The sequence below is a fragment of the Bubalus kerabau genome, chromosome 2 (assembly GCF_029407905.1).
Source record: "Bubalus kerabau isolate K-KA32 ecotype Philippines breed swamp buffalo chromosome 2, PCC_UOA_SB_1v2, whole genome shotgun sequence".
NCBI classification, from domain to species: Eukaryota; Metazoa; Chordata; class Mammalia; order Artiodactyla; family Bovidae; genus Bubalus; species Bubalus kerabau.
The window spans coordinates 25564130-25807922 of NC_073625.1; the positions used below are offsets into that span (position 1 = coordinate 25564130).

At 40.6% G+C, this 243793-nt stretch overlaps 4 protein-coding genes, 1 non-coding gene and 1 pseudogene across 13 annotated transcripts; 3 read left to right on the forward strand and 3 right to left on the reverse strand.

Moving 5' to 3' along the window:
• The first annotated feature begins 3023 nt into the window (after positions 1-3023).
• Positions 3024-71592, forward strand: ZDHHC2 (zinc finger DHHC-type palmitoyltransferase 2). Of its 3 annotated transcripts, none has more exons than XM_055567269.1 (13): positions 3024-3369; positions 37584-37610; positions 38675-38769; positions 45866-45986; positions 51720-51789; positions 52513-52545; positions 57469-57589; positions 59994-60126; positions 62237-62363; positions 62636-62728; positions 65890-66002; positions 68270-68344; positions 71346-71592. In XM_055567269.1, the coding sequence occupies exons 1-12, from the start codon at positions 3243-3245 to the stop codon at positions 68308-68310; spliced, it is 1101 nt and encodes a 366-aa protein (XP_055423244.1). In that variant the 5' UTR covers positions 3024-3242; the 3' UTR covers positions 68311-68344; positions 71346-71592. The 3 variants fall into 3 exon arrangements, with proteins under 3 accessions (XP_055423244.1, XP_055423246.1, XP_055423245.1); XM_055567271.1 differs by lacking the exon at positions 3024-3369 and adding an exon at positions 20640-20697; XM_055567270.1 differs by lacking the exon at positions 3024-3369 and adding an exon at positions 33177-33266.
• A 6463-nt stretch (positions 71593-78055) lies between these two features.
• Positions 78056-94154, reverse strand: CNOT7 (CCR4-NOT transcription complex subunit 7). 3 transcript variants are annotated; one of them, XM_055567274.1, is made up of 7 exons: positions 94003-94154; positions 91220-91429; positions 89226-89419; positions 85497-85658; positions 83840-83984; positions 81414-81524; positions 78056-79678 (listed from the first exon to the last, which is right to left on the reverse strand). In XM_055567274.1, the coding sequence occupies exons 2-7, from the start codon at positions 91334-91336 to the stop codon at positions 79550-79552; spliced, it is 858 nt and encodes a 285-aa protein (XP_055423249.1). In that variant the 5' UTR covers positions 91337-91429; positions 94003-94154; the 3' UTR covers positions 78056-79549. The 3 variants fall into 3 exon arrangements, with proteins under 3 accessions (XP_055423249.1, XP_055423248.1, XP_055423250.1); XM_055567273.1 differs by lacking the exon at positions 94003-94154 and adding an exon at positions 92960-93116; XM_055567275.1 differs by lacking the exons at positions 85497-85658; positions 94003-94154 and adding an exon at positions 92960-93121.
• Positions 93173-125684, forward strand: VPS37A (VPS37A subunit of ESCRT-I). Of its 4 annotated transcripts, none has more exons than XR_008710100.1 (13): positions 93173-93647; positions 106610-106684; positions 108556-108670; positions 109174-109274; positions 115809-116034; positions 117291-117361; positions 119192-119319; positions 119399-119457; positions 119537-119605; positions 121894-122037; positions 123350-123449; positions 124158-124318; positions 125000-125684. XR_008710100.1 is itself a non-coding variant. In XM_055567268.1 (12 exons), exons 1-11 carry the CDS (start codon positions 93523-93525, stop codon positions 123428-123430), a joined length of 1194 nt encoding a protein of 397 aa, XP_055423243.1. In that variant the 5' UTR covers positions 93173-93522; the 3' UTR covers positions 123431-123449; positions 125000-125684. The 4 variants fall into 4 exon arrangements, 2 of the variants coding, with proteins under 2 accessions (XP_055423243.1, XP_055423242.1); XR_008710099.1 differs by having other exon boundaries at positions 123350-123430; XM_055567268.1 differs by lacking the exon at positions 124158-124318.
• LOC129643127 (U6 snRNA-associated Sm-like protein LSm5) lies at positions 119619-120412 on the reverse strand (annotated as a pseudogene).
• Positions 125685-130350: 4666 nt separating the features above from the next.
• On the reverse strand, positions 130351-232118 carry MTMR7 (myotubularin related protein 7). 2 transcript variants are annotated; one of them, XM_055567266.1, is made up of 14 exons: positions 231992-232118; positions 190970-191092; positions 188628-188790; positions 181085-181242; positions 171053-171181; positions 162085-162219; positions 151453-151585; positions 141740-141849; positions 139923-140048; positions 138315-138364; positions 136111-136311; positions 134539-134679; positions 132333-132459; positions 130351-131386 (listed from the first exon to the last, which is right to left on the reverse strand). In XM_055567266.1, exons 1-14 carry the CDS (start codon positions 232013-232015, stop codon positions 131024-131026), a joined length of 1983 nt encoding a protein of 660 aa, XP_055423241.1. In that variant the 5' UTR covers positions 232016-232118; the 3' UTR covers positions 130351-131023. The 2 variants fall into 2 exon arrangements, with proteins under 2 accessions (XP_055423241.1, XP_055423240.1); XM_055567265.1 differs by having other exon boundaries at positions 141740-141861.
• Positions 202430-202501, forward strand: TRNAE-UUC (transfer RNA glutamic acid (anticodon UUC)). Its single transcript has one exon. It is a non-coding gene; the product is annotated as a tRNA-Glu (tRNA).
• Positions 232119-243793: the final 11675 nt, after the last annotated feature.

The following is a 243793-nucleotide window of genomic DNA, read 5'->3' on the forward strand; positions in this document are numbered from 1 at the left end:
ATTTTTCTGGGCTCCAAAATCACTGCAGATGGTGACTGCAGCCATGAAATTAAAAGACGCTTACTCCTTGGAAGCAAAGTTATGACCAACCTAGACAGCATATTAAAAAGCAGAGACATTACTTTGCCAACAAAGGTCCGTCTAGTCAAGGCTATGGTTTTTCCAGTGGTCATGTATGGATGTGAGAGTTGGACTATAAAAAAAGCTGAGCACCAAAGAATTGATGCTTTTGAACTGTGGTATTGGAGAAGACTCTTGAGAGTCCCTTGGACTGCAAGGAGACCCAACCAGTCCATCCTAAAGGAGCCCAGTTCTGGTTGTTCATTGGAAGGACTGATGTTGAAGCTGAAACTGCAATACTTGGGCCACCTGATGCGAAGAGCTGACTCATTGGAAAAGACCCTGATGCTGGGAAAAATTGAGGGCAGGAGGAGAAGGGAATGACAGAGGATGAGATGGTTGGATGGCATCATCGACTTGATTGACATCGGTTTGGGTGGACTCCAGGAGTTGGTGATGGACAGGGAGGCCTGGCATGCTGCAATTCATGGGGGTCGCAAAGAGTCGGACATGCCTGAGCGGCTGAACTGAACTGAACTGATACCCTTGGAGAACTCATTGATGATTCAAAACAGGTTGCAATTATTCCTCAAATATTATAAATTACATTTTGTGTGCTCATTCACATCTCACTCTTTGGGACCCCATGGACTTCAAGCCTCCCTGTGCCAGGCCTCCCTGTCCCTCCTGGAGTTTGCCCAAGTTCATGTCCATTGCATCAGTGATGCCATCCAGCCATCTCATCCTTTGACACCCTTTTCTCCTTCTGCCCTCAATCTTTCCCAGCATCAGGTACTTTTCCTATGAGTTGGCTATTTGCATCAGGTGACTAAAATACTACAGTTTCAGCTTCAGCATCAGCCCTTCCAATGAATATTCAGGGTTGATTTCCTTTAAGAAAATGTAGCCTCCTCCAAATGGCTCAGATGGTGAAGAATCTGCCTGAAATGCAGGAGATCTGGGTTCGATCCCTGGGTTGGGAAGATCCCCTGGAGGAGGGCATGGCAACCCACTCCAGTATTCTGGCCTGGAGAATCCCGTGGACAGAGAAGCCTGGTGGACTACAGTCCATAGCGTCACCAAGAGTCGGACACGACTGAGTGACTAAGCACAACAGCACAGCCTCCTTCAAATTCTCCTGCATATTCTTCCAAAAGGGTAAAAGACATGAAAACTGTAGAATACTCTCCATTTCTGACCACAAAACCCTGCAAGACTGCTTGAAGAGAAGCAGCAGAGGACATTATAGCATCTGATACCTAAAGAAGCACTCTTGGCACTTTCTTCCACTGTTTCCAGCCTGGGAAAATTGATCCCTTATTTCTCATTCCTTAGAATTCATCAGTGACCTTCAAGGCTGATTTTCTCATCTTTATGGAGGTATCTCAGCCCTAGTAGGGACTTTCTTTCGTTTAGAGTCTTCTGACTGGGAACATAAGTTTGATATCCATAGGTTATCAAGTTGAGGATTCCAAAAAAGTTATGTTTTTATATTCATTACCATGTAACGGTATAAGGCCTTCTACCAACATAAAGTGATTCACTGGGATAGAAGTCATCTCACTTCAATAATTCAAAGTCTGACAGAAACTTGACGGCATTTTCCATGCATTTTAAAATAGAAGTGCAAAGAGAGTTGGTGGGTGTGTTTAACATAATAGCTATTTCAGGAGGGGAGATTAGCTTGCTGTTTAATCCAGTCACAGAAAGATAATCACAGATATAAGACCTTAAATTTCTTTATGTAAATAGGTACTTCTTTTTATTGATCATTCATTCTACAGATGAATACGAAGTAATTTCATCCAGTATGGTTGCTGTGTGGTGTATACACATATATTCATTAATTGTTAAAATCGCACACATTATATATAGTGATTATGCACATAATTCAGAGACACTATATTGACTGGAGGGCAGGGGCTGGTTTCCACTTGTAGCCAGGTTCGTTCATAATCAGATGAAGGGAAAAAGAAAACAATTGCAGAAGCATTCGTATCTTTTCCGTTTCATCAGCCTTAAAGCCAGGACGTCGGTCTCACTACATTCAGGATTCTTTCAGGATTTTTAGCAATGGCTTTACAAGCAGCTATATGCTATGTTTAGAATTGCCATCACAAAAGAAAACACTGTAGTGAAGAAGCGGCTGCGGAAAGAGTACACAGAGGGAACCCCCGGACTTTCGGGAGGGGGCGGTGGGAATGTTTACTCTAACAATCACAAAGTGACTTGAAAGAGTTCAAATTCTCAGAGCAGATAATTGGTGTTTCTGACTCCAGGGTCTCTGGATGCCCAACCCAAGGTGCTCCCTCCTCACGCACGGTGCACCCCCAAGTCCCCCCAAAAGCCTCGTGGAACGGAGGCGCCCGGGCAGTAACGCGCCAGCCCGGCCCTCGCTGTCCCCCGTTTACCAGGATCCGCAAGTTGAAGCGACCCTTTCTGAGAAGCGGGAGGCGGGGACCTTGGATGGGCGCCTGAGGACTTCGCGGTGGCGCGCCCCCAGGGGTGGCATCTCGCCCGTGCTGGGCCAGCGAGGGGATCAGGTCCGCGCCGGCGGCTCCCGGGGCGGCCCCTCCCCGGGCGTGTCCACGCCCCGCGCCGCCGCCCAGTGTCCTCGCCCCGCGCGGGGCCGGTTCGTCGGGGTCCAGGGACCCGGGGCGGGGGGCGGGAATGGAAGGGCCAAGGTGGGAACCTTCTCTCCCCGCTCGGATGCCCGTAAGGTGCCCGGCGGCGAGGGCGCGAGGGCCTGGGGCGCGGCAGGCACCGGAGGCAGTGCCCCGAGCGCACGCCGGAGGGCGCCGCGGGCCTCGCCGGGCCGGCGGCCTGGAGGGGGACGCCGGGGGGCGGGCGGGCCGCGCGGAGGCGGGGCGGAGGCTTCTACCGCCGCCGCCTCCTCCTCCTCCTCCCGCTCGTCGTCCGCTCCTCCCGGCCGCCTCCTCCGCGCCCTCCTCTCGCAGCCACCGCCTCCGCCGCGCTGAGGAGCGGGGAGTCCGCGGCGCCGGCTCGGGGCTGCGGGATGGGGACTTAGCGCCACGGCGGCGGCAGTGGCCGCGGCGCACCCGGCCGCCGCCCCGGGGCCCGTCCCGCCGGGGCCGCCGGGCGCGGCCAGCCCGCCCCGGAGCCAGGCCCGCGGGCGGCGGCGGCGGCGGCAGCGGAGCTGGGCAGGTGGATGCGGCTGGAAGATGGCGCCCTCGGGTCCGGGCAGCATGAGGCGGCGGTGCCGGCGGGTGCTCTACTGGATCCCGGTGGTGTTCATCAGCCTCCTGCTCGGCTGGTCCTACTACGCCTACGCCATCCAGCTGTGCATCGGTGAGTGAGCGCCCGGCCCGCCCCGCCGCCCCGCGCGCCCCTGGCCCCCGCCGCCTCCCACCTGCCAGTCCCGGGACGCGGAGACCCCGAGCGCCCGGCGCCGCGCCCCGGCTCTCCCCACCCACCCCGGACCCCCGAGCGCCCCGGGCGCCACCAACTGGCTGCGGCTCCTCCGGCCCCGCGGCCGAAAACAGCCTCGGGGCAGTCTCCTTCCACTCCCTGTACGGTCGCCTTCCCCAGACAACTCTCCGGTGACTGTGTCACCTCCACCCCGGCGCGCTCGCAGCCCAGCCACACCCCCTCCCTCGTCTGGCCGGTACCCGGGAGAGCGGGGGACCCCCGGCGCCCCGCCGAGCGGGGAGGTCTGGGGAGGCTGCGCTGGGCCCCGGAGGGCTCCGGGCTGGGCCAGGAGTCGAGCTGCGCCAGCCCCGCGCGGAGGACGGGGGCCTCGGGTGTCCGAGCTGTCCCTCCCTAGTGGTCCCTAATCCACTTTTTAGACATTTGTGACAGCACGCAGGGCCGTTTTTGCTGCCTTTACGATTTGAACATTGCCAATTGGACACTTTCTAGCTACGGAGAGGTGGAGGGAGGAGGATGGATCAGGGGACGAGGTGAGCTACTAGAAAGTGTTTTCAGAGATCTACGCGATACGCAAGACCAGAATTTAGGTGTCAGGATAATAGAAGGAAAAGAAGAGGCGACCCTTCCGCTGTTTTGTTTTGTTTTGTTTTTCCATCCAGGGAGCCAAGTGGCTCAAGTCCAAGTTTTAGGTTCCCAAATTGGTGGATTAGGGTGCTGTCAGTGCTGAAGATGAGAAGAAAACAAGAAGTTGATTATGCACAGCTAGGGAATACAGTTTGTTCCTTAATGTAAGCAGGCTTCCGTTAGAGGTTTTGTGAAAGCTCATGTGTTGTCAGAAAAGGATAAACCAGACGATGACGTTTCTGCCAGTGACTTGTATTTTGTGTTTTCATCCTCCAGAGCACTAGCTTCTGGTGAGACCAGGAGAAAGGTTAAAGAGTGGCCTGCTCAACGTAAGCGTTTTTGCAAGCTGCCAGATTCAGACAGAATCTTCTCCGAAGCCGTCTTACCCCAAAATGTTGCCCCTTGTGAGAAATAGCAGGTGTCAGAATAATACACCAAAATAATGACTAACTTTAAAGAGAATTGAGACTGATTTTCCATTTTGTATAGTTTTAAGGTTTGATATTATTACTTTGTTTATTGGATTAAGAAACAATATTTCGGTACCAAAAAAATAAGTGAGCTTTTCTTTTTTTTTTAAGGATTGTGTACTGAAATCAGGACAGCTCAACTAAGTACATAGTATTCAAGTTATCTAAAATGTATAGCAAGAAAGTTTTCAGAACCATGTTGTACTTTTTGTATTAACCGTTAGTTTTTAAATGACCTGCCTTGTTGAGGGATACTGTAAATGTTACATAACTACTAGAAACCTTTGTTGTATTTCATTTGTTCTCTCTCTCTGATGCAGTGAGCAGCTCCAGTTAATGGAATTGACACAAAAGAGGGGAGTCTCAAAAGGCCTCAATTATCAAAACAGGCAAACTGATTCACCTCTCTTATCACATTAAGCTAAGAAGTTTAGCCTGATGCAGTCTCATGTCCATCAGGAGGAAACACATGAAGGCACAGAGAGCTTTTTGACCTTTCCGGTTTCTTCTGCCCCAGCTGAGTTCTGCATGGAGGTCTTCCTGTGTTGAATGGACAGGTGATGGGGGAGGAAGTAAATGGAAGATTGCTGTTTTATCTGGATATTATTTTTATATATATGTGTATGTATGTACATGCTCAGTCATGTCCGACTCTGCAACCTCATGGACTGCAGCCCACGAGGCTCCTGTCTCCATGGGATTTCCCAGGCAAGAATACTGGAGTGGATTGCCATTTCCTACTTCAGGGGAGCTTCCCCACCCAGGGACTGAACCTGAGTCTCTTGCGTCTCTCGCATTGGCAGGTGGATTCTTTACCACTGCACCACCTGGGAAGCCCATATATATATATATATATATATACTTTTTTTTCTGTAAGTTTTTTTACATATACTTTTTAAAATTTGTATATACTTTCTATAAGTTTAAGATAAATCTAAAGTATCCATGAAATCCCACACCAGTATTTTAGTAAGTGTAAATTTGACTAAAGGAGGAATGCCTGTATTTTTTTTTTTAATTATTTTGTTATTCTTATTTATTTTTATTTCTTGATTGTACTGGGGTCATATGGGATCTTAGTTGCCTGACCAGGGATTGAACCCATGCCCCCTCCATTGGAAGGGCAGAGCCTTAACTACTGGACCACTGGGGAAGTCCCAAATGCCCCTCTTTAAACTAAGTGACATGGTCTGTTACTGATCTTTCCATGATCATCAAAAGTGAAGTCTGATATCATTTGTCTCACTGCCTCCTTAGCCTCGTACAATGCCTGTCATGTTGAAAGCGATCAATAAATAGCCTTGAATAAGCAACAACAAAATGGTTCAGAGACAATATCTCTGAAGTTGTCAGAAAGTAGTTTTTATACTATAGCCATAGAAACAGGTTGTAAGTAACCCTATGAAAAGTGTAGATCCTAGAGTCTAGAGTGCGTGCATGCTCAGTCATATCCAACTCTTTTTGCCCCATGGACTATAACCCGCCAAGCTCCTCTGTCCATGGGGTTCTCCAGGCAAGAATACTGAAGTGGGTTGCCATTTCCTTCTCCAGGGGATCTTCCCCACCCAAGGATCTGTCTCCTGACCCAGGGATCAAACCCGTGTCTCTTGCATCTCCTGCATTGGCAGACAGGTTGTTCATCACTAGTGCTATCTGGGAAGCCCAGAGTGTAGAAGAGCAAATTGAAAATGAACTTAATTCTAGAAACTGCGACAGTGTAAGAGTGATAAACTCTAAAAGCTTGAATAGTCTTGGTTGGTGGGGTGGGGAGTTGAAATTAGCTGTGCAATTCCCTGAAGATGATGGTGGTGGTTTCCTCGCTAAGTCGTATCCCTCATAAGCACCAGGAAAGAGGGCCCCTAGTGTTGTGGGCACACAAAACCAGGCTTCAGTCCTTTTCACAAACAAAGAGGAATGCCAACCTTCCCTACCCACCCCCACCCCCAGCACTGTTCACATCTCTGATTGCTCTGCCCTTTGTAGATCCTTTTTCTCTCAGAAGTAGCTGTTTACAAGCTGATTGTCCAGATTTCACCCAGAAATCATTGGCTAGGGTTGGGACCAGAGGGTGTGGGTTGGCAACTGGAGCTGGTGATTAACAGAATAGAAAAAGAGGGCGGTTTAGCCTTCCTTCTGCATCTGCTGGCAGCTGGGATGACCCTGAATATAAATGACTTTGTGCCCTTTGCTGAATTAACTGCAATTTAGGAGTAGTGCTTACCCTGGTATCCTTGGAAACCAGAGATAATGGTTCTCATTACAGTGGGTTTCTATATTTAACAACCTGGATGTGTGTGGTGGCTCTCTAGGCACTTTTCAATTAGCATAATGTTTGCTTAGTGTTTGGATTTTAGAAAAATAAACTCACATCTCTTTTTGGAATATATGTACATAAAAAATATAAGGGGCATACATACATTGTATGAGAGTCAAGTACTTGGGGTAAGTTTCCTTCCTGATCCACCAAAGAAGAGCTAAAACAGAGCTGCTAATATTTGTGATCATTCAGAATGTGTTTATCTAGTTTATTGATGTATTGGTTTCTCCTGTGCCTTCCTTCTGCCTCCCACTACTCTCCCCTCTCTGGCTTCTTTAATGTCTTATCTGTCATTTGGTCCTTTTAGTTTCTAGGTAGCTCATTTTCCGTATAGTACGATATTAATACATTTAAGGGTTACATTTATAAGGTGGGTGTTTAGGATGCAAGATAGAGGGGATGAGGATAGTCTGCAGGCATGCTTGCTTCAGGGAACATACTGAACATGAGTGATGTGTTTTCCAGATCCATTACGGCAGTCTTTGTGTTGAATTCACCTGTGTTGAATATGGTAACTGAAGTTTCCCCCTTTTAAGTGAGAACATGTAAAATTGCTTTAACCATTTTTATACTTTTTTATTTGATAATAATTTCAAAGTTATGGGCTTCCCTGATAGCTCAGTTGGTAAAGAATCTGCCTGCAATGGAGAAGATGCTGGTTCGATTCCTGGGTTGGGAAGATCCTCAGGAGCAAGAATAGGCTACCCATTCCACTATTCTTGGGCTATCCTTGTGGCTTAGCTGGTAAAGAATCCGCCTGCAATGCAAGAGACCAGAGTTTGATCCCTGGATTGAGAAGATCCCCTGAAGAAGGAAAGACTACCCACTCCAGTATTCTGGCCTGCAGAATTCCATGGACTGTATAGTCTGTGGAGTCGCAAAGAGTCAGACACGATTGAGGGACTTTCACTTTTTCAAAGTTACAGGAGAGTTTCAAGAATCACACAGTAAAGCTCCACATACCTTTCTGTAATCATTTTGGTTTCCATTTTTCTAAAATGTTTTCCTTCCCTGCCTTGACCTTCGGTGGGTGCCAGGAAATATTTGTTATTGAGTTGTGTGCTCATAGGGTTCCGAGTTTGCATGTGGGCTTACTGAAGTCATTTCAAGGAATCCGGAAGATTGAAAAACTTAAAGATCATTTAGGCCAACTTCCTTCGGCATTTGTAGATGATGTTAAATGTCTCAGAGTTGCTACCAGTTCTGTGTCCTTTTTCCAAATTAACCAATGTGACTTCAGCTGCTGTGCTGCAAATGTTAAAATATCTCCCTTTCCTTGCAAACTTCTTGCCAAATCTCTCTAGCCCAATGCAGTCCCTTAGCAAATTTGTTAAACTTTATGGCTGTTGTTTAATGAGTTAACAACTCATTAAAAGTAAGCTTTACACAGTGATTTCAGAACTTTAAGAGGGTTTATAATTTGGGCTAGATAGTTACAACACTGCTGTTGTAGTACAAAAGCAGCTTTAGCTAATTTAGCAAATGGGTCTGACTGTGTTCCAATAAAACTTTATTTATAAAAATAGCAGGTCAGACTGGGCCCTTGAGCAATATATTACTGACCCTGGAGTATGTTAGAAGTTAGACTATTAGAACTTTCTGATTGTGCAGTCTTTATTAATAAACACCTCTCAGAAATGATTGCAACCTCATATTACACCGTGATTATTGAAGATGTTCAAGAATTAAAAGAATAAATCTACATATTTAAGGGTCATTTTGGGAGATAGAAAATTATGTTTTCCTTCTTTTAAGGACATCTTTAAGGATTAAACATATAAAACCTTACCTGGATTCTGTGGTGAGCTACCATTAACTTAAGGCCATGACACATTCAAGGATGGAAACAATGGGAGTCTAAGTTGCTTTCCATCAGGAAATGAATCTGAGCCCATAGAGGAAGAACTGCGTGTTTGTTATTGGTAAACTATCATTTTAAAAAACTATGCAGGACATTAGAGCTTTTTAAGAACAAAAGTACAGACAAATGATCTTGAGAATACGAATGTTACCATCTATAATTATTAAAATCATTTTAAGTGACATGGAAAGTGACATCCATAGAAGACTTACACATACAAAATATTTAATGCGTAATTAGAAATTATTTCTTGTTGACAGTAATAATGTGAAATGTATTAGTTCTGTAACTTTTCTTGATATTATCAAATATTTTAAAGATTTTAAATTATCTAAATAGAGGGATAAGAACTCAACATTACTTCAAATCTAAAATTTAAATGTATGAAATATACTGCAGATTCTTAACCTATGTACCATTTGACTTTAATACAAATGGTCAGTGGGAATGAGAAAAGACTCTGCTTAATGCTTTCTTGATTCCATTTAGTGTGTCAGAAAACTACTTTTAATTTGTATCCTAGACAATGCAGCATTACTATTTTCTATTAAATCCTATTAGAGACAATAAAAGTAAAGCAGTTACTAGAGCCCTTATAGTGCAGAGATACTCAATAAAAGTTGAATGAATTAATGTTGGTAAATTTTATGAAAACATGAAATTGTATCATGTAAATAAATGAGAGAAAAGGGTTTAGAAGTCAAAACAATGTAAAGTTTGTTAGGAAAAAAGTTTACTTTCAAATGCTTACTGAGAATGTCGTGCATGCCATCAAATTAAATACTTGCTTGAGTGTTTCCAGTAATTAAGCCAGAAGCTGGAGGGATGGTTTCTTAAGTGAAGATAATTGTCTCTAGAGAAGGTGCGTTTCCACAAGGTTAGAAAGAGGCCAGCCTCAGAGAGGCAGTGGAGCAGGATTCATTCAAAAGCATCTATTGAACCCTTGTTATGTGCCAGGCACTTCTTCCCCACAGAGATGGTTTAGAGGAGATCTGAAGAGAGATCTTTCCCTAATAGCTAAGGGGGGAAATTGCTTCTGGAAACACAAGGCAAAACTGAAGCCTTCTGTCCAGCTTGGGCATAAGGAGAAGGGTGGTTAACTTTCAAAAATGCTGCTCCCACAGCTCAGGGGCAGGAAAGCAAAAACAGAAAACAAAACATCCCTCTCCTGGGAGCCGGTTGCTGGACCAAGGTTAAATGAGAGTGATCAGTAGGTAAAAAGAGCTGATGGAGAGCATGTCACTCATTTTTTTTTTAAAGATTTTATTTATTTATTTTTGGCTGTGCTGGGTCTTCATTGCTGTGCACGGGCTTTCTCTCGTTGTGGGGATCGGGGGCTCCTCTCGTTGTGTTACACGGGCTTCTCACTGCAGTGGCTTCTCTTGTTGCGTCTCCCAGGCTCTAGGGCTCACGGGCTTCAGTAGTTGCAGCTCAAGGGCTTAGTTGCTAGCCACATGTGGGATCCTCCGGGACCAGGGATTGAACCAGTGACCCCTGCACTGGCAGGGGGATTCTTACCCACTGGACTACCAGGGAAGTGAGAGCGTATCACTAGTGAGGGGGCTGTCTTCTCATATTAACAATCTTGCACATAGAAGTATCTCAGTCCAAGGTTATGAGCAGTGATTTTTGCCTCAGCTGTGCCCTGTGGGGCTGTTTCCGCTGCTTCATTTCTTCCCTGATGCCTGGGCATCTTTCACTCTGCTCCCAGCTCAGGACCTGTGACTTGCTGAGTGAATGTGAGCAGGCAGAGAACTTCCTGAATACAACTGAGCCCACAGGAAGGCTGGAGAACCCAGCTTAGAAAATAAAGCAGAAACCAAGAGAAGGTGGCTGAGCTGGAATGGACATCACGCCTTTGGAGGAGCTGCTGCCCTCGTGGCCGGCCATGCCCACGCCCTGGAGCTGCCCTGCTCCTGTGACTCAGTTAAAGATGCTTCTGGGAGCATCAGCCGCCTGGGCTGCTGTTGAGCCCACATCCCAGGCGACAGGGTTTATTTAGCAAGAGCAAGGTGCTGGATCTCTTTGGCCTTCATGGTGGGGAGAAGTGCCAGAGAGACAAAAAACAAACAAGACAAATATTCCAGAGATTAGTCTGGATGAGGAGCTCTCAGGGAGAAAATTCTCAGTGGTTTTTTGTTTGTCTCATGTGCTTTTCTTTTTCATCTTGATGGAAAATTATGGAATCATGGCTTACATGTTGGGATTTATACTGCTGACTTCATGCATTTTGACTGTTGTATCGCAGCTCTCAGCCCTCTTAGGAAGTGATGAGTTTGTGGGTCCTCTGAGATTCCAACACTGTTTGTGATGACTGGAAAAATACTGTCTCATCTTACTTGCAAAGTGATAGATTAGCCATAGATTCTTAATATTCTCTGTTGGGAAAATAGTTTTCCAAAGATCATTTAGAAAGATAGTCTTAATACTATGTGGAAACCTATGATTTTATATTACCATGTAGATATACTACAGAGAATTAATAATAAAAATATAATTGAATTAATTTCTCTAATGGTCCATTAAAAATTGTTGTAATATTTTTTCTCTTATTCTTTTAAGGGTGATTTTGTCATATCTTAATGGTTATCTCAGTCAAATGCTGAGAATGGAAAAGGGTGGAATTTTCAGGGCCGGGTTGGGATGAGGGCAGCGGGGAGGAGGTAGATGACCTGATTTCTTAAGAAGCATATGTTAGCAATAAACTCACCAGCTATGATGACTTGATATTTTTCCTTTCAAAATGAAATTGCATTTGAAACCTTTGTGTAGCATTTTTCCTAATTTGACTTTTCATCTGACTATGACTTTTAAATTTAATTATAAATATTAGTGCCAAAAATGTTAAAAATCATATTTATTTGGGAGACACTGGGGTAAGAATATCTGCTGCATTTATCATCTCAGTGCTTCTCTGCACTCTGAAATGCATACTTGACAGCAGTTCATTTTAGATATGTTGTTGATTACATTTTTAAATGCAAATGAAAGAGAAGTGCTTTTATAGATGACTGAGCTTTATTTCTTTGCCAGTTTTTCTCCACGGTGTCCTGAAATTTCTCCTCATGTGGAATGTCAATTAAGCTTTCCTGCTATACTTAAAATATTTCGACCTCTTTGGGTTTATTCAGTAGCATTGCTACCCTGAAGAAACAGAATAGTCCAAATCAGTGTATCAATACATTAAACACCAAGCAAAAATAAAAGAAAAAAATCTTTTTCTCTACATCCTTTAAAACCAAATGTCCAAAGAGTACAGTAGTTTCAAGGGGTAGTTTATCTTCATGATTATAATAGGTATAATCCTTGTAAAAAGCATTTCATGTATTTCCAAGAACTTTATAGATTTATTTATCAACTTGATGAAATTTAGCAGACCAGAATGCTTTGTAATGCATATCTATTTTCTTACATATAGATAAAATTAAATTTCTATCTCTGTTGATCGCATTATGTAAAAAATGGATTTTCACAGTATTTGAGTATGTTTGGGATGAGGTGACTTAAAACCCAGACTAGATTGTGTTGCTGATGGTTTTGGGGGGCCCAAAGGTCAGCTCAGAAAAGATAGTAGGTGGCCAAATCTGAAGTGGGGCTTTTCACCAAGTCTGTAAGGATGTGAGAGATGGTGCAACTTGAAGTACAGTCTCTGTAATGTCTGTATAATTCACACTGGAAATACGAAAGACAGCCTGCTCCGAAACAGCTGATGCTGAGCCCTAAATGAGAGACACCTGGTACCATTTACCAACCAAGAAAAAGATTTCGGTTTTATGAGCCTCAAACGTGAAAGTTCTAAGCCAGCTCTGAATTGCAGGGGCTAATTTGTGATCAGGTTTTTTACACAGTGGACAACTCCATGTGACATGTTCTAAGAAGAAAGGCAGTAAGGGATTTATGATGCTTAACTATGAGTAGTGATTATCCAGGGCACCTCCAGGGGGGTTCATTAATGTGAAAGGATGAAGGGCAGAGACCAGCTGGACTTAATCAAGGCTTTAATTAGAGCCTATTTTTAATGAAATGCAGCTTATTCCAGGACTAGAACACACTATAAACTAAAATATGCAGAATTGAGAGCTTTATGTTGGTTGGAAGGGATCCTTGTAGGCCCCCGTAAACTTGCATTTTAGCAAGCAATTTTAATCCAAGAGTTGAATGCATTTCAAACTGTCCATATTTTTTGACTAGTTCTTTATTCATTCATTCAAAAATATTTGTTCATGGCTCTTAGAGTTTACATTCTAGTTGGAGGATAGAAAGAATAAATCAGAGACAGTGGAACAGAGATGGTTGGGGATGGGGTGACCGTGGATCAGCAATGGTATGGAGATGTGGGAACAGATACGCTGAGTAAGCAGTTGCACAGATGAGTTTGGCATTTGGCAGAGAGTCTGGACCAGAAAAATTGGGGAGTCCTCAGCATATGAATAAATTTAAAGTCTTAACCTTGGATACATTTGTTCCACCAAGGGAGAGAATGTAAATTAAGCAGAGACGAGAACCAAAGATGACCAACATTGAGAGTTTGGGAGATGCGTAGGAACGAGCAAGGAAGACTGAGAAGGGATTGCTAGTGAAGTAGAGGAAAACTAAGAGGCTGTGGGGTCCTGGAGCCTGGGGAAGAGAGGGCATCAAGGAGGAGGGAGCAATCCCAGTTGATAAATATGTTCAAATGGGAAGTAAAATAGGGACTGAGAACTTAACAGTGAGAGATTAAACTCTTGTTTGATTACTATGCTCTGAAGACCCCCTGAATTTAATCTCAAAAGTTCTACTAAAATGAAAAACATATACCAGTGTGTGAGTTGATGGGATATCTGAGTTTGTTCTATCCAAATTATAAAGATTTTGTTCTGTTAGGCAAGCTTAACTTTCTTATATTCTGAAGATAACCTGTAGAAAATTTCATGAGAGCAGTAACCGTGTCTGGTTACCATTGTAGCCTGGTGCCTGACACAGAGTAACATTCAAGACATAACTTCTCTTTAATGAATGGGTGCTCACTGAACTTGTTAATTGACCCTTTTGTGATCACAGTAGACATTTCAAGCTTCGGAGAACATGAATCCTTTATGAGAGAATTATCTGCTTCAGCTTTTTATTATTTGATCACTCAGATGTTCATAAAGAAGTTTGTAATGTTTTTACAGTTTCAGTTTATTATGGGCCAAGTTGTACCGTCACCCCGCACCCTACTCATATGTTGAAACCCCAACCCCCAGTACCTCAGAACATGACTCTATTTGGAGACTGAGCCTTTAAGGAGGTAATTAAGTTAAAATTAGGTTGTTAGAATGAGTCCTAATACTGTATGATTGGAGGAAATTTGGACACACATGTGGAGTGACCATGTGAAGACACAGGGAAAAAATGGCTGTCCACAGGCCAAGGAAAGAGGCCACAGTAGAAACCAAACTTGCTAAATCTTGATCTTGGATTTCTGGCCTCCAGAATTGTGAGAAGATAAATTTCTGTTGTTTAAGACACCCAGGCTGTGGTACTTTGTTATGGCAGCCCTAGTGGACTAATACATAAATGTAACAATCAAATGCCTCTTTTTTTCCTTTCTGAATATTGAAATGTAATCATTTATAGGAGAAGGCAATGACAACCCACTCCAGTACTCTTGCCTGGAGAATCCCATGGACGGAGGAGCCTGGTGGGCTGCAGTCCATGGGGTCGCTAAGAGTCGGGCACGATTGAGTGACTTTACTTTCACTTTTCACTTTCCTGCATTGGAGAAGGAAATGGCAACCCACTCCAGTATCCTTGCCTGGAGAATCCCAGGGACAGAGCCTAGTGGGCTGCTGTCTATGGGATCACACAGAGTCGGACACGACTGAAGTGACTTAGCAGCAGCAATCATTTATAATAAGGATTTAGATGACAAAATTAATTGTATAACCCATTTGAAAAGTTATAATTTAGACTATGCAAAAATATTTGCCCCAATATACTTATAAAATAATTGCTAAAAAGATAAGTGACATGCATTTTCAGGAAGCACTCAAAGTCAGCCAACCTTGTCCAGAGATGCTATATTCGATTTTAAAAGTTTTCAGATAACTAAAATCTCCCCTGATAATGCTAAAAGTTTAACCCATTTTAGATTAAACAAAAAAGACTTCCTAAAAGATTGCAACTTCCCCTTCCTCGCCTCAGCCTGCTTAAATAGAGTATGCTGTACGTAATTTAACTTTAATTTGAGGCCATCAGTCTGAGACAGATGTGTGTATGAACTGAATATCCAAAAATATCCAAGACCCTTGAAGTCCTTGGATTTTACATTCATAGTTTCATCTATTTCCTATTGACTGTAAAAGGCCAAGGAGGCGTGGAATTTGTCATTTTGCCTAGACGTTCTTCTGAATCTCAAACACTGAGAATCTGGAAGGACACATGAATGAACCACTTCAGTGGAAATGCTTAGCTAGACATCTGTATATCAATAAAGCTTTGTTTTTCTCTACTTACCATTTCTGAGCTCACATTTCTGAAAAAATTAAACAATGAAAACTCTTCATTGTGGAAATAACCAGAGATGAGAAAGAAGACTTTATCTGCAGGTGAATATTACCTCAATTTGTGGTTTGAGAATAGTCTCTGGAGCAGATGATTTTTAAAATTTGTATTGTGGTAAAATATACATAACATAAAATTTTACTATGCTAAGTGTGCAGTTCAGCGGCATTAAGTACATTCACATTGCTATGCAAGCATCATCATCAACCATCTCCAGCACTGTTTCATCCCAAATGACACTCTGTACCCATTAAGCAGTAACTCCCTGTTCTCCCTGTCGGCCAGCCTTCCCATTCTGCTTTCTGTTTCTATGATGGACTGTTCTAGGGACCTCGTATATATGAAATCATGTATTTGTCTTTTTTTGTCTGTTTATTTCACTGAAGCATATGTCTTTAAGGTTTATTCACGTTGCAGCATGTGTTAGAATTTCTTAATGATCTATTCCATTTTATTATATACCACATTTTTAAAATCTCTTCATTTGCTGGTGAACATTTTGGTTGATTCCACCTCGGGCTATTGTGTATGATGCTGCTGTGAGCATCCATCTGCAAATACACATTCAAGTCTCTGATTTCAGTTCTTTGGGTAAATGCCTTGTTGTCGTTCAGTCGCTAAGTTGTATCTGACTCTCTGTGACCCCATGGACTGCAGCACAACAGGCTTCCCTAAATTGTTGGATTATACGGTAATCGTGTGCCTAATTTTTTGAGGCCCACCAACTGTTTTCCTGGAGCAGGTGATTTTTGTTGGAAATGTGATTCCAGAGCTGCCTATGAACATATTTAAATTTAAGGGTCCCGGAAGTGTCTGTGAGGTCCGTATCAATGTCACCAGCGCAGTTTTGAACTGCCTTGGCCTTTCCCAGTGCTGCAGCAAAGCTGGCGGTTGTGGGCTGTGACTAATCCCCCCTTGCCCAGGCAGCAGACTTTTGCTGGGGGCTGTGTCCCTCATGAAAAGGCTGGCCATCAGGCGCGTGTTGAGACCTGCTGGCCGACTGGACATAGTCTAAAATTCAACAACCATGTTTGGATAACCAGAACACTAACGCTAACTGGTAGAAATTTTAGCCTTTCAAAGAGCAACACGTTAGCGAGTTTAAAGGGTACATACAGGGGTAAACATGAGCTGGTGGGGAGCCATGGGGGAAACATACATGTGTCTGTGGGTGTGTCAGTAACCTACCGTGTTAATTATGAGCTAGATCCTTGTACACACCACAGAGAGGAAACACGATTCATGAATGAATAGCAGACTGCTGATTTTGTCTCCAGATCTGGGGTAACTGACAATGGTTTTAGGAACAGAAAACAAAGATCAATACATATAATTGGTGGAGAGATTCAAGTAGGAAACATGAGATGCGGCTCCCACGTTGAGCAGAGGAAGAGACTCAGTCCAAATATTGATGACTGTCTTACTCAGCTCTGTACACAATTGTGTAGCGCTTCCCGTTTACATTAATGAATACATCTAGTCTATAATTGGGTGGTATTGGTGTACTACTGTGCTCTTACTCCGTGCCTTAGAGCAGTAGTTGTGCATCCCTTTCATCTGTGACCTGCCAGTTTATGATTATATTAAATTTGCTTTTGCTGCAACTGGATATATGTTCTATCTCTGCAATTACTGTCAGGCAGACTGAGCTGGCGCTGTTGATAAATGCAGTGTAGGACAGGGCTGTGATTTGCTTCAAGTAAGAGGAAGAATATAGACTGTAACTCAAGCTGAGATCAAAGAGAGATTGTGTGTGTGAGAAGTTTACTTCATGAATAGATGACGGTAAAGTTATAAGTAAAAATACTGCTTCTTGGTGACCTAGACCGAAGGGAACCATTCTGCAGTGCTGTACTGTAGTAAGTATTGCTGCTGCTAATGTTGTTTTAAATCTTTTAATTCACCCCTTTACGTGTGCCACTGTTAATTCTATTCTGATGAGCATCATAAGACTGAGGTTGGAATTATAGCTTTGCACACTTCCTTTCTCTGGAGTACTACAGAAGTGTCAGATAACTTACAAAGAACCTGGAAATATTGGTTTAATTTTTCAATATGTTATATGTGCTGTATTCTAAGTACCTTGATGATTTGGTACTCTACATATAGCTGCGAACCCTGGGAGACAGTTTTAGAAGGTCATCTGTTTCCATAGAGAAGCAAACAAGAAATGTTGATTTTTCTACTTAATAAATCAGAAAGTGATTGTTTGGTCCTCTGAGTATACCAGGTAATAAGAGATTGATCTAATGACATTAAAGAATAAACTACAAAAATTGTTTCCATCTGCTTTTATATGTGTATTTTTAAATGCTGAAATATCCAAAATACAAGTGGGATTTTTGCTTATTACCAATAAATACACACATATATAAGAAAGATGAGTGGTTACATTGAGCAAAATAATAACTAAAGCCGTTCCAATTTTAAAACATGGGTTCTGACTAATGAGGGGGATGTTTACAGGATCGAAAATCCCTGCTTGACCTTCTCCCCAATAGTGGGCAACCATTATTTGAGGACCAGGCAGACCTTGGCTGGGTCCCTCACGGCTCTGACAGTAAAGAATCTGCCTGCAAAGCAGGAGACTCAGGCTCGATCCCTGGGTCAGGAAGATCCCCTGGAGGAGGAAATGGCAACCCACTCCTGACCTCTTGCCTGGAGAACCGTGGACAGAGAAGCCTGGTGGGCTGCAGTGCATGGGTCAGCAAAGAGTCAGACCAGACTGAGCACAGCACATTATAGACCTTGTCTGAAGATGTAGTGTCCACAACAGCCTGCCTGGTTCAGAGGGGTCGGTCATGCCTCCGTGGCCAACCCAAAGAAAGGCATCTGGAATTGGAAAGGAAGGGGACTGGAGTTGAAAAGACCCAGGCGTTGTAGGAATTTGAGCTGAAGAGGAGGGACCCATACCATTCTAACAGAATAAGTAAACTCATTTGCACTGAAATCTGCAGAGCTTGCTGGCACCAGGAGTCTCCTCTATTTTAATTGAGACAGAGGGATTAGAGGATTCCAGTGAGTAAGCTTTGAAGTAAGGACACTAAGCCAGGGACCAGCCCCAAGATCAGATTTCATTGTTTAACAGCCTTCTTAGTACACTCAGTGAGCCAGGGGTTGTCTTTCTCTTTGCTAAGGCAAAAGTGGTAGCGAGTTCTTTCAGGGCCGGAACTGGTACATCGGAAGATCAGCACATCCTCAGTGATTGAGTACAGACATTCATTGTGTTCCCAGCCTTCCTCTGGGAGAGTTCGAAGTGAAGTGAAGTGAAAGTTGCTCAGTCATGTCCGACTCTTTGTGACCCCTTGGACTATACAGTCCACAGAATTCTCCAGGCCAGAATACTGGAGTGGGTAGCCGTTCCCTTCTCCAGGGGATCTTTCCAATCCAGGGATCAAACCCAGGTTTTCCACATTGCAAGTGGATTCCTTACCAGCTGAGACACAAGGGAAGCCCACAAGGGCAAGTTAAGAGTTTATGCCAGATGTTTCCATAGAGCTTCTTAGGTATTGAGAGGAATGATTTGGTCAAATTGCTAAAGAAATGTGGAGAGAAATAGAAGAACTTCTGACTTAGAAAAGTTTAGCAGTAAGAATTACAAATTCCCATTCCAGGATGGCTGTATGGTTCCACCTTCTTCATCGTCAGTTTCTACAAGTGAAGGATGTTCCTGTCAAGGAGTGTATCTGGGCAGCCGACCTTAAGACCGAGCTTTCCGTCTATGGCTGAAAAGGGGGGACAGGAAGCCCCCATGCCATCCACCAGTCTTCCCTGCATCACCCGCTCACTGTCATCCTGGAAACCCGGAGCTCACTTCCTTCCCCAGCTCTTGAATTGAGAGCTTAGGAAAGCTAAACTCTTAAGCACTGAAATATAACCAAATGTTTGCATTTTTTGTGCCCAAAGTTTGTAAAATGACCCGTTTCCAGGTTATATTTAAGTTGGCCGATGGAAGAAGTGTGACAAAAAGAGGACATCTTAAACCCTGATCTCTAGAGCATCCCTCATCAGAAGTACCAGGTGGCGGCCCAGGTGCCAGTGTGTGGGAGCAACCAGAAAAAGAACCATTCCCCTGGACGAAGAAGCCTGGGGGGCATTCACCAGATGTCACGGATCCTGGGGGCCAGGTGGAGTCCTTGAGAGGGTTTTGGAGCCAGGCAGACTTGCTGTTTAGATCCTGTGTATGTCAGTCGCCCAGTCGTGTCTGACTCTGTGCAACCCTGTGGACTGTAGCCCACCAGGCTCTTCTGTCCATAGGATTCTCCAGGCGAGGATACTGGATTGGGTTGCCATTTCCTTCTGCAGGGCATCTTCCCAACCCAGGGATTGAACCCAGGTTTCCTGCATTGCAGGCAGATTCTTTACCATCTGAGCCACCAGGGACGCCCCATCTAGATCCTAGCGTCATAGATTATGACTGAATGACATTAGGAAAGTTACTGTACTTCTGTGAGCCTGTCTTCCCAGGTTTCAAGATTATGATAGTAATACCTTCCTTACAGATTGTTGTAAGGTTTCAATGAGATAAACATTTGAAAAAATTTAGTGCAAGTCCTGGCCTATAGAAAGCATTTAACAAAACACTGCATTCCTCTAGTTTATTCTCACCCTTGTCATTTGACCATCACCCCTTACCTGAGGCCCTGTCACCCTCCCCCTCAGTCTTTACCCCTCTCAGGCCGAAGTCTTGATTGATTTAGGCTGTGCTGGGTCTTCGTTGCTGCACTGGCTTTTCTCTGGTTGCGGCAAGTGGTGGCTTCTCTTCGTTGTGGTGCATGAGCATCTTACTGCGGTGACTTCTCTTGCTGCAGAGCCCAAGCTCTAGGGCACGTGGACTCAGTAGCTGTGGCTCCTGGGCTCTTGAGCACAGGCTCCATAGTGTGGCACATGGGCTTAGTTGCTCCACGGCAATCTGGAATCTTCCCAGACCAGGGATCGAACCAATGTTCCTTGCATTGCAGGTGGATTCTCAATCACTGAACAACCAGGGAAGTCCTAAGGCTGCAGTCTTATTTCAGAGAGTGTTACGGGCTGAATTGTGTCTTCCCCCAAATTTCTTCGGTTGAAGTCTTAACTTGCAGGACATCAGAATTCAAAGATAAGGCCTTTAAAGAGGTAATTAAGTTACAATGAGGTCGTTAGGGTGGACCCTAATTCAATATGACTGGTGTCCTTGTAAGAAAAGGAAATTTGGATCTAAAGATGGACAGGAAGAAAACTCTATGAAGATACGGGAAGATGATGGTGATCTACAGCCTAAGGAGAGAGGCCTCAGAAGGAATCAGTCCTACTGACACCTGGATCTCCAACTTGATGCCTCCAGGGCTGTGGGGAAATAGCTGTTTGATGTTGAAGTCACCCAGTCTGCAGTACTTTACCAAATTGACTAATACAGGAGCCGTCACTGAAGACTTGGGGTGGGAGGGACATCTGCTCTCATAGCCTAGCAGGTAGGAAAAGAGAAAGAGGGCAGCTTCCTGTCTGCCTGGTAGAAGGGAGAGGAGTGTGGATGCTGCAAACTCAAAAAAGGCTTGCTTGACACCGAGTAGCGAATTTTTGTAGTATTGTTCATTGATAATTTTGTGATATTGTTTCAGGTACATTAAGCATTACAGAGGCTCCTGGTGGCTGATGTGGAAGCCTGACCACCCAGATAACACATGACTTGAATAACCTTTTGGATCATAACATGTTTGGGTTTTTTTTACAACTTTTATTAGAGTATAGTTGATTTACAGTTGTGTTAGTTTCAGGTGTACAGCAAAGTGGATCAGCTATACATATACATTTATCAATCTTTTTTTAGATTTTTCTCCCATACAGGCCATTACAGAGTATTGAGTAGTATTCCCTGTGCTATTCAGTAGGTTTCTTATTAGTTATCTATTTTATGTAGAGTGTATGTGTTAGTCTCTCAGTTGTGTCGACTCTTCATGGCCCCATGGATTGTAGCCTGCCAGACTCCCAGGGACAAGAGCCTGGTGGGCTGCCGTCTATGGGGTTGCACAGAGTTGGACACGACTGACGTGACTTAGCAGCAGCAGCAGCAGACTCCTCTGTCCATGGGATTTCTCAGGCAAGAATACTGGAGTGGGTTGCCAGAATACCGGAGAAGGAAATCCTTCTGCAATGGATCTTTCTGACCCAGGAATCAAACCCACATCTTCCGTGCGTCCTGCACTGCAGGCAGATTCTTTACCATTGCTGCTGCTGCTGCTGCTAAGTCACTTCAGTCGTGTCTGACTCTGTGCAACCCCATAAATGGCAGCCCACCAGGCTCCCCCGTCCCTGGGATTCTCCAGGCAAGAACACTGGAGTGGGTTGCCATTTCCTTCTCCAATGCATGAAAGAGAAAAATGAAAGTGAAGTCGCTCAGTTGTGTCTGACTCTTATCAACCCCATGGACTGCAGCCTACCAGGCTCCTCCGTCCATGGGATTTTCCAGGCAAGAGTACTGGAGTGGGGTGCCATTGCCTTCTCTGCTTTACCATTGACTTCTCCCCAAATCACACAATTCCTCCAGTCCTCACAGTGAGATGCTGATGCCTGCCAAGCCCTGTCAGAACATGAACAGGCCTTGGTTGGGTGGGGGTAGGGGCAAAGCTGAGAGAAGAGCTCTGGAAGGAATAGAGAAAAAATATGTAGTTTTTTTTTAAATTCACTGATTTAGTGTTCTCTCATTATGTTAATTTGCCCACATTGTAATTCACCCGCTTTCTTTTTTTTTTTTTGCGTATTCATTCATTTTTCCAGCAGTTTATTCCCATCTTCTTGGTATTTCACTCTGCAGAAAATGGTAGCACTCCTGCAAGCTAGAAGTGCATCGTGTGCTTCTTTCTTCAGATTGTTTATAAAACTGTTAACACTCAACTTTGGGGAGCTCCTCCTCTCAACGTTTCACTGTTTAGCGATTTATTGTATTTATGCTCCATAATCAGCTAACATCTAGTGAGCTCCTCATAAGTACCAGGTTCTGTTCCAGGTGCTTTTGCTTATATTACCTAATTGATTTCTCAAAGCAGCCCCATGAGTAAATATTAAGGTAAGGCTGAGGTGAGGGTAAATAATTCGGCTGAGATAAAACATCAACCCCAGGCACAGCCAGGAGTCAGGCCTTGGTGACGGACATGGAAAAGGAACAACGAAAAAACAATTACAGATTGTGCTAAGCAACTGTGTGGCCAGAGTGGCCGAAGTGCAGAGCATGAGATGGGGAGCGGCGTGAGATGAGGTTATCAGCCAGGAAGGCAGGGACTTCAGTTGTCAGTAAAATCACAATGACGTGTGAGGATCACAAAGGAAAATGCAGTTTGATAAAGTTAAACATGTAACTAAATTTGTTGTAAAGAAAATAAATTTTAAAACATGTCTTAGGAAGAAAAGAATGCAGTTGAAATTCAACTGAAATATCAATGTGAATAATGTATTTTTCTTCGGGCTGTCATTAAAATGCTCTAGCAGCAGTCTCACCAGTATTCATGGGAGTGATTTGATGTATTTCTCCCACTGCCCCAATTCTGAGCTCTATTACATTCAAAGTGAACTAATGCTTCTTGGAAAGTACCCAAAAGGACAGAGGATCTTGCTTCAAGGGGTTTTCACTGGCCAGTTTCACCAAAGAATTCACTGTCAGCTCAACAGAGCCTTTCCAAAAGAGAGCAATTAATTCTTTTAGAGTAACTTGAGTACTGAGATTTAGTAGAGAGAATATTGGTGACCTTGATGGGACTGATAGCAGTGGAATGTTGGGGGTGCAGAACCAGCTGGTGTTGATCAAGAAAGTAACAAGATTTTAGGGGGTAGAGGCTGTGCATTTGGATGATTGTTAAAATAAGTTTTCCTGGGAAAGGACAAGCAAAATGGAATGACAGCTAGAGACATGAGATCTCAAAGGAGAGAGATTGTTAGGACGGGAGATATTAAATGTATTTGTAGTGCTATTCCTATTTCCATCTTAATTTTCTGAGTCTGAGCCTCTTCTGTTAGGTTAATTGAAATTGTTTTACTGTTTTAATGTCCTTGTTTTGTTTTATTTTTTCATCAGTTTCAACTTCTAACTAAAATGGTCCCATAAACTCTTAAGTTTTTTTAGCAAAGAGGTAGTCTCACTTACCATCTTATCCTCAGTGCTGTAACTATGGTATAATCAGTGAACGTTTTCCAATAAATGAGTTAAAGATCAGCAGAAAAAAATAGAGCTTGGCTGTAAAGTTATCCTCACTAGAACCACTTCTTCACTTTTGGTGGTCTTCAATATCAGACAGAATCTATGGGGCTAAGATATACCTGTGTGAGACTGCCCTGGTGGATTTATAGAGAAAAGGTACTGTGTTTATGCAATACAAGCAAATGAGTCCTCCAAAACAGAGAGTTTGAATTGGAAGACAAGGAAAAGAAAATTGAAATCAAGAGAAGAAATAAAAAGATCACAGCAGTATACATTTGTGTTGAAAATACTTAAAACCAAATTGTTCTGGAAAAAAATTATGTAACTGTTCTTTGCTAATTTAAGAGAGAAAGTACTTTTTTTTTTTTTTTTTTTTTTTTACCTATTATGAAGGCAGGTTTTAGTATCTGAAGTTTTGGGTTTGGGATGTACTCAGGACTAACAGTTGAACTAGGTTCAAGTTACTGACAGTTTAACAGTGGGGGAGGGTGAGTGCTACTTATCAATAGGTAAACTTTTTGACAGTAAACTATCGATTGTGTAATCACCAAAGCAAAACTTTTAAAAAACCAGTTGGTAAAATACAGGACTGGATAGATCTTTGAGATGAACCTTCACTTTTAATCAAGATGGAATTTAAATCAATCTAGACTGAATCGACTCTAATATTTTTAGAGCTGCTTAGAGAATAGGATTGGAGAGCATCTCTAGGCAATCATGTGGGTGTATATACAAAGTTAATTTGGATAGGATTATTTGTAGTCAAGTTTTTAGAATATGACAAAGGATTTTATTGTTGTTTTCTGTCTAGCAGATATATACATTTCATTTGCTATCCATAATTCCAATTTATTTATAATCAATAATAAATGTGGCTTCAGAATTGATACAAAAGATCAACACCTGTCTTAATAGACTATTTCCAAAATTAAATTAGATTATAGATTCAAGGTGTGATGATGAATTTTATGTGTCAACTTGGCTAGGCTATGGTGGCCAGCTGTTTGGTTAAAGACCAGTCTAACTGTTGCTGCTTTATTTTTTTTATTTATTTTATTTTATTTTATATTGAAGTATAGCTGATTAACAATGGTGTAGTAGTTTCAGGTAGACAGCAAAGAGCCTCAGCCAAGCATATACATGTGTACATTCTCCCCCAAACTCCCCACCTGTCCTGGCTATGTGAAGCCATTTTTAGATGTGATTAACATTTAAGTCAATAGACCTTGGGTAAAGCTGGTTACCTCTTAGAATGTAGGTGGGCCTCATCTAATCAGTTGAGGGCATTAAGAGCAAAGACTGAGATCCCCTGAAGAAGAGGCACCTCTGCCTCTGGACTACTATCAGATCCAAGATTGCAATGGTATCACTGGCTCTCCTGCTTGCCAGCCTGCTCTGTAGATTTTGGACTTGCCAGCCCCATAACCATGTAAGGCAATATTTAAATTAATATTCATTCATTCTCTAACCCTTTTCCCTTTCTCTTTCTCCCTTTCCCTCCTCCCTCCTTCCCTCCCTGTCTCTCTGCACACATGTGCACGCGTGTGCAAACATACACACCCATTGGTTCTGTTTCTTTCTTTTTTAAAAAATTATTTTTTAATTGAAATATAATTGCTTTTACATAATTTTATTGTTTTCTGTCAAACCTCAACATAAATCAGCCATAGATGTATGTAATGTCACCTCCCTCCCATCTCCCTCCCCATCCCACCCCTCTCGGTTGATACAGAGCTCCTTTGAGTTCCCTGAGACATACTCTGGAAATTTCCATTGGCTATTTATTTTATATATGGTAATATAAGTTGCCATGTTACTCTCTTCATACATCTCACTCTCTCCCCGTGTCCATTCATCTGTTCTCCATGTCGTTTTCTCCATTGCTGCCTTGCAAATAAATTCATTGGTACCACCTTTCTGGATTCCATATATATGCATTAGTATACAATATTTATATTTCTCTTTCTGACTTACTTCACTCTGGTTTTTTTTTTTTAAACTTTACAATATTGTATTAGTTTTGCCAAATATCGAAATGAATCCGCCACAGGTATACCTGTGTTCCCCATCCTGAACCCTCCTCCCTCCTCCCTCCCCATTCCATCCCTCTGGGTCGTCCCAGTGCACCAGCCCCAAGCATCCAGTATCGTGCATCAAACCTGGACTGGCAACTCGTTTCATACATGATATTTTACATGTTTCAATGCCATTCTCCCAAATCTCCCCACCCTCTCCCTCTCCCACAGAGTCCATAAGACTGATCTATACCTCAGTGTCTCTTTTGCTGTCTCGTACATGGGGTTATTGTTACCATCTTTCTAAATTCCATATATATGTGTTAGTATACTGTATTGTTGTTTTTCTTTCTGGCTTACTTCACTCTGTATAATAGGCTCCAGTTTCATCCACCTCATTAGAACTGATGCAAATGTATTCTTTTTAATGGCTGAGTAATACTCCATTGTGTATATGTACCACGGCTTTCTTATCCATTCATCTGCTGATGGACATCTAGGTTGCTTCCATGTCCTGGCTATTATAAACAGAGCTGCGATGAACATTGGGGTACATGTGTCTCTTTCCCTTCTGGTTTCCTCAGTGTGTATGCCCAGCAGTGGGATTGCTGGATCATAAGGCAGTTCTATTTCCAGTTTTTTAAGGAATCTCCACACTGTTCTCCATAGTGGCTGTACTAGTTTGCATTCCCACCAACAGTGTAAGAGGGTTCCCTTTTCTCCACACCCTCTCCAGCATTTATTGCTTGTAGACTTTTGGATCGCAGCCATTCTGACTGGTGTGAAATGGTACCTCATAGTGGTTTTGATTTGCATTTCTCTGATAATGAGTGATGTTGAGCATCTTTTCATGTGTTTGTTAGCCATCTGTATGTCTTCTTTGGAGAAATGTCTATTTAGTTCTTTGGCCCATTTTTTGATTGGGTCATTTATTTTTCTGGAGTTGAGCTGTAGGAGTTGCTTGTATATTCTCAAGATTAGTTGTTTGTCAGTTGCTTCATTTGCTATTATTTTTTCCCATTCTGAAGGCTGCCTTTTCACTTTGCTAATAGTTTCCTTTGTTGTGCAGAAGCTTTTAAGGTTAATTAGGTCCCATTTGTTTATTTTTGCTTTTATTTCCAATATTCTGGGAGGTGGGTCATAGAGTATCCTGCTGTGATGTATCTGACTTACTTCACTCTGTATAATAGGCTCTAGGTTCATCCACCTCATTAGAACTGACTCAAATGCATTCCTTTTTATGGCTGAGTAATATTTCATTGTGTATATGTACCACAACTTCTTTTTCCCTTCATCTGTTGATAGACATCTAGGTTACTTCCATGTTCTAGCTATTGTATAGTGCTGAAATGAACATGTATCTTTTTCAATTTTGGTTTCCTCAGTGTATATGCCTAGGAGTGGTATTTCTGGGTCATATGGTAGTTTTATTCCTAGTTTTTTTAAGGAATCTCCATACCATCTTCCATAGTGGCTGAATCAGTTTACATTCCCACCAACAGTGCAAGAGGGTTCCCTTTTCTCCACACCCTCTCCAGCATTTATTGCTTGTAGACTTTTTGATGATGGCCATTCTGACCAGTGCGAGGTGATATCTCATTGCAGTTTTGATTTGCATTTCTCTAATAATGAGCTATGTTGAGCATCTTTTCATGTGTTTGTTAGCCATCTTTATGTCTTCTTTGGAGAATGTCTATTTAGGTTTTTTTCCCACTTTTTGAGTGGGTTGTTTGTTTTTCTGGTATTGAGTTGTATGCTTGTATACTTTGGAAAGTAATATTTTGTCAGTTGTTTCACTTGCTATTATTTTCTCCTCTTCTGAGGGTTGTCTTTTCACCTTGTTTCTAGTTTCCTTTGCTGTGCAAAAGCTTTTAAATTTAATTAGGTCCCTCCTGTTCAGTTTAGTTCAGTTAAGTCACTCAGTCATGTCCAGCTCTTTGCAATCCCATGAACTGCAGCATGCCAGGCTTCCCTGTCAATCACCAACTCCCAGACCTTTCTCAAACTCATGTCCATTGAGTCAGTGATGATCCAACCATCTCATCCTCTGTCATCCCCTTCTCCTCCCGCCTTCAATCTTTCCCAGCATTGGGGTCTTTTCAAATGAGTCAGTTCTTCGCATCAGATGACTAGAGTATTGGAGTTTGAGCTTCAGCATCAGTCCTTCCAATGAATATTCAGGACTGATTTCCTTTAGGAAGGACTGGTTGGATCTCCTTGCAGTCCAAGGGACTCTCAAGAGAGTCTTCTCTAACACCACAGTTCAAAAGCATTAATTCTTCGGTGCTCAGCTTTCTTTATAGTCCAACTCTCACATCCATACATAGCTACTGAAAAAACCGTAGCTCTGACTAGACGGACCTTTGTTGGCGTGTTTGCTTTTATTTTTATTTCCATTACTCTAAGAGGTGGCTCATAGAGGATCTTGCTTTGATTTATGTCATCGAGTATTCTGCCTATGTCTTTCTCTAAGAGTTTTATAGTTTCTGCACATACATTTAGGTCTTTAATCCATTTTGAGTTTATCTTTGTGTACAGTATTAGGAAGTGTTCTAATTTCATTCTTTTAAATGTAGCTGTCCAGTTTTCCCAATACCACTTATTGAAGAGGCTAACTTTGCCCCATTGTATATGGCCTACTTTGTCAAAAATAAGGTACCCATAGGTGCGTGGGTTTATTTTTGGGTTCTCTATTTGTTCCATTGATCTGTATTTCTGTTTTTGTGCCAGTACCATACTGTCTTGATGACTATAGCTTTGTAGTATAATCTGAAGTCAGGAAGGTTGATTCCTCCAGCTCTGTTCTTCCTTCTCAAGACTGCTTTGGCTATTTGGGGTCTTTTGTGTTTTCACATGAAGTGTGAAACTTTTTGTTCTACTTCTGTGAAAAATGCCATTGGTAATTTGATAGGGGTCTCACTGAATCTGTAGATTGCATTTGGTAGTATAGTCATTTTCACAATATTGATTCTTCCTACACAGGAACATGGAATATCTCTCCATCTGTTTATGTCATCTTTGATTTCTTTCATCAGTGTCTTATAATTTTCTATGTACCATTCTTTCATCTCCTTCGGTAAGTTTATTCCTAGATATTGAGTTCTTTTTGTTGCAATAGTGAATGGAATTGATTTCTTAATTTCTCTTTCTGATTTTTCATTGTTAGTATATAGGAATGCAAGTCATTTCTGTGTATTGATTTTGTATCCTGTGACTTTGCTAGATTCACTGATTAGCTCTAGTAATTTTCTGATAGTATCTTTAGGGTTTTCTATGTATAGTATCATGTCATCTGCAAACAGTGAGAGCTTTACTTCTTTTCTGATCTGGATTCCTTTTATTTCTTTTTCTTCTCTGAATGCCATAGTTAGGACTTCCAAAACGATGTTGAATGATAGTGGTAAGAGTTGACACCCTTGTCTTGTTCCTGATCTTAGGGGGAATATTGAGAATAATGTTTGCTGTGGGTTTATCATATATGGTCTTTACTATGTTGAGGTAGGTTCCCTCTGTGCCCATTTTTTTGAAGAGTTTCAATCATAAATGGGTGCTGAATGTTATCAAAGGCTTCATCTGCATCTATTGAGATTATCATATGATTTTTATCTTCCAGTTTGTTAATATGGTGTGTCACATTGATTAATTTGCATATATTGAAGAATCCTTGCATCCCTGGAATAAACCTGACTTAATTATGGTGTATGAGCTTTTTAATGTGTTGTTGAATTCTGTTTGCTAGAATTTTGTTGAGGATTTTTGCATCTATGTTCATCAGTGATATTGGCCTGTAGTTTTCTTTTTTGTGTTGTCTTTGTCTGATTTTGGTATCAGGGTGATGGTGGCCTCATAGAATGAGTTTGGAAGTGTTCCTTCCTCCTCAATTTTTTGAAAGAGTTTCAGAAGGCTAGGTATTAGCTCTTTTCTAAGTGTTGGATAGAATTCACCTGTGAAGCTATTTGGTCCTGGGCTTTTGTTTTTGGGGAGAATGTTTAATCGCAATTTCGATTTCAGTGCTTGCAATTGGGTTGTTCGTAATTTCTATTTCTTCCTTGTTTAGTCTTGGAAGATTGAACTTTTCTAAAAATCTGTCCATTTCTTCCAGGTTATCCATTTTATTGTCATATAGTTGCTCGTAATAGTCTCTTATAATCCTTTATATTTCTGCATTGTCTGTTGTAACCTCTCCTTTTTCATTTCTAAATTTGTTGATTTGATTCTTCTCTTTTTTTTCTTGGTGAGTCTGGCTAAAAGTTTGTCAGTTTTGTTTATCTTCTCAAAGAACCAGCTTTTATTTTTATTAATCTTTACTATTGTTTCTTTCATTTCTTTTTCATTTAGTTCTGCTCTGTTTTTTATGATTTATTTCCTTCTGCTACTTTTGGGCTTTTTGTTGTTCTTCTTTTTCCAGTCATTTTAGGTGTAAATTTAGGTTGCCCATTTGATGTTTTTCTTGTTTCTTGAGTTGCTATAAACTTCCCTCTTAGAGGGCTTCCCTTGTGGCTCAGCTGGTAAAGAATCCGCCCACAATGTGGGAGAGCTGGGTTCATCCCTGGGTTGGGAAGATCCCCTGGAGAAGGGAAAGACCACCCTCTCCAGTATTCTGGCCTGGAGAATTCCATGGACTGTATAATCCACGGGGTTGCAAAGAGTAGGACACAACTGAGCGACTTTCACTTTCACTTCCCTCTTAGAAGTGCTTTTGCTAATAAACAAATGGGACCTAATTAACCTTAAAAGCTTCTGGACATCAAAGGAAACTATTAGCAAGGTGAAAAGACAGCCTTCAGAATGGGAGAAGATAATAGCAAATGAAGCAACTGACAAACAACTAATCTCAAAAATATACAAGCAACTCCTACAGCTCAACTCCAGAAAAATAAATGACCCAATCAAAAAATGGGCCAAAGAACTAAATAGACATTTCTCCAAAGAAGACATACAGATGGCTAACAAACACATGAAAAGATGCTCAACATCACTCATTATCAGAGAAATGCAAATCAAAACCACTATGAGGTACCATTTCACACCAGTCAGAATGGCTGCGATCCAAAAGTCTACAAGCAATAAATGCTGGAGAGGGTGTGGAGAAAAGGGAACCCTCTTACACTGTTGGTGGGAATGCAAACTAGTACAGCCACTATGGAGAACAGTGTGGAGATTCCTTAAAAAACTGGAAATAGAACTGCCTTATGATCCAGCAATCCCACTGCTGGGCATACACACTGAGGAAACCAGAAGGGAAAGAAACACATGTACCCCAATGTTCATCGCAGCTCTGTTTATAATAGCCAGGACATGGAAGCAACCTAGATGTCCATCAGCAGATGAATGGATAAGAAAGCCGTGGTACATATACACAATGGAGTATTACTCAGCCATTAAAAAGAATGCATTTGCATCAGTTCTAATGAGGTGGATGAAACTGGAGCCTATTACACAGAGTGAAGTAAGCCAGAAAGAAAAACACCAATACAGTATACTAACGCATATATATGGAATTTAGAAAGATGGTAACAATAACCCTGTGTATGAGACAGCAAAAGAGACACTGATGTATAGAACAGTCTTATGGACTATGTGGGAGAGGGAGAGGGTGGGGAGATTTGGGAGAATGGCATTGAAACATGTAAAATATCATGTATGAAACGAGTTGCCAGTCCAGGTTCGATGCACGATACTGGATGCTTGGGGCTGGTGCACTGGGACGACCCAGAGGGATGGTATGGAGGAGGAGGGAGGAGGGTTCAGGATGAGGCACACATGTATACCTGTGGCGGATTCATTTTGATATTTGGCAAAACTAATACAATTATGTAAAGTTTAAAAATAAAATAAAATTTAAAAAATAAATTAAAAAAAAGAAGTGCTTTTGCTGCATCCCATAGGTTTTGAGCTGTCGTGTTTTCATTGTTATTTGTTTTTAGGAATTTTTTGATTTCCCTTTTGATTTCTTCAGTAACCTGTTGTTTAGAAACGTATTGTTTAATCTCCATGTGTTTGTGTTTTTTACAGTTTTTTTCTTGTAATTGATACCTAGTCTCATAGTGTTGTGGTTCTGTTTCTCTGGAGAACGAACATACAGGGGTTGAAGAGCTTTCTCTATAGAGGGCCTGATGGTGAATATTCTGGGCTCTGCAGGCTGTACTCTGCCTGTCACAACTACCCAGCTCTCCACTGCCGCAGAGAGATAGCTGTGTCACGAAGGAGTGTGTCTGTGTTCCAAAAAACTCTGTTTAGAGAAACAGGTGGCTGGCTGTATTTGGATTGAGAACTGTAGTTTACTGACCCTTGGATTAAATGTAACTTGGTAATTCACGCAGAAGAGATAAGTGAGGTATATCTTTTTTTTTTTTTTGGTGTGTATTTTTAAGGATGGTTACTTAAGCCAGGTTTGGAACAAGAAGTAGTTTGTCACCCTTTGGTATGTTCGGGGTTATTAGTGGCTGACATTCTAACTCTGCATCCTTGGTTTTATCTGTTTGATTTTTATACAAGAATTTCTTAAGGATCAATACTACGACAAAAGTATCACACATCAGTTCTAACCTGATAGCTGAGCAGTCAGCCTTTTCTCTAACATCCCAGTTTGTTTCTTAGAGGAATGACTAATGAGGGAGGAAGTGGATTAAGCTGTAGAAAGCTTAGCTGGAAGACACAACTGGCTGCCCAGCCGACGCTTGAAGTTTCTTGATGGTTCCAGGTTCCAAGATGTAATTCTTAAAAGCTTTTATTTGACTCTTGCCAAAAGGAACATTCTTGCGAATACTGGTAATAATGTATCATTCCTACTCTCTTCCAATACACCACCAGTGCCAAGAAAGTACTTGAATTCTTTAGGCTCTTTCAACAAGGCAGAGGTCTTGTTTCCTCATTGTACTGCAATTAATCGGGGAGGAGTTTTACGTCCTGCAGGTAGATTGGAAAATTAGAAATCTCCAAAGCAGAGTATTATCATGGTAGGCTAAGAAACCCGAAAGAAATTAAGCTAATCCAAGATAAAATTAGGCAGATACACTTCTGAAATGAAAATTAAAATCATGTCCCACAGTGTGACTATCCTGTGTATTTAGGTGGCCACCAGATGGGCAGGGAAAGTATTTTAGTGTAAGAACAGTGGTGCTCGTATTGCCAGGTGTAAACTACGTCTAATTCTCTGGAATGATTATAAAAAGTAGGCATTTTTTTTTTGAAGTCATTGTTTTTATTCATTACATTGAACAGATGGTGTCACATCCAATATAGGTCTTGTCTCTTTAAAGTGAAGGTCTCGTGTGGACTGACTGCCATATCAGCAATAGGATTTTTGTGTCTCCTCATCACCCTCTGTAAGGATGAGTCCCACCATCTTTGTTTCTACTACCAAGTTTCTGGAATGACACATCTATATTAAAGGCAAGATATGAAATCTAAGTCATTTTTCACCTTTTTTTTTTTTCACTTTGTAAAGCCTGTTTGCAGTCAGAATTTTGCATGGATGTCTTTCAGAGGTTTGTACAAATATAACTCGTCTCTTTGTAGTTTTTCTTCATTTGTGGTCCCTGTTCCTCTATGATATCTTTTACAATTAGTGTTCACAAAATTAACTGTCATGTATTATAATTGCTGGTATATTTGGAGGTCTTACTGTGTGCCAGGCTGTGTTAAGTACTTTACACTTATTACCTCTTTTAATTCCACAGCAGCTCTAGTAATACTGCATTTGTTACTCCTGCACTCACTTCGTGATGGAATATCTGTTAAATAGGGTCACTGTGACACCAGCAGGAGGCAGAGATGGAGTGGGGCTTCTCCTGTCTTCATCCGGAGTCTTTGCCCTTTAGTTCTGTTGTGCTTGGTAAGGTTCTTTTTTATTTTGACACACTGACCTATTAAAAAATAAGATACTAAGGAAGACTCAAAATTAAGAGGCGAAACCTTATAAACGTATAAAACCTTTCTGTCTTCTTTTAAAGTTGCTTGAAGCCCAGTTGAAACCAATGCCTTCTTCAAGATTTTCCTTTTTTAGGGGATCAGGTACCACTTGGTCTTCTGTCCCTGCTTTGGGTAATGAGGTGTTGTCTTCACTTCTGGGGGGGTGTAGGCCAGCAGGCATTACAGATGGATTGCTTTTGGTTTTGCAGATTACTAGTTTAGTTTCTGCAGTGTGCTAAGATGACAGGTGAAAAAAGTAACTCTGTTCTTGAAGTTTTCAAGTCCACAGAAGAAAGAATTGTTTCTCATAGGTCTGCATTGGGATTCCACTTTTACGTGATTCAAATTCATGATGTTTACTTTTGTTTGTCAATGTTTTTATTCGGCAAACATTTATCAGACAGATGCTCTGTGCTAGCTGTTTTGCTTCAAAGAGGAACTAATTTTAATAAGATCCAGCAGAGCCCAAAGTCATAATATTTTTGTCACATGCATAAAACTTTAAAATTGAAAACAAAAATCTCAGATAGAAATAACTAATATGCTGCTCATTGTGACTTGTAGTAAAGCTCATCTGCCTCCATTTTATTTTAATAAAAATATAAATAGCTATGTTCATTTACCTCAAAAACTGGTTATTAAAAAATATAGTAAAGATGTTTATAAGAGATTCAAAATTTCTATATGTGTGCAGTTGGAGAATAAGTATCAGCCTAATTTTTAAACAGACCAAAATGAAATTCTGTGAAATAATTAAGTAATACTGGATAAAACTCAAAATTCACATTAAAATCCAATATTATTTTTGGAAGATCTGTCATAAATATGATCAGTATTGCTATTTAATTCTCACATTGATATAAATAATTAAAATACATTTAACTTAACATCTATGTTTTCCAAAATTGAGCCTGTATTTTCCATATATTGTCTTTATATATTAATCTATATGTATTAGAAACGTGAGTAAATAACCTTAAACAGTTATTTATGAATGAAAGAGAAAATAACATTGTATTCTATGTGGTTTTGTCATAGGAGAGGGATATTGAAACTGACAGCTCCTCCCCTAAGTTGAAGATTATGACAGGGACTTTCCAGGTGGTCTAGTGGTTAAGACTCCAAGCTTCCAGTGCAGCGGGGCTTAGGTTTGATCCTTGGTCAGGATTCTAAGTTCCCACATAATGCGTGGTGCAGCAAAAAGAAAAAAATTACAAGATAAACCATTGACCTCATAATGAGGTAAACATGGTTGCAAGAACATCAATTTCCTCAGTAAAATAAAGCACAACCAGGTGTGGTCCATATATATGTTAATGACATAGGTCAGTTTCAAAGTTTTGGCACTGCCATTTAAAGAAAGTGTTAGTCATTCAGTCGTGTCCGACTTTTTGTGACCCCGTGGACTGTAGCCCATCAGGCTCCTCTGTCCATGGGATTCCCCAGGCAAGAATACTGGAGTGGGTAGCCATTTCCTTCTCCAGGGGATCTTCCTGAACCAGGGATCGAACCCAGGTCTCCTGCATTGCAGGCAGATTGTTTATTTTTACTGGTATTTATTAAGTCATTTGAAAGCAGTTATACACAACTTTATTTAGAACATATGTAACAAATATGGGATTACTTCACAGAGTATATAAAAGGCTCTCAAAAAGTAAAAGAGAAGAGATAGAAAAAATCAGAGGAGATAGGAAAAACCAATCATTTAATTTTTTTAATAAAAATTATTTTTTAAAGTTCACTAGTAATCAGAGAAATGAATACTAAAACAGTGATTTTTATTTTGGCCAAAATGTTGACAAAAATTAAAGACATTTTACATTCATAGGAAATTTGATAGGCTCACAATTTTTGTGGAATATAATTGATACAACCTTTTTGGACTTTCATGTTTTATTCTGTAAATGTTATCAGAATTATTTTCCATAAACATGCATCCACGAGTAAATCATTTAACTGAAAAAAAAAAATCTGTGAATTTTGAAGTACATTAAAGAAAAGCAAGCTGTGAAGGACAGAAATAGCTTTTCAGAAGATACCTTTGAATGCATATCCAGCCAATATATTAACAGTCCAGAACAAAAAACTTATTACCTCATACTGATCATACTTTTTCTTTTTTTTTTTAATGTCATTTTGTTTTACTGTTTCAGTTCTGACAACTAGAGTCATGGGTTAGCAAATACATTTTCATTAAAACACCAGAACCTCTGGAATGGTCATTAAGGGTCATTCATACATAAATGCACAAATGGATTCAAATTGCTTTTGCATTTCCTTCGATTAGCTGCAGGGGTAGAAATTTTGATCCAAGGAAGAACTGTAGTTAATTTTAGAGCATTTTGAAGAAGGGGAAGTCAGGGCCCAGAGAGAAATGCATGACAGGAGTAGTGGGGTTGGACAGAAAAGACAGCTCTGTCCTTCCTCTGCCCTACATCAGCCACTTTAGGGATTCTGTGAGAAAGTGCCCTCTGACTCCCTCTCGCCTCTGATGAGCAAGCACACTTGTGTTACAGGCCATTTGTAAGTCAAAGATCATCTCATTCTGCCTGTCCCATCCTGGGGATCAGGAATGTTAGCAGAAATTGAAAGACCAGGAAATATTTAAAGGAGCCACATCAAGATTGGTGAGAAATCTGAAGATCTGCCTTTTAGATTTTCTGTTTATAGCTACAGATTGGAAGCCTGTATATCATAGGTAGGATCCACAGGAGGCTCATTTCGGCACACCCTGATCTTACAGTCGTTCTTAAATCAGTCCAGTAAGAGAATGGGCTGCTCTCCAAAAGTGTTGTTCCCACTGGCTTGAGAAATGACTGAACTGTAGCCCTCCTGGGAAGGAGGTTGGTCTGATCAGGTAATCTTAAAAATCTCTCACAGCATTACCCTCTGATTCCAATGTTACTAATGCAAATGAAATTATACTCCAGGACAAAGGCTGAAAATCCTGTCTGCCTTTTAGTAGCTGAATAGAAACAAAAATGCATCAGGAAACAAAGTCAAATCTAGACTTGCTACTACTGAGATAAGGCAGACGTCCCAAAGACTTTAGTACAAATGGAGGGAGACCACGTGGGAAACAAAGCAAGAGGACCATACAGAAGACTTAGAGAACATATAGTTGCCAAGAAGGAAGGATGAGGGGGAGGGGTAGTTAGGGAGTTTGGAATGGACATTTACACACTGCTATTTTTTAATGGATAAACAACAAGGACCTACTGTTCCCTACACGGAGCATAGCACAGGGAACTCTGCTCAATGTTATATGGTAGCCTGGATGGGAGGGGGTTTGGGGCAGAATGGTAGTGATTGGTGGTTTAGCCACTAAGTCATGTCCAACTCCTGCAAACCCAGGGACTGTAGCCTGCCGGGCTCCTCTGTGCTCTGTCTGTGGGATTTCTCCGGTAGGAATACTGGAGTAGGTTGCCATTTCCTTCTCTAGCTGGGAGAGGATGGATCCTTGTATATGTGTGGCTGGGTCCCTTCGTTGTCCACCAGAAACTATCACAACGTTGTTAGTCGGCTATACTGCAATATAAACTAAAAAGTTTAAATGGCAAAAACAAAACCAGAAAGAAAGAAAACGGCTAGGGTTACTGAGTCGGGTTTCTTGTCCCAGCTGGTTTGAGCTCTGTGGTCCCAGTCCTCATCTACCTGCCACCTTGCAGTATTCACAGCAGCCCCTCAGAGACCGCAGTTTGTCGGGCCCCTCGTTGTACGGTAGGAAGCAGTTAGCCATTGGGCATAAGAATTTGTACTTTCAGAAATCCGGCAAGAGAAGTCTGTGCAGTGGACATGATTTTTTTTTTTTTTTTTTTTTTTTTAATTTTCCTTCTGGAGAGCTAACTCAGTGGTTGCCAGCTTACAAAGAGCAATCGGTGTCTCTGGGAGTGTGATGAGCTAGCCAACCTTTATCTGAACTCTGTAGTTGAAAGGAAACCTGAGAAACCAATCAATAAAGGAGGAAGACTCACCAGGGCCACACTTGATGGGGTTTCTTTCCTACGTGGGAGCCAAGGCTGGGATGCCTAGCAGGGCCTGGCTGAAGGCCCAGCCTCCCCTCCCCACCTCTTCCACAATACTCACCTCTCCTCTAAACAGTCTAATAAATATTTAAAGAACGTTGGCTTGGAAAGAACTAAATTATTAACCTACTCAAGACCTTATGTCTCTTTCAGGCCCTGTGTTTGCTATAAGCTTCATATAACATATTGCCTGTCTCTTTTCTCTATTTCTGTAGTGTCCATGGAAAACATTGGAGAACAAGGTAAGATACATCATTGCTTTAGATCTGAAATTTTAAAGATAGTTTGAGAAAATAAATAGCATTCATTTAGATTTGATTAATAAATGATACTTTCAGAATGTTGAAGTCAAGATGGGGTAAAAAGACATCTCAGGCTGAATTCTCTGAGACGCTTAGCAGAGACCTCTGGCCTGAAACGGCAGTCACTGTGCCAAAGACTTTGGTGGCTTTCAGATACAGGAATATCAACAATCTCCTGTTTCCACACAGAGTATGACCCCGTACCTGAGTCACCTACATAATTCATGAAAAAGATCATTGGCTCTATTCCTTGATCATCTCACACTGATTTTAGGTGCCTTATTAGATAATTGGATGTTTTAATGATTCTGTAACAGAAATATCATCTTCCTTTAAAAAGCTGAAATTGCTGTTAAAGGTTTAAAAATACCAAACATGCTATATTTTAAATTCACATATTTTTTCTACACAATTAAGTTATATATTAATGTATTATCCAATACACTGGGTACCAAATTAATATTTTAGATTTACATAGGGTTTCAAGGCCAATACACAACATGGAGTGTGTTTGTATGCATTATCTAAGAAGAATATTCAGAACGCTTTTCTTAATCATCGCATGTGGTCAATAAGAAACTTAAACTCCTCTTGGAGAAATTCTCTCTTTGTTCAGATGATCTCTGGTTAAAACTGTGGTTGCTGAAACGGCCACCAGATTTGACTCAGGCTGAGCAAAATAAGCAAATAGCTTGTTTTGCTTTTGTTATTCTTTGTTAGTGAAGCAAAGTTATTAAAGCCTGAATGTTTTAATGTTTGTTTAACACTGTGTTTATAGCTTAAAGTTGCAGGCGTAACTTCCTTATTTTTATCATTTAAGAGAGGTCCCTGTAGCTGTTTTGCCAATAGATGGGCCTGTTTACAGATGGGAGGGTTCTGATCATAGGATGGTAACTAAATAATTAAATTCTTTGATTATTTTAGAACAGGCATACCTTTTGTGATACCATGATTATAGTGTGTATTCGCGTACTACAGTGATAATTTTGTTTCTCTCATTTTAGTTGTGTGCCTGATCGCTTATCATCTACTTTTTGCAATGTTTGTCTGGTCGTATTGGAAAACTATCTTTACATTACCAATGAATCCTTCGAAAGAAGTAAGTTAAAGTATTAGTATAGTTACCTCCTAAAGATGGAAATCTGAAATATTGCTGTCTAAAGAATGAGTTTTATGTCTTTTTATTAATATTGCAAACCTATTGAGCCTAGTGGTTTTTTTATATTAATATGTTAAATAGTTGAATTTTTACTTGGTACATATTATTTTTCCACTGTATAAGTATTATATTTACAATATTAAATATGTTATATGTTCCACTTCTGCTTTGGAGTCAGACACAAGGATGGATGGATGGTAGATAGGTTGATAGAAAGATAGAGCTGAAGGTAGACATGTTTCTCTTATAATTATCATATTAGTGGTTCATTAGTTGGCTGTCAGCTACCAGAAACAATAAAAAAATAACAACTTACCTAATCTTTCTCACTTCCAAAGTCTGTAGCTACTCTACAGCTGCTGGGCACCCAGGCTCCTCTCCTGTTACTCTAACATACATAGCATCTATTCACAGCATTACTTCTTGACCTAAAATGGCTGCTTCAGTTCCAGCCATCATGTCTACATTCCAGGCAGCAGACCAGAGAAAGTAGAAAAGAGGAGTGGAAGTAAATGTCTTTTTATTAAGGACACTTTCTAAAATTTGCTGATGCCATTTCCACTTCTATTTAGAATTCACCTGGTTATATGGCCACATTTAGTTGCACAGAAGACTGGAGTTTGGTCTTTATTCTCAGTGGCCATGTTAACCATGGGGCTTCCCTGGTAACTCAGTTGGTAAAGAATCCATCTGCAATGCAGGAGACCCCAGTTTGATTCCTGGGTCAGAAAGATCCGCTGGAGAAGGAATAGACAACCCACTCTAGTGTTCTTGGGCTTCACTTGTGGCTCAGCTGGTAAAGAATCTGCCTGCAATGCAGGAGACCTAGGTTTGATCCCTGGGTTGGGAAGATCCCCTGGAGAAGGGAAAGGCTACCCACTCCAGTATTCTGGCCCAGAGAATCCATGGACTATATAGTCCATGGTGTTGCAAAGAAATCAGACACAACTGAGCAACTTTCACTTCACATTAACCATGTTACAAGGACAGAGTAGATACTGAGGAACATCTAACAGTCTCAGCTCAGAAGGTTTTAAATAAAGTTATTTGTTCAAATACGCATTTTGAAAAGATTATTCTGGCTAACTTTTTGTTTCTGGGTTCTTAATCCCGGTTAAATGTCCTTGAGGCAAAGGGCTATATTTTACTCATTGTTGTATCCTTGGCACTTAGTCTAGTACATAGATGTTGAATAGAAATAAACTTTGCTCCAATAATAATAGTGTGGTTTTAGTAGGCTAACCTGAAAAAAAAAAGAAAGAAAGAAAGAGGTCTAAGCATCATTGTGAATTATTTCCTGAATCTGTTTGAAATGCAGCTGTGGTCAGAAAGGCCAGTAAATATGCTGTGTGAACTGAGAAAGGATATTGAAAACAAAACCACAGATATCGGCATAGCATTCATAGCAGGCTTGGTCTCGAGTGCCAAGAGGTAGCCTTTTCCCTTCTTTTCTCACTTTCTTCCCCTGCCTCTTTTTCCTCCCTCTACCATATTTTTTCCCTTCCTATCATCTTTCTTGCCTTCATCATAGCCTGAATCGTAGGTTTGAAGGAGAAAACTGACTTTTATCATAGATCATCTATTCCACTTTGGTGGTTTGCTTATCACCTCTGTGTTGACACAATTTCCACATCTGTTTCTAGCCTGACCTCCCCTATGAATTTCAAACTTCTGTATCTCCCTGCCAAACATGAGTCCTTGATCATCGCACTGACACCACAGACGCAGCACATCACAGGCTGAAGTCACCACCCTCTCCTTCCCCAAACCGTGACTCATCTGTTTCTTACGCGTGTTCATGCCACTGCCAACCACGTTGTCATTCGAGCCAGAAGCTTGCCATCCGCGCCCCTCCCCTGGCACCCACATTCTGGAAATGTGTCATTTCCTCATTTTTCTTTTTCAGTTCCAGCCCCTTTCCCGTTACTTTCCCTCATTGCCCTAATTTGGAGGCTCAGTCATCCCTCTCGTCTTGACACATTGCAGTTTTCTCTGTGGCGTCACCCCTGCCAATGTTGCCCACACTCCGGGATTCCGAGGATCCTGCAGAAATCCATCCTTCATTCTGAAGCTGAGGCTTGACTCTTTTCACTCTGCTGCTTCTGGCTACTCAGGGATTCTGCCCACTCCACAGGGAAAAGGCTGGACTCCCTGGCTTGGCAACGATGACTCTTGTCCAGATTTTGGACTTCTTTCTTTATACTCTGCTGCTGCTGCTAAGTCGCTTCAGTTGTGTCCGACTCTGTGCGACCCCATAGATGGCAGCCCACCAGGCTCCCCCGTCCCTGGGATTCTCCAGGCAAGATCACTGGAGTGGGTTGCCATTTCCTTCTCCAATGCATGAAAGTGAAAAGTGAAAGTGAAGTCGCTTAGTCGTGTCCGACTCCTAGCGACCCCATGGACTGCAGCCCACCAGGCCCCTCCATCCATGGGATTTTCCAGGCAAGAGTACTGGAGTTGGTTGCCATTGCCTTCTCCTCTTTATACTCTGCTGCTGCTGCTAAGTCGCTGCAGTCGTGTCCAACTCTGTGCGACCCCATAGATGGCAGCCCACCAGGCTCCCCGCCCCTGGGATTCTCCAGGCAAGAACACTGGAGTGGGTTGCCATTTCCTTCTCCAATGCATGAAAGTGAAAAGTGAAAGTGAAGTCATTCAGTCGTGTCCGACTCCTAGCGACCCCATGGACCGCAGCCTATCAGGCTTCTCCATCCATGGGATTCTCCAGGCAAGAGCACTGGAGTGGGGTGCCATTGTTGTTTGCTGTTAACCATGCTATTATTTTCTTTCCAGAATTTTCTTACCTCCTTTCTCATGGAAATTTTATTTTTATGCACAGTGGCAGCTCCTTCCTGGTCTCCTTTGCTGGTTCCTCATTATCTCCTGCTAGCATGTGGCAGAGCTAATATTCAAAACAGTCTTTTTGACCTTCACAGCTGCACTCTTGTCCCTACGCCACACTCTAGCAAAAGGAGTAGAGGCTGTATTCTGGGAGAAGGGTGCTCAGGACATCAGTTGGAGCGTAGAGGAAAAACATAGCAAAATCTGTATTCATATTTTACTTTTTATTTTTTTTAAGTTAAAAAGTAAATTTTATTTATGTATGTATTTTTTAATATAAATTTATTTATTTTAATTGGAGCTACTTCCTTTACAATATTGTATTGGTTTTGCCATACATCAGCTCCTTTTTTAAAAATTTCATATATAAGGTACATAATATATTAGCTAATAATATATATGTATGACTAAATATGCATAGACTAGCAGTACAGTCTTCAATTATTCTTTTACTGATAGGGTTACATGATCAAAAGAGTTTGGAGACCATTGTCATGAAATAAAGAGTCCTCGTTTGCTGGTTAATAATCTTAGTCCATTAATAAAATGCAAGATCTTGGGCCAGTCTTTTTAACTGATCAGCAGCCAGAGAACCCTCACTTATAAAATGACGGTCCTGGACTTCAACTGCCCTTTGGAAATGAGATTCTAAATGTAGGAAAAGAGAAAATAGAAGAAAATAATGTAAATATATTCTAGTCACTATTGAGAGAATAAAAGTTTTCAATTCATAAGATTTTCTTCCAATATAAAAATAATATAACCATACTAAATAATATTTTGAAAATGAAGAGGAGGCAGAAAAAGAAAAAAACAAATCCCACCACACTAATTTAGCCAGTTTATATTCTGAATTTCTTTCTAGTTATTTTTCCTAGTTGTATTTAGAGGGCACATACTCTTATTTTTTTTTCATGTAATAGTTCTTCATTGGTTTATTTTTAAGTACAATTACCATTTTTAATAACAACATGATATTCTCACTGAAACATTGGAGTTTTACGCTGATCCCAACTTTCCATATTATAGTGTTATTAACATGTTTGCTCATAGAGCTTTACTCATATTTTGGGTTATTTTCCTTAATGTGAGTTATCAGAGGTAGAATTACTAGACAAAGGAAATTTAAGTCACTTGCCAAATTGTTTCCCAAAAGGATTGTAGCAGTTTCCAAAGCTACCAGTTTCATCAGAGTCTTGGCACACCCTGTGCTCTTCTTAAGAAAAGTTTCCAATGTTTTATGTTTTAATTTGGATATTTTAGGTACTGATGAGGTGATATGTTTCTTTTTTTCTTAAGTCAGAAACAACTAACAAAAAAGGAAATACAATTCTCTGAGTTTCCTGTGTGTTATTAGATTTTGCTTTTTTCTTAGTTTGCACATCCTTTTGAAATCATACTCTCCTTTTATCTGAAAACTGTATTTGATTTCAAATGTTGATTTCTGATATCATTCTCCAATAAAAGGAAGAAGAACTCCTTAGAGAAATGGCTGATTCTAGAACTAGGGCAGGAGATTTTGAAGATGAGCCAGAAGCATCTTATCATGACAAAAAATAAAGAAGTACCTGCCTTCACCAATGCATGCATGCATGCGACCCTATGGACCATAGCCCTCAAGGAGGGGAGGAATAAATCCCCGCTTTGTAAAATGCAGGCTGCCTGTAGTAAGTTCCTTCCAAAGACTACAAAGACTACAGGATGAGATAGGGAAATAATGATTCACTTTACAGTGGAGAACCCTGAAAAACACCTCCTCAACCAGGTGATTAAAGTCACCGTCAACAGTTCTAAGTCACGTTGATTGTATGTTCTCTTGAGAAGAATGGCACTTTGCTTCTGTGGTCTTCCTCCACAGAAGCCGTAACCCCAGTCTAATCATCTGAAAAACATCAGAAAGATTCCAGTAGAGAAGCACCTTTATAAAATACCTCAGCAGTACTATTCAAAATAGTCAAGCTCAACAAAAACAAGGAAAATCTGAGAAACTGTTATAGCCAAGAGGAACTTAAGGAAACGTGGACAACAAATGTACTGTAGTATCCTCAACAGGACCCTGGAACGGAGAAAGAAGATATTCAATAAGAACTAAGGAAATCTGAATAAACTATGAACTGTTGTTAATAACAGTGTATCCATATTGATTCATTAATTGTCCTAAATGTACCATACTAATACCCGATATTAGGAATATCAGCAGTTTGATGAGAGGATATATGGGAACCTTACACCATTTTCTCAACTTTTTGGTAAATTCCAAGTATTCTAAAATTTATAAAACTACTTAAAAGCAAAACAACTTGCATTAACTGGCCAAAGGACTGCCACAATCTGGAGGGTTGGAGGTTGGGTGTGTTATCAAAAGGTAACACCCCAGGAGATCTTTCATTCCATCAGATCTCTACAAATGTCACCTTTCCTCAAATCTGTGACAGGCATTTGTACATAAACGTGTTCTAAGGAAGGGGAGTGCATATTTGGTGCATTCCAAGATAGCATTAGGTATTTTGACATCCATCTTAGATAAGTAATAGTTCTACCAAACAGTATTTGGTCTTTTGGACCTGATGGATGCTGTGTGTTACGTTTATTTATAAAAGTATTAAACATACCAAGGAGCCATCCAGTTCCATCACTCACTAGAACTTACCTCTAAGGTTAAAAAGATCCAGAACTCTGTAGAAAATGTAATAAAATGTTGATAGTTTTATTCCTTTTGACTATTATTAAGTCTTTTACTAATTTTCAATGCTAGGTTTTAAATTAATTTTACACACGAACAAGGGAGACAAATCTACCTGAATAGTGGGAATCAGGGTTCTGATGATGGAAAGCTAGAGACTAGAGTATAAAAAAACTTTTGCCTCAATTTTCGACGCTCTGACAGGGCTGCTGGGACTTGTTCCTTTGTCCATTCCACAGTTCTCACAGAGGACTTACTCTGTGCTGAGACTTAGTGGGGTTACATGCTGGGAAAGAGAGAGACAAAGGGCAAATGAACCAACAAAATAAATTCAATTTATGGTGTGCCACACAAAGAAAGCACACATGGACCTGATGGAGAATATGGCGAGGGGAGGGGACGAGTTATCAGGGTCCCTACTCGAGTAAGGGAATCATGGAAGTCCCTTGAGAAGATGGCATTTAAGCTGAAACCTGCAGCATGAGAAAGAGCCATCCAGAGAGTGTGAAGAATAGTGTTCTAGGCAGAGCAATCGAAAGTTAATAGATACTTTCTCTTAGATTGACCCTATCCTTTCTTGACTATTACAGTATTATAGTTTCGTTTGATGTTATCCATTTTCTATCACTCAAAACTATTTCCAAACAAGGTACACAGTCCCATGAATAATTTTTGTCATATCCCTAAAAATAACATGTATAATAGTTTATTTTATATATCTGTTCATCAGTATGTTGATAGTCCTGGTTGTACACAGCTGTAGTTCATTGAATGTTATGTGCCATATGGGATTCAAGTTATTTGGATGAATTATACTCCAAGTTCTTTATCCATTATCCTTGATGGACATTTGGGTTTAGTTTTTATGTTTCAAACAGTGATTATGTGAATATCCTTGTACATGTCTCCTAGAGCATATTTATAGGAGTTTGAACAGACTTAAAATTTTTTTTGTGATTATCAAGTTGGAACTCAAACAGATTTTCATTTTCTCAAAGAAGTATTTTTTTAAATTGGTGGGACAAAATTTGCAGTATAAGAAGTAAAATTAAAGAGTACTTCTTTTGAGTGCTAAAGAATTCATGTAATGATTATCCCTAAGTTAAAACTCCCTCTACATGAGAATACTTGCTTGATGTATTTGTTTCTATTTTTGTTTCTAATTATAACTGATTGTAAACTACATCCATTGAGCTAATTGGTTTGTTTTGCCATTTCATCTATTAATATAACTAATACTTGGGTAGAACTCTACAGTTTGTAAAAACACTTTTACATTCTCTTTTCCTTTTGAGGTTCACAAAGATCTGAGGAAGCAAGAGTTATCATTTTTCCCCTTTTCTAGATTTATAAACTACGGGATGAATAGACTTGCCCAGATTTCATACCCCACTGCCTCTTTGAATATATATGCTATGTCCTGTTAATATTTTATAAATAACTTTTTTGCGGGTATAGTAGATCAATATGTTATTCCTTTGTGAGCACTGATTAATATTTAAGTTTCTTCCACAGTTCCATCTCTCTTATGCAGAGAAAGAATTGCTGGAGAGAGAGCCTAGAGGAGAAGCCCATCAGGAAGTCCTTCGGCGAGCAGCCAAAGACCTCCCCATCTACACGAGGACCATGTCCGGAGGTAGAGGACAATAAGGGCTTTAGCAGGACAGGTTGGGGTGACGGTTAGAAAGCATGTCTGTACTTGACACTCAAATGCTCATTGAAACACACTGTGCTATGGCCCAGACTGTTATTAACTGTCTTCTATAGAATCCCATAAAACAGAATAGAAATCTGATAAGGCTATGACATAGAGATCTCAACCAAGTCAGAACTGGCTTGACTTCTATTCTGCCTTCCTAGTTGTGACTCAGTGAAGATGTTAGAACTGCTGAAATCTTGATTTGTAATTGTGTTCATTTTTAAAGTTTTAATTACACACCTACCTATTCTTGTCAAAAGAGCAGTATAGTAATGAACATATTGTTGATAATTTTACATAAATTTAAAAGTTATTATATAAATTATACAAAACTTAATTCAGCTATTGATACAGTTTATATTTAAAATTTATAGTAATTCTTTTTTTTTATAAATACAACCCAATAAATCTCATTTACTTGGGTCAAATTTTTTAGGTCATTTAACAGCTATCTAATCAAGTAATTGTCTTAAAAACTGACATGGGGACTTCCCTGGTGGTCCAGGGATTACAACCACACCTTCTTAGGGGTGTGGGTTCGATCCCTTGTCAGGGAGCTAAAATCCCACATTCCTCAACAGTCAAAAACCCAAAACATAAAACAGAAGCAATATTGTAACAAATTCAGTTAAGACTTTTTAAAAATATATGTTATTAAAAAAAAGCTGACACGCTTGGATGACTGGTGCTTGCCCACCAAAGGCTCACCCAGACACTTTGTGACTGCGTGCTGCCCACTTCGGCGGCCACAACCCCCATGTGGCTTTTGAGCCTTAAAACATGGCTCGTCCAAATTGAGATGTACTCTAAGTATAAAATACACAACTAGTTTCAAAGACCTAGGAGGAAAAAAGGACTGTAAAATATCTCATTAATATTTTTATATTGTATATATTCAATTCTGACTCACTTTAGAATCATAATTCAGTATAACTCTAAGTCTCACGCATGATGTTTTCCTGTTTGTTTTTACTGCTTGTCAGTGAGCAAGTAGTGATTCCCTCATTTGATATTATGCCACTGATTCTATCCCACAAAGATAGAAAAGTGTTTCTGTATATGTGTATGTATATTTACCCTAGATGGGCCTAAACTAATATGGAGGAAATTTAAACCCCCTAAAAGTAAATTACTGCACAAGTTTCCAAAACTATTTAATGGCAGTGACAGTATCAAGTGCAAAAATCTAGTTTCCACATTCCTCAGTTCAGTTCAGTCGCTCAGTCGTGTCCGACTCTTTGCGACCCCATGAATCGCAGCACGCCAGGCCTCCCTGTCCATCACCAACTCCCGGAGTTCACTCAGACTCACGTCCATCGAGTCGGTGATGCCATCCAACCATCTCATCCTCTGTCATCCCCTTCTCCTCCTGCCCCTAATCCCTCCCAGCATCAGAGCCTTACCCAATGTGTCAGCTCTTCGCATGAGGTGGCCAAAGTATTGGAGTTTCAGCTTTAGCATCATTCCTTCCAAAGAACACCCAGGACTGATCTCCTTTAGGATGGACTGGTTGGATCTCCTTGCAGTCCAAGGGACTCTCAAGAGTCTTCTCCAACACCACAGTTCAAAAGCATCAATTCTTCGGCGCTCAGCTTTCTTCACAATCCAACTTTCACATCCATATATGACCACTGGAAAAACCATAGCCTTGACTAGACGGACCTTTGTTGGCAAAGTAATGTCTCTGCTTTTGAATATGCTATTTAGGTTAGTCATAACTTTCCTTCCAAGGAGTAAGCGTCTTTTAATTTCATGGCTCCAATCACCATCTGCGGTGATTTTGGAGCCCCCCAAATTAAAGTCTGACACTGTTTCCACTGTTTCCCCATCTATTTGCCATGAAGTGTTGGGACCAGATTCCATGATCTTCGTTTTCTGAATGTTGAGCTTTAAGCCAACTTTTTCACTCTCCACTTTCACTTTCATCAAGAGGCTTTTTAGTTCCTCTTCACTTTCTGCCATAAGGGTGGTGTCATCTGCATATCTGAGGTTATTAATATTTCTCCCGGCAATCCTGATTCCAGCTTGTGTTCCCTCCAGCCCAGCGTTTCTCATGATGTACTCTGCATAGAAGTTAAATAAGCAGGGTGACAACATACAGCCTTGACGTACTCCTTTTCCTATTTGGAACCAGTCTGTTGTTCCATGTCCAGTTCTAACTGTTGCTTCCTGACCTGCATACAGATTTCTCAAGAGGCAGATCAGGTGGTCTGGTATTCCCATCTCTTTCAGAATTTTCCACAGTTTATTGTGATCCACACAAAGGCTTTGGCATAGTCAATAAAACAGAAATAGATGTTTTTCTGGAACTCTCTTCCTTTTTTGATGAGCCAGCAGATATGGAGTGCTTTTTCTACTAGACCCCTTGACGCACCAAATTAAGACTAAGTCATATCAGAACAAAGTATTAGTGTTCATTAATAACAACTGCAGTTTGGATTTATGTCATCTCCTTGTGCAAATTACGTGACGCTTGTTCCTTGGAAGGAAAGTTATGAGCAACCTAGACAGCATATTATAAAAGCAGAGACATTACTTTGCTAACAGGGTCCATCTAGTCAAAGCTATGGTTTTTCCAGTAGTTACATATGGATGTGAGAGTTGGTCTATAAAGAAAGCTGAGTACCAAAAAATTGATGTTTTTGAACTGTGGTGTTAGAGAAGACTCTTGAGAGTCCCTTGGACCACAAGGAGATCCAACCAGTCCATCCTAAAGGAAATCAGTCCTGAATATTCATTGGAAGGACTGATGCTGAAGCTGAAGCTCCAATACTTTGGCCACCTGATGCGAAGAACTGCCTCATTGGAAAAGACCTTAATACTGGGAAAGATTGAAGGTGGGAGGAAAAGAGGATAACAGAGGATGAGATGGCTGGATGGCATCACCAACTCAATGGACATGAGTTTGGGTGGACTCTGGGAATTGGTGATGGACAGAGAGGCCTGGGATGCTGCGATTCATGGGGTTGCAAAGAGTAGGACATGACTGAGCGACTGAACTGAACTGAATTGAAGACTATCTTCTCTTGTATTGTATGCCTATCTCCTGGGATGAACTTATGATTCTCAATATTTTTGACAATCTGGAACAGAATCTGAATTTGTTAATATAGTCTTTATATTTTTAGTGCAAAACTTCTGGATGCATGCTGAAATCAATTTTAGCTGACTAGAGTCATAGACTAAATTACAGGAAGTATAATAAACAGATGATAATGTTGGTGTGGTTAATCTGTCTCTGGAATATGTGGGGTGTAAAGGTAATCATGAATGCAGAGTGGACATACAGTGGAGGGCCACAGTACCCCCAAGGCAGGGATACGAGGGTCCTTTTTCTTACCCCACCCTCGGCCGAAACCCCTGGGTTGTTCAGATAACTTCCTTCCTCCCCCTGAGAAAGGCCATGGACCGAAGCAACTGAAAGGCTCAGTTGACGTCCACACACTTGATATATCTTAGAGAATTGAAGAAAATGGATAGTAGTATAATTGAGGGTTTTCCCATTCATTCTAGATCCACGGTCTTTCCTCCAAACCTGAAAGAGAAAAATAGTGACTGCCTAGGTTATATTGACTGCTATACATAGAGAACAAATTCAACCATGTACAGTCTTGGGTGTGTGAGGCAAGTGTGAAGACTGTTCATCTCACTTCTTTTTGTCCTGTGCTTTCTTTTTGATCCAACCATCTCCTGATTTCTTATGGGGCTCTCCAAACTCTATTATATTATTATTTTTATTAATGAGGACTATTTGCTTTTCCAGCTCTCCCTTGCTATCGATCCTTTCCTACAAAAAAATCTTTGTAGACTTTTTGACTAGGAAGATTACCATTAGAAGTGATGTAATTAGGTTATCACTCTGCACACAGATGTTGGTTATGTTTCCTTTTCAGTATTTACCAAAAAAGTTTTAAATTATATAAATAATACATGAATAAATTCTCAGAAGATTCAAGCAAGACAGTTAAAATTCCCCCTCCACTGTTAGGACTTTTTAAATGATAATCAGATGGCTTACTTTAAATTCCAGTGGGATGATTTTAGTTGAATCTGATCTGGCACATGGAGTGTGTTTTAATTCTAAGACTAAATTTCCGTTTCTGAAAAACCATGAACAAAAAGACTTTCACAAAAAAGATTGAAAAATTTCAAAATATTTTTGAGTTACCGCCCACTTTAATTTGCAAGGTGCACCCCGCCCCCTGTGTAATTTAGAGATAATCACCACTTAGAGAGAATGTACAATTGCCCAACAAAACTCACATGGAAACTGTGTGACTTTAAACCTATGCTGCCCATTATGGAAACCACTAGTCTTTTGTGATTATGACGGCTTCAAATTTGACTATAAGTGGAAAACACAGAACAGGTTTTAAAGGCTATTTGAAAGCAACAGAAAGGTTCAGTTGATGTTCACACACTTCATTTGTATATAATTAATATAAAATATAATATTACATGTATTTATAACTAATATAATAATTATATGTTGAAATATGTATTAGGTGAAATAAAATATATCATTAAAATTAATCTCCCCCCACCTTTTTTTTTTTTACTTCTTTTAACATAGCTCCTAGAGAGTTTAACAGTACTCGTGTGGCTTACATTATATTCCTTCTGGACAACACTGTTCCCATTTTGATATCTGGCATGAGCCAGGGATACTTTAGAGCTTCACCTGGAATGTCCCTGTGAGACTTCTTCATTCAGGAGATGAGCAGGCCATGCCATTCATCTCTGGAATTCCTGAAAAAGAAAGTTATAAGGGGATGATAAGGACTTATTTCAGTATTGAAAACAACTCCTTCTAGGCCTGTTGTCTTAAAAATAAAGCTCTTTCTGTTCTTAGTTTATAACAATTTTTTCCTTTTTTTAGAGATTGTGATATTAGCTAATATAATCTTGATAACTGCTTGCTGCAAGTATGTTTTCCAGATTTTAAGTTTGCTCGTTTGGTTTTGCTGGCCCTACTGTACTGCCCACTTAACAGATCTCCTGTAACTTTGGCAGACTGAGGGCATCCTGTCCGATGCCTGTGTACTGAAAGAGCATCTCCAATCATCCACAACTGTCTCTGATGTCTGTTTTAGAGAAGAAAGGCTCAGGAATTCAGTCACAAGAATTAAAATTCTCTGGTGGAAATACCTCTTGGAATACTCACTCCTCATCTTGCATCTCACCCAGCAGGGAAGATGTGAACTCTTTCCCAATTCAAACAGCTAGTTGAATTTATTCACAAATTTCTAAAATGTCTTTCTCAAAAAACTTCTAAAATGTGGATTTATCCTTTACCTAGTCATCCTGGCAGAGTCCAGGAAATGAAATGATTTAGTCAAGGGAGACATTCTGTTTACTTTGATGAAAATGGACCTGGTTGCACCCTTTGTAAGTCTGTGATTACTTTGTAACTAGATAGTATATTTATAGTTGAGCATGCCTTAGAAAAATTTCCCCGAAAGATCTATTCTTGGGAAATCTCTGCAGAGAACTGAGGCTATAGTCAAATCATTTCATTTTTGTATTTATGCAGTCAAATATGTCATTTCTATCAAATTTAAATTCATTATGCTTTATCGAATTTAAATTTGGGTAAATGATTAAAAGCTGTTTAACTGTGTATTCAATTCACTGTTAAATCTAAGGCTAAGTGGAGCTTTTTGTTCCTAGCAATCCGCTATTGTGACAGATGCCAACTTATAAAACCAGATCGCTGCCACCACTGTTCCGTCTGTGATAAGTAAGAAAAAACCCTTTACTTCTAAAATGTCTGCACACCCGTGGGTTTTTTAAAATGTGTTTCTCTTCTTGTTGCTTTCCAGATTATTTCCTTTTCTCCTTTTATCAGACCTTTATTTAGGAGATATGACCAGCACTTGCATAAATACGAGTATGGCTAAGGGCCATGATCAGTTGTCTCTGTTCCCCCAGATTCTTTGTGACTTGAATGAAGTGCATGATTTTAGCAGCTCATTCTTGGCTAGTTCTAGTTAAGAAAAATTTCTGTGACTCATTTCCTTTTTATAAAGATAATCCAGTTGGCTTCATGACAGTCCGATGTTACATGCTTGATATACCACAAGAACAGCACCATATACTTGTCTTACGGTTGGACATTAATGGACAAGTTTTATCCAGACTGTCTGTAAATCTGTTGACATTTTGTACTTTCTTCAGCGTAAAATAGTTGTATATTAACATATTGTGTTTTTAGAAAATGAGTTATTTTATTTACATCTTAAAGCGTGTATATTTTGAATTTAAAGTTATATTTTTGTATCATCTAGAATTGGCTATAATGTTTATTTTAATGAGGTCTTTTGCTATTATTCAGGTTTTAGATAAGTAAATAATTTTGCAATATTTTACCTGCCACAACTCTTTTGAAATAGTATTTCATTTTATAACATTGGGATTAAACTTTTGTGGGATGCTGAATTTTGTGTGTGTGGTTTCTTTTTAGATGTATTTTGAAGATGGATCATCATTGCCCATGGTGAGTGTGGCTGTATACTTAAAGAAGTTTCTGTCCTTTATAACATAATAAGTTGAATCATTGATCTATTTAAATCTGTTTATAAATGAAATCTTGCCTTAGCTAACCTAGGGAGTCCCTTTAGGTTTAGTTTGTAGAGTTTGTTTAGTTAGCTCAAAAGAGTCTTTATTCCATGAGTTTCCATGAAATAATTTTAACACCAGTAGGTTAACAATGTAAAACTTATTTCCTTACATTTGCTCAGAACAAATGGTTTTCTTTGTATGCACATGCATAAACAGAGAGATTCTAGAATACTTCTAGAATACAGAAATTACACCAAAATGTGCACATAAATTATACATAACACTTCACTTGAAGTATCTAATAAGGAATGAATTCATCTAAAATTTAACAGTGCTTTAAATAGAACTTAATGTTAAGGAGTAGAATAGCAGATCTGTAAATACACACATGTGTTTCAACAAGGGTTTCCACTTAGAATTCATTAAAATTTTTTTTTTAATTTCTAAGTCATGAAATTAGGTAACTGACTAGAGGATTATTTGAAAGATCTAAGTAACTAATGAAGGTTGGCTTTTCTCCCTTATAACTTTTCATCTCAGTGTACACATCCCTGTGAGACCACACCAAGGTTGCCAGTCAGGTTGGATTTGGACATTAAGCACGATCATTCTCCAAGCCTTGCCTTCTTTCATGGTTGGTGCTAGGCAAGGTAGGGCTTCCCTGGTGGCTCAGCTGATAAAGAACCCACCTGCAATGTGGAGACCTGGGTTCGGTCCCTGGGTTGGGAAGATCCCCTAGAGAAGGGAAAGGCTACCCATTCCAGTATTCTGGCTTGGAGAATTCCATGACTGTAGAGTTCTGGGGGTCACAAAGAGTCGGATGTCTGACTCATGTGACTGAGTGACTTTGACTTTCAGGCAAGGTAGACATACCCGCAAACCTACGCCAGAGGTGGGGGAAGCATACATAGTGAACAGTTACCTTAGCTGCCAGAAACAGTAGCGGGATGTCAGGTTTGCAGTATTCTTTATCTCTCTCCAGGGTACCTCTTACTTTTCTTCACCTAGATTTTCTGCTATAACCGGTTGAGGCTAACTAACTCCTATGAAAATAATGCTCCTCTTAGAGAAAGGTGTTGGTAAATAACCTCTGTTTGAAGTAACGATTTTCATTTGTGGTGATTCTTTTCTTTCCTCATTCTTTCCTTCATTTCATTCATTCTGTTCTCTTTCTTAGCAAGTTCTTTTCCCACTGATATTTCCAATTTTATAGCCTAAGTCTCTCTGCCTTTTCCCCCCTTCACTTAATATATCCTGGAAATGTTTTCATATCAATATATAAGAGATCTTTTTTACAGTCATTATGTAAATGTAACAATCACTTATTAAGACTTATAATGAGGCAACCTTTTTATACAGGTCTTGCATATGATTTTGAAGCTCAGGATCTGTCAACTTTTAGTGTTTGAAAAATCAGAGAACCATGCCTCCTGTTCGTGATGACTCCAGCATATCTCCTGTGGCCAGAATACCCTCTGGGGTGCAGAGGACAACCTCACACTTCTTTTTTAACTAAAATAGATATCCTGTAGTCTTTGCCTTATTGGCTATCCTATCAAATAAGTGTTTTTTCTTTTTAATATAATTTTTAAATTTATTAATTATACTAATAATATTCTTTGACAAGGCTGCGAATGGTTCAGTTCAGTTCAGTTCAGTCGCTCAGTCGTGTCCGACTCTTTGCGACCCCATGAATCACAGCACGCCAGGCCTCCCTGTCCATCACCAACTCCAGGAGTTCACTCAGACTCACGTCCATCGAGTCAGTGATGCCATCAGCCATCTCATCCTCTGTCATCCCCTTCTCCTCCTGCCCCCAATCCCTCCCAGCATCAGAGTCTTTTCCAATGAGTCAACTCTTCGCAGGAGGTGGCCAAAGTACTGGAGTTTCAGCTTTAGCATCATTCCTTCCAAAGAAATCCCAGGGCTGATCTCCTTCAGAATGGACTGGTTGGATCTCCTTGCAGTCCAAGGGACTCTCAAGAGTCTTCTCCAACACCACAGTTCAAAAGCATCAATTCTTCGGCGCTCAGCCTTCTTCACAGTCCAACTCTCACATCCATACATGACCACAGGAAAAACCATCGCCTTGACTAGATGGACCTTTGTTGGCAAAGTAATGTCTCTGCTTTTGAATATGCTGACAGAATGTGGTCCACTGGAGAAGGGAATGGCAAATCACTTCAGTATTCTTGCCTTGAGAACCCCATGAACAGTATGCGAATGGTTAGGTGGCACTAATTATATAATTTAAGATTCAGTTTATTGAGTGCTTGTAATGTCCAGAGATGATATCTCCATATATCTGTAAAATCTATAATCCTTATAACCATGACAGATATTATTAGAAATTATTTGTCCCATTTTTAAACAAAAGGAAAGTGAGGCTCAGAAAAGTTCCAGAGTGGACTTAAAGTCATATATCAAGTTGTCTGGACCTCAGCAGCCACTTTCTTTCCACCTTTTTTTATATTGTGTTCTTTTTCCAATTTAGACTTAGAAAGCAGTTTCCCTAAAACAGAGCCAAGAGCTGTTTAACTGAGTTTAAATGAATGTGTAAGGGGTGTTTACGTAGAATGTGTTTATTTCTCCATATAAAGGCATTCAGATTCAGAGTACATTCACTTTTCAAATTGAGTCTTCAAAGTAGTAGGCAGTTAAAAATGTCTAACCAAAAGCTGTCAGGAACAGAGTAAGTTATTATTAAAAATAAATATTATCTCAAGTATAACATTCCTACCAAGCTCAGTCTTTATTGACTAACCTTCTCTGTTTCTTGACTTTGACATGGCAAATCATAGCATGCCCCTAAGTAGAAGTTAAAGTAAGCTAAATTAGATGTTGTAAAAATCTCCGTTCAAGATCATTTTCCTTTCTATAAAAACGCTATGTGTCATCTAGTACAAAAGCTGGTTTTTACATTCCTGCAGGAAGAGCAGTGGTCTTTCCTGTCCCATCTCATGTTCCCCTCGTCCACAGAAGCGTCATTGTCTGGACATCCACGTGGCCAATCTTAACACCCCAGCCTCTGTCTCCCATTCACTCCCCTAGTAACCAACACAGATAAGCATGGGGATATCCTCTCTCCTTTTGTGACAGAACACATTTAGACTCAGCTTGTATGCACCTGTTTGCAATATTACTTCTTACCATTATTTGATTCAGATGTCGTAAGAGACAGTCTCAGTGACTGGTTCGCACTCACACTGGAATCTCTTGGGCTGCCAGTGTAACTGATTTCATTTGGTGTGCACCCACAGTTTTGCCTTCTTTATGAATCTGTCATACACAATACCCTTATGCTCCAAAATTACTACATCTAATGCTGTTCCCTTTACCTTATATTTTTGGAGGTAGAAGATATAAACATTTTCCATTTTTGTTCCAAATTTTGGTTTATCCATAAGTCCAATGTTTAACCTTTGAATTTTTTAAATTAAAAAAGTTTTAATTTTAAGAACACTTACCATGAACTCTGTCCTCTTAACAAAGCTTTAAGCATGTAGTAACAGTATTGCTAACTCTAGGCACATGACGTATAGCGGACCTAGTTCGTGTTCATCGTATGTAATTGAGTAAACATTTTTCATATGAATATTGTTTCTCCTCAACAATAGAGAAAGAGAAACAATTCATTTATTGGCAAAGTCAGTAAGGAGGAAGATTATCTTATGCCGGTACTGAGTAGGAACAAAGGTGTTTGCTGGAGAAGGACATGGCAACCCACTCCAGTGTTCTTGCCTGGAGAATCCCATGGACAGAGGAGCCTGGTGGGCTACAGTCCATGGGGTAGCAAAGATTTGGACATGACTGAGTCACACACACACACACACACACAAAGGTGAAATAAGAAACATCTGTGTGTTCTGTGCAATGAGTTTATTATTTTTATTGTTAATTCATGGGTTCACTGCCCATGAAGATAACAACCAGTTCCACTTAGCTGTTGTGTCACATTTATCATCCAGGAATTCCCTTGTCTTAATAAAAAGAGGCAAAATAAGCTTTGATAGAAGAAGTGTGACTATAAAGCATGAGTTGTATTTGTATTTATGTTTATTGATACAGTAGTTTGAGTTCTTAAACCGCCCTCTCCAAATACAGTGATTTCAGAGTAAGAGCTGAGAATTCCGAATCTCCATTTTTGGAGATTCAGATCATAGCATAGAGACCTGGTTCTCAGAAAGGATCTCAGAGTGCTGATTTGACAGATGAGGAAAAGGAAACCCTTAGAAATTATGGCACTTTGTCAGGGACACATAGCTATTTAGCATCAAGTGTACGTGACGACCTGGCTGTCTGGCTCCCAGTCCTGTTTCTTTACTTAAACCTGCCCTTTAAGATGTTTCGATAATCTGGTTGCTTCACTGCTGTACCGTCAGCATGCCAGTAGTCTGTAAAGACCTCTCATCTAATTTTGGAAAACTTAAAAAGTTTTAAAGTTACTTAATCATAGTTAGACATCAAATCCAAACGTAACACAGAAAAGAATTTAGAAAATCCCTCTTATCTGTTTGGTGTTAATAGATTGCTCACAAGATCAATACTTAGGGCATGTGCTTATTTGTATAATTGGACAGGAAATACAGGGGTCATGAGTAATTAAAGCAATATTACATATCAAATTTCTAGTTTGAACATAGAAATTCCTTTTTAGTGAAATGGAGTTTTTAATGTTTGTATGTGTAAAAAAAATCTTTAGAAAATTTTTAAAATGAAATCTTTTGAGTTATGCTTAAAGAAATGCCAATAAATTTTAATGTTAGGAAATCAAATACTTGTGTTAAGGTTGAGCATATGTGTACCCAGGGTAACAGCATAAAAGTCACTGAAAATGTTGTTTTTGTTTTGTTAACAGGGTGAACAATTGTGTTGGATTTTCAAATTATAAATTTTTCCTCCTTTTCTTGGCTTATTCTCTGCTATACTGCGTTTTTATTGCTGCTACAGACTTACAGTATTTTATCAAATTTTGGACCGTAAGTTATTACCTTGGTGACTTTTTTTGGAATACAAAAATACGTATATAGACTTTCAGTAGTGACTTAATCCAGACACTAATTTTATAGAATAGAGCTAATTTATATATAGTCATTCCTCATTATTCGCAGATTCTGTGTTTATGAATTCACCTACTTGCTAACGTTTATTTTAAACCTCAAAGTCAATACTCAGCGTGGCTTTTGTGGTCTTTTGCAAGCATACACAGAGTAGGAAAAACCTGAGTCACCCACGTACACGTTTCCAGTTGAGATCAAACCAGAGGTCTTATTGCCTTCCTGTTTGAACTCTCATACTGTAAATGAGTGTGCTTTTAAGTCTATTTAGTGCTGTGTCTTTTGCATTTTTGTGCTTTTTTTGTTGGTGATTTCATTGTTTAAAAGGTCTTCAAGCCTAGCGCTGAAGTGCTGTCTAATTTTCTGAGCAAAAGAAGAGACTGTGATGTGCCTCTTGGAGGAAATACATGTATATAGATAAGCTTCCTTCAGACCTGACTTATGGTGCTGTTGGCTGTGAGTTCTCTTATTTAATGTATATTAAATAAGGTATCAATTAGGTTTTATAAGCAGAAACACACAGAACAAGGTCATTGATCATTTGACAAAAATGTTGTGACCAGAAGCCTGTATCTTCCCAGGAGCAATGGTTCGGGAATCATAATTTCAGTGTTCATGGCAACTTTAAAGACCATCATCACTGCGAATAATGAGAAGTGACTATATAAGAAGATTTTTTTTCTTAGTATTTAAAATAGAAGTTCTTCTATATGCGTAAAAAGATTATTAAACTAGAATATCAATCAAGTCCTGAATTGATATTAAGTATATGCTTTAGGCAACTCATTTGTTTTCTGCACTGTATATTTTAAATGTAAGCAAAACAGAATTAGTACTGTGTATTTTAGAGTAGGAAATGGCAGCCCACTCCATTATTCTTACCTGGAGAATCCCAGGGACAGAGGAGCCTGGTGGGCTGCCGTCTATGGGGTTGCAAAGAGTCGGACACGACTGAAGCAACTTAGCAGCAGCTGGTTTACATCTGGGAAAGGAATGGCAACCCACTGCAGTATTCTTGCCTGGCGAATTCCATGGACAGAGAAGCCTGGGGGGGCTACAGTCTGTGGGGTTGCAGAGTCAGACACGACTGAGCGACTAACACACACACTATGTATTTTAAGTACCGCAAAATAGTCCCCATGAATACCATACAATATAAAAAGCAGTTATCCCTGCCAGAGTTGCCTTATTACATTCATTAAATTATCCTTTATTATGGAAAGACTCTATGAATTATTAGATCACTGATGTGAGATTTGAATCACATTCAATGCTAAAGATTTATCGATGCCTACTATGTGTCAGTTACATTGCTAAGCGCTAGAAATTCACAGGTAAACGAGCATGTCCTAGTGTTCAAGGGTACTTGTGGTGTCCATCTGGAAGAATGATCTCTCGTGAATGTCTGAGAGCACACAGCCTTATAGTTCCTCATTCTCGTGGATGGTTTTATTTCCAAACCACAAATACATTTGTAAAGGATTGACTGGCTTTCACAGTGAGAACACTGCTGTCAAAAGGTATCAGTGAGGTCTTGTGACCTGGCTCAATCTGACAGGATATTGAAACCGAATATCAGAAGGAGACACATCCTAGCATCTCTGGTGCTTCACTGCATGTCCCTAAGCCCACATTCTAGAGGGACTCCAGGTCTCCTTAGATGCGTAGACTAGGAGAGTCAGTCTGGTTGTGCTTTGATGGTCTTTTTCATCCCATGGGTATTGTTAAGGTTTATTTTAGACAGGTGTGATGCACTGGTGTTGAACTTTTCTGTGCTGACATTATCTAAGGTAGCTTGAAGCATTACAGTGAGTGTGCTGTATGTGTTTGTAGTTGATTTTGTCGTTTGCAATGATGTAAAATGTCAGTGAGAAGACTAGCTAAATCATGCCACTTATCCATTTTCTGGCATTATAATAAAATAATGTTTAAACATTTGTAAATCTAGAGTATGTTAGCAAAACATTTTCAGAAAGTAAATTAAAAACAAATTTTATAAATTATAAAAATTTTATAGCTCCTTTTATCTTGCTTCCTACTTGTATAGTTTACACACATACTATTATAATTTTTCCATGAATTCGATTATACAAAATATCCAAAATTTTAATATCTTTTCCATAGATATATGTATATTCATGTTATAGTAAGCATTGATTTGAGTTTAAAGATGTATTTTTCCCTTGCAGTTTTAATATAAAGCTGTATATCTTTCTCCATATCTAAATTTAAGAAAAATTTTAAACAACAACAAAAAAAGACTTATCAAATTAGAAGAATACTCATTCCTTTGACAAAACATTTTATTTTCTCCCTCTCTTTATAGAATGGCCTACCTGATACTCAAGCCAAGTTCCATATTATGTTTTTATTCTTTGCTGCAGCTATGTTTTCTGTCAGCTTGTCTTCTCTGTTTGGCTATCATTGTTGGCTAGTCAGCAAAAATAAATCTACATTGGGTGAGTATATGATTATTGTAGTTAACAGAACTTTCAATGCAAAACTAAATATTCATCAGAGGTTGCCATATGGTTAAATGCTAACCTGTCCTAAAGTTCTAAAAACCACTCTTAATTCCCACATTGTCTGGTGGGACAAATACAGATTCACTCATTCCATGTATTTTTAAACTGTCCATAGTGTGCAAAGCATTGTGTATATATACAGTGGTGAGCACCACAGAAAATCGATAACCAAATATAAACCTAATTACAAAGTGTTTTGAAAGAAACAAACAGGATGTTGAGTTATGAATCAAGGGCTGGGGATGGTTAATAGGGAACCTATCTAGAAGGAGTGGTCAGGGAAGAGTTCATGAAAACAGAAAGTAGTTAAGAAGTCATGGAAAGAGCTAGAACATCTCAGGCAGAAAAAACAGTATGTTCAAAAGCCCTGCAGAGATCGGATACAGCAAAGCAGTGCTACAACCTGTATGAACGTCAGAAACGTCCTAAATAAAAGAAGTCAAATAGAAAGGTTACATGTCGTATAATTCCATTTATAGGAAATATCCATGGAGAAAGAAGCATTTTGATGATTTCCAAAGGGTGGGAAGAAGATGGAGTAAAGAATGACTACTTTAATTAGTATAGGGTTTCTTTTGAGGTGATTAAAATATTTTGGAATTTGGTATAGGTATTGGTTGCAAAAAAATATGAATTACTAAATGCCACTGAAATATTCACCTTAAAGTGACCAATTTTATGTTCTCTGTATTTCATCTCATTTTTTTTTTAAAAAAAGAGCTACATATGTTTGAGAAACTATTCGTAGAAAGCTAAAGAACAAAAAAATGTACTATGAAGTTTGAGAAGTAAGCAGGGACTAAGCTAAATGGAGTCTTCTAGACTAAGAATAGGGGTTTCAGAATGCAACCAGGACTTATAATTTCTTTTGATCACAAAGGATACTCAAGTTATGAGATTCTGTTATTAAAATAATGAAAATTAATTGTATATAATTGTGAATGTTTATTTTTCAATATTGAGGTGAAATCTAATCACCTAAAGTACTAGCAGAGTGAAAATATTGGTATAATAAAGTACTTTCTAAATGAAGTTTCATATTTCAAATTATAGAGCAATTCAAATTGTAGAGCAATTAAATTATTTTTCAAATGTAAGTGTTTCTACTAAGCTTTCAATTTTAGAAACTTGTAGATTTTACTTGGAACACTGAAAGGATTTCATCTGGACAATATGGTCCTATAATTATTAAAAAGTTTTATAAAAAGCTATAAACTAGGGTAATAAATATTAAGAATCTTGCAAATCACCACATTTTTCATAGTACCTTGACTCTGCTAGTTAGATTTTTCCTTTCTCAAATAATGGACAGAAATCATTATACTTCTATGTTTATTCACATAGAAAATCCCAAAACTAACATTTTAGGTTTTGCATCTCAGCATTATTTAAGACGAAAATGTAGCATAAAGGACAGAACTTTGATGACCTTGTTCAAATTCCAATCGTGTCATTTACTTTTTGTGTGATATTGAGCAAAGTCACGCAGCCTCTCTCAACCTCGTGAGCATAACCAGCCTTGATGTGTGACCCTGCATTGCATCCTGATTTAGACAGAGAGTTTTAAAGTACCTTTTTGATTAGCTAGAAGAAAATTTATGATTGGATGACATAAAATTCTAGTGAAATTGGAAAATGGAATTTATTAGTTGAAAGAAGGTTATAGAATGTATCTTTAGTCTCATTTTGATTTAAAAAATATATATTTATATCTATCTTATCTCTCTGTCCATTCAGCCATCTAGAAGATGTAAAGTTTTAAATTATTTGCTTGTTTGTGTTTTCTCATTTTTTACAATACACATGTGCTGCTTCAGAAATAAAAGGGTTACTTAAAAACTACAATAGATCTAATCATATTTTAAGTTTGTTTTAAAAGAAAAGACAGTCTTCATCTGTGGGGCTGTTGACAGACATATAAAGAGTCGCAGGAGGCTAGCCATGGGTTTTCAGAGTTTCTTCATTTAATCCACTCCTTTCTAACTATAGCGCTTGCTAGTTGATATGCTCTTTCCTTATGTGGTTGCTCTGCCATCTTTTCTAGAGGCATTTAGAAGCCCAGTATTTCGACACGGAACAGATAAGAATGGATTCAGCTTGGGTTTCGGTAAAAATATGCTCCAGGTTTTTGGTGATGAGAAGAGGTACTGGTTGCTACCCATTTTTTCAAGGTACTTTGTTGTGAAAATTTTCAGGGTTTAGACTACTGAAAGTAATCCAACAGAGGAACTCTGTCCTTCTGCATAAGAACTCTTATTTTTTAAAGTATTATTTTATGATCCACTATTATATGAAAGTGGAAATCAGTTGACTCACATCTCCAAAAACATACTGTACTGAAGCCAGCGTCTGAGATACGTTTTGTCTGTAATGTAACTGTGTTCTGCTCACAGAGATCATCTTGCTTTTACTGCACAATTGTAACTTTTTATTTTAATTATAGTCTAGGTGATGGCTGCTCCTTTCCAACTTGCCTTGTTAGCCAGGATCCTGAGCAAACATCTACTCCTGCAGGATTGAATTCATCATCTAAAAAGTAAGCCCTTTTTTTTTTCTATTTTACTTTCAAATAATATAGTTTATCCTGTGGTGTCCTTTGCTTAAGGAAAAAAATGAACTTAGGATCATTTACTACACTGGTTTCCAGGTTGGAACGAGGGTGGGGGGAAAGTGTGACTGAGGTTGGAGTCCATAGGGAACTTCAGTCATAATTATAAAATTCTGTGATTCATCTGGGTAGTCAGTAAACAGGTGTTAATTCTCTGTAAGTTGACTGAAATATATTATGATTTTTTTTTAATGTGGTGCTTTAAAAAAAAAAGTACAGTGTAAGTCCAAATTAGTCCCACTTGTGATCATGTGAGCTGACAGGGTTGCTTTGCCTCTGACCCACTGGGCCTTTCCTCTTGGCAGTCAAAAGACCTTCCCTGCCTGGACCAGGCCCTTGGAGATGAATGGAATCCCAGACATCGGATTGACAGCCCCATTAGCAGTGGGTGCCGTATTCTTGGTCCTCTTTAAAGACCTCTAAGCTTGATCTGAGCCATTTCTGTGGAAAGAGAAAGGAAGGAATCTAGGAAATTTATTTTCTAGACTTTTGACCACTGTTTTGCATCTCTTTTGGTTCCAATCTCTCAAGCATTTGAGGAAGGCCTGAAATTGGATTCTGACTGGCAAAAGACAAAACGATCTAAACATTTCAAAATGCTCTTTAAAAAATGTTCTATATGAAGTTTTAAGTAGAACCACTTACTTTTTTAAATGTTTAAGACAGATTTTTTTTAATATGACAATACCTCTAATTTTTAAATGAAAGCCACTAACAGAAACATAACCTATCATATCATAGCGTTTCCTCAGTATTGGATGCCATGTTCACGGCACCCTCCTCCCAAGCAGTTTCTTACTGCTTACAACACTTTCTCCCGTGGAACCTGATGTGACCCCAGAATCCTTTCTAAGGCAGTGATCCCGGCAGCCACTACAAAATCACCTGAAATTGTCACGAGATTAAACCTATTTACCAACCCCATCCCTAGAGTGAGTTATGTGCCTGCCAGTTAATGTGTGTGTCACATGGGACTTTCAAAGGCACCATAGTCCTACTTGACCCTGAGTTTGGGCTTGAAAATTTCACAGAGCTGAAGGCTATTTTTTTTTTTATACTATGTTAAGTGGTTTTGGTTAAGACTAGTTGGGGTTTAGATATAGTCCGCCTCCTACTAAGTGAGCCTGGAGAGAAATCCTAATTCTGGCACTATTACCCATCGGGTTGGTCTTGACAAGGTCAGGTAACCTCTCTGCCCTCTCTTTCCTTTAAATGTTGAGACTGGCTTTTGACAGCTGAAGTTTCTTCTACAGAATTCTGTAATTTCCCCTGATTGGCCCATATACATTTTCTGTGCCTAGTTCGTGTCTCCCCTTGTGTACTCGGGAGTTGTATATGTCATTGTCTACATAATGTGCCCACATAAAAGTCATTGCCAGCTGAACAGGTGCAAAGCAGAACTCTTGATTCCAAGCCACCTACCCCTCACCCCACCGAAACCTGATTCTCTTCTGTCCTCTCATATTCATGAGTAGTGACTTCCATTCTCCCAGATGCTCAGTGCAGAAACTTGGGAGTCGCCTAGATTCCTCTCTCTGGGGACCCTGTACACCCTGTACGTTGCAGATCCTGTCAGATGTCCCCTCCAAATACACGCATAACCTGGATACTTTCTCGCCACCTCCAGGCCTGCTGTCCTGGTCCATCCGTCACTTCTCACGTGGACTCTGGCTCCATGTTTGCCCTCCGCCACCCTATTCTCCATTAAAAAGAGAGAGTGAGCCTTTTAAAGTGTCAATCAGATTGTGTCACTCTTCTGCTCAGAATCAGAGAAGGCAATGGCACCCCACTCCAGCTAGTGAATGTCCTTCCCTTGTCCTGACTAATCTGGCCCTTGACATCTCTCAGTGTAATGCCTTACCTCTTTCCCGTTGCTCACAGTCCTCAGACACACAGATCTTGCTGTTCCTCAAATGTACCAAGCATGTTGCTTATTTAGCGGCTTTGCACTTGTCAGTTCGTCTTCCTAGAAGTTCCTCCTCCAGATATCTGAATGGTCTGTGCCTTCAGTTCACTTTCTGCTCTTTACAGGAGAGGTCGTCTTTGAAAACCCTTTGTATCATAGCAGCCTGCCCCTCTGTTCCCTTTATATTGCCTTTTACTGTTGGCAGAGCTCTTAATCTCACCTGATTTATTATATATTTATTCTTCTCCTTCCTCCATTAGATCAAAGACTTTACTCATTGATATACTAGGTACTTCAATGAGTATTGTTCGATGAATACATCCTTGCTGTTACGAGTCCTGTTGCAGTAATGACTCTCCAAGGAGTCCCTAAACTAGGACTTAGCTACTTTTCTATACCTGCTCTATGGTCCCTTTCCTGAGAACGAATAAGAATTAGTGTAAAAGACATTTTTCATATAAACAGGAGACACAATTTTCTTTTTTAAAGTTTTCCTCCAGAATTTTAATAAGGGATTTATTAGAGCAGCACAAAACTGAAATGATCTCAAATTTTAGAGATGAGATAATTATTAAGGAGAAAAGGCATATCCTTTAAAAAATATAATAGTTATAGTCAACTAAAATATGTGAAATTACTCTTGGAAAAATTTTAAGTAGCTTTTTTTTTCTTTTTAATATTATTATAATTACTATTTTGATGTGTTGTAAAAAATATACTAATAGTTTCTGTGCCAATAATGTTTTAAAATCTAAATGAAATGTTATTTATTTTAAACCAAACTTTATATCACTGTCATCAGTGAGAAACTAGTATAATTTGGCATCAAATATAACTTAAAATCAATAATAAAATCCTGGTAAGTTCTAATTACATTCCTTTACCTGCTAAAGTTGGAGGCCGAGGCTTTTTCTGTGTATTAATAATGGAGATTTGCCAAAGTCAAGGATTGTCATCATATTGTAATCAGAGGAAAGGAGAGAGCTGAGGCAAGAACACTTGCTTCATTGCGAGTCAGTATAACTTAATGCCTTGGTCCTGCTTCCCCGAAGTCCTCTTGGTAACTCCTACAATCGCCTTGCACCACGAGTGGTTTGAGTTCCTTCCTTTAAGAAATACTCACTTCCTTTAAGAAATACGATCAAGAGTTAACCTGATGATCATAATGATAATTATTCTTCAGTCCCGAAAACCATCAGTTTCCTGCAAAGCCATTGAGAGAGTCCCAGAGCCACCTTCTTACTGATTCTCAATCTTGGACGGAGAACAGCACAAGCCTAGGGAAAGGCAAAGCTGGTAAGGGTATGCTGTGTGGCTGTTTTGAAATATTTTAGTTTTAAAAGGTGAAAGTAGTGAACATTTTTAATTCTTATTACCTGTAGAATATGTCTTATTTTGGAGTCAGACGACCATTGTAAATATAGAATTATTTTCAAAGAACCGTTTGTGAAATGCTTTGATTAATGTCTGGAAGCTGTAGAAAACCATTTTGTGAAAGATAGATTTACCTTACTTTTTTTCTGGTGTAGAGAACCAAATCTTTATTACCATGTATTAAATAAAATGATAAACTCAAAATATAATTTATTTTAAAATGGGGAAGAGTACAGTAAGTGCAGGCAAAAGGTTGAAAAGTATCTGTTAAAAGGGATCTCAAATTAATGTGGTTTTTACTTGAAAGTTTCTATCCAGTTTCAAAATATTGGATACATTGAATATATATTGGATATATATATCCGATATGGAGAAGGCGGTGGCACCCCACTCCAGTGCTCTTGCCTGGAGGGTCCCATTGGCAGAGGAGCCAGGTGGGCTGCAGTCCATGGGGTCGCTAGGAGTCGGACACGACTGAGCGACTTCACTTTCACTTTTCACTTTCATGCATTGGAGAGGGAAATGGCAACCCACTCCAGTGTTTTTGCCTGGAGAATCCCATGGACAGGGGAGCCTGGTGGGCTGCCATCTATGGGGTCGCACAGAGTCAGACACGACTGAAGCAACTTAGCAGCAGCATATATACATATATATATATATATATCCGATATATATTGGATATATATTGAAGTAAGCCATTATAGAATTGCCATAACTTTTAGCTACCTGTTATTTCTTCATATCCCACTCACAGTTCTCTGGTTATTGTTGATTTTAATCTTTTGACTACTTGGGTCAATATGGTTTATTGGCAAAGAACAAGCAAGTCTTTGAAGGCAGACAGAGCTGATAGCAAATCCCAGTTTGGGCATCTAATCAGCGTGGGGCATTTGTTAAGTTACTTAGCCTCCTTTAGAGTTAGCATCTTCATCTTTAAAATACTACTTAATTCTCAGGGTTGTTAAGTATCAAACAAGACATGTTGTGATATATGCAGGGGTGTGTATGTATTTGGGGTTTTCCAAGTGTAAAGCCATGCATCCACAATTAAGGCACTAAGGTCTATTTTTTTTTAATTATCAAAGATTATAGTTGTACAATATTGAGATGTATAAAACAAAATACAATTTTTGGAGGACAGGTGCTCTACAATATTGTGTTAGCCTTGGACAAAGAATTCTCTTTCTCTATAAAACTGAAACAACGCATTTGAACATTATCCTGCAGGAATGTTGAAAACATCTGATATCACCAGGCCTTAAAAATATGATATTTAATCAAATACAAATAAAAAAAGAAAAAAATGATGTTTAATTTGGGAACTAAAGAGTTTAAAAGAAAGAAGTGAAGTTTTAAAATTTAAGTAGACATGCCACATACTGACATATTGAATGGTATGAAAAAATACACATAAATTAAAATTAGCCTTGTTCTTAAGGAATGTACATTCCCTCTGAAGAGCCCCATCACTTGACTATTCATAATTTGGTCTGTCTCTCCATCTTCAAACATGCCATTCCATTTTTCAGTATATGGGAGGGATTAGGTATTTATCCAAACAAAATTGATGTCTCCTATTTGCCCTTTGAATCCCTCAGTTTCCTTAGAGGCAAAGAAGTGATGTATACTTGGAGGGTAGAAAGAGAGAGAACTCCCTTTCAGAACAGATTCATATTTCACCTTATAGTTCTACATTAGCGTACAGGTGATTTTCTGTTTTTTATGTGCTGTTAATCTGGGGACATGGTAGATTAATTTTTCGTTACTTTGATAGATGAATTTAGAAATTGTTTAAAGGATGGTGTAAAAGAAAGAAGAGAAATATGAGAATGGTGAGATGAGAAAAGGCTCAAAGATTAGTTTGACAAGAATGAAGAATTAGAAAACAGTGATTCCAGGTAATGTGAGAAGTGTGAGGTTCAGCATATTTTACATCATTTTATTCACACCTCCTACTTCCTCAGGTGTATACACTTTTTAAAAGTGCTATTTTGGGAGTGCTGGTTGTGGCTGACTGTATTGTGTGTATGTGTGTGTTTGTTTCTATATAACCATCTTGTAAACACTCAATATGTACAGGATAACTTGGGCAATACACTGGTGGGATTCATGGATGAATAAACAAGTCTCTGCCTTTTTATTCAAAAGCAGCACCCACAAAAATTGCTAACTTATGTTTTCTCTTAAAGGTATGAGCAATCCTGCACTGACCATGGAGAATGAGACTTAACTCTTCTAACAAAATGTACTCATACTTCATGAAAGTAAGGAAAATTCTTGCTTTATTGTTATGTTTTATAGTTTTAATCGCTTACTAGCTCTCTTTGGGCAAATAGTTTCCATAAACATTTATTTTTGAGTAACTCAAATAGAAGATGTCTTAGCAGACAGACCCTTGGGATTGTATCAGTCATGCAAGAGACCTTTGAATATAGATCTAGCTTCAATATTAGCTAGTTATTTGGTTAACTTAATAAAATATAAGTTGATAAACAGAATTCATTTTTATAGCAAGAATTGATCCTAAAATGTTGAACTTTAAAATGACAATTTTTATTGAGCTATAAAATGACAATTGTCTTGTCATTTTATAGGATCTTGCAGTTTTTCTTTTTTCCTTTTCTTCAGGACATCCAGTGGTCTTATTCATGACCACCCATTAGCTGGATTTCACTGGGTCTAAAAATATAAGACAATTATAGCTTGTTAGCGCAGATCTCTTCCGTCCTTATTTTTAGTCATAGTAGGACCCCAGAGCATGTGTCACCTTTAAAATAATTGGTGTTCCAAGTCATTTTCTTTAACCTATAATTTTTTTAAACCTGTAATTCCAAATCAGTTTCCTTAAAGCAAAATCTGTTTATGAGCCTGCAGTTAATAAAAAGCTCCAAAAATGTCCTCTTTGGAACCAAGCCATAAATATCTTAACAAACTAAACAACTATATGTACTGCTACAATAAACAATGGGCTTTCCCAGTGGCTCAGTGGATAAAGAATCTGCCTGCAATGCAGGAGACACAGGAGATGTGAGTTCAATCCCTGGGTCAGGGAGATCTCCTAGAGAAGGAAATGGCAATCTACTCCAGTATTCTTGTCTGGAGAATCCCATGGACAGAGGATCCTGGCAGGCTACAGTCCAAAGGGTTGCAAAGAGTCATACATGACTGAGTGACCAACAAGCAAGCAATAAACAATATGAAGAACTGGACTTGTGGTTGCCAAGATGAGGTAGGGAAGGACTGGGCGTTTGGGATTAACAGATGCAAACTATTATATATAGGATGGATAAACAACAACATCCTACTGTATAGAACAGAGAACTATATTCATTATCCTTAATAAACCATAACTGAAAATATGAAAAAGAATATATGTATACACACACACACACATAACTGAATCACTTTGCTGTACAGCAAAAATTAATACATTTATAAGTCAAATTTTAAAAAAATATGAAGAATTGAACATTGAAATTATCAAGATAACTCTCTACTTACAGAATTGTGACCTAGCAAGAGTAGCACCTTAAACAGTCATTTGTGTCAAAGTACTTCATGGGTATCTGGTTTTCACTTTGCTCGGTTTTGGTTTTGATGAATAGCCAGGCAGTTCTGTGTGCCAGTTGGCCAGCGTTTTTGGTTTTGGATGACTCTGCATGATGGTATTGTAGATCTGTTTGATTGTAACTATGGTTAGTGTCATGTGCTCGGTTGTGTCTGACTGTTTGCAGTCCCGTGGACCCTAGCCCGCCAAGCTCCTCTGTCCATGAAATTTCCCAGGCAAGATTACTGGAGTGGGTTGCCATTTCCTTCTCCAGGGGATCTTCCCAACCCAGGGATCAAACCCTTGTCTCCTGTGTCTGCTGCATTGCAGGTGGATTCTTTATCCACTGGCCAATGGGGAAACCTGTAACTATGTAGGATAAGTGAAATTTTAACATTCTTAGTTGGGGTAATTAGCAAAGAGACAGTGTAATTTCTGGAAATAATTCTTAAAATATAACTATGCTTATACAATGAATCATTAATACCACAAAGTATTTTACAAAACATAGTTCCGTAAAGCAGACAAAGTTTCACGGGATTCTTTTTTACAGTATGTTGAAGTAGCTATAATTGCCATTGATTGTGAGGTCATCTGGTTAAATATTTTATGAGCTTTACCATAGTAATGTCACTTTATGTGTAAATCAGGTAGATTTCCAAGTATTTTGACAAGATCAGTGTTGGGTTTGTTCATCATTATTCTCAACTGTTTGCAGGACTAGAGACATAGTGGTTTCTAAATAATTGGTAATTGGGTGATAAAATAGCATCATTGAAATTTAAAATCTCACAGAAACTTGATTTTATTACATTTGGATATATAACAGCAATGGTCACAAAACCCAACTGCAATATGAATCAGCTGTATTGATGTAAAAGAAAACAAATGATTTTTTGATGTAATGTTTTTCATCGTGTTGGCATAACCAGTGCCAGTAAAATGTGTCTTTAAAAAAAAAGAAGAACTTTCCTAAGGTAGCTGATTATCCAAATAGTTTTTTAAAGTTTTTCCTGCTTTACACCTCAGACTTGCAGTTCTTTTAATACACATTTATACTGAATGATAATGTGATATTTGACTGTATTACTGTTATTTTTGTAGTCTCTTCTCCTTTTTGAACTATATTAGTAAATAACCTGTGGCCTTTTTGTAAAATGTTTCTTTGTTTCAGCATAGTTTCCAAATAGTCAAAATGTGCCTAAATCCATAATAATGCTAAAGTATAGATTAAATAGCCTGCCCAACTTTCTTTCCTCTTATACAATAGGAAGTTTAAAATGCTGTGCTCCTGTGCATATGAAATTTCAAAATTATTTTCCTAAATCCTCTAACAACTCACTTGAACTCCTACTGGCCTCAAAACTAAGAACATAGAGCCCTGTAGCTCAGATTAGGGCCCCAAACCAGAAGTATTGACAGCACCTGGAGCTTAACAGAAATGCAGAATTGTGGATCTTACCCTAGACTTACTGAGTCAGCATCTGCATTCCCTGCATTATAACAGGGTCCTTTGGTCTTGTGAATATATTATAGGTTAAGAAGAATTCATGTAAAGGTCTATCTATATTCAAGAACACATCTAATGAGCCTTCTAGTATAGAAAACATTTAGTTTTGAATGAGAGATGTTATTGCAACAAACAATGAATGAGTTGGTTAATTTTTTGTGTTTTTAGAGCTAACACAAGAGCTTGACGTTTTCTGTTTCCTCCTAAGGTAATGAATGCTGTCGATGGATAGAAGAGGCGCTGTTCCCATCCCCTTTGGCTGGGTGTGCAGAACGTGAATTGAGTAGTTCTCTCAGCATTTGCTTTTAAAACATAACACATTTTTACTCCAGTATACAGATTGTTTCAACTAACACAAATTCTTCTTAAATATTAAAAGTAGTTATGGTTTATGAATCAAGGACAAAGATACCTATCATAAAAACTTGGAATAAATTCATGGGCCGGTTTTCACCCAGCTATTTGGGTAGCACAATGTATCACATAAGAAGCCCATTGATCCTCTGATTTTCTGATTCAGAAAATTGAGACTATTAAGATTCTGAAATTAAAAGATGTCACATCGCATTATAATGATAAGCTTTATTCATAAAACCTGTTAGTTACCTACGAGAGTGTGGAGGTAGCAGATGAGACTTGTTTACTCTCTCCGATAAGAATCCAGCCTCAGACTGTGTGAACTATAAAAACTATGAATTCATTACAAACTTCAAGTGGCCTGAAGTTGAAGATGACCATCCTTTTTTTTTCTTGCTAGACTTTATTTCTAGCCTTTTTTGCCTGCTGGAAAAGAAGTACGATAATTGAAGCTTGAGCTCAACTGGCTAGAAAATCTGTGTCAGATTTAATACATTTCTATTACATCAGCAATATATTTTTCATCTCTTTTAATTATCTGAAAATAGGTGAAACTCTAATAACAATTATGAAGATTGGTTTATGATACTCTTTTTGGGGTTTGGCTTTTAAGTCTCTTTTTAGGTTATTTCTTCTATTGAACATAGCAGACATAATGATTTTTTGTTAAGAATTCCTGATGGGGCAATAGATTAACCCTCCATTGATATCTTTATTATTTCTTTGTCCTCTCATCAGAAGTATGACAGTTAAACTACGTAAATACCTATTAAGATTAAATTATGCAAATCATCAAGCAAAAATCATATACTTTTGGTAATTTAGTTCAATATGAACTAAATGGTATGCTGTTTGGAAACTGAGTTTAAGAGAAACTAAAGTGGTGTGTTTGTTGATGCCAAAATGTTCGGCTTCAGTAAATATACTAAGAAGCTTTTGTGCCTTGTATGCACTATTTAAGTCTTATTTTATTCTTTTTTAATTTGGTGAAGTGCAAGTTTTGTAAATGTTAGCAATTAGATTACGCTGTATACATTTTTTGGTACTGATTTTGAGGATTTAAAGCAGATTACCTTTTAAGACTACACAGCTAAGGAACTGGTATTTAATCAAAGACACATTAATTCAAAATCTGAATTAGACAAATTCAGCACAAAGTAGACTGGAAGACAAGAAGATAATGGAGTAACATATCCTTGCAATTCACTCATCCTTGCTAGAAGTATGATGTTTTATATTCAGTGACTTTATGAAAGAACCAGTCCATTTTATAAATCATTTGAGTGCAGTTCTTTGAGCAATAGGATGGTGGTCTTTTTCAGATTTTCTTTAAAGTGAAAGATTTTGATGACAATCTACTTAAAGAAAACTCAGAAGATATGATGCATCCTTACTTTTATCTTAAAGCATTTGGTCATCATTTTCCATTACCTGAAGTGCCAGAAGTCTTAAGGGCAAGAGCATCATATAATGTATCAAGAATTATATGCAGCCAGATTTTTTTCAAAGCACAGTACTAGAGCTGTTTTTATAGACAGGATTCTGTTAGGCATCCCCTCCTGTCAAACTAGAAACTAGGTGGGGAAGTGGTATTTTAATTCTTTACCTTGCTAGAGTACTTTTAATCCCCGCTTTAGCTTTTTCATGTAATTATTGAAATACATAAGTCAATACACATTAGAATCAGATATGAAAACATTTTTTAAAATAAAGTCTTTCTCATTAAGTTGTAAAGCTTCCCTTTTTGGTTTCATACAATGACTAATTTTTAAAGGGTTTTTTGTTTTGTTTTTAATTCTGTGGGATTATAATTTTTGGAGATGACGACATATCTCACTAGATATGTAGTATAAATTTTACCTGAGTGAACAGAGCATCAAATAGACCTACGTTTTGTATATATTTATAAAATTGTACCTTAAAAACACTTTCAACACTTTACTTTAAAAAACTTAATTGCTTAGCTCAAATTTGAAGACACTTGAAGTATAAGTCCTGAGAGTCCATTAAATTATTTTGATTTTTCCTGTTTTTAAAGATTATATCATATAGGCATCAATATTTAAGAATTTTTTCATTTAAAAATATTGTACAAATGCTTCATAGACATTAACTAGTTGCCATTGTGCGGTGAAAGGTTTGTTCTTTCAAAGGTAAAGAGAAACTGCATCTAAATACAATGATGAGACATTCAAGTAAGTGCTTATCTATGAATTCCCTCCTGTTATATCATAATAAAGTCTGGTTGATCACCTTTGATAGCTGTCTATATGAAATTGCCTTTGCACTGACAATCTAAATTGTTTTAAAGATACACTTTCCTAATTGTCTACCAGAGATACTTGTAGGCAAAATTCATGTCAACAGTCTGGTTACAACATAGGTCTTTTGAGAAGAGGCAGATAACAAGATGAGGTGATTACTCATTAGTTGTTAAAGGAGTCTGAGGACAATTAGAAAGAGACTATGATATTCGAGTACACTGTACTCAAGAGATAGCTGTTGGAAATATGGCATGTTTGACAAAAGCGGTCTTCACTAGGAAAATCATAAGGTCTTATAACACGTTCATAAAAAATTAAGCTAGGAATCATGTGATGTATGCTTCAAGAAAACCTGTGAGAAAGCTGTTACTCCATTTATGTTATCACCTAGCAAGTTTTCCCTATTTTGAAATAGTACACATAATCATGCTGGGCCAACTCTGAAGTTACACTGTATATATTATGGTACACAATTACTGTCACATATTTACTTGTAAAATTCTGAATTTAAGAAAAAAAAAAACCCACAAATAACAAACTTGTAAAAGTTAAACTCAAATCCACTTACACAGTAAACCGAAATGAAGGCATCCTCAAGTACGGCCATCCCACCTGTCTCCACAGACCACAAATTCTGATCTGCTTACATTTTGGTTGAAGTGGTAACATTTCAACAATGGATTTTCACTAGTAACATGTATCTCTAGTGGAGATAGAGATATTCCGCATCTATCCTTCTGTGGAAAACTGCTCTAAGTAACCCCAAATATTTTAACAGCATGCACTCCTTTTCCACCTACTTAGCCCAGGTGGCGCGAGTGGTAAAGAACCCACCCACCAATGCAGGAGACAGATCCCTGGGTGGGGAAGATCCCCTGGAGAAGGAAATGGCAACCCACTCCAGTATTCTTGCCTGGAGAGTCCTGTGGACAGAGGAGCCTGGTGGGCTGCCCCCCTGGTGGGGTTGCAAAGAGTCAGACGCAACTGAAGCGACTGAGCATAGCATGGCCAGTTTAGAAGCACTTTCTTTTACTTGTGGAAGCGGACTGTGTTACATACCTTAAGTGTTCCTCTTACAGAGATACCACTGGAATTTTTTTACCTTGTCTTGGTAACAATTAACATTCTAATTTTTATTAAAACTTTAGCAATTTGATCATGTCACTTATTAAAAGCATTATGTTCTAACATTAGCGAAAATCTTGATCTTAAAATCCAACAGTCTTTTCCTCTATTAGATTTAGAACTTAACTACCAAAAAAATCTTTGCTACAGAACACAGGCAACTGTTACACTTTTGCTAATGGTCCAAACCCTGCACTTTCCTCTTGTCTTTGCCAGAATGGATGTTCTTCTTTTACAGTAGTGCCCTGATTTGTATCAAGTGGACAGCACTGAAGGGATGAGTTGGAGTAGTTTGAACTCAAGTTTGAAAGGAACTCCTGTGGATGATACACAGGTATCTCCCTGTGTATCTACCCTGATCTTCAGTGTAGCAGGAGGCTCTGAAATAGGATCTTCCAAAAAAAAAAAAAGGGATCTAAGTAAAGAGGATTCTTGTCCATAATGCAGTCTAGGTTACTAAGAGCTCATTCTGTGACACCCTTTAATTGTTCTTTACCAACAAAAAGTTCAAATAAAAGTCTGGCCAATGCCAATAAAAACAATTTAAATCACTTGCAACCCTCTCACCACAGGAGAGTTGACAGCAAAAACAAAACCGGTGACAATGCCAAAACATAGACCTTTGATATTCTTGTCATAGCCAATCCTCAGTATTTCTGTAGTTTACAGTTGGGGGGAGAAGAGCAATGTGCTATATATATATATATATTTTTTTTTTTTTCTTATTTCTAAGTACCAGTTAAACCAAAAAGGGCCTTTGATAAGTGACTTTAAGCTCTCTCTTATGCTAAAACAGCTCTTCATTGCTCACAAAGGACAGTATTATTTTATGGTTCATGAAAACTGATTTGTGTTGCATCTTCCAGGGAAGGTTTAACAATGTAAGGAGTTCAAGCCTGACCTGAACTTAATAGTTATTGTTTGGCAGGCAAAGGTGCTTAATCAATTTAAGAAAAAAGAAAACGTGCCATAGAGTTCTGCTGATGTTGAATTAAAAGAACTGATACCACAGAAAGCTTCAGCTTATTCAGCTGAAACTAAAATTATTTTCAGAATTTAGATTTCATGTCTTTTTCTGTCAGTATGTATAGCCCCTGAAGCCTAGTATTAAAAGTATCTTAAATGACCTAACCAAACATTTATTGTGTGAAAGCTGAATATTTTTAAAATGCAAACATGTTTTAAAATCATTTTAAAATTGATTACACACTAATCTTAGTGTAACATGCAAACATGTTTTAAAGTTCTTTAAAAAATATTACTTAGGCAAGGAGAGGATATGAGCGAGCCCTGGAACAGCTAGAATCAACAGGACAGTCTGTATACATATGTACATTTCAGGTATGGTCTTTTGGTTTGTTTATGCTTTTGCTACACAGTCTTTGCAGGGGTTTAAGACACCAGCTATTAATAAATACTGTTCTTGTTAGAAGAAAAAAGAGGTGTATGACACAAGTGAAATGGGTCCCCACCAAACACCTTACATTGTCACAAGTGTTTAGATTTGATCAACTTAACTTTTTCTTGCTCCATGCTTCTTTTACCACCATCAGTTATACGATTCCACTTCAGTTTGTCCTGACTTAGTGATCTCTCTACTTGTGTGAAATATTCTTACCTGTCGTTATTCCAGACTCTTAAAAGAAACGAATTCTTTGGTTACTTGAAACTTAGCACAGATTTCTCAAAAGTGAAGAACAGCTGGGCAGTACTGATAACATCTGACGCATTATGAAAAACACTCAACATCATGTCTTGTTTGCCATAGATAACTGCTGACAGCGTGTCCCACTCTTCAAGGAACTGTTCTCATCAGAAAGCTGTTGGTCTTTTCTCTGGATGTATTTCTTTGGGCTACCGCATTCAGACATGATATATAACTCACCATCAGTAAACGGCTTTGCTTAGCTAACAAGTGGGTCACTTGTAAACATACTTTGGTTGCAGCTTTATTTTTGTAAAGAAAATTCTGCTGTTATAAGATATGCCATTTTAAAAGTTTTAATTCTAATTCTCCTGTTTCTCTCCCATGAGTTGGGAATATTGTGATGAATGTTTAGTCTGGTTATGTCAACATATGTTGTACTTTTTTTTTTTTAAGGCAGTTACAGTGTCACAGTTGACTGTAATCTGATAATATAATCCACACTCCAATGTGCCTTAAAAGCACACCATTCAAAGTGCACTTTTCTTGTTTTGACACAGTGGGTATGAACTGGTAACCTAAAAAAATAATAAAATGTGTGGTACAGAGATTCACATGGCGTAACAACTGCTGTCGGGTCATCATCTCTATCACTGACTTGTACTCACCAGGCGAACATGTGAAATGTTAAGAATGCCCTCGGCAGTTTCTGTAACAGCCACTCAACTTTCCCTCTTAAGTGGAAAGATGGCCACAGACAGCGCATAAATGATGAATGTGGATAAATCCAATAACCTTTATTTATGGACACTAAACTTTGAATTTCATATAATTTTCACACATCAAGAAATTCTTTTTTTCCCCAACCATTAAAAACTATAAAATCCATTCTCATGTCACTGGCCAGACAAAAACAGGCAGCAGGCTGGTTTTGGTTGATGGGCCGTAATTTGCTGACTCTTGCTCTAGTAGATTTAACAGAATATGGTGAGTCCAGAATTAATGCCTTAGGAACATTAAAAAATGATCAAGCAAATATCTTTGATCCAAAAACTATATTTAGTGAGGGTTATATAGCTCTTCTTTTAGAAGTTATAAAATATATTAATTCTTGAAACCAAAATGGATACAAACTACAGGGCTATTCAAAAGGCAATCTTTGTAATTATTTTTTTAAGGAAGTGAAGATCAAAAGAAAAAGAAACCAATTAGATACCTGCTGTATTGACTTTAAAAGGAAGCCACAGTAAGTTAAGATCAAATGCATTTACTTTTGTCTTTCAGAATAAATGCATCCCTGGAAAGGGGAGTCAGAAGTCAAGTCTTAACATTTGGTAGAGGTATGCATTAAAAAAACAAGCGAACACTGTTGTCGTGAAGAAGGCTCAGGTTGATTTTTTTCAATTAAGACATTAAAAATCATGTAGTAAATGAAATTACTGAGTTCTGTTCAGTTGCCGATATTTAAAAACAAAAACCCACAATATCCCAAATATTTCTAAAACAAAATTACCAGTCACCAACATATATAAGAAAACATTTCTGAAGCCTTTATTTACAAAAGCTTTAAAAACAAATAATCCCTCTGTTTCGCAAATGTTTTGTTTAAAAAGGACCACCCAGTTACAGCATTGAAGTATCATGAATAAACAATGTACAAGGGAAACAAACGAATGTGGCTAACATTTGGAGATTTGCTAATATTACCGATTGAAGTGCAGATGACACACATCATAACTTGTAGTCCGTCATTTCAGGGCAGTTAATTATTACCAAAATGCCTTCCTACGCATGCTCTGGTCTGGTCACATATTCCACATGGCTAAATATTTCACAGTCTCTTTTGTCAATATATATAAAATAGATTGCAAAGATATACACAAAAAATAAACAAGCATTACACTCCTCAGGTAGTTTTATTAGCTATACTGTATATAGCTAATAAATATAAAATTTTATATTATGTTGTTTTGCACCAAATTTCTCCATTATTTATCTTTGTAGCAACTATGAAAGCTCGAATTTTTCGTAATTTAATTTGGTACAAAATATACCTAAAGACTTGGCAATCTTTGGATTTGAATGAAATTGATTTGTGGAATCAACAAATCAAGAGCATTGTAAATATGGCTCTAAAATTTTTTAAAATAAGGGTAAACAGAGATGGAATAAAAAGAAGCAGATAAGGGAAGTGTGCTATCATAAAATAACTGCAGCTTCAACATCTTGGGTACCAGTTTCCCGGCAGACATTAAATGTCCCATCACAAAGGATTTTTCCTGAAGGGTGTAAAGCTGGTTTGAAAAACACTTCAGTCACAGAGCAGCCTAAACACATGCCAATTAGAAACGGACAGACACTAGATGTGCTTGGAAGATTAACTACTACGCACAGAAACAGCAGTTACTAAGCTCCTCAGTAGTTTTTTGTCTTTTCTTTTTTGTAGTCCTGCTGATTCAACCATTTGCACAGTGCATGTGCTATATATTCCATGGGTCAAAAACAAGTAAATATGGTAAAAGTTGGCAGATGGTCATTTTTCCAGCAAAGAGCAAGGAAAACCAAAACTGCTGATAAACAGAGGATTTGAGACAGAATCACTCTCTAAAGTGCAAAATTGATGGTCCACAATCTCAAATAGCTAAAACTCCTGCAGAATGGAAGGGAGACATGAAACAGGGAAATAAATTACAGTCAGTGCTAGTTAATTTAAGAACGGGAAAAAACAAACCAAGCTCAAGTAGCTGAAGTTTATCAAAGTATTCAATACCATGTAGCTTTCCCCACTCACACACACCTACTAACAAGTGTATTTAAGGCCGGATTGAACCTGAATACTTTTCTATTTATTAAGATCTGAGATAGGAATGGTAGATACTTAGTGCTGAAAGGCAGAAAAATAAGCTATGAAGAAAAAAAAAAAAGCTATGTCTACTGTTCAAGGGATTCAACCAGAGATAAAACCTATATACAAGCATGTGTGTATCTCAAATAAAATAAGAATAAGAGAACTATTTCATGTCATGACTGCTTGCTGGCTTCCTCTTCATATGCATTCCCTGTGCCATTCTGTACATAGGATGAACCAGAACCAAGGCCATACAAATGACCACAATATTTGGCATCATCAATATGATCTTCAAAGAACATCTAAAAAGGAATTTTGGAAGGAAAAAAAAAAAAAAGATAATTTTAACCAAAAGGTACGACTGGTAGTTTATTATTTCATCAATGTAAGTACTGACTATTCCTTAACTATGACAGCTCTTATCTATGATGCTCCTCTGAAGCCACACATTTAAATTAAACATATAAGACCGATGTTCTTAAGAAGTACAGAGTTCAAAAGAAATCAAAGAAAAAGACTACCAAAACTATATAAACACAATGCCTTTCCTATTAACACTCAGACCATTTTATGAGAATTTGTAAAATGGAAAAATGGCAGGCATTTTTAGTCCATTAATTTAATAATACTTAATCATGAGAATGAATAAAAATAGCCAATAATGGGTTGGGGAAGGGGCTAAGGTTTATAAGTAGCCTTAAGTCTATGTGAAAGGCCAAGACTTTTGGCTAAAAACAAACCCCAAACATGTCTGGACAGCAAAATCTGAACATTCACATTAGGTTATTATCCTTAATAAAGCCAAGAAAAATAAAGATAACAAATTAATAGCAGAGAATCCACCGTTAACCAAACCATCAAGGCATATTTTTAAACGCAAAGCTGAGAACGCAAAAGGTTGTCTTGTAATTCTCTAATGGAGCACTATGAAGACATACAAAACAAAATATTTACTTGTCAGGAACACAGTCCAAATCACTTCTGAATCAATACCACTTGGCAAGATAGCTATATGTCCTATTACACATATTATTAATATATTTCTACTAAAAGTTCTAAATTCCCAGAATTATCCTCAGTCATTTCTTTAATGTCTAAGAGGATATACTCTAAAGAATTCTACAGTATTTTGCAAAAAGGAAAACGTTTTTGTAAGCAAAATGTCCACTGTTTTCTTTTCACATAACTGGCTTTCTTTTCTTTCCATTTATCTATTAAGTACACCTATGCCCATCACTTAACCTAAGAGGAGACTTGGATTCATTAAATTTCATTTTTCTGTAACTGACTTCTTTATACTTGAAGAACTTCTCTCTGCCTTTTGCCTCTTAAGGAATGTCTGCCCAACATGATTTTTGACTTACCTACTATTTCAGATTTATTTAACCTCTTTAGAATTCAAAACCTTTTTGTAAGAATCTACTAAACAGCCTGAGTCCTACTCTGTAAATCCTCAAAGTACTGAAGTATGGCAACAGTTTAATACCTAAGAAAAGACAGTGCCAGGGAAAACTTAATTATATGGATTCCTTGAGAAGGAAATGGCAACCCACTCCAGTATTCTTGCCTGGAGAATACCATGGGTGGAGGAGCCTGGTGGGCTACAGTCCATGGGGTCTCAAAGAGTCAGACACGACTGAGCGACTTCCCTTGACTTGACAGAAGCAACACTAATGTGATTAATAGGAAGTACTCTGGAGTTCCCCTATTAATGTATATAACCTTGGATAAACGCTACTGGCCTCTAGCCTCGGCTTCCTCATCTAAGAAATAACATGGTTGGACCTACATAATTTCTAAGGTAGTTTAAGTTTCATATTCTACTAAGAACTTATTTTCTTCTTTTCCTTCTGAACTGCATTTCAAGATGACTCATTTTTGATTACTTTCATTCAAGTGTGGTGGATATGACTTATATGGCAACTGTAATTATATCTTCACTTAGTATGTACTTATTGCCCCCAAAACTTTTGCCATTATATTTTAATGTTCTCAACCTAATAACCAACTGAGAAAAAGGCACTGATGTCTTCATACTTCTCTCATTTTGAAAAAGGCCATTCCTGTGAGCAGTGAGTCAGATCCTGCTTGATGCTGCGGTCCTATCCGTTCCAGCTCTAACTGTTCAGCAACTTCCTGTAAACCACCCTACAAGAAAGAAAAATTGCTTGTCAAAAGAAAAACATTGCAACATCTGGATTCAAAAATTACATAACACAGACAATGATTAAAACAGCAATGAGTTTCAATAAAGATGGACCTTATGAAGATCAGCAGAAAATAAGAGAATGTGAATCACTGATGCATTTGTTGAATGTGGGAGATGTTTATAATTCAATAGAAAATGAGATCTTAATTGGGGAAATTTATCTTCATCATACCCTTTAAGGCATGTGATGGCAAGTAATTTCCCTCAAGATACGGGGGCAGCAGATCATATATAAGGTAACACAGGCTAATGTTTACTGAGTACACTCACAGGCCATCTCTCCATCTATCAATTCTTATAAAATGGACTGTAAGCAGGTACTTTATAAATTTTCTTAAGCTTCATATAAAAAGTTTCATCTAAATATCTCTAAACAGCTCATCTAAATAATGTGCACAAAACAAAGCTGTTATAACTAATCAATCTTTGACTACAGTTTTTGTTAGATAAAAAGAAAAAGAGTATGTTGTTATAAGAATATAACCCTTTAGAAGGGTCTGCTAAACACCCACCTGTGTAAATACTGCTAGGATTAGAAAGGAAAGATAATGAGATTGAAAGAAAGGAAGGGAAAGAATAGAGAAGGAAAGAGGGAAGGAGAATAAAGAGGGGAAAATGGGAGAAGAGAAAGCAAAGAAACAAACATCAGGACCAATGACAAAACTCACACAAAGAAATTTCTCTCTAAACTGTTAAGGCCTCTACCAGCAAACTAGTCCTTTTCTACATCACAGCTTGAAACAGTGCTTTGCACAGCAGTTGCTTCAGGGCTAAAAACAGCACAAGGATTAGGTATCATTAGCAGCTGCTCAGGAGAGCAACAGAGTAGTCATTCAGAATGGTTGACTATATGTCAGAAAGTACTTTGGTCATCAACCTAAATTTTAACACTTCCAGTTACTCAGGGCATATTCAGAATGTCTAATATGCTCAGAAAATTTTCAACAGCATACACATAATGAATAATAATTTGGTGCTCTGTTCGCCCAAACTGTCACTATTCAGACATGTCAAATTTAAAAAAGAGTATTTCCACAGCCAGATAAAAATATTTAGGCCTTGGATTCTCAGCATGCAATACTTTCAGGGGATATCCTGTCTAGAGACATGAGGACAGCCTACTGTAAGTTCACCTGAGTCACAGTAGAAGTCTATTCAAATTGCACAGAATTCTGCTTTTCTTTGGTGCTACAAACATGAAGTAGTATTTCTTAAAAACTTCCCAGATTGTATGCTATATCCTGTAATGAGGTAAGGAAACTTCAGCCCAAAGACTGTTTCTCAGGATTTTCAGTTCATCTGTCAAAAGCAAAGCTTCCTTAAGTCAATTCCTAAATTATTTCTTCCTACATAAAAGTAAAACTCTTTAAGTTTTCACCGTCTCCTAAAAGTATGACTCCTTGCACTTCTAAAAAGCCAAGGAGGAGAAAACTTGATCAGCCTTGATGTAGGTTCTATGAAGCAACAACTTTATGTAAATGTTTTTCTTGAGTTACAGCTTAAGCACTAACACACTGTAAAAATAAAACCACTATGTTCTTTAGGAGTCCGTACCCCTAGCAGTGAATTCACTCTAAAATTAAGAGCACTTTTCCTGATAAAGACACTTTCTTTTTGAAAGAATTAATGCTTAGAAGTAACAAATCATTACACACATGGTAATAAGCATCAGAATGTAAGCTGCTGTTTAGATAGGATCTACCCAATTACCAGCACTTACTACTAACAAGATGATGTCCATGGGTTGGTAGTGAGGAGGGAAAAAAAAAAAAGAAAAAAATCCCTTTATAGGAACATGACCCTATGACTAGACCTGAGAATATAACCTCCAAGATAAGCTGAAGGGGAAACTCTTTTTGCTACATGACTGACTCTAGCTGTACACTGATGGTCCCGAGACTTCCTCCATGTGTTGATTATGTGTTGGGAGACAGGGAGAACTTGCATTTCTGTGTCAGACTCAGATTCTGTGCTAGTTCATGTTCAACGTGGCAAAAGAATGATAAGAATATGATCTTTGGTTTGAATCTTGCTAAAGCTTATTCTGCAAATATATAATGAAGCTTTGAATAAGGATTCCTTATAAACTTTTTATGCAAAAAAGGAATTAGATGACAATGTATAATCAGATAATGTGCATTTAATATAAAACTTAAAAATAAGGTTTAAATCAACATCTAACCTAGCATCTTTTAAGTCAGTTACCCACTCTGAATAGCGTGTTGATTACAAATAAAACCATTTAAAGACTTACTTTGAGATTTTTGCAGCTCTTCATGAGGTACTTCACATCATAAATGACAGGAAAAAACAATCGAAGGATCTCAAAGAAGTCAAGTTCTTCTTCAGGCAAGTTAGAGTTGGTCAGGATTTTGATTAAGTAGCCAAAGTCATAACCACTATGAAAGGGTTAAAGAATACAGAAGAGGGACCATAAAAACCACAGAAGTGAAAAAAACATTTTTTTTTCAATACAACTTTTAAGTGAGTCACACCGTAAACAGGAGAGGAAAAAAGAAATGAACCAGAAAAAAATGCACAAAAGAACAGAAAAAATAAACACATTTACAGTTATAATGAGGAAATGCCATCATTCACAGACAGTGATAAGTATCATCAATCAGGAATATTAATATACAAATCTCTACAACTATCTTAGGGCTGTAGTCACTGAACTACTATTTAGCAGATCCTTCAATAGAGAACTCTCTAAAATCAAACTGTCCACAGCAGATGTCTCAAAAAATAAAGATGAAACGAGACTTGGCAAAAATGTCAAAGATAGCAGAAAAACTGGCAATCAGAAGACAAAAATAATGCCTATCTTCCCATCATTTATATAATACAATCATACATTTCAAAAACCCAAACAGTAATTCCCTACCAAAGTATTTTCACTTAAGTAATTTTATAAAGAAATACTCTCTTCCCTCAAAATTTTGTTCCTGTCTCAATCCCTCAGAGATACTAGTGGGAATGTTGTACATGAGAGAAGTGAAGCTAGTAAAGCTGAGAACTACTATCTAGAGAACAGCAGCCAACTCCCACATTCTCAAATCAAGATCCTGTCCCTACTGTCTGGCTTTTTCACAGCTTTATACCTCCCTGCACTCCATCCCACAGTCACACCCCTTCTCTTCCCTGTCAATCTTTCCTTAAGACCTCGCACATGATGCCTTCCCCCAAGAGCCCTGCTCCCACAGATTTCTCAGACAAGTTGTTTTCTGTACCACCATTTAAAGCACATGCACTGTTTTCTCCACTTCTTTAAAGGGCAGGTGTCACATCTTGAATTTTTTTTCCCTTATGACACATAGTTGGGACTTAAATATTTGATGAGAAAGGCTATTTAACATACCTTTTAAAGTGAGAGTACATATAAAATTTCTATTCAGTGTTTAGAGTTTTACTTCTTACTTTAAAAAGAGGGGAAAAAAAGCTTTAACATTGGAAACCGTAAGGAATATCAAGATATAAACAAAAAAATCAGATTGTAGCCTATTTTGTAACTTAATTCCTAGAATCTTATCAAACTGCTTGACATACGGTAGATAATAACTTTTTTTGATGAATAAATTTTTCATTCTAAGGCTTAGAAATGTTAACTCTATTTATTAAATAAATAAACCTATGTAATAACACAGATTCCAAATGGCACTGCTGGACTTAAACCAAGGTCCGTTTTTTTCAGCCTACACTCTTTCCACTATGCAATACTGTCTCCCTTAGACTGAAATGGATCCCACATCATTAAATGAACCTTTAGGGAGACCAACATTAGCCTGTTGAGCTATATGGCAGCCAATTCTCTGCTGAACTAAGCCTGAAATGCTGACACCATGACCCAAGTCAAGTGTGATGCAGCTAGAAAATGGTGTAACACAAATAGCATTTGCAATGTAATCTTTTACCTATGAAATGATAACCATTTGACCCCTTCACAGAGGACTACTCCTGATGTCATAAGAAGTTCTGCAAAGTACTGGGTCTCAATTCCTTCCTCCTCATGTTTTTTAAACTGGATACCAGATGTTGTGAGCAGCTCTATAGAGTCTTGGGCATACATGTCCTCCCTGGCAGGAGAAAAAGAAAGACAACATTCAAAAGTGCCGTATTTCAAACTATGTTTCTCCCACTGACATCTACAACTACAGTGCCAGAAATATCAAGAGAGAATGGGCCCGAGTCCATTTGTTCCAACATTTCATATATATGGAAGGTAAATGTGACTGAAATACAAAGGTCAACTTAAATTTAGAAGAATGTTCATACAGCAAATTATCATTTGAAACAGTCCAATGGTGAGACTTTAATCTTTACTATCCATCTCATTAGCCTTTCACAAATTAAGTAAATTTAACTGGGTTCAAAAAAAAAAAAAAAAAACCAGGGTCTTCTACTCACCGTAACTACCACCACAGAGTAACAGACATGTTCTTATCCGGGCTTTCAGTCTCAGCAGCCATTTTAATGCTGCCAAACAGAGCTGCAGCCACAGGGGTGAAGCCTGTGTCTGTCTCCCAGGCTCTCAGCAGAGAGAAGGGAAAGAGATTGAAGGGAAAACTCCTGCTGTGCCTGCGTTAAACCACACTCTCTTAAAGAAGGAGGAGTTGCTTCCTCTCACTACCGATGAGCCTCTCAAAGAGTTCCCATCAGCAGTAAGCTGTTTAAAATGAAAGACTCTGCTGGAGCAGCATTAATTTCTCCTTCTAACAGCTTTACTCCTAGAATATTACTTCTCAAAATCAAGACAGGGAATCTAAATATAAGCCAATCTTTCAAGATTTTACTTAAGCCAAAAAGAAAACCATCTTTAATATCTATAAGCACAAGCACACAGGTATCCAAAATACTATATTAAATCAAAAAAGTGATCAAAATGAAGGTATGTTTCCAAGAATGGAAAGTATTTCATGCAGTGCCCACTGGATGTTTCTATTTACTTTGAAAATTGTGAGAATACTGATTTCTACCACTTAGCAAAAGAAAGTTCTATAAAAGCTTTAATAAAACTAAGCCAAAAGGAATATTGCCTTTGAAAAGTAATAAAACTAGCAAATGAAGTATTTAAAAACAGGAATTGCAACAATTACTCTTAAGTCAAAATTCCCTGGAAAATTATGCCAAAAAACTCTTTCAAAAGGTTATCTGAATAAACCCAATTCAAGTTTTTTCAATTACACAACAGATATTACTGTCCTTGTTATACAAAAACATGTACTTTAAACAAGTAGAATCTCACTCATCATGCCCAGATGCTCACTAAGAGACATGCTCTAGCAACTATAACCAACCAAAGGCATAAGAGACTCCTTCTCCAGGCTCACATTATTCTGGACCATATGCTCACTTTACTTTTATGATCTCTCTCTTAATCATAATTTAAGCTTGAAGAGGGCAATGATTTTTGTCTGTTTTGTTCAATGGTATATTACCAGGGAGTACTGCACTATTTAAATCAGTATTTCCCAAATGCCCAATGATAAAAATCACTCCCATTAACTTGTCAACAATATGGATTCACAAGTGCAACACCTGGACATACTGGATCACCATCTCCAGGAGAGAGACCTGGATGAGTACTCTGGTGTTTTATGATCAAATATCATATCCTACTTTAATTTTCATGTATGTATCAAGTCTAAATTCACTTTAGAGCAAATTCCCAAACACTGATCAGTACCTAACAGTTCTAATTCTTGGATTTCAGCAACAGAAAGCAGGCAGAAGAGTTATAATGACCATGACCAACTTTCCTCAACATTATGTCCCTGGGACCTAGCACCACTGCTGACACATTCATTCTAGGAACTCAATCAAAGTCCATTTTCATCTTTCTTCAAAATAGCCCAGATTCATGGTGTTCTTTCTCCACATTAGGTAGAACTGGTTTTACAACTGACCCTTTCTATTTAAATAATATTTTTCACTACATCCTTAAAGGTCTCTCAAGGTATTAATATTAGGATGAATGGCAGCAATAGACTACAGCATGAGTTTTTCTGTATGAGAAAAAATGTACGAGAAGAAAAATGTCTTTCAAAAAATGCAGTAACAAAGCAGTTGTTATAAGAACAAAGATGTTTCTAGAAAGGAAAAATGTCTATTTTACCAAAACTGAGACCCTGATAGGTCACCTCCTACTCACATACTGAGATCATAGCACTACGTTAGTACAGAACAATGTTCTGATGATCAGCTTGGGAAAAAAGTAACACAGAGCAAATGAAATGGTCGAGAACCGATTTTAAAAAGGGTTACCTTTCAGGAAAGAGATAAAAGGGAATTTTCAGAATTAAAGGACTTATAAAAGGTTATTATCAGTTTAAATAGAGATAAGTACCTTTCACCCTTGACAAAGTTGTGGAGAGTATATTATTAAATCCAACAGAGTGCAAACAGAGTCAGGCTAAACATAATGCAATTAGAAGCCATACTATTATACCATTGACAACACTGTCCCCTAAGCTCATCAGCCCTGCTTGTCTTTAGATCTTATATATGCTAAGGATCACACTACAGAGAACAGAGGTCCTTAAATGGCACTACCATCAACTGGGGCTTGTCTAGCGGCTCAGATGATAAAGAATTCACTTGCAATGTAGGAAACCTGGGTTTGATCCCTGGATCAGGAAGACATCCCTGGAGAAGCGAATGGCTACCCACTCCAGTATTCTTGCCTAGAGACTCTCACGGATAGAGGAGCCTGGTGGGCTACAGTCCGTGGGGTCACAATGAGTTGAACAAGACTGAAGGGACTGACCACCACCACCACTACCACCATTAATTGTCCTACAGCTTCATTTACTATTTTGCAAATTGGATGTAAGATCATATGAAACAAGCAGAGACTGTCAAACAGAAGGATACTGCAGTATAGTAACATACTCAAAGTGTATTCAGCATTTCCCCATCTTACAGTTTGTAAACAATCTGTCCTCACCCCAAAACACTGGAAACTTCCCTAAGCTATCAAGACTACTCTTACCAATTATACAGAAGTACTGTAAGTAAAGAAATTGGGTTGTGACCCAGGACTTGAGTTAGAATTCAGATTCCAAATTGTTTCCTAAAAGAAACACCAGGCTCAAGGATACTAATACTTCTCCCATATGTAACCTGTAAGAGGTTCTGTGGGCTGGGCTGACCCAATAACTGATTTGAAAGGAAAATGCACCCAAGTTTCTAGGTATGATCTTATTATCACCTCTGATGAGCCTTCTATTCACACAATGGACTATGACCATGATAAGAATCTCTTCATGAGAAGGATAACTTTTACAACAAAGACATATATGTTTCAAATTGCACACAAAATTTGAAAGCAAAATTAATGTTGTAAAGTTATCTTTTTTCTATCAAAAAATATTTTCAAAACCCAGTTTTCCAAATTTCAAAATAGTGGCAGTTATGCTTTTAAAATAACAGCTCTAAAATTCAAAGTATCTGAATTTAAGTCTTCTTTATCCTGATTTTTTTTGTCCCATAATAAAAAGAAGAAACATAAAGTTTTGAAATTTTAGGTTTTAAATATTTCCAGGGTAGCAATACCAAATTTCATTTGTTGTACCTGATGGAAATTAATGTCTAAAATTAAACTAAAAAAAAACAAGTTTGGGTTAAATTTATTTCCTACTTACGTCAAATTAAATTTAAAGTTAAACTGCCAAGTTGAAGTTCCTGGTGGGTATTCTCCTTGCTCATTCATAAATGTCAGTCCCAGCTGAATTATCTTCAACAAGTCTACATTACACCGCAACAGTTGGTACTGATAGTCAGCATTACTCCTGAATTCTCCAATGGGTCTTGCAACCACGCCTGGAAACTCGGTGTCCTGTAAAATAGTTTTAAGGGTCATTACTTACTAAACGGTCAAAACCACAATCCAAAAATTCCTAGAATAATTAATTTTGAGTACACATTGTTGGGGTGATATTCTACACAATTCATGTTCAATTACAATGTACCTTTTAACTAGGAAGAGTATTACTTTTTAAAACCATAAAACCACAAACTTAATGACTTCATCTTACTTTAAATATCATATCAGTAAAAAATTACCATGTATAATGTACACATAATAAATGCAACTAAGTACTCTATTGCCGAGGAAAGAGGAAAAAGAAAATTACAAATTCATGTTTTTCAACAAGTATGTGAAACTATGCTAGCAGTACTGTAATATTAAAACCAATGAAGACGGTTAAAAAGACTAGAAAATGTACCATACTTTTTAATTGCTTTTCTGAAGTAAGTATTTAGATAAATACCAAAACCCTCCTGCTTTCTTGGCCTAAAACAATACTCTCTACACTCCAGGGAAAGCACACCCTTAAAGACTGCATGCCACCACTCATTCCTGTAGAATGCTATCACATGTCTAAAGTCGTCACAGCTTTCATTTGAGAAATAAATGATCACTGTGAATTTCTACTGGAAAAAATAACTTCATTCTAATTATGGATAAGAAAATACATCTATTAAATAGGACATTATCTGTGTACATTCAAATATTCATATTTTAACCAACCAACCTGCCCCTCCCAAAAGAAGCATATTTATTTATTTGTATTAAATGTGCTAAGAAAATAAACATATCATTTTAGTAGTAAAATTCAAATTAAGAAACTAAGAACAAAACCTAAATTTCAATTCTTATGAAGAAGGAGAGAAATGGAAACTTTTCTAAATTCAGTCAAACTCAACAACCACTTTATTGGATGCTATGTATTATGCTAAGTGTTGGGGGGAGAAAGGATGATTAAGATACTAAGCTCTTTCTTCTCGAAGCTAATATCTGGAATACAGTAGAGAAGTCAAAACAGACAGTGCCCAAGAAGCAAAAAAATTAGTTAATTGAGTAGACAGGCTAGGCCGAGTGAACAGTATATGCAAAACTAGAAATGATTAACAACACAGTGTGTTCACGGAACTCCACTGGTAATTAAAAAACAAACAAAAAACTACAGATCAATAATGCTTCATTGGGAGATCTGAATTTTTTTGTTTGAGAAAGACATCTAGGAGCTCCATCTGGTATTAGTATCAGGCCTTAGTGTTGCTAGGAGCAGACCTGGCATTCACAGCTAGGTCCCAATGGGTCTTCTGCTGAATATAAACAATTAAACACCATAATATCAGACATGGCCAGTCTGTAATCATAACTGAACATATGCAAAAACACACATTGTCCAAACCATAAACATGATCAAACCTCCTTCTATCTTAAATAATGAGTGAGTGTTGCTTCTTTACAGCTTTAGCCTCACTCTAGTCTTCTCTCATTCTAGTTGAGACTCATTAAGATATCCTATCGTGGAATTACTCCAGCTTGAGCCCCACTTCTTCACTCCCTAAAACCACTGCCACACACCCCAATTCCTAGGTCTTTCCAACACTAGCTTATGCAAATAACCCCATGGTACTAAGAATGCATTTTCCCTCAATGCAATGAGTAAGAAACCCAACTTGTCACATTACTGGTGTGTTCTTGGTGGTCTTTAGTTGGGAGGTCATTGACAAAATTATTTTCATTAAATACCTAGAAAAAAAATCAACCAGAAGGGTTGAATTCAAGATGTTTTAAAATCCTCTTTCATAAAAGGCATTTTAAAGATTTTGCTCATAGGCATACCATAGCAACGTAATTATATTTTCGGATAACTTGACGAATTTTCTTCATCTCTTCATCCAGGTTGCAAGCCCAAACTTCACAAATTCTTTGGCTATGATCTACAGTTGCTGCTGGCATAGTGAGGGCACAAGGAGTCTAGCTGCCAAGCATCAAAATGTTATACTTGATTGAAGATTTGTTTCGTAAATACTTTATCCTTTATTTATGTACCTGCAAAATAAGAATCAGTTATACCAGGAATCTGAATCACAGAATGAGGTGATAGAAACCTAAGAGATATTTATTTGAGGTCTTTGATTTATGAGAAAATCAAAGTTTAGGACGTGACTTGTCTAAAGTCACACCGCTAATCAGTAGGAGGAAAAGGACAACACAGGTTTCCTGGTTCTAATGTTAGGTAAAAAGTGTTTTCTGCATACATACTAATCATTTTTAAAAACTTCCCATTAATTAAAAATTTCTCTGAATTCAACTCACTCTCTGAATAAAACTGTATAAAGACATCCCTTTTCAGGTAAACATGAAAAGTCACATACTGATACACGTGACAAGATCAGATGTTACGAGGGCAAAGGTAGTATTAGTACTTGCTTTTATTCCTAATTGAACATTCAAAGTCTGATTAAACTACAAATTGAAATTATATTTTCAATATAATTTTCAAAGTCTGATTTAACTACAAAATTTACCAGAATTTATTTAGGTCAGATGGGAGGGGCCAAAAGTAAATAATTTTTTTCTTTTAAAAAGTTCTTTCTGAGCAATAAACAATAGCCACAGAAACTGTTTCAATGTCTGTAACTGCTGATGGGAAAAAGAAGGGAAGCGACAGTCTCTGCATTTCAAACTCTTTCTAATTTCCTAAAAATCCGAGCATTTTCCCTGGTTACCAAACACACATGTCACGTTTCTGGTTCTTACAAACACAGGTTTCATGGTAACAGTACAGACCAACATTTTGGTTCTTAAGCGGGGAAATTCCAGATCCTCTTTCGCTTTTCACACAAGTTTGAAAAAACCGCAACAGACAAGTGTAAAAGGGAGCTGTGACCTCTTCTTATAACTCTACAGTCACAAATGTAACCTCGAGTGCTCTAAGAACAGAAACCGAAGATCGAAGGGCTACTCCCTTTATAACTCACTTCACTCGGTTACACACACACAGACACACACACAGACACAATTTGTAAAGGCCCTGTCGTTGAACATTGCTTTCCTCCACCTCGCTCTCTACTACACTTCCAGAAGACCTGAAGAGGCACCAGAGGCCTTCTTGTTACTGGAGGTAGCCAACTCCGAACAGCGGGTTCCCAACGAAACGCGAGGACAGTACAGACAGATTCAAGTCACAGACAACTCTCTTCCCTGGCAGAGAGCCAGCGCGAAGGCTGCTGATAACCACTGACTGGAACCCGACTGAATCCCAAGCCCCGCCGCGAGAAGCACTGCGAGGAGCTGACGGTCTAGGCCACCGCCCTCCACTCCCAATTTCCGTCCCGCACCACTGAAGCCCCAGGTACAAAGCCTTCGCGTCATCACCCCGCGCCACCCCCTCGACAAACCCCCCAGCCCCAAGTACCTTCCCCCCCGCCACTCGCCGCCCGGCCCGTCCCTGCGCCCGCCACGCTCCAGCTGGCGCCATCGCGCGCCCTCTCAGGTTCATCGTTCCCGCCCCCTTCCTACTTCCCCAACCCGCCCCTCCCCCCCCCCCCCCAAGTCTGAGGTAGACGCGAGATCTACTTGTGTCGCTGAGCTCGCGCTCCTCCTCTTCCTCCTCGCCATAGAGACAGCACCCAGCGGCGGCAGCGGCGGTGGCGGTGGCGGTGGCGGTAGCGGCGGGGGCAGCGGCGGGTGCCCCATAGACACCGCTCGCCCGGCAAGGGGTAAAGGGGAGCCGGAGCTTCGCCGCACCGCGCTGCGCTGTCGCTTCTCGCGCGTCCGGGCGGGGGCGCCGGATGATGACGCCATCCGCAGAGGGGGCGGGGCACGCAGGTGACGGAGGCTGAGGCGGTGGAGAATTAAAGCGGTCGGGCTGTCTGGCTGGCTGGTTGGGCCGTCAGGGCCGCGGACCGCCAGTCTCGAGCTGCGAGTTCCCTTCTCTTCAGCTGCTGCGCTGACAGTAGCATGCCCCCCCGGCCCCGAGGACCCCCCGCCGGGCCGGCTTAGAGAAGACGCGGCTGCCCAGCACTTGGGCCGGGCGGTCCCTGCCCGCTCCTCCTCTGTCGCTGGAGAACCGCCGGGCTGAGCCGCTGGGAGAAGCAGGCCAGAGCCTTCCGGGGCCTCGGCCCGGGGACCCGTGGAGGATGAGCTGGCTCTTCCCCCTGACCAAGAGCGCCTCCTCCTCCGCAGCTGGGTCCCCCGGTGGTCTCACCAGCCTCCAGCAGCAGAAGCAGCGCCTGATCGAGTCCCTCCGGAACTCACACTCCAGGTGACTGGCCGCTGCCTCTCCGACCGAAGGAAGAAAGTAGGGCTGGAGGGCGGGCTGGTGCTAACCACACTCGCAGCTCCTCAGGCCGACTCCCGCCAGCTGCCGCCCTTTTTTTTGGACATATCTCCCTTGGTCCTGGGTCTCACGCTTGCTCTCCCGTCCCTGACCCACACGTTCAGGATTTCTTCCGGGACCCCCTTTCCCCCCCTCCCGCCCCCACCACTGCTCAGCTCCCCTAATTCCGACTTCCCTCATCTCCCCTGACACACCGCTGCCGACTGCCATCTGTCTCCTGTCTTGTCTGCAGTGTGCCTGGCTTTGCCCGGCTTCCTCACCAACATTTCCTTTAACCCACCTGTTTGCCGCGTTGGCCGAATTGTTGAAATTCTATACTTGGCTAAAAAGGAGATTACTCTTCACAATTCAAGTTTCACGAATAGTGGACTATTTTTGGAGAAAAAACTTTGAACCCTAAAGGAAAGGGAAAACAAAGTTTTCATAAGTGAGTTCTCTTCTGGGAGTAACGTACTCAATCCTCTTAAGTCTAATAGATTTACCCTGTTCATTCTAACCCACCTCCCCGCAGCTGATAACTATCAGTGGGTTCATTTCTCACTTTGTGATTCTTGTTCCTACACTCAGGAATTACCTTCAAGTCATTTTGATTGTTCTGCTGGCGTTGTTTTTGTTTGGTTTTGTTCATTTTCTGCGTGGTCAGGTTAGAAATATTTTGCAATTCAGATTATTTCAGCTGTTTTTATTGCAGGTATCTGTGACCTCTAGTGGTTTTAAAAAATTAGAACAGCCTCTTCATATGAATTATGCAACTAAATTTACGTGTGTCAGCATGTATTTTAATGGAAAGATATCAGCATCTTAATAGACTATTCATATATTTGAAATACATCTTGAGATATCAAAATTGGTTAATTCTAGGAGGCATTTTATGTGTTATACTAATTTTTTTCTAAACAAGTTATAGTATGGAATAGTTTTAAATTAGGTGTATTGTTAAAAGAAAAAAATCATTGCAAAATCGGTTTGGCTATAGTGAGGCCTGTTGCTTGATTGAACTTCAGGTGTTCCTTCGTTCTTTTTCTCAATTGTTCTGCTGTTCAGAACTTTAGAAAGGTGAGAATTTGTGGTATTAAACAGGAAAGAATAGCATGGTGTTGGATGTAATGGTAGCTTTCTTTTTGGAAAATTAAGTTCATAGAGTTCTTACAAGTCAATCTGACTCTGGTTTTCCCTACTAACCTGTAAGAGCTACTTTTACAAAATATGTTTATAAATTAAGGATACTCCTTTTTAATAAACATAACAAAAGTTCTCACCTTGGAAGGCCGTTTGTTTACAATTGCCAAAATACTTTCTAGAACCATACCTTTGGAATTAATCGCTTTTAAGCCTTTAGGATATTCTGTTAGATATTCTCACAGCTGGCAAATTTTATTCTTTGAGGTTGGAGTTGAATTTTCAAATATTCCTAAGTCCCTTGCTGCTGAGGCTGGTAAATAAGGAAAGTGATGTGAAATGTATTGTGTATTTTTCTGTGTGTGTCTCCCAAACAAAGTTAGAGTTGAAGGCAGTAAATGCTAATCTAAGGAATTCTGTAATTGGCTTACGAGGGTCAGTAAATACCCTGAGTCAAAAGCAGAAAGGATCTATTTTATTTGTAATTTTTTTTTGAGCCAGAAATTATGGACATATAATTAGACATGTGACATTATCTACAGTATTTTGTGATATTTTATGAACAGCTACCTTTAATTGCTTTGATTCTTACAATTTGTTTTATAAAAAATACTTGAAGTTTTTATTGAAATATTTCACATTTATAAACTATACTTGGATAATTCTGGTGACAATCAAGTAGGTCATGTACATGGCAGTTTTTAAAGAATGGTATGGTCCCAGAAAAAAATTTCACCTATTCTTGTTAAGTTTGCCCTTTTAACTTATGACATACATTTTAAAACTAGCAGGTAAAAATGAAACATCTGTGCAGTATCTGACAGTATGTTGCTTGAGTAACCAAATTCAATACTACAATTAAAGATTTTTGTACAAAAAGACACTGCAATTGGTTATTCTGAAAATGCACTCTGTAAAAGTTGAAAGACTGTTTCAAATGGTATTTTAATGAATACTACAGAACTTCCTCAATTATGAATATTAATGTATTGTTGCACTCCACCCCTCTGCCTCATGTTTCATACTCTGTCCCTTCTCCATTTACAGGGTCAGCAGCTCTTTTTCTGCCATCAGTGTCTCACTTTTTTTCTTCTCAGTAACCTTTCCCCACCCCATTCTCTCATCTACCTTCCAACTTCTATTTTCTTTTAACTACTTATAATTCAAAAAAATCCCATATCAGGAAAGAGTCTCTTGAATTCCCTTTCCCTAATTTAAACTTCTTTTTTAGTTACCTTAAGAAATTCTCTTAGGTCTTATTGGTGAGGCAGGGTGAAGGAAACACTGTCATAATGATGACCAAAAAGTTGTTATATAGTAGCATGTTTCTGTCTGCTCTGAAAATGGAAACTGGAAGTTATGTAGATTACTAGGCTGAAGTAATATATGCCACTTTCTAAGTAACAGTCATCATAATATTCAACTTATCACTATATTTCCTGACTTTTGGGGGGCAAGAGTAGAACTAATTCTGTTGTTTCTTGTACTTCCTAAAGAAGCTTACTTTAAGTCACACTTGATTTCCCATCTAACTCCATACTTCTGATTTCTTGGAAGAACGTTACCTTTTTGGGTTCCTGGTCTGCAGGCCCACTTCTTTAATGGAGGCCAAGCCCCTTCAATCTGTATGGGTAAATAGTGATTGTTTACTCCAGTGATGATGGGCTTATTCCCACCGCTAGTTATTGTCAGAAACTTGACCTAATCTTGGTCAGCAGAGTTGGAGAAGAAGTCTTTTGGGGAGCTACACGAAACATTTTTCTTAGTAATAGAGATGTCTAAAAGGAAATGCCTCTTTCTGTTTTTGGATATTGTTGTGTTACATGGGATGCCTGGAACTGCTTGGATCATGAAGGAAGGGAGGCTGACTACTGGATGTGGTAGAGTAGAAAGATGGAAAGTCTGTGATGATATTGTGATACTGAATTAACCAGGCCTGGAACCTTTCTGCCTCTAGACTCCTGTCTGTATGAGATTATACATATACATTTGTATTACACATACAAATCACACGTTCGAACTGATTTTTCTATTACTTGTAGTTGAAACTATCCCCATTGATACACACCAATCCCAGTATTTAAAGATTCTTGAGAATTGAAGCTGTTAACTATCTCCCTGCACTGCACCTGACAGTCAGAAAATACCAGAATCTGATAGTAAATCAACAGTTACCATCCTAACTATCCTGGTTTTTCCTCTCTCATTAGCTTCTTTATTACTTTACTTCCTTAGGTCTGAAACAATAGCCTGAAGCTGTGCTGTGAATGGTATTGTCTGTAATTAACTGCAAAGATTGAAAGTTATACAAATAGAGTCTTGGTTACCTTTTACTTAGGGAGATCAGCTCTCTCAAATAAAGGACTTCTCATTTTAATAATCTGTTATGTGGTAATTCTGGTGCTATTTTATATTCAAAAAGAAAATTTAATTTGGGAGTTATTTATCGGAATTGCTTTCTTCTTTTTCACTCTGATATGGGATGCTAAACAAAATGAATTTGAAGAAAATAAATGCAAACAAGCAAAAATTAATGACATCACATCATAATAAATTAATGACTTAGGTGAACTCTAAGCTTTAGTTCCCATCTGTAAAATCAGGAATTGGGATTTTTATCCTGTAGAATTGTTGATATTTAAGTAATATATATAAACATTTATTAGAGTTTCTGACACACAGTAAGCAGGTAACAGATTGTATTCCTTCTTTCCACTGCATGGTATCAATGTGCCTGCAACCTTTGCCTCATAGCCTACTTGGATCTAGCCAGCTTGTTAATGAATCACTCACAGATCTCCATTTGTCTCTGGCAGGGCTACTTGTGACTTTCCATTCAGAAAGCAAGTCCATTCCAGAGAGTTTTTCTTCATAAATGAAATGTAAAATTTAATTTTGAAAGGTTTCAGACAATACATGTAGAGAGACTAGAATATTATCTGACACACACTAAAATGTATCTATAAATGCCAGCTATTTTATATTTGTATCTTAAATAGAAGATTTTTAAGATACAATTAAGATATAATTGTATCTTAAATACAACAGACTATCTCCATAGTCTATACACATCATTTTGAAATTTTCTTTTGCTACCAGTCCTTCGATATTCTTTCTGATTACCCAAATCTTTAACAAGTCTGTGACTTCTTTGAAGAGTCTCCTACTGTATAGTTTTGTGCCCTATAGCTGTTTAGTTTAACCCCTGCTCTCAGGTATAAGGCTGTCTCCTGTAAACTCAAGTGTTTCTGAGTAAGCCTAGCTTCCAAATCTTTCTTTCTTGTAGTTTTTACTGTCAGCTCAAAAGGACTCACATACAGACTTGACAACACAAAAAGTTTGTAATGAGAGGATATGTGTATATGTTTTAACCAGTTCAATGCTGTATTTTTTTTTAATGGATCTGTTTCAACATAGTGTGAGATTTTTTTCATTAAAATATCCAAATTTCCAACTTTTAAAAAATAGATTTTATTATTTAGAGTAGTTGTAGGTTCACAGCAGTTTAGCAGCAAATACAAAGATTTCTCATACAGACTTTGTCCCCTCCAACTTTTTGTTCAAAACAGAAAGATCTGGCAACATAAGTTATGTAAGAATAAAACTTCCTTGTGAAAGAAAAATCACCTTAACTTGTTGCAATAAAAAATCCTACAAGAATCTGCTATGACAGCTTATTGAAGCTGCAGAAACCTACAAAATGTCAATATTTTGACTCTATAAATTTGAACTCCTAACAGTGAACTTAAAAATTATGTATAGCAAACAATCCCATAATTAAGGGAATTTTAATTTGGTATGTTGTCATATAATCTATAACCAGTGATTAAAAGTTACAGTTGTAGAGTATATGACACAATAAAGCATGTTAGAATACTTTTCCTAAATAGATAGTAACAGTCATATGTGTTCTTTCTAGTTAATTTTCCACATAGTAGTATCAATCCATACCTGCTTTAAAAAAAAAAGTTACCACACAGGTAATCATTTCTCCATTGCTAGTTGAGTCTGACTACATCTACTCTTTGCCTCCTGCTTCTGAATTTCTTCCAAGCTGTCTGTCCTGCCTGCTCACCTAAGCCAGAAACCTGGTCATCCTGTTTTCACTTAGTCATCTGTGTTACCACTGCATCAGGCTCTTCTCTCTGCCTCCATTCTTATTCCCTTTTCTCTTCCACATGGGTGCCAGAGTAATCTTTAAAATTTGAGTTTGATGATGTTATTCTTTTCAGTGGCTTCCTAACTCTTGCCAGCTTCTTTAGCTTAATGCCTGGTTGTCACAGAATGTAAGTGATGTGACTCATGAAAAGGTGTCAGCAGACACAATGTGAAGTTTCTTTAATGGCAAAAGATAGAGACTTTTAGAGACCCAGTGTTATTTCCTACTGAAGCTTTTCTAATTGTCCTCTGTCTGGAATGTACACTTCATTTCCCTGGTTCTGTTTCCTGGGGTTAACTCTTATCTGACTTTTAAATGTAGCTCAGATACTATTTTTCCCCCAAAGACCCCATTTCCCCCACCCCTGTTTAGGTTAAGTTCTTTCTCCTGTGTTCCTATAGCATCTCTGTCATTATCCAATGTCTTCTAAAGAGCAGTGTTTCAAAAATAGCTATGAAATAAGTGGTCTGTGTCAAATAGATACAGATAACAAAATTGAGTACTCTAGAATTTCTAAAAGGCTTTATGCTAACATGCCTCAGCATTATCCAGGAGTAGGGTACAGTATGAAGCATCTTCCAAACAGAACAATGAGCCATCTATTCAACTCTTTATTTTAAATTTCAAGTTTCTTAATTATTCACTTCCTATCAGCTGGTGTGTGTGTGTGAAGGCAATGTAATAGGGAAGAGCTTTTGTATTCTACTACAAGTTAATTAATAAAGGGTTGTTGCCTGTAAACTTCAACTACACATAATGGTCCATCCCTAGAAACCCTGCCTCCCAAGTAATCAGCATTAAGGCCTGATGAGGCCCACCTGTGAGTGCCTTCAGGAAGGAGGAAATTAGCACCTCCCCACTGGAGGCCTACCAGAAACAGGAAATACTTGACTGTACTCCCTTCCTGTTTAATATAAAAGAAGCCTGAACTCTTCCTCAGGCAAGATGGTACTTTTAGTTCTTGAGTCTACCATCCTCTTGATTCACTGGCTTTCCAAATAAAGTCTATTCCTTGCCCTAGCAACTGTCTCTGGATTTATTGTCCTGTCCTGCGCAGAATGGTACAGGCTTGGACTGGTAACTCAAGTGCTGTTTTCTTTTGTTCCCCTGAGGATATTGTAACAAATTTATAGTCTTCTGTTTGCTCCTCTAATTCTGAATCTTTGAGTTTTTGTGTGTGGAGCTTGTTGAGTTTGGTGCATGCCTCTAATGCTTTTGTTTTGTTCAAACCTTCTCTGTATCTAAGATTCCTTGTAGTCTTGTTTGTGGGTCTTTAGTTCTGTGTATCCTGGCCTGCCTCAGTTGATAGGTGAGGAAGAATGACTTGCTTTGTCCTGGGGCAAGCTAATAGTTGTCTTTTGGAGATGGAGGTGCCTGGGAGTCAGGAGCTTCCTGAGGTGCTGCCCCCTTAGAGGCTCCCTCCCCATGGATTTCTGGGGCAGACAGGACGGTTGTCTGCAGGTTGGAACAGGCCGGACACCAGGAGAGAGCTCTTAACTTCCTGCTGCTCCAGACTTCTTCTCACTGTCTACTCAGAGAGGGGCTCCTGCCCCACCTTCCACACTCTGATTTGCCTTGACCTGGTTCAAGGGCTTCAGCTTTGCATTGGTCTTATGTTTGGGGGTTGTCATTAGTTCCTATATTTAATTTTTTTAAACACTTATCTTTTCCTTTAATCTCATCCTTTTTTAATCTTTTATCTTTCTAAGATTCCTCAGAGTTAGTTGTCAGTGTATGTATGGAACCCTTTACTTTCCAGCACTGTTATATAGATTTGCTTCTTAAAAGTCAGTTTCAGTATTTCCTGGAGATTTAGATGGGAGAGGGAAATTGTCTGTCTTTATCTAAGCATCTAAACCTTTTATTGACAAGGATCACCTAAAAACCCTTCCTTGAGTTAAACAAGGGGAAATGATGGAATCAGAGTCTTGATCTTTTTCAGTCAGTTGGTGACTGAGAAAACAGAAGGGACCACGCTGTTTCCATTTCCTTGGGAGATGCAGATGCTGAATGCATGGTAGCTGTTCAGCTGAACCTAGTCTTAGTTACAGAATCCAGGTTTACACAAAATATAAAGTAAGGAGATAAATGATTCTTCTGTGAAAGGGATCCCAACCATAGCTAGTGTGTCTTGCATTTCAAGGTCTGTTTACGTATGGTTTTAGGGGCTGTCAAAAGTATAGTGGATGCCAGTTAACCACACATTCTGACAAAAGTTAGCTGTCTCAGCTTTCTTGAGTCCAAAACAGACTCAGAGTTGCTGAAATAAAACCATAGCAATTCACTGTTCTCAGAGAACCTAGAGAATAAAATTATTAGCAGAAGATTATTGAAATTTTCTCTGGTGAGATTGCAGTATTACTTTAGAACACATGTCCGAAGAGTACTACCTGTCAGTGTAAAGATATGACTGTAAGAATGCTTATCAAAGCATGGTTTATAGCAGTAAACTTGGAAACAATCTAAATATTGATGCTGAAAACTCAGCCTCTGTGCATCAATAGGAATAAAATCTGAGACAGAGTTTTGGCTGAAATAGAAAAGAATAGCTTTATTACTTTGCCAGGCAAAGGGAGACACAGCCCGCCTGTGCCCTGGAAAGCTGTGTGTCCCAACCTGGGACGATTTGTTGAAAGGTTTTACAGCAGGTTCAAGGGCAGAGTTGCTTATAAGGAGCTGTGTACACCCATGCCTTTAGTCTGGCCTGGGGGTGGGTGAGGTGGGGGGCAGTCTCCTCCCTTGTCTCCTCCCATCCCTGATTAGCAACTGTTTGAATTTGCCCTTTCAAGGCCATGGAGACTGGAGTCTATTCCTACAAACCAGAAGTGGGGACTTAGAAAGGCTTCCATGCCCAGGAACCCCCAGGGGCCTGCTTAGTTTCAATATTTAATGGTACAGAATAGGTTAAACAATATATTAGAACATTATGTAGATGTTTAAAACTCTTGCAAAATAACATTTACTGATTTGGAAAAATAATTTTTTTTTTCCCTGTTGAGAAAGAATTATTTTTGGAATAAGTTTTTAAAAAAGCTACTTGAAATAGCAAAAAATTCAAAATCACATTTGTGATAAAGATTCGGGGAATGATTGTTGTTTTAATTAAGTAGAACAAGCATCTGCCATTTTATCTAACACAACTAATGTAGAGAAGGAAGCAGCTTTCCTTGATGCTCTTGCTCTTAGGGTTGGGCCTGAAAATTAAACCAACTAAAGATTAATAGGAGAAAAGTACACAAATTTCATGTGAGTTTACATATCAGGGAGATCTTCAAAAGGAAATGAAGAGCCAGAGAAACAGACCTGAGCATTTTAACTGGGCTTGATGAAAGTCGTGGTGACAGTTGTGGAGGGATGTGGTGGGTTACGGAGTGCACGGCACGCCTTAGTGATACTGCCAGCCGAGTGCCAGCGTGCATGCGTGCTCATTCGCTTCAGTCCTGTCCTTTGCGACCCCACGGATGTGGCCCGCCAGGCTCCTCTGTCCATGGGATTCTCCAGGCCAGAATACTGGAGTGGGTTGCCGTGCCCTTCTCCAGGGGATCTTCCCGACCCAGGGATTGAACCCAGGTTTCCCACATTGCAGGCAGATTCTGTACTGTTTGAGCCACCAGGGAAGATCTGTGTTGCAGTGAAGCATGTCACATGAGTTATTGGGTTTCCCAGTAGATATAAAAGTTATTTTTACATTATACTGTAGTTTATTAAGTGTGCAATAGCATTATGTCTAAAAACCAATGTATGTATTCTAATTAAAAATACTTTATTGCTAAAAAACACTAACCATCAGTATCAGTGAAGCACAATAAGATGAAGCATGCTTGTAATTGTAGTAAGTGGGAGGGGCGGGGGACATGTTGCAGAGAACAATGATGCCTTAGCAAGCCTGGCTTCTTAGGTTCTTTCACTGTCCCTGTGTCTTCTGAGATTCAGATGCTCCTTCCTCTTGGTGTAGCGTGGGCACCTCTTAATGAGGTCTTAAGACCTATTTTCTGTTTTAAGAAAGAAAGATAAGGAGGGAGAAGGTCAGAGTAACCTTCCTGTTTCTGCTTTTTTCTTATATTCCTTCAGTTTAAAATATTGAAGATGCCAAAGTGCCACATTTAGGGGCATGTCCTCAACCCATCAGTTGCCATGGCTAACCTGTTTTGGAATTTGTTAATGATGATTCAGTTCTCATTAATATTACGAATACTACCTTTGACTTCCCTGGTGGTTCAGATGGTTAAGAATCCACCTGCAATGTAGGAGACTTGGGTTTGATCTCGGGGTTCAGGAAAACCCCTGAAGAAGGGCAACATAATTATGGGGACAGTGAACACTTCTAGCCAAAAATTATTTTAATCAAATTCACTTTGTTTTCTATAAAAAGACAGTGTCTGAAAAAATGACTTAACACTTCAGTACTACAAATTTAGACAGGCTCCAACTTGGATATGTATGTTAAATGTTTGCTTAATAATGCTAAAATATATTGAACAATTATGGTATTATGTGGGGAGGGCTTTACCTGCATTATCTCATTTAATCTAACAACACTTTTAGCAAGATGGGTATTTTTAACATCCCCATTTACCGAGTGAGAGATAAGGCTTAGGCAGATGGTGATGGTAAATGGTGGAGGAAGGATTTGACCCCAGGAAGCCTAATTGAAGAGGTTATGCTCTTGGTCACTAAAATGCTCTACTTGGCTTTGATACTGTTGCGATCAGTATTCCTCTGAAGCATTGACACCATTGACATCTAAGATAACAGAAACAAAAAACTTAAGCCATGTTATTGATTACACAGTGTTTATATCAATACAACTGGGAAAACTGTTTAGTATCCTAGTCTGAACCTGATCCCCAAAGAGAAACTTTAAGTTAGTCTTAATACTGAATATCTTTTGAGTCTTTTCTCAACTATTTCTTCTCTTCAATCATAACTTCAGTCCACGGGATGTCAGAGGGGACATTTATGATTTCTCCGTAATTCCATCCCAACACTCTTGAACCTTTCAGGCAACCTGAAATTCACATATTTGCAAGGCCAGGTTTTTATCAGAAGGCAAAAAAAGTCATCAGTTCAGTTCAGTCGTTCAGTCATGTCCGACTCTTTGTGACCCCATGAATCGCAGCATGCCAGGCCTCCCTGTCCATCACCAACTCTCGGAGTTCATCCAAACTCATGTCCATTGAGTTGGTGATGCCATCCAGCTGTCTCATCCTCTGTCATCCCCTTCTCCTCCTGCCCCCAATCCCTCCCAGCTTCAGAGTCTTTTCCAGTGAGTCAACTCTTCGCATGAAGTGGCCAAAGTATTGGAGTTTCAGCTTCAGCATCAGTCCTTCCAATGAATACCCAGGACTGATCTCCTTTAGAATGGACTGGTTGGATCTTCTTGCAGTTCAAGGGACTCTCAAGAGTCTTCTCCAACACCACAGTTCAAAAGCATCAATTCTTCGACGCTCAGCTTTCTTCACAGTCCAACTTTCACATTCATACATGACCACTGGAAAAACCATAGCCTTGACTAGACGGACCTTTGTTGGCAAAGTAATATCTAGGTTGGTCATAACTTTCCTTCCAAGGAGTAAGTGTCTTTTAATTTCATGGGTGCAGTTACCATCTGCGGTGATTTTGGAGCCCCCAAAAATAAAGTCTGACACTGTTTCCACTGTTTCCCCATCTATTTCCCATGAAGTGATGGGACCAGATGCCATGATCTTCGTTTTCTGAATGTTGAGCTTTAAGCCAACTTTTTCACTCTCCTCTTTCATCAAGAGGCTTTTTAGTTCCTCTTCACTTTCTGCCATAAGGGTGGTGTCATCTGCATATCTGAGATTACTGATATTTCTCCTGGCAATCTTGATTCGTCCCCCCAAAAATGAGGAAAATAAGACAGGTCTTCCAGAACTACCAATTAAAGCAACCACAAGAACAAAAAATAAGTTATGTAACTGCTAGATGTTTTAAAAGGATTCATGCTTGAAAAGGATTCATGTCCTTTTGGATATCAGGCTTCCTTTCAACCATAACTCATTAATACTACTTAACATTTTTCCCTTTGGAAAGATTATAAATGTTGGAAAGATTATAAAGATTATAAATGTTAGAATTCCAAGTGAGTCACCAAAAGGTCTGGTTGGTAGATTATACTTGTAATAATTGCATGCCAGCAATCAAAATAAAATTCTGGGGACTTGCCTGGTAGTCCAGTGGTTAAGATCCCAAGTTTCCAATACAAGGAGTGTGGGTTCAGTCCTGGGTCAGGAAGCTTTAAGATTCCACATGCTATGGGGTCATGGCCAAAAAAAAAATTTTTTAATAAAAATTCTGAATGTAAAATCTTAAGATATAGGGAACTTTTATTAGATGGCAGTTATATTCAACTATTAGTAATGAAGACTCCCCAAATAGTAACTTGATAAAGTGACATGATAAAAGTTTCTTTTTCTCTTGCATACCAGAAATTCAGTTTGTTAATTCCATAACCATTAAGGACCCAAGCTACTTCTGTCTGCTGAGCTTTCCCTAGTGTTTGGCTCTGATTCTCAGGGTCACTCCTGGTCCAATATGGTTGTTCGAAGTTTGTCTTTCAGGGCCAGGCAGGAAGGGCAAATAGACTCTATACCAGTTTTTGTTGCCCTTTAAAATGCGTTTCTGGAAATTCCACCTCACCCAACTTAACTGTGTTTTATTGGCTGGAACTTAAGCCTGTAGCAACAACTTGCTACAAGAAAAGCTACAACATTGCTGCTCAGAATAAAATCAGGATTCTCTTATTTAAGAAGAAGGGGAATATTTGGTTTTGAAAAGCAACCAGCTGTCTCTATCTATCATAAGGCTGTAGGAGACATCTCATCCAGACTTCTCAGTTTAAACTCTGAAAGCCCTGTCAATACAGCTGGCATTGGCAGGATTGTAGTCAGAACATAGGTCTTCTCTTGCTGACCTGTTTTAACTAGAGGACTTGGCAATTGCTTCTTCTTCTTCAGTTGCTAAGTCATGTCTGACTCTTTCCAACCCCATGGACTGCAGCATGCCCAGCTTCACTGTCTCCCGGAGTTTGCTCAAACTCATGCCTACAGTTGATTCTACTAATGATAAATTGCTTCCCTGGTGGCTCAGACAGTAAAGAATCCACCTGCATAAGGGAGATTGGATTTGATCCTTGGGTTGGGAAGATCCCCTGGAAGAGGGCATGGCAGCCCACTCTAGTACTCTTGCCTGGAGAATCCCCATGGACAGAGGAGCCTGGCATGCTCAAGTCCATGGGGTCACAAAGAGTCAGACATGACTGAGTGACTAAGCACAGCACAATGATAAATTAGATAAAGCGATAGTAATCAGTGTAGCACTAATACAAGAGTTCTTTGCCTTTTTACCTCACCAGCTTAGCTCCATGTCTTAGCAACCCCCTGAGAATATCTCAGAATAGTATTGCCTGCTTATTTGATAATTTTTTCTATGGTCATTTCCCCCTCAAGATACAAGTTATATTGGCTCTCTAGATTCTGTGATTAAAATGAAGCTGTTTTAGTAGACTCTACAAATTTTAATGTTTGCTTTTAACATTAATGGTTTTTATAACTTTGGATAAATTTTTTTCTCAAATTTTCTCCTACAGCATAGCTGAAATACAGAAAGATGTGGAATACAGGTTGCCTTTCACTGTAAATAACCTGACAATTAACATTAATATGTGAGTAGAATTGTATCCTATTTTTTCATGGAATAGGACTTGGAAAAATCTTTTTATCATTTTGTTTCTTAGCTACTGTCAGAAGTAAGCTGTTTAAAAGTGAATTTATTTCCTTTTCTAGTATCTAAAGTTTATTAAAGTTACACAATTCTGTGAAATAAAGAAGTTTAAATATGTCATTGTAATAGAGATTGTGGTAAGAAACCATGAAAGAGGAAATGGAATACAAAGATGTAATAGATCTTTCATTGATTTGCACTAAACTCTTCGCTGGAGGCAGGCTGAAAGAGTAAGCATGACAACAACAAACAGTGGAAGGGATTGTGTGCAGACACTGTTAGAGGAACAACCACCTTTACATCAGAAACAAGTTAAAATATTCTAGTTTTCAGCAACCAATATAATTCATCAGCCAGCAAGTTCACAGTTGAATTTGATCTGCCGATTATTTTTAAAGAAAAAAAATTAAAAGTAAAAAATAATAATCATTATTAAGGTTATTAAGCAATAAAGAGGAAAGTTTGGGCAAAGTGATTGCTAGTACTCATTTAGCCCTAAGTGCATTTATTAGACTTCAACATGAAAGAATTACTATTACCTCAGATTGCATTAGGTGGCTGGCTGCTCAAGCAAGTGTTTGAGTGAGGTACAGTAAAAATGCTCTTAACTTGAAAATAGAAACTATGCTTGTTCATCGTCAGCTCTTCATTGCCTAGTGAGGTACCTTCACGTGGGATCCCATATTAAATCCTAGTTGAATGAGTGGAAATTAAAGGGTGAATATATAGCAGTGCCAACCATTATGCTGTGTTATGTCAATATATGGGAGCTTTATGAATCGTCACAGCAGCCCTGAAAACTAAAACAAATTATATTCAAGTAGGTAGTGAATACAGTAGTCAGGAGAGAAACCCAGACTGTTTGGGCTCCAAAGGCCATTCATTGCCTCTTTTCCAAAGTAGTTTAACAGCCTAAACTATATACCTGAGGTAGTTTTCTCTTTCATCACACACCCTGGTACAGCTAAGTAGGAGAAGCCAACAAAGACGTAGTTTCCCTCTTGACAACAAATAGTTCCCTGAGCCAGGAGGGGAACGGAGTGGCAGTTTAAAAGGATGTATTCATCTAGATTTTAGAGATTTGCAAGGTTCCATGTCCAGTAAAAGTGCATTGTTGGAGACTTCACTCCCTAATTTCAAATTTGCCGTCGTTCTGAAAGGGTTAAGATTTTTACTCTTTTTCCTTTTGGTACTGAGAATTTACTGTTAACTAGCTGAAACCAAGGACTGACCTCAAAGTTGGGAGAGAGGTGTTAATTGAGACATTTCAAAGAGAGCCGCATAGCACCAAGGCATGGTGTCAGCTCCAGTATTCCAACCCTAGTACTTCTTATTTTATCTACTTGCTCATTAAGAATTCAGTGTATAGTGAAACACTTCTTGGCAGCATTTCAAAAGAAGGAAAGCCACAAGAAAGTTATATGCCAAGACCTGTGGTTCAGTAAAAAGCCAGACTGGCATAACATGGTTCACCTGATAAAAATGTATAATTTCTGGCTGAAATTTTGGATAGTTTGGTATAATGTGATGTGTTTGAAAGCAATTAATTGGCCCAGTTTGAAGAATAGTCTATAATTCACATTATCCTTACTCCACATTAAGAAGATTTTACTATATTGAATTAATTATAGTCTTGTTGCCAAAGTGTGTCTTTCTGTATAGGTTCAGTTAACTCAACAACCATAATAGAGCACTAATTACTGAATAATTAATCTGAATGAAAGTGTGAAAATTTAATTTGCTTTTAAGTAACTTTGTTTTAGAATTATGATTATATAACATTTGTTTTTGAATCTGTTCTACTTTTGCCAGATTGCTTCCTCCACAATTTCCTCAGGAAAAACCAGTGATCAGTGTTTATCCACCAATACGGCATCACTTAGTGGATAAACAAGGAGTGTATGTTACCTCTCCATTAGTAAGCAATGTATGTATATGCTATGATTTATTTCAAAATGTTCACTATACTTAATAGATAATCCTGATTTGGAGGGTTTTTGTTTTTCAGTGGTGAGGACCTGTTGATGTTAAAACTTGGGTTCATAGTAGATCTTTTATAGTAGTTAGGAAGGGATAAAATTCAAATTTGCCTTACATTTTTTAGAATATGTATATGATTCACTAACATGAAGGACTATAACTTCAGTGTACTTAGTATTTACCTTTGAACCTTCAGATTACTGTCAGTAGTGAAGTGTGGAAATATTTCAGCTCCATTATTAACTAAATAAACTTTTAACCTCATTTATGGTATTGCTTCTATAGTAAGTTGTGGATGTTCAGTTGACATAATATCCTTTGCCTTTCATTTAATTTTTGACTTATAAAAGTGGATTTAAGTTTAAGTTTTACAGTTTAATTATCTTAATGAGACTATATAATCTTTTTTCGAAAATGATTTTGATCACTGTGTATTACTGTTACTTTTAGTTTACAATGCATTCAGATCTTGGGAAAATTATTCAGAGTCTATTGGATGAGTTTTGGAAGAATCCTCCAGTTTTAGCTCCTGCTTCAACAGCATTCCCATAGTAAGTATGTTTGTAACAAAAGAGTTTGTGTATACATTTATTTACTTTTGATCTGAGTAATCAAAGCATAGCTTAAAAATTCAAATAAGGTTAAAAGGCAGTCTGCTTTCCACATCCTCACCTTCACAGGCAGATACATTCATACTTTTCAGAGGTAACTGGATTTTATTTTTTAGCTGCTTGTCTAATATTTATCTTCATCTTTCTGAATAATATATAGATACTGCTGTCTGTTGATTCTTTGATTTTAGATACCATCTACTGACTTCCTATCATGATTAATGAAGGTTTTAGTTATTTTTCACATACCTTTCTTTTCTTCATCCTCTGTGAAATTATGATTTTTACTTAAGAGTGTGTTTGGTACTTTCATTACACTGGCTCTCAGAATATTCCATTCTGCTGAGCCAAGTACTTTATAATGATTACATTTCTGTTATGGTATAACTTTTTGCTTTTCTCTGGAGTTAATAATTACTTCAGTTTTCCATCAGTTTTATATTCTTTGATGTTTTTAACTTCCCACCTCTTTTCAGCAGCTCTGAAAAATATCATTCAAATAATTTTTTCACATCATCAAGCCTGTCAGGTAATCTTGAGGTTCCAGTATTTTTTCCTTGCAAATATTGCTCCATTTTCCCCCTCCATTCTGAATTACTGTACAAGTGCTGTCCTGCCATCCTGGGATTTCCCTTTCCCACCTTCCTGTATGGGATTCTCCTTTTCCTGCATCCTATGTTTTTTTCTTTCTCGGGCTATTTCCTAGTTTCTTGCTTTACTTACTCCCTGTGGCTTCTTAAGTAAAGGTGTGTTCAAGTTCCTAAGGATGAGTAACAGTTTATCCTAAAACTTGTGGTTGAAATAATGAGCATTTATTTTCCTTGTGAATCTGCAGTTTGGTTAGGTACTAATAGAGCTTGTTTGTGTTCCACCTTTGGCATCAACTGGCATGGCTTAAAACAGTAAACACATTTATTTGCTCATTATTCTTCAATTCAGGAAGGGTTCATCAGAGAGCTCTTCTCTGTTCTACTGACCATCAACAAGCTCTCGTCAGAAGCTCTTACCTGGGGAGGTCAGTTGAAATACCCAGATGCAGCCTGGGCTTCCTCACACCACCATGGCTGGGCTTCTGGGGTGAACATCCTGAAAGAGTAATGAGAAAGTCATATTCACCTTCTCTGGCCTAACTGCTGAAGTCATGCAGTGTCACTTCTGCTTTATTCAGTTTGTTGAGGCAGTCACGGAGTCCTGATCCGATTCGAGGGGAAGAAAATAGGCTTTTCTTCTTAACGGTGGAGTGATAAGGTTCTAGAAGAGCATGTGTGCGTGCTCAGTCACTCATTCGTGCCCAATTCTTTGTGACCCCCATGGACTGTAGTCTGCCAGGCTTCTCTGTCCATTGGATTCTCCAGGCAAGAATACCGGAGTGGGTTGCCATGCCCTCTTCCAGGGAAATCTTCCCAACCCAGGGATTGAAGCCATGTCTCCTGCCCTTTCAGGCAGATTCTTTACCACTGAGTCATCTGGGAACCCCCCTGGGAGAGCACATGGGACCAGAAATAGTGCTATGACCATTTTTGAAAGTACAGTATACCCTAAGATGCTGGGAAGAATAATTTTGAGATTTCTTCTTTTTAACCTGCAAATATCTTTAATATACCCTCATACTTCATAGTTGGTAGAGTTCAAGTTCTGTGTTGAAGTGGTTTCCACTGACTTTTTGTTTTGTTTTTCTTTTTGTTTTAATTTCTTTTTGTTTGTTTGTTTTTATTTGGTTTTTCTCCACTGAGAATTTTGAAAGCATTCCTCTATTCCTAAGGTGTCCCGTGCCATTTCAATTTCTGATCCTTTGTTACTTTTTGTGTTCAATATTCTAAAATTGCATAACGCTGCAACTTCTGACAGTCACTATTTCCTTTTCCTCTAATATCTCTTGCCTTAATTGCCCAGTTCTTTTACTTTATTTTTTCTTGTTCAAAAATCAGGTCGTATTTTAACACTACCTGGAAATCAGCTTGGGCTAGATTATCCCATTCATTAGGTATATCAAACTCAGCCATCACTTTGTGCTCCTGTGTCTTTGTCCTAGAGTCAGAAGCCTCTCTGATATTCTTTATCTAAAAACTGAATTTACTATTTTCTTCCAGGATAGGGCTAAGTATATCTCATTCACCTTATTTGAAAACATAAGCCAAAAAGTCTATTTGTTCCCATATCAAATAAGTTCTGTGATTTAGTACACATTGTTTAAAAAGCAAGTTTGCTACATTTCTTAGATTATATTATAGGTTGTACCTATAATACAGTTTTGTTCAGAATTATTAAGACTTTATTTCAAGGATATATTTCAAGTAGAAATATTCTCATGTTGGTCATAGTCTTCCTAAATAACACTTTAGATTTACATACATGTTATTAATATACTTTAGATAAAAGTAAAGCTCTAAGATTAAGGTGAGCCATACTTTGAAATAAACAAGCTTATTAGAAAGCTATCTTATTTTTTTCAATCATAGATTCACTTGGCTTAAAATTTTAAAAATATAAAGGGGTGTGTGGTAAAAAGTTCCCTTCCATTTCTTTTTCTCTTGCAATTCACTTTTTCTTCTCATTGGTATCCAAAGTTGGTTGTTTGAGTGCATATGTATAGAACTCCTGAGATATTTTATGTATATACAAAGAAATATGTACATGCAGTATTTTATTCCCTCCTTTTTTTACACAAATGATAGCATACTATTCCCTTGCCTTTTTTTTTTTTTTTCCCATCTCACTAGTGGTATGGTTCAGAGCGCTTTCCATATTGGTACATAAAGCACTTCCTTATTCTTCTTAATGGCCACAAAGTACTTGTTTTATGGACACAACATAACTTAAGACTCCTAGTTAATGGAATTTTTGTTGTTTCCAATCTTGCATAAAAGGCCCACCCTTTTGCCCTTAGTGATGCAATGAATAACATTAAAAACATTTTACCCAACTGTAAGTATTTTGTTGGATACATTGTCAAAGTGGTATACATATTTGTAAGTTTGACTAATACTTCAGAATTGCCCTAAGGAGTAAGTTGTACCAGTTTTTACTCCTGTGCTGCTGCTAAGTCACTTCAGGCGTGTCCGACTCTGTGCGACCCCATAGACGGCAGCCCGCCAGGCTCCCCCGTCCCTGGGATTCTCCAGGCAAGAACACTGGAGTGGGTTGCCATTTCCTTCTCCAATGCATGAAAGGGAAAAGTGAAAGTGAAGTCGCTCAATAGTGTCCAACTCTTAGCGACCCCATGGACTGCAGCCTACCAGGCTCCTCCATCCGTGGGATTTTCCAGGCAAGAGTACTGGAGTGGGGTGCCATTGCCTTCTTCTACTCCTATATGCAGTGCTTATTCCCTTTGCTGACATGGTGATTTATCAAAAGGGATCTTTGCTAATTTTTAAGTGGAAAATGATGTTAGTATAACTTAATTTGTTTTATCTTACAGTGAAGTTGAATCTTTTCCTAAACAGTGAAGTTGAATCTTTTCCTAATTTTTTTTTCTCTTTTCTTGAACTTGTGTATTGTATCTGATTCTCCATTTTGCTATTGGGTTGTTAGTCTTGTCAATGTGTAGAAGTTCTTTATGTATATATTAAAAAAATTAACCATTTTCCTATGACATGAGTTTCAAATGTTTTCCCCCAGTTTATTTGTCTTTATTTATAATAGGCTTTGTCATGTAGAGAGTTTTGTTGTTGTTTGTTTATGTCAAGGGATTTTTATCATTTTCTCTTATGACTTTTGAATTTGGGATCACAGAAAGTCCTTTCCCACCCCAAAGTTTTAATTTCCATGATATCTTCCAGTTCTTTAAGATTTTTTTTTAATTAAAGAAAAAAGCTTTCTATTTTAATTTGTTCCATTTGGTTTCTCTTTTATTATTATTATGAGGATCTGGCTTCAATTTAATTTTTTTCCAGATGTCGCAGTGCTATTTATTGACCTCTCTCTCTTTTTTTTTTAACCTGATTTTAAATCTTGTTTTATTATATCCTAATTGCTATATACTTGGGAATTTTCTGGATTTTTTATTCAGTTCCATTGATCTTCCTATCCATTGCCAGTGTTTTCCTTTAAAAAAAAGTTTTTTAAAATTAAGGTTTTCTGTTGTGTTTTGCTTTATGCCAGGATTAAACTCTCTTTACCCTCTTTTTTCAGGTTCTTTTCTTTATATTATTTATTTTTCTGTATAAACTTCAGTATTACAATTTTAACATTTGTGACAAATTTTCTTCCAAACAATTACAATTTTTGCTAACTTATGTCATTAAATATGACATTAAATTATGTCAAAAACAGTAGCACTCCCATTTAAAAAATTGTTTAAGCTAGATATATTTTGGAACATTTCAATACTCTGTTATGTATTTTTCCCCAACACCACCAAGTAATTCTCCAGTTCTCAGCAAACACCGTGTTCCGTACAAATTGAACTCAGTTCTGATGCTGTCCACCTGGAGATGGGGTCAGATCCACAGATGAGGGACTCAGTCTCACAGACTGCTCCATTTCACATATCAATGGAAAATCCATAGATGGTTCCTATGCTTCTGACTAACTGGCTATAAATCAGAGGTTCCCATGGATTCCCCCCAACCACCCCTGTTTTGATTAATTTAAATGGCTCATGAAACTTCAAAAATAAATTTACATATGTTTAGTGGTTGGTTATAAAGGATACAGATGAATAGCCAGATGAAGAGGTGCTTACAGCAGGGCACGGTCTAGGAGAGCCCTGAGCACAGCAGCTTTTGTCCCCATAGACTATGGATGCAGTCACGAGCAGGGCGCTTGTCGAGTCTTCCTGTTCAAGAGATTTTATAGAGCTTAATCAGCAGCCCCCCTCTTCCCTGAGATCGATGAGTGGACCTGAAAGTTCCAACTTTCTGTCACTTGGTCTTTTTGGTGACCAATCCCGTCCTCAGACTGTATAGGGATTAGCCTAGATGTTGTTAAGTTAGATGCCTGCCCCCTCGGGATGATGCTTTAAGATGGGCAGATGAGCCTTTGTCACAGTAAGTGGGGTCCTCTAATGCACTGGGCCCTGAGCCAGGAAGTCTGCGCCTCAGAGCCCTTTGAGAGCTGTTCTTAGTTTGCCGCGCCTTGTGGCTTTCTGGGATGTGAGCTCTTTTGTCTTCAGAGCTAGATGTTTTGGGTGTTTGTCTCTCAGCTTCAAACTCAAACCTTAACCCTCCAGGGAAAAGCTCTGGGTTTGAGTTTTCTCCAGGTTGTAGGTCCTCTTCCTGAGGGTGGGGTTTATGGTGAGATTGTGTCTCAACCTCTCCTACTAGCCTAGATGTCATTTTCTTCTTGTTTGCCTGATTTCCTCACATACTTTGGGGGGTTTTTTCCGGAGGAAATTGTTCCATATGTAGCTGTCGATTAAGTTTCTGTGGGAGGTGAATCCAGAATCTTCCTATGTCACCATCTTGAATCAGAACCCTGTATTTATCATCTTGCAAAAATATATTTTCTGACTTTATCTTGAGTACATACTGCTGTGCCACTTTTTCTAATATATATATGCATGATTTTTACATGCATCTTTAAAAAAAAAATTCAGGCAAGGCTTTCCTGGGACTTGTGCTGCAGCACGAGGGAGTGAACTCAAGAAACTGGGTACCCTTGCTTGCTCTCCGAGGAGAGCAGGCTAGTTCCTCACATGGAGTGAGGATGGGAGTGGCTTGTGGTTGGGCAGAAGAAGGGGTGGCCCAGCTGGCCTGCCCACCCCATGGTGTTGCTGTGTACAAGGATTATGCATAGTACCCTGCTTTTGCCCCAGGTACCTTAGAAGTGGCTGTTGGTTTGTGGCCTTTTTGTGACATTCATAATTTTGTAATATTATTCATAATTACCCTGACTGCAGTGCATTCGGTTGTTTTTAGTCCCTTTAAGTTTCTTTGTATTCTGTTGCTCAAGGAGACATTTGTCCAGGTGCAGGCACTCCATCCAATAAAAGGTCTCAGATTCAAGGTCCCAGCCCATCTGAGGTGTTTATGCATCTTTTTTATAGTTAAGCATTTTTAGCAATTCATCTATACAATTAATTTTTCTTTGAAATTTTCTAGAAAAGCCATCTTGACTTTCAGTCAGATTTTGCCAAATATAGTGAAAGCTACTAAACAATTGCTATTTGAACAAGTTTCGTGGATTAAGTGTTCTCCATTTCTTCTCTGAAAATATTCATTGATGCCAGTAGAATGCTCAAAACTCAAATATGGCCTTTCTATTCACTTCAACTGTGACCAGTTGAACTTAGGTTTTCTAAAACATATTTCTTTTTCATGGAAAGAAATCAAAATATTCTTTTTAAGGGGTATTCTTATTTTTTCAATTTATATGATATCTAATTTACTTACATAATTATAAAAACTAGTGGCACCTGCCATAAACAAATTCCATCTATAGTGCATAACAATTGTTATTTAGAACAATTAAGGAATAATTTTACAAGTTTACTCCTAAAATCTAATCGCATGTTTTTCCTCTCTTTCTCTTTAGCCTGTACAGTAACCCAGGTGGGATGCCTCCTTATGCTTCTCAGGGTTTCCCATTTCTTCCTCCATATCCCCCACAAGAAGCTAACAGGACTATCAGCTCTTTATCTGTTGCTGACACTGTTTCTTCTTCAACAACAAGTTATACAACCACCAAACCGGCTGCTCCTTCATTTGGTGTCCTTTCAAATCTGCCATTGCCCGTTCCCACAACAGACACTTCAACACCGGTTGGTATCTCCAGATATCTGTATTTTGTACCCTTGAAATACTCAGTCAGCAAACATCATATTCCTCCTCATGCCAACCACTATGGCACAAAAGATTTTTAAAAAATCACATTTTCAACTTCAGGAACAATGTCAAAGAGGTAACCATCAAATAACTGTAAGTAGAAATGTTAGTCTAGAGTTACTATGAAGACACAGTTGAGGGAATAGTCAGTGCTCCCAGGGACCGATGTAGAGCTAGAAAGATAACCTTTATATAAGATGAGATTCTTTTTTTTATACCACTTTATCCTTGGTGCCTCCGAGTATGCCTGATCTATACAGTAGGTGCTCATTTAAAATGAGGCGGATGAATGAATGAACTCATGCTTGAGGCCACATTTAGATAGATGGTAATGAATTTGCCAGGATGATAAGGTGTTGTCAAGTAAGGTAATTCTAAGAGGCAGCAGCTCTGACAAAGATGTGGAAGCATAAACCAGATGGCACATTTGTGAAGCCGCCTGTTACAGAACCCTCAGGTTTCATACAGAACGCAGGCAAAGACACAAGAAGGATTATGTAGGAGAAGCACGTGTCAGCTTATGGAAGGTCTGCCCTAGGGTACTAAGGACATTTAAACCCGTGTCTCATTGGTTTAAAAAACTGTGTTCTTAAATTAAGCTGGTAACTGCTGCCACAAGGGACATTACTGAGGGAGAGACCGTACATTAAACGTATTAAGGAGATTTAAAGGCCTTTATTTTTAACCCTTAGTAAAAGAGAACTTTTCATGGGTCCTTGACTTTAAAATGTGACCCATATATTCAGACAATGTATATTCTATTCCTTATCTTCCCTACTGTCTTATAGAAGTTACTTAGGTAACTCTTGAGACTTTTTGCCAGGTTAGTAATTTTTCTAAATGTAGTGCCTTTTGCTTGAGACATACTCATATACATCAATGAAACACACATATAATTCTCCACATTTGTCACAGATATCTCACAATTGGAGATTTGTTTTATAACCACAGGTAGTCACATGATCCTTCCTCATCAAAAAAAAAAAAGAGCCAGTAACCCTATATGTATAAAGATACACTGAGAAAGACGGAGTGAAAAAGAATGGGAGGGTAAGGACAGTGTGGAGTGCCAAGAGGATGTGTGATAGTGAAAATAGTTATTGGATGCAGTACATTAAAAGTTACTTTTATAACCAGATAGGAATAGTCGAAAAGATGGCTAAAACTTAGCACTATTTCAATATCTCTTTAGATAAGCCAAAATGGTTTTGGTTACAAGATGCCCGATATTCCTGATACATTTCCAGAACTCTCAGAACTAAGGTAAAAAAACTTGGACAGTAACATTGGTGTTTGTTGTCTATTTAATTTGTAAATGCACACATCATTTTCATGTTGTCACTATTCCTGTATCTTAGTGGGAAGTGGAAAGTTTTATGAATCTGTGGTATGTGTTGCAGTTCATATTTATTGACTTTCTAGTCTGTATCCAGGAATTTCTCTAGATCCTGGGAATGCTATAATAGTTACCAGGATAACGATGTCCTTTCTCTTGTGTGGCTCACCTTCTTGTGAAAACTATTTCTGAATACATTAAAGTTCTCATAAAGTAATAGAGAAGTGTTTTTACAAGCCATATTTTAATCAGATTTATGGCAGAAAAGTTGAATATTCAAGTTTAAGATATCATTTTTCATGAGACACTGTTTCCCTAAGAGACTCCATGAAAAAAATGTTCTGTGGTCACTCAGGCTTGTGAAGTTGCACTCTTTATACCACTATTGAAGGTTTATAGTAGTCATGAGGCTGTTATCAATGAGACTACTGAATGCTATTTAAAATGTTTGCAGTTGTTCTTGTCTTTAGTATATATCCCACCAGGGATGTACAGCCAGATACTCATGAGAAATCCTATAGTTAAAAAAAGTTGAACTTTGTTTGACCCAATGTTTTGCAATCATTTTAACAAAATAGTGACTTATTATTTTGTGCTAATAACGTTAATTAATGAAGTTTACAAATACCACATACATGTTATAAAGCAGTTGAATGCAGTATGATGCTTGCAGCCACCCCAGAAAATAGGTATTATTATTGTTGCCATGTTATAAAGGATTCTTTCCTTTCTTCGTTTTTAAAAAAATTATTATGAAAATGTCAATACGAAAAGGTGAACCTCTTTGCTAACCTTCCTCCAGCTTTTTTACAGAAAATATGGGTATAGGTCAGAATTAAACTCATAAAACTTTTAAAAATATTTGAAGTGTTTCAATCCATTACTATCTTTTTTTTCTTTCTGTTTTTTTTTTTTTTTTTTTTTTTTTAAAACAGTTCCATCTTTAGTAGGGAACTTTGGCAAAACAAAGATGCCATGGGTTCATCATGAACAGTTTTTTCCCCTGACCTAAAGTCAACCATTTTTCTGAAGGGAACTTATTCTTTCAAAATAACAATTCCAATAAGATAACAGTATCAATAACAGTTATTGAAAGCAGAGTAAGTTTTTATTTTGTTTTTTACAATTCATTTGTCTTTAGGATATATTTAATCAGAGATGTACAGCCAAATATTATTTTTTAAAGGCTTTCTAATGAAATGTTTTTGGATGACAATATAACTTAGGGAAAAAAAAAACAGGTTCATTTATTTCCTCTTGCTTTGAACTTTAGAGACTTTTTTTTCCTTGTTTAATTTTATTTTTTAATTATATAATGCTTTTGTGTGGATCTGTAGTCAAAACTGAAAGACACTCAAAAGCTTGAGCTTGCTCCATACCGCATCTTTCCAATTCCCTCTTACACTCTGGATATTGATTTTTGTTTTGGGATTACCCTTCCACCATTGTTTTGTAAAAACATTTTTATGAATACATGTACATAGACACATACCTTTATCATTTATTGTGATAGCCACATGCCTATTAGCTAAATCATCTTGATACTGTGTTTAGACTACTTTTTGTTCCATTGTGTTTGGTGTTTTATTTGCTTTTAAGGTTACAGTTTGCCTTCTTCTGAGTATATATAAAAATAATGTCAAAGATTATGTAGAACTCTTGTCAGCTGAATAAAGCTGAAAAACTGGATATTTATTGTCATGGAGAAAATCTAGATAACTGATATTCATTAACATTTTCTTCTATTGTGTTTCTAGTGTGTCACAACTTACAGATATGAATGAGCAAGAGGATGTATTACTAGAGCAGTTTGTGACTTTGCCTCAACTAAAACAAATTATTACTGACAAGGATGACTTAGTAAAAAGTATTGAGGAACTAGCAAGTATGTCCTTCTTTACTTTTTAAATTTCCTAAGAAAAATGTGATCTTTATCTAGAAATAAACTAGAATTTATCTTACAGGAAAAAATCTCCTTTTGGAGCCCAGCTTGGAAGCCAAGAGGCAAACTGTTTTAGATAAGGTATGAGTTAGTTATCATTTTTAAGAAGTCCATATAATTTTAAAGTACAATGAAACAGCATTTTTATTTTCTCTTTTAGTATGAATTACTTACACAAATGAAATCAACTTTTGAAAAGAAGATGCAAAGGCAGCATGAACTTAGTGAGGTAAGATTGTTGAGCTGTTTTCTTTTACCATAAGAATTTTTACTTTTTTTTTGACAGTTAACGAAAACATGTTTATTTTTGTCTTCAAAGAACAAACTGTTCTTTTCCCAATATAATCCTGATTAACTTACAAAAATGGGCATTTACAATGCATCATCAAAGCACTTCCCTTTAATGGGAAACTTGACTTCACAGAATACAAACATTAAAAGACTAAAAAAAACTTTTGTTGTCATTACAAGACAGAACAGCATCTAGCATAAGTCAAGGAAGTCATTCATATTTCAAGTCCTTGTCCTCCAGGAACCAGCATTGGTATATTATTTCCATTTAGCAAAATTGGATCTAATTCAGTAATTCTTCTTCGTTCTGGTATGATTTCAAATTCAGTGACATCTTCCAGTACCATATTGACAAAGTCACCAAATCCCAGAAGTATGCCAACAGTCTCCTCATCACTCTTCATCTCAATGTGAATTCTTGATCCTATCCTTGTCCACAAGCTCTAGAGGAAGCAGCTACGGCGGGTTAGTGGTCGAGTTAGCTACCATGGCTAAGCTGGAAGTGGACTAGAAGTTTTACTCTTAATATGCACGAGCCACATTCTTAAATGTGTTATTATCAGAAAGCATTTATTAGGCATTCGAGTTTATAAGGCATGATAAACAGCCTTGAGTTATGCAGATGAACAGCTCTCAGTTTTATGAGCCATTATCAGTCATTTTGTGGTCATGCAAGAGCATTTGGTTCCAAAACAGAAAAATATAAAAAGCCCCATAAATAAATGTTCTGGGAAAGTTATTATAAAGCCAGTTTAACTCTTCTAATAAAAGTTAAAAAGAAAAATTTTAGTTTTAGACTTACTTGCAAGCCTGTATACAACTATCTTAAACAAGAAGTTAGCAAATTGGAAAATATAACATATAGAAAGTATAAAGTATAATTCACCACAAATAATAACTTTATACTAGAAATCCAGTTATGTGAAAAATCGAAAGCTTTTTATAAAATTAATCCTTGTTTCTGAAAAAAAAAATTTAAATTAAAAGGGGGAAATCATTTAAAAAATTAAATAGGACATAATCTTCATATATCAACAACCCACATCGTAACTAACAATATTCTGTTTCCTTTAAAATCAGGAATTCTAGGAAGTGAAGCCAATGTAATATAATATGATCGTTCTTTTTAACTTTTTATTTTGTATTGGGGTATAGCCCATTAACAATGTTGTGATAGTTACAGGTGAACAGCAAAGGGACTCAGCTGTACATACACGTATATCCATTCTCCCCGAAACTCCCCTCCCATCCATGCTGCTATGTAACACTGAGCAGAGTTTTCCGTGTGCTATACAGCAGATCCTTATTGGTTAGCCATTTTAAATACAGCAGTGTATACATGTTGATCTCAAACTTCCTACCTATCCCTTTCCCCCATTCTTCCTGCCTAGTAACTGTAAGTTCATTCTCTATGTCTGTATTATCTCCTTGCTTTCTTTCCCATGTGCTCTTCCTCCATTTATACTAAAGTTTTTGGCATGTTCTGGCCTATCTCAGTTTTTGCAAGGGAAGATTTATCTTTGTTTATTGATGTGTTTTTGGCTATTATGTTCCTGGTCTGCTATTAAAAGGCATATGGTACTCTAGACCTTTGTCCTGGAGTATAATTTCATTGCCTTTAGGAGCACTGGAATCAGAGGGTAATGTGGTAGATTTTTAAGATTACTTGATCCAACCAATTGCTGACACTGTGCAATTGTTATATCTTTTGCATTGCACTAAGCTCGTTGCATATGTGGCCCATTATTCCACACAAAAACCTATGAGGGTAGGTATTGTTACTATTTTTCCATTTTACAGATGAGGAAACTGAGGCACGTGGATATTAAATAACATCCCTGAGGTCATACAAATGGAAAGTGTCAGAGTCAGGAATCGCACGTAAGGAGTCCTCCCCTCTCTTAGCCAGAAGATCTGAGAGAATCAATTGAAATACTTTTGGAGGCACTTTAGAGCTTACTAGATGAAGAGGCTTTTCTCAGTAATCAGCATCATTCCTTAGACAAACTTAATAAACTAATTCCTTAATTTAATAAAGAATACTAGAAACCAAAAGCAAACATCACAGTTAATGACTCAACATTTCCAGGATCATTTTAATGTTAGGAGTGAGACAGTGATGCCCCAATATCACTGCTATTTAGCTTCTACCCATTTTCCTTCCCACTAAGGAGTTTCTCAGAGCATTAGATATTAATGACTTTCTTTCTTGATTTTCTTTTTCAGAGCTGTAGTGCAAGTGCTCTACAGGCAAGATTAAAAGTAGCTGCACATGAAGCTGAGGAAGAATCTGATAATATTGCAGAAGATTTCTTGGAGGGAAAAACGGATATAGATGATTTTCTCAGTAGCTTCATGGAAAAGAGAACAGTATGTAATATTATTTGGTTGAGGACAAGTGACATAATATCAAATTACTTATGTATATTCATGAGTAAGAAAAAAATCTTAGCACATTACTGAGCTAGAGTTTTGAGTGCCATGAGAGGAAACTGAAGAGCCCCTGAGAATGGTAGCAGCTTGCTACTATCACTTTATACCTGCTTGTTGTGAGTACACAAGCATGTGAATCACATAACAGTTCTGTTTCAGAAATGATAGCCGAAGTCTACTCTAGTCTTAATAGTCAAATACTATTTTTTAAAGTCTTTAATGAAGCTTTTTTGGATGACAGTATAACTTAGGGGAAAAAAACAGGTTCATTTATTTCCATTTGCTTTGAACTGTAGAGAATTTTTTTCCTTGTTTAATTTTATTTTTTAATTATATAATGCTTTTGTGTGGATCTCTAGTCGAAGTCTTAATAGTTGTGATATACTCCTGAATAACCTGTTTCATAAGCTGTTTAAAATTTAGGAGAATAACTTAAAAAGGTTTTTTTCATTTGTTTATTGTCCACACTGGATGGCTTGTGGGATCTTCATTCCACAGTCAGGAATTGAACCCAGGCCACTGCCATGGAAATGCCAAGTCCTTCCCACTAGACCACCGGGGAATTCCCTATGGAGATTTTTGTTTGTTTGTTTTGTTTTGTTTTGTTTTAATATTACTTGAGAACATTCTGGGGATAGTTTCTGTTCTAGTATTTCCATTATATTTAAAGAAAAGATTTTGAAGTCTGCTTAGCAGTATCTTATCCTTTGGTAAGTCCTATGTATTTACCTAATTTCTCTGGAACATCACAGTTATTTATAACCTTTATACAGTTAAGTGCTACTGTAAAGGAAAGTGGGCCAGATTTTATTATTCCCATTTTCCACGAGAGAAAATTGAAGTTCAGGGACATTATTGACTATAGCTTTAATGAGGCATTCATTTCTAGTCCTTTTTATTTTTTTGGTACTATATAACTGTATTGTGAGGCTTTTGTTTGTTAAGCTTCCAGGGTAACAACAGTAGGATTTATTTTCATATTTTTAAAACACAGATATTTGAAATTATATAATCAGAGAACTGGTATAAAGGATCAGAATGTGTTTTACATTCTAGAGGTTTACAGACAAAGATTATCTTCCAAACAAATTTTTTTTTTTTTTGGATTCTTAAACTCTGTGCCACCTTAGACATCCACAATTTAATGTCAACGAGTTAAAAGATTCTTACTTAGAATTCTGTCAAAATGTAGCTAGTTGTAGGAAGATTATTGGAGAAGTGACTGGTTTTTAAATAATTTATCTTCTAGATTTGCCACTGTAGAAGAGCCAAGGAAGAGAAACTTCAACAAGTGATAGCAATGCACAGCCAGTTTCATGCTCCACTATAGGTAAATTGTATCCTGGAAGGTTTGTGTCTTGAGGCTATTGCATGGCTGTCTTTAATGAAGTGTTCTTACCAGTGCTTGTTCAGCCAGCTTTAAGCATAATACTATCGTTACAGCTACCATGCTATATAACATGTAGAATACTTTGTATTATGTATTAAGCATGATGTTATACACCTAAGCATATGGCCAGTATAAATTGTTTGCATGTTTTCTCAGTATGGTGTTTGCTTAAATGAGTTTTGTTTTCAGTATTTGATAGCTACATATGTAGAGTTTAAGTTCCTTTCTCTCATCTGGTATGGGGCATATACCATAATACTTAAGTTGACTTATTTCTCAGTAGTCTCTTTTGTCATTTTTTCCTTTAAAAATGAACTTCCAATCTGTCTCTTTTCCATCTATTCCACTAAGTTTCTGATCAGTCCTCTGACTTCAGGGTTTCTCCTTTGTGCAGAGCACTGACAAAATGATCCTCCTAAAATACCACTCTGTGATAACATCTCTGCTCTAGGACCTTTAAAGAACCCTGGGGATGATAAATACCACGTTTCTTTCTCTGGTTTTAAGCCTTCTGTAAGCTGGCTGACATTTTAGATCATCCGTTCTAATTTTCCATTTGCCTCTCCTGTGTTCTCTTCTGTCATGTTCTTTTTTCTGCCATCATGTCTTTGTTCATGCTCTCATCTGATCTCAAGACATTCTTCCATTTTCCTCTGTCTTGTTTTAGGACTGGATTTGGCTGCAAAGACTAGCTCCAACCTCAAGTTTAAGTAAAAGCTTGTGTTCCTGGATAATGCAGGAAAACAGCCCAAATGTAGGAAAGCACACCTGTCTCCTGGGAGTGAAAGCATGAGGCCATCCGTAACCAAAGCAGCTCTTCTTCCTTAGGTGCTGCCACAGGCTGCTTGTTTCTCGTTCCTGCTTTCCTCCCCTTTTCTGTGTCTCACTCTCATGTGCCTTCTCATTGGCTCTTCAAAGAGCCTTTCTTTGCTGCACTTGCACATGGTTCAGCCACTGCTGCCCACAGGCCTGATCTGACGGCCCAAGCACCCGGGGGAGACTGAGCAGGGTGTCACAACAAATCAAGGAAAGAGACTGGCCCTGCGTAGATGGTGTCCGTCCTGACCTCACGGTTTTACCTGGAGACTGGTGTCATGTGGTCTTCTGCCTGCTTTGCTGGGCTGATGGAGCAGATGTGGAGGAGACAGCGTGGGAGTTTCCTTTAAAAGGGAGCCGCTACAGGGAGGGAGGTGACAGGCATTTCTCATCTCCAGCTCAAACTTACTTGCCCCTTTTCTCAATGTAGCTGTCCTTAACATTAGTAGCAACATTGCGTTATTTTACAACTAAGATTATTAATCCCTGAGGGTGTTGATTTTTAATATCAAGTATAGCAGCAGTAGCATACATATCTCAAGGTTGAGAAGTGGGCAGTGAGTTATTCTGTTATTCATGCATGCTAGATTCCTTTCCCACCTCTTTTCCCTCATTGTCAGGTTATCTTCTTAAGAAATCTTAATTTATCATCTGAAAGTAAATCTTAGGTTTTTGATTTTCTTTTCTTTTCAGATTTTCCTGAAAACATGAACTGCAAAGAGAGGAATGGGACACAAAACAAATAAGCACATTTATATTTATGATTTGCAAATTGGCATTTCATCACAAGGCTGAATTCCTAGATGTATTATATAGGTTGTATACAGAACTGAGACTGATTTTGTACAGATTAGAATGATTGCTATGATCTTTGCTTTGAAAATTTTTTCTGCACTATTTGCACTAAAAATGTTTATTTATTGTTGATAAATTCTATCATATTTAAATTCTACTGCTGTTCCTCTCTTATTATTGATTAAATACCTGTGCATGTAATTTTAGCTACTCTCAATATTTTATAAAATTACTTCATTTCAATTTGTATTTTTAATTTGAAACTGCCTCATTTCTTTATCAAGGATAGTTTGCTTAGATTTTTTTTCCTCTCAACCCTTTTTGAAAAATTACTATTTCAACTGTAGAAAGATTCTTATTTTTTTCTTTCTTTCTAGATGATAAAACTTTGAAAAATAATTTGTTTTTAAATATTCACAGTGTCAGGAAACACCAAACCTGCCAATGTGCCATCTCGAGTAATTTTTAATACACAGAATAAATGAAAAGGATAAACCAGCTGTTTTATATACTCTTATTTTTAAAATTAAAGATGCATTTAAAAGGCAATACAGGTAAATAAATATTTTACCTAATAGAAAAATTGCCTTTCATTTAAACTAGTCCAACATAAACTTTCATGCTAGCTTTTTAAATATAAGTATCTGATGGGTTTGTGGTTAGATGAGGATATGCTGTCTGAATTCTGAAGTTTAAAACAGTATTTTGTTAATAAATAGTAAAGAACACAAAAGTCAGTGAAATTTTCTGACCTTTACTGTGTTAGCTTTTCTCTTATGAAAGCTTTAATAATAAATAAAACTAATATTTAATTTTTAGGCAGTCTAGTTCTTAATTTTTCACTTTAACTTGTATATGTTAAACAGTTTGCTTTTACAGTTCGTTACAGAATGAACATATTTTATGGATAGCAGTGAAAGCCAATTAAGTAGAAAATCTTGAACTAGATTTCCAAGGCTTGGTAAAGTAGCATCCTAATGCCTATTTTCATTTAAACTTCAGTATGATTGCCATTCCAAATCCTAGCATACAGTACAGGTTTTTTTCATCATTCTTCTTTCTATACCTATTTCTGGCAACAGTTCAGGAAAAATTATTTTCTGAGACTTGAAAAATGCTTAATACTTAGTCTTTGTTTAAGGGAGGACAAGTATTCACATGGACTATAAAGATATAATTTGAGTAAAGAAATAACTTTTTTAACCTGTCTTCCTGGTACTATGCTAAGAGCATGCCATTTAATCTTCAAAATGACCTGACATGGAAGTTATGATTATTATTCCGGACATATAGTACGTAACTGAGGTAAGTGTTTCAGATTTGTTGCAGTCTTCTGGGTGTTGAGAAACCTTTCCTTACTGCACTGGCCACGTAAGCTTCAGTTTTCCCAGCAGTCACCACAGTGGAGAACATGATTATCCCAGTCTTTTGGAAGCAATCAGGAAGCTTTCTTAGAAACCAGTCAGAGCCCAGAACAAGAGCCCAGCAGACCACAACCATTCATTCATTTGATTTATTAATTTTATTAAGCCCTCTAAGAGTGAGGCACTGTGGAAATACTATCCAGTGATGACTCAAACATGGCCTAGGTGTTTATGTACTTATCCACCTTCCTCTCCACCAAAAAAAGTTATTTTCATACATAGTAAATCACATAAGTAATTCATCTTAATATCTTATTTTTTTTAACTTGAAGTATCCCAGTTTCATTCTGTACCAGTTAACATACCTTGGTTTCTTCTTCTAAAATTAGGTAACCTCCTTACAATCTAGTCATTAAAAAGAGGACTCTGATCATCATTATCTGTCTTTAATAGATCAGATATTAGATCATAGACATCATCCAGGATGGAAATTAGTCTACATTTGAATATGTATGAATTTTGGTTTTACAATAAAAACTTAAGTGACTTTTCTATAGTACTAGTATTATTTTTTCCTTAAACTTGGCCATATTGGAGAAGCAGTGCCAGAAGAAGAAAAAGTGCCTGTCAAAGCAGGGATTGTGATTTTCCTCTAACACATAATAGATGACTAGATGGAAATCAGAATAGCAGAGAAAAGCTTAGGAGTTATTAGATTATGCAGAGTTAGGGGTTTGTCATAGGTAGGACTTTAAAGACTGATATCTCAAATAGTTTTCTAAACATATGTGAAACATGCTAGACAATGTTTCAAAGTTGAAAGATTTTCTAGGAATAATCTATACTAGGAAATTTATATTGGAATAGAGATCATCTGACAGTAAGTCTGATCATAATTCATATATGTTTAAATTGAAGGACAGCTCAGATTTATTTTTAGGGAAAGCAAGTAAACTAATCTTGTGCTCTTAAAGAATAGAAACCTCATGCCAGGGTCTTCCTTCTTTTTATGTTCCTTTACTCTAAAAAAGTTCCTTTGTTGATTGTAGAGTCATGATCAAAATGCTTACCTACTTCATATCATTAAATTTTCCTGAAAATCACTAAATAATAAATCACTTGAGCTCTAAATATTACCAGCAGGGAAATAATCTGTCTTGAGTCAGTTTTACATTGGTTTAAACCAACTGCTCTAAAGAAAACACTTTCTGATTGATGTTTGATTTAAAATGAGAACTTACTGTTAGAGATTTTAGTCTAATCGGATTGGCCATGCTCTTTTAAGGCTCCATGCCACACAATAACATCTTAATAAGCAATAAATAGAACCTTTAAAAAAAAAAATTTCAGTGTTAGGTTAACTTCTAGTAAGTAGTCTAAATGAACATATGCTGAAATTATAATGTTTTGTAAAATGGTGGGGGCTGGAAAAAAGTTGGTGTCTGATAGAAAAGATATCACATTAAAGAACTAAATTTTAACGTATCATATTTATATTATTTGCTTTTCAAATAAATGCATAGTTCTGTTTGGTATAGTTACTATGTCATTTTTTAAAAATTTGTTATTTATTTTTGTAGATATATATTGCCAGATGGAAGAAATTAAATTCTCAATACTAGGCAAAGAAGTTTCTAAGAGTTGATAATCAACTACAAGAGTGGTATGGAGTTATAAAAATATAAAAGCCATTACGACTATATCCTAAGAGTCTTTAATAAGGTATTCACTAATACAGAAAGTTGTTACTCTTGACCACCTTTCTCCAATTCCCCAGCCACCCACTGCCCCAACCTTCATGCTGGGTTAACCACAAATCTGATCTTTTTCTGTAACTTTGGGGTTTTTTTTTTTTAAGAGTACACATATAAGTGAAATCATATAGTATTTGTTTTTCTCTGATTTATTTCACTTAGCATAATTCCCTCAAGGTCCATTCATATTGTTGCAAAAGGCAGCATTTTCTCATTTTTTTATGTCTGAATACTATTCCGTGGTGTGTGTGCTTCTTTCTTCATTTATCTGTTGGTGGACAGTTAGGTTGTTTCCATGTCTTGGCTATTTTAAAACAGTGCTGCTGTGAACATGAAGGGGTACGAATATCTTTTCAAGTGAATGTTTTCATTTTCTTTGTATGTATTCAGAGTGGATCTGTATGCTGGATCATACAGTAGTTCTATTTTTAATCTTTTGAGGGTCCACTGTACTGTTTTCTATAGTGACTTTACCTGTTTGTGATCCCATCAACAATACACAAGTGTTCTCTTTAATTCACATTATCACCAACATTTCGTATCATTTGTCTTTTCGATGTTGGCCATCCTGCCAGACGTGAGATTTGGTTTTGATTTGCATTTCCCTAAAGATAGTGATGTTTAGCATCTTTTCATGTACCTGTTGACCCTTTCATATATCTTCTTTGCAAAAATGTCTGTCTTTTGCCCACTTTTAATTGTACTTATCTTTAATCCAGTTTAGAAATGTATCGTCCAGAGTGAGATATTAGTATACATTTGGTTCAGATTTCCTGTTTCCTTATGATTCTCTTTGGATGATCTATCCATTGTCTATAGAGTGGAGTGTTAAAGTCCCCATTATTTCTCCTTTTAGCTCTGCTGGATTTTGCTTTATGTATTTAGGTGGTCTCTTTTTGGGTGAGGCATCTGTTTCAGCTCTGAAGCGGAGTTGGAGGGTCACTGGCTGAGACAGCTGGGTAGGACAGCTGGCTTGGTTCCCCACCCACTCAGGTGAGGCTGTAGGATGGATTCTGTGGTGGATTCTGTGGACTGGTGGGTCCAGTCCCAGTTGGGACTGGACGCTGTACTCAGGATTAAGTGGGGCAGCAGGATGGGATACACGGCCTGCACACTCATTGTTTGGGGACCTGAGTCAGGCAGGAATATTCATGGAAGGTGCTGGCGACCAGTTTCACTCTGCAAACAGGTTAGGCCACGGGCTGTGCTCTGTTCAGCTGCCACGGTCAGCAGGGCTATCGGATGGGTTGTGCGGCTTCCCACGTGTTCTGGAAAAGCTCCCTGGTCAGGGCAGAGGCTGATGGCTGTTTGCAGCAGTAAGTGCAGCTGCAGATCAGTTTCCCTGCCCAAGCACAGCAGGAGAAGCAGCTTGAAAATCACTAATGCTATGTCTGTGGTCTCACACTGACATGTGCCCCCAGTTCCCTGGCCAGTCAGAGCCGTTGGTTTTGCTCTCAGGACAGTCAGCTCTGCCCACCCGCTTCTCCGCTCAAGATCTGCTGGGGTGCACAGCTTCCGGGTGTTCTCGCCAGGCCTTCCTGTCTGATGGGGCTGGGGGCCATGCTTCCCAGTGAGTGGGGCTCTGGCTCCCACCTGGGAAGGACTGCAAAGGCCCATTTCAGGCATCTCCCAAGTTCTCCTCAACAGGCTTTCTGGTCAGGAGGGGTCAGAAGCCACAATCTGCAGCAAGAAAGGCGGAGACTTAGCTCTTGTGCCTGGGTGGGGACAGACCAGATTCCACAGCCAGCAAAGCTCCCCCGTGACAGCCCCAGCGAGGCAGACCTGCTCCCTGTCAGACTCCCTGCTCAGACTGCACCGCCAACGCAACCCTGCAGATGAACAGAGCTGATGGTTGAGGCTACTGCATGGGCTCCACAGGCACAGTGTGGCTTAGCCATGTGAACACAACTTCTGAAGTGACAAGTGACAAACATGACAGCAGTGTTCTCTAGTTCTTCAGTGAGCGTCTTCCTTCACTGAAGTGGTACCCTGAACCATTATACAGTTACACTGCTGGAATCAGGCTTGGGGCTGACCCCCTTGTCTTGGTAATGTAGTTTCTGGAACCCGTAATAAAAGGTTGTTTTTAAGAAGCTAATGTGATCCAAAATAATATTTATGAACTAGAGCATAAATGTTGTTTCTACTTTATTGGGTATTAGACTGGTATTAGAGAAAAGTGCATGGTAAGTTTTAGCATATTTTAAATAGGAGAAATATGAAATTCCAGGGAAAGGCAACAAAACTATTACAACAATTCAAAATACATTATCTGTAAGGAAAAGTTAAAAGTGATCATTAAATCTGAACACTAAGCTTAAGCAGAATTACAAAGCTCATCTGTTACAGAAATATATCTATTAACAAAAATCCTGATAACAGAGTCGGAGGAAGTGTGAAATATTTGAGGAAACAAAATATTCATCTGGAAATGAACTAAAAGGAAAGATTGAATATGAGTGTGAAGGAACATGGTCAGGGCACTTTGAGCAGCTGCAGGCAAGGAAGATGTGAACTGATAACCTCGGGTGAGGTCATTGCTCTGTAGTGAATAAAACCTCCATAGTCTAGAAGGGGGAACAATTTTCCTTGAATTTGCTTGATAAAAGAAATGGCTGTTTCCTGTTCATCAACACCTAAAGGAACTCGAAGTTGGACTTTTTTCCTTTTCGTCGCTACGTTTTATAATTCTCGACGACCCGTACCATTTCTTGGGCTGTTTTTATTTGAGATTGCACTGTTCCCTTATTTTTGGAAAGTGTTCTTGTGTGTCCTTTACTTGGGAACTCCATGGCGGGGGATCCTCAGGCGGTGAGAAACACGGCTTCGTCGGAATCCCGGTCCTTGCCACTGTCCTCACTCGGCACACACTCCCCACCACTGGGGGAGCGGCAGCTCAGATCCTCCACCCCCGATTCTTGGTCACTGTTGGCAGACAGGTCTGGGTCTGAACTTTTCAGATTGTCTTGAGTGAGGATCAAAGCAGAATCCTCGTCGCCCTGGGAAGGGCTCCTGGATGGGAAGGACTTCACATTGCCGCTGTAATCCTGAGGGGTGTTGGCTGCACTGTTGTCCGAGGTAGAAAATCCTGAATGTTTGCTGGGCTCACTCTGCTTACTCCTCACCTTAGTGCGATTTAACTGCACTTTCTGAATTTTTTCCAGCCTCTAGAAAAGAAACCACAGTTTCAGGGAACAGTCATAAAGAATGTATCTTTTTTGGTACGTGCCTACCTTTTAGTGTTCATTATCTCCCGGCTGGGTGAAATGTTAAGAAAATGGGATATAGATGGACTTGGTTTCAAAGCTAGACTTTATGACTCTGGACAAAATAATTAGATTCTGTGAGGCTCGTTCTCTTCCTAATGTAAGGATGGCACTCTATAAAAAAGCAGAAAACACAGCCTAGGTAAAGCACCTGGCAAAGAGTAGTCATCGTTCTTTCTGTACCTGTGTGGTTTTACATAATGATTTTCATCCTGTGAACCGAAAGTACATTTTTTAAAATATCAGGAATGAGGTTTTTATTATCTAATTTTTAAAATTAAGATAGAAGTAGCTCACTCTCTTAAAGTGTACAGTTCAGGTTTTTTGTTTTTTATTTAAGTATATTCACAAGGTTATGCAATCATTCACCACTATCTCGTTTCCTAATATCTTCATCATCCCCAAAGCAAACTATGGAAATGAGCCAAACCAGATGTCTGAAATGCATCAAGTGTGTAGGTCTGGGCTTTGATGATCTGACTGTTCACCTGGTAGGATTGCGTTTCAGGTTACCTTCTGGCTAGAAATATGAAAGGACTTTGCAGGTAGCACAGTGGTAAAGAATCCACCTGCCACCGTAGGAGACACAAACAGATGCAGGTTCGATCCCTAGGGCAGGAAGATCCCTTAGAGGAAATGGCAACCCACTCCAGTATTCTTGCCTAGGAAATCCCATGGACAGAGGAGCCTAGCAGACTAGTCCATGGGGTCGCAAAGAGTTGGATACAACTGAGCACAAAAATATGAAATGGCTGTGTTGCTGCATTTCACACATCCTGAGTCACAAGAGGCTTTTCCCAGAGCTGCAATCATCAGCAAATAAGGTGAGCAAGAGCGACTGTCTTACTTCTTCCAGGGCCTCAAGTTCTTCCTCCAGCTGCTGAGTCTCCTCCTTCACGGCCATGAGGTAATCTGTGACTGATTGTCGAGGCTGCAGTCCCTTCTCAAAGCGATTATACATTCCATTCCAAAACCTGTGGAGGATAGCAGAGCTTCATGAAACCGTGTCACAGTCTGTACATTCACTTTCTTGAGTCTTCCAAGGTATCTTTCAAACCATAGTCCTAATAATAACCAAATGCGAAGTACAGGGTCAAAAAAGCCACTCACTAAGGTAATGGGGTTGCAAAGAGTGGGACACGACTGAGCGACTGAACTGAACTGAAGGTAATAATTTCATGTTAATGTTTTCATTTTCTTGAATCAGTCAACTTCTTTTGGGGAGAGTAAATTCATGAAGAATCTACTTGAGTAGATGGTACTGAATTAAAAGGTACATAATATATTTTTCTAAAATAGATTTGTAGTAGTATATGTTACCATTTTCTTTATTTTTTTGGCTTAAGATGACTTAGTTAGGAAGTCAACTTGGAAAATTAGTGTTTATATCACCATTTAGAATCTTTCAGCCACAAAGGAATCTTTTAAATTTGAGGTTTTTTAAATGACAGCCACTAGGATTACTTACATTTGCAACAAATCCTCCCTTTTTTATCCTATACAGTAAAGCATACTGGAATGCAAATAAAAATACAGGTATACCTTATTTTACTGTGCTTTGCATAGATTGCATTTTTACAGAGTGAAGGTCTGTGGCAAGTCTATCAGCACAGTATTTCTAACAGCATTGCTCACTTTGTGTCTCTATCACATTTTGGTAATTCTCAGAATATTTCAAGATTTTTCATTTTTTTATGGTTATCAGTGATCTTTGATGTTACTACTAGTACTACTCACTGAAGGTTAGCATTTTTTTTTAAACAATAATGTATTTTTAAATTAAGGTATCTAACAGTTAGATTGTTTTTTAGACATAATACTATTGCACACTTAACTGACTACAATGTAGTGTGAATAGAACTTTTATATGCACTGCTGCTGCTCAGTCGCTTCAGTCGTGTCCGACTCTGTGCAACCCCATAGACGGCAGCCCACCAGGCTCCGCTGTCCCTGGATTCTCCAGGCAAGAATAATACTGGAGTGGGTTGCCATTTATATGCACTAGGAAACTAAAAAATTGTGACTCAGTTTATTGCAGTGTTCACTATCACAGTGGCCAAGAACCAAACCCACATTATTTCAGAAGTATGCCTGTAAATAGCATTATCATAAGGACACCTATAGATTTACTCAGAAAAGTACTTTGAGAGCAGGGACTTGGCGTCATTCATTGATTTATCCACAGTGCCTAGAACAGTGCTTGAGCCTCAGTAATATACGTGTTGAGTGGCTAGAGCTAACAAATTAGTTGCAATACAGTTGACTGCAGGGTATGTATCTCAACAGGTCTCAAAACTGCCAATTCACATAAACCATGAGGCATTTTTTTCAGTGTGACAGAATTAATATTATTCTATAGAATTCTGGGGAAATAACTGGATTGAAGTCATTATTGGGTTGGCCAAAAAAGTTTGTTTGGGTTTATTGATACAGAACGAACGTCTTGGCCAACCCAATGAGAATGAAAGCTCTAGAGACGAAAAGCCACTAAAGGGTGTATTGAGATAGGGAGGGAGAAGGAATGGGTTTCTTGGTGATTTCTGTGTAATTTTGTCTTTTTCATGACCTCTGAGTCACCATTCTGTATTATACCAGTCCAGAGGAAAAAACCCAAGGATAAAAGAGAGCCTCCAGACCTAGTAGCATCTGTTGGGTACCACCAGGCCTTCCCATCCCAGTATAGACCGTCTTGAATTTATTTCCACAGGGCAATAGTTTCATTTGATTCAGCAGCAAAAGAAGGTAAGCTGTGTCATGACCACTAACGAAACCTGCAACTCCACATTTAACTTCAGGCACTTGGTTTATTCAGTCCTTCTTCCCTCTCCTCCTTTCACTTTTAAATAAAAGTGAAACTTACATTCTTAGGATATCATTACTACAAAACATCAACTTCTAAAGAGAATTCCATATTTAGAGGGGAAAGAGAGGGACAGGAGACGGGCAAAAATGCCTTGGAGCTCAGTGTTACATACCCTTTAGCCTCCAGGTGGTAAACAGTGCCAGAATCTAAGGCACAACCACACCCAGTGAGGTCCCAGAGGTTTACGTACTTGTACATGAAGTTGCATGGAGCTGTGGGGAGATGAAGGACTCCCCAGGTCTGACTGTGATCAGCTCTAAACAGAGGATTCAAGTAATCGGCCCGATTTTTCCACAGGTGAGCCCATAAAGAGTATGTTCTTTCTTGAACTCTGTTATAAAGAAAATAAGCCTTAAAATGACTTCCCTTGGTTCTTAGAAGTAGTAGACATATTAAAGCTGGAAAGGAATCAAAACTTGTTACATCAGGGGTCCCTGTTCTCTAGCAGGGAAACTAACAGTCTTTTGTGTCTTCATGGTGCAGCAAAAGAGCACTTGTAGGAGTCTCAACTCCCCTGCTCTCTGGGGACATCTTGGCCTTCAGATGGCCAATCCCTCGGAGTATAAAATAAAACCACATGCATTTTGTTGAAATTTTCCCCTTATTGTTTGCTGGGTACTACTTAAATGCTTCACATATTTTCTCTCATTTAATCGTCACTGTATTCCTATGACATTTGTCCCTTTTGCTAATCTATCACAACAAATCACAAAATACCTAAGAAAACAGGTGAGCTTACAGGATGTATCATTTATCAGGAATTGTATCTACTAGAAAAAGTCATGTTCTTTCCACTCAGGATAAAACTGGAGTCAGTTTTATTTGATCATTTGCAAAATTAAATCTGATATTCTATATACCACATTAATTTTTTTTATAAAAATTTCAAAAATGTTCTTTCATTTGCAATTCTTAAGTCACTTAGCTGTTAAGCTTTTCACTTTTTCAAAAGTCCACATTTCATCTATTTTTTCCCCTCTCAATTAAAGCAGTATAGCAGTCCACCCTTATCCATGGGGTATTTGTTCCAAGACTCCAAGTAGTTGCCTGAAATTATGGAGAGTAGTGAACCCTGTATATACTGTGTTTTCCTATACATACCTGCCTATCATAAAGTTTCATTTATAAATTAAGCATAATAAGAAAATATGTGAATTGCTAGCATCGCTACTCTTGAACTTTATTATTAAGTAAAACGGGTTACTGGAACACAAGCATTGTGATAACTGAGACAGCTACTAAGTAACAGGCCATCCCATGCAGGATAGAGTGGGAGAGTGCGAGATTTCATCATGCTACTCAGAAAGGCCCACAATCTAAAACTTATGAATTATTTTTTTCTGGAATCTTCCATCTAATCTTGGACCACAGTTGGCCTCAGATAACTGAAACTGGAAAGTGGAACCATGGATAAGGAGAGACTACTATATTTGCAACTATTATGAGAATATATCCACCAAAGCTATGTAACTTTTTCCTTTTCAATGTAAAAATCACTTTCCCTGACTCTCAAGAAGCTTCCTTTCCATATCAGTGCGTGAAGTTTACCTATCTACCTGTGGACATTAGGCAGGAACTAGGCAAAATGGACTTGGGCCTGTCTTTGTCAGCTGATGGCCTTAAACCTCTAAAGTGATGTCAGGAAAATTGTTACTCTGTCAGTGAAGATGTGTAACTAAAACAGTCCTCAAAATTGTGAAAGACCATCTGAAACTCTCAGTCACAAAATCTTTAGATAAAAATTAAACACCAAAACACTTACTTGAGTTCTTGTCTCTCCTTCTGGCTATTACATAGGAAATTCCCAAACTGGCAGGAATAGATGTGATGTTGAATGTGAATCAAAAACCTCTCATTGAACTCAAAGGCACAGGGAAACTGTTCCATTAACTGCCAGACGCACTCAAGGAACTGGTCTATAACTGGAGAGATTTCTCTGGGATCACCATCTAGGTTGCCGTATCTGTAAAACAAAGTATTAGAGATTTTACAGCAAGGTTTTTTTTCTTCCTTGATTAGAAAGCTATAAAAGCAAAAACAATCATAAAAGCAACCCTAGTTCCTAAGCAGATCTTATCTTATAAACTGGAACACAAAAGAAGTGGGAAAACATAACTTTTAATATAAAATTTTTCTTGGCATTACAATTTAAAAAGTCTGGACAGAGAAGGGACATATTTATGTTATAAAAGAAAAATGTTAATGCTGGAGATAAAATTCCAGGAGTCTTTATAGGGAAAAGCAGCAACCTTTCATTCTGATTTTAAAAGAACATCCAAAACTTGAAATAAGTCTTCCACTTTAATTAGTGACCCATGGGAGAGTGGGAAAAAATGCCTAAGCCACTTGAGAGTTTCTCACTTCTGCATGGTTTTATTAGGAAGAAAAACAACTTTAAAAAACTGTGATTCCCCAAGTTTCCATTTTTAAAACTGTTAAAACTTGTCAATAATTTATTTCCATGTGACTTCAGATTCCCTCATACCTTTATATCTCCCCTTTTTCAAGAGTACATCAGAATCTGCTTCCTGTTGTTTGTGTAGATTTTTAAACAGCTGCCCAGTCCTTCTACACTGTTACGTGAATTTTAGAAAGAATCCAGAAGGGTGATTTGGGTGCCATCAAATCAGAATAACAATATAGAACCTCATCTTTCAAGCAATGGATAATCAACTTGAGGAATAAAGATGAGCAAGGATTGGTTTAGTAGTTTTTCCAAGGGTGGAAACAGAAACTGGAAACCTTCAAAGGGTTTAGTCCTACTCACCTTTGTTAACTTTATAAAGGGGTTGTCCAATAGGTACTTTCCTCATAAAACACACTTATCAGCCACTTTATGTTCTTCCTGCCCCAGATCCTCTCTCTCAGAGGTCCTAGGTGCCTAGCAGACAGTAGAACCCCCCAAACTGAAAATAACAATGTGATCTTAAGGCTGCCTGTTAATTTTCTCATTTGTAAAGTCAAATCATTGTGCTTTCCTGGAAAAATATAGAAATAGAAATCCAGGAAACCACTACAATAAATGCTAAACTAATGCTAAATGCAAAAACTACAAAAATAAATACGAGCAGCTCCATAAATTTAGAATTTATTTTAAGAAAACATTCAACCAATCAAAAATGTGTATCAAAGCCTCTATCAGCATGCTGCCTAAAATATAAATTTTAGCCCCAAAGATGAGACCATACCAGCTACAACCTGTATTAATAACATTCAGGGATTAAAGACGGCACAGCATCCGTCAGGCATAACTATCCACACTAACCAAAGGAGGCCAGTGGCTTCTGTTTATTGAAAGCCCTCAGATGGGCTAGTAGGCTAATCCCATACACGGTTTTAAAAGCCTTGCCATAACCCCAGGGAATAGGGAAAGGCTCCCCTTTTCACAGGTAGGAGACCTCAGAGAACACTGACGCCCTCAGCCACACAGTAAAGGCCACAGCCTGGATTTGAGGCTTGACCTGCTGGACTCAAAAGCCCAGGCTGCTGTCCCACCTTAGCTCCTCAGAGACACCTGGCACAGACCTCACCTGTGACACAAATGCCGTAGGATGAGCCTAATTTAATTCCCAGTGCAGAAGATCAAAGAGAAACTATTCTACAGGCATTTCACAATGTGTAGCTTACAGGAAACATTTGCACTTCGAAAAATTGAATAATCTAGTAAATGTGGAAGGAAGAGAGAGCCTATCCTTTCTAGGTCAATGAATGAACCAACTTCTCTGTCTCATGGAAAAATTTAACATCAGTTCTGCTCAGTAAATACCAAGAGTTCTCAAGTTAGAACTTCTTTATCTGTGGTACAACATATATAACAAAAATTGAACTTTCTGAATAAGATACCCAAGGCAGTTTTGAAAACAGGCTATTATTCCCCACTCAATTGAGAAATTCAGAAACAATTTTTTTTTATTCTCAACCTTAAATTCACTATTTAAAGTCACAAGATTTTAAAACACTTCTTACCTGTGAGTAAACTTATGACCAAAGGAAATCCAGTCCTTTTCAATTAATACCTATATAAGAAAATAAATATCATGGAGAGAAGCAAATGAGGGAAAGTAAGAGACCAGACCAGTAATTCTGAAGGATTCAAAAGTTCTTGGAGCATATTTCACTACCCTTGGTAACCTGCAAATGAATGAACACTATCTGCCCATACACAGGTGCACATCAGAGGGCAAAGCTGAAGGTCTTCGGTAGGAGAAATAAGCGGGAGTAGACATGGGAAGATGTACTGCCATCATCCGGAATGCTCTTGACAGCACTGTTCATATCACTTCATGTACCATCTCATTCACGGGGGTGACGGGGAGGAGGTGTTACTATCACTCATTTTACAGAGGGAGAAACAAGGAGGTTACTCATCCAAGATCACACTGTTAGAAAGTGGTCAATGCCACCTGGTAACTTAGCTCCAGAAATCATCACAGCCTATCAAGTCCAACTTTCAGTCAATACTCCATGCTGCCTAACAGTATATCAAATACCAACCTCTTTACAAGAGACTAAGGAATGTTTTCCTGTGATCTTTAATATACTTTAGAAGAATCCTAGAATGAGGAGGGTTTGGAGCATATTGAAAGTTTCAGCTCTGCTGTGGAGTCAGAGATGTAACACAAGTTTACACTCTAAAATTGCCTGGAATTTAAAAAATAATAATATAGGATAATACCATCAATATTACCAATTCTGTAAAACAGCCAGAGCTCTTTTCTTAAAAAAAAAAAAAAAAATTGGTTTAAATTTTGCGTTGACAACCTATAAATTTAATGGGAGGGAATCAAAAAGACCCAGTGGTGAAGGTGGGGTAAAGGAGACCGACCCCTCAGCAATAAAGACCCATTGCAGCCAAAAGTAAATAAAATTTTAAATGTCAGTCGAAAAAAATTTTTTTAAAAGGCAGGAACCAGATAAGCTCCCAGCGACTAGGAAGTCCCTGTAGTCATTCTAAGAAAATGGTCCCAGCTTAGCCAAAGCTTCACCCTTCCAGACACCTACACAAATATCACAGATACCTTGCAATTGAAGCAATGCATCAAGTTCTGATGCATACCTAAAAAGTGCTAGATCTAGGAGAGAATGTACTCACAATTTCAGGAAAGAACCCCAAAACACTGACATTTTCAATATTCTCATCCACAATTGTGAAGGATTATTTGAAATACAAAAGCAGTAAGTGAAAACACTTTCCTATAGCTTTTTTTCTCCAAATATTTTTTCTGAAAAGTGTTTTCTGTTTTATAGTCCTGTGTTACCTCAAACTTGAAAATATATATCAAACTTGAAACATATATAATACAAATGATGTAAGAAACTATTTTACAAACTGCTGAATGTATATATTTGCCCCCAAATTCACCTTTAATAGCATTGATTTGAATTGGCTCCCAAATCCCAGAAATACATCTTATTCCAAGCTTATTTCACCTTTCCCCCTTTAATTAATCTTGCTGATCTTCTAACAGAAAAATAACATCGATGAGGAGGGAAGAAGAGTTGCTAACAGTTGCCAGAAGTCCATTCTGCCCAGGCACAGCGTGCACGGGACGGTGGCCAGGCGGCCGCACTCACCATGAAGCCCTTTAGAGTCCGGTAGTGAGGTTCCAGAAGGAGGCTGGCCACCGAGCACACCTGAGCGGTCCTGTCCCAGCCATCAGAGCAGTGAACAAGCACACTGGCCCCTTCCTCGGAAACTGCCTGAAAAGCAGCATCAGCAAAGAGTCACAAAGGATGGCAATCGACAGCAAAAATGATCAGGATTAGGTTCAGTCTTGTACTCAAAGAATCAAAAAAAGATTTCCAGGCAAAAAAGAAAAAATCAGTACCCAAACCTGTTCCTGCATTTACTGAGTATGTACATACCCATCTAGTTAGGGCGGAGCCAAGGAGCAGTTTGGGCTGGTCACCAAAGCATTACTTCCCTTCCCTTCTATCTGGAAGCCAGGAGCCCAGCTTCTGAACTTCGTACAAGCAGGCTTCCTGTACAGATGTCTCCTAGCCTACCTTCTACCCCTCTGTGCCCTGCCCGGCTTCCACCTTAAGCCCTTCCAATTGAAATTCTGGAGCTGCTGCTGGCCACAATCATTCTCAAAAAGGAAAAGACAAAAATTATAAACTGAAACAGTGAAGTTAGAGATAATAAAAGCCAAGTAAAAGTGCCTGGCACTGAATAAATATTTGTTAAATAATGTATTATCTAATAAAGGGGAGCATACCGTGGCATCAGAAAAGATATGCTCGTCTTCAGGTAATAAATCTGAGGGGGATTTATTTTAAAAAACACCATGAAACAAGACAATGCATTCAAAAATAGCTTGTATGAAAGTTACAGCAAAATCTTCCTCTGGCAGAACGGATTCTACCTACCAGGTTCAGGAACATGATGTTTGTTTATGCCATTACTGAAAAATGGGGAGCTGTTTGCTAAGATGGGAGCCTGGAGCCTGGGTCACTCTGGTGACTCACATAGAAAATTCTTTCCTCTGTTGTACAGCAGAAACTAACCCAACGTTCTAAAGCAATTATATTCCAATTTAAAAAAAAAAAAAAACAATTTGTTAATTTATTGTTAATAATCTCTATTCTTATCCTTAAAGTATCTTATAGAAAATACTGTTTCTATGGTGGAAAACATTTATAGTGAAAGCTCAATAATTCCTCCCAGTTTACTTCAGTTTCTTTTTTATCCATTAAATGCAAAGTAAATTTTATGCTTTTATTTTAAACTAATACAGTCCCAATTTTATAAAAATATTTATGTTTATCTTACCTATATACAGAAAGATGTGTACAATAATGTTCATCCATATTAATGAAGGTTTTTTTCCTAGGTGGTAGGCTTTGGGATAACTTTTTTTTTGTGGGGGAATAACTTAAACTTTCATCTTTGTAGGTTTTTTTAGTGCCTGAATTAGTCATAATGTTTCATTCATTCATTTTCCAATACTGATTTTTCTTTTTACAAAATGTAAAAGGACAAGAAGTAAGTAATTCTAACGTGAATGGTTATTTCCCTTTTTCTTTTCTCTACTTCCTAATTTCTGAAAGCAAACTGACTATTGTTCCTGCTCAAATGAAGATAAGAAAATTAAACATCATTAATAATTTTTTAAAAATTCTTTCCTCCACCCAGAACCAAGCATAATTGAAGACTACTTTTCAGATTGCTCTGAAAGTATTTTACCAGTTGATTGCCTTGATGATACACTATCAACTGAACATCATCCCATCTTTCATAAAATCCCATCTTCAAAGGGCAGATTTCATGGAGGTCTGCAAAGCCAGCTCCCCGAGCCAGGTATCATCCAGCTTAGGACGGGGGAGTTCATGTCCGGTATCACAGTGCACTGGCTGCTCTGCCCCATACTCTGTTCTCTGCAATCGCATACCTTTGCAATGAAGATTCCTGCATCCATGATGGCCTTAATGTGCCTCAACCAGCCAGAGTTCTCCAGTCCCCACAGAAAATCACTCATGGAGGGAGATTTAAGTTCACACACTGCAAGATAAACTGTGTTACAGAAGCAAAATACAGGCAGTCTTTCATTGTACATGTGATCATATTTACAGGTAGTTTGTTAATGATTCCTTCATTGTAGCCGTTTTCTGGAGGAGTCAAGATAAAATGCCCAAGCTTGCTAAATGTCCTACTGAACCAGTTCCAAGTAAGCCTTCTCTGTCTTTGTTCACAGGGGACATTGCATCTGTTTAGAAGTATTATATTTGTAAAGTTTAAACTCTAATATTCATAAAAATCATTGAATGTTGCCATAGTAAAAGTAAGAGATTTATTCTTCCAGCCAACATATTTAAAGTGAACCACCAAGGAGCACTTGAGTACGTGTGCTCTGGAGGAAAAGACTTATATAATGAACTCCAGCACCTTCCCAACTAGAAGTCTATCACCAAGAACTGTCCTAAAAGTCTTAAATGGAAATTACCAAACTCCTGCTAGCAACCCCCCCCTCAAAGGGATTAAAGGATATGAATTTAAGTATGAGACTTCTGAACACCTAGAGCATCAAGTTAGGGGTTTTACCTTTGAAAATGAAGATAATCCAGGATTCCAAAGATTTTCCTTGATTAACTTATAGGATTCCTCAAAAGAGCTTTACAAAACTAAGGCAGGTGTGTAAACACCTCTATATCATCACAGGCAGTTTCCTCTCAAGAGCTGCTCTTTTAGTTAACATGAAGCATGAAAAAGCTTTAGGGCTCGGTGTTCTGACTACAACATAAATATGACATTCCAAAGTTCACGGGATTCATATCTATAAAGCTCTTTTGAGGAATCCTATAAGTTAATCAAGGAAAATTAAATAATGGGCATCAAGTTTATTTCCTTGGGCTTTGGTTTCTTCATGTTTAAAACAGGGAAAGTGTACTAAATTATATCTAAGTGCCCTTCCAGCTCTAAACTCTAAACCAGATTTAAATTTGTTGTCTTTAAAAGCATTGTGCATTTGTAATACATATTAACTGTTAACAACCGTTTATCAGATGCCCTTCCCTCAAATATGCCAGATAACAGAACGTTTACTCATATTTCCCGCAACATAAGAACCACACTCAAAAAGCACAAGTGTAACAGTTAAATTGAGTCACAGATGGCAGCGATGATGAAATAACACCAAGATTCCCAGGAAAAAAAAAAAAAACCCTTCATAAGAAAACAGTATTATGAATATCTTCAGACAAGATTCTGAATTCTTCCTGCCAAAAGCCTGCCCTGAGCTAGACACCAAGCAGGAGAAATGGGCTTCACTCTGATTCAAGGCACTGTCCCTTTGTCTGACATCATGGTGCTGCCCCATCTCCACCAGCAGCGATTCAGGTTGTTCAAGTAAGGTTAACCTGATTTGCAGTTTTCAAAAGTTTTTGCACACATGGCTCTCCAATGATTTTTAAAACTGTGCCCTCTCATGCACCATGGAGCTTCCCAGGTGGCACTAGTGATAAAGAATCCACCTTCCAATGCAGTAGATGTAAGAGACACGGGTTCGATCCCTGGGTCAGGAAGATCCCCTGCAGGAAGGCATGGCAACCCACCCCAGTATTCTCGCATGGAGAATCCCATGGACAGAGGAGCCTGGCGGGCTACAGTCCATAGGGTCGCAGAATTGGATAAGACTGAAGCGACTTAGCATGCACCCTCTCATGCACCGTGGAATAATGCACCACAATAAGCTTGAAGGTGTTTGCCTTTTGCAAGGTGGCAAAGGGGCAGTCGGTTAGGGGAGATGGGAAAGGACGGCTGGATCACACCTGGGGCCGAGGAGCATCTCTAAGACAGGAGCATGTGCAGAAGTTGGTACCATAAAACAATCCTGCCACGGCGCCCCTGAGAAAACCTTCCCCATGACCTTGGGGGATTATGTACGCAGCTTGAAGACAGGCACTGAAACTGCTGCAACTGAAAAATGCGTGCGGCCCTGGTGAGAAATTGAGTCAGGCAGGCGGGAAGCCCATCTGTCAGACCTGAGGATGGGGCCGGCGGCAGTACCGCGCGCGCCCTCCGCGTGGCGCACGGACATCCCCACACCCTCTGCGCTGCAGCCCCTCCCGCGGGCGCCTGCCGTTTGGTCCTTCTGTCCAGCCCTGGCCGTGACCCAGAGCGTTCAACTCCATCCTAAAATACACACATTCCACCACGTATTCTCAGGACCCACTGAGACCTTTAAATCTTCCACAGATAACGCTGACTGGCAAAACGTTCGTTTGTTTCACTGAACCAGCTCGACTTTCTGAGTGTTTGAAAGCGCTCAGGGCTAGCTGGCATCCGCCTTCATTTCAAAAAGTCCAGGGAACGGGAGGGATGTCCTGGTGTCCAAACTCGGAAGCTCAGTCCAAGAACAAATGATCCCTTGCGCCTTCTCTTCCCACCAGGTGTGGAAATGACAGCACGTTTAAAAATAAACATACCGGGCTTTCCAGCTAAGGGAGCGGCCTGTGCCAACAGGCAAGAGGGGACCGGCCGGCTCAGAGAACAAGGCCCTTAAAGGCGCCCCGGGAGAGGATGCCCAGGCGGCCTCCTCACCGAGCTCGCGGCCAGGGAGCCAGCTGCTGCTTCCCTCTACACTGAGGACGGCTCCCTGTTTCACGTCTGCTTTTAGTTACATCTAAACGGGATGTTCAGTGAAACAGCCACCCCGGCTTTCATGCATTTTTTTTCACTGAGAGCATGCTCGCCGTCAGATGCTGAGGGGCGTTTCTTGAAAGCAGTCAGCCCGCAGGTGATTAATACACATGGTCAGATGACTCCAACAGTTAGCGCCTGAATTTTCACATGTAAAACTGGTGGGTTTGTTTGGATAAACTCAGGATAAGGCAGAAATACTGATCCATTCACCCTTGTTGCCAAACCCAAACCAATAATGACAAACCATTTTGCTGAACAAAGTTCATTTCAGTTGACCTCAGAGGCAGGCATCGGCCCAGATCACAGAGAACTGTGACTTACTAACAGGGAGTTTAATGTCCAGGTCTAGTGACATTGGTCTTATACAGAACAGGGTAACTATACATACCCCACAAGCATAAAAACAACATTTAAAAAGAAAAGATTATTATGGCACCTGAGGAAATAGGAAATTTATTCGAGATAAAATTAACCTCTGGCGATCTTCCTTTGCCATTTCCTACATGAAGCTCATTTCTTTCTCCAGAGCAGCTGGGTGGGGACCAGCCCTGTGGAATGGTCTTTCTTGTCTCTAAGATCTAAAATTGAAAAGTAAATGGGCTGCCTCAATTCAGGACTCAGCGGCAAGTGGGGTTTAAGGAATGACAAAGACTAAATAGGAAATTTAAGGCAGATGGAAATAGAGAAGTCTAGTTTGGAAAAAGGAAGGGCCCTGAGAGCAGGGAAGCTGGGTGGATATAAGATATTAGTGACAGATGCTGGAGGGATGGCCACGAATCACCAAAGATTAAGATGTTGGCAGCAAATAACAGAAGTGGTGAAAAAAGCAGCATGTGTAGCTGGGGACATAACGAGTGGAGAATCTTTCCATAAAGCTGCCAGGACCAACAGGCTCACTGAGTCTGAAACCACATTGTCACTGGCAAGCAGAGACTGAATTGCCTAATCTCAATTGCAGCCTTATGGAAAAACTGCTCGCCTACTCCCTAATGTGAATCATGTCTATCTTTAGTTTTATGGGAGACACTTTCTTCTCCAAGTGTTCCTTTTGTAAATGTTTTAGTTATCAAACTAGCTGTCAAGATGAACAAAACAGAAATGATAATTCCTAGGGTGAAAATGTTTAATCTGAATTGTCCCAGGGAACATCAAGGTAAAGCATAATTAGGATTAAAAATAGTCATTCTCTCATTAAATCTGTTTTCTCTTGTCCTTTCCTTTGCACCCAGAGGCAAAGTCTTTGGCTTTGACATCCAATTAAAACATCCCACCATATGACTCACCCAAGGATAGCCCTCAGGGAGATCACTTGTAAGCAAGCATTATCTTCTCTTCCCACCATAACTTTTGCCCTACATCAAAAGTCACTTTGTATTACTAAAGGAAACATTTATTCTCTGCAATACCCAGCATAAAGAAGACTCTCAGTAACTGTCTGCTGTACAGATGAGTGTCTGAGATAATGACGTAGCTCCTAGTGATGAAGTATTTACCATAAACAGGTACTGTGCTGGGTTCTTCTACATCCATTGTCCACCATACAGGGTATGTTCGCTCCCAATTTTCAGACTGGCAAGTGTGGCTTATAGAGGTTTACTAAGTCATCCCCGGTCACTCAGCCAGGGAATCCCTGAGCAGGAATCCTGGTCACAATGCACACCCCCCCAAAGGGTCGTGTTCTTTCCTCTCTGCCTCGGTGCTTGTGGTCTTACTGTCTACACCAGGCACCACCATCCAGTGCTCTCACGGCCACATTATACATCCTCTTAAAACACAGAGAGCAAGGGTCACACTCTTGATGGATTTCTTTCTGCCAAATAACCATGAGTTGATAACCAGTGGAGCCTGACGCAGAGCCCGGTTGCTCTAACAGAACACTTTCTGCAAACCTCAATGGGCAAGTCCGAGGGACAATGACCAGGTTTTTCAGCCACGTCTTACTGGCTGCTTCTCATCTAATTGGTTAGTAATCTCAGGAAGTTAATACTGGGGGAAAGTCAGAAGATAGAGAACTGAAAAAAAGATCAACCATTATAGTTTTTTATTAGCTCGTATATGGTAGAACTTCATAGCATAAACTTGTAGGCAATACTACAGAAAATACTTAAAAATGAAAATTTGAATATGAAAGTTTGAACTCTACCATGTCTTCCAGGATGAATTAGCCATCATCTCATAAAGTAAGGAGGTGAGGGGAAAAAGTATCAGATGAAAAGGACAGTGGGCTGAGAGCTGCACCGTTAATCCTGAGCAGAGAGAAATATTTCATGGGAACCTTGGAGCCAGGTGTGTTGGGGGATTGCTCCCTTCTAGATCTCAGTGCCCCCGAGACCCCCTGGTGGGGCCACCAGAGCAAGGGTCATGAGCCCACAGTACCCACTGCAGCGGTGCCTCCTGGGACGCACTCTAAGTTCCCTGCTTTCAATAGTCCCTTCATTCCCAACAAAGGTTCCGAATAATCGGGCTTCACAGAGAAGCACAGATCAGATGTCTCTGGGGCCAGCTGATTTCACCACAAAACTTTCTCCGTCGTCACTGCCCCCAATTCCAGGGCAAATGACAAAAGCGGTTACCACTTGGGGCCTGCTATAAAGATCCCGATTGTTTCCAGTGACTCTTACAAACAGCCCTTCACTGTAGTCCTGTCCCGACTGCTGACTGGGCACCGGGCCTTTGTCCCCGTGCTCTGACCCTGCTCCCATCTGATCGCTGTCAGGCTGAGGCTTGTATCTCTATCAAACAACTTTGCTGAGAAAACACCCGCCCGGCCTGGCATGTGGTTTATTAAATTATGTTTGATGAACTTGTGCTGAGTGGACACAGACCACACCACAAGGGCATGCACTTCTCTGCCTCTGAAATTCTGCTTACTTCACATCTCTTGAATAAAGGAATTAAGAAAAGCCACCCATAAGGAAGCAGTGCATGTATGCTAAGTCGCTTCAGTCGTGTCCCACTCTTTGCAACCTCATGGACTATAGCCTCCCAGGCTCCTCTGTCCATGGGGATTCCCCAGGCAAGAATACTGCAAGTGGGTTGCCATTTCCTTCTCCAATTTAAATTTAAGTATGTAAATAAATTTAACTTTTCAATTTTTAATTTTAAACTATAATTCAAAATGGTGTTTTGAGGTTTTAACTTACATTTCTTTACTTCCAGGATGAATTAGCCATCATGTCATAAAATAAGGAGGTGAGGGGGGGGAAAGTATCAGATGAAAAGGACAGTGGGGCTGAGACCTGCAACATTAACTCTGGGCAGAGAGAAATATTTCACGGGAACCTTGGAGCCAGGTGTGTTCTGTGAAAAAGCACTTTCCATATATAATGGAATACTACTCAGCCATTAAAAAGAATGAAATCATGCCATTTGCAGCAACACGGATGGATCCATAGAGTGTCATACTGAGTGAAGTAAGGAAAGGCTCTGTGAAAAGCACTTCATATTTAACTCAGTTACAATTGCTACATAACTGAAAGGGTTTTTTCAATGGGAGGTGGGAATGCCACAAAATAGTTTCGGGTAAGAACTTAGAAACCAAAGTTAACATTCAAGGGCTTCCCTGGTGACTCAGTGGTAGAGAATCTGCCTGCCAGTGTAGGGGACAGAGGTTCAATCCCTGATCTGGGAGGCTCCCACATGCTGTGGAGCAATGAAGCCCGTGCACCGCAACTGAGGAGCCTGTGCGCCAGGGCCTGGGAACCGCGACCACCGAAGCCTGCGTGTCCCAGGGCCTGTGCTCCGCAGCAAGAGAAGCCACCACAGTGAGACTAGAGGGCAGCCTCCGCTCTCTGAAACTAGAGAAAAGCCCTCCCAGCAGCAAAGACCCAGTGCAGCCAAATACATGGATAAACTTATTTTGAAAGGAAGTTAACATTCAATCAATGAGCTCTATAAAAGGACCCACACCAGACGTGAACTTGGTCCCGGAGTTCAGTTTCTAATGAAATCTCCTGCCGCTCTTGCTCACAGACAGGGCTATATAGGGGCAGAATGCAAAACAACGTTTCATTTCTGTTATTCAGAATCTATTCTGGTAATATCAATAACCCTGAGAAGAAGATAATAATCATCAAGGAAACGCATTCTTCCCCTTCCTACCAAGTGAGCAGCAGTACAAATCTCGCAGTCTCTTTGATGTCACGACAACTATTGGAAGGAGAAAAAGCCTCAAACGGTGGGTCTGATTGCATCACTTCATCAGCTGAAGCCTCCACGAGTGGTTTATAATTTACTTGGTGAAAAGATAGCTGGACATCGGTCAAGTCCCCTGAAAGGCATCCAGAGAGCTGTCCTCCTTTACGGGGCCGACACAGAGCTGGGAAAGTGGTGCAGAAGAACCATGGTCCCCTGAGGAACACAGGCCACCCTCCCTCTGGAACTCCATCAGTTTTCTGGGCTTCGAGAAACAGCAAGTCAGACCACAGGTCTGAGGGTAGGAGACAAGGTTCCTCATCAGAAACCAAGTAAATGCTCCTTTTAAAACAAAAGCCAGACTGCCATGTGACAAGCACTCTCAGGAGTCGCCTTATGCATATAAGAAAATGCATGCGTGCTAAGTCATTTCAGTTGTGTCTGACTCTGCGACCCCACAACTCTTCATGTTTCCTGCATTGGCAGGCGGGTTTTTTACCACTAGCACCACCTGGGAAGCCCTGAAGAAGATATATTTTTTCTTTTGAGAATATATAGCAGAAAATATATATTCTCAAAAGTCAGCTTATGAAATTACTAAAAAGCACACGTTTTTAAAGATTCTGATCATGAACAATCTTCATACTAAAATCAGACTACTCTATCAATAACAGTACCGAGCTGGTCCAGTTTGCCAACTTCTAAAAAGCACAGCATATAGCAGGGACAGGCATACCATCCACAATAATCTCCAGAAGTTGATGAATCTCGAAGTCCAGAGCATGCTCCGGTCACCTGCTGCTGTTATTTAGATGCTAAGTCATGTCTGATTCTTTGTGACCCATGGACTGTAGCCCACCAGGCTCCTCTGTCCATGGGATTCTCCAGGCAAGAAGACTGGAGTGGGTTGCCATGCCCTCCTCCAGGGGATCTCTCTGATCCAGGGATCAAACCCACATCTCCTGCACTGCAGGTGGTTCTTCACCATCTAAACCACCAGGGAAGCCCTCCTGTCACCTGAGACACAACGAAGCTCACGTGGAGGGGAGATGGAGCTAGCTCTACGGCTGTGATTATTCTACAGATGCAAAGTCAAAGTGACTCAGTCGTGTCCGACTATTTGTGACCCCATGGACTATACAGTCAATGGAATTCTCCAGGCTAGAGTACTGGAGTGGGTAGCTATTCCCTTCTCCAGGGGATCTTCCCAACCCAGGCATTGAACCCAGGTCCCCTGAATTGCAGGCAGATTCTTTACCAGCTGAGCCACCAGGGAAGCCCTGCTTTTTAATGATGCAAAAAGAGGGGTTTTTTCCTAACCATTCAAAGGTTCCATTTTAAACTATTTGCAACCAGGGGCATCAAACTGTGGACTCACAGAACCATCAGGGCTAGATGGGTCCACAGAAATTATTAGTTCAATAGTTTCATTTTACAGCAGGTAACAGAGCCTCAAAGAATGTACTTGATGCATTTAAAGTTTCATAATGACCGAGATGACCCCAGGATCTCAGGAAGGACAATGGAAATCAGGCTTGTCTGTGCCACTCAAGTTCCTCCAACCCCATCTCTAGATTCTCACTACATCCTGCTCTCATTACACAGAGAAATTAAGCAGAGAACTGAGAACACATGGGTATTCTGAGAAAAAGGTAATTCAGAATTTCCTTTGTCCCTTTTCACTCCAGGCCCCATATTTCCCTTCAGAGAGGACCGCCCACCCCTTTCCCTCACAGGCAGGCCACCTCCCCAGGGCATCACCCCCTAGACATGGGAGCAGCACAGAATTTACAGCCTCTCCTGGTCCCCAGGAGGGCTTCTCAGGTGGCTCAGTGGTGAGGAACCCACCTGGAATGCAGGAGGCACAGGAGATGTGGGCTTGATCCCTGGGTTGGGAAGATCCCCTGGAAGAGGGCATGGCAACCCACTCCAGTATTCTTGCCTGGAGAATCCCATGGACAGAGGAGCCTGGCGGGCTATAGTCCAGGGGATCGCAAAGAGATGGACAAAAGGACTAAGCACGCACGCACACTGGTCCCCAGGCACAAAGCTCTGGGTTTTGCACCCTCCTCTTTCTCTTCAGTTCCCACAAGAGCTAGAAGTGGTGGACATGGCAACAGACTCCTCCTTGGGCCTTGACACTCACAAGGGCATAACCAGTCGATGAAGATGGTTTTGCTTGAAATACATGATTTCTGGCAATTAGTTTATGGCTGGGGTGTCCACACGAATAACTGTTCTGTGTCAAACAGCCCAGCTCTGTGACTTCCTCTCCCCATGAGCCTGGAAGCCTGTGTGCACGTGTCTCCTGGTGCTCGTTGCTGGGGGCGGGGGCAGGTGGAGGGGTTCTGCGGCAGCAGCTGCTGCTGCTGGAAAGAAGGACCCTCAACATCCCTCAGCGTCCTTCCAATGGCTGCTCAAGCACTGGGATTCAGTTTATGAAACTCATGTCCATGCACGAACAGTTGACAATTGCTCTCAAGGCAGGACTGCTTTATCTCCACATGGTCTTGAATGTAGGCCAAACTAGTACAAGGGAGACAGAAAATATATCCCTGTGCACTCTTCTCTTCAGTGTACCACGGGAGAGAGGCTGACAGCTAATGACCACATGACAGAACCACTCCACCATGACACCAAAAAGAAGAGAATGGCTGTTAAATGTGTAAAGAGTCCCTGAATTTTTAAATTCTTCCCAACTGATCCCACCCCAGCTAACAATGTCATAGTAAAGCACAATTTGCATATCAAGAGACTCTCTTATTCCACTTTGGCATCAAAACATTTAACTGCATTTTTTTCAGTGTTGTGCATAAGGAAATGGTTTACCTTCCAGCATTTTCTGCAGACTGTTCCTCATGACATGGATGTTCTCTATCCCGATAAACTGAAACTTGATATTGGAATAATTGTCTTCGTTCTCATAGCCTTTCCCTGCAGCACGATTTGCCATCGCATTAAGCTGCAGTGGGCAGCAAAACAGAACAGTCACCAAGGATATTCATGGAACAATCACAACACGTCACGGCTATCCATAAGAACATTCAACACAGCATGCTGAAACATGAGTTCGATCCCAGGACCACTGTGCTGGGCTGGGTGTCTACGGGCACCTGGGCTGAGCCTACATTCAACAACGTCTGTTTGTCGACATGGGAACATTTTCTGAGCTGGGAAGCATCCTAGAGATAAGCCCATCTGGAGATGCCTTCTGCGGCTCCCAGGGTGGGATTCCGTAAAGCCAAGCTGTCCTGATTTAACACCAAACGTGACAGCCTTGGCTGGCAGAACAGTATTGGCAGATCCAGTTGGCAACACAGAGCTCTTAAGTGAAATGATTAGATCTTCTAGTATTAGAATGCCAAGAAACACATGAGTGTAGAGGAAGGGTGACGTCATTCTAATTTCTTAGGGGAATCTCGCAGATACCCAATTCAACCTTAAGGGGGAGAGAGGACCAGTGGGTGCTACATCTCCAGAGACACTTCCTCCAGCCACCCTATTTCAATCTCCAGAGAGGGCTTTCTAAAATCACATTCATTACCACAACTTCATACATAAGAAGAGGCAGCTCTTAGTGCAAACAGGGTTCAACGGTAATGGACTTTGAAGAAATTCATGATGTAAACTTATGCCGTACTCCTGTGTAACTAAGGTCAAGAAGGGGACAAGTCCTGCCTTAGCTGAGAAACACACAGATTTCTAGAATGAATGTATTATTGCTAACACTCCATTCTTGCCAGTCAATTAAGCGGGCCATCACATCCTAGACATCTATATTCGCTGACCGTTCTCTCCCTCTGCCCACAAATGGCAGGAGGGCTAAAGCCCAGGCAGAGAACTTGCCAGCAGAAAAGTATCAGTTTTTAGGCCACAATGCAGTATTGGGAGGATATTAATACTTTACAAAAATCAAAGTTTATAAAGCCAAGTTAAGTTAAAAACAGATAATCTTTGACCCATATCTCCTATTTGTGAGACTCTGACACTATTTAAAATACCAGCACACAAAGATGGATGTCCAAAAGTGTTTGCAAGCTTTAAAAAAAAAAATTGATATTAAAAAAACTGAAAGCCTATGAGTATCTCCATAGGGTGATGACTAGACAAATTATGATATACTCATACCCTGGACTACTAATAGGATCAAGGGATACAGAGATAATGATAGAGACAGAAATAGAGATGTAAGGGCATCCCAGGTGGCAGCATTAAAGAATCTGCCTACCGATGCAGGAGACACAAGAGACTTGGTCAGGTTCAATCCCTGGGTTTGAAGATCCCCTGGAGGAGGAAATGATAATCGGCTCCAGTATTCTTGGCTGCAGAATCCCATGGACAGAGGAACCTGGCGGGCTACAGTCCATGGGGTCGCAAGGAGTCAGACAGACTGACTGAACAGGCACACATGGAGATGTACAGATACTGGGGGGAGGGAGAGCAAAGAGAGAAAAGAGGGGAGCTGAAGGAGGGAAGACTGGGAGTGTCACATGACATGTGAAGTGAGAAAAGCAAGCTCCAGAATAACATCCATACAAGTATCCCACTTTTTGTAAAAGGAACCAAGCTACAGACATGCAGTTGTGTGTGTGCATGCTGAATCAGGCAGGATACAGATGGACAGAAAGCTACACTGATTTAGCAGCTGTCACAGGAGAAAGAGGTGTCACGGGGCTGGGACGCCCATCAATACCACTCTGTACGCTCCTCTGCTCTTTGCTACAAACCAGACATACTAAGTTTACAAAATAAATAACAGAAGCAAAATGTATGAGAAATGAAAAATAAAACAGCAGAGGCAGGTCCCTGCCACCAGGGGCTCGGGCTGGCAGACTCCTCGCTTTGCTCTCTGTGAGTCGGCTCACGTGACATCGGCTGGGGCACAACTCCCCTGGCCACGTTGTCTCCAGTTTACAAAAAGAGCATCCCTTTTCCCCCAGGCATGCTATGAGAATAAAGGGTTTAGTCTTAATTAAGAAAAAAAACTATATATTATCTGTAATGAATGTGATACTGCTTCTAGAATATACAGAAAGATTTCTGTATATTCTAGAAGCAGTATCACATTCATTACAGATAATATATAGTGATTTCCATTGCACTTCTGTGTATTTTTTCCTAATATGGATTCTCTTAATTCTCATCCCTTTTACTATAACCTAATTGAATATGTTAAAACCTAATTTCTATTTCATATTCCTCCTAAAGGAGGGAAATCATTGAGCTTATGTAAAAGTTAATACTTCATTGTTTGTTTGGGCCACTTCATATGGCCCTCACTAGAAATGGAAGTAAATTATTCAAGTTCTTAAGAAAAAAAAAAAAGAAAAAAAACATTAAAGTAATATTACTTTAAAGATAACTTATATCCATGCCTTAAATGTTTTTTAATTTTTTTAATTGAAGGATAATTGCTTTATAGAATTTTGTGGGTTTCTGTCATACATCAACATATTAGGATATTTTAAAATATCTTAAGGGGAAAACTTTTCTAAAATTACCTAAAGACATTTTGCTTTTGAAATTGTGCTATTATACATGGACTGCAAGGAGATCAAACCAGTCAGTCCTGAAAGAAATCAGTCTGTATAGTCATTGGAAGGACTGATGCTGAGGCTGAAGCTCCAGTACTTTGGCCACCTGATGTGACGAGCCAACTCATTAGAAAAGAGCCTGATGCTGGGAAAGGTTTAAGACAGGAGGAGAAGGGGATGACAGAGGTCGAGATGGTTGGATGGCATTACCAACTCAGTGGACATGAGTTTGAACAAGCTCCGGGAGATGGTGAAGGAGAAGGAAGCCTGACAGTCCATGGGGTCGCAAAGAGTCAGACATGACTGGGTGACTGAACAACAATTATAAAAATATCACTGCTTTGTATAATTATTTTCCCAAGTTGCTGGCTTATTCTTTACCACAAGCTTCATAAATAAAGCGGTTAATAGGACACGAGGCAGTATCACATAGTATATATAGTAGCATATCCTATTATGCTACGTGAACCTTATGTTTATTTCTGCACCTTGAATAATTCAACTTAAGTCTGCTCACCGCATACCACGGAGATAACTTTTTAAACAGTGCAGTGGATAAAAAACAAAACACTATTATTTTTAACCTATAATAAAGATCCTATGTTCACATTTTTAATAGCCGATGGCCTATGACCTGGGAGAATTTATCGACGGTCTTCTTTCAAAAGCAAAGGAAGGACGCAACATGACCTCCTGAAAGTCAATGGTACTTCTCACAATGAACAGAAGGTGGCGATATTTACTCTATCCAAAGAGTACTTTCTCAAGGTTTGCACACATTTTACAGAACCTCTCATGATAATGGGGCACAAGCGGACCCCTCAAAGCAGGAAACACAGCTTTATAATTAATAAAAAGTCAGACGCTATCTTGGACCTATATGCATATTCATTCAGAGAGAGTATCTCTTATATTACCAAAAAAAAAAAAAGTTTAATTTGGTGCCCTGTCCTTTAGGGTGAGAATTCTATTTCGTAACCAAAGAAAAAGCTATTCATTTCAGCTCCTAAAACTTTTCAAATCATGGGAAAACCCCTCAAAATGTCACATCCTCTATGTTTCTAATTATATAATGTCCTTGAAAAAAATTTATAGACGTGGAGAACCGATGTGTGGTTATTTGTGATGTAATTGTTCTGTGGAAGAAAAACTAAGGTCAACCTAGACAGCATATTAAAAAGCAGAGACATTACTTTGCTGACAAAGGTCCATCTAGTCAAAGCTATGGTTTTTCCAGTAGTCATGCATGAATGTGGGAATTGGAACATAAAGAAAGCTGAGTGCCAAAGAATTGATGCTTTTGAACTCTGGTGTTGGAAAAGACTCTTGAGAGTCCCTTGGACTGCAAGGAGATCAAGCCAGTCAATCCTAAATGAAATCAGTCCTAAATATTCATTGGAAGGACTGATGCTGAAGTGGAAGCTCCATTACTTTGGCCACCTGATAGGAATAACTGACTCATGTGAAAAGACCCTGATGCTGGGAAAGATTGAAGGCAGAAGGAGACAACAAAGGATGAAATGGTTGGATGGCATCACCAACTCTTTGGACATGAGTTTGAGCAAGCTCTGGGAGTTGGTGATAGACAGGGAAGCCTGGCGGGTTCATGGGGTCGCAAAGAGTCGGACAAGACTGAGCAACTGAAGTGAACTGTTCTGTACTTGCCTGTGCTACTGAATATACAAACACATATTTGATTATATTTTATAGAGCTAAACACACACACACACAACTACACATAAAACTGAGGAAATCTGAACAAGATTGGTGGATTGAATCATTGTCAATATCCCGATTGCAATACTGTACCACAGTTTTGCAAGATGTTACCATTGGGGGAAACTGGGCAAAATGTATAAGCATCTCTATTATTTCCTACAACTGCATGTGAATCTCTAATTATCTCAAAATACAAAGTCTATTCAAAAAAAAAAAACTTCTCAGCTAAAACCATGGGGTAACTGCATTCTAGTTTCAATCTGTGCTGAAGGAACACAACAGGCAAGTGACAAATGGGAAAAAGTGTCCTGTTTTCTAACCCAGGGTTACTGTGCTATTTGATCATCTCAGCATCTTTGTGTACAGAAAAGCTCATACATGAAACAAAAAAAAATCCTCATGTCTCAACAAACACTTAATGAACACCTACTGTGTGCCAGACACTGCATGGAATAAAAATGTCAGTAAGAAGTGGTTCCAGCTACCAGCAGCTTATACCAAGCATAGACGTGCAAGCAAACAGCACCAAATGATGACCGCTGGTGCCCGGCAGGACTCCAGACGGAGCTGAGAGCCTGGTAGAGGCGGTGGCAGGCATTAGAATCCGTAGCAGCCACATGTGGCCTAGGGCATCAGGGGTAATGTTTCATGATAGAAGGAAGACTTGAGATGGTCTTCAATGATGAGGAAAGATGGAAAGAAAGGGGGAGGGCTTCCCACATGAAGCGCCGAGGAAGAGAAGAGAAGGGAGCAGGTGGGTAGCAGTGAGCCAGCCACTGCGAGCACAGAGGAAGCTTCCAGTCTGGTGGTAGCAGCGAGAGAGGAAGCTGGGTAGTTTAGGGTTCTCGACACACAAGCTGGGCTTCCCTGGTGGCTCAGATGGTAAAGAATCTGCCTGCAATGCAGGAGACCCAGGTTCAATCCCTGGGTTGGGAAGATCCCCTGGAGGAGGGAATGGCAACTCATTCAGTATTCTTGCCTGGAGAATTCCATGGACAGAGGAGCCTGGTGGGCTACAGTCCATGGGTTTGCAAAGAGCTGGATATGACTGAGCAACTAACACACACACACCAGCTAATAGATGAAGAAATTCTGACTTCATTCATGTCAGCAGAGGGCTACTGAAAGCCTCTGAGCAGGCTTAATTGAAAAATTATGGAGATTTAGTATCCATGTCAGAGAAGATCCACTGGAGTGGGCAGAAGACATGAGCTCCACAAGGGAGCTGGCTCGTCTCATTTATGGCCTATGCCTATTTATGGCCTAGAACCCTGCGCCTCGGGCTGGCACACAACAGACACTCTGTGAAGATTTACTGACAGGCTGACCAACCAAAGAAATGACTAAGTGGGGCTGAGAGGTGAACAGCCCAAGAATGTTTAAAAAAAAAAAAAAAACAGAATCAGATTCCTTCCCTCTTGGTGATCTCAAATCACCAATCAAACACATCAAAACCATGGAAACTCAGTCAACGATGATGATCTTCCTATCAAGTTAAAGGTCAGCTTGGTGGTCACCATCTCGGGCTTGAAGTCTAATGTTACAGCCGAGCACATGCTGTACCTGAATGACAGGACCTGATCTGATGGATGGAAAATGAGCACTGGAGGTGCCCCTGGCAGGAGGCCCAGACCACACTCTAGCCTGCGGCATCAATTAATGGTCCGTCTATCTTCATCTGTGTCCAGTGCCATGAAGAATCTGAACTTGTTGGTACAACCAGAAAAGAAGAGATGATTTTATTTCTTGCAACTATGGTCTACAACTCTGCTAATCAAAATCCTTCTTCCCTATCCCCAAGGGAAAAATTAATAGCTTTACAATCACCGTTCAGCTCAATTTACAATCCCAACCCCATATACTATGCAAAATTATCTCTTTTCCTCCTTATAGGCGATTTGGACTGGTAAGGGGTTCTTTCTCCTTTTCCTCTTTCTTCTAGGCTCTGTCTTTATACCGGGGATGGGGGAGGTAGAAAGTCAAAGTGTTAGTCGCTCAGTCATGTCAGACTCTGCAGCCCCATAGACTGTAGCCAGCCAGGCTCCTTTGTCCACAGGATTCTCCAGGCAAGAATACTGGAGTGGGTTGCCATGCCCTCCTCCGGGGGATCTTCCCGACCCAGCTATCGAACCTGCATCTCCTGCATTGCGGGTGGATCCTTTACCATCTGAGCTACCAGGGAGCAGGGTGATAGAGAGGGTTAGGAAAAAAAAAAGTAAATATCTAAAGCTGGAGAAGACTGCTGTTTTATCTCTGCTAGTAATCACTGCTTTTCTGGTTAACACCTGACCTGAACCGCTCAGACATAAGTGTCTAAATCCCAGGGCAGGTCTGCGGGCTCTTGGCAGGGGTGGAATGTACAGACCTTGCTCACGTGGAGATCCACCTTGGCTTGAGCCTATCCCAGGGCCCCAGCTTCACTCCCCAATATGTACTCCACAGTGCCCGCAGCCAGGAACCTCCAAGGGCAGGGGGACTGGACCCCAGCAGGCTGGCTCGTGTACAACTTCCCTTCTCGGCATCCATGGGACCCGCAGCCCACCCTCCATCCTCGTCTTGCCAAAGAGAGGCAAGGAGATGCCCCACTGCCCCAAACGCCGTAGCTGCCCCCGCTGCCCTGCTCAGTGACTCACCCTCCACAGACGTGGCCTCCTCGCGGCCCCTCTGTCATGCACCCCGATCTTTCCCATAGATCGTCCCATATACACCCCTCACAGGGTGGAAGCCACCTCATTATTGATTCCAGAGAGACACAACTTTCACGTGACCTCCTGTACTCAGCTAAGGAAGCCCTCACAAGGTGACATCACAGGCCAGCGAGCCACAGCGCTGCCCTTGGAGAAGCAGCCAGGACCGGGGGCCAGGTGTTAGCCGAGCAGGTGCCCGGCCTGCCCTGCCTCTTGGCTCCACTGCCCTCCCAGGTGCCCATGTCGGGCCCCGGCTGAGCGCATATGAGCCAGCGGCTGGGTCTGCAGCTCTGAGTTCCCCACCTCACTGCAACTGTGTACAGAGAGGACGACTCCCCCAACCCCCGGAGCCTGTCCTGAGGCTCCCCTGGAGATCAAGATAAGCCTAGATGTGAACCTGGGCTCTGCCCTGAGTGGTGTGACCTTGGGCAAATGCCTGAACCTCTCTGGATCTGAGACCTTATCCATAAAAAGAAAAAAAAAAATGCTCCTCATTTGAAGGAGTATTGTAAGAGTCAAATGGAAAAGTGCCTGGCATTTTTACAAGCTCGGCAAAATCCTAGAACAAAGTAAAATCATGAGCAAGGTTGAGATAAAAGGAGTTTGATCTCATTTTATAATTCAGCAACTATAGGGACTTCCCTGGTGGTCTAGTGGTTAAGACTCTGCACTTTCAACGCAGGGGACTCAGGTTCAGTCCCTGGTCAGGGAATTCAAATCCCACATGCTGTGCAGTGTGGCCAAAAGACAAAAAAATAACAATAAATAAAATAAAATTCAACAACTATGGCATCAATATGACCTCCTGTCTTCTTAATGCACTAAATTCTCACAGTAACACATGACCTTGAGGGGTTGGTTTTTTCTTAATAGATATTAAGTTGAGCTAAGGTCCTCATGGCCTTTGCCTCCCTAGATTCTAATACCAACGAGCAATTCAGGCAGCATCTGAGGTGAGCCCTGCTCCAAGGACAAGAACGACTTCTGACCTTTCTCTATTTCATTTAAATCTGCAAGCGAACCTAGCGAGGGCCCATTTGCCATGCCCACCGCCCACAGCAAACATGGACCCGGTCTCCTGGCTACCGAGAAACAAAAATCAACAGACATGATCTTTAAAAGAACAAACGCTCTAAGCAAACAGTTTAAAACTCCCGTGAAGGTGTGTGTGCGCCCGGGCAAATAGGAAGACAGCACGACCAATTTTCTTTAATGGATCCGCCTCCAACTTCTTATCGCCGAGAGCAAACACACGGAGTGCTAAATATACCCTTCAAATCAAATCCTTTGGATTAATTTCTTTTAAATCTGGACTACGTCTGGCTCAACAGCTGCCACATTGCCCAGAAGATCTACATAACATAGTATACACTTGGACCGTTGGCCCTTAAATCAGCAGCCGAATCTGTTTGCCTCTATTTAAACCTGCGAAAACGGGATCAGAGAAGAGCAACCTAATTCACTTTAAAGCCCCTGTCTCTCCATCCCTTTATTATTATTGCTATTATTTGGCCAAGTGGTATGCGGGATCTTAGTTCGTCAGAGTGAAAGTTGCTCAATCGTGTCTGACTCTTTGCCAACCCCATGGATTGTAGCACACCAGGCTCCTCCTCAGTCCATGGAATTCTCCAGGCAAGAATACTAGAGAGGGTAGCCGTTGCCTTCTCCAGCGGATCTTCTCAACCAGGGAATCAAGCCCATGTCCCTGCAGTGACTGCCAGGGAAGTCCCTGCCCTCTTCTTATTTTGTCTTTAGCCTGTGTCTCTAAGATAGGCATTTGTGCAGTCATCTCTGACTTCAGAAACTCAGAGCAGCTCCACTAACCTGACACAAGAGGCAGAATGAAGATGAGGGAAAGTCAAGGTGAGAAGGACGATGAAGCAGAGAGAAAAACACACATTGAAAGAGAGCTGCTGTAAAAGATAGAGATTTTCCAGCATCTTTCAAGTCAAAATCCTCAAGCAGAGAAGCTATTTCTCCCCCAGTCCAAAGCCTCTTCCCTGTTGTGCTTTGAGGACTTTTCTAAAAGGAAGGGAATCCTTTACCTGTCATCTACTAGAATGTGACCCGGCTGGAATCTGGTGTGTCCTTGATCTGCGTGGTTGGTCTACTCTAGTGGTGTCTAAGAGGACCTCTTCCTCACCGCCCCACCCTGCCCCCCACGGCCGCCCCACAGCCGCCTGCCTGTTAGACCAACCAGGACTGTTCTGACGTCAGTGATGGAAGACATCTAACTACGTGATTGAGACTGTGCATCACAGTATTTGGCGACATGGGGCTCAGAGAAGCAGCAAAATTGCAGGGTCTGGGTCAGCCACACAATGGGTAGTATGCAGTTTCCATGATTTCTGTTATCAGACGTGAGTACAGAGCCATGTCTGCAATTACCCACTCCATGGTAACTGATGTTTAACATTTTGAAGGCCTTATGTTCTTTCAACCTTTTTATGATTAAAATTTTTTTTCACACTATAATTTATGAAAGAAAGGTTTGTTAAAATCCTCCTCTCACCCCACAAGGAAAAAAAAAAAAACACCAAAAAACCACTGTTAACAATTTAATATATATACCCTTAAACTTTTTTCAGTGCATAGAATAATGTATAATTTTAATAATATAATTACTATTACATACATGGGATGACATTAAAGATTTCTGTAGCTCACTCTTGCTGTTTCACAGTACATCTCGGACACTGTTCTGCACCCACGTGGAGAAAGAACATGTACCCTTCTCTCTCATCACTTACAGATCCAGGTATATTTTATTCATAACTGGCAAGAAATTCCAATGCCAAATGTGTTGAATTAATGGCCATATCTCTCTGTCACCTCATTTTATCCTATATATTCCATGCTTGTCTTCTCCTTGGAATTCTTACTAGGTGAGTGCTTATCCTTCCAGATCTTTCTCTGTTTTAACTGACATTTTTACCTACCTATAGTTCGCTGTTTTCCATAGACACAGTAATATACATATTAATTTGTAACTTCTTTTTTTTTTTAAACTTAACATTCCATTTTGGAAATCGTTCCATGTCATAGACATAGTGGAATTAACTACCAGCTGAATTTGCAAGGGAAGAGGTGAACATCCCACAAACTCTGAACTGCGTGGATTCCACAGTGAATTTCATACTGTTAGAGAAGAAAAGGTCCTTTTGTGAACAAACCAAAGAACAATCTGGCGTGTTCAGGAGAGCAACCTCCAGTGTCACACCACACTTTTGTCGTGTGCACTATGTACCGAGCACGAGGCTCGGAGCCGGGAAAGAGCCAAAGTCCCTGCCGTCGTCAGGCCCCCCCCAGGTTCAGGGCCCCGGGAAGCAGGGAGCCGGGAAAGAGCCAAAGTCCCTGCCGTCGTCAGGCCCCCCCCAGGTTCAGGGCCCCGGGAAGCAGGCGGGCAGGGCAGCCGCTGTGCAAAGGGAAACGGCCCCTCTGCAGACGGCGCTCCCTGAGTGGGCAAGCCCTCATCTCTCTGCAAAGACTGCAAAGACATGCATCGGCGTGGCAACACTCACCTTGGGCCGAGTGTCCACAACATAAAGGAAGTCGCTTCCCGGGTTGGCCTTCCTGATGGCCTGCAGCATCTGCTCATCCTCCAGGCAACGGGCGCTGAAGCCAGACAGGGGCTGGCTGCTCCGGCAGATGGAGGCCTGTGGGGAGAGGCCACAGCAGCACAGCCGCATCAAGCAGCGGATCAACTGCACCACCCCCCCCCCCCCCCGCAAGACCCTCAGGACCGCCACCACAACAAAGGCCACTTACCCCCACTCCCCACTTTATTTACGCCCCTGGCTTGTCAAAGTATCAGTGCTTTCAAGAAATCGAAGTTGGCATCTTTCTAACTCAAAAAACCATTACATGGGCAAGCAGTGCAAAAAGCTTCTCTGAGTAACAACTAGGATGCATAAGCATGGGCTTCCCAAGCGGTGCTAGTGGTAAAAACAAAAAACTGCCTGTCAATGCAGGAGACGTAAGAGACCTGGGTTCGATCCCTGGGTCGGGAAGATTCCCTGGAGAAAGAAATGGCAACCCACTCCGGTATTCTTGCCTGGAAAATTCCACAGACAGAGGAGCCTGGCGGGCTACCGTCCATGAGGTCACAGAGAGTTGGACACGACTGAGCATGCACGCATGCAAGGTTGTTTAGGTAGGATCCAAATGATGAAATTGTAAAACCATCTAAATAAATAGTCTACTCTGCTTGACACCACTTCATCTTCCTGCGAAAGTAGAAATATAAAGTAACTCGTCTCCTAAAAATTATAAAAGTTACTTCTTTAGTGTTTCCATCATTTACTAGCTCACTTAGAAACATCACAAAACCCTCAAACTGATTCTCATCCTAAATGGGGGAGTGTTCATGGTGACAGGCCCCAGGCTGCTGCCAGTGTCTAAGGACAGGAGGCTCAGACCTCGGCTGACGCAGGTGGGTTAGAAGCAAGGGCTTCCTTGGGAACTGACCTGTGTGCTGTTCTGCGATTTCCCTGTTCTGTGATTCCAACAGAGTACCCTGAACTGTGGCTCAGGGCTTCCCTGGTAGCTCAGCTAGTAAAGAATCTGCCTCCAATGTGAGAGACGTGGGTTCAATCCCTGGGTAGGGAAGATCCCCTGGAGAAGGGAAAGGCTACCCGCTCCAGTATTCTGGCCTGGAGAATTCAGTCCATGGGGTTGCAAAGAGTTGGACACCACTGAGCGACTTTCACTTTTCACCCTGAACTGTGGGACAATGTACACAATAACATAAACATCCCTCTGAGTTATTAATGGGTGAGTATGGCCACAACCTCGCAGCTATGAAACTTATACTTCTGTGGCAAAGTACTTCCTATGAATTTAGATTTTATTTTAACACTTAGATTGAAGTCAAATTGCCAAATACAATCTAGGAATGACTCTTTTGAAGAATCTGCACTGAGCCTGGGTACCCACGTGTACGAGGGCAGAGGTGCCCCCTGGCTCAGGGAAGGGGGCAGTGCTTAGGAGGGAAACCTCCCCTGGAAAGAGCCACAGCACAGCCCGTTCCAGCACCCGCATGCCGGACTCCATCCTGGAAGGCACCCCGGCTCTGAGTCCAAGTGCAGCTTAACTGTCCTTCAGGCTCATCCCAGGACTACTCAGCCAGGCTTGGGTTTCTCCAGAGAAAGGTGAGCTCTGAGGCTCCTCGCTGGAGAAGACAGGATATTTCTTACTAACTACATAGTCCTCAGGTGGCGCTAGTGGTAAAGAACCCGCCTGCCAATTCAGGAGACAAAAGAGACATGGGTTTGATTCCTGGGTTGGGAAGATCCCCTGGAGAAGGGCATGGCAACCCACTCCTGTATTCTGGCCTGGAGAATCCCATGGACAGAGGAGCCTGGTGTGCTACAGTCCATGGGGTTGCAAAGGGTCCTATATGACTGAGACAACTCAGCATGTGAGTGTGCACGTACACACACACACACACACACACACACACACACACACACACACGATCCTCCAGCTGAGACCCTGCTGGCAGGATGGAGAATTGCAGACATTTCTAACAATTGCTAACAGCACCCGTCTGAGGGTTCCAGCACATTCTGTGACACAGCGGGAATTACTGAGGGGCTCCAGGAACCCTGGGCCTGCAGCCAAAGTTCAGGAGCGTGGTGCCTGCAGAGTGGGAAGCAAGGCAAAGGGCTGCTGAATTTTTGAGTTGCTGGCAACAGATGTCCAACCACAGGGCGGAGGAGGAAGGGCCCGGGGCGTCTGACCACGGATGGGCGGCCAGCCAGCAAGAGGAGAGCCAGGAGCTAGGCGCGTGATGGCAGGGACCAGGGAGAGGGGCTTGGGGACCACAGGCGAGCTGCATCCTGAGCAGAAAGCAAATCACCACAGATGGCTTTCATGGGGCTGCACACGGGCTCCCGTGTCTCCTGATGTTTAGAGGGGTCGGGTCAGCCACCCCCTCTGACCAAGCAGAGAACAGTTCTGAGCTGCTTAATCTGGGCTAAAGAAATACTAATTAAGGACCACTACCATCAGGCAGCTTCTCAGCTCCTATTGGAAGAGCTCGATGGGGAAGAGAACATTTTAAAATGAGAGTTTGTCCAAGCAAGCACATAGCACACCGAAACTCACTCAACTAGTGGGTCTCCCGCTCTGAAATGAAGCCAGTCAGTGACAACAACCATTACTAATTACCTCCAGGCCGAGAAAACTGCTCTCGGTGAAGGGTTAAATCAGAATAGAGTTCTACTATGAGATGAATAAGTTGATAAATTAAACAAGATATATTAAACAGACTACATTTTAATATTTTGTAGTTATATTTTCCTAGTTATGTACAGATGGGCTCCAAACAGACTTCGTCACTGACCCGGTGACTACTGGCACAGTGCTGTACGCTTGGTACAGGGTGGTCAGTAACCTCAAGGTGCCCGTGTCCACCCTACACACACCCCAGAGAGTCAGACTGTTGACTGAATCTCACCATTACCTGGTGGCCTGTCTTACTGATGTCAGCCACATGAGAGCAGAGACAGAGCTCAATCTTAAACTGTCACGTGCGCACCATTAATAGAGCTACTGATTAAAACAGCCAATGTTTTTTGAATGCTTCCTATATGGTGGCCACTATTATAAGAACTCTGCGTATTCTTAATCTTCCCAACTACCATATGCATTAAGATCTCTTATTTGCTCCATTTGATAGATGAGACAACCAAGGCACAGAGAGGTGAAATAATTCTCCCAAGGACACACAGCTAGTAACTAGGGAAGCCAGGAATGGAATCCAGGCAAAATATTTCCTGATCCTGGATTCTGAACCAACACAAGCGTCCATGTATGTAAGTAAGTCAGGAAGCATGATACAGAATTAAGATGCAGGATTCAAAAACATCTGGCTTTTAACTCAGCTGGTAAAGAATCTGCCTGCAAATCAGGAAGACCCTGATTTGATTGCTGGGTCGTGAAGATCCCCCTCGAGAAGGGATAGGCTACTCACGCCAGTATTCTTGGGCTTCCCTGGTGGCTCAGATAGTTAAGAACCTGTCGGCAATGTGGGAGACCTGGGTTTGAACCCTGGGTTGGGAAGATCCACTGGAGGCGGGTGTGGCCACCCACTCCAGTATTCTTGACTGGAGAATCCCCATGGACAGAGGAGCCTGGCGGGCTACAGTCCACAGGGTCACAAAGAGCCGGACACAACTGAGCGACTAAGCACAGTGTTCTCACTTCCTTTATAATCTTAGGTGATTTACCTGTCATCTCTGAACCTTGGTTTTTCCACCTTTAATATGGATATAATAATAATAACGAAACTGCAGAGTGGGTGAGGTAGATAACGCACCTAGAACTATGCCTAACGCAGTTAGTTTCAATAAACATTATTTATAAAAGGAGGGCAAGATGGTCTGTACTATTCTTACAAAAAAACTGCCTCTTTGGAAATCTTCCAGAATTGGGTTCTGAAAGATCTGTACTGTGAATTTGGGGAGCCATGATATTAACAATTTCTTTTTTTTTTTTCTTTTTTTTAGTTTAATTTTATTTTTTAACTTTACAATATTGTATTGGTTTTGCCATATATCAACATGCGTCCGCCACAGGTATACACGTGTTCCCCATCCTGAACCCTCCTCCCTCCTCCCTCCCCGTACCATCCCTCTGGGTCGTCCCAGTGCACCAGCCCCAAGCATCCAGCATCGTGCATCAAACCTGGACTGGAGACTCGTTTCATATATGATATTATACATGTTTCAATGCCATTCTGCCAAATCATCTCACCCTCTTCCTCTCCCACCGAGTCCAAAAGACTGTTCTATACATCAGTGTCTCTTTTGCTGTCTCATATACAGGGTTATTGCTACCATATTAACAATTTAAAAGCAGAACTGCTTTCTTAAAAATAATTAAGAAACTTAGTAAATAAGAACAAAAGATGAGCAGCTTCTGAACACAAGTGACACAGATAACTTCTCCAACTGTGATCTACAAAGCTGTTTAATATTTGATATCCAAAATGATTCAGGATGGCTCCAGGTAACTCCTGGAGTGTGGTTCAAGGCCTGAAAGTAACATTACATGCTGCCCACTGCACCTGGTAAATCGGGATGGCCTTGAATGGCCAGCAGCAAGTTCCCATCCATACCCTGCTCCCGTGGGTACAAGTCCCCCAGCTAAGCAGCCCTTCTCCCAGGGGACCAGGTGCAGCTCCTTCTTGTTTCCAAGGAGTGGGTTTTGTTCCCTGCCAGCCTGTGGAATTGCTCAAACAAGCCAATCACATCCTCTGCTGGGAACCAGGGGACCCCTCACCCCTTTGATATTACAAAGCCTGCCTCCACCAGCCCTGCTGGTTCACTCTATTCCTGACAGTGCTCTCCTCCCCTGGGCAGTGATGTATGCAGCTAATAAACTGCTGTCAACCTCATCTGTCCAGTGTCAGGTGTCACGTGTGTTAGGCATCCCAGTAATCCTAGACGGGAATCCCAACCTCACCAATGGGTCAACAGGAAGTGACTGTAACACTATGTCTGATAAAAGCTGATCCAGAAGGAATTATATACCACCAGCAAGGGGGTTTACATCCAAGGACCCTCACCAGGACTTCCTGTTTCTGACATGAGGTACATGGCAAGCTTTTCTTAATCTAATCACCGATTCCCACTACCCAACACTAGCCAACTCGTCTCACCAACAAAATCTCTGGTGCTCCTTGGTAACAAGGTGCTATGTGAGGAATGGTATTTAACTAGAAAATGTGATACTTACTCACAAGCCTAAGTTCTACTGGCATCACCGACTCGATAGACATGAGTTTGAGCAAGCTCTGGGAGTTGGTGATGGACAGGGAAGCCTGGCATGCTGCAGTCCATGGGGTCAAAAAGAGCTGGACACAACTGAGCAACTGAACTGGACTGAAGTTCTACTGGAGCAAGAATACATACTCAAGTGTAAAATGTCTAAAATCACAAAAAGGGACCTCCCTGGTGGTCCAGTGGTTAAGAATTCATCTGCCAATGCAGGGGTACAGGTTCGATCCCTGGTCCTGGAAGATTCCATATGCCTTGAGGGCAACTAAGCCCATGCACCACAGCTACTGAGCCTAAGCTCTAGAGCCCTCAGACCACAACTACTGAAGCCTGTGCTCCTAAAGCCCATGCTCTGCGACAAGAGAAGCCATGGCAGTGAAGAGCCCCGCACACCCCAACTGGACAGTAGCCCCTGCTCCCTGCAACGAGAGAGCCTGCATGCAGCAATGAAGACTCAGCACAGCCAAAATCAATAAATTACTTAAAAAATAAAATCACAGAAAGGAAGAAACACAGGTCAGCAAACTTAGGAACTTTACTTTTCACTGCAGACCACCTGTTTGGAGGGTGGGTTTTGCTTCTGCTGAGTAACATCATCAAAAACTGCACTGTTACTTCCCGTGTCTCCCACAGAACCAGAGAAATCCACCTTCACTAATGAGGATGCTTCCCGCTATAAAAAATCCCTGGTTACCTCAGAAGCATGACATAATTAACCTGGATATTAAAGTCTGAGTTAGTCACTCAATGAAAAGCCAGTGGAGTATTTATCAGGTTTGTCTTAAGAGTGGGTGGAAGATCAGGGACTCAGCTTTCCCAAAGCACAGAAGTATTTCCTCTCAGTTCAGATTGTGTAAAGACTGGACGTTTCTCTAGCCCGACTTTGGTTGCTGTTGGTTTTAATTTACCTGCTTTACTTAACTGACCTTGTGCTTAGTCGCTCAGTCATGTCTAACTCTCTGTGACCTCACTGACTATAGTCCACCAGGCTCCTCTGTCCATGGGATTCTCCAGGCAAGAATACTGGAGTGGGCTGCCATTCCCTCCTCCAGGGGATCTTCCTGATACAGGGATCAAACCCAGGTCTCCTGCATTGCAGGCAGATTCATTACCATCTGAGCTACCAGGGAAGCCCTGAACATGGTTATAAACCCACAATTTTGACTGTATTCCACCTGCAGCATAGATGTTAGATCCCCGGGCTGGGAGAGCGGGCATGTGGGTACCCGTACATGAAGTATCTCCCTGGGGCAACTAGGTCCTTTAGCCACACTTAGAAAACATCTCTATTCTGCGCCTTGTAAGAGGAGCTAAAACTTAAAGGAAACTGTCTGCTTTACATTTTTAAGTTCAGGAAATCAATTATTTAGAACTATAACTGATAGCTGTGTGAGTTCATTTCCAGGCTTGGAGATCAAGCAGAGGACAGCACACGAGAGCGGGAACGGGCTGATGAGGCTCTGACGTCAGCAGGCAGAGAGGCCAGCCTCTGCGGTCTAACTGCTAAAAATTCTCTACCATCCTCAGACATGACATACTTGCCCTTTATGATACTCACACTGACCAAAAAATAACCCCTTTTCTCAAGAAAATCTGAACAGAAGGAAAAGAAGCAGGATGAGTGCCATGCTCACGTTTTCAATACCCAGCACATGCCCCTTCTCTGAAACAACAGTAAAAGATCCTCCCTTCCTCTCCTCTCTTACTTGTTTGCCAGTGGATGCTACAAAAAAGAGCACATGTTACTGGCAGCCTGAATTCAAATATTCAATACAGTATCATGAAATTCCACATCCTTTGGCATCCCATCATTAAAAAAAAAAAGATTCACATCTTCCTTTTCCTCTCACCATAGCACCAGCTGTGTGTAGGTTGAAATATATTAGGTGTCAAAAAACATAAGACACTGGGCTTCCCAGGTGGTGCTAGTGGTAAAGAGCCTGCCTGCCAATGCAGGAGACTTAAGAGATGTGGGTTCGATCCCTGGATTGGAAAGATCCCCTGGAAGAGGGCCCAGCACTCACTCCAGTGTTCTTCCCTGGAGAATCCCAGGGACAGAGGAACCTGGAGGGCTACAGTCCACAGGGCTGCAAAGAGTCAGACATTTCTGAGCAACTTAGCAAAGCACAAAGCACAATATAGGACATTAATGAAGTTACTTGCCTTCTTCACAGTGAGTGTTAACTGAAAATAACACCATTTGTATCATTTTAATTAACAGAATGTACACTGCTGAATGAATGTTTCCCTTCAAAGTGGGCAACCCTGAAGGCCATACGCTTACTCTGGCCAAGCTGGCATTGCCTCAGAGTATTTTTCAAAGCCCCCTTTTAAGAGCAGACATAGGACTTCCCTAGCGGTCTAGCGGTTGGTTTGGGAAGATTCCCGCATGCCTCAGGGCAACTAAGCCCACAAACCACAACTACTAAAGTCCACGCACCTGGAGTCTGGGCTCTGCAACAAGAGAAGCATCACAGTGAGAAGCCCGCACAACACGACTAGAGAGCAGCCCCCACTCACAACTACAGAAAGCCTGCATGCAGCGACAAAGATCCAGCATAGCCAAAAAGTAAATAACTTTTTTTTTTTAAAGAAAAGAACAGACATAGACCCTGCCCTCCATCCTGCCTATAGGTCCATGCATGGCGCACACACACTTACACACATCTGCTGCAACTGTCAGGCTCCTCGGTCCACAGTACTTCCCAGGCAAGAATACGGGAGCTGGTTGCCATTTCCTACTCCAGGGGATCTTCCCGACCCAGGGATCAAACCCATGTCTCTCATGCCTCTTGCATTGGCAAGTGGATTCTTTACCACTGGCGCCACTTGGGAAGTCCCATCAAACAGTTTCGAATTAAAGTCAACTGCCTGTGTGCATGCATGCCCAGTCGTGTCTGACTTTATGACCCCATGGACTGTAGCCCCCCAGGCTCCTCTGTCCATGGGATTCCCCAGGCAAGAATGCTGGAGTGGGTTGTCATGCCCTCCTCTAGGGGATCTTCCCGACCCAGGGATCAAACCTGGTCTCTTACATCTCCTGCCCTGGCAGGCAGGTTCTTTACCACTGCGCCACCCAAACTTTTTCTCCTGGCTAAAGTCAAATGACTTCTAAAGCATGGAGCTGAGACCATTCTTTTCTTCCCAAATTAGCTTCTGTGTCCTTCACAGAAATGGAAGCATAGATTTTGGTTGTTTACATGGTTACCTGTAAGACTGGGTTTTCTCACCTGCCCTGTGCAGTTCTAACCAACAGGATGTGAACAGCTCACACATATTACATATAAAAGGCACTAGATGCTGGAAATAAATAATATATATATATATATATATATATGCCATTTAAAAAAGATAAAGCATGTGCCATGACTTTGAGGGCTTTTCTAAACCAGGCATTGCAACGGGTTGGCCCCAGAGAGCCTTTCAAGGTGACAGGTTAGAAGAGGACGTGCCCACTCGGATGATTAAGTCTAGGAGTGTTCTGCCTCCCATTCCTTTACTGTCAAATAAACACGGGAGGCCAACGTTCACAGGAGATAAGGCTCTAACACAAGTTGTGTTGTGCCACACCATACACACAGCAACATCCACATACTTGAAAAGGAATTTAAACCCACACACAGGGCAGAAGGCCCCTGGAAAAAGGCCTGTTTATGATAAAAGAAGAAAAGCAAAGCCCGAAACAAAAGCATGCCTTAAGACTTACGTGGTTATCTTTATAGTAGTAAGAAAGGGCAGGAAATCGCCGTCTGCTCCGGAACTTGGAACTCCCCACTATGATGTGTGCCGTGGCCGACTTGGGAACGTACAGTTCAGTCGGGTAGGAGTCACAGACCTGGCATGGAAAACACAAGGGGTGTTTAGGCCTCGTTGTGCTGTGCAAACTGCCACCAGAAATTCCATTCCACCGGGCCTGAGGGTGGCATACTCCAGTTTTCTTCAGTTACAGAGCCCCTGAAGAGAAAATGAAGCTCTGATGCTAAGAAACCACAGTGAAACAGTCAGACACGCTTTAGCCTCCTGCCCTTGGGCACTGCCCCTTATCTCCCAGGGCTCTTCATGGGAGTGGGAGGCAAGACAGGGACCAATGGGCGTTTCTCTCATCAAAAAGGGAAAATCAATTTTGCATCCTGGCAACTGAGAAAATGTCAGCTATCTGTTCAAGATAGCCCCACCCTGGGGGACGATGTCCTCCTCGGGGCCCCTCGGTCCCCGGCACGCCCTTCGTGTGCTCCCATCTGAGGCAACAGCCGAGCCAGCATGGTCTCTGGACCCCTCTTCCCTTCCAACCTCCCAAGCTCATCTTCAGGGCCAACTCAGGGCCTCTCCCCCGGACTTCCTAGCATCCCACCCCTTACCACGCATTATAACAGCTTTCTGCTTTTGATGTGTCGATTTTTACAAGTGGTAAGAAATAAGTTACCCTTTCTGCACATCCCTGACAATGATTCCCCCAGTGGAATCTCTGGAGCCTTGGAATGATCTTGGGAATTTTATCAGAAATTAGGGGTTTAGGGGACTTTCCCTGGTGGTCCAGGGGCTAGGACTCCACTCTGAGCTTCCAATACAGGGTGTGGTGGGGAACCCGGGTTTGCTCCCTGCTCAGGAAACTGGGTCCATACATGCCACAACTAAGAGTTCACATGCTGCAACTAAGTGCAGCCAAACTAATAAACAGATTAAAACTTTAAAAAAGCCATCTTCAAAAAAGAAATCAGGGGTTTAGAACCCGGTTCCAGTTTGCCAACTTCATGACTTTCGAGAAATCCAACTACTGAGCACTTGCTACTCTCTTAAGACTGACAGGGAACAGAAATGACATCGCCCGGGGCCGATACAAGGATCAAGTCAGGTAACACCCACAAGACTCTTCACCCATTAGGTCTGACAAAAGTGGAAGTGGCGGCAAGAGTGATAGCGGTTGACTTGTTGCTAGACACATCATTTGCTTTGATGTTGGTCAACCCATCTTTTGCGGCTTCCCTGATAGCTCCATGGTAAAGAATCGGCCTGCTAGTACAGGAGACACAGGTTTGATCCCTGGTCCGGGAAGACCCCCTGGAGGGGGATGAAATGGCAACCCACTCCAGTATTCTTGCCTGGGAAATCCCATGGACAGAAGAGTCTGACGGGCTATAGTCCGTGGGATCGTTAAAGAGTTAGATGTGATTTACTAACTAAAATAACAAAAATCCCTCTTTTTGCAACAGGAGGATCGTTTGAATGGCAGTTTGTAAACTTTTTTTCCTAGAAGTCAAGCATCTTCTTGGGCATTTGAAGGAGCGTCCCCAGGCAGGTGCAGCAGCAGGCGAAATGCTGTGTGCATGTCCTCGGTCCATTTCGCCTGCCCTGATCACTCTGAACCCGAGGCAGAAGAGCACGAAAATGCACCACAGAGCTCACGCCAACTGTTCTGTGCTCAGGTCCTCCCTCGCCTGCCTCCCCGCTTGTCTGTGTTACCAGACTGGGCACCACACTGAGCAGGAGACGGAAAGGCCACTGAAGTGACACTCTCAGGCCCAAAGAATTTCTCCAAAGGCATTTTAGGAAAGATTACCAAAGACATCAACGTGGGCTCTGGCACTGAGACTCGGGAGGAAAATCCCGAGAACAGATGGTCCAACCTACTTGGAACCCAAGCTTGTACTGGAATGACTCCCCCAGACACTGCCCTGGCTTCCCCTGCAAATCCGGTGTCTGGACCTCTCTCGAGTCAGTAGTCAGGACATGACTACACTGAATTCAAGAGACATGTGGTCACTGCATCAGACTTACTACATTTTCTTGAAATAACAGTTTTAAAGAGGAAATCAGTAGGTTTTCAGAAGTTGGGAATTACCCACTTTCTTTAACAGCGCTGGTGGTGGTGCAGTCGCTAAGTCTCGTTCAGCTCTTGCAATCCCATGGACTGTGGCCCACAGTCTTCTCTGTCCATTGGATTTGCCAGGCAAGAATACTGGAGTGGGTTGCCATTTCCGCCTCCAGGGAAATCAACCCTGAATATTCACTGGAAGGACTGATGCTGAAGCTCCAATACTTTGGCCACATGATGCAAAGAATCGACTTAACAGAAAAGACTTGATACTGGGAAACACTGAAGGCAGGAGGAGAAGGGGACAGCAGAGGATGAGAGCTTAGACAGCACGACCGACTCAATGGACATGAGTTTGAGCAAACTCCGAGAGATGGTGAAGGACAGGGAAGCCTGGAATGCTGCAGTCCATGGGGTCACAAAGAGTCGGACATGACTTCACAGCTGAACAGCAACCACTACCACCAAGGTAGACAAAAGTAAATTCATCCCTGCTCTCATGAAAGCAGACGGCACTTTCCAGTAGAAATTAAACATCAATCCTAGAAAGCGCTGACGGGTAATGCTCTTCCAACAAGCTCACACAGCTGAAGTTAAAATTATGACAATGAATAATACAAAGCACAGTGCAATTTATGCTGCCAGATTCTGAGACTACTCAAAGTGCCCCCCGAAAGTTTGTCTGGCCTGGAAAATCACATAAGAAAATTCAGAGAGAAAATGAGAAGTTCAGAAAAGTGGGAAATGCTTCTCTTTTGAACTTTCTTTATATTTATTCTGCCTTAGACAACTGAAGTGGATTAAGTTAAAAACATTCCTGCATAATATTTTTATTTTAATAAAGGAGTGATTTGCTTATTTCTTCCACTAAATAAACCCTCCTGCGGTGCCTACATGTCTTACTTGGCCTGGTCAAGAAGAATCTTTGGGGGTAATTCATTCACTCATTCAACAAGCTTTTTTAAATTGAAATATATTTGATATATAACAATGTATAATTCAAGGTGTGCGTGTGCATGCTTAGTCACTCAGTCGTGTCCAACTCTTTGCGACCCCATGGATTACAGCCTGCCAGGCTCCTGTGTCCACAGGATTCTCCAGGCAAGAATACTGAAGTGGGTTGCCATTTCTGTCTCCAGGGAATCTTCCCAACCCAGGGATCAAACCCAGGTCTCCCACATTGCAGGCAGACGCTTTACCCTCTGAGCCACCAGGGAAGTCCTACACTGTCTGAGCCACCAGGGAAACACAACTTCAGGTGTTCAGTTAAATCGCTCAGTTGTGCCCTACTCTTTGTGATCCATGGACTGCAGCACACCAGGCCTCCCTGTCCATCACCAACTCCCAGAGCTTACTCAAACTACTCAAATTCATGTCCATCCAGTCAGTGATGCCATCTAATCATCTCATCCTCTGTCATCCCTTTCTCCTCCGCCTTCAGTCTTTCCAGCATCAAGGTCTTTTCCAGTGAGTCAGTTCTTCCCATTAGACGGCCAAAGTGTTGGAGTTTCAGCTTCAGCATCAGTCCTTCCAATGAACATTCAGGACTGATTTCCTTTAGGATGAACTGGCTTAATCTCCTTGCAGTCCAAGGGACTCTTTAAGAGTCTTCTCCAACACCACAGTTCAACAGCATCAATTCTTTGGGGCTCAGCTTTCTTTATGTTCCAACTCTCACATTCGTACATGACTACTGGAAAAATCTTAGCTTTGACTAGACGGACCTTTGTCAGCAAAGTAACATCTCTGCTTTTAATATGCTGTCTAGGTTGGTAATAGTTTTTCTTCCAAGGGGCAAGTGTCTTTTAATTTCATGGTTGCATCACCTCACCATCTGCAGTGGATTTGAAGCCCAAGAAAATAAAGTCTGTCACTGTTTCAATTGCTTCCCCATCTATTTGCCATGAAGAGATGGGACTAGATGCCATGATCTTCGTTTTATGAATGTTGAGCTTTCATCCAGCTTTTTCACTCTTATTAAGATGCTCTTTAGTTCTTCTTCACTTTCTGCCATAAGGGTGGTGTCATCTGCATATCTGAGGCTATTGATATTTCTCCCAGCAATCTGGATTCCAGCTTGTGCTTCCTCCAGCCTGGCATTTCACAAGATGTACTCTGCATAGAAGTTAAATAAGCAGGGTGACAAATATACAGCCTTGACGTGCTCCTTTCCCAATTTGGAACCAGTTCATTGTTCCATGTCCGGTTCTATCTGTTGTTTCTTGACTTGCAAACAGATTTCTCAGGAGGCAGGTAAGGTTGTCTGGTATTCCCATCTCTTTAAGAATTTTCCACAGTTTGTTGTGATCCAAACAGTCAAAAGCTTTAGCATAGTCAATGAAGCAGAAGTAGATGTTTTTCTGGAATTCTCTTACTTTTTCTATGATCCAGTGGATGTTGGCAATTTCATCTCTGTCCCTCTGCTTTTTCTAAATCCAAGTTGAACATCTGGAAGTTCACGGTTCACATTCTGATGAAGCCTGGCTTGGAGAATTTTGAGCACTACTCTGCTAGCGTGTGGGATGAGTGCAATTGTGCAGTAGTTTGAGCATTCTTTAGTACTGCCTTTCTTTGGGATTGGAATGAAAACTGACCATATCCAGTCCTGTGGCCACTCCTGAGTTTTCCAGATTTGCTGACATACTGAATGCAGCACTTTAATAGCATCACCTTTTAGGATTTGAAATAGCTCAGCTGGAATTCCATCACCTCCACTAGCTTTGTTCATAGTGATTCCTAAGGGCCACTTGACTTCACATTGCAGGATGTCTGGCTCTAGGTCAGTGATGACACCACTGTGGTTATCTGGGTCATGAAGATCTTTTTTGTACAGTTCTTCTGTGTATTCTTGCCACCTCTTCTTAATATCTTCTGCTTCTGTTAGGTCCATACCATTTGTTTCCTTTATTGTGCCCATCTCTTCATGAAATAATCCCTTGGTATCTCTAATTTTCTTGAAGAGCTCTCTAGTCTTTTCCCATTCTTGATCTTGCATTGATTACTTAGGAAGGCTTTCTTATCTCTCCTTTCTAGTCTTTGGAACTCTGCATTCAGATGGGTATACCTTTCCTTTTCTCATTTACCTTTCACTTCTCTTCTTTTCTTAGCTATTTGTAAGGCCTCCTCAGACAACCATTTTGCCTCTTTGCACTTATTTTTCTTGGAGATGGTTTGATCACCTCCTCTTGTACAGTGAATCTTCATTCATAGTTCTTCAGACACTCTGTTTATCAGATCTAATCCCTTGAATCTATTTATCACTTCCACTGTATAATCATAAGGGATTTGATTTAGGTCATACTTGAATGGTCTAGTGGTTTTCCCTACTTTCTTCAGTTTAAGTCTGAATTTGACAATAAGGAGTTCATGATCTGAGCCACAGTCAACTCCCAGTCTTGTTTTTGCTGACTGTATAGAGCTTTTCCATCTTCAGCTACAAAGAATATAATCAATCTGATTTCGGTGTTGACCATGTGTAGAGTCTTTTCTTGTGTTGTTGGAAGAGGGTGTTTGCTATGATCAGTGTGTTCTCTTGGCAAAACTCAAGCCTTTGCCCTGCTTCATTTTGTACTCCAAGGCCAAAACATGCCTATTACACCAGGTATTTTGACTTCCTACTTTTGCATTCCAATCCCCTATGATGAAAAGGACATATTTTGGGGGTGTTAGTTCTAGAAGGTCATCATAGAACTGTTCAACTTCAGCTTCTTCAGCATTAGTGGTTAGGGCATAGACTTGGATTACTGTGATATTGAATGGTTTGCCTTGGAAATGAACAGAGATTCTGTCGTTTTTGAGATTGCACCCAAGTACTGCATTTCGGACTTTTTGTTGACTATATAAGGGTTACTCCATTTCTTCTAAGGGATTCTTGCCCACATATAATGGTCATCTGAATTAAACTTGCCCATTCCATTCCGCTTTAGTTTACTGATGGCTAAAATGTTGGTGTTCACTCTTGCCATCTCCTGTGTAGAACATATTAATTTGATATATTTGTATGCTGTAATACGATTGCCATCATAGTGACAATTGGCACCTCTATCATGTTACATGATCGTCCTTTCTTTTCAGTGGCAGGAATCATTAAGTTCTAGTCTCTTAAAAGTGTGATGATTATAACAGAATATTGATGTCTATCAACAAATTTTTACTGAACATGACATACTATGTGCCAGGCATTAGGTTAGGTGCTAGGGCGGTAATGAATAACAAAAGAGTTACTGGCCCCAAAGACTTCACATTCCCCGAAAAACTGATCCTTGTCGCCCTGGTTACCACCTCCCAGTAAATCCATTTACCACTGCAGGGTCGTATCCATCTGAGGGGCCAACCATGGCATTATAATCAGACCTCTGTACTTCCTGAGGGTCCGTCACACAGCTGAGTGTTTTGGGATGAGAGTTAGCGGTCAGAAACTGTGCTATCTACATAGAAAGCTGCCTTCTTAAGCATTTAGGACCTAAAATTTACTTCAAGGAATTAATGATGTAATAGGGAGAAATTTATGGTGTAAAGTAGGAACAGCATGAAACGATTTATATATAAATAAAATAATACATAATACATAAACTATAGCTGCAGAGAACTGACATAAACAAGATTTTTAAAAATTACTGGTTTGGATTATACTTTCAATTTTATTTGAAGAGAAACAGATTAAAATTTTAACCCGGTAATGAATGCCCATTATTTTATTTAAAGAAAGACCATTTTAAGAGTTAGGTACACAGACTTTCCTGGTATGCCAATGGTTAAGACTTTGCCTTCCAATGCAGGGAGAGGGTAGGGGTTCGATCCCTAGTGAGAGAGCTAAGATCCCACGTGCCTTGTGGCCAAATAAATCAAACATAAAACAGAAGGTATACTATAACAAATTCAATAAAGACGTTAACGATGGTCCACATTAAAAAAAAAAATCTTTAAAAAAAACAAGAGTTAAGTATAAAAGGAAATTTTAGCTTAGAGAGACTACCCAAAGCAAATGTCTTATAAAAAGAGATAAGAGCAATGCTGATAAAGATGATGCTGGTGACAATTAGCTTGGAGAGAACAGGGCAGCGTTGGTTCTGGAACCTCAGTTTCCGTACTCCACGTATGGAGTCGCTTCCACCACAGGCAGCAGCTACTTCTCCAACAGATGACACCGCTAGCCCCACTTACATCAAGGAATTTGTGAACAGAAAGAAGTAACTCTTATAAAAGAAGGAAGGAAAAAGCAGATGTTTTTCGCACCCACGAGGTTAAAAGCAAAAGTAATGGCTGACGACATAACCTTCCCAATGGACTATTAGTCAGCAATGGTTTGACAGAATTAACTTTTATTATATTTTCTAAGCTGGTAACAAATAAGGGTTCATCATCTTTGTCTCATTTTAACAACATTTTGTAAAAGTCAGAAAATCCCCTAGGGTTTCACCTTTTCTGTTCCAGCACAATTTGCTGATTGTTAGTTTACGTTTGCTATCTATACTTTTGGGAAAAAGATGCTGAGTAACTCATGTTTTGCCGTCTCTACACAGTGGGACTTGAGTGACTAAATGTGAGTCATGTTTGTGGTGCTAAGTCTAGAAGGAAACCTCATCAGACATAGGAAGAACCTGTGTTTCCAAGGAAATACTACTCCACAGATGTGGCTTAGCCTCATTTTCACCCTCACCCAAGAGTGTGTCATGTTTTTAAAAATATTTTTTTAATTATTCAATTTTCTACACTAAACTTGGATTTTCCTTCATTTCTGTCTGTCTGTCTCTCTCTCTCTCTCTGTTTTTTCCCCAATTATTTATTTATTTATTTTTGGCTGAGCTGGGTCTTCGTTGCTGCTCACGGGCTTTCTTTAGTTGTGGCAAGCGGGAGCTCCTCTCAGCTGCGGAGCACAGACTCTAGGGCGAGCTCCAGCAGTTGCGGCTCATGGGCTCAGTAGTCGTGGTGCATGGGCCTTAGATGCTCCGAGGCATGTGGAATCCTCCCACGCCTTCCAGGGATTGAACCTGTGTGCCCTGCATTAGCAGGCGGCTTCTTAACCTCTGGACCACCAGGGAAGTCCTTTCCTTCATTTCAAGGCTAAAAATCCACTGCAAAGGTCGGCTTTAGTAGCGGAACAAATCATTACATTAGCCGGATACTTTATAATGCTTAAGACAGAAAGGGGGCAAATGTCTACTCACGGTGTAAGATTATGACTGCTAGATTTAAGTGCAATTAGGAAGAAAAGTCAGCATCCTGAAAATGGCCATTCTATTCCAAATACTCGATAAATTCCAGATATTCAGAAGAGGGCTTCTTCCCTGGTGGCTCAGTGGTCAAGAATCCACCTGCCAGTGCAGGAAACACGGGTTTGATCTTTGATCTGGGACGATCCCACATGCTGCACAGCAACTAATCCTGTGCACCACATCTATTGAGCCTGTGACCCCCAACAAGAGAAGCCACAGGAATGAGAAGCCCTCACACCGCAAGTAGAGAAAAGCCCATGTAGCCGCAAAGATCCAGCACAGCCAAAAATAAATAAAATAGTAAAGTTATTCAGAAGAAAGATGTGGGAGGACCTGACCTTCCACATATTTATTGACAGCAACATACTCACAATATGTTATATGAAGAAAAGCAAAACACAGGCATAGGTAGCATAATTCCATGTTATATGAAGAAAAGCAAAACACAGGCATAGGTAGCATAATTCCATTTTTGTTGTATATATTTGAACCGTTCCTTTGCCTCCACATTCTCCAATTGTAAACAATGAAATACGTTACTCATGTAAGAGAAAGTTATTAAACTACGCAGATGAGAAAAAACTGAAAAGTTTAAAACCTACTAGAAGAATATGGGCTTCTCAGGTGGCACAGTGGTAAAGAATCTTCCTGCCTATGCAAGAGACTTGGGTATGATCCCTGGGTTTGGAAGATCTCCTGGAGGAGGATATGGCAACCCACTCCAGTCTTTTTGCCTGAAAAATCCCATGGACAGAGGAGCCTGGTGGGCTACAGTCCATGGGATTTTTCTCCAGGCAAAGAGTTGGACATGACTGAGCACACACACATCCAGAACATTAGGGCAATGGGATACGGGCTGTTTTGTTCCTTTTTCTCTCTCTTTTGCAAATTCTCTACAACGTTCTGACTGTACTTTCATTACTGAAGCACTTTAAAAATTAATAGGGAAACCAGCCCTGCTGTGCAAGCCCACCCTTGGAATATGAATCAGCTCTGCCCGCCTCCACATCCCTCCACCCACCATTCCCTTTGGAAGTGCAGACATGTTTCTCCACGGTTCTCCAGGGAAGCCTCTTGGTGACCTAGTGTACCAATCAAGAGTTCAGGGAGCCCAGAAGGAGCTGGTGCCAAACTGCCATCAGAGCCTCTGCGGCTCCCTACTCATCACTCACTGAGCTATAAAAAGACCGGGCGGGAGAAGGGACGCCCTGCCCGGAGGGCACCGCTGGGCCTCGCTGGGGTTCCACTCCTTCAGCCATTGGAGGGGATGGTCTCTAAGGTGGCTTCTTCAAACTTTCTGATCCCAGATGCAGGTGGAGAATACAGCTGGCAATACCCAAGGGAGACTTGGAAATCCACATATCTGTGCCCACAAAGAGCCGTTGGAACGAAAGGAGAGCTAAGAGAAGTCATGCTCAGCTCTGTGACATCAGGGCTTCATCTGGATTAAGTATCTGCATTTCACCAAATGGGCTTCCCCCATGGCTCAGTGGGAAAAGAATCCGCCTGCGATGCAGGAGACACAGGAGACGTGGGTTTGATCCCTGGGTTGGGAAGATCCCCTGGAGAAGGAAATAGCAACCCACTCCAGTATTCTTGCCTGAAAAACCCCATGGGCAGAGGAACCTGGCAGGCTACAATCCAAAGGGTCACAAAGAGTCAGACGTGACTGAGCAACTAAGCACTCATTTCACCAAATGCCTCCACTCACCCTGTACTCTCTATTCACGTCGCTGAGCTGCCAATAATCATTAGGGAGGCCCATGCGCTTGTATTCTTCGCTGAGATCGATCAGCATCCAGCCTTGTTCCCTTTCTTCTCTATCCAGCTTGGGGTTGAATGAAAAGCAGTATAGCTCCTCGTATTTCACTGCAAAAAATAAGGGAGAATAAAACCAAATCAAGCCAAGTCAAAGCCACAACCAAATCCCCCCAAATACATTCTGTCCGGGCTGGAGAGGCCAGCCCAGCTGCTCACCCTCGGGACCCTCCTAGAGGCACCCCATCTCTATGGTGGGGCCACCCACCTCCTCGCAACAATGACAAGACCTCAGGACAACCAAACAAAACTTTAAAAGAACTTCTTTCCTTTCAGGAGTGTGACCTTCCCCATCTTGTGAGTTTTTTTTTTTAGTTTCTTTTGAAAACTACTATATTTTCAGACCACATAAAATATGGAGCTTAAAAATGAATTAAGAACATATGTTTCTTAACAATATTTAAGACATGGAAGTAAGCTAAGTGTCCATCAACAGATGAATGGATAAAGAAGAGAGGCCAGGCCACTGCCATGTTCTAAGGCTCAAATAGCGTTAAAAAAGAAATGATAAAACAGTTGGAAAAAACTGTGGAGTATATTTAAATATTTGCACTGAAAACACTTGAACTTTCAATAACTACGTGAATGTCAGAATTGTACTGTTCTCACGGCATTTCTAGGATTCATTAAACGAGATCCATTCAGAGTGCATGGCACGCTGTCTGTGAGTGGTGAGTTGAAGGATGCATGATGACAGACTTCATTCAGGTCTGCCAGACCATCTCTGACTTTGGGCATCACCTTTTGTGCTTGCAAGGCCAGGCCTGACAGCCATTCCCAGCAAGACCGAGGATTTTGGTTCTCTTGCTCTGGCCTTGCCGCATTGAGGGAGGCAATTAACCAGTGCTGTCCAACAGAAATACAGTGTAAGCCACGTGTGTCGTGTAAGATATCCTTGTAGTCACACGAAAATTGTAAAAAGAAAGTGAAATTAATCTTTACAATATATTTTATTTAGCCCAGCATATCCAAGGCATCATTCAACATATATGGAATACAGTACCTATTAATATTTTTCACATTGTGCTATACTGTCTTTGAAATTCTGTGTGTGTTTCACACTGAACAGCACATCCTAGTTCAGACCAACCACATTTCAAGCCCTCGATAGCCCCATGTGGCAAGCAGTTACCCTCTAGACAGTGCAAATCGAAGCACTTTTGGTGATGATAAACTGTGGCTGATAGTCAGTGAACCCTTGTTTCATTCCAGATTCTCTTCTGATTAAACATACCGACAGGTATCTAGTAGGCATCATCACAGGTCTCCTTGCAGAGATGAGAAATCTGAGGCACAGGGAGGTTTGGCAGTGTCCCCAGGGTCACACAGCGAGCAGGCTGGAGTCCGCTATACACCGCAAGGTCTTCCCCACCACACCTGCTGCCCCCCAGAGGCAGCCCCTTCTCTCTTCCCCCCATGCGGGCCACTTTTGTATAGTTTCTAACCATCACCCTAAACTTCCTTTTCATTTCTCCAATAGAACTGTTTCTCCTTACGATTTTCTTAGATCATTTTTATTCCTTCATCTGTCAGTGGAATTCAGCGTGAACAACTGAATGCTCCTAAACATGCATCTCTAAGTCCAACAGTGCAAACTAGCACCAGCAAAAGACCGCAGTAACACACAGGCAGCCTGAGGTCAAGACTGTTTCTAGCTTCTTTTGATTACTATTGAAATGACTCACCTACAGGTATGACCACCTGACTGACTCACTGGAAAAGACCCTGATGCTGGGAAAGATTGAAGGCAGGAGGGGAAGGGGGCAACAGAGGATGAGATGGTTGGATGGCATCTCCGACTCAGTGGACAGGAGTTTGAGCAGACTCTGGGAGATAGTGAAGGACAGGGAAACTTGGTGTGCTGCAGTCCATGGGGTTGCAAAGAATCAGACATGACAGAGCGCCTGAACAACAACAACACAAGTATGATAAGATAAGGGTCATACTTGACTTTAGCATTAGGCAGGTGTTCTTTCTTGCAAAAAAAGAAGCAAGAAGACTAGGGTTTATCAGTGAGATAAGCTATATTCTATTTTAGTGTCTCCTGATGTTGTATTTCCAAATCGAGAATTGAGCATACAGTTTCAACAAAGAAGAAGATGCACATGTACACATACATGCACACACGTGCACACACACACACACACACAATGTAGACACTTCCAGTAAAAACATTTTCTTGCCATCTTAGCACATTGAGCAGACAGCATATAAAATTGACATCCAGTTCTGGAAATAGTTAGCCTGACACCAACATATGTTTTCCATCTCTAAGTACCATTTTCATGACTCAGGCTTCTGATATCATAATGTTAACCACAAATGCAATTTGTTCAAGAAGCCAAAAGAATCTCTTGAGAAAGCCTCTGTTCCCTCAGTGAAAGGAGGGCTAAGGAAGATGGGGAAATGACAGAAGTTAAGTTCCCTTGGTTAAATGCTTACACATAGGTTTAAAGGTAGAGGAAGAAAACCACTCTATGACTACTGATGATTTTCTGTGTGTGGGATCATTCTCGCTGTCATTAGGAAGAGACAAGGAAACCACACATAAATTCATGCAAGAATAATTTGTAATCAATATTAAGATCCCTCTTAAATTGGGAGCCATCAGAATGGGTTGCCATTAAATTCTCTTTCAATTATTTTTAAGGAAAAGGATGATCGACTATACCTTTGGCCCAATTTATGTAAAACTCTTCATAATGGCAGAGAAACCCCCATTTTTGTCAGTCAAAGCTCAGTTTTGTTAATGTAGGCAAGCTTCTTACCCAGAGGCCACCCAGGAGAAGCCCTCAGCTACAAACTGCCTACTCTGAGAACATAAAAAGTACCATTAACGTCGATTCAAGGTTTACTGAACATTTCCAAAGCACTTCCATCTCCTGCAAAACACACAGCAGAATGTTTAATAATCAAGATGCAAGAGTCGTGGGTTCAATCCCTGGATCAGGAAGATCCCCTGGAGTAGGAAATGCCAACCAGCTCCAGTATTCTTGCCTGGAGAATTCCATGGACAGAGGAGCCTGGCGGGCTAAGGTCCATGTGGCCACAGAGAGTTGGACACGACTGAGCAACTAAGCACGAGGTCAGTTAAGGCAAGATGAGGAAGGAAACGGGAAATTCACCAGGAGTCATCAGAAGGACAGGTATGCAGGGTTTTACTTTTTAAAAATTTTTAATTTTGTATGGAGTATAGCCAAGTAACAATGTTGTAACAGTTTCAAATGGAGAGCAAAGGGACTCAGCCCTACATATACATGTACCCATTCAAGGCTGTGGTTTTTCCTGTGGTCATGTATGGATGTGAGAGTTGGACTCTAAAGAGAGCTGAGCACTGAAGAATTTTGCTTTTGAACTGTGGTGTTGGAGAAGACTCTTGAGAGTCCCTTGGACTGCAAGGAGATCCAACCAGTCCATCCTAAAGGAGATCAGTCCTGAGTGTTCATTGGAAGGACTGATGTTGAAGCTGAAACTCCAATACTTTGGCCACCTGAAGCGAAGAGCTGACTCATTGGAAAAGACCCTGATGCTGGGAAAGATTGAAGGCAGGAGGAGAAAGGGATGACAGAGGATGAGGTGGTTGGATGGCATCGCCAACTCAATGGACATGAGTTTGGGTAAACTCTGAGAGATGGACAGGGAGGCCTGGCGTGCTGCAGTCCATGGGGTTGCAAAGAGTTGGACACGACCGAGCGACTGAACTGAACTGAACTGATTCTCTGATACAGGCCTCCCCCGTGGCTCAGGTAAAGAACCCATCTGCAACGCAGGAGACATGGGTTAGATCCCTGGGTCGGGAAGATCCCTTGGAGGATGGCATGGCAAACCACCCCAGCATTCTTGCCTGGAGAATCCCCATGAACAGAGGATCCTGGTGGGCTACAGTCCATGGGGTCGCAAAGAGTTGGACACAACTGAAGCGTCTTAGCATGCACACATTCTCTGATATGTAGGGTTTTAGAACCCAAAGTAATGAAAGTTAAATCGCTCTCCATGCTCTACTTAATTCAGGCAACTTAAATGTAATTGAAAAACCATTTAAAAAGGAATGAGAAGATAACAGTTATTATTGGGTTTTGCACATTTTAAAATAAAAATAACGATAACTTTCTTGTCTGTTTTCACCAGACAAGTACTCAAATTAAACATTAGGAAGCTGACACTTAGTAGAAAAGGGCTACTGGACCCAGAGTTTAATATCATCAATAAAAAGGAAATTGTTACTGTAAAAACTGTTTAAAAGAGGCACTGACTCTGATAAGAACTGCAAAAAGTCAAAGTAAGCTAATGAGACTAGGTCAATCCTGAGATGTTAAAAACCACAGAAAATATGCATAAGAATTAGGGACTCAGATGAACAGGAAGAAAAATGCTATTATAAAATGGGAAAACAGACCCAAAAAATGGTTTAAATATTAAAAAGGGCCCACAAATACTACAACAGAGAAAGATGATAGATATAAAAATAAACAGCAGGAAGCTAATAAGAGGGAGGAGAAAAGAAAGGATGTGGGAGAAATGAAGCCTTCTGAGAAACAGGGGTCTCTAATCAGAAAAATGTATAATGTATAACCTTATTAGTACATCAGATCTACAGAGTCAATTCATTTCCTTACTTGGGGTACAGCTCAATTTTAACTTATTCCTTTAAGAAGAATTAAAAAGAGTTTTCTGGATCTGGCTGCAGTATATTTTGCTGGGATCTTTTACAGTCCATGACCAAATCCTTACCAACCTGAATTCACATAAAAGACAAACCAATAAAATCTCGACAAATTTTTTAGTCATTTGATTTATTGTTATCTCAGAAATTGCAATTCAGTGAAGAGAGACTCTCAAGGGCTTTAAAACTATCTGTTCATAGGCCTTGACTTAAACAGACTCCCAAACGTTTCTTCTTTTGTTTAAAAAAAAAAAGGTCTCCTCTACAGGACCTTGGAGTTAGCTGTATCCACAAGGAGAGCTAAAAATACGAGCTTTGTTTTGATGACTAACCACAGTAACCCCAGAGATCGATACTGCGCTGCTGAAACTCCAAGTCATTTCCCCACCAAACACACACACCCACACACTCACACACATCCATCCCCACACACACACCCCGAGCCCTCTTCTGACATACCTCATGGAGATCGAAGGTGAAAGGTCCTGGGATGTCCTGAGAAGCCACTCCACCTCCAGGGGAAACCCTTCCACCTTTCTCCACCTCCACCCAGATTCAAAACCCTACTTCCAAGATTGGGCTGTAATATGTCCTAATTTTAGCCTTGCCTTTAGCATTAAACTGTGAAGCTGCCTAGGTTCTAGTTCCTCTTTCCACACTCTCTTAAAGTACCATGTTTTACATAAACTGGCAATTCTAATTCCAGTGTTTCACAATGCTGGTGGCTTTTTAAAAAAATCTTCCAAGCTAATGGCTTTAATTCAATTAATTACTATAGTCTCCTTCCTTGGTCTCTGGCTAACACCGACCTCCCAAAACTACATCTTTAAGAAAAAGTGTGTATTTTTAAAAGCAGGGGAAACACAGCGGGTTTCCTTCCTGGGGACCCTCACAATGTAAATCTGGGAGCTCGCTGTTATCTGGGGCCAGGGCTCTCATCGCCACCGTGATGGACTCTTCCACTCAGGCCTTCCCCAGTTCTCTGGGCTATTCCTAAATCCCGTTAATCCGGCCAGAGCACATGTATTATCCAGGACATCCATTAATCAGTGATACAGAAACTGCTGGCGCACAATTCCCCTCGCATTCCCTGCCACACGCAGCCTAACATACATCTTCCCAGAACTTCTGTTCCAATTATAGTGTGCCCTCCAAAAAGTTCAACTGCTTTTCTGGCTAACTCTGCAGTTCTTTTCAACACACAGAGATAAAAAAGCCTCAGTGGGCTGACTTGAAAGGGAAGCGAAGTCAAGTCAAAGTGATCTGATTCTGACAGCTCCCTGGCAACCCTCCCATCTCAAAACTTCAGCTCCTGGCTCTCAACAGACGATGTGGTCCGTTCGTATCATAAGAATCTGAGGACCCAACCAAATGCTTTGAAGAGTTTACAATCAAACATTTTGCCCTGAACCAAAAAGCATTTAGTAAAGTATCTATTCAGTAAAGTAACTGAATATTCACTGGAAGGACTGATGCTGAAGCTCCAATACTTGGACCACTTGATGCAAAGAACTGATTCATTGGAAAAGGCCCTGATGCTGGGAAAGACTGAGGGCAAGAGGAGAAGAGGGCGACAGAGGGTGAGATGGCTGGATGGCATCATTGACTCAATGGACGTGAATGTGAGCAAACTCCAGGAGATAGTGAAGGACAGGGTAGCACGGCAAGCTGCAGCTTATGGGGTTGCAGAGTCGGACATTCCTCTTTGTGACTGAACAACAACAACAACAAAACTGTAAGAACCTGTCCTATTTCCCTTATTAGTGACTTCTGGCTGAACACTACTGTGGATGTCACTGTTTATACCAATGATCTCTTTTCACTGTACACTTCCAAGACACTTAGCAAAGGAACTCCACAGACCACACAAGCCACACACACAAGAAACATTTGTGTAGAGTTTCTTAAATGTATAGCTTAGTAAGCTGTAAATGTCACAGGCTTATAGCATAATAAGCTGTAAGTCTGAAGACCCTAAGATGAGGGATACACAATCAGACCGTAACTAAAAGCATACATTTTTCAAATCAGCCATTCTTCCTACAAAACTTAAGAAAATTTTCTGTAGAAGAATCAACATGTACATACCTTGAACAGTCACTGATGCCAACCTTGGAAAATACATATTAGGATCTAACAGCAACAGAAAGCAAAACTTAAAAGCCCCCACATAGATAAAACTGCACTAGACCATTTGATATGTTTTTGACACAAAACAATTTGTGGGTTTTGTCAGAGGCTTCAATCAAGGTGGATTGATTACCACACTTTGGGATGATTTCATCCCCAAAGTAAAGCACAACTATAACCTCCCTCCAAGATAAATACTATGAATAATGAAAGAGGCTCATACAGTAATTAACTCAGACAGAGGCCCCAAGAGACAGAAACTAAATCAGTCGGATTTCTTGGCCTCATCTGAAGGCTTGTTGTTGCTTAGTTGCTCAGTCGTGTCCAACTCTTTTGTGACCCCATGGACTGTCGCCCGCCAGGCTCCTCTGTCCATGGGATTTCCCAAGCAAGAATACTAGAGTGGGTTGCCATTTCCTTCTCCAAGACATCTTCCTGACCCAGGGATCGAACTCACACCTCCTGCATTGGGCAGGTGGATTCTTTACGATCTGAGCCACCAGGGAAGTCTCCATCTGAAAGCTGGGCTAATGTATAATCTCTAAAGCACTATAATTAAGAAGCATTATCCACATTTCTTCAACACGATCTGTGACTTTCTTAAGCGTGAGTCCACGCTGAATGCCAGGCCGCTCTACCCTACCTGGCCTCGCGAGGCGGATGAGAGAGATGTACACATCATGGCAGTCCCTTTCCTGCGGGATGATGAGCTGTAAGAGCTGAAAGTTCTTGCAGCGAATCAGTAGAGGGCACCCGGTAGCCGTCGTTGCCTGTTTCTCGATGGTGGCGATCTGACTGTGGAGAATCTACCACAAAAAGTTAATGTGGGTAAACTAAGCACAGATAACAGATACATAGAACAGAAAGCAACAGGTCTTGTCACAGAGTAGGGTGAGCACAGCTCTTAGCAGGCAGCCATTGCTGGGCCTTATTATGCTCCCCTCCCCCCCACCCTGTTACTAGGCAACAGGTCTGGCTCAGCCATTGGTCGGTTGTCAATAAGTTGTCCTGCTCAGCTATTGGTCAGTGCTGCAGAGGGCACTGCCCACTGGTAACTGACAATGAGGGACCACTGGGGAAGTGATTCAGCTCAAGGATTGGTGGTGAGGTGGTCGTCAGGCGGAGAGTGAGGCAAGAGGCAGAGTCAGGCCTTCTCCTGGAGACCCTCCAGCTCACCCAGCCTTGAGTCAGTGCGTGAGCCAGGGGGCCCGGGGAACAGATTGGGGATGATGTCCTGCGGGGCTCCAGAGCTCTGACTAAAGCACTCCACTAGCCATGGCCCAGGCCTTGAGGAGTGGCGAACCTCTCCCCCATCCCTGTCTCTGTGATCCACAACCAGTGGCCATCTGTCTGGGTCACAGTCTGTGAGACCTGGTCTCCCCCCCATTTGGGCAGCTGGAGGAGACCGAGGGGCAGCTGGATTAGGTGCCTGGCTCCCTTAGGGATGACAGCTGGGCAGGGTGTGGGAACCTGGCCCTGATGGAGCTGCCAGCTGAGCTCTGGCCTTCTCTTAGCCAGGAATGAGACCTTGGAGGGTGAGAGTTGTGCCCTGGGACCTTGCCCTTTCTTGTCAGGACAGAGAGTAACATTCATTTGGTAGAGATTTATAGGAACATGGTTACCTGACCATGACCTGACCTCAAGAGCAAAGGATCTGACCCCAAGAAGTCTGCAACAACTAACCACGCCCAAACCTCACCTTTTGCTTTTAAAGGGGCTTGCTGAAAGCTTTCAGTAACTTTGGGGTTTTTAGGGCATGAGCCACCTGTCTCCTTGTACAAACCTGTAATAAACCTTTCTCTGTTCCAAAAGCTAGTGTTTTAGAATTGATGGGCCTCACTGTGCATTGGGCACAAAGCCTTGCAATTTGGTAACAGTCTCTGAGCCACACATAGAGACAAGAAACACCCTTGACCTTCAGCTGGCTTGCACTCAGTTGACAAGAACTGGTATGTTTGGGGGTAAGAACCAGCTGTCTGAATTCATCATTTTATTTTTCAGTGCCAAGCTTTCTGATAGTCAAGCTCATTATATGAAGCAAACCCTTCAGCCTAGAATTCTGTACAGCCCCAGGTAAGGGAACATTTGGGTCGTCAAAGCTTGAAATGCACTGGGTAGCTAAAATTAAATAAGGTCATGAGAAGTTAGTAAAATAAACCTTGCAATCAACAAAAGCTAGAGACGGTTCCGCTGGGAGGTGCCACCATGCTCCTTAATTCCACATGGAGTTCAACAGCAACTTGAGATGGTTGTTTTCTATGCTGTTGGTGGTCAGGCAGGCTGCAGAAGAGATTTATTTGAAAGGAAACCATGCTGAAGTGCTCTGGCTTTCAGGAGGGTCTCTGCTCAGTCCTCAGTGGCAATGCTTCATTCTTTAAATTCCTCTCCACTAAGTAGGGTGGGCCACCTTCTGCTGCAAAGATCAAGTCTACAGAAAAAGCAGAATCTACAATCCACAGATTCTGGTTCTGGTCCTAATGCCATGGTTGGGCAGCTCTCTTAAAATAAGGACCTTCTAATGGTCTCATTATTATGTAGCAGAAATACCTGGTAATAGGACTCTTCCCTAGACTTTTTCTTTTTTAAATTATGAGAAAATTGTAGACAACATAATGACTAAATGGCCTGCACCACAGGATGCTACGAACGAAGCGGATTGCAAATCACTGTGTAAACGCTGTAGCTGGTACAGTAACATTATTGAATCTCTACTTGTCAGCTGTGACACAAAGCACTTACACCTCTGGCTATTCCTCTGTCTCTCTCTGATGATGTCCAAGTCATCAGTATTTAAAGTGAGTAAATAGACCAAGTGGACAAGACCCTTTACAAAAAAAAGCAGTGCTCACATTCCAAAAAGAGTGCTCTGAACACCCAACCCCACCAAGTCCCACCCTCCCCATCTAGAGAACAGACAAAACAGAGTCAAAACTTGTTACTTCAAACAATGGAAAACACAAAAAGCCAAAAATAAGGACTGCATACCCATGTTTCTTTCCTTGTGTCAGGCGCCGTTTCCACAAATATGACGTGAGTGGCGGTCAAATACAAAGTCCCGAGGGCTGCTTTTTTAGAAGATATTCGATCCACCAAGCGGACGTTTTCAACCTAGGGAAATCAGTTTGACAGGGTTATCGTAAAGCAAAAGAGCTAGTCACAAACAAGAGTCAGCAGGTCATCTCGTGCTTAATCCAAATACGATTTTGAACAAGATCCTTCCAAAAACGAAAGACAAAAACTTACCCCCTTAAGCTAATTACATCTCACAAAGGTCTGTATATCAAAAGATACAAATTCACCAATTCCTTAAATGCAACCTTAAACATACCACATAAGATTCACACACCCTATTTTTTAAGAATATCCTGAGTTTTAAAGAGGTCAATGTTTTTACTTTAATTATATAATTCTAATTTAAGGCAGGAAGTAAACACATGAAAGTTCTTTGTTGACATGTTAACTATATATGAATTGCATTCCATCAAAAAGAGAACAGTGTATTTTCCTATGCATTTCTCAGTTGCGGAAGTGGCCCCAAGGTTGTCTGCTCCCATGTAAACTAGCAGGAATACAAACATACATACAGGAGCAAAAAGTATCTCAAGAATGTTCTGTATGCTCCCCAAGAAAATTTACCAAATGAAGATGCTGATATTTATAATAAAATCTTTTTACTAAATAGACTTCTCACCCCTGAACTACAATTCAAACTGTCAGATAAGACTTCTGCAAACAATTTTACCAAGCACACACCTCTGAAATATAGAGCAATTTCAAGAATACATGCAGCAGGATCATTCCAATACGAAACGTAAAGGAAATGACAAGAGAGTGTTTACAGGGCAGATGAAAACCCACACAATGACAACCCCAATAAGGCAGGCACCTCAAACACCCGTAGAACATTCCAGTGATTGGCGGGGCTTAGCAATGCTACTTACTACTGCCAAGAGTTAACCATCTACAACAGACACTGGCTCAATTCTCATCTCTCAAATCAGTATATTGTACTCCGTGACTGGTTCATTTCACTTAGCATCATGTTTTCAATCCATGCTTGAATCAAAGTTCATCCATTTGTAGAATATGTCAGTACTTCATTTATTTTTACTGCCCCAAACATGTTCCATTAAATGTATATACCACATTTCATTTATCTGTCAGCTGATGGACATTAGGGTTGTTTCTACTTTTTGGTTATTATTAATAATACTATGAACATTCTTACACAAGTTTTTTTCTCATACAAGTTTTTATGAGGACAAGTTTTCATTTCTCTTGGGTGTATATATACCTAGGAATGGAATTGTGCCAGGTCATATGGTAACTCTTTGTTTAACCTTTTGCAGAATTCCCAGACTATTTTCCAAATCCAAAGTGGCTGTACCATTTTACACTCCCACCCCTACTCCATGAGGGTTCTGACTTCTCCGTGTCTTTGCCAACACTTGTTATAATCTTTTTTTGATCACAGCCATCCGAGTAGGTATGAGATGGTATTTTGTGATTTTTTACTTACATTTCCCTAGTGGTTAATAATGCTAATGTCTGTTCATGTGCACACCTGTTTTTAATGAAAACACTTCTTATATTTCACCATGGAATTTGATGTTGATTTTTTTTAAAAAATAGCACATCATGGAAGTGACCTGTTCCTAGTTTAATGAGTGCTGATTTTTGAAAATTAGAAATGAACATCAATGCCTTGGAGGAATATTTGCTTTGTTAGTCTGATGCTATCAGTAATAGTCATGGATTTTCTTAACCCTTACGTCTTAGATTCTTGGTATATGGCCAACTTGGAATCCATGTATTAATGTTTTAATATCCCTTATATTTTATCTTCTATAATTGTTTTATTCTTGTTTTCCTTTTTGCTTTTTCTGCATCTGTGCTTTTAAGAAATATTGGTCTACATTAGCCTGTTTGTGCCACTTTTATCAGCTGAAATAAGTTATGATTACATTAATTAGGAAGCTTTCAACACACAAATTATTTAGTATTTAAAACAAATACAGGCACTTCTTTACACAGAAACAATTCTATAATAATTCCTCCAATTTTTTGTTCAGTTATAGATCCATTCAATGTTTTCTACCTTTTTTTTTTTTTTTTTACTAAATCTCATTCTGAAATCCATTTTTTTTCAAATTATCTTCTACTGCTAATTTTCAATTTCTTATAATCTTTTCATTCTTGTCTGTGGGCAAATCCCTCTCTCCTCAACCTTTCTCTCATTCCTAATATTGTAAACTAGGTTCTTACATTTTTATAATTAGATATGCAGAGGTTTTTCTTCCAAGTAACACATCTTGGATTTATGAAGTTGATTTTTCTCTTTTCCAATCATTCATTTATGCTTGTGTTTGTTAATGTTTTAACATGCTTTTTTTTTAGTATATCATGTGGTTTTCCTTTGTTCATTTTTAAATACTCAGGTTTGATAGCTCATTAATTTTCATTCTTTTTGGTTAATAACAAGCTTCAAGTCCAATCATTTTCCTTCAAGCAAATCTTTGGCAAGCATCTTATGAGTTTTGTTCATAATATTATCATTCTTTTTATTTTCTAGGTAGTTTATAACTACAGTATTTCTTCTCTGACCCAAGAGTTTTTTAAAGAGAATATTTTTCAATTCCCATGTGATTGGATTATGGTATTTAAACTTTTGTCCTTAAATATTCTACTGTGAACTGCCTATGAGAAAGACATCATGGAAGAGACAGTGGGAGGAGAAGAGAAGGAGATATAGTAGGACATTTCTATGGGGGAAAAAAACTCGGTTGCACACTGAAATGTGCCTAGCTAAATGAACCAGAGGTCCAGGGGTGATATGAGCTTTCCTGGTGGCTCCGAGGTAAAGAATCCGCCTGCCAATGCAGGAGACATGGGTTTGATTCCTGGATTGAAAAGATCCCTGGAGAAGGAAATGGCAACCCAGTCCAGTATTCTTGCCTGGGAAATCTCATGGACAGAGGAGCCTAGTGGGCTACAGTCCATGGGGTCTCAAAAGAGTCAGACTGGACTGAGCGACTAAAACAAACAACAAATCAGAGGGTGTTATACCAATTAACAATATAAAAAAAAGGAGCATAAATAATTATCTCTGCACTTAGAACCCACAAAACAAAACTTTATTGGGGTAACCATACTGACCATAAGATAATATTTTAAAAGTCAAAGCATTTAGTATGAATTAGTCTCCCTATAGCAGTAAAGATATACCACTTAAATTATTTTTAGAAAACTCTCAGTGGACCAGAACAAGGTTCACAGATGGTGGTAGATTAGAACACTTAATGAGATTTTTCCATGTCTTTTTGTTAATTTTGGATGCTGCTGCAGGAAAATTACATTTCAAGATATAGCCATCGTTCTCACAGGTCTCACAGCTGTCAAAAGTAATTCTGAAGTAGAGGGAGGAAATTAAAAAAAAAAAAAAAGATGAGGGAAACACCATCAGCATGATTTCCCAATGATGTAATAAGAAGAAATGAGTAATAAAAATTAAAATTCCGTTGCCTGAGAAATTCTGTGAAGACAGACAGCACTGCTCAGGGATCACTGCATGGTTTACACTAAGACAGCCAGGACACTCTTGACTGTGATGCTGGAGTCGGTCAATTCTAGACCAAGTGAAATACACCTCAATTGTGCTGATGCCGTCATGAAGACCCAATGGCTCCATAACTCTGCCTCACTGCTCGGCTAACTCAAGTCTACCTCATCTATGCATATAAATAAACTGTATAGTGAAAAGGCCTCTTTCATACTTGGAGAAATGATGACCTTTAAGAAACTACCAGTTTTCCTTAAGACAAAGTTATCGCAATTCATTTGCATGTGCCTGGGAACACCATGCTCAAGACACACTAGGGATCTGTGCTCTGCAAACGGCAGTTCATCTCCACCAAAGATATTATATCATTATGTAATATCACGTTATATCAGTATATCCACGTGATATATCCCATTATATCATTAACTTTTGGGTGTACATTTTTCACATTCTGACATTTCTGAAAGCAGAATGCATCTTAAGATTAATACGGTAAGAAGACACTGTGGCATTTCATTGGCAGCGTTTTTTTTTTTTCTTTACATAAAATCTCGGTGCATCTCACATTACATGTGCCTTAGACTTGCTGAAATGCAGTTTAGTTTTCGGTCACCGGCGTACAAATTTGAAACCACAGGACTGAAAGGTTGCCTCAGGAGAGCATGTAGAGTGAGGAGAGATGTGAGGACCTGCAAGAGTGAAACGTGTGATGGAAGAGGAGGAACTGGAGAAGCAAACTGGGGAGGAACGGCCAGTGAGGAGGAAAATCAGAGGGCACGCTACTGGGGGAGGATGTGCAGAAGGAGCGGTTTGTATGAGAGAGAGTGTGTGTGTGGAATGCTGCCGCCAGATCAAGTAAAGCCAGAACTGGAAACTGCCCACTGGATTCAGCGACGCAGAAGATGCAGGAGGGGTGGTGGGAGCCCTGGGATCAGAAGCCATCACTCAATGGCTGCAGGAGTGAACGCACCAGAGCTGAGAAAGTGGAGACTCAACTCTTTGTGGAAGTGTGGGCAGTAGCCAGAGAGGGGAGCCTGACCACTCAATATTAATATGTTTAGGATAATCGGCTAACAATTATTTTAAGTAACTTTCTGCTTGAAATTGGCATTTGAAAATAGAACACCTTAAGACAAAATTATACTGCAAAGCTATATTCACAAACCACCATCAGAACATTCTCCTTTGTGGTGGTGGTTGTTCAGTCTCTAAGTCGTGTCCGACTCTTTGTGACTCCATGGACTGCGGTACGCTGGGCTTCTCTGTCCTTCACTTCTCCTGGAGCTTGCACAAACGCATGTCCACTGAGTCAGTGATGTCATCCAACCACCCCATTCTCTTCGAGATAAACCCAAAGAAAGCCTGAATATGGGATATGGGAACCCAAATGTTGGCATAGGCAGATGTTTAGGATTCTCTCGACCAAAAGAAAGAACAGCAAACATCTGATTCCACTCATCAGAATGCCTTTGTGTGGGATGTTAGGCTCTGGAAAGAAGAACAGAGACTGAACAGGATGGAGTCTTTGTGCTGAAGAATCTTACAGCCTCAGTGGAGAAGGCCGTGCCCCAGTTTAATAGCCTTTTCATTCCCATCCCTGCCCTGCTGGATTTAGGTGGGGATGAGGGGTGGGGAATGGTTTCATCAGCTTTTCTAGGCGAAGGCTGAAAAGCCTGAGTGAGAACACCCGGTCCCACCACGGCACCGCTGGTCCTTCCCCATTGATCATGGGCAGGCAGAGCCTCTCCTCAACCATGCTCCATCACACCACCTTCTAATTTCAATCTAAACAGAAGTCCTTACTTTCTAAACTGCAGGTCGAATACTCAACTACTGAACGTTCTGAAGTTCTAGAATCATCTCTATCTGGAAAAGAAAAGCTGCCCTGGAGGCCAGGGAGTCTGAAGGGCAGAGCAGGGTTACCTTTTGTTGAGACCAAGGAAAACGAAAGGCACCGGCCACAGGTCTGGCTTGGGCCAAAGCCCCAGTGCTCAATACCGTATAAAGCAGGCTGAGGGCCTCTGCCAGTCACTGGAGGGAAGAGATCCAGACGCTGCCGACCAGGGAGAGACCAACGTGTCTGCAGCGGCCAAAACCGAAGACAAGTTTATGTTCTAATCTAAGAAAAGCAACTAGAGAAATACTTTGTCGTGCTAAATTTGGTATCATGACATTTTCTAACTCCGGCAACGTGGAAAGTGAAGTATTTGGAAGTCGTGGAGGCCTGGGCTCTGGTTTTGGTTCTGAAAGGGATCTGCTGGGCTCAGGCGGCTGAGCGACTCCCTCTGGGTTCTGACTCCTGCAAAGGACCTACGGCTGTTTAATGCCTTTCCCCACTCAGACTGCTCTCTCTGTCTGAGGTGCTGCAGAGAGATGCTAGAAAGAACACAAAACAGCAGCTGTGAAAACACACAGGAGGTTGTGGTTGTTCAGTCGCTCAGTCGTGTCCGACTCTTTGTGACCCCACGTGCAGCACGCCAGGCTTCCCTGTCCTTCATCATCTCCCGGAGTTTGTTCAAACTCATGTCCATGGAGTCGGTGATGCCATCCAACCAAGAACCGACTCATTGGAAGAGACCCTGATGGTGGGAAAGATTGAGGGCAGGAGGAGAAGGGGACGACAGAGGATGAGATGGTTGGATTCACACGATAATGACTCAGTATTACATTTCAAGAAATTCAGCCTCTCAGGACTGTGGTTGGCCAAACAAAACTCTTGAGATTTCCCCAGGAAGGGAAGCACCAGCCTCAGCCATGAGAGATGCTACAACAGTCTCTGAAACTGGACCAGAGGCTGCACTGAAGCTGAGTGTCTGGGGCCCAGAGGAGAGAGATGAGCATCCTCCCCACTAGTCCAGGGGTGGGGCCACTGGCCACACCCAGCTCTTCTCAGTGTCCAGGCTCCCATCCAACCTGATATCATTTCCTCTTTCCTCCTAAAGTCTCTAGAGTCTGGACACAGCTGCCTGAGACCCCCGAGTACTTGGTAAGGCTTCCCGCGTGACTTCTACATTTGATAATTAAGTGTTGTTTGAATTCATGAAGTCTCTTAATACAGTGTTTAAAAGAAAGTCTCCTGGTTGCCTTTCTTGAACAAATAAAATTTTTTTTTAAAGTATGATACATCATCTTAGTGCTCATAAAATTCTTTCAGATAAAAATGAAACAATTATGTAAAAAGTATGTTTACATTAGAATGCCAACCTGATTTTTGAAACATGATATTTTGCAATATAGCCATCCAATTTTTTTTTTTAAACAATCTTTCATGGTGATACTCGAGCTACACAGCACAGAGACCAACCTGGCTTCTTAAAACCTATCCATCAACTTCCCACTCTACTGGCCAGGACATGGCTCAGCGCTTGTGCAGAAACCAAACTCAAGACCTTTGCAATGATGAGAACCTAGATGGGCACATGGAATCCATTTTTTTCTAAAATGCTCTTCTTTTGGAGCACAACATGTCATATGAGCCACAAAATGTGGGGATGCTAAGTTGCTTCAGTCGTGTCCGACTCTGTGTGACCCCATAGACGGCGGCCCACCAGGCTCCCCCATCCCTGGGATTCTCCAGGCAAGAACACTGGAGTGGGTTGCTATTTCCTTCTCCAATGCATGAAAGGGAAAAGTGAAAGTGAAGTCGCTCAGTCATGTCTGACTCTTCGCGACCCCATGGTCTGCAGCCTACCAGGCTCCTCCATCCATGGGATTTTCCAGGCAAGAGTACTGGAGTGGGGTGCCATTGCCTTTACGTGACATAAAAATGTGCTGTTTAAAGTGCCCTGTGGCGGAAGGAGAGGGTGGGACAAATTCAGAGGGCAGCACTAACGCAGATACCCTGCCATGTGTCAAAGAGACAGCTAGTCGGAGGCTGCTGTATCACACAGGGGGCTCAGCTCGGTGCTCTGACGACCTAGAGGAGTGGGGTGGGGGGGATGCGGGAGGGAGGCTCCAGAGGGAGGGGATACATGTATCCATATAGCTGATTCATGCCGTTGTACAGCAGAAACCAACACAACGTTGTAAAGCAATTATCCTCCAATTAAAATTTTTTTTTTAATTTAAAATAAAGTGCCCCATAGCCACTGCAGTGCCCCATCCCACTTATGGTCTTTTACAGCAGAATTAGGAGAGGGTGGCAAGGGTCCCATGGCTGGGACAGAAGCCCCCAAGGATGGAGCCCACCCTGGGCATTCACAGTCTTGAGTGCAGAGGCTATTCTGGCTTCAAGCAGGTAACACCCCTCACTCACAAACTGCCGAGACTCACAACCAGACGATCCAGGACTAAGTTTCCAGAAATGCTGAAGGTCAAGAAGGAAGCACAATTGAGGAAGCTCCCTCTCGACCTCTCCCCTGAGCAGCAGGGGCAGAAGAAGAAAGGAGAATAAGAACAGCACTGACAACCATTTCGTGAACAGCGGCTGAGTGTCAGGTATGTACTAAATGTTGTTCACACAGTGTTTCTAGCCCTGGCTCAAAGGAAGAAGTGGCGATCCCATTGAACAAATGATACTACCGTAGCCTGTAAATCCACTGCCCAAGGCCTCACAGCTAGAAAGCGGGAGAGACAGATTTCAGACCAGAAGTGTCTGACTCCCACATCCGTTTCCCTAAGTCTCTCCCATACTTTACCGCTTCAGTCCAGGCCTAACATTGTAAATTAATGGCTCAATGGCCCAGCCTCCATTTGCTCTAAAATTGCAATGAGAGAGTTGATACAGTGAACAAGTAAAAAGTTCTGGCCAAAGCTAAAGCACTGATCATTCAGTGTAGAGCTTCACATTACAATGGCCATGTTAACCCCGTCTGTCCATTTCACTGGCCTGGAGGGACGCATCCCACATGGTCCCGAGGCAGCCTGGAGAGCCTGGCTCCCAGGGGGTCCCAGGACCAGCCAGCCGGAGTTGTGACAGGTGCATTGGTGTGTTTCATGTCAGAAGGTGCCATGACCTCCTGCAAAAGCAGGAGAACCACGTCAGGAATCAAGTTGCACTTCTGCTCACCAACGATGTGTTAATTCTTTTAGAAAGGTTTCATTTACGGTAGGTATCCTTGTGGTGCTAAGTAGGATGGTTTAAAGCCTTATCCCAGAGCTCCTAGACAATGAATGATTCCACCGGTGAGGAACTGCATGCATGGGAGAGAAAGAGACGAAGCATCCATCTCTATAGATAGGAATGAACAGTAACTACTGACAAACAAATCCATAACAGAGACTTCAGAGATTTCATTCTTGCTCGCGCCGAATGCTCACCTCGTGTCTGTGACTCCATTCTCCCTTTTAACAGCAGTGATAACAGAGTTTGCATGAAAGATGGGCTACTCAGTGGTAGCTGCAAAAAATTTTGACATAGACAAAGAAAAAGAAATACACAAGTCTGCTATTTGGAATTGCTATAATCTCTTATAATAGGGGGGAAAAAGCATTTGATTTCTCTCATTTAAAAAGAAGTACTTTCAATACTGTATTGTATATTTGAAAGTTGCTAAGAGAGCAGATTTTTAAAGTTCTCATCACAAGAAATAAATTGTTAACTCTTTTGAGATGATGAATGTTAACAAACACTATGGTAATCGTTTCGTAATATATATGTGTGTGTAGTGTGTGTCAGTCATGTCAGACTCTTTGGAACCCCATGGACTGTAGCCAGTCAGGCTCCTCTGTCCATGGAATTTTCCAGGCAAGAACACTAGAGTGGGTTGTTATTTCTTTCTGCAAAGGATCTTTGCAACCCAGGGATCAAATTCACATCTCTTGCATCTCCTGCATTGGCAGGCAGATTCTTTACCACTGAGCCACCTGGGAAGCCTATACATCTATCTATCAAATCATTATACTACACACCCTAAACTAATACAATGTTCTGTGTCAATTATATCTCAATAAAACTGGGAAAATTACATGGTAAAGTGTTGCATAATAAACTTGCTTGCAAAAAAAATTTTAATTGAAAAAGTTAAGAGATAACACATTTCTCCTAAGTTATATAAAGTTGCTTGAACACATAACAGGGGGTAGTCACTAAGCTTCAGGAGTTTTCTAATCCAGCCATTTGGTAGAAAAATCAGAAACACCAAACCTTCTCCCAAAAGGCAGATTTAATCTGTTTAAAACTATAAAACCAAAGAAAGTCTTTTCCCAGGACCATTTTATTCAGAGGTCAGATATTGGAGAAGAACTGAGGGAAAGGCAAAAATCACAAAGCCCAATCCAAGAAAATACATGGCATGTAACCAGAAGAAATACTTAGACATTCTGCCCTTCGTAAAACTTATAAAATATCCTTGACATAACACTGAGAGAGATGCTGGTGGGAGACACATATTCAGAATGCATGAAAATAATCTTATTTTCAGGCTGTCTGAAAAATTAAGTCTCTCAAAAATGTATCCTGCTATGAAGCCAAATTATTTGCTAAAACGTCAACACAGTCAAGATAAAATACAAAGTAAGGCCTTTGTTAAAAATCCCTGAAACAGGCTGCCACCCATCAGTTGAAGCCCTGTTAATTTCATTAATTTAATAATTCATGTTATTAATTTGTTGAGTATCTAGTCTGTGCCAGGGACCCAGACCGAGTTATCCAGAGGCTCCTAATTAGCAACACTGCCCACAGATTATCTGACTCCGCCTCTGTCTGCCAGGACATTCTACAGAGCAAGAGACAGAAATCTCAACTTCATATGGCTTCAGTCAAAAGGGATTTTTAAGGAAGCACTTATCTATACTCATCAGGCTGGCCAGGGCTTCAGAGCCCCCAGTGCCCCCCACCCTACATCTCTCAGCAGGTCCCCCTCCCTCTCTGCTGGCTCTGGGCTCAGAAGCCCAACCTCACTGCACACTTCCCCCACAGCCCAAGTCTCCAGGCTTCTCCTTAAGCCAGCCAGAGTGGTCACAGGAATGACAGGTGAGCGGCTGGACTTGAGCCACAGAAGAACACGGGGATGGTCCGCAGAGCTGGCCGGGCCCTCGGTGAGCCTAGGAGAATGCACGGGGAACAGCCAGAGCCTGGAGCGCGGCTGCCACACGCTCTCTCCCGGCCTGTCATCTTTCCTCACGCCTCTGTGCATCACTCCCTATTTAAAGCTTCCCCGGTTCCCAGTGCTACTGATCAGGGCCTTCCACAGACTGGCCCCACCTTATCTTTTCAGCAGGCTCCTTTTTTAATGCCCCAAACCACTTTCAGTATCGTATAACAGATGCCACCGATTATTCTCCAAAGAGATCCTGAGCTACCAGAATCCACGCATGGGAACAAAACCCCCCATGCTGCTACCTCCCCCAGCATCTCCTAACCTGTGGAGTCTGCCTCTTCAATCTTACCTCCTCAAGCACCAACATCTCCCTGGACAGAGCCAGTTTCAGGCAGGTTAACTGAAGCAGGAGGGTTCAGATTTGGAAAGACTAAAACCTAATTTCAAACAGACTCATAATCCAAGGACTTTAGGCACACCCACGGGTAGATATGGGTAGAGAAGTTCATCCCAGTAATCTTGATCTCATTTTCAAAAGTAAGAGGTAAAAGAATGAATACGTTTATCCAGAATATTCTGTTATGCTAGCTGCAAAAAAAAGGACACTGAAAATAAAGATCCCGAATCATATGCATGTTAGAAGGATGTTTGGTGTGTTAACTTTCAAAATGAAGAATCCACAGATTTCCTCAAATTGCTGGAAAAATGTAAGACCTTTATTCATACAAGAAATAGGGTATTTGACACACATACTTCTACAGATTTTTCAAGCCACCTACAAATTATCAAATAATTCTAATAAATAAGACTATACTCTGAAAAGACATAAGTTGTGCAAAATTTACTATTAAAAGAAGAAAAAAAGCCCATCAACTTTCCTATATAGAAAAGGATGTTTTGGGAACTCCTCTGATGGTCTAGGGGTTAGGACGTGGTGTTTTCACTGCCATGGCCTAGGTTCAATCCCTAGTCAGGGGACTAAGATCCTGCACACCATGGGGCACAGCCAAACGCATGAAAAGATGCTCAACATCACTAATTATCAGAGAAATGCAAATCAAAACCACTATGAGGTACCATTTCACACCAGTCAGAATGGCTGCGATCCAAAAGTCTATAAGTAATAAATGCTGGAGAGGGTGTGGAGAAAAGGGAACCCTCTTACACTGTTGGTGGGAATGCAAACTAGTACAGCCACTATGGAGAACAGTGTGGAGATTCCTTAAAAAACTGGAAATAGAACTGCCTTATGATCCAGCAATCCCACTGCTGGGCATACACACTGAGGAAACCAGAAGGGAAAGAGACACATGTACCCCAATGTTCATCGCAGCTCTGTTTATAATAGCCAGGACATGGAAGCAACCTAGATGTCCATCAGCAGATGAATGGATAAGAAAGCCGTGGTACATATACACAATGGAGTATTACTCAGCCATTAAAAAGAATACATTTGAATCAGTTCTAATGAGGTGGATGAAAGTGGAGCCTATTATACAGAGTGAAGTAAGCCAGAAAGAAAAACACCAATACAATATACTAACGCATATATATGGAATTTAGAAAGATGGTAACAATAACCCTGTGTACGAGACAGCAAAAGAGACACTGATGTATAGAACAGTCTTATGGACTCTGTGGGAGAGGGAGAGGGTGGGAAGATTTGGGAGAATGGCATTGAAACATGTAAAATATCATGTATGTAATGAGTTGCCAGTCCAGGTTCGATGCACGATACTGGATGCTTGGGGCTAGTGCACTGGGACGACCCAGAGGGATGGTATGGGGAGGGAGGAGGGAGGAGGGTTTAGGGTGGGGCACACATGTATACCTGTGGTGGATTCATTTTGATATTTGGCAAAACTAATACAATTATGTAAAGTTTAAAAATAAAATAAAATTTAAAAAATAAAAATAATAAACAAATAAAAACACCTATAAAAATTTTTTTTAATTAAAAAAGAAAAGTATGTTTTCATCTAGCTTATGTCAAGGTAAAGGAAATATCTCAGTGATTTCAGATAGCCCTGAATGCCTATAAATGGGCAGGATGTTGAGTTCCATCTACCTATACAATTGTTGCAACAGTTGATTTGATGGACATGCAACTAAATTTTAAAAATTCCCTGAGGGGAGATAATAAAACTAAAATAGTTAGTGACATAGACCTGTAGCTACTTAAGAAATGAGACTGCTAGCAATTCTTGGAAAAGACAGAGAAAAGAAAAGCGAGCCCATTTTTTGCTCAAGAGAAACGATAAATGCTATGCCAGCAGCCAAACTCATAAATAAAGCCAGGCACTTGAGAGATCTGCACAGGGCCCATATAATTTATTTTGGTAGGATGACCCTGGATGTGTAGGCTTAAAAGAACATGCACTGTTGAACAAGAGGACAGACTCGGGATTTATTTCAACACCACCTTAAAATAACCTCAACCAAAAATACCATTTTCAACAAGCCTAATAAGAAATAAAAGAGGAAGAAAGAAGAGTTAAGAGGAAAATAAATGAAGAACAGATGCTGGGCCTTCTGTGACTCAAAGAATAAGCCTAAGGAGTAACCTATTGAAGATAGTTGGCCTTAACACACTAGTAATTTTGAAAACTAAGATAGTATTTGGGAGAATAAGACCTAGTCAGGAAGCAATAGAAAGCAAAGTCTTCTTTTCATGATTTTCCTCTAAAAAAGATTTCCAAAATGCTTCTGAAGTTGATGTGTTTTTGACAAAAGCAAAGGTCTAAACCATCTACTTATATAGTTCTTTGGGAACTATGGGAAAACATTTTTCCAAGGGCAAGTTGTGCCAAATGGAACTTACTGCTGGTCCAAAGAGCAGAGAGACAGCCGGGCACAGAGGGAACCAAGTCATGTACACCCCGGCCCCTCCCACCATCTCCTGGCAGGATTCGGCGCCAGAGGACCAAGGCGGAGAGCCCTTGGTTGGCCGGGCAAGGCCAGGTTCCAGCTCATTTACACATTCCCATGCTTCACCCCTTGGCTCCGGGCCCCCAGGGACAGACTCCATAATCGGCACCATATTTTCCCCCTTCTCGTCTTACGGGTCAGCCCTTGGGAGCCCCTCATTCGCGTTCTGGGAAATGAGCATACAGCAGGATGTCGTGCAGACACAAAGATGCGAAGACCTCTTCCAAGGCTACATGACATCCCTGTGACAGGGAGCTCTGAGGTCCCCAAGAGCTTGAGGACACCATGCACCCAGCACAGTCTGTCCCCTCCAGCCTGCTACCCGTGCCCCGCCTCCTGAATCCTGCCTCTCCTTGGCCATTCCAGACGACAGAGATCACCCACTTTCCTTCAAACTGCTGGGACACTGCTGGTCTTTACTATTAAATATTTATGTCCCATTTATTCAACACTGCCTTATTACATGCTATTCTCACTGACCAACTCTGTTTCCAAGAATGTGTGTTCTCAAGGAGGTTCTTTTATTTCCAACCTTCCCTGCAACACCATGAACCATGCAGACCCACACCCGCACTAGAAATGTGGAAAGAACAAACACACAGTCCCTGGTTCCCTGGCTTCCTGAAACGATGCACCATCTCGGTGATACCAGAGCAACACGGCAGCCTTCAACACGAGGTCTCTTAAGGACAGGTAGTATTTTTTTTTTTCCCCTTTGTGCCCTAATGCTTAGCACACGCACATGCTAAAGTTTCTATCTAGTGACTGAAAAACAACAGCACTATGGTAAAGACAAAGTATGTGAGGGCTTCAGTTCAGTTCAGTCGCTCAGTCGTGTCCGACTCTTTGCAACCCCATGAATCACAGCACGCCAGGCCTCCCTGTCCATCACCAGGTCCCGGAGTTTACTCAAACTCATGTCCATCAAGTCGGTGATGCCATCCAGCCATCTCATCCTCTGTCGTCCCCTTCTCCTCCTGCCCCCAATCCCTCTCAGCATCAAAGTCTTTTACAATAAGTCAACTCTTTGCATGAGGTGGCCAAAGTACTGGAGTTTCAGCTTCAGCATCAGTCCTTCCAATGAACACCCAGGACTGATCTCCTTTAGAATGGACTGGTTGGATCTCCTTGCAGTCCAAGGGATTCTCAAGACTCTTCTCCAACACCACAGTTCAAAAGCATCAATTCTTCAGCACTCAGCTTTCTTCACAGTCCACTCTCACATCCATACATGACCACTGGAAAAACCATAGCCTTGACTAGACGGACCTTTGTTGGCACAGTAATGTCTCTGCTTTTGAATATGCTATGTAGGTTGGTCAAAACTTTCCTTCCAAGGAGTAAGCATCTTTTAATTTCATGGCTGCAATCACCATCTGCAGTGATTTTGGAGCCCAAAAAAATAAAGTCTGACACTGTTTCCCCATCTATTTCCCATGAAGTGATGGGACCAGATGCCATGATCTTAGTTTTGTTAATGCTGAGCTTTATGACAACTTTTTCACTCTCCTCTTTCACTTTCATCAAGAGGCTCTTTAGTTCTTCTTCACTTTCTGCCATAAGGGTGGTGTCATCTGCATATCTGAGGTTATTGATATTTCTCCCAGAAATCTTGATTTCAGCTTGTGCTTCTTCCAGTCCAGTGTTTCTCATGATGTACTCTGCATAGAAGTTAAACAAGCAGGGTGACAATATACAGCCTTGACATACTCCTTTTCCTATTTGGAACCAGTCTGTTGTTCCATGTCCAGTTCTAACTGTTGCTTCCTGACCTGCATACAGGTTTCTCAAGAGGCCAGTCAGGTGGTCTGGTATTCCCATCTTTCAGAATTTTCCATAGTTTATTGTGATCCACACAGTCAAAGGCTTTGGCATAGTCAATAAAGCAGAAATAGATGTTTTTCTGGAACTCTCTTGCTTTTTCCATGATCCAGCAGATGTTTGATCTCTGGTTCCTCTGCCTTTTCTAAAGCCAGCTTGAACATCTGGAATTTCACAGTTCACGTATTGCTGAAGCCTGGCTTGGAGAATTTTGAGCATTACTTTACTAGCCTGTGAGATGAGTGCAATTGTGCAGTAGTTTGAGCATTCTTTGGCATTGCCTTTCTTTGGGATTGGAATGAAACTGACCTTTTCCAGTCCTGTGGCCACTGCTGAGTTTTCCAAATTTGCTGGCCTATTGAGTGCAGCACTTTCACAGCATCATCTCTCAGGATTTGGAATAGCTCAACTGGAATTCCATCACCTCCACTAGCTTTGTTCGTAGTGATGCTTTCTAAGGCCCACTTGACTTCACATTCCAGGATGTCTGGCTCTAGGTGAGTGATCACACAATTGTGATCATCAGGGCCATGAAGATCTTTTTTATACAGTTCTTCTGTGTATTCTTGCCACCTCTTCTTAATATCTTCTGCTTCTGTTAGGTCCATACCATTTCTGTCCTTTATCGAGCCCATCTTTGCATGAAATGTTCCCTTGGTATCTCTAATTTTCTTGAAGAGATCTCTAGTCTTTCCCATTCTGTTGTTTTCCTCTATTTCTTTGTATTGATCACTGAGGAAGGCTTCCTTATCTCTCCTTGCTATTCTTTGGAACTCTGCATTCAGATGCTTATATCTTTCCTTTTCTTCTTTGCTTTTCACTTCTCTTCTTTTAACAGCTATTTGTAAGGTCGCCCCAGACAGCCATTTTGCTTTTTTGCATTTCTTTTCCATGGGGATGGTCTTGATCCCTGCCTCCTGTACAATGTCACAAACCTCCATCCATAGTTCATCAGGCACTCTATCTATCTGATCTAGTCCCTTAAATCTATTTCTCACTTCCACTGTATAATCATAAGAGATTTGATTTAGGTCATACTTGAATGGTCTAGTGGTTTCCCCTACTTTCTTCAATTTAAGTCTGAATTTGGCAATAAGGAGTTCAGGATCCACAGTCAGCTCCTAGTCTTATTTTTGCTGACTGTATAGAGCTTCTCCATCTTTGGCTGCAAAGAATATAATCAATCTGACTTCGGTGTTGACCATCTGGTGATGTCCATGTATAGAGTCTTCTCTTGTGTTGTTGGAAGAGGGTGTTTGCTATGACCAGTGCATTCTCTTGGCAAAACTCTATTAGCCTTTGCCCTGCTTCATTCTGTATTCCAAGGCCAAATTTGCCTGTTACCCCAGGTGTTTCTTGACTTCCTACTTTTGCATTCCAGTACCCTATAATGAAAAGGACATCTTTTGGGTGTTAGTTCTAAAAGGTCTTGTAAGTCTTCATAGAACCGTTCATCTTCAGCTTCTTCAGCGTTACTGATTGGGGCACAGGCTTGGATTACTGTGATATTGAATGGTTTGCCTTGGAAATGAATAGAGATCATTCTGTCATTTTTGAGATTGCATCCATGTACTGCATTTTGGACTCTCTTGTTGACTATGATGGCTACTGCATTTCCTCTAAGGGATTCCTACCCGCAGTAGTAGATATAATGGTCATCTGAATTAAATTCACCCATTCCAGTCCACTTTAGTTCGCTGATTCCTAGAATGTCGACATTCACTCTTGCCATTTCCTGTTTGACCACTTCCAATTTGCCTTGATTCATGGACCTAACATTCCAGGTTCCTATGCAATATTGCTCTTTACATAATCGGACCTTGCTTCTATCACCAGTCACATCCACAACTGGGTATTGTTTTTGCTTTGGCTCCATCCCTTCATTCTTTCTGTAGATATTTCTCCACTGATCTCCAGTAGCATATTGGGCACCTACCGACCTGGGGAGTTCCTCTTTTAATATCCTATCATTTTGCCTTTTCTCAGCAATGGCCGAGAGGAGCAATCCCACCTCCAAGGAGTGGCGGCTGCGCGCGCAGGAGGGCTGAGAGGAGCTACCCCACGTCTGAGGGCGGGGGGGGCGGCTGAGAGGAGCTACCCCACATCCAAGGAGCGGTGGCTGCGTTGGTGCAGGAGGGCCGAGAGGAGCTATTCTATGTTCAAGGTCAGGAGGGGCAGCCTTGAGGGGATACCCCTCATCCAAGGTAAGGAGCAGTGGCTGTGCTTTGCTGGAGCAGCTGTGAAGAGATACCCCACATCCAAGGTAAGAGAAAACCAAGTAAGAGAGCGGGTGTTGCAAGAGGGCATCAGAGGGCAGACACACTGAAACCATACTCACAGGAAACTAGTCAATCTAATCACACTAGGACCACAGCCTTGTCTAACTCAATGAAACTAAGCCATGCCGTGTGGGGCCACCCAAGACAGGCGGGTCATGGTGGCGAGGTCTGACAGAATGTAGTCTGCTGGAGAAGGGAATGGCAAACCACTTCAGTATTCTTGCCTTGAGAACTCCATGAACAGTATGAACGGTATGTGAGGGCTTAGAGGTAGAATCAGGTATGATTAACCAAGAATGCTCTATTACTGAATTTGAATCTTCAGTCAAGGAGGTAAGGAATTCTCAATGGTGGAAGATGTTGCAAGTACAAGACATAAGGAATAAGGACAAATGAAAAAATAAACAAAAAAAGAGCTCCCTCTGCAAAAGCGAAGACTAAAACTAAATGCCATGGAACTAAGACTTTTGACTTTCTCCCCCATAGCTGGGGTACAGGATGCAGCTGTGGTTAAACAAGCAGTTTTTAAAAGCTGCTGTGAACACAAGTCAGCAGGTAAAAATCAAAGCTGCACCCTACAACTTGATTAGAATTTTTTTTTTAAATCCAACTAGTCTTCACACTGCAAAGACGTTACCCAGGTGGTGTAGAATCTGACAGGTTTCAAGCAACTTTAGGGCACTTTGCTTTAGGTCATAAGCTCTTTATGCAATTGCTATATATACAGCCTTCCCAGGTGGCTCAGTGGTAAAGAATCAGCCTGCAATGCAGAAGACACAGGTTCGATCCCTGGGTCAGGAAGATCTCCTGGAGTGGAAACTGGCGACTCAGTCGTTTCCTCACAGGTATTCTTGCTGGAAAATTCCATGGACAGATGGCAGGTTATCCATGGGCTCACAAACTGACAGACACAAGTGAGCATAAGCACGTATGTAATTACATAGCTCTTCATGAAATTCTTTATTTGAAAAGTTGAGACTATTCAACACACCGTGTCCTGCCAGTTTCTGGCAGACTAGTTTTCATGCAGTTATTTGTAGTGTTTTGTGAGAATCCTTGGGATTAAAGTTTTGGTTACAATGTTGCTTCACTTTTTAAAGCCTGATTTTCCTTGCAAAACTAAAATCTGTGAACTTGGTACTAAGCCCAGGTATAATATTTTTATTGGAAGCCATATTTCTATTATCTTGCGAAATACTTTTATTTTAATAAAATACTAGCATAAATACGAGAGCACTGGACCCTAGCCACTAGACAACCAGGGAGCACTAGCTCGTGTTAAAAAATAAGACAGATGTTAGCTAGACTTATTGTGATCAATTTACAATGTACACAAATACCCAGTTGTCTGTTGGGTGTTCCAGGAGGATCCTAGGACATTGGTTTGCATCCTGAGGTGGGTGAGAAGCAACTGGAAGGTTTACAAGGGAAGAAAGGCAACAGGATTTGGCAAATAAATCTAAAAGTGGAAGATTTTCCAAGGTCTTGGCTTATGGTGATTATATATATATATATATTGCAATATTTTTGTTTGTTTGTTTGCCTAAGTCTTTCCTACAGTGTAAGTACCATAAAACTAGGAAGCTTGTCTTATTCACCACCAGATGGATCCCCAAGGCCTAAAACAGCCCCTGACCTACAGAGAGCACTCAACGAATAGCTGTTGAAGGTCCAAGTGAAGAATAAAGTCATGAATAGGGTCCTTGAACTGACTCGCTCAGCTCAAGAAGGTAGAATCCCTTTGATAAACCACCACTACTCCCACAGGCTGAACAGCTCACTCCCATGTGGAAGTCAACGATGCCCCAAACGTTCAAAATCATCTGTGCTTTGCTACATGCCCTGAGGAACAAGACCTTCTTTCAGAGCTTGGCAATAAATTTCTTTCTCCGGGAATCTGTGATAAGCAGTGTTTTAATACACGAAAAAGAGGAGAAAAGTAAACATACAATTTTTGTAAAGCTGTCATAGCCTGCCACAAAATGTTAAGTGGGGGTTATTTTTAACCTATTTTAAATGGCTGTGGGAGGAAGGGTTGGACTTGTGTCCTGGGAAGTAACTTGAACTCCCAAAGGCTTCAACTCGCTGTCCACTAGGGGAAAGGCCACTAGAAAAAAATAGTTTTGACTGTTCCTGGCCTAAGAAGTATGGTACAAAATGCGTTTCTTGGCCTCCCTCTGAGTGCAATAGAATATAAAACAGAACCATCACACAGGACAGAGTCACGAAATCCTGGCTGTTCAGTCAAGAAGTTTACTTTCATGCATACTTCACAATGAGTCCCATTCACAACGGAAAAACCAATAAAAGGAACCTTTAAATAAGGATGAGAAAATATACGCACATGTGTTCTGTGAAAACAAGCACTTCAGACACTGTTTGCCTGTGGAGATGTGACAGAGGTGATAACTAAAGCAAATCAGTCAATACTGTGAGGTCAAGTGACAAATGTTGAAATTCACAAATAAAGAAATGAATGTCCAATGGACAAACGTAGGCGGTTATGTGTTCACGTCTTGATCATTTCTCATAAGCATTCAAATATTTCAAGGTGTATAATGTGTTCACTGTAAGACATTAAGCTTCTGAAAGCTTTAATGCAGGCGTCAATGAAACCATGTTATTTTCACCCACTAAAAAAGAGAAAAATCAGTGTATTTCTCAGTTTCCTCCCCACACATCCACTCCAAAGGGAACTCTCTCTCAGAAGTCCTCGATGATGTCATGGAGGCTTCTTCTCAAGGGAACAGAAGCCATGGCAGGGGCTTCCTGAGCAAAACTCGACACTTTTCCAAAAATCCATGTGTTGGATGAAATTAATGCTTTTATAAAAGAAAAATATGCTCTCAAATATGGATATGAACTAGAGTTGGGTGACAGGAAGGGACTCTTTGCAGAGTGCCTTCAGAGTAAAAAGTACTCAAACACATCGTACAGTAAGGAAATGAAGTGAATGTGTAAGTCAGATGAAATGTTTGGATTAAGAAAAAAGTTTTTATTCTCAAATTTTGTCAAAGTTCTTCCAGCATACAAACCTGTGACCATCTCCTTTTGCAATGATGATGATAATGAATATAATAAAACAGCAAATACTTACTACATGTCACATTAAGTATTTCAATGTATCCTCTTCTTTAATGTCCTAATGAGTTACAGATGGAAAAATCAAGGCTTTGGGAGACCTCAACTGACTCATTCAAGATCATATACATTTCTATAGTAATCAAGACTGTGTGGTACTAGTGAAGGATAGAGATCAAAGGAATAGAACCAAGAGTCCAGTAAGAAACCCAAGCATCTATGGTCTGAGCAACTATAGGGAAATAATTTTTCACACAGTTATGGAGACAAAGGGAATAAGGAAAGTCAGTAAAGGATGCTGGAACAACTGGAATCCCATATGGAAAAGAGTGAATGTAGACCTCTATCTCATATCATATACAAAAATTAACTCAAAATGGACTAAAGAACTACACAGTGTAAATCTTTATGACCCTGGAGTAGGCAGTGGTTTCTTAGACATGCATAAAACATGAGCAACCAAAGAAAAAATAGGTAAATTGGACTTTATCAAAATCAAAAACTTTTGTGCTTCTAAGGACAACAATAAGAAAGTGAAAAAAATGACCCACAAAATGGAAGAAAATATCTGCAAGTCATATATCTGATAAAGATCTGGTATCCAGAATATACAAAGACTTACAACTCAACAATACAAATATAGATGACACAATTAAAAATGAACAACTGGCTAGAATATAACACAGAAGAAAATCTTGATGGTTTGGCAGTGCTTTTTAAATACAACAGCAAAAAAAATAAAAATAAATAAATAAATACAACAGCAAAGGCATGATCTACAAAAGAAAGAATTGATAAGTGAGAGCTAATCAAAATTGAAAACTTCTGCTTTGTAAAAGACCCTGAGGGATGGGATGGGGAGGGAGGTAGGAGGGAGGGTCAGGATGGGGAACACATGTACACCCATGGCTGATTCATGTGAATGTATGGCGAAAACCACTACAATATTATAAAGTAATTAGCTTCCAATTAAAATTTAAAAAATAAAAAGACACTGCCAAAAAACAAAACTGAAAAGTCAAGCCACAAGATTGGGAGAAAATATTTGCAAAAGGCATTTCTGATAAAAAACACTTGATTAAAAAATGAGCCAAAGACCCTACCAGACACCTCACCAAAAACATACAGAGGGCAAATAAGCATACAACCTACATCATACATCATCAGGGAAATGCAAATTAAAAAAACAATGAGCTACCACTACACACTGATTAGAATACAAATACTGACAACACCAAATGTTGACAAGGATGTGAAGCAACTGGAACTCTCATTCATTCCTGACAGAAATGCAAAATGGTACGGTCATGTTGGAAGAAAGTTTGATGGTTTACTTATAAAACCAAACATGCTCTTACTAGGTAATCAAGCAATTATCTTCTTCGGATTTACTCAAAGGAGCTGAAAACTTACATTCACACAAAAACCTGTACACAGAAGTCTATAATATGCAAACTGAAAAGGCTACCTAATGGATGATTCCAACTGTATGACATTCTGAGAAAGATAAAACTGTGAAGACACAAAGACATCAGAGGTTGCCAAGGGCTGGGATGGGAGGGATGAATATGTGGGACACAGGATTTTCAGGGTAGTGAAGCCACTCTGTATAATACTATAATAATTGATTCTGACTAATGCAGCTATGAACATAGGCATACAAGTGTCTGTTTGCGTCCCTGTTTTTAATTCTTTGGGGCATATATGTAGGAACAGAATTGCTGGATCATTTCAGTAATTCTATGTTTAAGTTTTTGAGGGACCACCAAACTGTTATCCCAGAAGCTGCTCCATTTTACATTTCCACCAGTCATGCTCAAGAGTTGCAACTTCTTTACATCCTTGCCAAAACTTACTTTTGTTTGTTATCAGTAACCATCTAATGGGTATAAAGTGGTATTCGACTGTGGTTTTGATCTGCATTTCCCTAACAGTTAATGATGCTGGCCATCTTTTCAGGTGCTCACCAGCCATCTGGATATCTTCTTTGGAGAAATGTCTATTCAAGTCTTTGCCCAGTTTTTAATTGAGTTGCTTGGATCTTGTTATTATTGTTGAATTATAAAGGTACTTGTTTGCTTTTTGAAAATAGATCCAAATACCTGAACCAGAGAAAGCATAGCAGAATCTTTCATATTACAAACGAATCATCTAGCATACCTTTAAATATTACACTCCTCTCATGCTGGAAAATGTATCTATTTACAGTTCACCTTGATAAATGATAGGTGAAGGTGAGGAAAAAAAAAAAACAAAAATTAAGCTACTGGGAATAAGCCTGACAGGCTATAGTACATGGGGTTACAAAAGAGTCAGACATGACTTACCAAATAAACAACAAAAATAAATATATTATTTATGTACAAGATACATAATTCAATATTCAACTGAAAATAATCCTTAGATGTCCTTAGATGTAATGAATCCATAGGGAACTCTGACCTAACATACAAGCATATATGGTTTATGAGAAAGTTTTCAGAATTTGTATTTAATGACTGACTTTATTTATATCAGACTACTTTCTAAAGGATTTGAGATCTTTATAAAGTGATAAAAAAGAAAGCCCTATTTTTAAAAAGTATGCCACTCTCATATTGTCCTTCTGCAGCTCCTCAAGGGGATGCCCCCACCCTACTAAGGAAATCACCTCCGTGCCTAACAGGCATCTCAAATTCGGTGTGTCCAAAACCGAGCCCCAGGGTCCCTCTCCCCTCACTTCCAATCTCCTCCTGTGGCTCTTTCCATCTCAGCAATCCACCCTTCCAGGCTGGGGCAAATAACCTAGGTGCTCTCCTTGACGCCTCTTTTTCTCTCCTCTCTTATCTACTCTATTAGTAAATCCTTACCACTCTACTTTTAAATATATTTGGTTTATTTCCACCTCCATTGCTACCCTCATCCCTTCTTTCTATCTTTGCCTACCCTCCCACCTGCATCCAGTTTATTTTTGCCCAAGATCCTGTTAAAGGTAAGCCAGAGCTCGGATCCCTTCTGTGGATCTCCCCACCCCGCTTAAAGCTCGCTCCCCACAGCAACCCCATCCCTGCCCCTCACCCACCTGGCTTCCTGCTCCTGCTCAAAGACTCCAAGCAGGCGCCTACTTCCAGACCCTCTGCTGTCCTCAGGTGAGCGGGTAATTGGCTCCCTCACTTGCAGGCCTCTGCTCAAATGTTATTTTATCAAGAAGGCTGTATTATCAGCCTATATCAAACAGACCCATCCTAACACTCCCACCAACATCCCTCTCCTCCTTATATTGTGCTATTTCTCTTCATAGAATTTTCACCATCACACACACATATAGTGTACATCCCCCTAATTAGAAAGGGCTTCCCTGATGGCTCAGTTGGTAAAGAATCTGCTTGCATTCCGCTGGAGAAGGGATCGGCTACCCACTCCAGTATTATTGGGCTTCCCTTGTGGCTCAGCTGGTAAAGAATCCCCCTGCAATGCAGGAGACCTGGGTTTGATCCCTGGGTTGGGAAGATCTCCTGGAGAAGGGAAAGGTTACCCACTCCAGTATTCTGGCCTAGAGAATTCCATGGACTGTAGTCCATGGGGTCACAAAGAGTCGGAAGTGACTGAACAACTTTCACTTTCACCTGCTTTCTTACACAGTATAAAATGAATAGGGATTCTTATGGTCTACGACACACTATGTGTTCTGTACCCACATCCGGACAACCCAGACTACAGCTCCACTTTTGCTAAACCTACTAGAAGTGAGGATTTCAACACACGTAGGTGGTTTCGAGGAATGCTTGACCATAACTCCTACTTAGGCACAACTCAGAAAACTAAAGAAAATGTTAACTGCTACAGCTATACTTTTTTTTCTATTTTTTTAATTTTTTACAATGTTTTGTTGGTTTCTGCCATACAACAATACAAATAAGCCATAACTATACACACATCCCTTAAGTGGTGTGTTTCTCTGTAACAAACTTATCAGCCTTGCTTCTGAAATGAGATCATGTACTTGATTACACAGGCTACCTCCCCAATATTGTCAAATATTGGGCAATGGAACAGCCCTTAACAATTGGGCAATAATCTGTCTTTGTTGTTGTTTGGCCACTAAGTCCTGTCTGCCCCATAAACTGCAGCACGCCAGGCCTCCCCATCCTTCACTATCTCCCGGAGTTTGCTCAAACTTATGTCCATTGAGTCAGTGATGCCATCCAAACAACTCATCCTCTGTCACCCTCTTCTCCTCTTGCCCTCAATCTGTCCCAGCATCAGGGTCTTTTCCAAAGAGTCGGCTCTTCACGTCAGGTGGCCAAAGTATTGGAGCTTCAGCATCACTCCTTCCAGTGAATATTCACGGTTGATTTTCTTTAGGATAGACAGTCTTTACACAGATTCAAATCAAAACAAAAGGCTGACCTTGGTTCTTTTGACAAAACCAAATTGCAATAATGAGAAAAAATGAGAGGAATGTCTGATACCTTCCCTCAGGGCAAGACTGTTAGGAGGGCTGAGAATGCAGTTCACTGGGAACCCAGACCACCTTCTCTCCTGCTCTCAACATCCAAATGCGAGACAGCGGAGTTGTTGAGGACGCAACCGTTGCTATAAGTCTGCTTCTGAATCCTCACTCTGCTCCTTGCTGCTGACTAACATTTCACCTCAGTTTCCTCATCTGTGAAATGGGGGTAATAATAATACTTACCTAATTAGAGTTATTTTAAGGACTAATGAATCGAGTGCCTAACACACAGAAAGTACTACTGAAGGATTTTCTTTCACCAGTACTATGTATATTGCTACTGTTACAGACAGCCAACAAAAGTATATTCAATCTCACCAATAAGCAAAGCTATATAAATTCATGAGAAACCACATTTGCTGAAGCTCTAATACTTTGACCACCTGATGTGAAGAGCCGACTCATTGGAAAAGACCCTGATGCTGGGAACGATTGAGGGCAGGAGGAGAAGGGGGTCACAGAGGATGAGATGGTTGGATGGCATCACTGACTCAATGGACATGAGTTTAGAGATGGTGAAGGACAGGGAAGTCTGGCGTGCTGCAGTCCACAGGGTCACAAAGACTCAGACATGACTCAGCGACTGAACAATAACGACACTTCATATATCATTCTCATAAGAAGAAAGAAAAAAAGTTCCTCTGCTTACAGTGGTAAAGCAGACACAACTCCAATGGCAAATGCAGCAGATGATGTGAAAAATCTTTATATAGAAACGGAACCCACAAACACACTTCAGAAGTTTAAGCTGAGGCGACAGAGAGATCTGTCCAACAATTTAAATTCACTGATGTTTATCACAGTTATTTGTTCTAGTAACAAAACGGAAGCAAATAAATATCAGATATTAAGGAATCAGTTCAGTTCAGTTGCTCAGTAGTGTCCGGCTCTTTGAGACCCCATGAACCGCAGCAGGCCAGGCCTCCCTGTCCATCACCAACTCCTAGAGTTTACCCAAACCCATGTGCTCTAAGTCAGTGATGCCATCCAACCATCTCATCCTCTGTCATCCCCTTCTCCTCCTGCCTTCAATCTTTCCCAGTATCAGGGTCTTTTCCAATGAGTCAGCTCTTTGCATCAGGTGGCCAAAGTATTGGAGTTTCAGCTTCAACATCAGTCCTTCGAATGAATATTCAGGGTTGATTTCCTTTAGGATGGACTGGTTGGATCTCCTTGCAATCCAAGGGACTCTCAAGAGTCTTCTCCAACACCACAGTTCAAAAGCATCAATTCTTCAGTGCTCAGCTTTCTTTAGAGTCCAACTCTCACATTCATACATGACCACTGGAAAAACCATAGCCTTGACTAAACAGACCTTTGTTGGTAAAGTAATGTCTCTGCTTTTTAATATGCTGTCTAGGCTGGTCATAACTTTCCTTCCAAGGAGTAAGCTTCTTTTAATTTCATGGCTGCAGTCACCATCTACAGTGATTTTGGAGCGTAGAATAAACTTAGTTAAAAGCTGTAAAATGTCTGAAATGTTAATCTGCTTTCAACCTCACAAGTTAGTATCATCCGTGGTATCAAGGATGCTGACAGAAGACATAAGACTCCAGGGTCAGGAATTTGGACTCCGTGACTCTCTGCAACCCAGAAAGCAGGGCCTCAGGCCTGTGCCAGGTGCCTACTCCCTCCCCTGGCCCCCTCCCCTCGCCCTCCACCCCCCAGTCTATGGGAAAAGAGTGCCCAGCACAGGCCTTGCACACAGCGGCTCCCAGATGAAGAACTCAGAGCACAGAGCCACCCACATGCCAATCTTGTAAGAGGGCTGCTAACAAGCCTGAGCAACCTCTGCCCCCGAGGAAAATATTGTCTTTCTTATCGCAGACAGCAAACGAATCTGCCCTTTGCCCAGGGGAGGAACTGTGTCTTTCTTTCAAGGTGGTTCACTACAAAATCACCCTTGAAAAAGATAACTTCAGAGCAAAAGTGCAGAAATGTTTAAGACCCATGGAGAAGTGATTGCCTTCTAACACTAAACAATTTATAATGCCTCCACACAATGTGAGACTGTGTAGTGACAACAGATCAGTTTTCAGAAGAAAGTTTAATAAAGTAAGAAATATATTTATGTTATACTATTAGATACAAAACACAGGTTCTCACTTTCCAAAATTACACACACACAGAGAGAAATAAAATAAACCTAATTTTGTTTTATGTTGTTTTCCTATTTTTATACAAAGAAAAGTTTTATATATATATAGTTTATAAAGTTTATATAAAGATAAGTTGCTAAGTCATGTCTGACTCTTTGCAACCCCATGGACTATACCATCCATGGAATTCTCTAGGCTACACTGGAGTGGATAGCCTTTCCCTTCTCCAGGGGATCTTCCCAACACAGGGATCGAACCCAGGTCTCCCACTTTGCAGGCAGATTCTCTACCAGCTGAGCTACAAGGGAATTCCAAGAATACTGGAGTGGGTTGCCTTCTCCAGGGGATATTCCTGACCCAGGAATCGAATCGGGGTCTTCTGCATTGCAGGAGGATTTTTTACCAACTGAGCTATCAAAAGGGCTCACAATAGATACAAAGTTAACAGCAGTTCTTGGGTGTTGAGATTATGCACAGCTTTCATTTTCTTTCTGCTTTTTTGAACTAAATTTTCTGTATTACGTTTTTACAGAAAGAAAGGGGAGTTTTTAAAAAAACACCCATGGATATGACACCAAAAGCACAAGTGAGAAAACAACTGGGTAAGGTTGACGTCATCAAAATTCAAAACTTTTTCATTCAAAAAAAAAAAGTGTAAGTTGCTCAGTCTTGTCCGACTCTTTGTGACCCCATGGACTGCAGCCCATCAGCCCCCTCTGTCCATGGAATTCTTCAGGAAAGAATACTGCAGTGGGTAGCCATTCCCTTCTCTAGAGGATCTTCCTGACCCAGGGATTGAACCTGGGTCTCCTGCATTAGCAGGCAGATTCTTTACCATCTGAACCACCAGGAAAGCCCTTGTGTTCAAAGGATCCCATCAAGACAGTGAAAAAAAACTGACAGACTGGGAGAAGACATATGCAAGTCATACCTCTTTCGGAGTTATATCGGATTACTTATTATACGGATTACGGACTTATATCCATAATGTATAAAGAAGTTTTGCAACTCAATAATTAAGCAAATAACCCAATTAAGAATGAACAAAGGATTTGAATAGACAGCTCTTCAAAGATACACAAACGGTCATTAAACACATGAAAAGATGCTCAACATAATTAGTCATTCAGTTCAGTTCAGTTGCTCAGTTGTGTCCGACTCTTTATGACCCCATGAATCGCAGCACGCCAGGCCTCCCTGTCCATCACCAACTCTCGGAATTCACTCAGACTCACGTCCATCAAGTTAGTGATGCCATCTAGCCATCTCATCCTCTGTTGTCCCCTTCTCCTCCTGCACCCAATCCCTCCTAGCATCAGAGTCTTTTCCAATGAGTCAACTCTTCGCATGAGGGAAATGCAAACCAAAGTCATGATGAATACCACTTCACACCGCCTGGGATGAATAAAAGAGACTGACAATAACAAGTGCTGGCAGAGATGGGAAAAAATTGGAACCTTCACACATTGTTGCTGGGATCTTAAAATGGTGCAGTCACTTCCAGAAAACAGTTTGACAGTTCCTCAAAATGTTAAACAAAGGACTGCCATATGAGACCAATTTCACTCAAAGGAGTTGAAATTCCACCTAAAAGAAATAAAAACATATGCACACACAAAAATTTCCACATAGGAGTTCATAGCAGCATTACTTGTAATAGCAAAAAACAGGAACAGCACAAATGTCTAACACCTGAAAAACAAAACGTGATATATCCACAGAATGGAGAAAAAGAAACAAAGTACTAGTTCATACTACAAACTTGAATAAACCTTGATACATTATGCTAAGTAAAAAGAGCAAGCCACAAAGGACCACATATTGCATAATTCAACTTAGATGAAATGTTCAGAAAAGGGAAACACATAAAGACATAAAGTACATTAATGATTGCCAGAGATAGCAGGGGCAAGGGAGAAATGGGGAGCGACTTTAGGGTAAGGAGTTTCTTCTTAGACTGATGACATGCTGTGGAATTAAGATAACTGTAATGGTTATATAACTGTGAATACACACCAAAAAAGCACAGAACTGCATACTTCAAAAGAGTAAATTTTATAGTATGTAAATTCCATCTCAGCGATGGTGTGATCACTCACCTAGAGTCAGACATCCTGGAATATGAAGTCAAGTGGGCCTTGGGAAGCATCATTATGAACAAAGCTAGTGGAGGTGATGGAATTCCAGTTGAGCTATTTCAAATCCTAAAAGATGACGCTGTGAAAATGCTGCACTCAATATGCCAGCAAATTTGGAAAACTCAGCAGTGGCCACAGGACTGGAAAAGGTCAGTTTTCATTCCAATCCCAAAGAAAGGCAATGTCAAAGAATGTTCAAAGACAAGCAATGTCAAAGAATGTTCAAAATACTGCACAATTGCACTCATCTCACATGTTAGTAAAGTGATGCTTAAAATCCTCCAAGCCAGGCTTCAGCAATACATGAACCATGAACTTCCAGATGTTCAAGCTGGTTTTAGAAAAGGCAGAGGAACCAGAGATCAAATTGCCAACATCCGCTGGATCATGGAAAAAGCAAGAGAGTTCCAGAAAAACATCTATTTCTGCTTTGCTGACTATGCCAAAGCCTTTGACTGTGTGGATCACAATAAACTGTGGAAAATTCTGAAAGACAGGAATACCAGACCACCTGACCTGCCTCTTGAGAAATTTGTATGCAGGTCAGGAAGCAACAGTTAGAACTGGACATGGAACAACAGACTGGTTCCCAATAGGAAAAGGAGTACGTCAAGGCTGTATATTGTCACCCTGCTTATTTAACTTATATGCAGAGTACATCATGAGAAACGCTGGACTGGAAGAAACACAAGCTGGAATCAAGATTGCTGGGAGAAATATCAATAACCTCAGATATGCAGATGACACCACCCTTATGGCAGAAAGTGAAGAGGAACTAAAAAGCCTCTTGATGAAAGTGAAAGTGGAGAGTGAAAAAGTTGGCTTAAAACTCAACATTCAGAAAATGAAGATCATGGCATCAGGTCCCATCACTGCATGGGAAATAGATGGGGAAACAGTGGAAACACTGTCAGACTTTATTTTTCTGGGCTTCAAAATCACTGCAGATGGTGACTGCAGCCATGAAATTAAAAGACGCTTACTCCTTGGAAGGAAAGTTATGACCAACCTAGATAGCATATTCAAAAGCAGAGACATTACTTTGCCAACAAAGGTCCGTCTAGTCAAGGCTATGGTTTTTCCTGTGGTCATGTATGGATGTGAGAGTTGGACTGTGAAGAAGGCTGAGCGCCGAAGAATTGATGCTTTTAAACTGTGGTGTTGGAGAAGACTCTTGAGAGTCCCTTGGACTGCAAAGAGATCCAACCAGTCCATTCTGAAGGAGATCAGCCCTGACATTTCTTTGGAAGAAATGATGCTGAAGTTGAAACTCCAGTACTTTGGCCACCTCATGCGAAGAGTTGACTCATTGGAAAAGACTGTTGCTAGGAGGGATTGGGGGCAGGAGGAGAAGGGGACGACAGAGGATGAGATGGCTGGATGGCATCACTGACTCGATGGACGTGAGTCTGAGTGAACTCTGGGAGTTGGTGATGGACAGGGAGGCCTGGCATGCTGTGATTCATGGGGTCGCAAAGAGTCAGACATGACTGAGCGACTGAACTGAACTGAAACATTATACACACACAGACCATACATACACACAAAAGCAAGAATTATTGAAATGGTAGAAGATACAAATAGATAATTAGAAAAGTAACAAAACGGTCAATAAAAATTTGGAAAAATATTTCAACTTACTAGAAATTAAAAAAAAAACTACATACAATGAATTAAAGAAGCACTATCCCCCTTTTACAAATTTTTTTGACATAATAAAGCAATGGTACAGTGAGAGAGACACTGTCCTCCATTTCTGAATCTTAATATAACATTTTTGGAAAGTCATTAGCAACACATATCAGCCATAAAATTGTTCATCTTCTGAGACACAGTAATTTCATCTAAGGCTCTATCCTGAGGGAGTAATCACATATGCAAATAATAAATAAGATATTCATCATTATATTATTGGAACAGCCTTATGGGGAAATGCTTAATGGGATAATGACATATCTATATGATAAAAAAAAATCACATAGTCTTCTAAAAGCATGTTTTCAAAGACCACAATAGGGTAAATGAAAACAGGCATAGTACAAAATTGAATTGAGAAATCCTTAATTTCTAAACAAGCAAATAAAAAGTTTGAACATTCATGCAAAGGAAAAAGGTCTGAAGGAAATAAACTCAAATATTAACAGTGGCTAATTTCTATATTTTTCCTATTATGGAATCAAAAGGCAATACACCATTATCACCTGAAAAAAAAATTTTTTTAATAACGATGAAAGAAGATATAACACTCAGTGCTGACAGTATGATGAGAGTCACTGACACAAAGCCAGTCTTCTCGTGAGTCTATGAATCTCTATGACAGATCTCGCAAATGAAGTCACTGTTTTCAAATGGGGGTGTGGAATTTTGAATTATAATCTGGTGGGTCTGACATTCATTCCAGGCAAGATTCTAAAATGGAATTTTGTATGAACCTAGAAAAGGAAATCATCAATCAGCGTGAGAATTCACTCAATCACTCACAGACTACTTCATTTTTGTCTTTGATGAGCTATCTGGAGAGATGACGGAGGGCAAGTTTATCAAACCGTAGCTGGCACCAAGCTGAGGGAACCAGTATATCTGTTACCAGGACGGAGAGCTTGAGAGACCAAGGCAAAGTGACTTAATCTACTAAGAAGTCACATCCGCCTAACTCAGTTTCTTTCTTGGATGAGATCACGGATGAGGTAATAGCAGAGGGCAAGGCTGTGGATGGTACATGGCTGAGAGGAATAGCAGATGTGCAACCCCAAAGAACAGAGCTAGGGATTAAGCAAGAAGCTAATTCCACTAAGGGGCGGGTGAGTGTGTGTAAGAAGTTAAATCCAGGGGGAGGCGGGGCAATGGGCAAGAAGCTAAATCCATGGACTGTAGCCGTCCAGGCTCCTCTGTCCATAGAATTCTCCAGGCAAGAAAATTGGAATGGGTTGCCATGCTCTTCTCCAAGGGATCTTCCAGACCCAGGGAACCCGCATCTCTTGAATCTCCTACATTGGCAGGCAGATTCTTCACCACTGAGCCACCTGGGAAGTCCTAAATCCAACGAGATAACACTTAACAAAGCAAAGTGTATGATACTATCACTCAAGGAAAAGGCAGCGGAGACCTGACTTTGCAGCTCAATGTGTGCAGACAACTTCAGGGTTCCCTTCCACAGTCAGCTCCCCAGAAAGCCACTGAGCTGTGGCTGGATGATATTTAAATTTAAAAACTAGTTAGCAAACTTTACTCCCCCTGAGTTCAAGAAAACCTAGAGTAATCACGTTTGTTAGTTTGTTTTAACTCATTGAGAAAAGTAACCAGGATATAAAAGAACTTAAAACCAAGCCACTGATTGGTTGCCAGAACAGGCAGTGAAAAGCCTACCACTTAGGTGGCAGGAAAAGGCTACAGAGGTGGCCGAAGGGCCATTTTCTGGAAGGAGGGTTGATGCAGTGGGGAACATCCCACAGGACAGAGCTAGATGCAATTACTAGAAACAACAGTGAGCCAGATTTTGACTCAATATAAAGCAAACTTACTAATGTCTAGAGCTGTCCATGGTGGTCATGGATTGCCAAGGGACACAGTGAGCTCTCAGCATCAGAAGCAGGAAGCTTGGGGTAGCCAGGTACTGGGCCAGAAGAAATCCAAGCACAATTCTAGTGTATTCTCCCCTCAGATGCCTGAAACACCTTCATTTCTCCACTGACAAGAGTCACCCTGACTCTGCATAAAACACCTGTCATCCACTAATTTCTGTAACAGGGATGTGTGTGCCCTAAGTCACTTCAGTTGTGTCTGATTCTTTGCAACCCCATGGACTACAGCCCGCCAGGCTCCTCCATCCATGGGATTCTCCAGGCAAGAATACTGGAGTGGGTGGCCATGCCCTCCTTCAGGGGATCTTCCCAACCCAGGGATTGAACCCGCGTCTCTTATGTCTCCTGCATTGGCAGGCGGGTTCTTTACCACTGGTGCCATCTGGGAAGCCCCACAACAGGGATAATTGTTGGAAAGAACTTCTCTACATAGAGCCAAGATTTTCTTCTCTGCAGTCCCTCCATTGCTGCTCCCTGGGACTATAAAGACTCTCTTTAAACCCTGGGCCATATGAGAAGCCCTCCAATACTGAAAGATACCACATTATTAGAATCCTTATGAAGACTGTTCATACTCTCTTCATTCCACTCTGGGCAAATAATACACTGAGAAACCTGTACCAGGGGATTTCCTAGGGGCACAAAACCCAAATCCCTATGAGTGGGTATAGTTTCAGCAAACCACACTCAAATGAATACTATGTAATTATTAAAACAATACATAGGCAGATGACATTCGAATATAAAATATGCATGCAAAATAATGGTGGGTAAAAAGGTCATTAAGAGAAAAAGCATATTGCTGCTGCTGCTAAGTCGCTTCAGTCATGTCTGACTCTGTGCGACCCCATAGACGGCAGCCCACCAGGCTCCCCCGTCCCTGGGATTCTCCAGGCAAGAACACTGGAGTGGGTTGCCATTTCCTTCTCCAATGCATGAAAGTGAAAGTGAAAGTGAAGCTGCTCAATCTTGTCTGACCCTCAGCGACCCCATGGACTGCAGCCTTGCAGGCTCCTCCGTCCATAGGATTTTCCAGGCAAGAGTACTGGAGTAGGGTGCCAATGCCTTCTCCAAAAAAGCATATTACTTATGATTGCATAAAAAGGCATATTATCACAAATTAGAAGTGAATTTGGAATGATGTGAGTATAACTTCATCTCATTAGGTTGTTTCTCTAAGAAACTGTTTAAATGTGTAACAAAAATCAATAATAATAACAATAAAAAGTTATATTCTCCCAGAGTGTTCACAGCAGTGCTATTCATAATAATCAAAAAAGTAGAAACAACCCAAACAACCAAACACTGATGAAAGCATAAACGGAATGTAAATCCACAGAATGGAATATTATTCTGTAATAAAAAAGAATGAAACACCAATATCTGCTAGGAGTTGGATGAACCTAGACAGTGCTGGTCACTCAGTCGTGTCTGACTCTTTGCCATCCCATGGACTTTAAAAGCCCGCCAATCTTCTCTATCCATGGAATTCTCCAGGCAAGAATGCTGGAGTGGGTTTCCATTTCCTTCTCCAGTGGATCTTACTGACCTAAGGAATGAACTTGGTCTCCTGCACTGAGGGGAGATTCTGTATCATCCCAGCTACCAGGGAATGAGGACTGATTCCTAACAGATTTCTTTAGGGGCTGATGAAAATGTTTCCTATAAGATAGCGGTGAGAGGAACCCAACAATGTAAATACACTAAAAACACTGAAATTTACACTTTAAAAAGGCTGAATGGGGAATCTTACGTTATTTTAATTCTGTCTCATTAAAACTATATATAATGACAAAATACATATCATTATATATATATATATGCTATCAATTTTATAAACTATATTGATATCCACAAGTACTTTATACTATTAGAAGACTGACAATATTGTACCTAGTCATGGGTACAATGCACAAGAGGCCTGGATTACTAAAGAAAAAACTAAAACACAAAGTGCCAAAATTAAGAATTACTCATTCCTGTGCTTAGAGTCAGAGAAGGCAATGGCACCCCACTCCAGTACTCTTGCCTGGAAAATCCCATGGGCGGAGGAGCCTGGTAGGCTGCAGTCCATGAGGTCATGAAGAGTCGGACATGACTGAGCAACTTCACTTTCACTTTTCACTTTCATGCATTGGAGAAGGAAATGGCAACCCACTCCAGTGTTCTTGCCTGGAGAGTCCCAGGGATGGGGAAGCCTGGTGGGCTGCTGTCTATGGGGTCGCACAGAGTTGGACACGACTGAAGCAACTTAGCAGCTTAGCAGCAGTGCTTAGAGTCACTGAAACATACAGTTAAATATGGTTAAAATAGTATGCTTTACATTATGTGACTTTTAACACAATAAAAAACATTTTTAAAAAAGGAATTACTCATTCTTTCTATTTTCCAATTACTAATTTATTTACTGTGTGCTTACTTGGTCCCAGAAACTATATTAGGTGCTGTGGCTACACGGGTGAATGAGATGTGATCCTCGCCTTCACAGGGCTCTTGGTCTAACAGAAGAGCTTGAGATGAATAATCGCTTGCATAAATATAAAACTTGCATGTAACATGGGGCATAAGGTGAAAACCTGGGTTCCATGATAGAATATAACAGGCAGCCCTAATTTAGATGGAGAATGGGGCAACAGCCTCCTTGAGGAAGTTACACTGAATCTGAAAGTAGGAAGATTGGAAACTTAAGCAGGTGAACAGTGGGGATAAGAGTATCCCCCAGGAGGAACAGCAGTGCGAAAGTCCTCAGGCAGAAAAAGAATCTGTCACAGGCGAGGAACCCACGAAGGCTAGCTGCAATCAGAGGAAAGTAAGCAAGATGACGACTGTCACAGAACCAGGACAGGAAGGAAGCAGAGGTCCGTCCAGGCAGACCTTTCTGGGGATTCTCGCTCCCTAACCTGGGTACAAAGGGAAGCCATCCAAGAATTCCAGCAGAGAAGGAACATAACCAATTTGTGTCATAAAAGCATCACCCGAATCCCTCCGTGGAGGCAGGACTGGAGAAAAACAAAAAGGAACTTGGGAGACCAGCTAGGAGGCTGGGAGGGTAACAGCTCAGAATGGGGGGATGGGGGTGGAAAGGAAAAGAAGGCATTTTCAAGGCTTTGGAGGTCATCGCGTATTCTATTTCAAAACTCAAATGTACGCATGTGGGGGAAAATGTCTTCTGGAAAGGACAAAGCACAAAAAGTAGAGATTACTTTGCCAGAATCCCAGCTAGACTCATTAGCACCTATCCAATACTAACCCACACCCTACAAAACACTTCAAGCTACTTCTGAAAGCCCAGAAGGTTTTCTGTAGAACTAACACTTGAACCCAAATTATCCCTAAGCTTCTTGCAAGGTTTTTTTTCTTACCAGCAAGTTTTCAGAGTGTCAAAGAAAGCCTGACAGTGAAGTAGAAACAAAAAGTTCACTGTGATGAATACAGGTAATGCTTGATGTCCTCACTTGAACCCAACTGCAAACTAGCTCAACCTTGGAACATTTTTTCTTTCTGATACAGGAACCATTCTGGGAGAAGAACACCCTGTTTAGCATATGCTCTATTAAAGGCTTCAGTTAAACACATACACACACACATCAAGAGAGAAAAATGTGCAAAGCATTCCAGATTATTCATGGGCATCTGTCTCCTTACACTGCACTCCAGAGACTGAAGTGGAGCACACAGGCTGTGATGGATATCATGCAGCTTACAGAGTAAATGAATGACTTTCATTATAATAGGAAAACAACTGCACATTATACACGCATTTCCTCTCCTCTTAAAATAAACCCCGGCTACCCACATGGTCGGAGAAGGCAATGGCACCCCACTCCAGTACCCTTGCCTGGAGAATCTCAAGGACGGAGGAGCTTGGTAGGCTGCAGTCCATGGGGTCGCTCAAAGTCGGATATGACTGAGCGTCTTCACTTTCACATTTCACTTTCATGCATTGGAGAAGGAAATGGCAACCCACTCCAGTGTTCTTGCCTGGAGAATCCCAGGGACAGGGGAGCCTGGTGGGCTGCTGTCTATGGGGTCGCACAGAGTCAGACACGACTGAAGCAACTTAGCAACAGCAGCACCCACATGGTAAACACACGTCAAACCTACAGAGAAACTTCGTGTATACGCCTCACAAATCATCTAACACATGAAATCATACAATATAAGGCAAGATACCTATTCAACACCCCCAGAATACAATGGAAGCCAAAAACAAAGATGAATATGACCATCAATAATTATGCATTCTACAACACAAGCTCTTAAGCAGTATTCTCCCCTTTTTCATTTATGGTGTGGAAATTAGTTTTGTACTTAAAAATGTAAAATTGGGGCTTCCTTGATGGTTCAGTGGTGAAGAGTCTGCCTGCCAATGCAGGAGTCATGGGTTCGATCCCTGGTCCTTGAAGAACCCACATGCCACGGTGCAACTAAACCCATGCCCCATAACTATTGAGCTTGTGCTCTAGAGCCTGGGAGTTCCAACTACTAATGCCCGTGTGCCGTAGAGCCCATGCTTTGCAACAAGAGAAGCCACCGCAATGAGAAACCCACACACTGCAACCAGAGAGCAGCCCCTGCTCACTGCAACTGGAGAAAAGCCCATGCAGCAGTGAAGATCCAGCACAGCCAAAATAAATATTTTTTCAATGTAAAATGAAACTGTCAAAACTATGCAATCACTACGTTGTGTAACAGGAACTAACACAGTGATGTTGTTCAGTTGCTCAGTCATGTCCGACTCTTCGAGACCCGATGAATCGCCGCATGCCAGGCCTCCCTGTCCATCACCAACTCCCGGAGCTCACTCAAACTCACGTCCATCGAGTCAGTGATGCCATCCAGCCATCTCATCCTCTGTCGTCCCCTTTCCTCCTGCCCTCAATCCCTCCCAGCATCAGAGTCTTTTTACCTGCATTCAAACAATCTCATAGAAAAAAGATCCAATCTGTGGCTATGGGAAGGGGGGTGGCTGGGGGAAGATGGTCAAAAAGTACAAACTTCCAGTTATAAGTAACTACTAGGGATGGAAAGTATAACATGATAAATATAATTTATACTGCTATATGTTATACATGAAAGTTAAGATGATAAATTCTATGAGTTCTCATCACAAGTTTTTTTCTATTTCTTAATTTTCTCTCTATATGACAACGGGTGGTCATTAACTTATTGTGGTGAACATTTTATGATGTATCAAAGTCAAATCATTACACCGTACACCTTATACAGCACCATACGTACATTCTATCTCAATAAAACTAGAAGAAAAAAAACTAAAGACAAAAATTTTTAATTGTTTTTAAAATGTAAAATAAAATGATATTGTTTAAACCACAAGGAATAGTGTCATTATTTCTATCTTTATCACTGTTAAGGCCTTTGGCATCTTTGAAGTTGTAATGATATATTACAACACATCATACGTACACAACTGCCTGCCAGCATCTCCGATGCTCCTGGTCTTCTTTGGCATCTTGCGTGTTAAGACTCAGCTCTTTGAAGGAGCCTTCCCTCACCCTTTATGGTAGAGTGGACCCTCTCTCCACTGACCTCTCTGCCCACTGTCCTGTGTACACATTTCTCTCTAGATTTACAGCTGCCTCAACAGACTTTATTTTCTTGGGCTCCAAAATCACTGCAGGTGGTGACTGCAGCCATGAAATTAAAAGATGCTTGCTCCTTGGAAGAAAAGCTATGACCAACTTAGATAGCATATTAAAAAGCAGAGATATTACTTTGCTGACAAAGGTCTATCTAGTCAAGGCTATGATTTTTCCAGTAGTCATGTATGGATGTGAGAGCTGAGCCATAAAGAAAGCTGAGCGCGGAAGAATTGATGCTTTCAAGCTGTGGTGTTAGAGAAGACTCTTGAGACTCCCTTGGACTGCAAGGAGATCCAACCAGTCCATCCTAAAGGAAATCATCCCTGAATATTCACTGGAAGGACTGATGCTGAAGCTGAAACTCCAATACTTTAGCCACCTGATGTGAAGAACCAACTCATTAGAAACGACCCTGATGCTGGGAAGGATCGAAAGCAGGAGGAGAAGGGGATGACAGAGGACAAGATGGTTGGATGGAATCACCAACTCAATGGACACGAGTTTGAGCAATCTCCGGGAGATGGTGAAGGACAGGGGAACCTGGTGTGCTGCAGTCCATGGGGTCGCCAAGAGTTGGATACGACTGAGCGAATGAACAACAACCCTTCAGAACAGGGCCTCCCAGGACATAACACAGAACCTTCCACAGGAAAGGTTCTCAAACACTTGTGGAATGACTTGAATAAACAGACTGGATCCACCCAACCTCTGTAACTTTTAATTTTTTCCACCTGCACTCTCCTAAAGGTTAATGACTCTCAACTCAATGACATTTCAGACAACTGCCCATTCCAACCACCCCCTCCCCAACCACCATTTCTTTCTGTTTCCTGACAGGTGATTTCTGGTTTGAAGTACTACACTGCTTACGGTGTGTTTATGAAAACTAGTTTGAGGAACAAGTGACAACATTGCTTGCTGTTCAGGTTTGCACACATGGTTTTATAAAACCATTGTTTATAAACAATGGGTTTGAATAGATTAGAAAAGGCCTTGACTCCCAAAATTCACATTCCATAGGGAAAAAAAAAGCACCTGATATCATGTCACCCTATTAACATTCACATTAGACATCATTTTTACCAAGAGCTCCCTTCATCACGAAAGAAATAAAAAGGATGCCCTTGGAAAGGGCAGAGAGTCCATGAGCTCAATTCCTCACTCCAGAATAAATTATTTAGCACCACTTAAACCCTGAAAGCTTTGAGCCACCTATTTTGTGGTTTATGGCACTCTCCTTTAAGTTTACAATTTCCCGACTGTGATGCAACAATTTAATTGCACAGTGCAAAATCAATACAACTGAACTTTACTGCTGGAACTGACATTATGTAGCGAACTAAACGATTTTATTCTTCCACTGACATGAGACAATTGTAAACACTGCTTTTATAAAGAGGCGCTTAGGAACCACTCCAGAATTTAGGAATGAATTTTTCCTCCTGGATTTACTGCAGAGCAACGGCCCCGTGTCATCCATAGGAGCCCTGGGGCCTCCTACGGTCCGCCCACTCAGAGCTAGCTTTGACTTCGCGGTCAAGGGCCTAGGTTTTGAAGCCGTCAACCTGGCAAGGCAAGGTGCTGTAGATGGAGTCACAGGAGACAGCCAACTGGTTGCTGAAACAGGTTTTGTCACTAGTTAAGGGTTTTTATCGGGAACGTCGATCACCTTTTTCGCTCTAAATTATATCACTAGTACAACTATGAGTAGGAAGGTTTGGTACGGGGGTCAATTTAACTGGAATGACCTGGAACCAGTCGCTTTTGTTGAGCTGGTAAGAGCTGGTAAGCGGACGATCCGTAAGTTGCAACCCATTGGAAAACGCAAGAAGACGGAAGGACAGATAACACATTTAGACTAGAGCGAACACTGATCATCTACTCGGCCCAAGGTCCACTGCAGTTGATAGCCTGAAGACGCTGAAGCAGAAGGCGGGCTGGGCGGGTCTCAAGCCTTAGATTCAACAAGCTTCCCGAGTGCCTTCAACGCACCTGCACCTAACTCGTTTCCCTGCACCTGTCATTAGGAAGGCTTGTTTCTCTTTCCACTGCTCAGAGCAACCAACAGGGGGAAAAAAAAAAGAAAAAAGAAAAGAAAAGGTTTGTGTTTTTTTTTTTTTTTAAAGCAGCAAGCTAGTGCTAGACCAGAAGGGAGCGTTTATCAGCCTACCAGCAGTCCATTACTCAACAGACAATTAGGGTTCCCTCCATCCAGCCCTCAGTCCACCGCGCACCCCCCAAGGAAGAGAGGTTAGATCCAGCAGCAGCCAAGGCCAGGCCTGAGCGGCAGCTCCAGTGAGCCCAGCCTCCCGGCGAAATGGGAGATGCTCGGGCGCTGCCTCCTGCCTCGCTCGCTAGCGGTGCGGATTCGGCCTGCGCCGGGGCAGGGAAGCCGGGCCTCCCGCCCGCTCAGCATCCCTCGTCCGCCCGCACCCGTGGCACCCACCTTGGGCGTGCGGATGTGCTCCATGGCGGGCCCGAGTCCGCAGGTCCAGGGCGGGCGCGGCCTCCGGCACCTGCGCGTGTCCGCAGAGCGGCGGTAGGGGTGCGGGGAGGGGGCTTCGCGCCCGGGAGGGGGCGGGCCGCGGGCCTGGCTCCGCCCCCAGGTGCGGCGGCGCCCGCGCGAGGCCGGCGTGCGGGGCCCCGGGCGCCCGCGCGGCCCTAGAGCTCGCGGCTCTGCGCTTCGGCCACCTGGGCTGCCCGCCGCCGCCTCCGCTCCCCTGGCCGGGCTCGGGTCGCGGGAGCCAGCGCCGCTCGCTTCCCCCGAAGAAGGCCAGCCGGCGCAGGACTGTGGGGGTCACTGTTCCCCGAGACACAATGGGGGCCTTGTGTCGGGTGTGGCCTCTTGGAGGACAGAAGGGGCCAGGCGCTGCTCCACACTGCCCATCGACTTCCTGCCAGAGCGTCCCGTCATAGGTGGGACTTAAGGGTGGGCCAGGAAAAAACGCTGCCACGAGCACTCCAGACGCAGTGTGGCCCGGTGGGCTCTGACTGTTTCAGCACAGCCGGCAAGGCACTAGGGACGAAGCTGGAAATGTAGCAACAGTGTTAGCGCCCTAGAACGCGCTGTTAAGTCAGGCATCTCACATCAACCTGTGACTTCACTGTTGGAAGTGACGCTTTCCCCTGGCACTAAATTGGGTTCTCATTTGCCATCCTCACTTAGCTCTAAAGGAACTGAAAGATACAGACACAAAGCATCCATTATATAAGGGCTTCCCAGGTGGCTCAGTGGTGAAGAATCCCGCTGCCGATGCAGGAGACGCGTGCTGGATTCCTGCATCAGGAAGATCCCCTGGAGGAGGAAATGGCAACCCACCTTAGTATTCTTGCCTGGAAAATGCCATGGACTCAGGCGCCTGGCAGGCTATATATAGTCCCCTAGGGTCTCAAAGAATCTGACAGGACTGAGCACATGCACACACACACACCCCACAACCATTACAAGGTATTATTTTTTTCCATTTATGAATTTGGAAAAGTCAAAGAGAAGAAATGTGCCCCACTCCTCCTGCCTTTTTTTCCTTGCAAACTTGTGTGTAAAGTTTCACCATAACTAATATTTCACGAAACTGTTCGTAGTTCTTAGAATAATATCTATCCAATCTTTTTTTCTAGCTCCTACTCATCTCCCTTTCTACCTGGCTTGTAAATTCTTTAGCTGGAGACACTGATTGTTTATCTCTTTTTGCCCGGTACATCCTAGGCACATAGCACTGCAACCTTCCAAATAAATGTTTACTGAATCAATACAATGTTGTACCTGTTTTTAAACTTCCAGGTCCTCTTCACATACCTTTTATCATTTCATCCTCCTCCCACTCTGGGAGGCAATTAGAACAAGTTCAGTAAACTGATGTTTGCATATGGCAAAACTGACCCAGGGTATAATTTCTTGTTACGAGAACAACAAGAATAGTGTCAGGAGCTCTCTGGTTTCCATTCAGTCTCTGACTTTGGGCTCCTCATTTATGAAATGAGAAAGTCACCAGCTTACATAATCTCAAAGGTAGCTTCCATCTCAGAATTCCATCAGTGCTAGGAATTCTATATCCATTCTGAGGGGATACATTCTGAAAGAGATAATAACCTTGGAATTATGTGATTTCAGGGTTTTTCTAGGTCTTATAGTGACGAATTTTTGCATATAAGTCTTTTGGACCTTACATATTAGCATAGGTGTTTTAAAGCACCCAAAACACAAATTGGTGAGTAGAAAGATATAAATCTGAAAAATATAAATAGCCTAGTGCTAAGAAAAATTTCCAAGTTGGCTCACAAAAACAGCTTCCATTCATCATAGCTATAAAATCAGCATTAGGTGAAAAATGAGTCAAGAATTGCATTCCATTTATTAGGATAAGTTAATAGAATAGGCTAGAAATAAAAATAAGGAAAGAAATCTCAATAAATAAGTAAACATTTGGGTTTGATCTAATAGTTCCCTGAAGAATCCTCTTTGACTTGACCCCCAGCCCCAATCGCTGTCGAGCTTATTGGATCACAAGCTGTGTTGACCCCAGTCAGCCACACTGCCCTTTCTGATGCTTAAACTGCCTCCTATCCCCATGTTTCATCGATTCTCTGAACCACCAGCCGGTGGGGCAGAAGAAAATGAAGAAAGCAGCAAGAGTTGGAGGGCAGTGGGGAGTGAGAGAAGAGACTGCTGCTGCTGCTAAGTCGCTTCAGTCGTGTCCAACTCTGTGCGACCCCATAATCGGCGGCCCACCAGGCTCCCCGGTCCCTGGAATTCTCCAGGCAAGAACAGTGGAGTGGGTTGCCATTTCTTTCTCCAATGCATGAAAGGGAAAAGTGAAAGTGAAGTTGCTCAGTCGTGTCCGACTCTTAGCAACCCCATCGACTGCAGCCTACCAGGCTCCTCCATCCATGGGATTTTCCAGGCAAGAGTACTGGAGTAGGGTGCCATTGCCTTCTCCGAGAGAAGAGACTACATCATTGAAATGGCTGACTATGTTGACCTGAGCTAGGGCAGAAAGTGAAACCAGCCATTCATTTAGTTAAGAAGCACTGATATGAACTGACTGATGGTCATGCACAAGGTACCATGGCAGAGGCTGGGAAATTGAAGGGAGACCCAGAGGAGGAAGATAGGAAGTTCCACAGCAGTGATAAGGATAACATCAAGGAGGTGAAAAGTAGACCGATAAGATGGCAACAGAGCCTGTGGAAATGCCAAAAGTAGCCTCAGGGAGACTGATCCACTTCCTATATTTGTCATATTAATTATACAGAAAATAATAAGTGAACTCAGGATCATATTCTTAATTCCTCAAGTATGGTACTGGTGTGTTTGTGATGAAGCACAGGCCATTTGGATAAATGTTGCCCCTCTGTCTTCACAGAATAGAATCTCTCTAAGACTTCAACGGTGTTGTGTATTACCAAACTTCTCCTGGAGAACCTCTTCTTTAGAAGTTTTTATCACACAGATATTCTAGCTGCAGATAATACTCCTATCGGAATTTTTAAATCCAAACTTGATATTCACTGGGAACTTTCCGAAAATGCTGTGATCTTCAGCGACCCGAGGAGATTTGGAGACATATCAAACACTTGGAAGACGTTTTCCGGAATTCTTATATTTCTCCTGAGGCAGCTAAAACTTCTGATTTGGAGTGAAGCCAAGAGCTCTTTCCTCAGGAGGGTAGTATTGCTAATGATTATAAACTCAGGAAAATCCTATTCAACACTAATAAGCCCCAGCTGTCCATGAGGATCTGCACAGAGGAGGGCACCCGTCTCTATAGAAGCCAAGTCTTAGCTCGAAGCAGGCTAGATACCCAGGATCAAGTGAGAGCTACATTTGGGGTTCTGCAAAGAAACAGCATCCTCACTTCCAGGATTTTTATAAAGTCGTTGATGCCAAATACCGATGTCTTCTTTGGCCTTGCTCTACGCCAGATGTAGAGAACAAGCGTGCTGTGGATTGCAGGCAGCTCTGCCCTTTTTCTAGGAACCAAAGGGGAACCTCTGGGCCAGCATAGAAAGAGTGCTAACTCTGTGAACAGGCAAGGTTTTAAAATAGAGTGTTGGGCCCAGAACCACCATGCTCCCCTGACATCAAGCCCTGATGCTGAGATATACTTTTCATTTTGATCCCATTTTCATCTATAATAAGTTTCCCTCTCTTTAGATGGAGTTAGATACATGTGTGGGGCAGGTTGATAATCATCACAGGCTCCCTAATCATCAGACTTTTGCAAGTATCTGTGCACAGTTCAAATTTTTGTAAATTCACTAGGTTCATCAGCTTCTATGAAAGTATTTGTAGTAATTCCAACAGAGCCCTATGGGGCCAGGATTCTTTCTGCCTGCCAACAATCTGGAAGCTTCTGAGCCCCAGTTCCAGTCCACTCAAGACTTCCCTGACACGTTGATATTAGTGAAACAGAACATTAGAAACATTAGAAGTCAAAAATAAATAGAATTTTTAAATAAAATGTGGTGTGGCTCTCTATGAAATACTATATGAGCTTGAAAGCTTTTTCCCAAAGGATATTTAATGACATAGAAAGATGCTCATAACAAAATTTTAAGCCAAAAAGCCAGATACTAAACTGTGTATACAGTGTGATCTGAATTGTTTTTCAAAACGAGTGTGTATGAATGGATAACCCACAAGGACCTACTGTGCAGCACAGGGAACTCTGCTCAGTGTTATGTGGCAGCCTGGATGGGAGGGGGGTTTGGGGAGAATGAATACATGTATATGTATGGCCAAGTCCCTTTGCAGTCCACCTGAAACCATTACAACCTTGTTAATTGGCTATCCTCCAATATAAAATAAAAAGTTTAAAACAAAGAATCTGAGATCCTACATGACCATGTGAAGGAGACCTTCCTGACATCCTGAAGCACTTGAATCAGGAATTTTATGTACCAGATTTTAAAATCTTTGCTGTTTTTAATAGCAAAAAAAAAAAAAGTTCAAAAAAAAATGAGTCTGTGAGTATGTGTGAAAGTAATAAGAAAAAGTATAGGCATAACAATTACATCTGGGTGGTGGATTTGTAGGAGATTATAATTTTGGTTTTTTATAGTTTACAAATATTTATATTACATATTTTAACAATTACAAAGAATGTGTCCTTTAAAAGGTCATTTCAAATAAAAACAAGTAATAATCAATAAGCATGTCATAGTGTCAAGAGTCAAAGCAAATTTTTTTGTGGAGAAAATTTTAGTTTATTTTTTTAAAACTACTGAAGAGTTAAAAGACCTTTTAAGTGTGTACTTCCTAAAATTTCAAGTCAAATGTAATCTTCCTGAAAAGTAATCATTTTTCAAGCATAAAATTGGGCTTATTTTCATGAGGAAACAATAAAAACAATACCCAAATGTGCATCAATAGCTGGAAAAAGAAAAAAGGGAGGCACTCCCTCTTGAGCTGTCAGGATTTTGGCAACAATATTTTACAACCAAATTAAAAAAAAAAAAAAAACACTGAAAGATATTTCTATCAAGTATAATCCAGCTTTGAGGAAGGTTCTATTGTGCTTCAAAGCCAATGTTCTATAAAAATTATTTAACTGATCTTTAACTTTTTGTAAAAATCTGAGATGCGTCTTTGGTGTTTTGAGTCATTTGAGCTGTCAGGATTTTGGCAACAATATTTTACAACCAAATTAAAAAAAAACAACAACACTGAAAGATTTTTCTATCAAGTATAATCCAGCTTTGAGGAAGGTTCTATTGCGCTTCAAAGCCAATGTTCTATAAAAATTATTTAACTTATCTTTAACTTTTTGTAAAAATCTGAGATGCGTCTTTGGTGTTTGAGTCATACATAGTTAATAAAACCTTATCTTAACCCCCCTCTTTTAAAAATTTAGATGCAGATGCTAAATACTGACAACATGCATATAAACACAGATCTTGTGACCAGGACAATTAGAGATTTTTTAATAAACAGATAAAGAGTTGTTCTTGGGTTACATGAAGGTTTCTTGTGGAGATAATGAGTAATTTTGAATGCTGGCCCTGCAAGGAAATTTTTCTCTCTTCTTTGGCAGAGAGAATATTTTTGTAAAGAAAAATGGTGAACAAGATTCATGCAAGATGGTGAACTAACAAGGTTCTGACCTGGATCTAACGTGCGGAGCAGCACGCACGTTTGCTTTCAGATTCGGCGGTATGATTGGCTGTCTTGCCCTTGTAAAGACTTGCTTCAAGAGCTTGAACAGAGCAGACAGAGGAACCCGATCCTCTGTCCATAAAACCGATCACATTTATTTTCAATATTTCATTTCTGACCACTTGGTCACTTATCAGAGTCTGCGTGAATAATCACCAACTTATGAATGAATGATAGTCCAAAAGTCGTACTGTAAGAAGTTGTTTAGTGCTCAGATTTCACAAATGATGACAACATTTCTGGGTCATTCCTCAGAAGGTTCTGCAAACAATGGTACTAATCACCCTACTCCTTACACTGTATTGCAGTAGTCCCCAACCTTTTTGGCACCAGGGACCTGTTTTAGGGAAAACAATTTTTCCGTGGAGCAGCGTAGGGTGGGGGGAGAGGCTTTGGGATGATTCAAGTGCATTACATTTAAGTATGGAATAACATTTGAGTCCATAATACCTGAGTTCTACACGGGGGCAGGGGGAGTAATAGATGATCCTCTTCCAATATAAATGATCAACATGAGTTGTGCTGTGCTGTACTTAGTCACTCAGTCGTGTCCGACTCTTTGTGACACCATGGACTGTAGCTCGCCAGGCTCCTCTGTCCATGGGGATTCTCCAGGCATTACTGGAGTGGGTTGCCATGCCCTCCTCCAGGAGATCTTCCCAACCCAGGGATCGAACCCAGGCCTCCCACATTGCAGACAGATTCTTTACCGTCTGAGCCACGAGGGAAACCCTCAACATGAGTTAGGTATCCAGAAAAAGGTGTTCCTAATTGATCCATAGAAGCTGTGTTTGCATTATCAGTTACAATACAGACTAATTGAGGGGCTATTTCAAAAAAACATAAGATTTAGGGAAAACAGTCTATTCACAATAGCTGATGGAGGTCTCCAATAAGCAGGGTTCTCAAATTCGAGAAGCTGATCCACATAAGAGCATCGGCCTCTAGGGCCAGACTGCCTGGTCTTGAATTCAGGCTCTCCCACTTATGCAGGGAATAAGCTTGGGAAGTGCTTAACTTCTCTGTGCCTCAGTTTCCTCACCTGTAAAATGGGAATTAATAACTGGATTGTTATGAGGAATCCAGGCATAGTGAATTCAAAGCAATTGGAATACTGCCTGTCACCTGTAAGCTCTTGAAAACACCTCTTCCTGAGCCTACCTCCTCTTCCACCTCACTTCTCATTTCTAACTCAAAATAGGCAGAAAGCAAAACACAATAGTTCTCACTAATCGGCACTAACAGTGTTTGGGGGTGGGACAATTAATTCATAGTGCAAGTCTGACCCACAGACCATCTGTTATCCTTGATCTCTAGGCACTGAATACCCATGGAACACCCCACTCATTGTGACATTCAAAAATGGTGTCCCTGAGGCTTCCTTCCCTAGTGGCTCAGTGGTGAAGAATCACCTGGAAATGCAGAAGTCACGGGTTCTATCCCTGATCCTGGAAGATCCCACACGCTGCAGAGCAACTAAGCCCGTGGGCCACAACTACTCAGTCTGTGCTCTAGAGCCTGGAAGCTGCAACTGCTGAGCCCACGTGCTACAACTACTGGAAAAGCCCACCGTGCCCTGGAGCCCGGGCGCAGCAACAAGAGGAGCCACTGCAGTGAAAACCCCAGGCACCACAACTAAAGACCCAGCACAGCCAAAAATAAACCAAAAGGGTGCCCCTCCGCAACAATATTTACAAATACCCACTCATTCCAAATGCCCACCTGAGTTTAGGATTACAGTAGATACTTATCACTTACTTTAATAGATGTCAGTTGAAGTTTAAGTGGGGAAAATGGAAAGGGTGGTAGATGAAATAGACAATAGTGACGTTAACAACTACTGTTTGTCAAGTCCTTACTATGTGATAAAGCTTATAACAGGCCCATAAGGAGAAGAAGAAATGAAGATTTTAAACATTAAATAACTAACCCAGGTCACAGAGGTGTCAAGGTGATATGGGAATTTGAATTCATAGTTCTTTTACACCATATCTTGTGCTCTTGCTTATCAACTAAGTAGCTTACTGCTTTAAGTTAATTAAGCTAAGTCAACTGACCCTCAGAACAACGCAGTTTGACCAAAGACCAGATTTTGTGCAACATTAACACACTTGTCTATACATCTATATGGTAGGCTTTAAGCATGTTTTTGCTCATCCTGAGCTCTAGACTCTTGACTTTAAAGATCAGGTGGAGTTCAAACAGTTTGTAGAAAAATATAGATAACAATACCTGTAAGACTTTCTATGAAATTCACAAAAATTGCCTGGAGACTAATTGAATTCTCAGTCTATAAAGTAAGAGGAGTGTAAGTCAGAAGTCTCTGGGTCTTTCTAGCCTGTGGATATGACTTCCACTGGCTCATGTCTCCATTTGCCCAGACAGAAATTCCTGTCTCCGGTAATGTTCCCCCCAGGAGTGTCTAGACATCCCTAAACGCTTGCTGGATACACCCAGGAACACCTGTTCTCCTCAAGCTCCACTCCAGCCTCTGTCTTATGAAAGCCCCACCTGGGAGATAACCTCTTTATTGTCATTGCTACTGGAGCTTTCAGTGAGAAAGTTAATACGCATGCCAAGGGATTCCTTTCCTTGCACTTCCAGGTTGACCATTTGGAAGGGCAGGGGCTTTGCTGGGTTTCCCACAGGGGTGGTCAGGATGCCTCTCTCCCCAGTTCCAGGTCACATTTTTCTGGATTGCAGCTCTGCTTGAGTCCAGAGTCCACAGAATTTCTCATGAACTCCTTTAGTTTGAGGCTCATCCATCTTTCCTTTGGGCTTCCCAGGTGGTGCAGTAGTAAAGAATCTGTCTGCCAATGCAGGAGATGCACGTTCTATCCCTGAGTCAGGAAGATCCCCTGGAGGAGGAGATAGCAACCTGCTCCAGTATTCTTTCAGGGGGAATCCCATGGACAGAGGAGTCTGGTGGGTCACAAAGAGTTGGACATGACTGAGCAACTGAGCATGCATGCATGCATCTTTCCATTGATATTCAAACCTGGCTGATGAAATGTCAGTCATGAATTCTGCTGTCCTTGCCTCTAAAGAAAATAAAAGCAAACCCCTTATTTTAGTGGCTAACTTTACATGTCTGCTTGACAAGGCTAAGTTATCCAATTGTGGGGTCAAACAGCAGTCTACTTGTTGCCATGAAGGCAACTTTTTTTTTTTTTTAAGCTGTAATTAACATTTAATTCAGTAGACTTTGAGAAAAGCAGTTTACCTTCCATAATGTGGGTGGGCTCCATCCAGTTAATTGAAAGCCTTAAGAGGAAAGACTGAGGTCCCTAAAGAGCAAAAAATTCTGTCTCCAGACTGCCTTTGAACTCAAGACTGCAACGACTCCTGCTGGAATTTACAGCCTGCTGGCCTGCCCTGCAGATTCTGGACTCCTAGCCCCACAATCACATGAGCCAATTCTTCAAAATAAATCTAGGCCTAGATCCAGAGATACCATAGATATAGATATGAAATTGATGTAGGGAGTACATATAGGATAATAGGATATATTTATAGGATAATAGGGAAGAGGATAATAGAATATATGCAGGATATTAAGATTACAAAATTAACATATAACTATGTGTATATAATATATCCTGTGATATCTTATATATATTAACTATATATGTATGATATCTTCTATACATTTACTATATATATCTCCTGTTGATTCTGTTTCTCTGAAGAACCATGACTAATATACTTATTCTCTTACAGAGGATCCAAAAGTACTCAACCAGAGCAACTCAAAAGATGCTCAGAGACTGCACCTGCTTGCAAGGTCAGCAAACCAGACATTGATCAGTGACCACACTGAGGTCCTCTGAAGCTCTGTTTTATGTCGTAGGTAATGATTTGTAGGAGACCGAAGGTGGGTTAGGGGCTCAGTCTCGGTTTCTCTCACCTAGGGCAAGCATTGCTAAGGAGATCCCCCCGCACTGGCCTTGAACCGTGGTGTTCTTCCCCACCCAGCTGGCACAGTGTAATGGCTTCTTCAAGAACCTTCCTAGCCCTGCGATTTGTACTTCCACCACTACTATAATTAGCTAACCTTTATTGACCGTTTCCTCTTTCACCCAGATGTCAGCTGGGATATGCTCACTCTCTGAGATCAAATTAGCTGGAACCCACAGTCCAGGCCCCATGCAAGCCCACATTTCTACAGATTTTTTTTAATTAAATTTACTTATTTTTTTATTGAAGGATAATTGCTTTACAGAATTTTGTTGTTTTCTGTAAAACCTCAACATGAGTCATCCATAGGTATACATATATCCCCCTCCCTTTTGAATCTCCCTCCCCATATCACCCCTCTAGGTTCATACAGAGCCCCTGTTTGAGTTTCCTGAACCATACAGCAAATTCCCATTGCCTATCTATTTTACATATGGCAATGTAAGTTTCCATGTTACTCATTCCATACATCTCACCCTCTCCTCCCCTCTCCCCATGTCCATAAGTCTATTCTCTATGTCTGTTTCTCCATTGCTGCCCTGAAAATAAATTCTTCAGTACCATTTTTCTAGATTCCATATACGATATTTATCTTTCTCATTCTGACTCACTTCACTCTGTATAAAAGTTTCTAGGTTCATCCACCCAATTAGAACGGACTCAAATGCATTCATTTTATGGCTGAGTAATATTCCATTGTGTATATATACCACAACTTCTTTATCCATTCATCTGTTGATGGACATCTAGGTTGCTTCCATGTTCTAGCTATTTTAAATAGTGCTGCAATGAACAGTGGGATACATGTATCTTTTTCAATTTTTCTGCAGATTTTTATATGAGGAAGAAATTCAACATGGGCTTTAGGGTCCCATTGCCTCTCTATCATCGCTTGTCATCTTAGACTTGTAACTCAATTCTTCCTCTAGTTCTTCATAAAACATCTCAGACCAAATATTTGAGATGATATATAATGATACTGAGGATATATTGTTTTAATTTTTAGGATTGCTTATTTCACATCACCCAGCACAGTACTACCAATCTGAAAACACATATCAATGTAGTGAATAGTATTTGAAACATGAATTATTCATATTCATATTTGAGATATGAATTATTTCCTTACATTTCCTTTTACCATTATCTTTTCTCCCACTACTCAAGCAGCTATAGTACTTTCCACTTAAAAGGAGGTTGGATAAAAATTAGACCTCAAAAGCCCTTGAATAGCAGAGAGTTGAGCCGAGAGCCACAATACCTGGAAAAAAACGATTTCTCGATTCCAAAAACAGAGCTTTAATTATCAACATCCAAAGCCCGAGGGAGAAAAACATAAGTTTACCCTTAAACAATATATGGTGAAGAGAAGGATGAAGAGTCCATATTCAGCCACACAGGAAGAGGATGAAAGACTTTTCCTGCCGTGGGAAAGAACTTCAAAGGGGAGCAAAGAGGCGGAGGGTGAGTCTGTGAGTGTTTGATGCTTCACTTCCCGCCTAGGCTGAGTCCAGTGGTGAAGACAACTGGAAATCCAAGATGGGTTTAGAGAACCCAAGGTGGGAAAGGACTAGCTCTTCCCTTTCAAAGCAAAGCCTGGGAAGCCTGCAAGTCTCTTAGAGAAAGTAGCAGCAGCAAAATCTGAGATATGCCCAGACAGCTGGCCCAAGGGCAGCCTCAGGGGCTGCCAGGGTTTCATGGGGACAGAGACAGAGAACTGTGACAGCCCCTGAGAGTGGGGTGAAGATGACACCCAGGCCAGGGGACGTGAAGGAACCTGGGATCTCCATCCCAGTGAGCAGGACCCAGAGTGGCCTGCATGGAACAGATCATCAGGAGGGTTATTGGGAGAACAGTGGTCCCTTGAGCACAAGCAGGTACATCTAGAGGCGGATGGGAGAAGGTGAAGCTCAGCATCATTTCAGAGATGGACACAGGCTGACTGAGGACCCAGCATCCTCTTCTCCTGGCCTGGATGATTGTTAAAGTCTCTTCATTCTGGAACTCAGGTCACTGCCTGGGCAGAAAGGAGGAAAAGAGTTGAGGAAGCATAGGCAATGAGTGAGGGCAAAATCTCAGGTGGCACTAGTGATAAAGAACCCACCAGCCAATGCAGGAGACATAAGAGACGTGGGT

Coding starts and splice junctions, on each gene's coding strand:
- ZDHHC2 (XM_055567269.1), top strand. CDS start 3,243: ATGGCGCCCTCGGGTCCGGGCAGCATGAGGCGGCGGTGCCGGCGGGTG. Junction 37,611..38,674: donor GGAAAACATTGGAGAACAAG/GTAAGATACATC, acceptor CTCTCATTTTAG/TTGTGTGCCTGATCGCTTAT. Junction 52,546..57,468: donor ATGGATCATCATTGCCCATG/GTGAGTGTGGCT, acceptor TTTTGTTAACAG/GGTGAACAATTGTGTTGGAT.
- CNOT7 (XM_055567274.1), bottom strand. CDS start 91,336: ATGCCAGCAGCAACTGTAGATCATAGCCAAAGAATTTGTGAAGTTTGG. Junction 85,659..89,225: donor AACTTTAAATTTAATTTGAC/GTAAGTAGGAAA, acceptor TTCTCCTGCCAG/GGAGGACATGTATGCCCAAG. Junction 81,525..83,839: donor AGAGCTGCAAAAATCTCAAA/GTAAGTCTTTAA, acceptor TCTTTCTTGTAG/GGTGGTTTACAGGAAGTTGC.
- VPS37A (XM_055567268.1), top strand. CDS start 93,523: ATGAGCTGGCTCTTCCCCCTGACCAAGAGCGCCTCCTCCTCCGCAGCT. Junction 109,275..115,808: donor GCTTCAACAGCATTCCCATA/GTAAGTATGTTT, acceptor CTTTCTCTTTAG/CCTGTACAGTAACCCAGGTG. Junction 117,362..119,191: donor CCAGAACTCTCAGAACTAAG/GTAAAAAAACTT, acceptor TTGTGTTTCTAG/TGTGTCACAACTTACAGATA.
- MTMR7 (XM_055567265.1), bottom strand. CDS start 232,015: ATGGAGCACATCCGCACGCCCAAG. Junction 151,586..162,084: donor TTGTGGACACTCGGCCCAAG/GTGAGTGTTGCC, acceptor TGCCCACTGCAG/CTTAATGCGATGGCAAATCG. Junction 136,312..138,314: donor GGTCATAAGTTTACTCACAG/GTAAGAAGTGTT, acceptor TTTGTTTTACAG/ATACGGCAACCTAGATGGTG.